This window comes from Globicephala melas, chromosome 20 (genome assembly GCF_963455315.2).
Source record: "Globicephala melas chromosome 20, mGloMel1.2, whole genome shotgun sequence".
Classification (NCBI taxonomy): Eukaryota; Metazoa; Chordata; class Mammalia; order Artiodactyla; family Delphinidae; genus Globicephala; species Globicephala melas.
Window position 1 is genome coordinate 40184808 of NC_083333.1, and position 279529 is coordinate 40464336.

The window sequence follows — 279529 nt, forward strand, 5'->3', positions numbered from 1 at the left end:
TCTGTCTGACTTATTTCACTTAGCATAATACCCTCTATGTCCATCCATGCTGTGGCAAATAGGCAAGGTTTCGTTCTTTTTTATGGCTGAGCTATGTATCTATATATATCTATATAGAGATATCAAATATGATTGACATATATATATATATATATATCTCACATCTTCTTTTTCCATTCATCTATTGATGGGCACTTCCATATCTCGGCTATTGTGAATAATGCTCCAATGAACGTAGGGGGTGTGATCTTTGCTAACTAGTGTTTTCATTTTTTTCAGATAAATATCCAGGAGAGGAATTGCTGGATTGTGTGGTAGTCCTTCTTTTTTTATTTGGCCGCACTGCGCGGCATGTGGGATCTTATTTCCCTGACCAGAGATTGATCCTGTGCCCCCTGCAGTGGAAGCTTGGAGTCTTAACCACTGGACAGCCAGGGAAGTCCCTATTTTTTAACTTTTTGAGGAATCTCCACACTGTTTTCCATGGTGGCTGCATTTACATTTACATTTCCACCAGCAGTGCACGAGGGTTCTCTTTTCTCCACATTCTCACCAACACTTGTTATCTGTTGCCTTTTTGATAATAGTCATTCTCACAGGTGTGACATGATATTTCATTGTGCTTTTGCTTTGCATTTCCCTGATGATTAGTAAGCTGAGCAAATATGTTCTGACCCTTTCTCTCTCTTCTCCTTCTGGGACCCCTATAATGTGAATGTTGGTAGGCTTGCTATGGTCCCAGAGATCTCTTAATCTGCCCTCATTTATTAAAAATTCTTTTTTCTGTTCAGTTTAAGTGACTTCCAGTACTCTGTCTTCCAGTTTGCTGATTCATTCCTCTGTATCATCTAATCTACTGTTGATTCCTTCTGGCATATTTTTAAAATTTCAGTTATTGTTTTCTTCATCTCTAGTTGGTTCTTCTTTATATTTTCTAACTCTTTGTTAAAAATTTCTAACTTCTCACTCTGTTCATCCTTTCTTCTCCTGAATTCTTTTTGTTTTATTTGGCTGTGCGAGTTCTTAGCTGCAGCACGTGGGATCTTCGTTGCTGAGTGTGGGATCTTTAGTTGTGGCATGTGAACTCTTAGTTACGGCATGCATGTGGGATCTAGTCTCCTGACCCAGGATCAAACCCGTGCCCCCTGCATTGGGAGCTCAGAGTCTTAGCCACTGAACCATCAGGGAAGTCCTCCTCCTGAGTTCTTTGAGCAGCTTTGAGCATCAGCCCGGGGGTACTGGGCTACTGTCAGCCTGCTGGTGTGTGGAGCTGGTCCTGGGGTCTCTGACTGCAGGGCCCTCTGGGTCCCAGAGTTGGTGTTGGCCCACTGGTGGGTGGGGCCAGGGCCCAGGGGTCCTGGGGCTGGTGCCTGCTCATTGGTGGATGAGGCTGGTCCTGGGGCTAGTGCCGGCCCACCGGTGTCAGGGCTGGGTCCTGGGGCATCTGGGGGTCAGAGGGTCTTAAGGAAGCTGGCCTGCTGGTGGGTGGGTGTATGTCTTCTTCTGGCTAGCTGTTTGGTCTGAGTTGTCCCAGTACTGGTGTGGACGCGCTGATGGCTGGGTCGAGGTTCTAGTGCTAATTAGCTAGAGAGAGGATTCCAAAATGGATCTTACCAGCACTGGGGTCCTCATGGGAGAATGAGTTCCCAAAATGGCTGCCGCCAGTGTCTATGTCCACAGGGTGAGTTACAGATGCCTCCTGCTTCTCTGGGAGGCTCTCCAGGATCAGCAGGTGGTTCTGACCCAAGCTCCTTTCAAATTACTGCTTCTTCCCTGTGCCCTGGAGGGTGTGAGATTTTGTGTGCACCCTTTAAGAGTGGCGACTTCTATTTCCTACAGTCCTCTGGCTCTACCAAAAGTAAGCCCTGTTGGTCTTCAAAGCCAAAAGTTCCAGGGGCTCATCTTCCCAGTGCAGGAGCACTGAACTGGGGAGCCCAATGTGGGGTCTGGACCCCTCGCTCCTTGGAGAGAACCTCTGCAATTGTAACTATCCTCTCATTTGTGGGTCACCCACCCAGGTGTATGGGTCTTGACTATACTGTGTCTCTGCCCCTCCTACCCGTCTCACTGTGATTCTTTATTTATATCTTTAATTGTAGAAGATCTTTTCTACTAGTCTTCTGGTCTTTCTCATCAATAGTTGTTCTGTAAATCGTTTTAATTTTGGTCCACCCATGAGAAGAGGTGAACTCAGGGTCTTCCTACTCTGCCATCTTGGCCACTCCCCTCTCATGTTTTTTTAATTAATTAATTAATTATTTGGCTGTGTTGGGTCTTCATTGCTGCACGCGGGCTTTCTCTAGTTGCGACGAGCGGGGACTACTCTTTTTTTTTTTTTTTTTTTCTTTTTTGGCTGTGTTGGGTTTTCGTTTCTGTGCGAGGGCTTTCTCTAATTGTGGCAAGCGGGGGCCACTCTTCATCGAGGTGCGCGGGCCTCTCACTATCGCGGCCTCTCTTGCTGCGGAGCACAGGCTCCAGACGCACAGGCTCAGTAGCTGTGGCTCATGGGCCTAGTTGCTCCGCGGCATGCGGGATCTTCCCAGCCCAGGGCTCGAACCCGTGTCCCCTGCGTTAGCAGGCAGATTCTCAACCGCTGCGTCACCAGGGAAGTCCAGGGGCTACTCTTCATTGTGGAGCGTGGGTTTCTCTCTAGTTGTGGCGTGCGGGCTTGGCTACCCCACGGCATGTGGGATCTTAGTTCCCCGACCAGGGATTGAACTCACGTCCCCTGCATTGGAAGGGGGATTTTTAACCACTGGACCACCAGGGAAGTCCCTGTCTGGTTTTCTATATCAGCGTTATACTGGTCTCATAAAATGGGTTGGGAAGGATTCTCTTCTAATTTCTGGGAAAGATTATGTAGAATTGGTGTTAATTCTTCTTTATATGTTTGGTAGAGTCTCCACCAAAACCATATGGACCTGGATATTACCTTTTTTTCAGACTTTTACAAAATAAATTTCTTTACAGTTATAGAATTATCCGAACTATTTCATATAGAGTGAGTTCTGGTAGTTGGTACTATTTGAGAAATTGGATTATGGAATATTTACTTAATCTCAAAATACCATGCTACAAAATACGCATGACAAAGAAGAAAAGAGCAACTTTATACTGGAAAAGTCTGAAAGACATCACCTTAACTGATCAAAGTTAACGGTACTAGCAAAAGGCAAATCAAAATTTTGTACCACCTGATAGGATACAATGAAAAGAGCACAGCCTCTCTTTCATGCTATTCCTGCCAAAGGTAAAATCCAAAATCCAATCGTGAAAAAAAAAAAAAAATCAGAAAGCCCAAATTGAATAATCTTGTACAAAACAATTGTCCTGTAATCTTCAAAAACATCAATGTTATGAAAGTCAAAGAGAAAATGAGGAACTATTCTCGTGATTGAAGGAGACAAAAGAGATGTGACAACTAAATTCAAAGCGTGATCCTAGATTGGATCATTAAGCTATAAAGGACACTACTGGGACAAATGATGAAATTTGATAGGTTGCTGAAAACCAGACGGTGGTATGCATCAATATCAATTTCCTAATTTTGATGGTTGTACTGTGGTTATGTATCCGAATGTCCTTGTTTGTAGAAAATTCACACTAAAGTATTTGGGGGGTGATGGAACATCAGGATGCCAATTTACTCTCAAATGGTTCAGAAAAAAATAATCTTTTTGTACTTAAAAGAAACTTTTCTGTAAATTTTAAATAATTTAAAAATTTTGTAGGACTTCCCTGGTGGCGCAGTGGTTAAGAATCCGCCTGCCAATGCAGGGTACACGGGTTAGAGCCCTGGTCAGGGAAGATTCCACGTGCCGCGGAGCAACTAAGCCTGTGTGCCACAACTACTGAGCCTGCGCTCTAGAGCCCGTGAGCCACAACTGCTGAAGCCTGTGCGCCTAGAGCCCGTGCTCCACAACAAGAGAAACCACCACAATGAGAAGCCCGCGCACCGCAACGAAGAGTAGCCCCCGCTCGTCGCAACTAGAGAAAAGCCTGCGTACAGAAATGAATACCCAATGCAGCCAAAAATAAACAAATTAATTAATTAATTAAAAAAAAATTTTTTTTTTGTAAATTACAGAAAAAAAGTTTCCAGACAGCCTCTTTCCATTTTGATCACTCTATTATTCTAGGGCTCCTAAACATTGATGGATATATTTTACTTACGCTTGTGCTGGATATCATCTACTCATTTGGAAATCTTTATACTTCTTATGCATCTGTTTCCTTCATGAGATTATTAAACACCCAAAGGACATAATTTTGCCTCTGTTTCCTTTATATTTCCTTGTGGTATCAAGTAGCTGCTCTTAATAACCACTTGTAAACACTAAAGGTTTTGGAGCATGAATTATCTGAATAGTTGAATTGCCTCTTTCAATTTAAGCCCATGCAAAAAAACTAAATCATATCTCTTAAGTCATATGATGGATCCAGGAACCAAGTCTGTGCTGACTGCTCTTTCACACCAATCAATGGCCCCTGGGATTCAAAGAAATATGCATCTTGGTGGAAAAATGAGTCACTCCACCAACGCACAGCTGGACTCTCACACCAGACCACAATGGAAATGTGGAAATCTGAGTGGAGCACAAGGGATCTACATGTAACAGGAGTTCACACTCTTCCTGTTCTGTTACATTGTGAAACGGAAACATTGTTTTCTGGGAAAAGAGCCAGATTCCACAAATGAAATGGTTTTGCCTAAATGTGCACAGCTGCTAAGCACTTACTGTGCTTATTGAGAGTGTCTTGTTTTATAGATTTAGACTTTGTTCCAACTGCAAAGTTTAAAGGAAGAGGGGTCCTATCGTGTGCAACAGAATAGGGGGTTTTTTGTTTCTTTTTTTTTTTTAATTTTTTTTTCTTTTTGGCTGCGTTGGGTCTTCGTTGCTGCGTGTGGGCTTTCTCTAGTTGCGGCGAGTGGGGGCTACTCCTCGTTGCGGAGCGCGGGCTTCTCATTGCGGTGGCTTCTCTTATTGCGGAGCATGGGCTCTAGGCGAGCAGGCTTCAGTAGCTGTGGCTCGTGGGCTCAGTAGTTGTGGTTTGCAGGCTCTACAGTGCAGGCTCACTAGCTGTGGCCCGCGGCCTTAGTTGCTCCGCGGCATGTGGGATCTTCCCGGACCAGGGCTCGGACCCGTGTCCCCTGCATTGGTAGGCGAATTCTTAACCACTGCGCCACCGGGGAAGTCCTATTATTTATTTTTTTAACATCTTTATTGAAGTATAATTGTTTTACATTGTTGTGTTAGTTTCTGTTGTATAACAAAGTGAATCCGCTATACGTATACATATATCCCCATATCCCCAACCTCTTGCGTCTCCCTCCCACCCTCCGTATCCCACCCCTCTAGGTGGTCACAAAGCACCAAGCTGGTCTCCCTGTGCTATGCGGCTGCTTCCCACTAGCTATCTATTTTACATTTGCTAGTATATATAAGTCCATGCCACTCCCTCACTTCGTCCCAGCTTACCCTTCCCCCTCCCTGTGTCCTCAAGCCCATTCTCTCTGTGTGCGTCTTTATTCCTGTCCTGACCCTAGGTTCTTCCGAAACTTCTTTTTTTTTTTTAGATTCCATATATATGTGTTAGCATATGGTATTTGTTTTTCTGTTTCTGACTTACTTCATTCTGTATGACGGACTCTAGGTCCATCCACCTCACTATAAATAACTCAATTTCGTTTCTTTTTACGGCTGAGTAATATTCTATTGTATATATGTACCACATCTTCTTTATCCATTCCTCTGTCGATGGACACTTAGGTTGCTTCCATGTCCTGGCTATTGTAAACAGTGCTGCAATGAACATTGTGGTACATGACTCTTTTTGAATTATGGTTTTCTCAGGGTATATGCCCAGTAGTGGGATTGCTGGGTCGTATGGTAGTTCTATTTTTAGATTTTTAAGGAACCTCCATACTGTTCTCCATAGAGGCTGTACCAATTTACATTCCCACCAACAGTGCAAGAGGGTTCCCTTTTCTCCACACTCTCTCCAACATTTTAGCCAATGTTTTATAATTACTATACATGGAATATAACCTTTAAAAATTGTGAATCACGGGCTTCCCTGGTGGCGCAGTGGTTGAGAGTCCGCCTGCCGATGCAGGGGACACGGGTTGTGCCCCGGTCCGGGAAGATCCCACATGCCGTGGAGCGGCTGGGCCCGTGAGCCATGGCCGCTGAGCCTGCGCGTCCGGAGCCTGTGCTCCGCAATGGGAGAGGCCACAACAGTAAGAGGCCCGCGTATCGCAAAAAAAAAAAAAAAAGAAAAAGGAAAAAAATTGTGAATCACTATGTTGTATACCTGAAACTTATATAATATTGTACATCAACTATACCTCAATAAAAAAATAAATTTCCACAGAATAGCACAGGCTTAATACATACATAATCCAATCTTCTATAGTTTCTACATCTGTACTCCTAAATAATGAAAATTGTAATATTTTAGACTTCTCCCTTTCCTTCATTCTCTACATGTAATCAGTCACCAAGCCCTATTGATTTTCCCTCCTATAGAGTTCTCCCATCAGACCTCTTCCCTCTATGAACATTGTACTGCTTTAGTTCAAATGATCATCTTCTCTTATTGGGACTATTGCAGTAGCCTCCTGATGGATCTCCCTGCTTCTAGTCTCAGCCCCTTCCAAACTATCATTTACATTTCCTCAAGTCAATTTTCTTCCTAAAATGAAAATCAGTTCCTCTCCCTCTTTAGGTTAAAGTCCTTAAATTGTGCCTTATAACCTTGAGGATAAAGTCCAGACCTCTTAGCATGATTTCAGGATGCTCTGTGATTGGACAACATTTCCTGTTCAGCCTCACCTTTAGCCTCTCTGCCGCCAAATACCTCATGCTCCAGCCTCAATAAGCTATTTTCCATAGGCTCAGACGTCCTAATGTCTTTACCAAGATCTTTCCTCTGCTTAGAATCCCAACCCCCAGCTCCCTTTTTCTGCTCAGCAAATGCCTATTCATTCTTCAAGCCACAGCTCAACTCCTCTGAAATGTCTCCTGTGTCCCTGATGCAAACGTAATCACTCCCCTGACTGGTGCGAGGTGATATCAATGGGAGCTTAATATGAAATTAAGCTTCCATTGCTCCTTGTATATGTTGCCTTTTATGGCAGTTATCCCACTAAATTGTAATTGTTGAGCTACATATCTAGCTCCCATGTTACACTATAAGCTCCTGATGGCAAAGACCATGTCTTTCCATCTTTGAGTCCCCAACTCGTAGCACTAGAACTAGCAATTTACAGGTACTTGGTAACTAGTCGCTAAATGTTTGCTTGAATTAATGATGTTCAAAATGAACTTTTTCTAAAGTACTATAAGATTCCAAAGGGCTTTCTGAGTTATCAGAGATTAGAATCATAGAGTCATAGAATATCAGAACTGGAAGGAATCTTAGAACTCCTATACAGATATCCTATATGGTATCCTAATAGATACTCCTATTTTTTTCATTTGTAGATGAAAAAACTAAGAACTAAGAGAGAGGTGAAAAGCTAAGAGAAGGAAAGTCATTCGCTTGAAATCACACCAATTTGGAGACAGATGTGAATAAATATTCTGTTCATCAGATGTGTAGTGTAAAATGGATTTCTCCTAGTCTAATAGATTATGTACAATCTATTCTAATCAGATTATACATTCAATTAACCAATTATTAAATTAACAAGAGCCCTCCTCTTTTTTGGATAAGTGGACTGTTTATTATAATTCAGTTTGAACTGGAATAAAGTTTTGCTGTTATCATGGTCAGGGAGGCTTTTTTTTTTTTTTTGCGGACGCGGGCCTCTCAGTGTTGTGGCCCCTCCCGTTGCGGGGCACAGGCTCTGGATGCGCAGGCTCAGCGGCCATGGCTCACGGGCCCAGCCGCTCCGCGGCATGTGGGATCTTCCCGGACCGGGGCACGAACCCGTGTCCCCTGCATCGGCAGGTGGACCCTCAACCACTGCGCCACCAGGGAAGCCCAAGGTTTATTTTCTTTAACGTGCTGGTAGCTCAGATTGAACTGGAGCAAGTCATTATCTCCAGTGTCTAGGAGATACTCATACTGTGTGTTAATTAAATTTGTTAAACCCTCGAAGGATAGCTATATTTCCAAGTTATTTAGGAGAAACTCATTATTACCATCAGTTCTGCCTGTAGGTGACACTGGGCGCATTAAAAAAATTAAACCTGGGCAGAAGACCTAAATAGACATTTCTCCAAAGAAGACATACAGATGGCCAAGAGGCACATGAAAAGATGCTCAACAATGCTAATTATTAGAGAAATGCAAATCAGAGATATCACCTCGCACCAGTCAGAATGGCCATCATCAAAAAGTCTACAAACGGACTTCCCTGGTGGCGCAGTGGTTGAGAGTCCGCCTGCCGATGCAGGGGACACGGGTTCGTGCCCCGGTCCGGGAAGATCCCACATGCCGCGGAGCGGCTGGGCCCGTGAGCCATGGCCGCTGAGCCTGCGCATCCGGAGCCTGTGCTCTGCAACGGGAGAGGTCACAGAAGTGAGAGGGCTGCGTACTGCAAAAAAATAAAAAAAATAATAACATAAAATTATAAAAGTCTACAAACAATAAATGCTGGAGAGAGTGTGAAGAAAAGGCAACCCTCCTAAACTGTTGGTGGGAATGTAAATTGGTACAGCCACTATGGAGAATAATATGGAGGTTCCTTAAAAAACTAAAAATAGATCTATATAATCCAGCAATCCCACTCCTGGGCATATATCTGGAAAAAAGACATGGTTCGAAAGGATACATGCACCTCGGTGTTCATCTCAGCACTGTTTACAATAGCCAGAACATGGAAGCAGGCTAAATGTCCATCAAGAGACGATGGATAAAGAAGATGTGGTACATATATACAGTGGAATATTACTCAGCCAGTAAAAAGAATGAAATAATGCCATTTGCAACAACATGGATGGACCTGGAGATTATCATACTAAGTGAAGTAAGTCAGACAGAGAAAGACAAATATCATATGATATCACTTACATGCGGAATCTAAAAAAAATGATACAAATGAACTTATTTACAAAACAGAAACAGACTTAGAGAACAAATTTATGGTTACCAGGTGGAAGGGTGAGGGGAGGGATAGCTTGGGAGTTTGAGATTGACATGTACATACTGCTATATTTAAAATAGATAACCAACAAGGACCTACTGTATAGCACAGGGAACTCTGCTCAATATTGTGTAATAACCGAAATGGAAAAAGAATTTGAAAAAGAACAGATATATGTAAATATTTGTATAACTGAATCACTTCGCTGTACACCTGAAACTAACACAACATTGTCAATCAGTGATACTCCAATATAAAATAAAAATTAAAAAAAAAACTTTTTTATAGAAGGATTTGTGCTAAGTATTGCTGTTACGCAAATAGATAGTTCTAATTTCAAATTCCATCTATTTGTTTATCATAGAAGGGTTAAGCATAATCTCTACTAGGAAAACTTCTGCGATCAGAGTAATTATACACAGCAGGAAATAATAAAGTTGAATTTCTTTTCAAAATTGTGTACTATTCCATAATTTAAACTCTACTAATTCATTTTCTAAAATGATTCACATTGAAGCAAGTTTCCATTTATGTACCCCACCCCTTCAGGCCTTAGTTTCCTCATCTGAAAAACATTTAATCAGATGATCCCTAAGGTAATTCACAATCCTGAAAGAACATTGTACTACTGAGATCCCTTACTGAGCCAACATTCCATAATTCACTGATTTCAAGCCATAATTCTAAACTGAGTGCCTTCTGAATATAACAAAATGTGCTAGGTGCTGTATAGATTTCAGAAAAGTCCAAGCCTATAAGAATTTAGTTGAAGAGAGCAAACAGACACAGAAAGAAATACTAATGCAAGAGATGTCTGAGGGGATGTTGCTCATGGCATGTCTTTGGAATAGGGTCTAGGCAAACTGGAATAGCAGGAAGTTAATGTAAAGGAATAGAACGAATTAACAATAATAATCCACTTGTATTAAATCGTACAAAATCCGGCAGCCAAAAACGAATAAATCTCCACTATACTGAGTGGAGCCACAGAAGGTGATTGGTTTTTTGCCATGCCACAGGGCTTGCGGGTTCTTAGTTCCCGGCCAGGGATTGAACCTGGCCCCAGCAGTGAAAGGTCCAACTCCTAACCACTGGACTGCCAGGGAATTCCCCATAGGCTTTTTTTTTTTTTGCAGAGGGAAGACAACAATCAAAGTAACTTTTTAGGGAGATTAATAGGCAGCGCTGTGCATGCCGGGTGAATTGGAGGGAAGAGATTAGAGACAAAGAAATGGAAATGACATGGGCTTCGCTGGTGGCGCAGTGGTTAGGAATCTGCCTGTCAATGCAGGGGACACGGGTTCGAGCCCTGGTCCGGGAAGATCCCACATGCCGCGGAGCAGCTAAGCCTATGCACTACAACTACTGAGCCTGCGCTCTAAAGCCCGTGAGCCACAACTACTGAAGCCCGCGCACCTAGAGGCCATGCTCTGCAACAAGAGACACCACCACAATGAGAAGCCTGCATACCGCAACAAAGAGTAGTCCCCACTCTCTGCAACTAGAGAGGGCCCACACGCAGCAACGAAGACCCAACAAAGCCAAAAATAAATAAATAAAATTTAAAAAGAATAAAAAAAGAAGAATCCACCTGCCAATGCAGGGGACACGGTTTGATCCCTGGTCCGGGAAGATCGCATATGCCGTGGAGCGACTAAGCCCGTGAGCCACAACTACTGAGCCCTCATGCCACAACTACTGAAGCCTACATGCCTACAGCCCATGCTCTGCAGCAAGAGAAGCCACTGCAATGAGAAGCCTGTGCACCGCAACGAAGAGTAGTCCATACTCGCCGCAACTAGAGAAAGACTGAACGCAGCAATGAAGACCCAACGCAGCCAAAAAAATAAATAAAATTTAAAAGAAAGAAAATAGCATTATGAATAAAAATAGAAAAGAAAATAGCATGAATGTTCATAGACTTTTTCATAAGAGCCAAAAAAAAAAAAAAGGAAACAATCCAACTGTCCATACAGACATGTAGCATAACTATACAATAGGATTTTATGCAACCATTGTGTACTGATAAACACTGCTTGTCCCCACGGATCACTCGGAACAAAATGCTTATTATCAAAACTTTGCTTAAACTTATCTCCTTCCAGGCCCCTGACCTTTGGCCCACTCTTAGCCTGAGCCAACACACAACCCATCCTGAGGATAGGCTGGCTTCAGAGAAAAGCGTTCTCTGCTCTGCTCTCTCATCATGCCACCCTTTCATCCCATTCCCTGATCCTCATTCTTTCTAGCCTTGTTTACTCCTCTCTATAAAAGAAAACCCTTTTTTGCCTACCCCTTGAGACACCTGCAGATCTTATGGTCACAGCATTCTCTTTATTATATTAGACCCCCTCCCCTGACTGCCATAGTCCCTTTCTTCCCCTGCAATAATCCTTTCTAATAAAGTCTCTCTTTACTAACTCTGGATTTGTTCTTTATTTGACAGGTTGTTTATTTGGGGGGTTATGAAACTGTTCTAAAATCGATTATGATTGCCACCTCTTCGTACTAAAAACCATTGAACTGTACACTTTACATAGGTGAATTGTATGGTATGTGAGCTGTATGTCAGTAAAGCTAGTGGTTGTCGTTTTTATTTTTATTTTTTGAGTGGTTTCAAAAGCTGGGTTTTTTTAAGACTATGAAAGAAAGAAAAAAAAATGTTAGCAAGCGGGATGAGAAATACTGTAAATAAAAATAATACAACCTCACAAAGGCCAAGAGGGAGAGTCTCAAGAACAAACTGGTCAGCAGTGCTAAATCCTGTGGAGAGTTCAAGTAACGTTAGAAAAGGAGAGATAATTGGTAGAATGTGGAGTTTATTGGTGATTTTTAAGTGCTCTTTTAGTAGAAAGGAAGCCACCTTTTTGGCTTAACTGCAGAAATTTAAGGACTGAACTGAGGGTAAGGGATATGTAGCAGCAGTTCTAGAAAACAATGAATCTGAACAGGAGAAAATGGACGGACCCAGCCTTGGGAAGGCAGGAAGGTAAAACCAATTAAGACTGTAGTTTTGGTTTATGTTTGTTTTTTATTTTTAGGATAAGAGACCAGTGCATGCTGAAGGCAGAGGAGGAAAAGAGATTTGATGGCATTTCCATTCCCTTATTTTCGTGACTTTTCTGTTTATCAGCCAGACTCACTGCTTCCCTGAGACGAAAATTCTCACCCTGCAGCAAATTCCCTGTGTTCTTTGAATGTTTTCAAGCACCATGCTATGCATAAATTAGCACTTAATAAATAATTCTCATTGCTTTCTGGTTCAGGAAAGCTACCCTATACATTAATGTTTGAAGGAGAAGAAAGGAAGGGATTTTTGAGGAAGAGAAATATATAAATATTATAGGCACTTTTCCTATATGTCAGAGAAGCAAGAATAGTGCTTATAAATCTGGGGAGAAAAACATCTCTCTTGTCTTTGGCAGCTGTAAGCCAGCTGCTGAAGACTGGTTTTCCATTCGGGATGGCTTCTCTGATGTGACAACACATCATTCATCCCAAGCATTTATTGTTAACAAAACACACTGTCTCCCTAGGGTCTCTTCCAGCACGACCCCAAACTGAATGGAACATACTGCACGCTGCACCCCTCACACCTTGTTGTGGGCTCCCTCAGTGTAAGCTGGTAAGATTTAAGGCAGAACCTCGATAAGAGATGAGAATGCCTGGCTGCTCTCCCACCCACCCGGCCTGTACTTTCACGCCTCACGTCACTGCAGGAAGGGTAGGGGGTGGGGTGGGGAGGAAGGCTGTACCCTGTGAACCCTTCCCTATTCTCCCAGGAAGTAGTGGGAACCTTCCCAGAGCACCTTCCCCTTTGTATCAGAAACTATTTGTGCATCTGTCTCCTCATGCTACGCTATGAGCTTCTCAACAGGAGGGACTGGGCTTTATTGAAGTCCCCAGCCCAGTAGCTGGCTCCTGGTAAATAGTCACACTTTGCTGAACAAATGGATGGATAGAGGAACACGATAGAGAGCTGTGAGATTCCAGCTGCTGACAGGGTTGCATCCTGGTGTTCTTTTTCTGGGCCAAAGGGTTGTTTGTTTCCATCTCTCTGTCCCTTTTACAGACCCTGCCTCACCAGCTGAAAGCACACAGTGGAACACTGTGCCTTTCAGCAGATAGAGTGAGCAATGGAAAATGCAAAGCATCAACCCTGAATACAAGCTATGGCATGCTGAACACAATTCCAAATGAAGAGAAACTGCTTATTTTCACTGAAATGGAGTGGAGTCCTCTGGGAAGGATTGTTTGGCTCCAGTTCTGGGTGTCGGTGTTGATAAAGCTGGTGCACCAAGGCTCAGCACGCCCCCTGTCGGATTTAGCTGGCATTTAGTAAGAAGAGGAACAGGAGAGAAACTTTGTCTGGTGCGAATACTTCTCTTGGACATAGGCAAACAGGGAGGGTAGGGCTCTTTCTGCGAAATTCTTCTCTGTTAAAGAGGCATCAAATGAGTCAGAGACTCCACAAATACGGACATTCCTTTTTGAAGAATAGAAATACTTTCCTGATGGGAAAATCAGATGGCATGGACTTGATTCCTTTTAGCAAGCATGCAACCACAAAAACAAATCAACCACTAAAACTCCTCTTCAGGACCCCTCCCCCACCAAGTGAGGTTTAAATTGTAATGTGTATATGTCCACTGATAGAGAGCTGGTTAAATAAGTATAGTATCAATTCATCCCTACATTGGAAAACAAGGCAGCTCTGCATGCACTGATATGGAACAATCACCAAGATATATTAGTAACTGACAGAAAGCAAAGTGCTGATATATATACATATACATATATATATATATATATATATATATATATGGTGTGCAGAGACTTTCTATAGAAGATTCCACAAGAAAATATAACAACTGTTGTCTCCTTGGCCAGAAATTAGTTTGCTGCAGGCAGGGATAGAAAGAAAACTTCTTTTCACTATATTTCTTTGTGTGCTATTTGCAATTTGTACCTTACGTGTCACCTATGAAAATAATCTAATCAATTTTAAAAAGAACCTTATGAAGGTCCAGTAAGGTTCTCTACGGTCACTCTTCTTCCTCTCTAGAAGTCTTTTCAATCCTCAGTGGAAGGAACTTAAACTGCTAAAACACATTTTCTCTCAAATTCTAAAATAAATTGGCAATCTGTCAGTTCTAGTACATAAATACATGTGATTTATACACCAGTTCATTCTGTTTGAATCTCAGATACGAAAGCCACCTGTTTCTGTGGAAACAGCTATTGAAGTGTCAGGGGAAATATTTTGTTCAATAGCTGTTGGGACTATTCCGGATGATCCCACGCTATCCCAGGCAGTGAGCTCTTCAGCACCTTTCTGGGTTGGTGGCTTCTCTGACTGGATTAATAGGGCCCAGGGTCCCCACCAAGCAGTTTTTCACTCTGCCTAATGATGACGCATGCCAGACTAGAACTGACCTTTTGCCAAGACCATCATCTACCCAGCTGGGGAAACCCAAGGTTGGTTTCCTAACCAGGGAAAAGGTTTGCAGCTTTTCTGGGGGAAAGGGGGCTGGTGCTGCTTCAGGGAACTCACTGCTCCAGTGCTGTGGGAGAGAGCAAAATGGGGGAGAATTGGCACTCTCTCTCCCCCGGACTTCTGAGCTAAGGGCCTTTCTTGATCCTGCTCAGAACTGCCTGCTCCTCGGTACCCATCATGGTTGAAAATATGTTTGTAGTTAAGGCTTAGGCCAACAGGTTGGCGGCACATTCGGGTGAGCGTCTGCTCCTCCCTGACCCAGTGAAAGATACAGCCTGCTAAGGTGGAAAGTGCAAGAGAGGAGTCCTGACACCTGGTTTGAGTGCCAAGCCAACGCTAACCTGCTGGTAACCTCCTGGTAAGTCACTTGCCCTCCGTTTCTGGTCCGTCAAGTGAGCAGGTGGCCTTTGATATCTCAGATTGCTGAGTGCGAGTCTCTGGGCTCCAGAGAGATGGATGACTCCCAATCCTGCTCTCTGAGGTGAGTGTCAGCCAGGGCTCTGGGGCAGGCGGAAACACAGGGAAAGGTGATTTTTAGTGAGTAAAAAGCTTTAGTTTTTACTTTATTGCCCATCTTAATCTTCCTCTGTTAGAATAATTCTAAGAGGAACCTAGAGGAGCTTGGTGGCCCCTTACCACCGCTGTGACTCTAACTTAAGTTCTCCCTTCCCTTCCACAAACGACCCCCAACCTTTTAGAACAGTGGTGGGTAACTTTGTGGGATGGGTAGTTAGAGGCCCCTTCGAAAAGATTGTGGAAGCCATGGGTCCTTTCCCTCTCAAAAACTGGACACAGGCAAATACTACAATATTTTGCACGTAACTTCAGGATATCCTGTCCCACCTGACGACCTAATCTAGAACTTAAAAAGGGGGGAGGTGGGTTAGCCGGTGAGCGAAAAGAGCGAGAGGGAAAAGTAGAGCAACACTCTAGGACCTGTTTTCCTACCGCAGCTCACATTCCTCCGCCCCAGTCCCGCTCCCGCCGCCTCCGCTAACAGCGGAGGCCCTAGTCTCCCGCTCCAACTATTCCAACCATCCTGGGAAGGGTGGGGCGCTCGGCTCTTGGGTCCCCCTGGGTCGCCCCCCCTTCCCTAGCATCGGTCTCCCCTTCTGCCCCGGTCCCTCCCTTTCTGGGGCCGAGCCAACCAATGGGGGACGAGACTCCGGGATTTGGCCTGGGAGCCGGGCAACTCACCGATCCCCCGCCCCACAGTTCTGGCCGCCATCCCGGTGCGCACGGACGCGGCTCGAATTTCCTCCGCTATCCGCTCTCTCTCGCTCTGCCCCCTCCCGCTCTTCTTCTTCTCCGGGTCTCCCGCTTCAGCTCCAGATCCACCCGGCCGGCCCCGCACGGCTCCGGGCAGCCATGGAGGACACCCAGCTCCACATCATCGAGCAGCCGCTTCCCGGGTACCCCGACGCCGGGGACCAGGGGTCCTCCACCATGGGGGCTCCGGCGGCGGAGGAGCCGTCGGGGGCCGGCTCTGAGGAGCTGATCAAATCCGACCAGGTGAACGGCGTGATGGTACTGAGCCTTCTGGACAAAATCATTGGCGCCGTCGACCAGATCCAGCTGACCCAAGCCCAGCTGGAGGAGCGGCAAGCGGAGATGGAGGGCGCCGTGCAGAGCATACAGGGGGAGTTAAGCAAGCTGGGCAAGGCACACGCTACCACCAGCAACACCGTGAGCAAGTTGCTAGAGAAGGTGCGCAAGGTCAGCGTCAACGTGAAGACCGTGCGCGGCAGCCTGGAACGCCAGGCCGGCCAGATCAAGAAGCTGGAGGTCAACGAGGCCGAGCTGCTGCGGCGCCGCAACTTTAAAGTCATGATCTACCAGGTGAGCTGGAGGGCGGACCCCGCCCAGAGGCCCGCCGTCCCCCGCCCGGGGCTTGGGGTGGGGGGACCTACCCGAGGCGCGGCTCTCCCGCCAGCCTGGCCCGGCTCGGGGGACCCGCCCTCCTTCCAGCGAGCGTTCCTGGGGTGGAGTGGGATGGGCGGCGGGCTCCTGGAGCGCGAAGGGGCGCGCTCTGCATCCTGCGCTCCCTCACCCAGCCCCTCCCTCTGGTGTCAAACGCGTAGCGGAACCGAGTTAGGGGGCTGGACTCGGGGACACTGCCCCTCGCAGATCGCTCCCGACACGGCTCTGTCAAAAGTCTTCCTACTTGGAGGAAGTTTTGGGGAGAGCCGCGGTGCCTGGCGGCCGTTGGGGCCCCCTGTAAACGGACACTGGCGGCGCGGCCCGTGTTTGGGGCCTCCGGCGCTGCCCGCCCGATATAGCGGGTGATTCAGGGCTCAGGCACGCACCGCGGGGGCTGCGCCAGGCGAGGGACGCGACTGCCAGCACGCCCCCGCGGACCCCGCATCAGCCTAGGCCGCCCACGCCGCCCCCTCGCTGCGATCTGCTCCCGCCTCGCGGCACTTTCGGCCCTTGTGGACACCCTAGCCCGCGGCGTGCATGTACCCTCAGTCTGTTGGAAGCAGCCGGCGGGAGGGTGGCCCGCGGCCTGAGGAGTGCTAGAGGGTCTGGTGGAGGGGAGGGGACAGCTCCCCACACCCGGGGCCCCGCGATCTGGGCGCGGTGAGTCACCCCGCATGCCTGCGGGGGCGGCCGAGGAGCTGGAGGACAGGCGGCGGGAGGCTGGCGCGCCCCAGGCTCCGCCCAGACAGCTTGTTGCTTCCTTTGCACCTCTCCCCATTCCTCCCGCCTGGATGAAAATGGAGTTTTTGTATCCTAACCCCAAGTAAACCTGGGAATCTCAGCATTGCTGTTCCTCTCCACTCTGCCTCTCCAATCCCATTAGGGGTGGGTCTGAGCCGAGCGCTCTGTGATCTTTGATGGCGTGGGAATGTGCCCAGCCTTGCCTCCTCTCTGCTTCCCGCGGGCCTGGTTGATGTTCCCACCCAAGGAGGTGAGATCGTGGGGGTGGAAGGGTTAGTCTATGTCCCCTCTTCCCCTTCCTGCCCCTACCGAAGGGAATGGAAAGAAAAGAAGGCCAGATTTCCCACATCCCCCCAGGGAGAGGACTTCTGTCAGGAAGCTGTGGTTTCACTGACTGCCCAGAGGCCCTGGTACGCTGGGTTCTGAGTGACCATCAGGGATGTGGTGAGGTCCTTGGCTTGGTCAGTGTGGTGGAGCTAAGAGAAATGCAGACTGGGACAAGTTTGGGGGCAGTAGACATACGTGAGCTGACACTTATCTGAGGAGGTGGTGGTGGGACAGAGGCTGAAGTGGCGCTCCCCCAACCCACCAGCGCCCAGGGACTCCTCCTGAGAGGTACTTGGCCTTTACGCAGTTTGCTTCCCCCATATAGCACTATCTGATAGAAAATATTTGCCCAGAATTGTTTCTACTTAATTTAACTGCTCCGAGGAAGTAGGATGGGGTGTGTGTGTGTGTGTGTGTGTGTGTGTGTGTGTGTGTGTGTGGTGTGACTTTTAAAGAGAACTGCCTAGTGCTGGGGTACATCAAAGCAAGGAGAACAGGGCAGGGGTGTGGGGCAGCAAGCCAGCTCTGTCTTTTCTCCAGAGCCTGGTGTGGTAGAGAGGAGCCATGTAGGGCTTGGATGGGTGACCCTTCTCACTTGAAATGTCCCAGACCGCAGAACCTGGGAAAATTCTCAGCCTGGAGGTAAACCTCCTTATGTCAAAGATGGAGATTCTGAGAGGACAGGTATGGAGAGAGACTTCTGTGCAGAGGCCAATGGCGTGTCTCTGTTACTGCCTCTCGGCAGTTGGCACGGACTGTGTGTCTGTATATTGTGTATGTGCCGTGGGGAGGGGGTCTAATCACAGGGTGGCTTTGACTGCATCAAGGTCAGTGGGGGACAGAGAGTTGAGGGAGAAGGAATAGCTCAAGCTGGGGACCCTGAGCCCCCAAACCACAGGAGAAATAACTAATACCTAAAGTGGTCCCGACCCACAGAGGAGCTCAGAGGTAAGGAAAAGATTCCAGCAACAGGGAATCTTCCCTGAGTTGCAGAGCAGATGTTCCAGGTGGGGGCGAGGGGGTGGAGTACTCAGCTTCTGGAGGAAGTGGGAGGCTGCTCCTCCCTGAGATCTGCAGGCCTGGGAAGAGAATGAGGTAAAAATAGCTCTGGGCCTTGGCAGACCTAATAGGGAAGATTGGGGGCAGCAACATTTACGATAAACTCAGGCTGAGGGGGTAGGATGTTTGGGTGGCCAGGCAGAGAGATTTGGAAAAAGGCCTCCTGGGATGATGTGAGTTTTCCAGTGTGGGAGCAGGGGAAGTGGTATGGTATTCCCCACTGCAGATGTGGGAGGTGGTGATGTGGCAAGGAGGGGTAAGGTGGAGGGAGCATGAAAGGGTGGGAAGGCCTCAGCTGTGGGATCAAGCCACCTGGCCTCCCACACCTTCTTCCTGGGGAATAAAGGAGGGAATCCCTTGTGTGACCCCACCCAGATTCAGGGAACTGCTAGACATAATGATTTCACGGGTTATGTTTGCATTTGACACCTCCCTACACAGACACAGACACACACGAAATTCAGCCCTTCCCATCACAGGATATCAGGGCCCTCACCTTGAACCCACTTCTGAGTCATTACTGTCCTTCTTTGGCATTTCCCTTCCTGTCTCCCAAACAAAAACTAGCAGTTGGCATCCCATCCTGTCAGGTGACACCTCATTAGGCAACAGCTAGTGAATGAGAGAAGTGAATTCTACTAGTAGCTAGGGGTAGTGGACTGAGAACCACTGGGAAGATCAGGCCGACTGTGGGCACCATGCAATAGGAGGAGCTGTGGTCATTAAGAAGCCAATTCTCCCAGACGACGACTAATTTGGATATTGTTAGAGTTCTTCTAGAATCCAGAAAGGGAGGCTAAACATTTTCCGAAGTAGTTTTGATGAGGCATGGGTCCTACCCATGGACCCATCAGACCTGCTCCAAGTGCTTGAGGACAGGACCAGGAAGCATTTAAGGGCTTAGGTGGCTCATGGGCATTAAAGGGGAGGATACCAGGACTGGAATGAGGGCCTGCTGGCTTCTCCTCCTCAAATCCTAACCCAACCTATAGCTCCTTCCTGGACTCAAAGCAAATCAGGGCTATCTGGTTCCAGAAGAACCCCACACTTTTGTCCAAAATTCTTCCCAACTTGGGGCTCTGGTCCCTCTCACCCCGTACCCCGGTGGCCTAATGGAGAGAGTGTTTACCATACCCTTCCTCCAAAGAGCTAGCTTTGGTTTGTTTTTCCTGGTCACTGGATCCAAAGCAGGGAGCATGGGAGCATATTCTTAGACGTATTCCTAAGACCAAAGGAAATCATATTCTTCTCTCTGATTTTTTTTTTTAAAGCAAATAAAGTCTGACTATTGTAAAGGTCAAAATCAAAAAGGGAGGAGATAGCACAGAGTGCGCAACTGATAGGGAAAGGGAATATTGTTGCTAGGCAACCAACTGCAGAGATGAGTGGTGGTTTGTGCTATTATTTTGAACCATACCATTGTGAATATTTCATCATTCTGTCACTGTAGACTTTTTGAGCTGGAAGATGCCTTGGAGATAATCAACTTCAGCTCTTTTATTTTGTAGTGGAGGAAGCTGAGGCCCAGAGAGGGGAAGTCACTTGCCTACTGTCATTCAAGTGATTGGGGGTCAAAGCTGGGGCAAGAGCCCAGGTGTACCCCTTCTTCTGCTACACTTTCTGCTCCCGGCCTCCCCCTTCTGTTCCCGGGCTGTGCAGAAGAAATCAGGGAGGAGGCTAGCCCTAAGCTAGTTCTGGCTCCTTCATTCTCTGAGGGAGATAGTTGCACAGTCCTGGCACCGGGGCTGCTGTGTGTGCGTGCGTGCGTGCGTGCGCGCGCACGTGCAGTGTGAGCTGAGTGGCTACGGTTGGTGGTCATTAGCTGCTCAGCCTCATGGTGCTGAAGCAGAGGCAACGTGTGGTCACCAATGGCAGTGGAGGAGAGGGGTGCTGGGTATAAGGAGTGGAGCTCCCTGGCCAGCAGGGGTGTCCCCTGGCTACGAGAGGACCACATTGGCTCCTTTCTCCTCAGCCTCCCTGCCACTCACGCCTTCTCCCTGTATCCTACAGGGAAGGTAGGCACCTGCTTCTTTGGGTATTTGTGGCTGCACGCCTTACTCAACACTGTTGTCGCTGGAGTCTGGTAGTGCCCCTAAATATCCCTCTCCCCTGACTTCTCTTGATTGTCCAAAGCAAGAGTGGCACCTCAGCCACTCAGGAGGGAGAGTTGGGAGCTGCTGCTGGGTGCCTCAGGACATAGGCCCACTGGTTGTAAAAATAGCTTGGTTTGGGGGGGTTTTTTTTGGCCGTACCGCGCAGCATGCAGGATCTTAATTCCCCAACCAGGGATCGAACCCATGCCCCCTGCAATGGAAGTGCAGAGCCCTAATCACTGGACTGCCAGGGAATTCCCCAAAATATCAATAGCTTTGTTTTTGATCCTGATTTCTCTGTGCATCTGGGTGTCTGATGGCCCATAAGTGGGTGGGGGGGATGGGTGGCAAGGGAGGCAGGAGGTGGGGATGTGGCCAAAGGGAAATAGCCAGGATGTCCCTCGTCCATGCCTCTCCCTCTCCTTATCCGGGGCGGCACCCGCGCCCACCCTGCCCTGGGGAATAACTGGGATCAGCAGCATCTGACTCAAGACAGTGAAGTTGTTTGCCTTCTCTTTTACTCCTTGGAGACTCCCCAGTTGGAGTCTAGCAAGTGGCCTCTTAGAAAACTCCTTCCCCGCCCCCAGCAGCTTCTTTCCCCCATCACTGCAACCTCCAACAGCATCATCCCACGACCACAGCAGGGTCGGGGTAGAAGGTAGGAGGCCAAGGATGGGACTGGGGAAGATTCTAGAGGGAGGCAGGGAGGTGGTTCTGATTAAACTGTGGTTATTAATTCATGGGCCTGGGTTTGTCCCTCCCCTTTCGGCCCTGGGGTCCTCTTGTTGAAGCATTTAAACTGTGGTGTCTTTCCATCCTAATCCTTGTGTGCTCCCCTCCCCTCTACTCACCAGCCCCAACTCTGCATGCCAACCAAGGCTTCCTTCCCCCAACTCTGTCCGCACCCATCCCAAGCGCCACTTAAACCCCTTTTCCTCATCTTAGCCCAAGAAGAAGCTGAATGTACCCTCAGACCTGGCCACATCCAAGATCGTGCCTTTTGACCTTCTGCCTGAGACTGAGCCTTTTGACCTGAAGCCTGAGACAGTGCCTGAGCTCCCACCCTTTGACCAGACACCTAGGACCCTGCCCTATTACCCAGAGCCTGGGCCTCTGCCCACCCCAGAGGAGCCAACAGCCGGTGGGGGTACTTAGGGTCTCCTGGGTCACATGGGGCCGTGGGCATGGGGTGTCACACACCCAGTCCACCCCCAGCTCACTGCTTAGCAGTGGCCAGTCCAGGGTGGCTGGTCTCTTCCAAGCCACTGCCCCTTGTGACTGGGTGATGGGTATTGTGAAAACACTCTCTCATTATGGGGAGTTCAGGCAATGGGGTGGGAGGTGATGGGAAGGGCCATCCCCTACGTCTTGGTTTCTGTCTTAACGGTCGATGCTCCAGACACCACACCTGAGCTGCACCCACGGCTGCCTGCATGAGATAGCCTGCAACTGCCCACACTTCTGATGCCCCCTCCCCTCCCCTCCCCCTCTGCCTCCTCCTCAGGGACAGACCAGTTTGGCTCAAAGCCTCTTTGGAGAGGGCCCTCATGAAGCCCAGGCCTGGGGTCTGTTCTGTGCCCTCTCTAGCCGCTCTCTACAGTTCGGGAAAACACTGACGCTTATCTTTTTCCAGTTTTTTTTAGCAAGTGTTTTGCAAAGCGATCCCTTATGTTTGCCAGATCCTGCCTTGGGTGGGGCACCCAAAAGCTGCCAATCAGGAGGCCAGAAGGGGGCACATTTTCATTGGCTCTGGCCTCCCCATGGCACAGTGTTTCTCAACCTTTTTGTTTGTTTGTTTAATAGCATTCTCCTAAGGAGTCCTTTTAGACATTTTTTTCCCTTAATTGTCCTCTCCCCCATGAAATTTTTTTTTATTTGAATTTTCTTTTACTTTATTTATTTTATACAACAGGTTCTCATTACTTATCTATTTCCCATGAAATTTTAACACTACAGATATACTATATATCAGGACTCTTTGGAGCCCCACAAACTATTGCAATATCTAAGATTTGTGCCCTCCCCCACAAGAACCAATTTCCACCCACTTGGGGGCAACATGCCCCCTGTTGAGAATCATGCTATAGCAGAAAAGAAGGACCCTTCTACCTTTAGTGTCTTTTACCCCCTTGTCCTGGCAACCTAAAGGGGAGGTCCTGAGTTTTTAAGACTGCCCTCTCTTTCACCTCTCCCCATCTGCACCCTCCTCTAACATGGTCTCTGAGCAGATCCAGATCCTGGGTCTCTGAATGACCTCTGCAATGTCTTCTCTGGCCATTCACAGGCAGTGGCTGGGTACAGAACTAAGTCAAGAGAGGCTCTACCCAGAGCCATATGACACCTGTCCCTTCTCCCTGACAAATGTGAAGTGCCTGGCCAAGGACCAGGCAAATAGTAGGTGCTCAATTAAATTATAATAATATAAAAATCTTCCTAAGTCAGAGGATCTTAAGTTCATATAGCAGGGTTAGGGAGTGGAGAGGAAGGGGCTGGAAGCCATCCTGGGGCTCCTCTAAAATTCATCCTGGACTGGCACTTTCCTGGGTTGGGGAGCTGTGTGTGCTTGGTGGGGGGCAGGGGAAGCTGTGCATGCTTTTGTTCAGACCTGGTCATTAAAGGTAACTCTGGAAACTAAGCCTGTTGGGACTGGTGGTTTTGTTTAATAAAAATGTAGAAACAGAACAAACAGAGCTCTCTCTCCTTGCCACCCTGAGGCCCCTCCTTTAGCTTAGGAGCTCTGCCAGGGAAGTAGGGGTGGCACAGGGGTGCCCAGCCTCTGTGCCCAGGGTTGGGGGAGGTGTTTTGGGATTGTGTTGCTGGTTGTTGTAGCAACAGGCCAACTGGGTGGGCCCAAGACAGCACTCCAAAGCTGTGAGTCATAGGGAAAACCTGGCTTGGAAACGGGGAGAAAAGACAAAATCCATTAATGGAGGCAAAAAGCTAAAGTCATGGTGGTATATCCTCTCCAGCGCCAATCCACTGGATATTATCCGGGACTTAGGTCAAACAGTTTCTTCCCCTATCCCCTGACCTTCCACCAAGAAGGCAGCTCCTCTGGTGTAAGCCATCACTCTGGAGGAAGCCTACCATGAATGGCTTCCAAGTACCTTTCTGGACTGGGGGGAGACAACCCCAGATCCAGGAATAAACCTCCCCTCACTGGGATTGCTCCCTGATGTTGTATTTGAGACCTTTCATCAGGCACTAGGAAGACACGATTGGCTACAAGAAGTCTGGAACTCTCTCCCCAGCCTTGTTCACGTTCAAACTCAGCTGGCAAAGACCTTTATCTAGGAAGCCAGAGGCCAGGAAAACCAGCCAGCTCAGCCTTTATGGGTTGGAGTGGAGCAGAGGAGAGAATCAGGGGTGCTGGTGTGGGGCAGGGAGACAATGTGGATCTGTTTTCCAGCAGCAGGGACTGTTTCCTGACTACTTCCCACCCATCAAGCTTAATCCTTCCCTTAATTCATCCACATAGTCTGAGCTTAGTGAAAGGAGGCATTCTCCTTCAAACGTCGGGGAGCGTGGGTGGGTTTTTAGACTAGGAGGCTGTGAAGGAGAGATCAGAGCTGACATTTTTTGATACTAGGGCTGCCGGTAAATTCTGGGTGGAGATGGATGAAGAAGTAGCCAGGAGTTTAGATGATAGAGAGTCCTAACATGGTGTGTAAGAGAGAGCACTCGGGTAGCAGGCAGGGAGAAGTGATTGCAAAAGGGAGACCCAAAGGGTACAACTGGGAATCAGAGGGACTGCTAAGAGAGATTGGGACCCTCCTACACTCAGAGCAAGGAAAACACCCCTTCAATGCCTCCATGAGTGATAAGAAACAGAGGATGGACGGACTGCCACAGGATGCCCATGATAGTACCCAGCCAGCTGTGGCAGGTGGAGACTACAAGTCCCAGCATGCCCTGAGCCCTGGTCACCTTGCCTGCTGGGAGATGTAGTTGAGTAACGAGAGGTTGAGGTGGCTTGGTGCCCAGCAGAGCCGGTGCCCAGTTTGGGAGAAGAGGTAGAGCCAGCATTCCCTCTTTGTCCCTGCTAATAATATTGACAGGGAGGGAAGGAAGTTGGGAGGAGGTGTTCCTAGTTTTCAATGTAAACCAGGAAACTCTGTGGGGATGTGGATGGGAGGGAAGAGGAAAGAGGTTGGGGGCTGGGGAAGGAATTTCTGTAGCAGGTGGTACAGAGATACCAAGCAGTCAACGTATACGTGTATGTGCGTGCGTGTGTGTGTGTGTTCATGGGACGGGTCAGCTCGTGTTGCCTCATTTTTCTCAGATGGGGTTTTCTTACAATTCTGCGAAACAATCTTTAGAAAACCCTTTAGAAAAAGTACTGCCTATCATTCCTTTGTAGGAAGTCCCTAAAGAGAGTCTGGGCCAAAGAGGAGAGCCTGTTTACATTCTGGGTTATGTCCCCTTTTCCTGTCTGTGCTCAATCTCCCCTACCTTCTGGTGAGAGGTGATCCTGAGATTCTGAAATGTTGGTCCAGAGTCAGGATCTTGGAAAATCTTCCCGGAATGGAAAGCAGTGCTGGTGCTAGGTGTTCCCAGGGCAAGAGGGAAGAACTGGCTCTGAGCTCCAGGATCTCTTGCCCTCCTACTCCTGGTCCCTTGAGCTCCTGTTTGGGGGGAAAAAAGCAAGAATGGAAAAGCAATTTCTCCCTTCCATTCCAAGGCAGGGACGTCAGAACCAGAAGAAACGTCCAGGTTGGGAAGAAAACATGTCCTTGGCTCCCAGCCAGCTTCCTCCTCTTTCCTCAATTTCTTCATGAGGGTGGAGAATGTCCACTGGTGGAGCCAAACAGTATGAGGCGGGGGAGGGAGATAGGGCCACAGCTCTGCTTCCCTAATACTGGTTCTTCTGAAATGATACGAAGTCTGGGACACGCACTCCCTTTATGGTAAACTTGCCTTCAAGTTACCCTACTTGGGGGCCGCCTGAGATTGACTGTGAGCTCGTCCCCCTACCCGCACCCCTCAACCTAAACCGACTCTGCCCTTTGGTTTTGGGCCTGGCTTGGGCAGTGTGGGGCTCAGTGCACCAGAGGGCGCTCTGCCCATTTCCAAAGTTAAGTTGTGGTCCCTGGGACGCAAAGGGTAAGGACTGGTTTAAAATGGGCAGTCGCAGGGCTCAAGGAGACGGTTGGAGGGCCGCAGAGATACTTAACTGAAGTGCGAAAACATAGGCCACACTCCGATCCGAAGCTCGGTTCCCTCCTCGCCCTGTCTGTATAGTTACTATTCATTCAATACGTATTTCTTGAGCGCCCACGAGGTGTCCAGCTCTGTGCCAGGCGCTGGGGATACAACGGCGAGCAAGTCCAGGCCGATTTCACGGGTACCACGCACTCCGCAGGATCACGGGTGCCACCGCCCAGCCCCGGGTTCGCCCGGCGTCCCCCCAAGTCCCCGCCCAGTTCTCCGGCTCTGCCCCCTCATCTGTTCGCTCTGATCTCCCTTTAGGATGAAGTGAAACTGCCGGCCAAAGTGAGCATCGGCAAGTCGCTGAAAGAGTCGGAGGCGCTGCCCGAGAAGGAAGGCGACGAGCTGGCCGAGGGCGAGCGGCCCGAGGACGACGCGGCGGTGCTCGAGCTGTCCTCGGACGAGGCGGTGGAGGTGGAGGAGGTCATCGAGGAGTCGCGCGCCGAGCGTATCAAGCGCAGCGGCCTGCGGCGCGTGGACGACTTCAAGAAGGCCTTCTCCAAGGAGAAGATGGAGAAGACCAAGGTGCGCACCCGCGAGAACCTGGAGAGGACCCGCCTCAAGACCAAGGAGAACCTGGAGAAGACGCGGCACACTCTGGAGAAGCGCATGAACAAGCTGGGCACGCGCCTCGTCCCCGCCGAACGGCGGGAGAAGCTCAAGACCTCGCGAGACAAGCTGCGGAAGTCCTTCACGCCCGATCACGTGGTCTACGCGCGCTCCAAGACGGCGGTCTACAGGGTGCCACCATTTACCTTCCACGTCAAGAAGATCCGCGAGGGCGAGGTAGAGGTGCTGAAGGCCACCGAGATGGTGGAGGTAGGCGCCGACGAAGAGGAGGGCGGCGCGGAGCGCGGCGAGGCGGCCAACCTGCTGCGCGGGAGCAGCCCCGACGTGCACACGCTGCTGGAGATCACCGAGGAGTCGGACGCCGTGCTGGTGGACAAGAGCGACAGCGACTGAGCGGGGCGCGGGGCTGTGCCCGGGAGGCCGCGCCGCCCCGCCTCTCCCCGCCCCCGCCCCGAATCCTTTCTCTCTCCGAACTTTCTCTTTCGCATTCTCTCTCTGCCCCAAACGGGCTGGGATATTTCTAAATTGAGAACACCTCCCCTCAAGTAGCACCCCTCCGAGTCTTGCGGCTGTTAAGACGGGAGGGGGAGGCAGCCTGCCCCATGGACAGCCCCAGTTTAGGCATATGCTGGGTGGAAATGCAGAGGGCGGTGATGCACGTCCTGGGGATCCAAGTCGGGGATTCTAGAGGAACTTGCTGTCGTTTCCATGATTGGGCCCCCCTTGGGCAGGCTGCCTTCCCCGCACTTCTCCGTAACACTCACACCCAGCTGCTGTCATTCCTGCTCACTGAGCTCTTCTTTCTCATCCTGATCCCTGGCGGCTTCAAAGCCAAAATTACCGTGAAAGGGAAGAGTGAATCTTGAAGAGTATGGGAGACCCCATACTGGAAGGATGTGAAAGCAGCTTTGGGGAGCATCTGGGGCAGTGTCGGGGGAGAGAGGGCAGAGTGAGCCGTGACCCTGGATGAGGGTCTAGCACAGGCTGTATCTGCAAAAGGTGCCAATAAGGAAGGCTGGAGCCAGGCAGAGCCCTTGGGGAGCGGGGGCGGGGGGCACTTACTGTTTATGCATCTGCACCCAGAAGCACGTGGCTCTGGCTTTGAAAGAGAACAGGAAATAGTAGAAGGTGGAAATGGGTGAAAGGAGAATGTCCATTAGCAGCGTGAGAAACACAGCACAAGAATCCCATCTTACTGGGGTTCTCCGAGGACAGCAGGACCATTTTCAGGATAAGAAGGGAGGGCAATGTGAGAAATCCGCGATCCAAAGAAGAGAGAGGTAAGCCTCACCCCATGCCTCCACTGGGCATGGTGCTCCAGGGGCAGCCCATTTCTCAAAGCCCAGAAAATTAGGGTCCCAGAAGAGGGCAGCACCAGGCTGCGGAGAGCTGGTAGGTAGGAGGGAGACGGACGGGGAAAAGAACGAGGTGCTAAAGGTCAGGCCACCAAGCTGAGAGCTGGAGGGGAGGGGAGGAGAGTATAGAATTCCTGTGTGTAGAGCAGCCCAGACTTGGCCCACTCCTGGCAGTTTCTTCTCAAGATCCTTCCCTAGAGCTAGTTACAATAAAGCTGCAGAACTTGCCAGGACTTCCTTGTGGGTTCCTCTCCTGACTCTTTGGGTTGAGAGGGGTGCTGCTTCCAGTCCAAAAGCCTGATTTCTGATCAGGTTCTCCTCAGGACACTTTAGTCCCCCTGTTCCTCCCCAGTAACGGTGGCTTGTCAGAAGCAAGGACAGACCCCCTCACCCCCAAGTCACAGTCGGAAGAGGAGGGCTGAAGGCTCCCTCGTTCGCCCCCTACCTCCTGTGCTTTATCTTCTCTGCTCTGCATTATAGAATTGCAGCGAATTGTTTTTAAGGGGTGGAGGGAGGGAGCCTGGGGACACATCTTTTTTACAATACAAAGCTTTGCTTTTTTTTTTTTTTTTTTCCTGTTGGTTCCCTTCTTTCTTCTGGATGGTTGGAGACACATTGGCTGAGGGAGGATGGGGATTGTGGGACGAGGTCCCTTGGTGCTGATGGGCTGAAGGGGCCTGAGTTGTGGGCAGATAGAGTTTCCTGTGGGCTCTGGGGAGCCTCTCGTGTTGCTGTGTCCTGGTGAGCAGCCCGACCAATAAACCTGCTTTTCTAAAAGGATCTGTGTTGGATTGTATTCTCCGAAGGCAGTCACATAGGATGAGTTCCAGGAGGACAGGAGGGAACCAGGGAGGGAAAGAGAGAGAGAGAGGACCTTGGGTTTAAACGGGCCTCACTTACCTGGGTGGGGAGTGGGGGTGGGGTATTGTTATCATCCCCATTTAGAAATGGAAAAACACACACACACACAGTGACTGGTCTAAGGCCACGTAGCTGGTAAGTTGTGAAGCTGGGATTCTAAGGCAGCCTGGCTCTAGTCTGTTTAACTGTGTCTGTAATCTTGTACTGTCTAGATGCGCTTCTCACTGTCAGAGCTTTAGTCCTCCAGACCCACCCAGTTAACTCTACTCAGCCTGAGCTTCCCTCAGATTCACGCTGCCAAATCAGACCTAGAGGAGGCAGTCTAGGGGAGAGGAAAAGTCAGAGGCCCTGACTCAGAGGCCTGAATGTCATAGAGAAGGGATTCCAGTGCATGGTATAGATGCCAGTCATAACCACACAGCATATTTAATTCTCCCCACAGCCCTGGGATGGGCACCACTTTTTTTTTTTTTAAAGATTTATTTTATTATTTATTTTTGGCTGTGTTGGGTCTTAGTTGCGGCACACAGGATCTTTGTCAAGGCATGCAGGATCTTTTTCGTTGTGGCGCACGGGCTCGTTGTTGTGGTGCGTGGGCTTCTCTCTAGTTGTGGCGTGCGGGTTTTTTGTCTTCTCTAGTTGTAGCGTGTAGGCTCCAGGGCGCGTGGGCTCAGTAGTTGTGGCGTGCGAGCTTAGTTGCCCTGCGACATGTGGGATCTTAATTCCCTGAGCAGCGATCAAAGCTGCGTCGCCTGCATTGTAAGGCGGATTCTTTACCACTGGACCACCCCAGAAGTCCCTGGGCACCTCTTTCATTGTCTGTACAGCCTGTCTTCCCCATGAGCAGCCTGCCCTACCTGCCCACAAGTTATGGATTTCCTAGAGCAATGGACACAAATCATCATGTGGGTTCTGCCAGCATCAGAATCACCTGGGGGAGTGGTGTCCCTAATAAAAACAATGTCATTTCTGGGGCTGTATCCCCGCCTCCTGCTGCTACCTCAAACAAGCTGAGTCCTTCCTCAGGGGCCATACGTTTCCTTTGGACTCCCCTGCCTCCGCCCCCAGCAGCAGGCACAGCAGTCTCGAGTTCTAAATCCCCCAGAAAGAGTCGGCTTTCCTCCAAAAAACATGGCCACTAACACAACATCGTAAAGCAGCTATACTCTGATAAAAATTAATTTAAAAAAAGAAATGAAATTATACTATACTCTACTCTGATAAAAATTAATTAAAGAAATGAAAATTGAGGCTGAAAATTCAGAGCCTGGGAGCCAGGAAAGCCAGGAGAAACCCACTAAGGATCCTCCTTCCTCTGGGATGTAGAGGTGCAGCTGTGAGAAGCAGGGAATGACGTCAGCACCCCAGCAGCGGAGAGATAAGCCTGAGGGAAACGAGGAAGGGCCCTGGGATAGCAAGCCGTTGTTTACTTCTCTTACCCACAGCAACAAGGTTCCTGGCCCCTCCCGCTTTGTTTCTACAAGCTACCCCCCTCACTGGTCCACCACACTTTCAATACCAGCCAAGTTACTTTGCTGTAACTTCCCTACGCAGTTCTATGTCACAGCGTGGGGCCGCAGCCCCAGAAGCTCTCCCCACATCAGAAATTATTCCTTTTCTTCTCTTGCGACTGAAGGGAGTTAGGAGGCTTTAAAGAAACAGCTGCCCACCGATGAACGTTACAAGGTCGCACTCCCACGAAGCATCTTTTTTACCAACCGGTCATGAGCTTGCCCATCCATCATTAACACTATTTCCATGGGTTAGAATCAGACAATAAACTAGGGGTATTTTCTCTCAAAGGATCCCATCAAATGTTACCTGTGTTGACCAAAAAAAAAAAAAAAAAAAGCACAACCTAAAAGTTGAGTTATGTTTTATTCGGCAGACATGAGGGCTTCAAGCCTGGGACACAGCATCTCAGATAACACTGAGAGACTGTTCCGAAGAGGCGAGAGGGAGAGCCAAGATATATAGGAGTTTTGCAAAAAGGCCAGGTAGTTGGAACATCAAAAGATTATTGTTAATTAAAGAAATCCAGGCATCTCAAGTTAATGAAATTAGAGCTGTTTTGCCTATGGGAAGATGCAAAATCTGGGCTCATTAAAATCATTCCTTTGATATGCACCTCAGCTATTGGGGCCAGTATCCTGAGTTTTCTCATCCTGAGTCTCCTCAGGGTGCACCATTGGGGGTGGCTGCAGCAGTTGACTGCAGGATGGCGGGCATTCTTTGTTTCTATCCTGAGTTCCCTCAGGGCTCACTGTTGGAGCAGTTGTAATATGGTGGCTTGATGGCTGCAACATCCTTTATTTACTGATAATGGCAGGCAGCGTTCTTAGGTCACACCTGGGATCTAAGGACGTTCCTCTGCAGCCTCAGATTGAGTTATCAGGTCTCTAAATGGTGCCTCCAAAGTCCTTATCCCTAAGAGGTAATTTTCCATTGGGGTCAGGAGAAGACAGCTGCAGCCAATCTTGGACTGGTCCAGACCTCATTTGCTCTCACCTGGAGTATTTGAAATGACTTTAGATGCTCTTTCCAATCCATTCCCCACATTACTGCTAGTTAGAGATGGAGATAGAGATAGATACAGATATAAATATAGACATAGATATTTATATAGATTTTTTTAAATGAAAACATACCTTACGGTTTAAATGTCTTCCTTTGACCAAAGGGTTAAACTCCTTGGCATGGCTCACAGGATCCCTTGAGAGTTTGGTCCCTGCCTTACTGTTTGTTCTTCAATATACTCGTTAGGAGTCTGCTGGTCAGAAACGGACCACAGGGACTTACTTCCCTGGCCCTCCAGTGGTTAGGACTCCACACTTTCACTGCTGAGGGCCTGGGTTCAATCCCTGGTTGGGGAACTAAGATTCCATAAGCCGCATGGCATGGGCAAAAAAAAAAGAAAAAGAAAAGAAGGAAATGGACCACACGCTTTGAGGCCCGTGGGCCTTGGCTCAGGTTGTTACCGCTCTCTGGAATGGCCTCCCTCTTTCCATGTCCCTGCGTAAACCAACCTCTTCCCCAGCTCCACCCAAGCCAAACTGATCATTTCCTTCTCAGGGCTTCCATAGAACTCTATGTCAATAAACATTTGTTGAATGAATTATAAGACTTTATTGCAAGTGTCATAAACTCACCTCAAACTGGCTTCAGCAGAAAAAACAAAATGAAACAAAACAAACAGTACATATGGTCACCTTATTTTTTAAATTTTTTTGCAGTACGCGGGCCTTTCACTGTTGCTTCTCCCGGGCTTCTCCCGTTGCAGAGTACAGGCTCCGGACGCGCAGGTTCAGCGGCCATGGCTCACGGGCCCAGCCGCTCCGCGGCATGTGGGATCTTCCCAGACCGGGGCACGAACTCGTGTCCCCTGCATCGGCAGGCGGACTCTCAACCACTGCGCCACCAGGGAAGCCCTGGTCACCTTATTTTTGATAAAGGAGGCAAGAATATACAATGGAGAAAAGATAGCCTCTTCAATAAGTGGTGCTGGGAAAATTGGACAGCTACATGTAAGAGAATGAAATTAGAACACTCCCTAACACCATACACAAAAATAAACTCAAAATGGATTAAAGACCTAAATGTAAGGTCAGACACTATAAAACTCTTAGAGGAAAACATAAGCAGAACACTCTATGACATAAATCACAGCAAGATCCTTTTTGACCCACCTCTTAGAGAAATGGAAATAAAAACAAAAATAAACAAATGGGACCTAATGAAACTTAAAAGCTTTTGCACAGCAAAGGAAAACATAAGCAAGACAAAAATACAACCCTCAGAATGGGAGAAAATATTTGCAAATGAAGCAACTGACAAAGGATTAATCTCCAAAATTTACATACAGCTCAATATCAAAAAAAAAACCCAATCCAAAAATGGACAGAAGACCTAAATAGACATTTCTCCAAGGAAGATACACACATTGCCAACAAACACATGAAAGGACGCTCAACATCACTAATCATTAGAGAAATGCAAATCAAAACTACAATGAGGCATCACCCCACACCAGTCAGAATGGCCATCGTCAAAAAATTTACAAACAATCCTGGAGAGGGTGTGGAGAAAAGAGAACCCTCTTGCACTGTTGGTGGGAATGTAAATTGATACAGCCACTATGGAGAACAGTATGGAGTTTCAAAAAACTAAAAATAGAATTACCATATGACTCAGCAAGCCCACTACTGGGCATATACCTTGAGAAAACCATAATTCATAAAGAGTTATGTACCACAATGCTCATTGCAGCTCTATTTACAATAGCCAGGACATGGAAGCAACCTAAGTGTCCATCGACAGATGAATAGATAAAGAATACGTGGCACATATATACAATGGAATATTACTCAGCCGTAAAAAGAAACAAAATTGAGTTATTTGTAGTGAGGTGGATGGACCTAGAGTCTGTCATACAGAGTGAAGGAAGTCGGAAAGAGAAAAACAAATACCGTATGCTAACACATATATATGGAATCTAAAAAGAAAAAATGGTTCTGAAGAACCTAGGGGCAGGAAAGGAATAAAGACGCAGATGTAGAGAATGGGCTTGAGGACACGGGGAGGGGGAAGGGTAAGCTGGGACGAAGTGAGAGAGTGGCATGGACATATATACACTACCAAATGTAAAATAGATAGCTAGTGGGAAGCAGCCACATAGCACAGGGAGATCAGCTCTGTGCTTTGTGACCACCTAGAGGGGTGGGATAGGGAGGGTGGGAGGGAGACGCAAGAGGGAGGGGATATGGGAATATATGTATATGTATAGGTGATTCACTTTGTTATGAATCAGAAACTAACACATCATTGTAAAGCAGTTATACTCCAATAAAGATGTTAAAACAAAACAAACAAACATACAAACAAACCAAAGTGGAAAACAAGCATAGAGGGAATTAATGTAATTGAAAAAGTTCCCAGTGATAGGTCCAGGGGTGTCTGGTTGCAAGTTCTGATGTAATGTCTTTAGGAATTTCTCTCTCTTCCTGCCTCCTCTTCTCTGCTGTAGTTGTTTCATTAACAGTCAGATTTTCCACATGTGTTGGCAAAGATGACCATCCATAGCTGCAGGCTTATGGCTTAACAGCTCAACAACCTCAGTTAAGAGGGTTTCTTTCCAAATCTTTCCAGAATCTCAGATATGGCCCTGATAGGTCACATATTCAAATCACTGTGCCTCCTGACCAAATCTAGGTCATGTACCATTTCTAGAACCCACTTGCAAGGTGGAACTGAGAGTGGAGGAAGGCTCATTTCCCAAAGGAAAATTGGGTTGCTGTCAGAGGAAGGAGAGAGGCCAAGGGGCCAACAAAGCGACAGGTGTTCTTTCCCGATGATCTGTTTGTGATGTTGTGCTAGGAGCTGAGAGACTACAAAGACGACATATGTAGCTCTTGATCTGAAACAGTTTGCAATTAGTGGGAGAGGCAGATATTCAAAATAACTCCAAGTGATGACTGTAAGAGAGGTAAAACAAAATGCAACATCAATACATCGAAGACAGATTCATCTGCTTGGGGCATATGGGGAAACTTAAGGAGAAAGGGGGCTTTTGAGTTACAATCCTTAACACAGGGTAAGATTTCAAATACTTGTTGCTGAAGGGCAGAGACCATATTTTACTTGATTTTTGTGTCACCAGAGCCTAACAGTGTCTCGTATACGATTGCACTGGTTAATGTTATTTGGTTGAAAGCATAAGAAAAGAACATTGGCCAAAAGAGCAAAAAGGACCTTATATGGGAAGGCTGCCAAGTTATCCCATGGACTCCAAGGCTGGGAAGAGTAGGAATCAGGGGATCTCCAGGGACTTCTGAGAGGGAGTTGATGGATGGCCCTCTTGAAAGTGCTGACATTAATGCAACTCAGCTCTAAGGGCTCCCAGGCTCTGTGTCTCTCAGTTTCAAATTCCAAATTCCTGGCATAGAGAATCTGATTAAACCAGTAAACATGTGTTCACCCCGGATTTAATAATCTATGGCCAGGAGGACAGGACCATGGAATACAGACATGGCTGAAGGGACCCATTCCAGCATATGATTGGGGAGTGAAGGGGGCAATTCCCAGGAAAGGAGGACTTATTGTCAGCCAGGCAGGACCTAAGAAGTATCTATTGACATAGCAGATACTCAATACATGTTAATTAAATATAAGTAGTGATGTGGGACAGGGAAAGTCCTCCTGTCAAAGGGAACAGTGTGTGGAAAGGCAAAGAGGCAGGAACGCTGAAGGCATGATTGAGGAACGGTTAAGAGAATTATGGAATGTTAGACCAAAAATGGTTTTGTTTTATTTTTAATTTATTTTTTGGCTGTGTGGCTTGCGGGATCTTAACTCCCTGACCAGGGATCGAACCCAGGCACTTGGCAGTGAAAGCATGGAGCCCTAACCATTGGACAGCCAGGGAATTCCCCAAAGGTCTTGTTTTATAGATAAGAAAAAGTAGGAGCTGTTTTACAGAAGAAGTTGCTGTGGACCTGAGAAAGTAGTTTATCTGTACCTTATAAGACTCAGCATAAAAGAGTTATCAGAAGAGGGGTGGTCTTTGAAGTGCTAGGAATAAATGAGTTTGCCAAGGGAGAGAGGGGGTTAGGGAGAGAAGGGGATGGATTTTACTTTATTTATTTATCTTTGTTTTTAAAATATTTTTGAGGATGGATTTTAGAATTAAAGCAGGAGCGCCCACCTTTAGAGGATGGAGGGGGCTGGGGGAACAGCAAAGTAGACTGTGGGATGGTTGGAGAGGGAGAAGGACATCTTACTGGGTGCAGGGCACTTTCATAAACATGATCTCACGTAATTCAGATGTGTATTGGATGTCCCTCTGCTTGGAAAACCCCTGCCCCCTCCCTCCAGGGCTTCGTCTCTGCTGGGTGACCAGGTCCCCTGCCCCTGTCCATAGCTGCTTTGTAAAGGATGCCTGTCTGGGCCAATGTAATCTTCTCTGCCAGCAGTTTAGAATTTTGAGCCTACATTTACCAGGAAATTGGATATTTAATCTCAGTCAGATGAATCAAATGAAAAAGAATGCTTGAAGTGGTAGCATAAAAACACAAGTGATTAAAAACATTTGGAACCTTTGCTTAACCTTCAAAGGCATTTGTTGCCATAGTTAGAGACTGAACATTTCAGTAGGAGCCTCAAGCCAAGTCAGGACAAGGGAAGGGCAGAGTTTAGTGGGACTTCCACTAACTCCTTCTGGTGAGGTTCCTGGAATTGTCCTTTATAAGGTGTGGTTGTTCAAGTCTTTATTGGAATTTGAGAGAGATCTCAGATTCTTTCCAATAAGTTTCTCCCACACTGCCCTTGTTTTTTTAGTGTTTTTTTTTTTTTTTTTTGCATAAGATAATCATAGCTAACACTGTACTGAACGCTTTGCAGGTTACCTCCTTTAATCTTCACGACAACCTATGAGGTAGGTGCTCTCATAGTCTCTGTTCTGTCGATGAGGAAACTGAGGCTCAGAGAGGTTAAGCAACTGGCCCAGGGTCACACTGCTGTGTAGGTGGGCTGCCTGAGCAGTGGATGCTGCCATGACCTGGCTCTTATTTGTCATGTTGCACACTTAATTTGAGAGTATCATCCAATCAAGAACGCTTTAATGCACACTTACCAAGGTCAGAATTAGGTTCTCGATTTGAAGATGAGGGTGCTGACTGCCCAGGGTTGCACTATCTATTCTGTGTCAGAGCCAGGATTCAAACTCTGTGTGTCTCACTTCAGCTTCCATCAGCTTTCTAGTTAATGCAATTGCTTCTTTTAACCATTGTGATGGTTGAGGGAGGAAAGAATGTCTAGGAGGGAGGAAGGGGGATGATCGGCAGTACCAGATTCTACAGCAAAGTTAGATAAAATGAATGACCGAGAAGAAGACATCAGCTTTGGTGAGGAGGAGGTCCCTAGTGGCCTTTAAGAGCCCTGTCGTATGGAGAGGAGAGGGCAGAAGCCACCTTGGTGCAGCAAGTGAAGGTGAGGACATGGGGGCCATAATGGGAAAGAAGGAGCATCTTCAGAGACAGAGAGAGGGAATAAGTGGAAAAGGTCCGGAGGGAGAGGAGAACGGATAAAGCTCAGAGGGGGAGGGGTGGGACCAAGAGGACTTCCATTTAGTCCATGTGTTTATTGAGTACCTACTATGTGCCCTGCACTGGAGAGATAAGGGAGCAGTAAACAGTCAAGGTCCATCTTCCTGGAACTGACAGTATAATGAGGAAGACAGATAAGAAACTGTTAACAGGGACTTCCCTGGTGGTGCAGTGGTTAAGTTTCCATGCTCTCAATGCAGGCAGCCCAGGTTCAATCCCTGGTCCAGGAACTAGATCCCACATGCATGCTGCAACTAAGAGTTCACGAGCTGCAGCTAAGGAGCCAGTGAGCCACAACCAAGGAGCCTGCCTGCCACAACTAAGACCCAATGCAACCAAATAAATAAATAAATAATTTTAAAAAAGGAAACTGTAAACAGATAAATAAAATGAGAATTATGATAAGAGTTCCACAAGAAACAGCACATAGAGATAGAGACTGAAGTTCCTAGGAGTAACCTTAGGTGGAGGTAGTTAGACAAGGTCTCTCCGAGCAGGTGAGACCAGAAGGGTGAGAAGGAACTAGCCATGCCAGAGCTAGAGAAGGAACAAGAAGGGCATGTGCAAAGGCCCTGAGGTGGAAATGGACTGGCTGGAATTTAGTAAGCAGGAGGGAGTTTGGTGGGATAGGCGGGGCCTTGAAAGGGATGAGAAAGGAGAACTTCTTTTTCGTAAGCCCCATGGAAATGACATGGTAAGAATGATGTTTTAAGCAGCATAGGAAAAGCGCTTAGCCTTGAAAAATAGTGAGTAGGGAAGACTGTTCTTTAGACAAGAGAGAACAGAGCTGCTTGCATGATGATGCCTGAGAAGTGTTTTTGCAGACAGAAAGTAGGAGTCCAAGGAATTCATGTTGCACAGACCTGCTCTTCCCTGTGATTTTAGTGAGGGTGAGTCGGGCAGCCCTGTGTGAGCCTTTCTATTGCTGAGTCCCATGGGGGTCTCATCACCCACACAAGTTGCCCATTGCCCCCTTTGCCACCCCTGAGAGTCTTCTCTAAACCTTCCCTTCCTTGCCGGGCCTTCTTCTTCTTTTTTGTTTTAATTTAATTTAATTTATGTATTTTTGGCTACATTGGGTCTTTGTTGCTGTGCACAGGCTTTCTCTAGTTGCAGCAAGTGGGGGCTACTCTTCGTTGCTGTGAGCGATCTTCTCATTGTGGTGGCTTCTCTTGTTGCGGACCACAGGCTCTAGGCACGTGGGCTTCAGTAGTTGTGGAATGCGAGCTCAGTAGATGTGGCTTGCAGGCTCTAGAGTGCAGGCTCAGTAGTTGTGGCGCACGGGCTTAGTTGCTCCATGGCATGTGGGATCTTCCCAGACCAGGGCTCGAACCTGTGTCCCCTGCATTGGCAGGTGGATTTTTTGTTTGTTTGTTTTTGTTTTTGCCGTACGCAGGCCTGTCACTGTTGTGGCCTTTCCCGTTGCGGATCACAGGCTCCGGACGCGCAGGCTCAGCGGCCATGGCTCACGGGCCCAGCCACTCCGCGGCATGTGGGATCTTCCTGGACCGGGGCACAAACCCGTGTCCCCTGCATCGGCAGGCGGACTCTCAACCACTGCGCCACCAGGGAAGCCCTGGCAGGTGGATTTTTAACCACTGCGCCACCAGGGAAGCCCCAGGCTGCCTTCTTGAATTAGAGTTTTACTGCTAATTCATCAGTCTCAGTTCCTAATCTAGATTATAGTTCCTAAATCTCTCTGAAGTGATAAATGGACACTTATCAGTTACCTATTGCTGTGTAATAAACCATCCTAAAACTTAGTGGCTTAACAATCCTGAGGAAAAAAATAACAAAGCTGGAGGTATCACACTTCCTGATTTCAAACTATATTACAAAGCCATAGTAATCTTCCCTGGTGGGCCAGTGGTTAAGACTCCGTGCTCCCAATGCAGGGAGTCCAGGTTTGATCCCTGGTCAGGGAACTAGATCCCGCCTACCACAACTAAGTGTTTGCATGCCACAACTAAAGATCACACATGCCACAACTAAAAGATCCTACACGCCAAAATGAAGATCCCGTGTGCTGCAACTAAAACCTGGCGTAGCCAAATAAATAAATAATAACTAAATAAATAATTAATGTAAAAAATAGCATGGTACTGGCAGTAAAACAGATACATAGATCAGTGGAATAGAATTGAGAGCCCAGAAATAAATCTACACATATACGGACAAATAATATTCAACAAAGGAGTAAGGACATACAATGGAGAAAGGACAGTCTCTTCAATAGATGATGTTGGGAAAACTGCACAGCCACATGCAAAAGAATGAAACTAAACCACTGTCTCACACCATACACAAAAATCAACTCAAAATGGATTAAAGACTTGAATGTAAGACCTGAACCTGTAAAACTCCTAGAAGAAAACATAGGCAGTATGCTCTTTGACATTGGTCTTGGCAATATCCTTCTAGATATAACTCCTCGGGCAAGGGAAACAAAAGCAAAAATTAGCAAATGAGGGAATTCCCTGGCGGTGCAGTGGTTAGGGCTTGGCACTTTCACTGCCAGGCTGGGTTCGATCCCTGGTTGGCAAACTAAGATCCCACAAGCTGCATGGCATGGACAAAAAAAGAATAAAAAAAGAAAAGAAAAGAAAAACAAATGAGATTACATCAAACTAAAAACTTCTGCACAGCAAAGGAAACCATCAACAAAATGAAAAGACAACCTACAGAATGGGAGAAGACATTTGCAAATGATATATCCAAGGGATTAATATTCAAAACATCCTTGTTGTACAACAGAAATTAGGACAGCATTGTGAAGCAATTATACTCCAATAAAGGTGTATAAAAAAAAGAATTATGGAATCACAGAACACTGTAAATCAACTACACCTCAATAAAATTGTATATATATATATATACATATAAAAAAATAAAAATGGGCAGAGAAGATGAATAGACATTTTTCCAAAGAAGACATACCTGTTGATGGCCAATAGGCACATGAAAAGATGTTCAACATCACTAATTATTAGGGAAATGCAAATCAAAACCACAATGAAATATCACCTCATGCCTGTTAGCATGGTTATTATCAAAAAGGCAAAAAATAACAAGTGTTGGCAAGGATGTGGAGAAAAGGGAACCCTCATACACTGTTGGTGGGAATGTAAATTGGTGCAGCCGCTATGGGAAAAAGTACAGAGGTTTCTCAAAAAATTAAGAACAGAACTAACATATAATCCAGCAATCCCACTTCTGGGTATTTATCCAAAGAATACAAAAAGACTAATTTGAAAAGGTATATGCACCACTATGTTAATTGTGGCATTATGTACAATAGACAGGATGTGGAAACAACCTAAGTGCCCATCAAAGGATGAATGGATAGAGAAGATGTGGTATACACACACACATGCACACACATACACTCACACACACACTCTATGGAATATTACTCAGCCATAAAAAGATGAATTCTTGCCATTTGCAACAACACGGGTGGACCTTGAGAGTATTATGCTAAGTGAAATAAGTCAGACAGAGAAAGACAAATACTAAATGATTTCCCTCATATGGGGAATACAATAAACAAAGAAAGAAACAGAATAAATGAACAAACCAAATGAGAACAAACAGGCAGATACAGAGAACAGAGTAGTGATTACCAGCACGGAAGGGCAAAATGGGTAAAGGGGATCAACTGTATGATGATGGATGGAAACTAAATTTTTTGTGGTAAGTAGGCTATAGGGTATATAGAAGTAGAAATATAATGTACACGTGAAACTTATATATTGTTATAAACCAGTGTTACCTCAATTAAAGAAAAAACCAAACAAACAACTTAGTGGCTTAAAACAATGACAACATTTATTTTGCTTATGAATTTGTAATTTGGGTAAGGCTCAGCAAAAATGGCTCATTTCTGCTCTGTCTGGCCTCCATCGGGGTGGCTTGAAAACTGGGGGCTGGAATCATCTGGAGTCTGGCTGACTCACAATGGATGCTTGCTGTCAGCTAGGTCTTAGCTGGACTCTTGGCCAGAACACCTTCACAAGGTCGCTACATATAGCTTGGGCTTCCTTACAACATGGTGGCTAAGTTCCGAGGGTGAGTGTTCCAAGAGAAAGAGTCAGGTGGACACTGTATCGCCTTTTATGACCTAACCTCAGAAGTCATGTAGTATCAAATCCATTGTATTCTATTTATTAGAAGGGAGTCACTCCTGATGTGGAATGAGAGTCTACCTTTAGATGGGAGAAGTGTCAAATGATTTGCAGACATGTTTATAAACCACCATGGGCTTGAATGGGCTGGGCTTCTGCACTCTGCCTTTATTCACTTGATGGGTAGAGGGCGAGGGCATCATCTTTTCCCCTCCTTTAGACCCTTCCTTCCTTGGGGATCCAAAAGGAAGTTTGAGCCTGGAGATGAAGTCAAGGAAGAGCAGCTCTTCAGGCTCTCCAATGAAACACACTTGGGGACTTCCCTGGTGGTGCAGTGGTTAAGAATCCACCTGCCAATGCAGGTGACATGGGTTTGAGCCCTGGTCCGGGAAGATCCCACGTGCCGCGGAGCAACTAAGCCTGTACGCCACAATTACTGAAGCCTGTGCGCCTAGAGCCCATGCTCAGCAACAAGAGAAGCCACTGCAATGAGAAGCCCGCGCACCGCAACGAAGAGTAGCCCCCGCTCGCTGCAACTAGAGGAAGCCTGAACGCAGCAACGAAGACACAACACAGCCAAAAATGAGTCAAAAAAAAAAACAAAAACCGGCTTCCCTGGTGGCGCAGTGGTTGAGAGTCCGCCTGCCGATGGAGGGGACACGGGTTCGTGCCCTGGTCCGGGAGGATCCCACATGCCGCGGAGCGGCTGGGCCCGTGAGCCATGGCTGCTGAGCCTGCGCGTCTGGAGCCTGTGCTCCGCAACGGGAGAGGCCACAACAGTGAGAGGCCTGCGTACCGCGAAAACAAAACAAAACAAAACAAAAAAAACACTCTTGGATTTGAACCCTGACTGTCATTTACCAGCTCTTTGTTCTTGGGTGAGTCACTTAACCTTGGATAAGCCTCATTTTCTTCAACTGTAAAATCAGAGTATCCTCCTCATGGAGTTATTTTAAGGATTAAATGAGTTAATAGATGAGTTACATAATACATGCTCAGAAGCAGGGACGTGTGCACAGTAAACACTCCATGTGTTAGCTGTTGCTAATATGATTATTCAACAAGTTTATTAATATTTCATTGACTCAGGCTTAGGTGAGTTCTGGGCTAGATGCTGGGATTACGAAAGCGAGCATGAAAGGGTTTCGGCTTCCAGGAACCAGAAGCTTAGGGGAAATGTTTTCAAGCATATGTGAGCAAAGAGTCCAGGCTTTGGAGGCAGCCAGACCTGATTCTCATTCTGAGTTTGCCTGTAGTCTCTATCTGTGGGACCCTGGACCAGTCTTTCGTCTTTCAACTTTCTCGGCCATAGTTTCCTAGTGGAAAATGAGAATTATAACAGTACCTACCTCACAGGGTTTTGGTGAGGATCAAACAAGATAATCTATGTAAAAAGCTTAGCACAGTTCCTGGAAAGTGGTGATTGTTTTATGAATGTTAATCATTAATTTTATTTATCAGGAAGTAGGCTAACAAGTGGATTCATTAGAGTCCAATGTGGAGAATGCCAAACTGGATGGGGAAACAACCTGCTAAAGGAGTCCAGCAGAAGAGATCAATTTTGCTAGGAAGAATCTCAGAAAGCCTGGAGGCGGTGATGTGGGAACCCGGCTTTGAAGAATGAGTAAGAGTTCTCAGGTAGGGAATGAGGAAAGAGAAGATATTCCAGGTGGAAGCAAGGAGATTTGCAAAGGCATGAAGTTACAGAAGGTGTCGACATGTTTGGAGGAAGGTGATAAATTCAGTGTGGGAACTTCCGGGTGTGTGGGATGGAGGGGATGAGACTGGAAAAGGGAGTTCAGATCAAAGCATTGGCTCAAGTGAGAGAAACTGCTGACTTTAAGCCAAGGGCAGCCTTGGCGGTATGGAGAAAGGCCAGTGGCTGGGCTGGAGGGAGCTTTTGTAGGTGGAACAGATAGATTCAGGGCTAGATGTTCCATGTGAATTGAGCGGAGGGCAGTGAGGGAAGCAAAGGCCAGCTGCAGAGGAGTCAGGGAGGAGGGCAGGGTTTGGGTGGATGGAACAAAGTTATGAGACGTGGACTCTCAAATCCACTGCACCACCAGGGAAGTCCCAGACCCTATATTGTTAAGGAGGTAGTCAACTGCATGGGAGAGCACAGCTAAAGCAGAGTTTAGGTGAAGTGGAAGGTGGGGGATATCTGTCCTGAAGTGAAGATTAAGATAAATGCAGCCACCAACACACACACACACACTACGGACACATATAGCAATTTCCACGCTGGGCTGGGTCTACAGGAGGGCAATAGGAAACTCTCAATCCCACCATGAGTGACCCTATCAGTTGCCCTATAGATGCTCTCACCTCTCACTTGCATATAAGGTGGTCCAATGGTCTAAATTGGGGAACCAGGAGAATTTGTGAGTAAAAGCTCATGCTGAATCTTTCTGGGACTAGACTCCATAGTCACCAGCAAACTCTCAGAAGTATCTATGATCCCCCAACGGTTACGCGTCATTGGTTTTCTCACCAGAAATTAATAAGAATAGCTATCCTTGGGGAGAAGGATTGGTGGGGGAAGGGGGGAGATTTTCAGTTTTCAGTTTTGACTTTTCTTAACTGTCTGAATTTTCTAACCACAAACGTGTGAGTTTCATTGAAAAAACTGTCATCAGGGTTTATTTGGGTGGTGAGATAACAGGCCCTTTTTAGATTTCATCTTACTACCTCTTTGTACTAAACAAACACAATAAACACAAACAAACACTAATAGCTGTTATTTTTTAAAAACCCTGATAGTCTTAACACACACACACACAAAATCACACTATTATGCAAAGTACATCCTCTATTATGTAAGGTAAAATGTCTACATTTCCTATAAACTACTAGTTTTAATGCAGTAAAACTTGCATTCGAAGTAGATAAGGCGAAAAAGAAAAAGGCACACCATTTCAAGTATTTCAACTCAGACGCATAAAAACAATGTGTATATGTGTCATTCTTCATCTGTACTGTCTCCTCATTCCCTTGAACCGGCCAGTGTGCGAGCTGTTGGCCTTTGATGCTCGAAGCCAAGACGGAACGCAGGACTGGGTTAAATCCACTACCCTCTCCCCACGCACTCTAGTAATTACTCTATTTCCACGTCATGTTTCCGGGTGTGTGTGTCCCGACTCACGCAGAAACTGAAGTTCAAAGCAGGCGGGAGTCACCTGGACAGTTTTTGCTGTCCCCAGAAACCCAATTCAGGCGTTGGGCCCCTAGAGGATCTGGCGATACCTGGGGACTGTCTAACTGGCTGATTCCCACGTGGTAAGTGGCTCCCGACCTCGCCCCCACGTGGTGTCAAGGGCCGGGAAGAGGGAGAGCAGGCAGAAGAGAGCCGCATCAGGGCCATTTAAAGTGTCTTTGACGTCACGCACTGCCAGGAACTCAGCTGAGTTTTCAGCAGGACATTCCGGTCATCTTCCCTCCCTCCCCCCGGGCCTCTCTGCCCAAGGCCTTGGTTCTTCTCCTGCTGTTACGGAGGGAGGAGCACTAAGCCCTCGGAACAGCCAGAACAGGGGCGTTCCCAGCCTTCTATTGGCTCCGCCCTTTCTCCAAGAGGCTCTTCTTATTGGCCAGTGGGTGGGGCATCGGTTGTACAGTACACTCACCAGGGCCTCTGGGTGGCCGAGAAAACTGGTTGTCTCATGAATTATGCATGAGCGGCGTGTCACGGCCCGGCGGGGCTGGGCGGGGATTGGCTGGAGGGACTGTAATTCAGCGGTTTCCGGAGCTGGGGCAGCGTAGACTGGTAGGGGGTGGCTGGGGTTCTGACGTCGTCGCGGAGGGAGCGAGCCCGAACCGGATCCTTGACAAGAACCCCAGCTCGGCGCTTACCCCACATCTGCTAGGCGAGACTCCGCGGCCTGAGGGACCCCGCGGCCCGCACCCCGGCGCAAGCGCAGCCCCGGCCAGTCGGGCCTCAGTCCGAGCAGCAGGTGAAGGGGATTAAGGGTGGGGCTGCCCCCCGACGGCCTCCAGGCCTGGGCATCCCCGGGCGGGGGCGGGGGGCGAGCGCTGGGAGCCTCTGGGGTGTTTGGGGGAGTAGTGGATGGAAACTTCAGTGGGTCGAGGGGATACGAGGAGAAACGGAGGGTAGCTCTGAAGGGACAGCTCCCCGGGATGACAGGAGCCGGCCTCTGAAGGGACAGGGTGCGCTGGAAGGAAGTTTCGTTCTTTGGAGAAAGGGGAGACGCCGAGGAAGAGAGAATGGGCTGGAGGGGGAGGACTGTGGGGCGAGGGCACTCTAGGGTGGGGGGGCAGGAGTGAGGGACAGCCCCCCAACTTCCTGCTCCCTGGGGCTCTGGGGACGTTCCGGCCACAGGAGCGACTGTCACGCCGGCGGAGATCTCCACAGAGGTTGGTGGAGCGGGTTGGCAAGCGCCTCCTCCCCGCCCCCCGGCGGGGCCCGGCGGCTCCCGGCTGAGCCACTTCCTCCGCCTTGCCCTGTTCCCGCTCCTTTAGGAGCCAGCTGTGCCCCCCTGGAGGAGGTAGGAATAGGTGTCTTCCCCCTACAGCCTCATGGACTGGTTGGTTGTGGGTAGGATTATTGCATAAGAATCAAGTTTCCTGTAGGGAAATTGACAGTCTTGTACTCTTTCTAAATTCCCTCCCGTCTTTTTCTAGGTTAAAGTCGTGATTCCCTCCTCCCCCTTCTAAAAAAACAGAATAAAACCCCCATCAAGCCAGCTCTAGAGGGAAATAAACCTATTTCCTCCTTGACATTGTTCTTTTATAAACACCTGGTAAACTTGGCCAGAAGATGAATAATTGAGCCCTTGCGTTTACTGGATTGTGGTGTTGCTTAATTGCATAGGACAGAATGAACCAATCCAGAGTGGGAGTTTTCTGTCTCAGAGCCAACATTTTGGGTAAATGCAGAGGAGAGGGAAACGAAGACAGGCTGGCCTTGGCAAAGTCATGTGTGCAAACTTTACCTGTGTTTGGGGGTGTGGTTGCACTTAAGTTAGCAAAATTCAAACCATCACCCAAGTTGTTTTTCCCGTGTTTAGTCCACATCCCTCTGTGTTATATCAGGTGGATGTATGGTACTGACACACTTATTCGTATTAAAAATGTATGTAAGGTGTCCCTGCTGGTTTTTATTGTGTGTGCATCTAAAGGGTATATTTATTCTGTGTGTGGGTTGTAATTTTTTGGCTGGCTGGGCTGATACAGCATTGGTTTGAATAAATCAGAACAGTAAATTATCTCAATCTTTTCTATGTGGATTTAGACTGTGTTATGACTTGATTCAACCAATTTTCTGTTTTATATTAAATATATCTATTCCCTGAGTCAACACATTTATTTCCTTATTACATGTGCCAGACTGGGGTACTAGTAGAATTTTTGCAGGGACATTTGCACAGTGGGATGGAGGAAAGAAATCTTCAAAACAAAACAAGACAAAAAATGTAGATGTTAGAGACTTGATCTTATTAATCTCTATATCTGCTAGCATATCCACCACAAAGAACCACTAGAAAATTCATAAATCTTTTATATGTAGTTCTTTTGGGAAGAATAGCCATGTAGAAATATCCACAGTTATGACCTGACCCACAAAGGGTAGATAGTTCATATAACCTTAACTCTGTTTTGTAGATAAGGAAATTGAGATCAAAGGAACAAAACACTTGCCTGGGGCAGCAGAGTGTCATAGTGGTGGAATTTGTACCTTCTGTATATTTTGTTTGCTTTTGACTATCTATGCTTAAGTATTAGATCTTGATTTAGTGTGACTGTAGGCCCTGCTGGGAAAGATGTCAGTGAAATTCTGACATATACCTAGACAATGAAATACCACCAGTAGTCTGTAAGACTCCAAGGGAGATATTTAATAAACAGGTGAAAAATGATATACAAATGGGGTTTCCTTAGGTTTTTAGGTTTTGTTTTGTTTTGTTTCCTATCTAACTGCTATGGCTAACTTGGGAAGTAACTTTTTTTTTTTTAATATTTTATATTGGAGCATAGTTGATTAACAGTGTTGTGTTAGTTTCAGGTGTACAGCAAAGTGATTCAGTTATACATATACATGTATCGATTGTTTTTCAAATTCTTTTCCCATTTAGGTTATTACAGAATAGTGAGCAGCATTCCCTGTGCTATACAGTAGGTCCTTGTTGGTTATCTGTTGTAAATATAGCAGTGTGTACCTGTCAATCCCAAACTCCCAATCTGTCCCTCCCCACAAGTAGCTAACGGTATAGTGTACATAATTTACCATCAGAATTTAGCTGTTTGCTAATGGAAAGAGATGTTTATTTAGGCAAGTTTGTAGGTGAAGGACAGTCATGACCTAAATGTCATATAAACCAAAGTGCCTTGTGGCTTGATCAGTGGTCATTTGTGTCTCTAGAAAGTTGCTTTCTCCTCCCTGCCTCTGCACATCTTGACTTTCAGATGGTGAGATGGGGCAGAGGTGGTGGCCATCATTACAGATGCCGAGTCTGGCACCTTTTAATCTTATGGCTTTCTCAGAGGTGATGTACAAATCAACAAATATTTACTTTTTACAACTTTGTGGAAGTTGCTATGAGGAACAAGACGCCTTGTTTACAGAACTTGAGGTCTACTGAGGCAGCTTCATAAATGCTTTATCCATGGTAGTGCAACATGTTTTCCTCAAAGAGGTGGTGAGACATTAAGCCTGTGCTGTCCAACAAGGTAGCTATTATATATTAAAAAACATATAGCACAGATATAGAACATTTCCATTATCGTAGAAAGTTCTGTTGGACAGTGCTTCACTAAGCGCTACAGGTCTTCAGTAGAAGGATTGGTTATGAGGTTGCGGTTGTCTAGAAGTCTTCTTGCTAACTGAGAGCTTTGGTCTAGGGCCCAAATAATGGTTGGCATTTGACAGATATAAAGAATTTGGGGTGAGGAGGTATGGTGATATAACACAAACAAAATCCTGGTAGATTAGGAAGGTAAGTAGGGGAGAAGGAGTGCCTGCATATAAGAGGTCTTGAATGCAAGACCAATGAATTTAAAGATTTTTGAGGCTGAATACTGGTGTTTAATTATGGAGTGCGTACCCCATGCCTGACCTTGGTTAACTTGTACAAAGTAAGTCGGTACATACGGCCTCTGCCCTAGGGGAGTTGTCACTGAAGCTGACCTTATACACTGGGCCAGCACTCAAAAAGAGGGGTCCTGACTTATTGGATTTGTGTTGTTAAGTGCAGAAGTGCTTTTTGAGGATTTTTAATTGGCTACAAATGTCCACTCACATTTTCTGTCTTCCATATTTAAAAAAATTTATCATAACTTTTGGGTCATGTATAACAACCAGCCATAGAGCACTTGAAGGGCATCCCCAGATCCTGGAGAACTCCTGGTGTCCTGGGGCAGCCTTGGTGAGGTCCAGCAGGATGACACCCCTGGGCTACTTCATACTTCAGTCTTTGTTGGTTATCGTGAAAAAAAGTAATATTGTGGTTACACATTAGTTACAAGGAACCTTGGCTTACTATGGGGCACTTTTGTCAGGAATGCTAGATGGTACTTTGGTGGTAAGTTGTTTGAAATGTCTCCAGTTTTTAAAAGGAATAGCATATGCAAGAAAATTTCTGTTATGGTCAGTTCTCCTATATCAGTATTATCACAACTCGGTTCAGATCAGCAAGCATATTATATATTGAGAGCTAACTATCGTGCTAGGCAGGATCCAAGGATAATGCACTATGGTCCCTGTTTTCACAGAACCGGAAGTGGTGTTGTCGGGGGGCCGGGGTATGTGCTGCGTCAGTATGGACTTAGGGTTGGGAAGATGATAGCACAGTGGTTCAGAGGTCAGGCTCTGGAGTCAGACACATCTGGGATTGGATCTTGGATCTGCCACTTCCTAGTCAGAATCTGAACCTCAGTTTTCTTATCTGTAAAAGGATAGGATAACAGTACTTATCTCCTAGGGCTGTTGAAGACTCCAGGAGATAATGCAGGTAAAATACTTAGCATAATGCCTGGTACACATTACCAGGAGATTAACTCTTTTTAGGGGTGAGAGAAAGGCTCTATCTTAGAGGGGTATTCACATGGGAACACCTGAAAATGGTTTTGTAGGATCGGTGGGAATTCTCCCAACAAAGCTGAGTGGTGAATAGTTGCATTCAAGGCTGAGGGAACGTGAGTGTGCAGAGGCTTAAAACAGCATAGTGTGTTCAGGGAGCTATAGGTAGAAGTTCTTAATTTAGGAGAACTGAGGGGAAAGGAAGCTACGGCTCTTAGCCCTTCTCTTCTGTTAATAATTGGGTTCAAATGTCATTAAGTTGTTTTGTCCTGTTTATGAAAGTAATGCATGCTACTGTAAATAAATTTATATTTGTAGAAATATAAACTATGTATATTTTATATATATGTCTTATTAATTTGGTGTATGTTTCTCCAGCTTTTTTGCAGCTTTTTCTACTTACCAATTTATCTTGGACAATTTTATTGCAAATTCCTTTTATTTTTATTTTTTATAAATTTATTTATTTATTTTTGGCTGCGTTGGGTCTTTGTTGCTGTGCGTGGACTTTCTCTAGTTGCGGCGAGCAGGGGCTACTGTTCTCTGTGGTGCACAGGCTGCTCACTGCGGTGGCTTCCCTTGTTGCAGAGCACGGGCTCTAGAGCGCAGGCTCAGTAGTTGTGGCGCGCGGGCTTAGTTGCTCCGTGGCATGTGGGATCTTCCCGGACCAGGGCTTGAACCTGTGTGCCCTGCATTGGCAGGTGGATTCTTAACAACTGCGCCACCAGGGAAACCCCACAAATTCCTTTTTAACAGCCTAATAAAAGAATAATAAGGAAGGCAGATCTGCCCCCCAAATAAAATAAGGTTTAGATTGTCTGGCTTTCCTTTCTGCTATGCACCCCCCATCCATATGAATAAATGACTTCCCTAATCACTGAACTTTTCCCTGACTTTTTAACTACATCAAACAAGGAACTTATGTTTTGAGCTTTCCTAAGGTAGCTGTTACTGTAGTGTCGAAATGCTTGGGCAGTGAGTTTGAAGGTTTCATGGTCCACAGTTGCAATAAGAGTTAAAAGAGTGGTGATGAGATCAGACTTCCTGGGCTTTAATCCCGGATCCAGCACCTCTTAGATCTTGGGTCAGTTGCTTTAACTTCTCCAGGTTTCAGTTTCTCTGTCCATAAAATGCAAATGCCAGGTCCAGTTGTAAGGGATTTGTGAGGATTGAGCAAGATTTGAAGCAACGTATATGAAGTACTTTGCACAGTGCTTGGGAGATAGCTAAAATTGGAGTGCTTAATAATTACTATTATTAAAACCTGCAATATCTATCTAACTATAAAGTTAGGCCAGTTATGATTCACAGTAACCTTTAATGACCCAGAGGAAAGAAGGAGTAATCAGGAGATTCTAACCTAATAGGAAAAAAACTAAATGAATAGGGATGAGGGGGATTTACACTGTGGTGGGGGAAATGAAGTCTATCACGTAAAAGGAATAGACAAGGCAAACCATAAATTCCTGTTTACACAGATGCCCTTGTCATACATATGTCTCTTTGCGTCTTCTGATTGTGGCCCATTTATTTGAAGTAATATTCAACACATTAAATTTTAATGACCACTTAGGATTTGAACAGTCCCTTGGAGTTCTTCTTGATACAAAAAGTGCACATAATATGAAAGGTTTCAGGGGTATGGGAGTCAGGCAAGGACGGTGGGACAGCATGCAGCTTGGGGGGGTGAGGCAGCATCCTAAGTAGAGTGAATGATCTGTACGAGGCTGGGAGGTGATTTGTCCCTTCACTTCTGTGTGTGTGTGTGTGTGTGTGTGTGTGTGTGTGTGTATGTGCGCGCGCGCGCGCGTTTTCATTGGAGGAGTCTAGCTTTGCTTTCCTGTCTTGTAACTTTCCTTTGCAAACAAATACTCAAAACAGCCTTGTGGTTTAAGAAGAGCCATTCAGCACCTTCATGAAACGGGTTCTCTTGCACCAGCTCTCCAGTTTGGGGTCAGAGAAGGCTGGAGAGAAAAGGCCTCCCGGCTGTTTCTTGGCCGAATGTGGGGCAGGAGGAAGCCAGCAGAGTTTGAAAGAGAAAGTAGACCTTCTGGTAAATAAATGGCTTCCCTATTGTGGAGGAGGAGTGCAAATTATTAGGGGGATGTTTGGGTAGTTTTTGTAGAAGCCGTTTCTGAAGACTGATTGAGATTATTGAAGGTGAGCCCGATTTAGGAAAACCCTGCCTGGTCTGCTGTGAACTGACTGTTTTCCCGCTTTGTTGATTGATTTTATTAGTTTGTGGCAGCCTGACCTCGCATTCTTGTTATGAGAATTGGAGGATTTGAGTGTGACCTTGAGCACCTGCTTAGGTGAAAGCTTCTTAAAATGCATGTTTTTCGCTTCTTTTCTAATGTTAATTTTGTTTTTACTTTTGAGCAAACGCTTTTCCTGACAGAGTCTAAAATCAGGAGACTTTCCTTTTGTTCTCTCCTCACCCCCACCCCCCAGTTCACCCAAATGTAGTCCTCAAAACCTCAAACCCCAGATGTTAGCTGTGTAATTACCTCTCCTCTAAACCAAGCAAAGTGCAATCATCCATTGAGTTAGCATTAAAATCGTTGGCCTTCGAATTTCTTTCTCCTTGTGGTTTAGACACAATAAATATTTAATCTCAGACCGACTTTGCCTTTGGGCCTCTTTTTATCAGTAGGTTTAGGGAAAGCAAGTTTATTGAAACATTAGCCAAAATAGAACGTAATTAGGATGGTCACTCTCTTGTGCACAGGGGCAGGTGGAATAATCAAAGCATTCTGAAGCCAAATCTCAATATTTATTCTTCTGGGTATTTTTTTTTTTTTTTTTTTGCAGTACGTGGGCCTCTCACTGTTGTGGCCTCTCTCGTTGTGGAGCACAGGCTCCGGACGCGCAGGCTCAGCGGCCATGGCTCACGGGCCCAGCCGCTCCGCAGCATGTGGGATCTTCCCGGACCGGGGTATGAACCCGTGTCCCCTACATCGGCAGGCGGACTCTCAACCACTGAGCCACCAGGGAAGCCCCTCGATATTTATTCTTAATTCCACGTGTTATTGTCCCTTTTCATTCGAGTACATAAATAAGAGTGGCCTGTAAGTAGAAGCAGCTGGGACACTTGAGGGTCCTAATTACTACGTTGAAGAATCCTAGGTTCATGGAGCCATTTAAGATTCCTGTTTCTCAAATGTACTGCTGTGGTAGGGGATGTCAGTAGGGGTGGGGGTGAGGGAGGTTAGGTGAACTCTGTACTTCCCACTCAATTTTGCTTTGAACCTAAAATTGCTCTAAAAAGTCAAGCTTATTAATTTAAAAAAAATCCTGCAGAAATATCTGAGGTGTCCTGGGTCAGAAGTGCCCGGTGTACAGCTGTGTGATTCCAATGACTTCCTTCTACCTCAGGGTACCCTAAGCTTGGCAATGAGAGTTCCATGCTTTAACCCAGTGAGTATCTCTCAAGTAATGGAGAATGAGATGAACCTGCTTCCTCTTTCCTTAGGAAAGATAGGTTAAGAATGCTAGTCTTAACCACAGATTTGCAGCAAGGATGTATCAGTTTTGTTTTTCAGTTCCAGATTTCAGTTTTCTTATTTGGGGGGGTGGGGTTTTAATTAGTACAGTAAGTGGAAAGTCTCCCCTTCACCTTATCCTCTGAACTCTCTCTCCCAGGGACAGCTAGTTACCTATTTCTTATCTTTCTAGAGTGATTGTGCGTGTTATACAAGCAAATGTGTTATTCTCTCTCTCTTTTTCCTTCCAGAGATAGTAGCAAATTATACGCGTAACTTTGTATCTTACTTTTTGTCACTTTGTTTATCTTAGAAAATATTCCATGTGAATATGTTTATATCTGCCTCATGTTTTTAAGATCTGCATGGTGTGGATTTAGGGTGGGATGAAATATTCAGTATTGTGATCTCAGGAGAACTTGGAGGGGAAATTTCAGTTTATTGTTGCTTTAAAAAAAATTCTTCATAGTAGTCTTCTAGGCTATGGATGTCATAATTTATTTAGTATCCTAATGATAGGCATAGACTGCAGAATCTAAAGACAGAAAGCAGTGTTGTAAGTATCATCATGTTTGTCTTGAGGCACGTATGAATACATCTGTACCTGTATACTTTTAATGTTTTAATCATCATATGCATACTGCTTAGAAATGTAGCTTTGCAATGAACAGAGTGCACATCTCCCTCCTGAAACGTATATTTAATTCTGGGGAGAAGTCTAGCTACCTCATTTTTTTTTTTTAATATTTATTTATTTGGCTGCGCCGGCTCTTAGTTGCGGCAGGCAGGATCTTTGTTGCCGTGTGCGGGATCTTTAGTTGCAGCATGAGGTGTCTTTGGTTGCAGCATGCGGGATCTAGTTCCCTGACCAGGGATCGAACCCAGGCCTCCTGAACTGCGAGCATGGAGTCTTACCTGCTGGACCACCAGGGAAGTCCCTAGCTACCTCATAAAATATGAAACCCCAGTGAGTGTCTGTTACTTGGGCAGGTAGGAATTGTTGCACACCCTACCCACCCCCCCCAATATTTTTTAAAGCTTGCTGTTCATATACCTATGATACCAAGGTCCAGCTTCTATTAATGTCAACGGCTCCATCCTTAAATCACCACACACTGTTTTGTGTAAGCTCCTGCTGCTCCTTTGGCCAGTGGTGGTGGGGTTTTTGTATTGTTCCCATGGATAGTTTGCTCATTGATGCTTCTGTTTGAGTTGTCTGTAGGAGCAGTTCTCAGAGTGTGGTCCGCAGACCCCGGTGGGTCTCAGAGCCTTTCTTGGTGGGTCTTTGAGATCAAAACTATTTTCATAGCATCATTTGTGTTTTTTATGTAGTTGGCATTTGCACTTATACTAGTAGCCATTGTACTCAGTGCACTCTCAGGAAAAAAAAAATCTGATTTCCCTTAAGAATGTCTGTGATCAAACAGTGAACAATATTAATTTCATTATCTCTCAACTCTTGAGGATGTCTTTTTGATATTCTGTAATGAAATGGAAGGGATGCCTAAACCACTTCTGCTGCATAGAGAAGTACAGTAGAAAAGCACTGTGGTATTGTTTGAGTTGTGATCTCATACTAGCTGCTTTTTTCATGAAACACCATTTTTACTTGAAAGAATGATTGACAGACTGATGGGGATATTGGTAGGTATTTTCCCAAAAATGAATGAAGGGAAGCTTTCTCTTCAAGGAAAACAATTGACAGTATTTGTTACCGATGATAAAGTTTAAGCTTTCGATGATAAATTAGAGTGTGAGAAAACTTGTATCCACTACTGTGACTTTGACGGCTTCCCAGTATTAATTAATCTAATTTTTTGACAATAACAAATGTGATTTTGTGATAGTTTATAATGAAATGTGTTGACATTTGGAAGGTCTGCATGTCTCTGAAGTAGTGTTTTCCAAATGATTAATGCATGGCATTACAAAATCATGCATGGGAAAACATTCTACTCAGAATGCAAGATAGACTAATGGATCTTAATGTAACTGAGTGTGAAGAGTTCATTGCTGTGGTTTCAGAATCTGCATTGCATCTAACCTTTAAGAAACTACTACTTGTCGGGCTTCCCTGGTGGTGCAGTGGTTGAGAGTCCGCCTGCCGATGCAGGGGACACGGGTTCGTGCCCCGGTCCGGGAGGATCCCGCATGTTGCAAAGCGGCTGGGCCCGTGAGCCATGGCCGCTGAGCCTGCGTGTCCGGAGCCTGTGCTCCACAACGGGAGAGGTCGCAATAGTGAGAGGCCCGCATACTGTAAAAAAAAAAAAAAAAAAAAAAGAAACTACTACTTGTCAAGTTTTGGTGTAATATTAAAGAATATCCAGACTTATCTGCAAAGATAATTAAGATACTCTCCTCCTTTTCCAATTAGTATGAAGCCAAAATTTCTTCTACACTTCAACCAGAACAACATACTGCAACAGACTGAAAGAAAAACAGAGTTGTGAGAATCCAGCTGTCTTCTGTTAAGCCAAGCATTAGAGAAATCATTAAAGAAATTTCCAGAACTTTAACAATGCCAGTTTCCATTTTGTTGCTGTTGTTGTTTTGGAAAATAGGTTATTTTTCGTAGAGATGTTATTTATGTAATAGGTTTATTGCTTTTTTAATAAATTAATAAATATATTTAAAATTTCTCAGTTTTAATTTGTAATACAGTAAACATTGGTATACCTCCATAGAGAAGAACTCTTAGGGCTCCCCAATTTTTAAGGATATAAAGGGGTCCTGAGAACAAAAAGTTTGAGACTTGGTCTAAAGGTTTTAGCATAAGAACCCCTGGGATACTTGTTTAAAAAACAAGATTCTATGGTTCTGTTCTAGAGCCTGGTTTAGTAGATCTAGTGTCATTTTTAACAGGCAGCCCTGATACAGGTGGTCCTTGGTTTGAGAAATGCTGCCCTAATGAATCATAAGCTATAAAAGTCTTCAGATTAGTGAAGTCATATCCACAGGGTTTAGAAATCATTGTTGTTTTGAGGATGAAGGTAAATGGTAGATATGTGGTCTACTAAGTAAAAATGCTTTGGAGATTTCTTTTTATTCTGTTTGTTCTTCTTAGTATTTATGGAACTGAATATTAATCAAATAGATTATGACTATCAAAAGCATCACTTTACCAGATTAATGTTCAGTTTGGTTTTATTGATAGATTATCCATGAACATATTAAGACAGTTTCTGAAGGATTGGATTAACTTCTAAAGACAATTCTGGTAAAGAATTGTCTTTAAATTCTATAAGAAGTGTTCTATTTCAGACATGTCTTTTACTTTAGTACATGTAATGTAAATAAAGCTCTCATTTTCCTTTCTTCTTGTAGTTGCTTGTATTACTAATTCAAAGAGAAATTTATTTGTCAGAGATCACACAGCAGAAGTAAGACTTAAAAACCCCAACCTAAACTGGAATAGTGTTTCTAAATTCTAAATTATTATCTTTATAAGTATTTATTCTTTTTCTTTCTAAGCCATGTCCACTACCTCACTTACATTGCCAGATTATAATTTCATGAGTAATTGAGGCTTTTTCTTAACCTTTGCTTGTGTAGATGCTAATGGATAAGATCAGCTGTTCTCTGAAGAGCGCTCACATCATGCAAAATTATAATGTACAATGAGGTCACATATTTTTCCAAGTATATTATTCATTTTGATAAGACTTTCATAGAAAAGCTCGTCTAATTGGGGAGATAGCTTATCTTCCTTCTTAAATATAATTGAAACTTTATGGGGTCAGATTTATCTTTTTTTTTTGGCGGTACACGGGCCTCTCACTGTGGTGGCCTCTCCCGTTGCAGAGCACAGGCTCCGGACGCGCAGGCTCAGTGGCCATGGCTCACAGGCCCAGCCGCTCCACGGCATGTGGAATCTTCCCGGACCGGGGCACGAACCTGTGTCCCCTGCATCGGCAGGCGGACTCTCAACAACTGCGCCACCAGGGAAGCCCAAAGACATTAACTTTTTTAAAAAATTTATTTATTTTATTTGTTTTATTTTTGGCTGTGTTGGGTCTTCGTTGCTGCACTTAGGCTTTCTCTAGTTGCAGCGAGTGGGGGCTACTCTTCGTTGTGGCGCACTGGCTTCTCATTGTGGTGGCTTCTCTTGTTGCAGAGCATGGGCTCTAGGCACGTGGGCTCAGTAGTTGTGGCTCGTGGGCTCAGTAGTTGTGGCATGCAGGCTCAGTAGTTGTGGTGCACGGGCTTAGTTGCTCCGCGGCATGTGGGATCTTCCCAGACCAGGACTCGAACTCGTGTCCGCATTGGCAGGCAGATTCTTAACCACTGTGCCACCAAGGAAGCCCGACACATTATTATTAACATTAGAGTTCACTGTTTGCATTCTAGGAATTTTGACAAATGTATAATGACATATATCCACCATTACAATATCATACAAAATAGTTTCACTGCCCTACAAATCCCCCGTACTCCACCTATACATCCCTCCCCCAAACCCCTGGCAACCACTGATCTTTTTTAATATCTGCATAGTTTTATCTTTTCCAGAATGTCATACAGTTGGAATCATACAGTATGTAGCCATTTCAGACTGCCTTCTTTCACTTGGCAACATTCATTCAGATTCCCCATGTCTTTTCAAGGCTTGATAGTGCATTTCTTTTTATTGCTGAATAATATTCCATTGTCTGTATGTACCACAGTTTGTTTATCCATTCACCTATCGAAGGACATCTTGATTGTTTCCAAGTTTTGGCAATTAAGAATGAAGTTGCTGTAAGTACTCATGTGCAGGTTTTTGTATAGACATAAGTTTTCGGCTCATTTGGGTAAATATCAAGGAGCAATGTTGCTAGATCCTAACTGAAGGAAGGAGTAAGAATGGTGGGTTGGAGGGTCACCAAGTTGAAGGGATACTGCTCTGTCACCATCCTGCTCACCCTTTTAGTGGTATTGGACACAGCTGAGCATCTTTTTTTTTCTTAAAACATTCTCTTCTCTTGGCTTCTGTGACATTTTCCCTGGTTTTTCTTCAGTCTTGCTGGTCTTTCCTGCTTGCCTTTCCTGGTTCATCTACCTGAACACTAATGTTGAAGTGCCTCAGGCCTCTGTCTGGGGCTCTCTTTTCTCCTCTTTTTCTGTGTTCTCTCCTTGGGTTATCTTATCCATTACTTTGACTTTATCATCTCCATCCTGATGACTGACTGACTACCAAGGGCGTATCTCCAACCCAGGTGTCTCCAGGCTCCCAACTCCTGTGTCCTGATGCTTAATTGACATTTCCCCTTGGGCAGTTGTAGTTATCTCCTATTTATCTTGTCCAAAACATAACTCTTTTTTAAAAAATTGAAGTAGTTGGGGACTTCCCTAGCGGTCCAGTGGTTAAGACTTCACGCTTCCAATGCAGGGGGCACAGGTTTGATCTCTGGTTGGGGAACTAAGATCCCACATGCCGCGTGGTGCAGCCAAAAAAATAAATAAATTAAAAAATTGAAGTAGTTGATTTGCAGTATTGTGTTAGTTTCAGGTGTACAGCAAAGTGATTCAGTTAAATATATGTATAAATTTTTTCAGATTCTTTACTATTATAGGTTATTACAAGATATTGAATATGGTTCCCTGTGCTATAAAGTAAATCCGTGTTGTTTATTTTATATATAGTGGTGTATATCTGTTAATCCCATACTCCTAATTTAAACCTCCCCCCAAGAAACATAACTCTTAAGCTTTCTGACCACAAGCTTGTGCCCTTCTCCCCACTCAGCTTTCCCCATCTAAGTAAATGGCATCACCACCTAGCCCATGGTACAAACCAAAAACCTAGGAATAGCCTTAATTCCCCCTTTCTCTCATACCTCTGCTTCTCTTCAAATCATCAGCAAGTCCTGCTGCTGGTTCTACCTCTAAAGTTTTCTTAAATTCCTTTACTTGTCTCGTCCTGACTTCTGGTCCTGCTCTATGGTAGACTAGATACCCTGAAAACCTCCCCTACAAAACACCAAGAAATGTTGGATACACTGAGCTCTCTAGGAAATTAGGGAAATCTTCAGAGGCAAAGATCAAACAGAATCGCACCAAAATAAGGGAGAAGTCCGCCTATGATGGGTGTGGGTGTGGGGGGCATTTCCCTATCCCCATTACTAAAGATTTTTAGTTTAACAGCCCCTCTAGGCAGCAGACAGGGTCTTGCTCTTGGTAAGGAGTCGGCCAAGTCTGAAAGAATTCCTAAGCATAGGCCTGTCCATTTTAAGATTTGAATTTACACTCTCTTTGGTCCTGGAAACTCCAATCTGAGATTCTTAATAAGGTCCCTTTTCCTTTAGGAGTCAGAACAAATAGCTTACATCCTTCCAGACGCCATATCTGAAGTATGACCCCAGTCACTAACTACCCTACATCTTTACTGCTCTTTTCACAAGTGGTAATTATCGTCCTCATTTACTTGTCTGTCTTCCTCCATCTCAAGGAGGGAAGAGACCTGTCTGTCCTGTTCACCACTCTATACTACTGAAGGATTTTTGTATTTTTTTTTTTTAATGAATGAACAAATGAATGGGTTAGTGATTCGAGTAAGTAGGCTCCTTCTGAGAGAAGATAAAATGATGTTGCATCAATTTTATTTTATTTTGGTACTAAGCATTTCACTTTAAGACAGTTTAAATTTGTATCCAGAGTAATCCATACAAATAATTTAGAAGTTGAAGAGTACTGAAAGACTCATGTTGAAAACAATAGTCTTCTGTCCCATCCATTCTCATTTCCAAGTATTACTTCCCAGAGACAGCTGCTTTGAAAGCATTTAGCTTTTTGGGGGGCATATTTACTTCTATGCTTCTAGATAATAAGCTTATGCTGCTATTTTAAAAAAATTTTTATTGGAGTATAGTTGATTTACAATGTTGTGTTTCAGATGTACAGCAAAGTGACTCAGTTGTACATGTACATATATCCACTTTTTTTTAGATTCTTTTCCCATATAGGCCATTACAGAGTGTTGAGTAGAGTTCCCTGTACTCTAAGCAGGTTTTTTTTAGTTATTTATTTTGTATATAGTAGTGTGTATATGTCAGTCCCAGTCTCCCAGTTTATCTCCCCATCCCCTGATACGCTACTACTTTTGAAATATCAAGTCTTAGACATCTTTTAACTTCCTATTACCATTGGTGAAGGTTTTCTTTCACCACCGCTCTTCCTTCCCATACCTCACAATGAAATCATAATTTTTATTTTTTAAATTTTTTTATCATCATAATCTTTAAACCACTTTAGTTAAACCACTAAATCATGCATTTTATTTTGACTAAATAAGTATTGTTCACTGATAAGCCAAGTAGTGTACTATGATTACATTTCCTTTCTCATGCAAATATTTGTTTTTTCTGGAGTTAATGTTTTTATCTTAAAAATTAATTTAGTTTTCTTATACCTATTGCTAACTTTCCCCACATGTTCCAACAGTTCTCTCAAATGCCTGGCAGTTTACTTCAGATATTTAAGCACATTGACAATCTATTCATCATTTTCTTGGCATCCCTCTCACCCCATCATCCTGCTGCAATCTGGGTCTCCTTTTTTTTTTTTTTTTTTTTGCAGTACGCGGGCCTCTCACTGTTGTGGCCTCTCCCGTTGCAGAGCAACAGGCTCTGGACGCGCAGGCTCAGCGGCCATGGCTCATGGGCGCAGCCGCTCTGCGGCATGTGGGATCTTCCGGACCGGGGCACGAACCCGTGTCCCCTGCATCGGCAGGCGGACTCTCAACCACTGCGCCACCAGGGAAGCCCTGCGTCACCTTTTATTACTCTCCTATGTCAGATTCCCTTTTTCCTAGATCTCGCGTCTTCCTCTTTCTGACTTGATTGCTTCATTTGCTGAACCACAAATTCTAGTAACACGCTATCAGGAAAAAGGTGCCTGGGAAATAAATTTTCTTTTGAGCATCTGAAATCTCTTTATTCTTTCTTCACACTTGAATGATTGGGTTGGGTGGGCACTGAATCATTTGTTCATCATTTCGAAGGCATTGTTGGCTCAGTTGGCTTTGAATCTTTCAGTGTCTGTGTTGAAAGTTTTTTTTTTTTTTTTTTTTTGGCTGTATTGGGTCTTCGTTGCTGCGCGTGGGCTTTCTCTAGTTGCGGCGAGTGGGGGCTACTCTTTGTTGTGGTGCGCGAGCTTCTCACTGCAGTGGCTTCTCTTGTTGTGGAGCACGGGCTCTAGGCGCACGGGCTTCAGTTGTGGCACATGGGCTCAGTAGTTGTGGCTCGCGGGCTCTAGAACGCAGGCTCAGTAGTTGTGGTGCACGGGCTTGGCTGCTCCACGGCATGTGGGATCTTCCGGGACCAGGGCTCAAACCTGAGTTCCCTGCATTGGTAGGAGGATTCTTAACCACTGCGCCACCAGGGAAGTCCCTGTGTTGAAAGTTTGATGCTGTTCTGATTTCTGATCCTCTCCAAGAGACCTGGTTCTTTTCTCTGGAAGTTTGTATGACTTCTTCATTCCCACTGTTCTGAAATTTCACAGAATGTGCCTTCATGCGGGTTTATTTTCATTCATTGGATTGGGTTCTAGATGGGTCCCTTTCAATCTGGAAAGGGAAATTCTTATTATTTCTTTGATAATTCCCACTTTACCATTTTCCCCTTCTCTTTTTCTGTGAATCCTCTTGGTCAGATATTAGATCTTTTGGACAGATCATCTGAGTTGTGTTTTGTTTCCCCTCTGCTTCTATTTTCCATCTTTTTTGTTGTGGATTATATTCCAGAGGTTTCCTTGGCTCTTACAACCCATCTATTTAGATTTAAATTCTGGGTGACATTCTCAATTTCAAGAGTCCTTTCTCAGTTGCCATTTTCATCTTCATTTTTATCCTATTCCTGAGACATATATAATTTGTCTCTTTGAGGATACTATTTATAGTTTTGTGAAATTTTTGTATACGCCTAGTATTTTCTGATTCCTGAATTCCTTTTTTCTTTTGTTCATCTCTCTCTCTCATGTTGGAGGTTTTCTTCAAAAGTATTCTTTCTGTCTTCTGCTGGTTTCGGAGAAAGGTAGTTATCTGGAGGATCTAAATGCTTCTTATACAGATTTTTCAACCAATTCTCCTATTTTTAGCCAAACTTCTTATCCCTCCCTTCAACCATATCTACCACCTCCAACTTTGAGCTTTTTCAGGGTTATACAGCATACATTTACTGTTCAGTTTTCTCAGCTGTGCTAGACAGTTACCATCACTCTGCTTTCTGGATTCCAGAATTTTACTGACATCTTTTGTCCACTGTCATCTCATTTCCCATTCTTTGTCCTTGTGGGTTTGTACCCATTGCCCCTGCTTTACTGTCACTTTAGAAGGCCTGTGGGTCATGTTTAACCAGAAGATCTGTGTCTTGTCCTCTTGAGCACCCCTGTGTTTGCACATGCGCTGGTCCCGCTGCTTGGACTGGCTACCCCTTCCTCTCTAGCATTACCAGCTCTCCTGCAGAACTGCTGTACCTTGGAAAGCCAGTGTACCTTGTAAAGTATAGCACCACTCCATTTCCATGTAATTACCTTGTTATTTGTCTGCCTTTCTTTCAAAACTGTATCTTCCTTGACAGGAGGGACCAGTTTGGACAAGTCCCAGGAACACCATTCACCTTGTTATTTTGGAGTTATGTTCCAGGAGTACACCCTGAACTTGTGCATTCCTCTCACTCTGGCAGAGAGACTATGAATTCTCCAATTCTGTGTTCCTTGGGGCTTAGCAAAGCACCTAGGAAAGAGGCACTCAAATGTTCAGTAAACCAGTGACACCTCTACATGTGGCCTTCTAAATGTCACAAGTTGGCTAGAAAGCCTCTGAGATGGAGATGTAGTGTATAGCATGATGACCATACTTAACCACACTGTATTGTATGGTTTTTGTTAGTTTGTTCAGTTTTTGTTTGATTTGTTTTTAATTTTGGCTGCACTGAACAGCTATGCGAGATCTCAGTTCCCCGACCAAGGATTGAACCCGGGCCACGGCAGTGAAAGCCCAGAATCCTAACCACTAGGCCACCAGGGAACTCCCTTGTATGTTTGAAAGTTGTGAAAGAGTAGATCTTAAAAGTTCTCATCACAAGAAAAAAATCTAACTTTGTGAAGTGATGGATGTTAACTAAACTTACAGTGGTAAGCATTTCACAATATACACATATTTCAAATCACTGTGTTGTATACCTAAAACTAATACAACGTTATATGTCAATTGTAGCTCAATAAAACTGAGGAAGAAAATAAAATAAAAGAAGACCTCTGAGAAAATGATATATTTTGTTTCTGTGCATTTTTGTCTACCGAGGTCACAGTATGTGATAAACTTTTTTTTCAGACCCCAACATATTCTTCAGAAGAATAGCAACTGTGACTCTTTCTTTCTGCCTGGATAGAAGATTTTCTCTTTGTAATCAGACTTTTCCCTACCATTCTAGCCGTATTTTTCTAGTTGTAAAATTGAAGGCTTGACCTACTCCTTGTCCTATTTTGTGGTGGAAAGAACACTAGACTAAGTCAGGAGACTGATTATTGGATGTTGTTCCCAATGGTCATGTCAGTGATCTATTTCCATGCCTGTGAAGTGAAGAGGTTGGATTTTATATATCTTAAGAGCTCTTAAACAACAATAACAACAACTATATGCTTTTTGTTATTGAGTTGGAGCCCAAGTGTCTTGAGGGTACAACATTGAAAAGCAGGCAATAGATTTCCTGTGTAAAGAGATTTACTGTTGATTCTAGGTTGGGTCGTAGACCTTTCACTTTGGGAATATCTCAAAATAAACTTACTCATCCGAGTGGTTTTATGTTTTATGAGATACCTCATTTCAGTGTCTATATGTCAGTATTTAGTTATATAATTTCTTCGGTTCTCCAGTACTACCAACAGGCTCATGTCATGTAATGTTCCCTTTTAGATGGCGGCAGGGAGCTAAAGTCTCATTATTGCGATTTAAGGAGTAACAACTCTACTGTGTAACAGTTTAGCTTGATAGGAAAAGCCTTATAATAAAAAAAAAAAATTGTGATGCTTACATTTTCTTTTTTTTTTTTTTGATGCTTACATTTTCATATAAATTCTTCTGTTGGGAAACTACATATTTGCTTTGTCACTTATAGAAAATTTTTATGAATTATTGTACCTATTAGATCATGCTTAAGGAAGACTAGCTTATGCCATTATGTGAAGTTAGTTAGCTGCTTAAGGTATTTCAGTCTTTGTGCTAAAAGTATGTTACAGATTTTTTTAACTTATTAATTTTCATTCCTTTATTCAACAATTATTTGAGCATTCTCTAGGTACTGGGGAAGTAGCAGTGAACAGAAGAAAGTCTGTTCTCATGGAGCTCACATCCCTAGCAGGTGGTGGTGGAGGAGAGAAACAAAAAAGAAATCTGTGGCGTATTGGATGGTGATGAGTATGTGAAAAAAATTCCTCAGGGGTAGATGTGCTGTTTTAGATAGTGGTATCAAGGGACATTTGCACAGAGACCTTAATAAAGTGAGGGAGCGAGCCAGGTAGCTGTCCAGGGGAAGAGCTTTCCAGGAGAGAGAAGAAGGTACAAAAGGCCTAGGGCAGAAATGGGTGTGGTGTGTTCCAGAAGCAGAAAAGAGAGAGGTGTGAGCTAAGGAGTGAGCAGTGGAGAGGTCAGAGAGGCATCCAGGGCAGAATGGACTGACTCTCTGGTGGACCATGGTGGGAGTTTGGATCTTCTTCTGAGTGGGTTTTGAGCAGAGGAATGAAATGATCTGGCTTATATTTTGAGAAGATCTATAATGTGGAGAATAGACTGTAGAGGGACAGGAGTGAGAGCATCAAGCATCAGTTAGGAGTTTAGTACAGTAGTTTAGGTAAGAGCTGATGGCGGCTTGGATTAAGATGGTCGCATTGGAGGTAGTGAGAATTGCTCACGTTCTAGATATGTTTTTTTTTAATTAATTAATTAATTAATATTTTGGCTGTGTTGGGTCTTCGTTTCTGTGCGAGGGCTTTCTCTAGTTGCAGCAAGCGGGGACCACTCTTCATCGCGGTGTGCGGGCCTCTCACTATCACGGCCTCTCTTGTTGCGGAGCACAGGCTCCAGACGCGCAGGCTCAGTAGTTGTGGCACACGGGCCTAGTTGCTCCGCGGCATGTGGGATCTTCCCAGCCCAGGGCTCGAACCCATGTCCCCTGCATTGGCAGGCAGATTCTCAACCACTGCGCCACCAGGGAAGCCCTCTAGATATGTTTTGAAGGTAGAGTCCACAGGATTTGTTAATGGATTGGATGTTGTGGGGGAGAGAAACAGAGAGAAGGAGGAAGAGGAGTCGGCTTATATTAAAGGTTTTTAGTGTGAGCACATGCAAGAGTGGATGTGTCATTTGCTAAAATGGGGAAGATTGGAGGGGAAGTTGGCTGGGAGAGGGTTTTTTTTTTTAAAAATTTTATTTATTTATTTTTGGCTGTGTTGGGTTTTCTTTGCTGCACGCGGGCTTTCTCTAGTTGCAGTGAGCGGGGGCTACTGTTTGTTGTGGTGCGCAGGCTTCTCATTGTGGTGGCTTTTCTTGTTGTGGAGCACGGGCTCTAGGATTCAGTAGTTGTGGCTCACGGGCTCAATAGTTGTGGCTCGCAGGCTCCAGAGCACAGGCTTAGTAGTTGTGGCTCACAGCCTTAGTTACTCCTTGGCATGTGGGATCTTCCTGGACCAGGGATCGAACCCGTGTCTCCTGCATTGGCAGGTGGATTCTTAACCACTGTGCCACCAGGGAAGTCCAGGGAGAGGTTTTTAATGAAAGGGTTAGTTTGGGGTACATTAAATTTGGGATGCTTGTTAGACACCCAAGTGGAGATATTGAGTAGGCAGTGAGATAGAGGACTCGATTTCATGGGAAAGGCTAGGGCTGGAGATGTAAATTTGGGGATTATCAGATGTTATTTTGAAGGAGTGAGACTGGATGAATCATTTAGAAAATGAGTACATAAAGGAAAGAAGAGATTAACTAGTGAAATAGTTTTAACAGCAAAGCCTTTCCCTTTAAAACTCCAAATTCCTTTCTCACGGAAGTTGGACTCTATCAAGATGGTATTCCATCACTATGTTAGTAAAAATGTTCTGGTCACCAAGTGCCATAAAGCAACTGAAATTTAGCAGCATAAAGCAGCAACCGTTTTATCGTGCTGACAGATTCTGTGGGCAGGGATTTGGGTAGCACGGCAGGGATGGCTTGTCTTTGCTCCACAACGTCTGAGGCCTCAGCTGGGAAGACTTGAACGTCTGGGGGCAGTTATCATCCGGAGGCTGCTTCACTCACATATCTGATGCCTGGGCCGGGATGAATCAAAGGCTGATCTCAGCTGGGACTGTACACCAGCTGCCTCTGTGTGACCTCTCTGGCCTTGGGTTTCTCAGAGGATGTTGGTTGGGTTCTGGAAAATGAGCTTTCTGAGAGAATCAGGCCTTTATAGTTGCATATCAATACTTCTGCTGGTTGGAGCAGTCGTGGGTTTAGCTAGATTCAAGGACAGGGAACAAAGACCCCTTCTCCCAACAGGAGTAGTATGGGAGAATTGGAGGCATTCTAATGTGTGTGGCAACCACCAAAAATGCCCTTTGAATTTGAGGTTCTGCCCCCAAACCATAGTTACTTTGAAGGAAGGGGTTCTAACACAGGATCCGTGGATGTGGATTCTCAGCCCAAGTTATACGGTGCTCCATGCTAAGTGACCAGGATTACCTTAATATCTCTTCCAGGGAAAGTGGCCTGAATAAATTCAAGAAAAGTTTCTTCCTTCTCTTCAGTAAGTGTTGAACTATATTGTGGGTCTGTGACACTGAGATTTAGAAATTTAAGTTCCCTTTCTCTGCTTTATTTGTCTGTCTTAAAAGAATTTATTTCTAACTTACATAGCATTCTAGAGCAATGGATGCTTTTTGACTCTTTTATTTGGGCTTTGACCAAAGATAACAGTACCTACAGGCTTTTTTCCCCAGCAACTTGCCCTCCTCCTCCCTTTGTTGCCTTCAAGCCTGGAAATTTTGACATGATGGTTTGCTTGCTCAACTTAACAGTTGTTTCTCAAAGGCTAAACTCCTGTTTGTAAAAGTTGGTAGCTTGCCTCTGATTCCTGTGAGGGTGAGTTGCTCAGCATTCAAAGCTCGTTGGAAGGATGCTTTGCTTCTCTCTAGAAAAACCTCCAAATTCTAGGTAACCAATCATACAGGGTAGAGCTAATCTTGTTTTCCTAGATACGGTTGCGTATTGGTGCCGTACTTTTCAGTATTGTAGCCATCGGCGAGTGTTCAGTAGGAACTTTGGCAGTGGAGGTGGTGTTTATATGTCTGAGTAAAGGAAGCTATAAAGGAAATACTCATTTGGTGTCTTAAATTTGGTATCACAATGATATATGTGAGGGTCAGATGGAGGAGATGGAATCAAAACAAAAAAAAGCCTCAGCCACATACCTAAGTACTGTGGGCATTCCGAGTTGAAGCAGTGGTTGGACTATGGGTAGGGTTAGGGAATGCCTCTCCAGCGGAGACAAGAAAGGGACGTATACTGATTCACTTTGTTATAAAGCAGAAAGTAACATACCATTGTAAAGCAATTATACTCTAATAAAGATGTAAAAAAAAAAAAAGGGACATATAGTGCCATCAAGGGGAAAAACATTTTAGGCAAGAGCATCTTTGAGAAAGGAGCAAAATCTGTGGGGGTGGAGGCAAGGGCGAGGGGGAGATGAGTTGACTTGACATTTTGAAAGTCATCTTGAGGCTGGAGAGAGGAGCTGGAGGGGCCAAAGTTGGCTGAGGAGTTGGGGAGCCTTAGCTGGGGGTAAAGATTTTGGGTGGGACAGTGTGAAGCTGGTGTATGTTTGTTTGTTTAATTTTTATTTATATATTTAAAAAAATTTATTTATTTTATTTATTTATTTTTGGTTGTGTTGGGTCTTTGTTGCTATGCGTGGGCTTTCTCTAGTTGCGATGAGTGGGGGCCACCCTTTGTTGCGGTGCGCGGGCTTCTTATTGCAGTGGCTTCTCTTGTGGATCATGGGCTCTAGGCATGTGGGCTTCAGTAGTTGTGGCTCGCGGACTGTAGAGCGCAGGCTCAGCAGCTGTGGCACACGGGCTTAGTTGCTCCATGGCGTGTGGCTTAGTTGCTCCATGGCATGTGGGATCTTCCTGAACCAGGGCTCGAACCTGTGTCCCCTGCATTGGCAGGCAGACTCCTAACTACTGTGCCACCAGGGAAGCCCTGGTGTATGTTTTTGAACTGGGAGAGTTGCTGTGGTTTTACTCTTATTGAAAGGTCACTGAAGGGTCATCCTTGAATTTTTCAAACAGCAAAACTGAAAGAGTTGGTCTGCTTCTCAGAATACTTCTTACTGGACGCAGTGTCCTTGCCTGGGAGAATCTGGTGCGGTCAATGTAGCTGTAATTCATACCAGTGGTTTATTCATTCCATATTTTTTTGAGTATCTGTTATGAGCTGGGCATCCTGCTGGATGCTGCGGGAGTGAAGGGAAGACACACTGGTGATCAAAAGCCCAGGCTCTTCCTGTCCTCAGGCTGGCAGGCAGTCTGGCATAGAGGTTACAAGTGCAAGTTACGGAGTCATAGTGCTCAGGTCCAAGTAAGGAGAACATCAGGGTCTTTCCCAAAGCAGTGTCTCCCGGAACAGCAAAATCGGGGAAGTTTTAAGCTAAGGGACATGCATATTCATGAAGGGGCTTGGGCAGAGGGGAATTCAGCATAGAATTAGGGCAAGGTCTACAGAGTCCAAGCTTTAGTTGATTGAAGTCAGGAGGGTCAACATCATTGTTCTATCCTTCACCTGGATGGGGGCCTTAGTTCCTGCAGAACTCAAAGATATATTGTCATGTATATCTCTTGAGGAGGAACTAGGACTCTTCTTTATTACCTCGCTGTTCTTTGACTACCTTTTCTTTGTTGTGCACTCCTGTGTTCTCTTAAGATCATTAATTACTGAGACCTGTTCAAGGGCAAGCATTGCAGCCAGGCGTAGATCACAAGATGGCTTAGGCCAAAATGGCTTCTCTTATGTTGAGAAAGCCATTCCTGGTTCACTTTCTGCAGGGACCCCCTAAGCTATCTGCTTACAGACTTGTCACTTGTCTGATTAAAACTCTACAGATCTCCCCATTACCCTTGGGCGAGAGTTCCTGTTTCTTTTTATGGCTTACACCAGAGCCTTCTCCAGCCTCATCTCATGCCATAGTTCCCTGATGCAGTCTCCACAGGGCTCTGCTTCATTACAACTGCCTGGACCCCATCCTTGGGGATGATTATTCAGTACATGTAGAGTAAGGACCAGCCTCCAGCATCTCAGAGCCCCTCAGGTGATTGTGATGTGCATCCTGGGTGAGACCTGATTCTGCTCTTGTTCCAAGGTTCTCAGTCTGGCCACACCTTAGCATTGTCTGAGGAGCTTTTAAGTATTGAAACCTGGTTCCCACCCTCAGCAATATTCCCATTTGGCATCTGGTTTGGTTCCCGGGCATCTCTATTTTATTTTTTTTAAAATATCTGCCCTTGGGCTTCCCTGGTGGCGCAGTGATTGAGAGTTCGCCTGCCGATGCAGGGGACACGGGTTCGTGCCCCAGTCCGGGAAGATCCCACATGCCGCGGAGCGGCTGGGCCCGTGAGCCATGGCCGCTGAGCCTGTGCTTCCGGAGCCTGTGCTCCGCAACAGGAGAGGCCACAACAGTGAGAGGCCCGCGTACCGCGGAAAAAAAAAAAAAAAAAAAAAAATCTGCCCTTGTAATTCTGATCTGCAGCCAGGGTGGGGAACCTCTGCATACAGAGGGCAGAATCCAGGAGTAGATGTTGTGGGAAAACAGATCCTGATTCTGGAGTGATTTACCCTTTCAGATCTCCAAGTATTTGAAAAGCCACTCTTCGTAATTTATATTTTTCTCTCCTAACCTCACTTCCTGCTCCCCAAGTCTTCTTCCTGGGCAAAACGTTCAAGTTCTTGGACTCCTCACACCCTGATTGCCCCTCCCTGAATGTGTTTGTTTTTTTAATGCACCATTTAAATTGTGATACAATTAGAATATCACTAGGTGTGGGCCAGTTACAGCTGGACTAATAGATCCTTTCATTCAAATGCTATATATGTCTGTTAAAATATCATTAGATCACACTGGCTTGGTATTATGGTTGACTCATGCGTTACTTAAAATCAATGAAAACTTCCACTGTAGCATTAAGTTCAGGAATTCTGAAAACGGACTTATTTGGGTTAGGATTCCAGCTTCATGCCTTTACTACCTGTCTGATCTTGGGTGAATCACTTAAAATTCTGTGCCTCATTTTCCTCCTCTGTAAAATGGGTATAAAAATAGTGTCTATCTCATAGGGTTGTCGTGAAGATGAAATGAATAAATAAATATGTCAAGTACTTAAAAGTGCCTCGCACATAGTAAGTGCTATATAAATATTAGCAATAACCATTAGTTCTTTGGACTGCTCTTAAACCAAGATTCTTATTTTTCATCTTTTTCATTCATTTGCATATCACTTGGTGTTTTCACCTTTAGTCTTTTTAGGACCTGGAGCTATCCTTAGGTGAACTGTGGGTGGAGATATTTGATCAGGGCACCAACCCAACCCTCTCTCCCCTTCACTCACACCAGATCACAGCATTACTAACTCCTCCCTCAGGATGTTACAAAGACCCATTAAAATGCATGTAAGCAGGGAAAGCTGACTTTATCATTTAACAGGACTAATCCAATTAATTAATCTATGTTTCCCAGGGCATTGAGAAAATGGATTTAGTATAAGAAATGCTGATGAAAGGGATGCCGTGAGGGGAAGGAACAATACGGCAATGAGGTGTACCTAGCACATATAGGAAGGATGCTGTACATCTGTTATTTTTTTTAAACCGATATAACAATCCTTCAAAAGAGGGTTATTTCCCCATTTTACTAAAGGAGAAGCCTGTTATGTAGTCAAGTAATATCTCCCAAACAAACAGCTGATAAATGGTAGGGAGGGCTTGCACCCAGGCCCATCCAAGGTCAAGTCTCTTGGTACTTGGCTTTACACCACACCGCTTCAGAGGAGCGTGTCTGGTTGGCGGAGGGGACGTGTGACAAAGTGGGGGGCCACGTGATGCTCAAATTTGGTTTGTTTTGTGGTCTTTATCTGGAGCTCAGACCTGTTCTCAGGCAATTTTAACCATGAACTTCGCACTCAGTAATTGACAAAGCGCATCTAGTTGTGTTACTTTCAGTTTAGAGGGAATTATGTTTGTTATGCTCTTGTTCTTTTAATCTGAAATATTTGTGATCAAATATGCTGCCTATCCCAAATGAAGTTTGGAGAATATGTCCGTTTTTGTTTTTGTTTGTTAATTCCATAACACTATTAGATTTGAAATAAGAGGCCTTGACAATTCATAGTTTTCAGAATCTTTTTCTCAGAGGTAGCTGCGTGAGCACTATATTTTGGGTGGTGCTTTTGGTTTTGTTTTTAACATCCTGATTATCCTTCATGGATCAAGGCAGTAGGTTTTCCTTCCTTTTTGTTGTTAGCATTCCTGGTAGTCTCCACCTCTTACACTTAACTGTAAACCTGATACATTTTATTCTCTGTGTTTCTGGATTTAAATTAGATAACTATACAAAAGTAGTGCTAGTGATAAGACTTTACACAGGTCAGGATTTGGAATGGAAAAAATCATGTGCTCAGCACAAGATTCTTGAACTTTTCCAAGAATTAAAGTGAGATAAGAAGAATGAGGGATAGTAGAATTTGGGGGGTTGAATGTGCTCCAGAGTATCATTAAAACTGTTCTTTCGCTTCTCCGAGCTCTGCTCCCCAGTAATTTAGTACTTCTTTCTTTTTTTTTTTTTTAAATGGTACAGTCACTTTTTAATTTTATTTATTTATTTATTTACTTTTGGCTGTGTTGGGTCTTCGTTTCTGTGCGAGGGCTTTCTCTAGTTGTGGCAAGCGGGGGCCACTCTTCATCGCGGTGCGCGGGCCTCTCACTATCGCGGCCTCTCTTGTTGCGGAGCACAGGCTCCAGACGCGGCGCAGGCTCAGTAGTTGTGGCTCACGGGCCTAGTTGCTCCGCGGCATGTGGGATCTTCCCAGACCAGGGCTTGAACCCGTGTCCCCTGCATTAGCAGACAGATTCTCAACGACTGCGCCACCAGGGAAGCCCAGTACTTCTTTCTTTTTTCAATTTTGCCACCTTAGTAGGGAACTATAATTCAAGTTCTCTTATATCTCAATGTCCATTTTTTGCAAAGAAGTGTTTGTTTCTGACTTTAAAGCAAATCCTATTATTTGTAATTGAATATATTTGAATATTACAATGAGGTTAGTTCAGATTGGGCACTCAAGTGTTAATATTTTGTCTTTTTAGGAAATCAAAACTAGATCTCTGCAAAGACTTTTTATTAACGGCAAACATCTAGTCTTAAACTTTACAAAGGAACTATTTGGATTTGTAAGCAAGGAAATTACATATTTAGTATACAAGTGTACTTATTTCGAATTATCTTTTTTTTTTTTTGAATTCTTTTTAAATTTGAAATTCCAAAGTCTTAATGTCTAGGGTAATTATCATTGGTGAAATAGTTAAGCTATAATATTTAAATGTGGACTCCCTGTCATTCGTTACACCTTTAATCCAACAGTGAAAATGTTATGAAGGTTGAGTGTCTTTGTCTAGTATTAATTGCCTCTTAGTGTTTCCTCATTTTTTTCTCCTCCCTAATTTACTTTAAGGAGTTTGCAACTACCTCATATTATTTTTGGAATGTGGTATGGCGAGAACAAAAAAATTGGAGCTTATAATTATAAATAAATTCTGTGACCCTTAATGGAATTTTCAGGATTATATTCAAAACACTAATAGAAACCAAACAGTTGTTCTCTGGGCTTTAAACAGAAATCCCGTTGTATAGAACATGTTTACTATAAAATAAGAGTTAAAAGAGAATAGAAAGCTGTAAAAAATCCTATGATCCTAACTTCCAGAAAGAAATAAAAAATATATATACGTACCCTGAGATAGATTAAGAGGAATTATATCAACATATCCAACATGTCAATTGTAGTTCTAGATAGTGTGATGATACGATATGGGTGATTTTATCTTTTGTTTTTTGTTTTTGTATTTCTCCAAATCTTCCACAGTGAACATTATTACTGTTTTTTTTTCCTTAGGCCACACTATGAGGCATGTGGGATCTTAGTTCCCCGACCAGGGATCGAACCCGTGCCCCCTGCAGTGGAAGCGCAGATTTTTTTTTTTTTAATTAATTGATTTTATTTTACTTTATTTTTGGCTACATTGGTTCTTCGTTGCAGCTTGCGGGCTTTCTCTAGTTGCAGCAAGTGGGGACTACTCTTTGTTGCAGTGTGCAGGCTTCTCATCGTGGTGGCTTCTCTCGTTACAGCGCACGGGCTCTAGGTGCGCAGGCTTCAGTAGTTGTGGCACACGGGCTCAGTAGTTGTGGTGCACGGGCTTAGTTACTCCACAGCATGTGGGATCTTCCTGGACCAGGGCTCAAACCCGTGTCCCATGCATTGGTAGGCGGATTCTTAACCACTGCACCACCAGGGAAGTCCCAAAAACGTCTTCTTAAAAGGACTGGTTTCAGTAGAAATTAGTACCATTTCTATGTTATTTTATACTTTGGTTGCCTTAGTCACTGGACCTTTCCTGACAGCAAAGAGGAGCTTAGTGTAGGCAACAGATAATATACAAGTATGAATAAATATGTTCTATTTTAAATGCAGGTATTTCTAATATAGAGTATGGCTAACACCCGAAGAAAAATCTTGGGACTCATTGCAAGGATGAACAGAAATTATCTTTAGATTGCTTTCTGTTCTGGATTATTGTATACACCTGGTTTTCGTCCCTCTCACTTTCACCCCTGACTCACTCACCCTGTCGTAAATCCACTGGTGCCTGCATGTGAAGAGCAGGTGTTAATTTAAAAAGATGTTTTATGGAATGATGTAATGAAGCCTTTTGTAAGTCGTCTTGACTTGTGGTTCTCAACACATCCCTTGGTTTCTTTAGATTGAAGTGTATAAATGAGAACTGTGACTTGGACAGACCTTTTTTGTGTAATAAGTTCCCCGTTAGACAGTAGTCATTTGCCTTATGACTTCTTTTTAGTAAGTTATCCCCAAGAGGTTGAGAAATTCCTGTTTTGAAAAGTCCAGAAAGTCTTTGGTGACTTACTGTTTCATCTTTATTGTTCTTTTCTTTTCGGTTGTAGAAAACAGGATCACACTCACCTTTCCTTTACTATCTGTGAACCTTAAACTGAGTAAACGCCTGGAGAGAATTAAGAGAATGTATTGCCCTAAGCCAGCCACTGTATGGAATGAATTGACTTGTCTCCTCTGCACCCAGAATGGTGCTGGGCAGTCACGTTGTTGTGCAAATCGCTCTCTGTGTTCTGGAGTTCAGTGAAAGTGGTTATTAGGTCAGGCTTAGAATTATTCCATAGATAAGAAATACTTCAGTTAGAATTTAGCAGAGTCCTTCAGATTAACTTGTAATTTGAAAAACCAGAATTGAGATTGTTAAAAAAAGTTTTTTTCCAGTAAGACAATTACTACAAAGCCAGTGGGCAATGGTTTTCCTAGACAATTTGGCTTTTGATCTCTTGAGGATCTAGAGTTCTTATGAAGAGCAATTGGTCTGATTGCCCTGTGGTTCCTGTTAGTTAAATATGGTTTGTAGCTAAGCAGCTGGTAAGGAAATCACTGACTGTTTGCCCATGTTCTCCTTGAAAATACTACCTGCCCTTTGGCTTTAATTTAGAATGATACTTTTTTTAATATAGAGTAGCTATTAAGTATTACCTACAGTGATTAGACTGAGAAGTAGAACATAACATCAGTCATTTTTGGTCCCTTAATTTTATGGAAAATACTGTTAGCTGGTTTCTGGTTTAAGAAATAGCTCGATTATTATACTACTTACTAAAACTAACTAAAACCCAAACAACAAAAACCCTCTTGAGTAATGGACTAGAAACAAATTGGCAAATTTTCAAAAACTTGTAATTTTTTAATGGTATATGAGTTTGAAAATGCAAATATTCATGCATGACTACATTGTTGATCCATGATTGAGCAGGTATAGTGTGGCTGCTTTATAGGTTTAATTTGGAACTTCAGGGAGCAGACTGTGACGGCTCTACATTTGTATCCAAGATCAGCAATTAAATAATTAGTCTATTTTTTTATTAGTCTATTTTTTAATTGATTTATAACACGGGAGTTTATTATGAAAAGTAGGTGTCTATTTCTTTAAATCCTTTATTAGAACATGGCTTTTGGGTTACATAATCTAGAGCAGTAGTGTCCAATAAAAATAGAATGCAAGTCACATATGTAAAGTTCCTAATAGCCACATTAAAAGAAGTAAAAAGAGATGGGTGAAAGTCATCTTAATAATATATTTTATTTGGGGAATTCCCTGGAGGTCCAGTGGTTAGGACTGGGCGCTTTCACTGCCGGGGCGCAGGTTCAATCCCTGGTCAGGGAACTAAGATCCTGCAAGCTGTGTGGCGTGGCCAAAAAATATATATATATGATATATATATATATTTATATATATATGTATGTATATATACACACACATATATAAGTAAAATATATATATATAAAATTTAATCCAATATATCTAGAATATTAATATTTCAATATTAGCGAGATATTTTACTTTCTTTTTTGTACTAAGTCTTCAAAATCTAGTGTATTTCAGTTTGAAACCAGCCACATTTCAAGTGCTCAGTAACCACATATGGCTGCTGACTACTGTATTGAATTATGTGGGTCTGGAGTTCCCTACATTCACATGCAGTAGAATCTACATAAATTGGCATATTACGCAGATGTCTGTGCAGATCAAGTCCTGAGAAACACAAGACAGATCATGACGCTTTTAGCCTAGGAGGCAGATTTTTTTTTTTTAAATTGGGGTATGGTGGTTTTACAATGTTGTGTTAGTTTCTACTGTACAGCAAAGTGAAGTAGAGTTCCCTGGGCTACACAGCAGGTTCTCATTAGTTACCTGTTTTATACATGTTAGTGTTTATATGTTAATCCTAATCTCCCAGTTCATCCCACCCGCCCTTTCCCCGCTTGGTGTCCATACGTTTGTTCTCTACATCTTTGTCTCTATTTCTGCCTTGCAAACTGGTTTGTCTGTACTATTTTTCTAGATTCCACAAATATGCGTTAATATATGATATTTGTTTTTCTCTTTCTGACTTACTTCACTCAGTATGACAGTCTCTAGGTCCATCCACATCTGTACAAATGACCCAATTTCGTTCCTTTTTATGGCTGAGGCAGATTTTTAACTTGGCCCAAATGTGAATATTGTAAGAGAGTTCTAATGGCCTTTGATTTTTTTTTTAATTTATTTTGTTGGAGTAGAGTTGACTTACAATGTTGTGTTAGTTTCAGGAGTATAGCAAAGTGATTCAGTTATACATATATTTATTCTTTTTCAGATTCTTTACCCATATAGGTTATTATAGAATACTGAGTAGAGTTCCCTGTGCTATACAGTAGGTCCTTGTTGGTTATCTATTTTATATATAGTAGTGCGTGTATGTTAATCCCAAATTCCTAATTTATCCCTCCCCTCCACGTTTCCCTTTTGGTAACCATAAGTTTGTTTTCAAAGTCTGTGTGTGTGTTTCTATTTTGTAAATAAGTTCATTTGTATCATTTTTAAAAATTAGATTACACATATGAGTGATATCATATATTTGTCTTTCTCTGTCTGACTTCACTTAGTATGATAATCTCTAGGTCCCTCCATGTTGCTGCAAATGACATTGTTTCATTCTTTTTATGGCTGTGTAATTCCATTGTATATGTATACCACATCTTCTTTATCCATTCCTCTGTCGATGGGCATTTAGGTTGCTTCCATGTCTTGGCTATAGTAAACAGTGCTGCAGTGCACACTGGGGTGCATGTATCTTTTCGAGTATGGTTTTCTCCAGGTCTATGCCCAGGAGTGGGATTGCTGGGTCATATGGTAGTTCTATTTTTAGTTTTTTAAGGGACCTCCATACTGTTCTCCATAGTGGTTGTAGGCCTTTGATTTCCTGTTGAGAGTAAAATTCGACATGGTTACAATGCTTCAGCGTGTAGCGTGCGCTTCAGTTACTGCTTTCATTAGCCAGTGTTTAGCATACATGTACCACTGCCCAGGTAGCATCACATCGGTCCTGTGGCAGGTTAATCTTGGGGGTGGAGATGGGGGGCTGGGGGTGCGACTGCAAAGGAGTGGTAGCTGAAAATGCTCAGGAGGTGCCTAAGACATTGTTAAAAAAAATCCCAAGCACCTAGGAAACTTAACTTATTCCCCTCTAACGTTGTTGGAAGATTTAGTTTATTTATGGAAACATATTGGCCCGACTGGGGCAAATACCTCATCCTGACATTCTCATCTCTTTGCTTTACTGAACTTTTTCACCAGTGGAACTTAAGCCCTTGGTACTTGAGGAGGGAAAGAAATACTTTAGATCTGTGGCATAAGTGTGAAGCATACACTGGTTTAGAAAACTTAGTACAAAAAGAAAAATGTAAAGTATCTCATTAATAGTTTTTGTATGATCGCATGTTAAGATGATAACATTTTGGTTATATTAGGTTAAAGAAAATGTATTATTAAAGTTAATTTTACCTCTTTTTACTTTTTAAATATGGCACCTAGAAAATTTAAGATTACATATGTGGCTTGTATTAGATTTCTATTGGATGGTGCTGCCTTAGTTTTTTTTAAAATTAATTAATTGATTGATTTTTGGCTGTATCGGGTCTTCGTTGCTGCGCGTGGGCTTTCTCTAGCTGCGGCGAGCAGGGGCTACTATTCGTTGTGGTGAGCGGGCTTCTCGCTGCGGTGGCTTCTCTTGTTGCGGAGCACGGGCTCTAGGCACACGGGCTTCAGTAGTTGTGGCAGGTGGGCTCAGTAGTGTGGCTCTCGGGCTCTAGAGCGCAGGCTCAGTAGTTGTGGCGCACAGGCCCTAGTTGCTCCGTGGCATGTGGGATCTTCCCAGACCAGGGCTTGAACCCGTGTCCCCTGCATTGGCAGGCAGACAACTGCGCCACCAGGGAGGTCCCTGCCTTAGATTTTTAATTGTTCAATTAAAGACTGCCATGAGGGGACTGACCCTGCTTTCCTGAATATGTGCTTGAAAGCTTGATCAGTTGATGCCATCTTTGCAGTAGCAAGGGGGTATGCTGTTTCTGTCCCCGCAAGAAAGAGAAGGAGAACAGCAGCACAGCCCTCTTGAATTCTGTAAGGACCCCAGATTCTGAACAGCTTGGTGATCATTTAACTTGCTGCTCTGAGAACAAAAGACCTGTCGGTTTTGTCACCAGTTTGCCCAGTCCTTTTTATGAAAGGACCAGTAATTAGGTGCTTATTCATGCCTTCTCCAAGAAATAAACCAAGCACTCTAGTAAAGTGTACGTATTTGTATGTAGTCTACCTTTCAGTAAATGTTCTCACTGTCCCAGAGAACCATCTCAATATACTTTTTTTTTTTTTTTTTGCGGTACACGGGCCTCTCACTGCTGTGGCCTCTCCCATCGCGGAGCACAGGCTCTGGACCCGCAGGCTCAGCGGCCATGGCTCACGGGCCCAGCCGCTCCACGGCATGTGGGATCTTCCCAGACCGGGGCACGAACCCGTGTCCCCTGCATCGGCAGGCGTCCTCTCAACCACTGCGCCACCAGGGAAGCCTTCAATATACTTTGATCCATATATACTTTAGTCTTTGGCTCCTACTCATAGTTATTTTTTACAGCTTCTTAAGACTACTTGGTCTGTATTGCTATTTCCATGACCCCAAGCTATTCAGAAAGAGGACTCAAGGTGGTTAGCTGGCTTGGCTTCTCCTTGAGCATTTCCCTGGGGTGTTCATGAACCTGGGGACAACCTGAATGCCTGGTTTTTAGCTTCTCTTCTTTCTCATCCCAGACTGAGAAATTTTAGAAACAAAATTACTCTTTTTTTTGAGTGGGAGAATCCCAGGCAGGTCCTTGCTTATGTGTTTAAACCTGTAGTCTTGGAATTAGCTCTCTGCCCTCCCTGAACACCCATATCCCACATTTTGTTCTTAAAGATCAAACTTAGGTTTACTGTGTTTCTACCTCCCAGTCCACCTAAAAGGAGTGTAGAGTGGAAAGAAAGGAACTCACATCTGTTGAGCATCTGTTGTGTGCTAGACACTGAGCTGGGTGCTCAAGAAATATTATCTCAGTAACCCTGAGGGGTGGGAATTATGGTCTCTGATAGAGGAGGAAATGGAAATCTGGAAGTTAAGTATTTCTCAGCTTCACATACCTCTGAGAGATAATGGGTTCTAGAACATGACGTCATGCCCACATTGTCATCCTGGTTTAGGAGAAAGAAGCTGCGACGTGGTTCCAGAGGTAGAGATTTGAATGTATATGTATTGTTCTGAACTGGGAGAAACATGGAAGATCCTTTCCAAAGCACCTTTTAACCCTAATCACAGACCCGATGCCTGTGTTGGATAGATTGTTTCCCCTTACTGGGGCTTGTAGTGACCATATAAACCTTTGGTTTGCAGTGTGACCCCTGATTCCAGCAGAATGGCCCAATGGAATCAGCTACAGCAGCTGGACACACGGTACCTGGAGCAGCTTCATCAGCTGTACAGTGACAGCTTCCCAATGGAGCTACGGCAGTTTCTAGCCCCTTGGATCGAGAGTCAAGATTGGTAAGTCCTTCTTGAGAAACTCCCCAAATTGTTAGGTTTCAGTTTGAGACAAGAGACATGATCTGCTCTAACTTAACTCTTTGCTAACTATTTCGTTGAAAAGCTTACGGGTACAGGTGATGGGATAAAAGAGAACAGAAGATAGAGAGGTCATTTTAGTCTCGTAAAAACATTTTCTACATTAGAAGGGCATCTGGGCAGCTGTCTTTTGGCACATTGAAGCAGCCTGCTTGGTGGTAGATGTTTTGAAGCCTGACTTTAATCTCATTTGCTTGATGAGATGCTCTGTGTGTTCTGACACTTCAGGGACATGCTATAGATATATATAGATATATATATTTTTAATTGGAGTATAATTGCTTTACAGTGTTGTGTTAGTTTCTGCCGCACAGCGAAGTGAATTTTTTTAATCTGAATGAGAATTCTGTCGTGGGTAAAAGTTTGGGTTCGTACTTCTGATTCCCCTTTCATTAAGGGAAAGAAACACAGAGTCAGAGAAATAGACTCGTTCATAGAGGAGATAATGGTACAGAATCCCAACAACTATTTCCTTCCCTTTTTTTTTTTAATATTTATTTATTTTATTATTTATTTATTTTGGCTGCTCCAGGTCTTAATTGAGGCACACGGGATCTTTAATTGCAGCATGAGGGATCTATTCCCTGACCAGGGATTGAACCCGGGCCCCCTGCCTTGGGAGCATGGAGTCTTACCCACTGGGCCACCAGGGAAGTCCCTCCTTCACTTGAATGTATTCAGGTCCACCTATTAATTTTGGTTTAATTCAGGCCCCTGACCTAGTTTTTCCAGAATTTGGTAAGGGGCCAGAGAGGTGATACAGAGATGTCAGAAGTAGGCCACCCTAGCTTGGGATGGCTTATTTGCTACTAAAAGTCTGACCACAGAGTTGACTGAGAATTTAAAGCAAAACAACATACCTGTTCACTCAAGTATTTGATAAATATAGAACTATGACTGTGGCTAATAGTATCTGGAATAATTGTTGATAATTTTTAAATGGATGACACTTATGGTTGCTGAGCAAGATGCATCTGAAGTGATGAGTGGGTTGTAGCATCAGGTTTGCCTTGGGTTTTTTCCTCCTCGGTGGTGATTTCTGCGTGCATGCATGTGTACGTATGTGTGCGTGTGTAGGTTTCAGAATCGTCATTCTTTATCCTCTTCCTTTTCCTAGGGCATATGCGGCCAGCAAAGAATCACATGCAACTTTGGTGTTTCATAATCTCTTGGGTGAAATTGACCAGCAGTATAGCCGCTTCCTGCAAGAGTCCAATGTTCTCTATCAGCACAACCTGCGAAGAATCAAGCAGTTCCTTCAGGTGTGATGAGAAACTGAACCCGCAGAGGAGGGTTTTATCTTTCTTTCCTGAAAGTTTCTTTTCTCATTTTGCTAAATAATGAGAACATATCTTGTACTTTAAATCCAAGGAGAAGTAACTAGCCCTTTGAGTATCGTTGCGAAATTCACTTTTTTGGTTCACTGAAATAATAATGTGATTGCTATGTTAATCGTGTTATGTTAGTATGTTAATAACATGACTGTGATGAGGGCGGATGACTAGGAAGATGACTCTTACTTTTCAGTGTTAAAGGTTTGACCATAAATGGATACTCCTTGACAAAGTCAGTTGCCTCCCTGTAAGACTGGGATAACACACTGTCCAAAGACAGACGACCAAGCCTTCTCTCAGTGAAGTACAGCTCCTCATTACTGCCTTTCTTCCTCTCTTCTTCCCTTCATCTCCCACTATTTGCAGCCAGGCTCTGAGGCCTTTGCTGTGTTGTTTCATGTAGTAAATGTCACACTTTCCCTAATTTATGAGGAAGTTAGCAAAGTTCAGTCCACATCTCCTTAGTCTACTGCCACTTTTCATTCTCTTTCTCTCCTACGTACAGAGCAGATACCTTGAGAAGCCAATGGAGATTGCCCGAATTGTGGCCCGGTGCCTGTGGGAAGAGTCCCGCCTCCTCCAAACTGCAGCCACTGCAGCCCAGGTGAGGCCTGGGAAGAAACAAAGTGCTGTTGAAATGTGCTTCCTTTGTGTGTACAAAGATGTGCTTGCTCTTCCAGGGTCTTTAGGATGTGCGCTGACCTATGGGGAGAAGTGGGTGTTCGGGGTTTTGGGGTTCTTTGGTTTTTGTTGTTGTTTGGGCTTTTTTTGGTTATTTTGGCCATGCCGCATGTGGCATGTGGGATCTTAGTTCCCTGACCAGGGATTGAACCTGCGCCCCTTGCGTTGGAAGCACAGAGTTTTAACCACTGGACCACCAGGGAAGTCCCTGGGTTTTGTTTTATACAAAGAAAATAACATTTTTTTCCTGCATATAAAATGCATTCTACTTTTTAAGAAAAACTTTAAAACATTACAGAAAATTACAAGAAAGAAAGTTAAAAAACAAAGACCTGAAATGTCCCTCATTCCTCTTTTTTTTTTTTAACATCTTTATTGGAGTATAATTGCTTTACAATGTTGTGTTAGTTTCTGCTGCATAACGAAGTGAATCAGCTATACGTATACATATATCCCCATATCCCCTCTCTCTTGCGTCTCCCTCCCACCCTCCCTATCCCACCCCTCTAGGTGGTCACAAAGCACCAAGCTGATCTCCCTGTGCCATGTGGCTGCTTCCCACTAGCTGTCTCTTTTATATTTGGTAGTGTATATATGTCCACGCCACTCTCTCACTTCTTCCCAGCTTACCCTTCCCCCTCCCCGTGTCCTCAAGTCCATTCTCTATGTCTGCGTCTTTATTCCTGTCCTGACCCTAGGTTCTTCAGAGCCTTTTTTTTTTTTTTTTTTTAGATTCCATATATATGTGTTAGCATACGGTATTTGTTTTTCTCTTTCTGACTTACTTCACTCTGTATGACAGACTCTAGGTCCATCCACCTCACTACAAATAACTCAATTTCGTTTCTTTTTATGGCTGAGTAATATTCCATCATGTATATGTGCCACATCTTCTTTATCCATTCATCTGTCGATGGACACTTAGGTTGCTTCCATTACCTGGCTATTGTAAATAGTGCTGCAGTGAACATTGTGATACATGACTCTTTCTGAATCATGGTTTTCTCAGGGTATATGCCCAGTAGTGGGATTGCTGGGTCATATGGTAGTTCTGTTTTTAGTTTTTTAAGGAACCTCCATACTGTTCTCCATAGTGGCTGTATCAATTTACATTCCCACCAACAGTGCAAGAGGGTTCTCTTTTCTCCACACCCTCTCCAGCATTTATTGTTTGCAAATTTTTTTGGTGATGGCCATTCTGACTGGTGTGAGGTGATACCTCATTGTAGTTTTGTTTTGCATTTCTCTAATGATTACTCACTCCTCTCTTCATTGTCTCTTCCCAGGAATCCAACATTAATAGTCTGATATATATCCTTTCATACCTTTCTCCAGGCTCCCATAAACTATAGAAAATACACACACACACATTATATTTAAATTGGTTTACTTTTCTGCATCTTGCTTTTTTCATTTAATTATGTCATGTAAATGCTTCTAAGTCAAGTAGTATAAAGCTAACTCACTTTATTTGCTGCATAATATTCTGTGGTATAGATCTGCTATAATTTATTCCGTTATTACCCCTTCGATAGACAGTCACTTCTTTCTGGGTTTTTTTTTTCCTCCACTGTAAACACTAGTGCAATGCCTCCCTATATATCTTTATATATTCATGCTTTGATTTCTCTACTATGGATTTCCAGGCATGGACTTGTTAGGTCAAGGGGTGTGTGCGTGTGTGTGTATAAAATATACATAAATTTTTTTATAGATAGTTCTGGATTGCTTTCCCCAAAGGCTGGAACAGGTCACATTTGCACCAGGAGGATATGACAATGTATTATTCTTGGGAGCCACCTGGGGGGATGGTTTGGAATTGAATCATTCAGGTTCATATGCATTTCTCTTTGTGGTTAAGTTTGAGAATAATCTCACTAGAGCTAGAGATACAATTAGTTTAGGGAATAGGGATTATGTGATGCTAACAGGCCCATTGGGGGAACACATATTGATATATGATAGTCATCTCTATCTATCTAGATTGTCTAATCTATTATGTGTATATGTGTATGTGTATCCTGCTGTGTGCTGGTTGTTATGGCCCCCTGCTTTAGAGGAGGTTGTGCTCTGGGAGAAACAGAAAGTCAAACAACTTTATAATGCAATAAAATACAAATTATTAAAATATACTAAAAGAGATGAAAAAACTTAATTAGATCAATAACCATAAAAATATATTGAAAAAGACTTGAAAAAAATTACACTCCCCATCCCACCAAAAAAGCCAATAGGCCAGATGGTTTAAAAGTTTTAACAAACTTTTGTGGTACAAATTGTTCCAGTTATCATTTAAACTCTTCCAAAGTGTAGGGGAAAAAACGAGATGTTTCCAGCTTATTTTATGAGGCTAGAATAGTGCTAATATCAAGACCTAAAAAGACAGTGTAAGTAAAGAAAAGGTTAGGATTTTTGCATCCTGCTTAGTATACAAAGCATGGTTTATATTCTAGGAATGCAAGGGTGGCTTAACATTAGGGATTCTATTAATGTAATTCATTAAATGAGTAAGTTAAGAAGAAAAATTGTATTTTTGTTAGATGACAAAATTTAGTGTCCATTCTAGATTTTAAAAATAAGGAACTTTTGGGCTTCCCTGGTGGCGCAGTGGTTGAGAGTCCGCCTGCCGATGCAGGGGACACGGGTTCGTGCCCCGGTCTGGGAGGATCCCACATGCCACGGAGCGGCTGGGCCCGTGAGCCATGGCTGCTGGGCCTGCACGTCCAGAGCCTGTGCTCTGCAACGGGAGAGGCCACAATAGTGAGAGGCCCGCGTACCGCAAAAAAAAAAAAAAAAGAAACTTTCTTAACAAAAAAAAGAATATTTGTCAGAAACCAAAGGGAACATGATGTACCGTGGTGAAGCACTAATCTCATTAAAAACAGTTAGAAGATTGAGGGTGCCTCCTGCCATTGATATTTTTCTGACAGATCCAGCCATTGTAATAAGACAGAAAAAGGGAGTGTTAATGCTGGAAAGCAAAAGACAAACTTTTAAAAAAACAAAACACAATTATTGGAACTAACAAGGGTTCAGAAAAGCGATTGTGTTCAAGATAAATGTTTTAAGAATCAGTAGTTCTCTTATACAATAGCAACAATAACCCTCCATTACATGACAATGTAATGGAAGCAAAGATTTTCATAACAGGAAAGACAAATGTATATGATATGCATATATTATTGAAATGTATGATAAAATGTCTAGAAGGATATATACCGAAGCATTAATGTTGTTGGTTACAGGAGACTTATTTAATTTCCCTGAGGTGTTTTCTTTAATATCGTATAATCAGGGAATTTTTTTTCTTTTTTTTCCCCCTTCTTTTAATAAAAATGTGGTAGAATACACATAACATGAAATTTACCATCCCTTCTTTTTTTCTTTTAGCTGTGCTGTGCAGCTTATGGTTGGGATCTTAGTTCCCCGACCAGGGAGCAAACCCATGCCCCCTGCAGTGGAGGCGTGGAATCCTAACCACTGGTGCGCCAGGGAATTCCTGCATCTTAACCATTTTTAAGTGTACCATTCAGTAGTGTTAAGTTCATCACATTGTTGTGAACCAATCTCCAGAACTTTTTTCATCTTGCAAAACTAAAATTCTATATCTATTAGACTGTAGCTCCCCATTCCCCCTGGACCCTGGCACCACCATTCTAACTTCCTGTCTCTATGAATTTGACTACTCTATGTACCTCATATAAATGGAATCATACAGTGTGTGTCTTTTTGTGACTGGCCTATTTCACTTAGCATAAAGTCCTTAAGGTTTATCCATGTTGTAGCAGGTGTCAGAATTCCCTTCCTTTCAAAGGCTGAATACTATTCATTGTGTGGCTCTGTCACATTTTGTTTATTCATTCATCTGTTGATGGACACTTGGGCGGCTTCCACCTTTTGGCTATTGTGAAGAATGCTGCTATGAACATGGGTGTACAATTTTTTCTTTTATTTATTTATATTTATTTAAATTTATTTTTGACTGCGTTGGGTCTTCATTGGCACGGGCTTAGTTGCTCCGCGGCATGTGGCATCTTCCCGGACCAGGGCTCGAACCCGCGTCCCCTGCATTGGCAGGCGGATTCCCAACCCCTGCACCACCAGGGAAGTCCCCAGTTTTTTCTTTTTAAAGACAAAAATGTAGCAGGAACAAAGAAGAAAGCACATCTAAGTCTAATTGAGAGAGTCAGGAATGGCATCATACAGAAAGGAGAGGTACTGTTTGAGCCGAGACTCCATGCTTATTGTATGGGCATCAGGCAGATGGTAAGGAGACCACAGTGTAGGGAGAAAGAAGATCGTGTTCAGACAGAAACAGGACTGCATGTATTCTTGGGAGAAGTGTAGAAAGTTCAGCATCTGACTCGGTAAAGGAAGATAAGGTGGTCAAGGGCCACATCATGACAATCTTCTTAGTTACTCATGCCTGGCAATTTGGCCTTGGAAGAGCGGTTTGCCACAAGGGCCTTGGGCCCAGACCTCCTGGGTTTGAATGCCATAGATCTGCCTCTTGCTGTGTAACCTCAGGCAAACTGTTGACTCTCTGTGTTCCTCCACTGGGAATGATAATGGCACCGACTTCATAGAATTAAATTAATTCCTGTGTGTAAGATGCATAGAACAGTACCTGACACATAAATACGAAATAAATGTTAACTGTTTTCTGTTGCTGCTGTCATCATCATCATCATCATCATCATCCTCATCCTCATCCTCATCCTCCTCATCCTCATCCTCACCACATCTGTAGGAAATGGGGACCAACTAAAGAATTTTAAGCAGAAAGCTGATAGGCTCGGATGTGGATGAGGCGGTAAACTGATAATACTCACTGTTCAAGACTCGGGCATCAGGGAGGTTAGCCAAATGGCACTTGTCTGTGTATCACTAGAGTTTGCTGTTGTGGAGAACCTTTATGTTTGCATCCTGTTCCATAAGATAAAAATAATCAATTTAAGCCCATTTGGATAGAGGCATCAACTTTGCCATGAGAGTTAGAAAAGCAGTAAGTGTCCCAAGAATGGTCCCAATCGTATTGATCAGGGGCTGGCAATCAACACCCAGGGCCCAAATCCCGCCTGCTGCGTGTTTTTGTAAATGAAGTGTTTTTGGAACACAGTCGCACACATTCACGTATGCACTGTCTCTGGCTGCTTTCATGCTGCAGTGGCAGGGCTGGGTAGTTATACAGTCATACAGACTGTATGGCCGACAAAGCCAAAAAATACTTTCCACCTGGCCCTTAGACAAAAAGTTTGCAGCCCGTAATACAGAGCTACCTCAACCCAGGCCTCACTGTTGTTTTGTCTGTTTACATCATTCTCGCATATTCCCACCTGCCTTTCGTGGGTAAAGCCCGAAGAGACAGGAAGACAGGTGAGTGTGATCCCTTGTCTCCCAGGGCTCTCAGTCTAATTGGGTGATAGGTGCACAAACACTTCAAGGGAGAAAGACGTAGAGGAGGATGTGAGTACTTTTGCTTCGGGAAGTTGAATAAGGTTTCACAGGGGAGCAAACATTTGCACCGGGTTTGAAGGTGAGTGAGTTCAGCTGTGCTAGGCTGAGTGGACAGGGGGCCCGGAGTCAGTGTGGAAACACGTTATGTGTGGGGAAGGGTGGGTAGTTTGCAGTGACTCAAGCACGGGGAGGGAAGGTTTCAGTTGTTGGATTGTGTGAAACATCTGTCTGTGCTGGGCTGAGACGTTTATACCTGGAAGCAGTGGGGAACCAATAGATTTTACTAACGTATCAGAAGCAGGTTTCTGTGGGTAATGACTGATCACGTCTATTTTCTCCCTGTAAGTGCAGTACCAATTTAGAAATAGACATGGGAGTTGAATACAGATTAAAATATCAGCTGTATTGTTGGTAAACAAGACCAAATACGTGACTTGGATGGGTAACCATGGGGGCTTTATCTATCTATCTACTTAGATTGTAGTATAGTTGATTTATAATGTTTCAGGTGTACAGCAAAGTGATTCAGTTATACATGTACATGTATCTATTCTTTTTCAAATTCTTTTCCCATTTAGGTTGTTACATAACATTGAGCAGTGTTCCCTGTGCTATACAGTAGGTCCTTGTTGTTTAGATACCTGTCCCCTGGGTCAGGTCTTGGGGTGACAGACTGAGTTTGCAGGGGCAGCACTGCCCCAGTCATCCTTATGGAACTTCAAAGGCCACTCACTAATGCCCACTGAACAGAGACATAGGCCTCTAGAACTGCTTCTAGAAACCGAGCCCTTGCTTCTGCCCCAGGAGTGCCCCAGGAAGGCAAGAGTGGGAGGAGAGAGGCACCAGCTTAAGTGCTGGGCCCTTCAAAGATCTCCATGTGCTAGAGTCTTTCTCCCAACCTCACTAATCCGATGAGTCGCTCCCCCTGTGAAGAGAGTAAGGGTGGAGGTCGCCTTCCCAGAACTTCTAAGGGAAGTCTGTATCCTGTGGGCTTGGACAGGGTCCACTGGAAAAGGAGAGTATGGTTCCCTCTAAAGCTGGCATGTTTAGATCTATTTTGGAGACTTCTGGCAGCAGTGTAGAGAGCAGATTGGAAGTGAGCGAGATCAGACGCAAAGGGGTCAGCAGTCGGGGCTTGAACTGAGCCCGTGGGGCTAGAGATCAGTTGGAGAGATGATGGAGTATAGAACCAGGAAGGTTTGGTGGCTCAGTGTGAAATCAAAGACAACCCAGAATTTCTAGTTTGGGAAACTGGGTATATAATGTCTTTCTTGGACTCTCAATTCAGTTCCATTGGCTGATATCTCCATCCTATGCCAGTAGCACACTGTCTTGGTCACTTGCAGCTTTTACATGGTCTTTTTTGTCCGAAGACTTCCTATTACTTTGACAAAACTTATTTGTAAGTTTCATGTGCAATTCGACCTTTTCAAGGCACCAGCCTTCCCTTCTCCCCTGAGATAGTATCTCTTGATAGGGAATTTCACCCTGGGACAGAACGGTTTTTTTATTATCCCACAGAAATGTATTGGACACCCCCATGCTTTTTTTTTTTTTTTGGCCGCACCTCCTGGCGTGCGGAATTTTAGTTCCTCGACCAGGGATCGAACCCCTGCCCCCTGCAGTGGAAGCATGGATTCTTAACCACTGGACCACCAGGGAAGTCCCCCTGCCCAATGCATTTATTTATTATTATTTTTAAATTTAATTTTTATTTTATATTGGGATATAGTTGATTTACAATGTTGTGTTAGTGTCAGGTGTACAGCAAAGTGATTCAGTTATACACATACATATATCCATTCTTTTGCAGAATCTTTCCCATATAGGTTATTAGAGAATACTGAGTAGAGTTCCCCGTGCTATACGGTAGGTCCCGCCCGATGCATTAAAATAGGCATCTAGCATCTGCTGTCGTAAATTGTTGTGAATTTTTTAATATATATACGTACCTAGAATGAGTTTTCTGAAGGTAGGGGCTGTGTCTTAGCTCAACATGTAGTCTCCTAGTGCAATACGTAGAGTGGGATTATAGTATGACCTAGAGGTAAAAAGCCAAGGATACAGGTAAAAGTGAGCGCTTTCTTGGCACCAAACCGACAGCACCTGGAGAGCACCGGCTGCCGTATAACCACCTTTCCCCTCACAATGGCAGCAGCAGCTCAGGCCAAGCAGGAAGGGTAGTGGGGGTGAATGGGGACTAGACAGAGCTGTTTTTCTCCCCGTATCTCCAGCATTCACATGTACATCGGCTCCCTTTTTTGGCAGCAAGGGGGCCAGGCCAACCATCCCACAGCCGCCGTGGTGACGGAGAAGCAGCAGATGCTGGAGCAACACCTGCAGGATGTCCGGAAGCGTGTCCAGGTGAAGCAGGTCTAGGGCAGGAAGACTTTCCTTGGGGAAGTTGCGTGTGGGTCCTGCCTGTATCTTCTGTGAGGTTTTTAATCCTATTCAGAAACTTCCTTTTCCCTCTCCCCAGGGAAATCCTTTTTACTTCTGTTTTGGTTTGTTTTAAACAGGATCTAGAACAGAAAATGAAAGTGGTAGAGAATCTCCAGGATGACTTTGATTTCAACTACAAAACCCTCAAGAGTCAAGGAGGCAAGTGACTATTAGAGACGTTAAAATCTCCCGTAGAAAGTGAGTTCGTGCTGCTTGAGTCTCGGGACTTGCTTGTTCAGACTCAGGGGAGTGGGTGCTCAGGGGCTGCTGGCGCTTAAGGGAGCCTAGTTACTGAGGATAGGAGTATTCCGTCAGCTCAAGGAGTTTCTCCTTCCTTCTCAGATATGCAAGACCTGAATGGAAACAACCAGTCAGTGACCAGGCAGAAGATGCAGCAGCTCGAACAGATGCTTACTGCGCTGGACCAGATGCGGCGAGTAAGAGCAGTGGACACCTCCACCTCCCTGTCTCACTCACGTGCAGGACTTGGGCATCTCAGGGAAGAACTTGCTTGTTTTCTAATGAGTTCCTTCTCTGGAATTGACTAAAGACTGTGGTGAGAGACGGTCTGAGGAAATGTTTTCTGACTTTGTTTTTGGTTTCCAACCAGAGCATCGTGAGTGAGTTGGCAGGGCTTTTGTCAGCTATGGAGTACGTACAGAAAACTCTCACGGATGAAGAGCTGGCGGACTGGAAGAGGCGGCAGCAGATTGCTTGCATTGGAGGCCCTCCCAACATCTGCCTAGATCGGCTAGAAAACTGGTAAAACAGGAAAGAGAAGTTTTTCCTTTCTTTTTAGAAAGCTGTGCTAAATTATGGTCAGAACTGCAGGCCTAAAGAGTCGCTACTACATTTCAGGGGTGGGGACTTTAACATACTCAAACTTAGTCTAAGGGTTAAAGCTTTTACTTTACTTGGACAATTTTTTTTAATGAAAATGTACTTATATTGCTATATTTTATTTTTTTAATAAATTATTTATTTGGGTTCTTTTTGGCTGCATTGGGTCTTCGTTGCTGCACGCGGGCTTTCTCTGGTTGCAGCGAGCGCGGGCTGCTCTTCGTTGCGGTGCTTGGGCTTCTCATTGAGGTGGCTTCTCTTGTTGCGGAGCCCAGGCTCTGATGCGCGGGCTCCAGTAGTTGTGGCTCACAGGCTTTAGAGCACAGGCTCAGTAGTTGTGGTGCACGGGCTTAGTTGCTCCACAGCATGTGGGATCTTCGCGGACCAGGACTCGAACCCATGTACCCTGCATTGGTAGGCGGATTCTTAGCCACTGAGCCACCAGGGAAGTCCCTATATTGCTATATTTTAAATATATTTGACTAATTGAAATAAAGCTTTTGGTTTAACTGTATTTAACACGTGGACTAAATTTTAAATTTTAGTTACTTTAATACTCTCAAATGACATGCTTTCTATAAGGGGAAAAAGTTCAAATACAGGATATTAATAAAGAGAAGAAAAGACTTTAAAGATCAAATCATGCAGAGGTACTTAGAGTTAAAATTTTGGTGACTGTCACTCTAGATATCTGTTGTATATATAAAGATAGAAATCTGTACATTTCACATTAGTAGGATCGTTCTTTATATGCTCCTCTATAATCCGCTCTTTTACTTTCATTCATTCGGAAAATCTTGATGGAGCACCCTTGATGTGCAAGGCCCAGAGATGAATACGCTGCACCAGCTTAAACTGGGAGAAACTTGACATGAAAGGGAACCCAGATACACAGAGCATGAAACTGGAAATTTAGGACAGCTCTACATGAGATGCCTGTTTGTTCATATCCTCACTAACCCTGAGCTTTGCTGATTTACTGAGAGCAGTTTTAAATGCTTCCTGATCAGGGAACCAAAAAGCTTAAGTTCTGGGAATGGAGAATGTAGATGCCAGAAGGGAGTCAGTGAGCTCAGAAGTCCTGGTGCCGTCCTCCCCCGCCCCTTGCCTTCCACCTTCTCTCTTTGGGGTCTTTACTAAACTAGTCGGGGGCCATCAAAGAGAGGCACTAATATTCTCCATTCCTGGGGACAGACTTCATCAGCCTTTGTCTCCCTGTCTACTTTATCTATATGCATGTTATCAATATTTTGAAACATAATATCACATCCTTTGATCCATGGTAGGTGAGGTTGAAAGGGCTCCTGGGGATCATGCAGTTCAACCCCCCATCTCTCAGGCAAGGGGACACCAAGGCCCACGAGAGTGAAGGGACCTGGCCAAGTTCGCACAGATAGTGAGGGACAGAGCTGGCTCAAACCCATCTTCTTGGGCTGTCTGATGTCCTGCGCTTCCCCAGTCCTCACATTTGGGTACAAAGACAAGTTAGGCTGAGGAGAGTGAGCACCAAATTCCTTATTTCATGTTCTCCATATCTGGGTTCTAATGTTTGTCACTTTCCAGTGGTAACCCGATCAATGCCTCCCAGTGGCATAAGTTTTGACACTTCTTCCTCTATGCCTGCCTTCCTCTTTGAAATGTAAAATTTTAGGAAGGCACTGTTTTAAAAAGGCAAAATAGGGGGCTTCCGTGGTGGCACAGTGGTTGAGAGTCTGCCTGCCAATGCAGGGGACACGGGTTCGTGCCCCGGTCCGGGAAGATCCCATGTGCCGCGGAGCGGCTGGGCCCGTGAGCCATGGCCGCTGAGCCTGCGCGTCTGGAGCCTGTGCTCCGCAACGGGAGAGGCCACAACAGTGAGAGGCCCGCGTACCACAAAAAAAAAAAAAAGAAAAAATTAAAAAGGCAAACTAGGGAATTCCCTGGCGGTCCAGTGGTTAGAACTCAGCACTTTCAGTGCCAGGGACCAGGTTCAGTCCCTGGTCAGGGAACTAAGATCCTGCAAGCCACACAGCATGTACAAAAAAACCCAAAAAAGGCAAAAATAAGTTTCCCTTTTCTAATCTAATGCTGCTGAACTGTACATTTAGAAACGGTCAATTTTACGCTATGCATATCTTCCCACGATGAAAAAAATGCCCCTTTCTTATGTCAGGGGACTGCGCAGAGGTGTTTATACCTGTTGTATTCCCTTCCCCCTTCTCCAACTCACCTGTGTACACCCACTTAGGTAACTGGTGTCTTCCTTATTTTATTGGCAGGATAACCTCATTGGCAGAATCTCAACTTCAGACCCGCCAACAAATTAAGAAACTGGAGGAGTTGCAGCAGAAAGTTAGCTACAAAGGGGATCCCATTGTACAGCACCGGCCAATGCTGGAGGAGAGAATCGTAGAGCTGTTTAGAAACTTAATGAAAAGGTAACTTAGAGTCCCTGTCCCTTTCCCCCATCACCCCCGCCCTCCACCCCCCCTCCCCAAAATGTCATTGAACAAGAGATTGGCTGACTTCTGAGGAACAGGACAGGGACTGGCCCACTGAGTTGTGTGTGAACCACTGCCCTTCTCTTTCCCTTCCAGTGCCTTCGTGGTAGAGCGGCAGCCCTGCATGCCTATGCATCCCGACCGGCCATTAGTCATCAAGACCGGTGTCCAGTTTACAACTAAAGTCAGGTGGGCCACGGAACCTCCACTTCTGGCAGATACTGTATCAAGGGTCACTCTCAGGGCCAGAACAGAGCTGGTGGCTAGGGTTGTTCTGTATCCGCGTCGCAGGCAGTACTGTGATGGGTATGGAACTTGTTGGCATGCTATCAGCTTGCTCTTTGATTCTCCTGTCAAAAGCTAAAGAATGGTAATCTTTTTGAGGTTACCTGGGCATATTCCTATGACTCAGGCCCATTGTATTCCTAAGATTCCAGGCCTAAAGTCTTAAGCCATATAGAATCTCCATCTCTCCTGCAAAAGGGGCAGAATAATGCCAGTTATCTTTTGTTCTTTGAGCCTACTTTCCCCTGAGGATTTTAAGGGAAAGACTAAAGCTTAGTGATAATAGAAGCTAAGAGGCCACAGGGCAGATGGGTGAGGGGCCTGCAGGTGGAGCGTTACTTTCACATTCAAGTAAGAACAGGTAAGCTGGGGTTTGCCCTTCTGCAGTGAAATTTCCCTCCTCAGAAAGGTAGTATGGTGTTAGGTTTCAGATTTAATAGAAAGAATACCACCTGCAGAGCATGTATTCCTGTAATATTTTTCATGAAATGGCTTTCATTATCCTTTGGTGAATCTCTCACAACTTTATCTAAGTTCTTAGTTCTTAGGCTTTCTTTCAGTCCCTTTTAGCCTGATGCTTGACTTAAGGTCAAACCCAGCACTCGTGGGAAGAGGAATTTGGGATTATGACTTACCTCTTTAGAATTGAAGAGTTAACGAATTTTATATTACTTCAATTAGAAGTTGCTGGGGGAGGCTAGTGACTTTTTTTTTTTAATTGGATGTTTATTCTTTGCTCTGAAACTTTTTTTTCTTTCTTTCTTTCTTTTTTTTTTTTGAGATAGATTGCTGGTCAAATTTCCTGAGCTAAATTATCAGCTTAAAATTAAAGTGTGCATTGACAAGTAAGTACTCCTTATCTTACCCCTTTTTTTTTCTTTTTTTTCAAATGAGGGACAGAGAAATGGGAACTTTTACAGACAGCATGTGAACTTAGAGGCTTTATCTTCGTTCAGAGATCTTCGTTTCTTTAAAAAGTTTTCAAAAGCCTTGCTGTGCATTGTCATTTATGTGCCTGAACAAAACCACGAAGCTGGCGGTACAGATTTGAGTTGCGATTGCTGTTGTGACCTCGAGTTCCTCTTTTTCTTTATTCATTTTTTTACTTATAAATGTAATGTATGCATATTATATAAAACTGAGAATATATGGGAAAATTGATTTTTGTTGCTGTTTCACACTTTACCACATAATGGAATCCTTTTCAGAATTTGACAGTACCTTTAAAAAATTAAAATGCACTTACCCTCTGAAAAGATTAAAAAAGAGAAAATGTAGGTGATATAATTGTTTATCTGGAAATTTCATGAAAATGAATTGGAAAATAGTTACTAATGAAATTAGGGACTTGAGGAAGGTGGTAAGTTTAATAAATAAATAAATAAGCAAAAATTGATTACTTTAACCATAAATTAGCATCAACCAGTTAGAAATTATAATAGAAAAATGATCTCACAATAAGCAACAAAAATAAAAAATATATGGTGATAAACTTAACAGAAATATTTAAGACCTACTTGAAGATCACTGTGAAAGTTTAGTGAGGAAGTGACTTTTTAAAAATGAGGTGATAAGTCATACTTCTGGATTGAAGACTTTTAATTTTATTATAAAGATGTTGATTCTTCCCAGTTAACATAGAACCAACCAAAACGTGAATAGGATTTTTAAAAACTCTTGACTTGCTTTTCAAGTTATATCTTAGATGAAAAAAATAAGCAGAGATAGTTTTTAAATAGGATTTGTTTATTTTTAATTGTGATAAACATAAAATTTACCATCTTAGCAATTTAAAATCTTGCCCCAAATACTTCTTTAATATCATCAAATAGCCAGTTACTGTTCAAATTTACCTCATATTTTTTCTGTTTTCTTTTTTTTCTTTTTATTTTTTTATGGATGTATAGTTGATATCAACCATTTGTAAGGGTACAGTTCAGCAGTGTTGAGTATATGGACATTGTTGTGCAACAGATCTCCAGAACTTTTTCATCTTATAAAACTGAAACTCTATATCCATTGAAGAACAAATCCCCATTTCCCTCTCCCTCCAGTGCCTGACAACCACCAGAATGGTGATTCTTTTGCTATTCACTTTCCAAAAGAAATTTTTTAACAAATAAAAATTATGGGGGGTGGTATGGGAAGCTGCCTTGCCCAATATTAAAATGTATCACAAAGTTTCAGTTGTTAAATGAGTGTGTTACCAGGGCAGGAATAAACTGATCATTGAAGCAAAATCTAAAGTCCAAAAATAGACTTCAGGTTTATATAAGGAATTAATATACGTTTTAATTGATATCTTAAATTAGCGAGGGAAGCATGGATTATTCAGTAAGTCGTCTTAGGGAAACTTGGTATTGGGGGGATTTGAGTAAGAAGTTAAACTTTTCACTGTCCATCAGAATAAATTCTAGATATATCTTAAAAGCACAGCAAATGTATAATATAATGGTGGTAAAAATGGCAACCACTTTCGGAAAACAACTTGGCACTTTCCTAAAAAGTTAAACATGCACCTACCCTATGACCTAACCATTCCACTCCTAGGTATTTACCCAAGAGAAATGAAAGCATGTGTCCACACAAAGGGTTGTACAGGAATCTTCATTAATAGACGAGTGTCCATCAACAGGTGAATAAACAGTTGGTGGTATATCCATGCAACGGAATATTATTCACCAACAAAAAGGAATGAACTATTGATACCCACAACACAAGGATAAATCTCCAAATTAATACACTGAATGAGAGAAGCCAGACCAAGAAAAACACAGTACATACTTCATGTTGTCATTTATATAAAATTCTAGAAGTGCGAATGAATCTATCATGACTGAGAGCAGATCATTGGTTGCCTGGGGACAGGGGTGGGTGGAGTGTGGGATTGGGGAATGGGTCACATAAGGGCGTGGGGAAACTTGGGGATGCATTATCTTGATTGGGCTGATGTCCCAGGTGTGTATAGTATACATATATCAAACCTCATCAAATTGTGCATTTTATATATGCAGTTTATTATTTGTCAATTATATCAAAGGTATACAAAAAAAAAGAATGTGGAAAAAAAAGTAAATATAGGCTAGACATGAGGGAAAATTTTCTGATAACGAGAACTTTAAGTTCTCAAATGTGATATATGGGGAATTCCCTGGCAGTCCAGTGGTTAAGACTCTGAGCTTTCACTGCCGAGGGCCTGGGTTCAATCTCTGGTCGGGGAAGTAAGCTCCCACAGCTGCATGGCCAAAATAAATAAATAAAAATAAATAAAATAAATAAAATAAAATGTGGTATATGGAAAGGTACCTTTTGAATGGTTTAAAAGTTGATCCATTTTAATCTGTAAACTCCCACAGACTGTGCTGTTTAATAAATAGTAGCTGTTTTTCTAAAAGTATAAGTGAGTATATAGCAATGGAGAAGGACTTTTTAAACAGAACTAAAATAATTTTAAAAAGAAAAGAAAACACTGAGAAATGGTGACTATATAAAAAACGAAATATTCAAAAACACAGGGAACACACTGGGAAGAATATTTCCAGCTACATCAATGGGTTGCTCTGAGTTACAGGTAACAGTAAACCTCTGCAGAAAACCCAGTGTGGCTTAAATAATAAGGAAATTTGCAACCCAGTTTAACTAGAACTGCAAAGTTAGAACAGGTTTCTGACGGTGAGATCAGTGACTCAGTTGATGTCATCAAGGACCCAGAATCTTCCATCTCTCTTCTCTGCCACCATAAGTGTCACTGGCATTCTAGGGTTCCCTTCTGGGTTGCTGCGTGGCTGCTTGTGGTAGATAAGGCCACATGCCTCCTTGCTCATGTTCAGCTGAAGCTATGGAATGTAAGTACAGCCTGAGAGAGAATCCTTCCCAATCTGATTGAGACAGTAAAGGTCCTGTCCTCACCCCTGGACTGCTGCACTGTGGGCATGCTCTATTCTGGTGAGCTTAATGATCAGGATCCCCTGGAGGTGGGGATGGGAAAGATACTTGACAGAATCAAGGTTCTGTTAGGAAGAGGGGAGTAGAGTTTGGGTAGGCAACCAGCTGTGTCTACTACTTCAGCATGTATAGGGTTGTTAATTTCACATAGAAAATGTAATTGAGTCATTTACAGAAATCCCCAGGAGAACAGCAGTTTTTCCATCAGAATAAATTATAGGTGTTCAAAGTAGTCTTTTGAAGAAACTCAGGGCCTTTTTTGTTACCACTGGTTTGTGTTCTTAACAGAGACTCCGGGGATGTTGCAGCTCTCAGAGGGTAAGTTCAGCCTGGAGGCTTCCTTGTGTTCCCGTTTAATCTCACTTTGTCCTCTGACCACTCGCTCACCTATGTGGTTGGTTTTTTTCTCCTGTGATTCAGATCCCGGAAATTTAACATCCTGGGCACAAACACGAAAGTGATGAACATGGAAGAGTCTAACAACGGCAGCCTCTCCGCAGAGTTCAAACACTTGGTACACGGGAGAAGCCTGGACTCACCTTCTCCCAGGGCCTCTGGCAGGGGGAGTGGTTAGGGGAGAGCCTCAGGTGACAGGGGATGCTCTTTGCTTTTCTTACAGACCCTGAGAGAGCAGAGATGTGGTAACGGGGGCCGAGCCAACTGCGACGTAAGTTTTGTTGGGGATGAAAGCCAACTATGGGAGGGTTTTCTTTGAGCAGGAGAGAAAAAGAGCCTTCTTACTGCCCAGAAGTAGAGACACCTGACCAGCTGCAGTCACCACAGGCCAACATGACACGTCAGAAGTCACTCATGCCTTGGAGTACTCTGGCTCGGAGCATTTCCTTGATTGTCCGGGGAGTTAGCTCATCATTAAGGAGTGGAAAGTCCCTTGCCCACACCCGTGTAGTGGAAAAGAAGCCTTCCACCTTGCCTGGGGCTTTCCAAATTCCCCTTCCAACTTCTGTGCGCTGACATGGCTTGGCCCAGCTTTTGGTGACCTGTTTTGGTCACTGAGGTGGGATGGAAGGTTTCAACAAATCCGAATTAAACACTTTACCAAAAGAAAAAGAACAAGGCAATACGAATCCCCTTATTTCTTCTCTGCCTCCCATTTATTCAGATTATTGGACTCTTAGTGTTAGGAATAAACTTAAGGGACTTCCCTGGTGGTCCAGTGGTTAAGAATCAGGGCTTTCACTGCCATGGGCCTGGGTTTGATCCCTGGTTGGGGAACTAAGATCCCATAAGTCACGTGGCATGGCCAAAAAAGAAAAAAAATAAACTTAAAAAAAAAAAAGGTAAATGTGACCAAAAACTAGTTTTAAATTTTTTTTTTTTTTTTTTTGCGCGGTACGCGGGCCTCTCACCGCTGCAGCCTCTCCCGTCGCGGAGCACAGGCTCCGGACGCGCAGGCTCAGCGGCCATGGCTCACAGGCCCAGCCGCTCCGCGGCACGTGGGATCTTCCCGGACCGGGGCACGAACCCGCGTCCCCTGCATTGGCAGGCGGACTCTCAACCACTGCGCCACCAGGGAAGCCCAGTTTTAAATATTTTTAAAATAAAACTGTGACACCCTATTCTTTTTCTGATATTTGTCCCCTGAGCTATTCTTACCCTCTTCTCTAGAACGTAGCAGGCCTTTTGGAAAAAAAAAAAAAAAAAAAAAAAATTGAATTTATAATACTTGACAGCAGTTAAAAAGTGAGGTATGCAACGATACAGGAAAATGTATGTGGCATATTTATTTAGGAAAAAAAGATGTAAAATAATTTGAGTAGTATATTAGTATATTTGTTTAAAAAAACTTACACTGTATTTTGTCTATTCACGTCTGCAGTACAAAATTCTAGAGGAATATCTACCAAACAGTGCTGCTGTTCTTATCCAAGGCTACTCTGTACTATCTCTGTAATATTTGCGTTTAAACTGAACGTGTATTACTTTTGTAATTAGAAAAAGCATTTTAAATATGAATTGGAATTTCTAATAATTCATTGGCAATTCTCATTCAAAATAATGTCGCTATATTGCTGGTGGGAGTATAAATTGTTACAGTCACTTTGGAAAACAATTGGGCATTATAAAAATGAACATACCCTGTAAACCAACAGTGCTACTCCCAGGATTTAACAATAGAGGAATCTTTGCACATAGGTAGCAGGAGATATGTACAAAATGTCAGAGCAGCCTGATTGTAAGCCCTAAATACAAACCAAATGCCATCAGCACTAGAGTGGATAAGTGATCTGCAGTATGGTCAGGTGATGGAATACTATACAGCTGTGAAAATGGAGAAATTGCAGGTGCACGCAGCTACATGGATGTGAAAAGCAAGTCACAAAAGAATACACAGGGTGTGATTCCATATGTATAAGATGGAACTAAACAAACTAAACCACACATACATTGTTTAGAGGTATAAATGTGGTAAAACCATAAAGAAGAGCTAGGAAATGATGAACTCAAAAGACAAAATAGCCATTAATTCTGAGGGAGGAGGGACAGGGATGGATGGGGTTGGGAAGGGTGCCCAGAGAACCTCAGTAGTGATGGTCTTTCCCTTAAACTGGGTGGTGGGTACACAGGTGTTCACTGTTTTGTCATTCTTTGTGCCTTACCCATTTTATACATAACCTATTGGATCTCCTTAGTATCACAATAAAGCTAGTAGGAGGTCAGGTTGGGGACCATAGCACTGGAGGGTGATAGTGTTGAAGAGACCACGTGCTCCAGTTGTGTCTGTGGCCACCTGGGGGATTGCCCTTCTGGATGGTGTAGTGGTGGCGTCAGGACTGAATACCATCCTCTCTGAGGAATAGCGTCCTTCTTCTTCTTGTAGGCCTCCCTGATTGTGACTGAAGAGCTGCACCTGATCACCTTTGAGACTGAGGTGTATCACCAAGGCCTCAAGATTGACCTAGAGGTGAGTTCTGTGACAGAACTGGGTAGGGCCGCACGCAGTGGTAATTCAGGACAAGACTTCTTCTAGTTGAGGTTTTTACTCCAGAAGGTGGAATGGTGACTCTTTGCTAAGCACTGTGTTTACTTTTGCTTCTCTTCCTCCCCAAAATCGTTCGTATCCCACCTGAGAGTAAAATCTTGCCTGAGTGCTTAGAAGATACATGTCTACTCAGCTTTCAGCAAACTTGATATAAAAACTCATATTTAGACATTGATCATAGCTGACTTTATAAAGTTTGGGCAAAACAGTCTTTCAACAACCAATGTCTTTAGTATACAGACAATCATGGCATTTACATGCTCTTTCCCCAACTTTCTTGATCTTTAAATTAAAGATACACCGGAAAAAGCAGGAACCCTAGTCTTTGATCCCTGGGACCTCTCTGTTTAATGGGCAGGTACAGCTTCGATTCGTGGAGGATGCCTTACAGGTGTTTTAAATGGGGAATCCGTGGACTGTGAGTCCACCGTGAGCAAGTTAGCTTTACAAGTTCCTGGTGATGTTCAGACAGCCGCCGAGTTCGGCATTCTTTCTGCTCTGGGTGTTGAGCTGACTCAGCCCCGCTCCTCCCTGAGGGCTGGAAGCGGGTGTGCTCCACCACGGCCTGTCCTTTATTCCAAACCCTGCGGGATATACGTGAAGAGGTTTTGGAAGCCACGAGGGCCTTCTGCCTCCCCAGCTCATTCCCCGCTCCCTCCACAGACCCACTCCTTGCCAGTTGTGGTGATCTCCAACATCTGTCAGATGCCCAACGCCTGGGCATCCATCCTGTGGTATAACATGCTGACCAACAACCCCAAGGTGAGTCGGGCCCCCATTTTTCCTGAGACTTCTCGGTGCCTCGGGGCTGTCACAGTACCTAGCGCAGCTCATCAGGCACCGCCCTCTCAGCTAAAGGGGTAAACGTGTCATTTCCAATAGAACGTGAACTTTTTCACCAAGCCCCCAATTGGGACGTGGGATCAAGTGGCCGAGGTGCTGAGCTGGCAGTTCTCCTCCACCACCAAGCGCGGGCTGAGCATCGAGCAGTTGACAACGCTGGCGGAGAAACTCTTAGGTCAGCGCTTTACCTCTTCTCCCCTCACCCTCCTCGGAAAAGGAATCTGGCCCATGGGGCTGTTCATTCAGAAGAGTTTACTGAGCAAGGTGCTGTGCCGGGGCCAGAACACATGTGCTTCCGCAGGTCAGGGAGTCAGGCTACAGAGGAGGTGTGCATCCTGGGGGGTGTTTTTATGAGGCGGGAGGCAGATTTCTTTCCTCTTGGTGGCTGTCTCCCTCACCCTTCCAGGGTACTACTTTATCCAACCATCGGAAGATATTTTAAGTGTGTGTTAGAGCTAGAGGCTTGGTATCCCTGTCTGTTTCTTCAAGAAACCGTAGGCTTGTTTTTAATTTTCTCCCTGGAAAAAAAGCCTTAGTAGAATGTTTTGCGTGCTACCTATGCTTTGTCCTGTGCTGCCACCAAATGTGACCCTGTAACTCAAGCTGTCAGCTTCTTAGTGTGTGCTGCTGGTCCCCGGACCACCACACGAGGCTAGTAAGGGCAGCTGGGCTAAACAACAACTGGGGTGGGGGGGGGTGTCAAATGATGGGGTCGGGTGTGGGGCGGACGGGTGCACCATATGCACACAACAGTGGCAACATTCAAATACATGAAAACCAACGGTTTCAGGGCCTGCCGTGGGGCAGTTGTGCACGTGTTCTGTTTGAAGAAATAAGATCTTGATTCAAAACTGAAAATTATAGTACTTTATTATTTTTTTTCCTTCAGGACCTGGTGTGAACTATTCAGGGTGTCAGATCACGTGGGCTAAATTTTGCAAAGTAAGCAACCGTGTGAACTCCGTGTGGCTGCCTCACGGGAGGGGGAGGGGAGGGGGAGGGGTGCTTACCTGCTGGGAGGTCGTGGAGGACGCTGGGCCCGAAGGCCCTAGGCTCTCGGTCCAGCGGCCAGTAGCGTCTGCCTGAGGCTAGATGGGCCTGAGGATTCTGGTGGCACCTCACGCCTAGGAAGGAAAAGCCTGGGACGGTGGTGGACTTGGCTTTCCCATTATTCTTTTCTCCAGGAAAACATGGCCGGCAAGGGCTTCTCCTTCTGGGTCTGGCTGGACAATATCATTGACCTTGTGAAAAAGTACATCCTGGCCCTTTGGAATGAAGGGTAGGTTGGAACTCTTGTGTCTGGCAGGGTGCGCAGGTGTGACAAGTCCCCTGCTCTCCCAGCAGGCCAATAGCAGGGCAGCCCTCAGCCCAAATCTTGCTGTTTCTCCTCTTTGCCTCCAGGTACATAATGGGCTTTATCAGTAAGGAGAGGGAGCGGGCCATCTTGAGCACCAAGCCCCCAGGCACCTTCCTGCTGAGATTCAGTGAAAGCAGCAAAGAAGGAGGAGTCACCTTCACTTGGGTGGAGAAGGACATCAGTGGTATGCTTGGCTCTTCCCCACCCCACCTGGTGGCGAGCGCCGCTGCCGCCGTGGCCTCTGCTGGTTTCAGACACAGGCTGCCCCCTCGTGGGCAGAGATGGCCTCGCACCCCCCGCCCAGGCTTGTAAGGCACATCAGGGTGACTTCTTTTCTCTAAGTTCTACCAGCTGGAGGACTGGTTTGCCAGTTTTGTTTTGCTGGCTCCAGGGACTAATATTTGCCTATTAAAATTTCATTCTTCATCTCCTTTCTTTCCTACCCTGTTACTATATCTTATGCAAATAGTTATCCAAGTGTATTACCTGTGGCCCAGCTGGATAGCCTCTCCCGAAGCCAGCGGAACATTTCCCCAGCGCCAGGCGACTGGGCAGGATATTCAGGGTATCGAGCGCTGGGTTGGCATAAGCCTTTCCCCCTTGAGGGAAAATAAGTCAGGTAGTTTTCTCTGAGATCACCTGAGTCTTCCCTTCCCATTTCCCCTGACAGGTAAGACCCAGATCCAGTCGGTGGAACCATACACCAAGCAGCAGCTGAACAACATGTCGTTTGCTGAGATCATCATGGGCTACAAGATCATGGATGCCACCAATATCCTCGTGTCCCCACTGGTCTATCTCTACCCTGACATTCCAAAGGAGGAGGCGTTCGGAAAGTACTGTCGGCCAGAGAGCCAGGAGCATCCCGAAGCTGACCCAGGTAGTTGTTGATTTTCCACAACAGCCATTTAGTTCTGGGGAAAAGTGGGAAATTGTAGGATCCTGGGAGGACAGATAAGGTAAATGCCTGAAGAACCTCTTTCTGGGAAAGAACTTTGTAGTGAGTGCCTTTGGGGGTGGCTGATGGGGTTAGAGAGAGGAGAGGAATCAGTCACCAGGCTCTGCCCTCCGAGAAGCACCAGTCTCAAGGGGGAAGCAGCGTGCACACACCCAGCCATACCTGAAACACCGTGGAGAGAAAGCGAGGGCAGAATTCTCTAGAAACAGGATGCCCAGCCGGCACAGCACTTCTTACAAAGCAGATGCTGGAAGGTTTGCGATTCAGACTTCAGACTAGCGTGTTTCCTTTCCCCCATCACGGAACAATGTGAGCAGCGCCAAGAGGGATGAAGAAAGGCTTTCTGGAGGAAATGAGTGTTAGCAGCGCTGGAACATGGTTTAAGAGCACAAGAGTGGTGATTGAAGGGGAAGACAGCAACTGGTGGGAGGGGCGTGGAATTGGTCCTTTGAATGTGCAGCGCTTGAAAATAAGATGTTTTTTAATGTGCAAGAGCCCATGTGCTTATGTAAGTTACACATACATTTTCCACACTAAACCCTCGCTCTCTAGCACCACCACCAGCGTGGAGGGCAGAGCCCCCTAGTCTGTTCCCATGGGCGTCTGGGGCTCGGACACTGGGTTCTCTGTCCAGATCCTGATGAGAACACTATAATTTGCTGTTCTTTGTTTTTATTTAAGTTTTCTTAATCACAGAGCCAGTAGTGGTTTAAAGGGATCCTTTGAGGTTGGCTTCCCTGCCCCAGTTGCTTTGGAAAAAACTGTTTTTGTACAGAGCTCTCCCACACACAAACACAAACCCACCAGCTTCCTTCCCACTTTTTCACAGGAGTTCCCTGTGAGGGATCTCTTGGGGTGAGAAGAACGAGACTTAGAAGAGGGAGTTGGGGCTAATTGGCAATTGACTTTCCTTTGTTCTGGGGTTGAGTCTTGGCCACACTCTAGGCCAGCGTAACTCTCACTTCCTGTCTGCCCCTTATCTCTCCTCCCACGTTGTGCTTCGGTTGGGAGATCTGTTTATCAGCCCCCATCACACTACCCTGTTCCTTCTGCAGAAGGCATTTAGGTCCAAGTGCTGGGCCCTTGACTAATTTTGCTTTCAAGGTCCAAGTTTCAAGTCTGAGGCTGCGCCCTCCCTCAAGCCTCCTGTGTGACTGGGAGGCAAGGCCCTTTCCTGCCTGGAGACCTCAGTGTTTCCTCAGGGGCAAGACTGGCAGTCACAGGAAGGGAACTAATTACTTGAGTGCTTGTCTGCCTCCTGGGGCTGGGTGTGCGCATGGCAAATGGGTCAGCAGGTGTGGGGTGCCGGCGGGCTGCATGTGGGGTCCTCCAGAGTTGAGCAGCTAGAGCAGCTGACCATTTCCTCTCCGTTCCCATCCTGAAGGTTGTTTTTTTTGTAAAGTATGAGCCCATTTTTAGAGCGCTCGTTAGTTGCTCCACGGCATGTGGGATCTTCCCAGACTAGGGCTCAAACCCGTGTCCCCTTCATTGGCAGGCGGATTCTTAACCACTGAGCTACCAGGGAGGTCCCTCATCCTGAGGGTTTTATTGTCTCTAGGAGATAAATCTGTCTCCTAGATTATCTTCCCAGGACTCTTCCCTCCTTCTTACTCAGAAGCTCACGCGGTATTTCCTCATGGCTTGAGGGAGACATTCCTCTGTAGAAATGACAAATTCCTTATCTTACAAATTAGATAAGTACATTTACAACCTTGTACGGAGCCATAAATCAGCTTTTAGTTTTAGTTCTCCTTTGCTTCTACTGTGGCATCTCAGGCCGAAGGTGTTTTTCTCAGCAACGTTGATCAGTTAGGGAATTAAACCCTCTTCTGTCTGGGGTGTCAGCTCCCCTCAGGCCTGGGCCAAAATGGATTCATAAGACACCAGAACCCTGCTTTGATAGCTTCTTTGGATTCGGTACTGAGTTAACCTATTTCTTGGCCGAAAATAAACTCATATGGGAGTCTACGGGCCCCTCGGCAATGCCCTTTCTCAGGTTGTCATTGTACTTTCTGATCCCTCAGTTTCACCGTAAGCCCCAAGCTTTATAGCTGTGCTTCTCTCAGCCCACCCCACCCTGCCCCGCTCCATGCCTCCTAAGTGGTTTGTTCACCTGAATCCCCCAGATTCCATGCCAGTGTCTCCAGGGCTCTTTGACCTCTTGCTGTAAGCATTTAGCACTTAAAATTCATTTGTTTCAGTCTTCACATTTCTAACTGTAGAACAAGAATCATAAATGACCAAGATGGGCCCCTCCCTCTTCTGCCTCCCTCTTATTTTATACTCGAGAGAGAAAAGCCCTTGGCCGGATCTCTTAGCTGTTGAAGACGTAAGGCCTCCTGTCACCCAGTCCAGAGCCGTCCTCCCCACCAAGAGGCTCTTCTGTGTGATGTAGTTATTCAACTGGGGGGTTACTAATACCCTCACCGAAAAATGTAATAGAGGCCAGATAAGTGCTGATGGGAACAGAAGGTGTCACCCTCAGCTTTGGAACTGCATATTAGCCGTTTCCACGCTCTCTTAAAGACTCGGTGACTTCGGTATCTGAGCAGGACGTGGTGCCCAGACTGCGTGGGCTCAGTCCTGCATGCGGGGGACTCAATCTAAGAGATACAACCAGGCTAGAATACAATCCTCAGTCCACATCCAGGCAGTTAAACTCTTTACATGATCGAGGGGAAGAATGAACACAAGGCTGGAGCTCATCTGAGCTTGGGTGGGACCAGGGTCGGCTGAAAAGTCTCAGGAAGGTTTGAGAGAAAGAACCGAGCTTCCAGCTGCAAGCACTGGAACATCAGAGTATACAGTGAGGGAGGGCAGCCCTGAGGGGAGACGGAAGTTCCAGACAATCTCTGGTCAAGGATGGAGTGAGTTTCAAGTCAGCCCTGGGGAGGCAGCCGGCTTCCTGCTGCCTGGTACCCAAGAGTGGAATCACAATCAGTAAGCCCGAGTTTTCTTCTACCCAGGTGCTGCCCCATACCTGAAGACTAAGTTCATCTGTGTGACACCGTAAGTGGCTTCCCTTCCCAATTTTGCCTCCATTTCTAATGTACTCAGTTATCCCTGGGAACAGGACACCGGGTGAGAGTTCTCTTGTGAAGGGTTGGAACCCTCCGAGCTATGTTCAGTCCTCAAAGTGACCTTGTGTGTTTAAAAAGCTTGAGCTTTTATTTTTCTGTTGGAGACCAGAGTTTGATGGCCTGTGTGTGTGTGTTTTGTTCTTTTTTTTTTTCTCCATTGTGTCTTGTCAACCCGGCCCTCTCCCCTCCTGCTGCTCCCCATTTCCTACAGAACGACCTGCAGCAATACCATTGACCTGCCGATGTCCCCCCGCACTTTAGATTCATTGATGCAGTTTGGAAATAATGGTGAAGGTGCTGAACCCTCAGCAGGAGGGCAATTTGGTGAGTATGTGGTTGCCGGACTCTGTCCCTGTGAAGGAATTCAGTCCCCTTGGTGTGATGCTCCCATGGGTACAGCCAAGCGAGGGGCACCTGGATTGGTAGAAGGAGTTCTCGAACAGCGCTGTCCTATAGACACGCGCACCCCCATGCCAGAGTAAATTTTCTAGCAGCCATGTTAAAAAAGTGAAAAGGAACAGGTGAGGTTAATTTTACAAATGTATTTTCTTTAGCCCAGTAAATCCAAAATAGTGGCATTTCTGCACGTTAGAGACAAATGAGTGTGGGATTTCCCTGGCGGTCCAGTGGTTAGGGCTCCACGCTTGCCCTGCATGGGGCGTGGGGTCAATCCCTGGTCAGGGAACTAAGATCCCCGCAAGATGCACGTGTGGTGCAGCTAAAAAAAAAAAAAAGAAAAAAATGAACCACTAAGTCTTTGAAACCTGCCCCGCGTTTTATAACCACAGCCTACCTCGTTGGGACTAGTCACATCCCAAGTGGCTCCAGCCTGCTGCGTTCAACAGGGCAGCCTTAGAGCTTCTTTAAACCTGGGGAGTTGGGAATGAGTTAAGGTAGGAAGAAGGCTGAGCCCTTCCAGAAGGGAGGGGAGAGAATCTGGCTTCTCTGACCCCATCTTGATGACCAAGGGGCAGGGGCAGGAGACTAGATGGCGGTGGCAGCCTGAGCCTCTGTGCCCCGAAAGGCTAGGGGTGCGGGCCCCGCCAGCTGTGGGGCTCAGGCGACTGAACTGGCTCTCCCTGTGTGTCCCCCCAGAATCCCTCACGTTTGACATGGAGCTGACCTCGGAGTGCGCTACCTCCCCCATGTGAGAAGCCGAGGACGGAAGCTGCAGAGAGAGGTGACAGAGGCACCGACCCATGTTCCACCAGCCCTTAAACAGCCCAAGCCCAGATCAGCTCAGCTCCCAACTCAGTGGTTCCAGATTTTTTTGTCGTCTCTCAGTTCGGTTATCTTTGAGCAATCTGGGCGCTTTTTAAAATAGAGAAATGAGTGAATGTGGGTGATATGCTTTTATCTAAATGCAAATAAGAATGCGCTCTCTGAGGCTGTGATCGGGGGGTGTGGAAGGGGTGGCAAGAGGGAGAAAGAGGAAATGTCTTTTTTGCCCCCCTGCCCGCCTTTCTCAGCAGCTTGTTGTTGTCATTGTCAGACAAGTGCCTCTGGTGCCAGCGGCATCCCTCTGCCTATTTCTGTAAGCTAATGCCACAGTTGTCTCTAGCTACATCCTCCTGGCATTGCACTTTTAACCTTGCTAACGTTCAAATAGAAGATACGACTTTCAAAGCCCCTAGGTTTCTTTTTAAACTTAAAAAAAAAAATGTTTTTTAAAGGGCAAAAAAACACTGTATCAGCATAGCCTTTTCTGTATTTAAGAAAACTCAGTTAATTTCCTCCTTGGTGCTTTAGGCATTCAGCTTTCTTCAGGCTGATAATTTATATAAACCCTGACATGAGCTTCAGATCCAGCCCTTAACAGACATCTGAAGATGTGGCTTGGCCTTTGGTTTTCATATAGGAAGGTTGAAGGAGACCCTAAACATTTTAGACTTTTTTTGATAAACAAAATTTTTATTTTCCCCTTTCACCTACTGGCCTGTTAGTAGGTGAGGCTGGGCAGAGGGGCACTTTCAGCCTGCTCGCCTTTCCTCCCCGGACTTCGCCCCTGTTTCCGAGCCTGTGTGGTTTCTGTGGGTGCCTTCTAAGGGATGGGATGATTCTTCCTCTCCCCCAGTTTACCTGAGCCCCTCTTGTGGCATGGCTCCTTCCCATGTCTAAAGGTCCCTTGTCCTGTTTGCTTTAGGCATCCTGGTCTCAGGACCTCCTGGAATAAGAGGGAGAGAGCTACAGGTCGAACATGAGTCAGACTGCGGGGCCCCAGTCAAGGGTCTAGTTGAGCTCAGGGATTATGGTTCTTATCCCAGCTTCTTGGTGATTTCCTGCGGCACCTGTAATCACTTCTTCACTTGGTTAAGCCAGGGGCAGAGGCTTAGTGATAAGCTCGAGGTCTGTCCCTCACATGAGGGAGCGTACACCCCAGCCTTCCCCCAGCGCTGGTGACCTCTCCTCCCCATGGGGGCCCCCCTCGGTGAGGCAGAACGACTCGCATTTTCTGTGCATCTCAGAACACTTAGCAGCATGAGAAGTGGTCTCTGATATGGGGCCTCCTCAGACCCAGAGGCACGGCCAGATTGGGTGGTCCATAACTACCTTGTCTCAGTCGACCAGAGTTTCTAGGGAATGCTATGCGTTACACCCAAATTTACCAGTTTTTGAAGGAAGAGGACGAGACCTTCTCTCCAAGACAAGCAGGGGTTTGATAGGTGGTACGGAGCAATCTCCCTTTAGCAACACTCTCTAGATCATAATTAGCTTAACTCGAGGGACCTCAGGTGAGGATCCCGGCTTCGCTGGAGCAGAAACTAAAACCCTGTGGCTTTTAGGTCGCATGTGTTTCTGGTTTTAACCCTGATTATAGCAAAAGCCCTGAGAGGAGCTGAGACTTGTTTTGGTCCCTCCTTTAAAAAACGCAGTCCTGCAGGACCTGCCTGCCTGCCCCCTGCCCAGCCGAGGGGTTCCCGTGGACGCCTAAGCTACCCACACGGTGGTTTGTGAGATGCTGTCCTGACCACTGCATTCAAATTTCAATGTATACTTACTTAATAGTGTAAAAATTTATATTATTGTGGGTTTTTTCTTTTTTTTTTTTTGTATATTGCTGTATCTACTTTACCTTCCAGAAATAAAAGTTATATAGCGACCGTCTGCTGGCACGGCAGCTCTGTCTGGCTGGAGGCTCGGGGTGGTCCCTCTTCCCCTGCTTCAGCTCCGAAGGGGTCTTACAGGCTGAGCCTGGGTCTTGAGAGCAGGTGGTTGACCGCGGCCCCGGGCTGGTGGCCTTAGCCTCTCATGCCCGAGTAGACACAGGCCCGCCTCTGGGGCACCGAGCGCCTCCCATCTTAACATTAGCCGCCAGCCTCCAGCTCAGGGGTACCTGGAGGAGCCAGGGGTCCGACCCCTCCCGCTCGGAGGCAGCTTGAGTGGAGGCCTTCCTGCTCCCTCTTCCTGCTTCCCTCCGCCCTCCCTCCCGGGGCCTTTGCAAGCCGCGGTGTCCTGTCTGGGGTCAGATAAGCTACCTAAGGGGGGTTGGGGCGCAGACACTCCCACCACCCCAGGCCTCCCCTTCCGCAGTTGGCTCCATTATCACTTTCTCTTCAGTTCGCTCCGTGGGTCAACACTTAACGGGCCGCGGCTGCGGGCCCGGGCCGTGGGTGGTGATAATTCAGACCGCGGCGCGCGCTCGCCTGGCTCCCCTCCCCCGCCCCCCGCGCCGAACACCATGGAGACGAGCCGGTGCGGGAGATACGCGCCGCCTCCCCCTGCAGAGATGCAGCTCCAGATTAGCGCGCTCCCGGCTCGGCGGCTGCCTCCTCTCCCGCCCACCCCCGCCAGCCCCGCGCCGGGCCCCTGCGCCGGTCCCGGCGGGCTGCGAGCCCTTCTTCCCTCGCTTTGAGCCCTGAAGAAACCTTGTCATAGGCTCTTGTTCCCCGCCCCCGCCCCGGCCCTCGGCGACAGCCCCTGGATCCCCGATGCCAATGGGGCCAAATGGGGAGACTGTCCTCTCGCCCCAGCCTCCCTCCCAGGCTCAGGCCGACCGTTTGAAAACGCAGCAACAGGGGGATGGTGCCACCTGCTGGCCTCTGGGAAGAGGCCAGGGGAGGAAGGACCGTTGTGAGGCTCCTGCAGCTTTCCCCCCATCTTCCATCCAGAGGGGTTGAGAATGGTCTGGGCGCTGGCGCCCAGCTGCCACCTTGGAGACTGCTTATAGCAGCAGCTGATAAGGAGAGGCAGGGACCAAAGTTCTCCCCTGCCCCCGGTAATTCCTGCCCCATCTTTTCCCAAGACCTCAAGTTCTCTAGTCTGAGAGGCACCGAAAGTAGTGGGGTGGGGATGGCACCCTTAAAACCACAGAAATGGGGGCCGACTGGCAACTTCAAGCTACACCGTACAGCACCAGCTGCGCGGGAGGAGAGGAACAAAACGACTCCAGCGGTCCCCACGGCCCAGGAGCCATTCCAGCAAATTTATGAAAAAAATATTTTATTCAAAAACACTGTTTACACAGATGTGTAGCCTTTGTACAAATGCTTCCCGTCCCCACCTTCCTTGAGACACGTTTCAACCTGGGACTCCTTCTGGGACTCCTTCCACCGTCAGCTGCCCTGGCTGCGTGTGGCAGCTTCAGAGGGAGGAGCGTGTGAGGTTGGGAGCGAGGCCTTCGCAGACCACAGCCGGTTATGCAACTGTGCTGAGGCCTATTCCAGGTTCCACCTCCCAGCAGAGTGGGCCTCGATCAGCTTTTACCCCGCCCTCCAAACTCCACAGGTGAGCTGCAAGCCCCTGGTGCTGCCTCTTGCTGCAGGGTTTTTCCAGGAGGGGTTAGGGGACCAACACTGCAAGTCCTGGGCCTCCTGTTCACCACATCCTCGACCAGTCCCTCCCCCACTCCCCACCCCCACCTCTTCCATAAGTAAGCAAGGTTGCAGATAGAGAGGTGAGGAAAGAAGGCTGGGGCCAGATGGAGGGAAGGGGATATGGGATGGAAAGAGCAGGAATGTGGGCAGCAGCATTATACACTTGAAGCTGGAGCCCCCTGGCTGGGGACCAAGAGGCCAAGAAACTCCATCCTCACAGCAGCTCTGATAGGCCCGATGCAAAAGACCCGTTTCTGCCGTGTTAGGGACATGACCGCGGATGGCCTAGATTAGCTCTCAGTTCACAAAAAGCCTGGAGTCCATAGTCATTAGATAAAGTATAAAATATCACTCAGAACTGGTCTCTTGATTCTTCCAACCTCCATCCTGAGGGGAAGAACCAAGAGACCAACATGTATGTTGCTCTGTACGAGAGCAGATGCACGTATATATATATGCACACACACTTGGGAGGCAAAGCATCTAACCCAGGAGTAAAACTTGAGCTTAGAGACGTTACCTGTCTCCTTTCCCTTCTTGAATCATTCCATTCAAATAGCTACTGAGCAGACAAAGGCTCTGGCAGGAATAGGTTTGCCTGCCCGGCGTACCTGCAACTACAGAAGCAGCTCAGTCTCTTCCACAACAGACAGACCCAGTGGGCTCTTGGAATGCCTCCATCTGAGGAAAAAGGCAGCCACATACCTAGGACTGCAAAGGCGAGGCAGGCACACCTTGTACACAAACGTGCGCATATGCATGTGGACACGTGCTGCCGGCAAAGGCATCAATATGCACAGCGATACAGAAACAAAACCACAATGAATATGAACCCTGCACGTTTCCAAAGAGAAGTGCAGGGTTCAAACAAACATTCACGAGAGCGAGCCTCTGGCAGAGGTGAAGAGCCCCGTAGGCGGGGAGAGGCGGGGGTCCAGACTGTCCATAGGGCGTCGTAAGAGTTCCTCCACGTGCCGGGCCACATCCATGGTCTCATCCAGGTCGAATTCTCCATCCTGGTCGAGGACGGGGTCAGGGCTGGTAGAGAGAGAGGGACGTCAGAGGGAGCTGGCATGCCTCACAGCCCCAAGCTCCTGGGGGACAGCGTCCAGCCTGCTCCCCACTCAGACCAGAGTCTCATGGGAGCAGGACCCGCTCTGGCTAGACTCTCACACCCCACGTTGAATAAGTCAGTCACTGGCTTGTTGGGAGACACCCCAGTTCTAGTCTCATCGCTCACAACCTCATGGAGCGATCTCAGGGGAATGAGGTAGTTGGGTGAATGAGCTACCCGTGAAACCCCAGGCACCATTCACTGAGCACCTATGAAGGCCTGGGCCTTTCAACCACGTTACACCAACCCTCACAGCTACCCATAAGGCAGGTATTTACTCCACTTTATAGAGGAAGAAACTGAGACTCAGTCATGCTAGGAAACTTGTTCAGGGCCACCTGGTTGGCTGGTGGAGTCAGGATTGGAATTCCGGTCTTTGTGACGTCCAAGCCTGCGGTCATCCCACGGCAGCAGGCCACCCACAGCTTGGAAGAGAATTAATTCTCTTCTCTGGGAACTCCAGAGAGGAGCAATTGACACCCTGTTCCCACACAGCTCCTAAGAACAACTACCCCATCCATAGCTACCCTGTATCAAGCCCTTATAACAGTCTCATCTGGGCTAAATGCTCTACCTGCACTCTCTCACTTAATCCTGACCCCAGTCCCACGTGGTAGGTCTTTTTGCCTCCATTTTACAGATGGGGAGACTGAGCATCAGAGAGGCTCAGTAATTTCCCCAAGGTCACACAGCTAGTCAGCACCAGAGCAAGGACCCTGCTACGTGTAGTTTCAAAATGCTCTATGCTTTTCATTGGCTCATCTCACCCACCCTGCACCTGGGCATGTGCCAGAGCCCGGCCTGGCCTGGGTGATCTCCGACCTAGAGGAGCTCTGGGTTCCTTGCCCACCAGCCCTCTGGTGCCCAGCCTGAGGCCAAGTGCCCAGTTCCTCCCCTCGGAGCCCCAGGAGAACACAACCTACTTCTGTGGGTACATGTTATAATGAGCCTGGGGGCACACGGCTGGGGAGGGGGCCTGGTCCATGTAGGTGGCACTGCTCCCGGCAGAGTCCGCAGAGGCGCTCACAAACCTGCGAGAGGAAGCAGAGCACAGCCTCAGCGGCGAGGGGCTCGGGGGCCACCTTCGTGTCTTTTTCAGGTGCGGAAGGACAGAGTGCCCACTGAGCCTGGGGCCCTGGCTGCAGGAGCGGGGCCCTGGGTACCGACGCCCTGGTGACCAAGCCCAGCTCCCTCCCCAGGAGGGCTGGCGGTGAGGGGTGAGGCGAGCCAAGTGCCGGGGGGGGGGGGGGGGTGAGAGGAGAAGAGAGGCAGCAGGAGACCAGAGCTGGACCCGGGACACTTACTCAGGGACCACTTGCTTGATCTGTGGCTTCACGTATCCGTCCACTGCTTTAGCTGCCGAGGGCGGGGGGAGAACGGTGATGAGAACTGAAGTCTCTGGGAGCTCCCAGGGGAGTGGAAACCCACCTATGCAGTCTGCCTCCCCCCACATTGCCATGCGGCCTCAGCAGGGATGAAATTTCCCACAGATTCCCAATAAACACCCGCTGACAATAAACACCACCCAGGCCCTGGCTTCAGTCTCATTTTGCTTCCTACACTCAACTTGAGGGTAGGTTTGAGGGTGGAGAGTGGTAAGGGCAGCTGATCGAGATGGGAGTCGTGCACTATCTGTGGGTTTGCATTACGGCTCCTCCCCCAGCCCTGCAGCCTCTTCCTCCAAGGGCACAGAAGTGAGTCCCACTCAGTGTTTTGCTTTGCAGGGAAGAAAGCTGGGTCAGAGGTTTTGCTTTCCTTTTCTTCAGTTGTGAGCCCTGAAATCCTCTCCACGTGCCTTGCACCATCCCACCGACAAACACCCACAGGGGAAACGGCCCCTCGGCTCTTCTTGGGGCGTCCCCACTGCCTAGCCCCGGGAGTATCTGGGCAGCACGCACCGAGCACAGGAGTATAGTACTTGGAGAAGACCTCATCCTTGGGCCGGTCGGGAAACACGTAGATGAGATAGCTCAGGTCCCCCAGCCGGTCGGCCAGGGACCGGATGGAGAAGTCCCGCGTGGTGAACGGCTTCAGATTCCACAGGTTACGGTCAGCTGTGAAAAGGCCAAGCTCATTCCCACAACCCACCGCCCTGGGGAGGAGGATCAGAGCTGTGGGGCTTCAGGGCAGGCTTGCAGAGACATCAGGGCTTTTACTAGCCTGCACGGCAACCCCACCCCTGTGCTCCTCGGCATAGGGCGATGAAATGACCACGGGCAAGCAGATACCAACAAGGCTGGGTCAGGGCAGAGAAGGACTCGCCCGGCAGTTCTGGAGTCCAGGAGGCCAATGATTTTAGGTTCTCCCCAGTGGAAAACAACAGAGAGGGAAAGTGCTTCTGAGCAACACTCCTCCCACCCTCCAAGCTCAGTTCCCATGTCTCCCACCGGATACCTTCTAAGGATGCAGGCCTGATGGAGAATAGGCAACGAGGAAATGGAAGACAGGGCCACTGGGGCTAGAGTGTGGGCACGTAGGGAACTCACGAGAGTCAAACTTCCAGGCAATGGTGATGCCCCCTATTTCTGAGTCGCTAAAGCGCAACAAGAAGGTGCCGTCGGGCTTGTTGATGAGCAGGTCATGGGCCTGTTGCTTATTCACAAAACCTAGGATGGCCCTGGGTGCATCAAGCATACAGTGTCACTGCTGGCAGCAGCCACTGTCCCCTGAGCCCATGACCTCCCAGACCCCATTCCTCTCACCCGTCATTCCAATGGGGCTTGTGATGTTTCTTCAGCACCTCCATGACCCCATCGAACCACTGCCAGAAGGTGTAGTTCCAGCCTGGCAAGTTCTCCTGAGAGTCCCCAGGAAACCCCAAGTCAGGGCTTGTGCCCCCGTCGTCACGGGTGGTTCAGGGAACACTCAGTGCCCTCTTGTCCTCACCCAGACCTTCTCCCAGTTCCTCATCCGACTTGCCCCACACTCCAGCAAACTGCCACAGCCCCTGCTCATATCCTAGGGAACCAGAGAGTACACTGGCCTCTTGCCTCGCAGACACAGGGGTCCGGGACAACCCCACGGGGTGGGGGCCGGAGGTGCAAAGAATTGTCCAAGCTGGATAAGACCTCCAAAGTTATTCCTGCCCAGCCCCTTCGCTTTACAGATGGGAAAAGCGCAGCACAGAGGAGGGAAGGGGCCTGGCCAATTAGTTAACACATCGAGGGCTAGAGCCCAGGGACCCTGACTCCCAGCTCCGGGTTCCTTCCATCGTCCTGCTTCGGCTCTCATGGCTGCCTGCGTTCCTTGGGGTACTAGCCCCCGTCTCTCCTGGTTGTAGAAGAGGGGGGAGGGGGGTAGAGGGGGGGCCACTGACCAGGGGCAGTAACCTGTGTGTGAGGTGGGGGAAGGGTGGCAGGGTGGTCCCAGGCAGGCAGCGGGCGGCGTCCCTCACCCTGTTGAACTGGGACCAGGACACGGACATGCCGTTGTAGTCCTCGAGGTGGCTGCTACCGCTGTTGAAGAGCTTCTGCGCCAGGAACACGAGGTTCTCCTTGGTCAGGCCCCGGTTGCTCTGCACTTCGGCCTTGAATTTCATGTTGAGCGCCTCGCACAGCTGCGGCCACAGGACTTTGTCAGGCACTGCAAACGGCACCCTGCCCTGGTGGGGAGAGAAGAAAGGAAAAAAAGGCAGATTGAGGGAGTAGGAGATATTTACACACACACAGACACAGATACCAAGAGGTAGAGGGGACTGAGAAAGGTCCAGAAAAGGGGACAAAAATGCAAGGGAAAGAAAGGCTGGGGGCAGGGGCAGAGGGGTGGGCATACAGGGATGGAGACCCAGACCAGGACCCTGGGGAGAGAGATCAGGGACCAGAACCCCAAGACCACGCTCACAGACCTAGGAGACCCCAGTCCCTTGACCCAGAGCCCAGACAGAGCCTAGGACATGCCGAGGGCAGGCTGTTCACACCAGCTGCCCCCTGACCTCTGGTCTGGCCCTAGCGTTGGGGAAGACCACTCAGCAGGGGCCCTGGGGTTGGGGCTGACCCTGGGAAGCTCCGAGGGGCCGAGGTGAGGGTCTCATGGGGACTCACCGGCTCAGCAAAGGCATTGTCCCATAGCACGGTGGCAGTAGCATTGTGGTCCTGGCTGCCATGAACGATGACAACCACAGGAAGGGACAGGGTCTACGGGAATCCAGGGAATGAGGGGTGAGGGCATATGACCACCGTCTTGCCCTCCTCTAGGGGGAGACCCCCAACCCTCATTCCTCAAGCCCCTCCCAGCAAAACTAAACCAAAAACAAACAAAAAACACAACACACTTCTTCCTGGCCCATTGCCTAAACTCTGCGGGCTGGTGCGGGCTTAAAACCTCGCAAATGGGCACCAGCAGGGTGACATTAGGTTTTCTGAGAGCATCACGGGGTAACTGGACTGAGCCTGTGTGAGGATTCAAGTCTCTGGCTTTCCCAAGCCAGCCGGGCAGCCTGCAAGGAGACGGGGAGCCGGGTCTCACCTTCACCTGAAACACAAGCTCATTGCTGCCAACACTGAACTGAGACTCAAACAGGACCGTGAACTTCTCCTCTGTCACGGACTCCGCGCCTCGCCGGTCAGCGCGCTTGATCCTCTTCAGCGACTGCAGGAGGTCAGAGGGGAACGAGGAGAAAGCCGCTGGTTAGAGGACTCGGCTCTGGGCAGGCCTCCCTCCGTGGGCGGGGCCCAGTCCTCACCATGTTCCTGAAGTGAGCGCTGAGGGTGCCTGTGGCCTGGTGATACTCCATCACACAACAGTTGTTCAAGATCTCTCCGCTGCACTCACTGCGAAGCAGAGAGGAACCCATCTCTACTGGACCCAGGCCAGGAGCACCACCCTGTCTGCACCCTGGGCCCAGACTTCTCCAGAAAGCCCTGCCAGCAGCCCCTGCCCCTCCCCTAAGAGCATTTCTCCGAGTGTCCCTGGGCTCACTTTCTCATCAACCTGAGAGCACCTGAGCAAAGTCTCCAAGGGTGGGGCCTGTGTCTCCATCACTGAAACTCCTTGGGTATCAAGATTGATGTGGGGACTACTGAGCCCCCGAGCCACAGCTACTGAGCCCACGTGCCACGACTACTGAAGCAATGTGCCTAGAGCCCATGCTCTGCAGCAAAGAGAAGCCACCGCAATGAGAGGCCTGCGCACCGCAGCGAAGAGCAGCCCCCGCTCGCCACGACTAGAGAAAGCCTGCGGGCAGCAACAAAGACCCAACGCAGCCAATAAATAAATAAATGAATGAATAAACAAATAAATAATTTAAGATTGATGTAGGGGCCTTCGGCAGTTTCTAGCGCACCTGAGATAAAAATCATGACCACAGCCTACAAAGATTCCCGAGATCAACCCCTGCCCACCTCCCTGGCCTCACTCAGGACAAGCGAGCCCACTGCCTTGTCTGTTTGCTGAACACGTACGCTCAGTGCCTGCCTCGGGACTTCTGTACTTGCCCTTCCTATCTCCCCAAACACTCTTTTTTTTTTTTTTTTTGCAGTACGCAGGCCTCTCATTGTTGTGGCCTCTCCCGTTGCGGAGCACAGGCTCCGGACGCACAGGCTCAGCGGCCATGGCTCACGGGCCCAGCCGCTCTGCGGCACGCGGGATCCTCCCGGACTGGGGCATGAACCCGCGTCCCCTGCATCGGCAGGCGGACTCTCAACCACTGCGCCACCAGGGAAGCCCTCCCCAAACACTCTTGACCTTCTCATTCAGGTCTCCACTCAAATATATCCTCAGAAAGGCCCTCCTTGACTACCCACGTACTGCAGGCGCTGTGATATTGCTTTATTTTAATTTTCTGTCTCGAGGTTGGGCAGGGACAGGACCAAGTTCTGTGTGGATCACAGCTGTGTCTCAGTGCTCAGCACAGGTCCTGGGACACCCAGCAGCGAAATCCTTGTTGATTTACTATGTGTGCGAAGTGTACGCCAGGACAGACAGAGTGAACTGGAGCGACACGGGGCCACATCGCAGTGCAGGACAAAGGGTTTCGGAGGGGGAGGCCATGCTGTCCCCATCACCCAGGACGCCTGCTGTAGAACAGAGGCTGAGCTGAGGGAGGGGTAGATGGGAGCAGGGCAACGTACTTGCGGGTGTTCTCGTTCTTGAGCAGCGACTTGGCCTGCTGCTCACTGATGATGGTCGCCTTCACCTGGGGGGGGTTCATGTGCACGTTCAGCTTCCCGCCCACCAGCAGGCGCACGGTGGCTGCGAACTTGGTCTGGGTCTTCAGGACCTGAGGGGGCTGCTTCTCGATGATGAACGTGCTGCGGGGACACAAGTGACCAGGTGACGCCTCAGGGGACGGCGCTCCGCTCCCTCCCTCCGCGTGGCGAGGCCGCCTTGCGCGGGGCACAGCAGGCGAAGGAAGGGCTTGTGGCACAGCCCCCGGTCCCGGGGGGGCCACTGCGAGTCGGGGGAGCTGGCAGGAGGGGAGGCAGTGAGATGAACTCAACAGCTGAAATGGGGGGAACAAGCCCATACAATGTCCACGAGAGAAACCGGGCAAGGTGAACCGCAAGAGGCCACAGCAACAGGCGACAGAGGGGGATGGGATGAGGGTGTGAGGCACAGACGGAAGGGTTCAAGCCAGAGCGCCCTGTCTGTAAAGAGCCTGCTGCCCGCGACCCAGGCCAACCGGATGGGGCCTGGGCGAGGCCAAGAGGCAGCAATCACCTGGTCACCAGGGCTGAGATGATGTCTGTGATGGTGGCGTTGACCTCAGCCAGCATCTCCTCCACGGGGCCGGGGATGGGCAGCTGCTGGCAGAGGTGCTCAGCTCTGCGGATCTGCTGCCGGTTCTGCCAGATGATCTCCGCCAACTTCTCACACCTGCACGGGAGCCCCGAGGCCAAAGGGAAGGACAAAGCCTTCAGCCCCTTCCTCCAGGCCAGAAGCCAGAAGGCTCCCAGGCTGGGGAGAAGGCCCAGACCCAGCTCCACCCCCAGGAAGGCTCGGCGCCTTAGCCGCCCGGCCTGTCCGCTGAGCAGAGCACGGCTGCCCTGCCTTCCAGAAACACAAAGAAACTCACAGGAGGAGCGACCCTGACTTGAGTCCAACCAGCCTGAGCGTCGCTCTGCACACCTGGCCCCACCCCACTCCCTCACCCAGGGACGCCCCTCCCGGGGAAGGTGGCACAGGACGGGGGCACCAAAGTCTGCATCAGGAACCAGACCACTGGTGAAATGAGACCTGTGCCCCGACAGAGGCAGCCGGCTGCTCACGGAAACACAGGAGCAGGACTGCAGCCGGTGGCGCCACGCTGAGCCCCTGCCGCCCCCGCCTGGCCCCCCACACCCACTACCAGGATTGTAGCACGTCCAGGCTGCCCTCGGGGGGCCCTCCGTTCCCCGCCAGCTGCTGCCGCCGCTTCCACTGGATCAGCTCGTCATCCAGAATGATGGTCTGTTGCTTCCGCAGCAGCTGCAGGGTCTTTTGGTGCTTCTCAGCCAGCTCCTGTGGGGCAGGCGGGGGGAGCGGCCCTTCTGGGCTCTCAGAACACCCCGCAGGGCCTCCCCTCACCCCTTGCCGACCTGCTCTGCCCTGCGTGCCCACACAGGGGGGAAGGCTCTGGCCTCCTGCTCTGCTGGGTCCTGCTCTCCTCCTGGCTCTCTCCCTCCCTCAGGTCCACGCCCGGGAGGGGAGGGACGCAGAGCCCACTCACCACGCGGTACTGCTGCAGCGTCTGGGCCTCGCGCTGCAGCCAGGCCTCCAGGGACACCTGCTTCTGCTGGAGGGCCGTCTCCCGGCTCAGACGCTCCTGGGGGTTCAGCTGGGCCAGCTGGGCAAACTGAGCTGGAGGAGGGGACAGGACACCCACAACCATGACCTCCCCGGGTCCAGCTGGAAGCCCGGCAGAACTGCACTCACCTGTTCTGGAGGCAAAACCCTGGAGGGGACACAGCTGACAAGTGGCCAGTCAGGGTTCCACAGCCATGGCGCCCAAAGATGAGTGGGCTCTGTCCCCTGGCCCCCCGACTCTGAGCTCCCCTTGGGGAGTGGGGAGACGGAAGCTCGGGGTACAGCTGGGGAGGAGCCAGCTCATGGCCTCCCTGCCCGCCCAGCCCTCCTCTCCCCACGCGGGGGCCGGCTTAGAGCCACCCTGCCTGGTCTGAAGTGTGTCCTCGCCGTTTAAAAGGCGGGTGAACTCGGGCAAATCACCTCACTCTCCCATGCCTCAGCTTCCCCAGGTGTAAAATGGGAGAATCACGGCACCTGCCTCAGTGGCTGCTGTGACGCTAAATGAGCAATGATGCAGAAAATACTCAGGAAGCTGCCTGGCACCATCAGCTCCAGGTGAGAGTCAGTCCTCACGGTCAGTGGGTTACAGGACGGGATTAAAGGCTGGTGGAGCAGCTCACAGGACAAAGCCGCATCGGGAAGGCCCTGCTCCGCGGGGCTGAGCGCAGCAGCCTCTCCTCGGGGAAGTGGGGGGGGGGTTTCTCCAGGTGCTGAAGGGGCCTAACATGTTTGTCCAGGTTGGGTCACTGTGAGTTCAGCAGACCAGCCGGAAGAGGGAGGGAGACAGAGTGTCCAGGGCCACTGGGGACACGAAAGCAGCAAGATTCTCTCAAGAGAGGGAGGCAGCTTCTCTCCACACCAGCTGTCAGGCATCTCATCCATGGCAGGAATAAGGTAACGAGGCCTCACTGACGAGGCCTTTTCAAAAAATCTGTTATATAATACTTAAGACCTAGGCAAGTATTGATAGAAAGGATGATACAAGGAACACCTGTGTACCAAGACGCCAGCTTAAGAAAGTAGACATTTCCACAGTTAAGCACCTGTACACCCTCCCCTGCCGGCATCCCCATCCCTCCCTCCACAGGCAATCACCATCCTAGATGCTGGCATTCCTACCCCCACCAATAGGCTTTTGGAACGTCCCACGGTCCTTACTGGGGCTGAGTCAAGAAGATGAGAGCGTCAGTCAGCAGGTCTTGGTCAAGTTCCCGGCAGGCCTCTGAGGGCCATGTCACACTGACCGAGGCCCTGCCCTACGGACGCACAAAAGCAACTAAGGACACACTAAAGCAACCCTAGACAGCCAGGAAGGCCCAGAACTAGAAGAGAACTTAGAAACATGGCTCTCACATGACTGCGGGGGACGGAGCAGGTAAGGAACACAGCAGAAGAATCTGGAGAGCCACCTCGGAATCCTGCCGCCCACAGGGAGGTGGTGGGGATCCCAACACCAGGCCCAGCCTCCTTATGCAAGTGACCCACTTAGGTCTCTCCTGGCAAATTGGAGAAGCTTCTGGGAAGGACGCCAGGACACTTGAGGCAATGTCTGCTCCACTGGAGGGAGCTGAGACTTCCCTTGCACACACGGATCAGTTGTCTGTGTTTCTGATGGGTGCACTTGATCAATGAGACTGAACTGACATTGCACGATGGGGACAAACCCAAACCAGAATCGAAACCCAACCTCACAAGTAGGAAACAGAAAACCCCAGAATAGGATCATCAATACTGTCAACCAGTCAACGGCCTTGGGTAGAAATAATAGCCTGAAATGTCCTGCTCCCTAATGTAGCAGGAGGGCCTTCCTTTCTTTCGGGTCAGTCTGGGACGGATTCAGATCTGAAGAAGAGCTGCTAGAATTATTCCCCCAACATTTACTCAACAGCTGCTATGATTCAGGCAATGAGCTAGTCTCAGAGTACAGAAAACACTGACAGGGCAAGGTAGGAGGAAAGCTTAAGTTGTTAAATTAAAATAGAATCTTAAAAAATTTAAACAATTAAAAGGAAGAACAGAGGAACAAATACTGAAAAGGGACAAAACAAAATAAATATTAACATGGGGACCTCAATTGCTATTACATTAAATATTAATGGACTAAACACCTTAATTAAAAGCAAAGATTGTCAGAATAAATAAAAAAGCTGGACTCAACTATATGTTGTCTACATTTCAAATGTTAAAATGCATGGATAAAAATATGTTTCTATTTAAAAATAGAATAAGAAGGCTGGAGGAGTAATACTAATATCTGATAAAGTAGACTTCAAGGCAAAGAGTGTTACCAGAGCTCAAGAAAGATATTTCGTAAGTATTAAGGTGTCAATCAATCAGAATGACATAATAATTCTCAATGTATATGCATCTAATAACAAAGCTTCAAAAATACATAAAAGAAATATTTACATAAATAATTGGAAAATTACACAATACTATAGGAGATTTTGATACCTCTCTTTCAGCATCTGATAGAACAATTAGGCAAAAAAATCAATAAAGATATATCAGTGATTCTTAAAGTGTGAACCAAGGATCCCTGAAGGGTTCCTAAGACCCTTATAGGAGGTCCACCAAGCCAGGACTATTTTCATAAAGTCATAGGACCTTATTTACCTTTTTTTCTCTTATTCACTTATAAGCATACAGCAGAGTTTTCTAGAGGTTACAAGATATGTGATGTTACAACAGACTGAAAGCCAGCTCCAGCTATCTCCTATTAAGCCTAACATTAAAGAGATTTGCAAAAATGTAAAGCAATGCCACTCTACTCACTAAATTTGGTGTGGGTTTTTTTAACTTTATTATGTTAACATCATATATTATGTTATATATGTTAACATTATTGAATTTATTATTGCTATCTTAAAATAAAACAACTTCAGAACATACATTCAAGTCCACAAAATACATTCACCAACACAGAGCATATGCTGGGGCATAGAACAAGTCTCAATAAATTTACAAGAAGAGATCATATAGAGTATGTTCTCTGACAACAGTGGAATTTAACAATGAAATGAAAATGAAATCAATAATGATATGACATCTAGAAAAACACAAAATATTTGGAAATTAAACAATATACTTCTAAATAGTATATGGGTAAAATAATCAGAAGAGAAATTAGATAGCATTTCAAATTGAATGATAATGAGCATACAGCATATCCAAAATGATGAGATGCAGCTAAAGCACTGATGAGAGGGAAGTTGATAGCTCTGAATATATACATTAGAAAAGAAGAAAGGTCTAAAATCAATGACCTATGGTTCTACCTTAAGACACCAAAAATAGAAGAGCGAAGGAAAAGGCAGTTTGATACTTCTTGTTCTCACTAGAATGGGGTGGTACAGCTCTGGGGTCAATTTGAAGTGAAGGAAGATGAGCCACATTTCAAGACTCTTAAAAGTGTACCTGGGGTGAATTTCTTCTGAGTTAATTTTTCTTTCCCTACACCCTTATCATGGCAGTCACTAGCAAATTATAGACCTAGGAGACAGGAGAATTTTCCACTGTCACCTCCTCCTCCCATCTTTACCTCCTATTAGGCTCAAGAAGGGGCATTCCTCCTCTCCCCAGCCTGGTTCAACCAGGGGACTCCCAACCTAAGTCCTCCCTTTGACTGGGGAACACTTTGTCCATATTCATTCATTCATTCATATTTCATTCTTTCATTGATTCATTCATTGAAATATTCACTGAATATTGGTTAAAATATAATGATTTTATGACATATCTCTAGTTAAGATCCAGTTCTGCAACTTGCAAGAAACCCAGGCCAGGGCTTCTCTGGTGGCGCCGTGGTTAAGAATCCGCCTGCCAATGCGGGGGACACGGGTTCAAGCCCAAGCAACTAAGCCCATGCGCCACAACTACTGAGCCTGCACTCTAGAGCCCGTGAGCCACAACTACTGAGCCCGTGTGCCACAACTACTGAAGCCTGTGCACCTAGAGCCCGTGCTCCACAACAAGAGAAGCCACTGCAATGAGAAGCCTGCGCACCACAACGAAGAGTAGCCCCGCTCTCTGCAACTAGAGAAAAGCCCACGCGCAGCAACGAAGACCCAATGCAGCCAAAAATAAAGAAAATAAATTTAAAGAAACCCAGGCCAAATTACGTGTTCTCTTTGAACATCAGTTTTATCATCTGCAAAACAGGAATAATACAACTACCTATTTTTTAGGGCTGTTGTAAAGGTTGTAGTGAATAATGCATGCAAAGGTTTTAGCCTGGAGCCTGGCCCATAGCAGGGGCTCCATCACTGGGAACGTTACTCCTCCCAAGCTTTGGATCAGGTTCTGGGGAGACGGACGTGGATCTAGCCCCAACCCTGCAGGAGTTCACAAAGTGGTCTCACTCCCGTCCCCCAGACACACGCTGCCCTCCCACACCAGCCTCACCCTGGATCCTCAGGCTCTCTTGATACTGGATGATGAAGTACTCTTGAGTCTGCTGCAGCTTCTTCAGCTCATTCTCTGTGTCCTGTGTGACCAGTCGCAGCTCCTCAAGTGTCTGGTTGATCTGAAGGTGTTTCTGGGACATGGCATCAACCAGGATCCCAGAAGAAGAACTACCCTGGAGACATATCAGGGGAGAGTGTGGGCAGCAGTAAACTGGGCAGTGAGGATGGCAGAAAACCTCAGGCCCTGGGGAACGCCAACACTACAGACACCAGATGCCAGATCTAGAATAAGAAGGAAGGGTACTTTGAGTCAGAAGGAGAGTCATTTGCCAGAATGGGGGTGGAGGAAGAGAAACAGGTGACCTGGCAGACTATGGCATCTTCATAAAGCATGGAAGAAACTTCTATTGCAGTTCTAACCTCCACCAGAGTATCCCACACAGGGGCCATCTGGGTTCTCTCTGGAGAGACTAGAACTCAACATGTCCCAGGAGTTACCTGGGTTTTCCTACTAATGATGATGACCCCTCATTTCGTAGTCATTCGCTGACCCGATGCCACGATGCCACCTGTGCTAGGTGCTGGGGACACAGTGGGGGACAAGGCTGTGTGAACACACATCATCTGTGTCCTCACTCGAGACCTTCTTGTGACTGAGGGAAGAGGGTGAACCGCTCACAGGTGGCATCCTGGAGACCCCAAGTGAAGTGACAGGGGAGGCATCCACAAGGGCTTCGTGGATCCAGTCATTGAACTAACCTGGTCGGATCTATTCCTTCAACCAAGTCTTTAGGGCCTTTCCAATGACCTGCTCTCAGAATAAAATCCAAACTCCTTCCACACCCTCCACGGCCCTAGCCGATGGCCTCTGCCTACCCTACCCGCAGCACCACTGCTGCCCAAGCACACCCGCTACTTTCTGTTCCTGAATACATAAGCGTGTTCCTGCCTCAGCGCCTTTGTATTTGTTGTTCCATCACCTGGAACATTCCGGCACCAAACCTTCCTGCGGGCGCTTCCACTGGCACCTTTTCAGAGTGACCCTCTCTGACGAGCCAATTTAAAATAGGACCTCCCTTACCGAAGGTGTCTTTTTCTTGCATGTTCTTTCTTTCTTTTTTCTTTTTTTTTTTTTTGCGGTACGCGGGCCTCTCACTGTTGTGGCCTCTCCCATTGCGGAGCACAGGCTCCGGACGCGCAGGCTCAGCGGCCATGGCTCATGGGCCCAGCCGCTCCGCGGCATGTGGGATCTTCCCGGAACCGGGGCACGAACCCGCGTCCCCTACATCGGCAGGCGGACTCTCAACCACTGCGCCACCAGGGAAGCCCCTTTCTTTCTTTTTTTAAATTTATTTATTAATTTGTTTTTATTTTTGGCTGTGTTGGATCTTCGTTGCTGCTCATGGGCTTTCTCTAGTTGAGGCAAGCGGGGGCTACTCTTCCTTGCGGTATGCGGGCTTCTCATTGTCGTGGCTTCTCTTGTTGCAGAGCACGGGCTCTAGAGCACAGGCTCAGTAGTTGTGGCTCACGGGCTTAGTTGTTCCGCGGCAGGTGGGATCTTCCCGGACCAGAGCTCGAACCCGTGTCCCCTGCATTGGCAGGCGGATTCTTAACCACTGCGCCACCAGGGAAGCCTGCATGTTCTTTCTTGTCTGCCTCCCTGTACTAGGATGTGAACTCCTTAAGGCCTAGGACCTTGTCTGTCTTGTGCACCACAAAATCCCCAAGGCCCAGGACACCAGAGGTGTTGAAGAACAGCTTGATGACTGGGAGAACAATTATTTCCCCCCAACCATGACCTGCATCGTAGGCACGTATTTCTTAATTGCAGCCGAACTCATTTGTACATTTACAGATAGCTCTGTAATTGCACCAAGTCAAGAGTTGTACCAGTGGACCCTCTGTGACCTGGCTTCTGCCCAGTTGGCTCCCTTCTCCCCAGTAGCACTGAACACTTACAGTTCTTCGAATGTCATAAGGTGGCTCGCGCCTTCCTGCCCTCACATATACTGCTGTTATTTTTGACTAGAACACTCATCCTGCCTCCTTCCTCCCTCTTTCCCCACCGTAGTTCGGGCATCCTTTTCCTCAGGACACCCTCCCCTCCACCAGCCAGCCTGCTCCAGTCTGAGTTGGACCCTTTTTCCAAAGAGGCCCGCTTAGCACTCAGCTGACACCTAAAGAATCTATCATCGCCTGAATTCCCTTTAGGTGGAGACCAGGACTTTATCTGTTTTTCCCGTCCTAGTCCAGTGTCAGATGCACAGCAAGACCTGAATAAATGTTTACTGAATGAACTCTCAAATTCTTGCAATCAGTCTCCACCACAAGTGAATAAAAAATATGACTTCGCTCCAGGCACTAGTCTGTGGTCTTTACCTATGGGATATCATTTTATGAAATTCATTTTGCTTTATTGCAGATAATATACCATTTGTACCATTGTCCAAGCAATGTCTGATGCCTTTATGATTTCAGAACATGGGGGACAAGTCCCTGCTCTGCCTCGCTAGGCCTCGCTTCTCTGAGCTTGCCGGGTTACTTCTTCTGACATAGACCTCGGCTCTGCCTCCCCTCATAGACCACACCGGAGGATATTTCTTCTTTTGTCTCCAGCCCCATTTATTGAATGACAAATCTTGCCCCTGGTGATGTGTAATGCCATCACTGACTGACATAGATTGCATCTCCTGACGTGTATGTGTGTTTTTAGGGCTTCCTTTTCTGTTTCATTTGTGTTTGTCTATCCTTTGCCCACATAGTATCACACAATAACCCTATAGGGTAGATACTGTGACTGTCCTCATTTATAATAGAAAAAGACAGAGGCTCAGAGAGGTTAAGTAACTTGCTTAAGTCACACAGCTAGTAAGTAGTAGAGCCAGGGACTGAAGCCGGGGAGTGGGGATCGGGTGTCCGTCTACACCTGCATGTGATACTGCCTCTCACACTTGCCCAAGTCTTTTATTTCTTTGCTGCTTTCTCATGCCAGTGTTTATAAAACATATAAAAGCAGGTAGAAGGACTTCCCAAAACCTCTCCCCAAACCCATGGGACACTCACATTGTTGGCTTCTCGGACCAGCCTCTGTTCATTGTACAGAATATGGCGGATGCAGCGCACCAGCTCCATGGGGCAGTGGTCATACGTGTTCTGAAAGAATCCAAGAGCAGCTGTCAGTGGCCATCCTCTGCTCCCACCATGACCATTGCAGAGCCACGCCCACCCCTTCCTCTTCTCCAGCTCCTGCCTCAGCTTCCCTGGGAAGCCTCAGGAACTGTCACCAGAACCTCTATCTCTCCTGGACTTGATTTCCCCTCGCAGATCTTCATATTTGGTTTGCAGTGCATTAGAAACAGTGTACAAAGCACTTCCAATCTGCCATCGCCTTTGACTTGTGCATCATAGAAACCCTATGACATAAGCAGAAACTGTTATCCTCATTTCACAGATGAGAAAACTGCTGCTCAGAGAGATTAAGTACTTGTCCAGAGGGCAAACGACTGAGCAGATGACTCATTAGGGCATCTAATGCCAAGGTCAAGGTACTTCCACTGTAGTCCTGGCCCTGGGTTCCTAATCTGCTCCCCTCTTCCCACCAAGTTTCTCGTGTTTCCTGCCTCTTCTGGGGTGGACTTTTTATTCTTCTGGCACCCTGCTGCTGGTATTTAAGAAGGGCTCTCTAAATATTCAAGTGAGTTCCAACAAATGCTCAGCTATGATTACCACACTCACCCCTTTCCTGCTGCCACTCTCCCCCCTATACTCCTTCCCCCCGCATCCTCAGGTGAAGGAGAAGCTACACCTTATATCCAAAACCTTAATTCAAGGCTCCAGGACAACTCTGTTCCTCTTGCACGCGACTTCAGCAGCTCTTTGAAAAGCCTTTAAAAGAGCCGCAAGAGGGATGTGTGGCCGCCTCGTTGCCTCATTTCTAGAACCTGTCAGTATTCCTTTCTCTGACAACAGAATCTTGACTTGCTCTACCCCATCCCTTCTGCTGATCTGCCCAGAATGCAGTTTCACCCATCCCCCTTCTCTTGGGGACAAACACGCCCCACCTCTTGCTCTATAATATGCTAAGGGGAATCTGACAGGTCTGATTTAGAAAGAGGGGGTGGGGGAAATCGAAGCACAGAAAGGTCGCCGATAAGTTCAGGGACATACGGTGAGTCAGTGGCCAAACCAGGAAAAAAACCAGGGGTTCTGGTGCTGGAAAGAGAAGGCGGACACCGCACCCTGCAGATGGCCCGGAGCTCACGCCCACCTGGAGCTTCGTGGCCCCAAGCTCATACCCACCTGGAGCTGCGTGGCCCCAAGCTCATACCCACCTGGAGCTGCGTGGCATAATGCCCCAGCTTGATCTTCAGTAAGAACCCATCTTCCCCTACTTGGTGCTCAGCCTTCTTCTGCAGCTCCTGCACCAGGCCCTCCAGGAGCTGGGTGGCCTGGGGTCGGTCCTGGGGATTGTCCAGGTCGATGGCATCCCTTGGGGCAGGGCAGGAGAGAGAAGCCTACTATGACGCCTCCTTGGGCATGGAGGTCAGGCACCAAGAGGGACGTGGAAATCCAAGGCTCGTGCCCACAAGACTTGTTCCTGGCAGCTCCACAGGCACCAGAGTCTAGAAACATTCCCTCTCCAATCCCAGACCCCCATTTCCCTGTTCCCCTTTCCCAAGGACACAGCCCCTTCTGCACAGAGCAGGACAGACAGGACCAGAATCTCACCAAACCACAAAGAGGAGACCTAAAGGCCGAGGGGCCTGGATGGCGGCAGGCAGGGGCACCTACCACGGCTGGCTCTCGATCCACTGCGCTAAGTAATGCCGGACCTCGATGGGGAAGTGCTGCCCATACAGCACCTGCATCTGGCGAAGCGCATCTCCCTGCAGCTGTTGGGCCTGGATCCAGCCCGCCATGTCCGTTCACCTAGCGCGAGCAGAGGGCTGAAGAGGCGCCTCCTTGTTAGAGGCGAGGGCTGGGCCTGCCCCTGGCCCTGCCATGCCCACCCATCCCTGGACCGCGGTCAGGCCCGGCCCCTCCCCTCCCACAGACACGCTTTCCTGTGCGGGAAGAGAGAGGGTGAGGAGGGGAAGGCCGCCCTTCCCTCCAGCGAGGAACCCGCTGAGGCTTGGGGAGGGGCTCCCGAAAGGCAGGTGCCCTCCCCCTCTTCCTCTCCCCTCGCCCCACCGGGGCTTCCCCGGGGTGGGAACAGCTAGAAACTGAAAGAGAAACTTGATGGCGGAGGCCCACGGGCCCTCTGGGGAGGGCTGCAAGAATCCCCCCACCCTGCTTCGAACCCCGAGTCCCCATTTCTGGGAACGGGGGATATTCCAGCCCAACGTTTGGGCAACGCCACCGACGGTTCCCACCGGACGGCTCTGTCACCGTAAGCACGTGGCTGGGGTTAAGGAGAGAGGGCTGAGGAGACAGACACTCCCTCTCTTGGGCTTCGTCCCCCAGGCTGTGCCCCGAGGTCTCCCACTGTCCAGTCCCACAGCGCCCCCTGCCCTCTGCCGGCGAGGATGGCGTCCACCCTCGGCCCCCTCCCTGCATCAGCGTCCCGCGTCCCTCGTCTCTCGTCTGCGCTGCGCGCTGCGCCGAAACTCCCTCTCGGTCCCGGGGACCGTCCCCTGCACCCCTACGGCCGTCGGGCTCTGGGTCCCGCGGTGAAGGGGCCGGGGCAGCAGCCAGGGGCGCCCTCTGGGCGCGCGCCGCCGGGGACGCGCGGCCGGGCCACCCACCTGGTCGCGCAGAGCCGTCCGGCTGCGGGGCTGACGCTCGCTCCCGGCCCGGGCTCCTGGCGGCGGCGGAGGCGGTGGCGGCGGCTGTTACTACAGGAAGGAGCCGAGAGCAGCGATTTCCTCCTTAAAGGTCAGCTGCCTCTGATAGACCATACACAGCGCGCGAGCTCTCGCCAACACCCCTCCCAGCCTCGGTCGCTCCCTCCCTGCCTCCGCCCTTGGTGGCTAGTTCCCCGGCGAGTGCACAGCGGCGGCGGCCGCGGCCGGGCCCCAGGCAGCGAGGCGGGGCTGGCGCCGAGCACAGGGGCTGCCCCGATGGCCGGGTCACCCGGGAGTCCCAGCCAGCCCTCGCCGGCGGCCCCGCTGAGCTGCCGCGGACCGTGCTGAGCAAGAGGCGCAGGAGTGGCTGGAGGATGAGGGTGGGAGGGCTGGGAAATCCCGGGCTCCGGAAATCCCAAAGCAGGGCCTCAGTTTTCTCATCTGTAAAAAGGGAGGAGGGAAGGGTTGGACCAGCCTTCCAGCCCGGGCGTTTGTCCTCTTTTGAGTCTCTAGATTTAAAAAGTTTAGCGTGTGTGCGCGTGTGTGCGCGTGTGTGTGCGTGTGTGCGCGTGTGTGCGCGTGTGTGTGCGTGTGTGCGCGTGTGTGCGCGTGTGTGTTTGTGTGGGTTGGGGACACAGCTTTTGTAATCTCAGAGACAAAGCGTATTGAGGGGAAAGACTGGGGATTCCAGAGAAGGCAGCTCACCCAGGGGGCCCCCACCGCCCCTCCTTCCATCACTCCCGCCACTGTGCACCCCCGCCTGCAGTAGAAAAAAGAAAGAACCTTGGCAGGCAAATGTTTCAACCCCCTGAAATTATGCAGATAAGAAATGGGGTCCAGAGAGGGGAGGGGGCTCGCGTAGGGTCCCACAGTGGGCACAGGGCCTAGTCCGCAGCCTATGGTCCATACATGATCCTGCCTCTCCACTCACCCCAGCCCAGTCACATCTGAGGCTGGTCCTGTCTTCAGAAAGTCCAGGGAGGGGTGTCTTGAATCGTCACAAGCTTAGGACTGCCTATATGCCTTGACAGAGCAGGGAACACCTTCCCTGAGCCTTGCCTGGGTCCCAGCCCCCTCCCTGAGAGCCCCCCTACGGGGCCTGTGGAGTTGGGCAAGGCTGCGCTGGAAGCCTTCCATTCCCTTTACCCAGCTTCCCTCTCCTCTGGGGCCACCCCCATGCCTGGCAGCTGGTACTGGCAGCACCAAGGGAGGGGCCAGTCTGGCAGCCCACTCAGGGCCGGCTGGGCCAAGACCTCATGTACTGGGGGCAATCATTCTCCTCTCCCTCCCTCCCTCCCGCCCTAATTCCTTCTTGGACCTGCCCTTTTCTCTCCATTCCTTCCCCCCCTTCATGTGCCCCCCATCTTCTTACCGCTCACTACTGCCCCACTTTCATTCTTTCACTTCAGAGAAAACCCGACGTTTAAGGCTGCAGAAGCTGCATTGTCTCCCCTTCCCACCCCCGACACACTTCCATGTGTGGTCACGATCTCAGTTGGCAGGATCGCAAGGAAAGGAATTGAAAACTGTAAAGGGGTTCAAGGGATTGGGGAAAACTTGCTCTAGGGAGGAGGAAGCACAATCTCTCCCTCTCTCCTTCCTCTACTCTGTGCAACGGATCCGGCAGGGGAGGGTCTGACACACAGCTAGGGGCTCACCTGGAGCAACGGATCCGGCAGGGGAGGGTCTGACACACAGCTAGGGGCTCACCTGGAGTGACAGCCGAGTGTCAGAGCTGGAAAAAAAAACGTAAAGATGATTTTACAAATGGGGAAACACAGGCTGGAGAGGGGAAGTGACCCGGTCAGTGTCACGAGGACACAGTGGGTGGGCCCGATGTGGCACCTGTGCCCTCCAGCCTCTCCCTGTGAGCAGGTGGCTAAGTCAGTCAGTGGGAGCAGATTCCTTGAGTTTCCAAGTCCTCTGAGCCACGTCTGGAAGGCAGAGAACCACCCTTGCCATGCAACCGCATCTGGGCATCTGGAAAGGGTGGGATGGGGATGCCAGCTTCAGAGTGGGGGCGCTGCCTCCCCACTTCCAGGCAGTCGCCTCTCCAGCCTCCTCCCCAGGGCCTGCTGGGGCCTGCTGCTCCAGCTGACAGCCCTGCGCACCAAACATCTGGCTGGATGGGACTGGGCTTGGCTAGGGGGGTGGGTCCTCCTGGGTCCTAAAAAAAAGCTAGCATTGGGGTGCCCGTGAACAAAACTGGAGGGATTGGCCTAAAAGGGTGTGCCCCGGTGCCTTCAGAGCTCTCACATGCCCCCCTCTTCCCCTTGTGTCCAGCGGCGACAGCTGTTTCCCTGCGCCTCTGGATCTCTCCCCATTTGGCCTCTCTGTGAGGCCCTGAATTCGGGTGTCCTTTGTTGCATGTTTTTTCCTCTTGCTTTTTGATTCTCCATTTGATTCTTTCTCTCTAAGTCTCTGTCTGGGTCTCTGTTTGATTCTGCCTGGGTTGCTCTCCATTTCTTTGTGCCTCTGTTCTCCTTTTGAGATGCAGTGGGAGGGGAGGAGCTTTGGAGCTTTCCCAGGATGGGCAAAGGCCAACCAAGAGAGTGGAGGAGGGAAGGGTGTCAGCGTTAGGCCGGGGGCAGAGGTGACTGTGGTTAGGGCTCCGGATAACGCAACTACCCGGAACTGTCAAATTTGGGGTTTCTTTTTGCTTTCAGTCCCCTGGTTTGGTCTCTGCTATTTCCCACCACAAAGCAAAGCGCCCTGGTGGTTGGTTTTACGGGCCCAGACTACAGAGGAGAAAACTGAGGCATAGAGAGTGGGGGGTTCAGGAAGATCAGAAACCTCCTCGCGTCTAGACCGAGCTGGGGTCCCAGGCTGCCGCCCCTAACTGCCTCTCATCCCCAATTCCAAGTCACAGCATTACATGGGGAATGAAGAAGGATTAAAAAAAGTTCTCACAGGAAGACATTCCCCCAAAGAAGACTGGCTGCATTTTAATAGGAATCATAATAATCTCTAGCCTAGTGTGTAGTTCACACTCTATGCACATATCTTGAACTGAATCATGGCATATTCATGTACAAACGTGGTTGAACTCTTCAACTCAACTGATCTTTGCAACAGCCTTGAAGGTGGGCAGAACCAGAATTTCCCCCTTTGATTAGTCCAGGAAAGAGTCCTGTCCACAGCAGTCTGGCCAGTAAATGCACAGCTGGCACCAGGATCCAAGTTGCCCGGCGCTGTGGGCAGGATCTGCGTCCAACCTCTTGTAATTTTCCCTGGCCCGAGGGCACACCGTAGTCTTCACTGTAGCCCATGGTGGTTGTGTGGCACCTCCATCGCTACGCCGGTCCCTGCCCCTGCTCTGTTGAGTGAGGCAGTGTGACCTGTGTGTTACACAGAGGTGGGTTTGAGTTATACAGGAAGGGGACAAGGATCCCAAGTCCTGTTTCTGGCCCTTGGAGACCAGGTTAGCTGTGAAGGAGGCCCTGCTGATGCCCCTACCTTGGGGAGAACGGATTGAGGTCACCTTGACCTAACCGTCCCTGGGGGTGGGGGGAGATGGTACAGAGATGCCTTTGTCTCCTCTGCTTCAAGTCCCTTCTTCAAGGAGAGTTCCTGTTGTGTGGGAGCCAGAGGGGAGGTGGGGGGTGAAGAGCCTTCCCAGGAAAGCTAGAGGTGTTCCAGGAAGTATCTGTGTGCCCCAGCAGAGCGGGGACGGCCAAAGCTGAAGCCCGTGGGCTCCTAAGCGTCCTGCTTCACCCCCGCCCTGCCTCTGTGGGGACCTTCCACCTCCTCTCCAGCCCCCACCCTTACGGCTCCTGGAAGGGGGGACCGCAGGCCTGTGCTCAGCACATACCGCACCTCCGAGACCAGTGTCCCTGCCTCTCCCGGAATCTCCTCACCCTGGTACCTCCCTATGGAAATGCCGCCCATTCCTGTCCCTGAAGACAGAGTGGTACCTAGGGAGGGTGTACGTGCGCCGTGAGGAATTCGGTGTGAATTCGGGTCCCGGGGTAGCCTGTCCACCCTTCCTGCCCCATCCCCTGCCCTCTACCACTCTTCAGGGAAGTCAACTTCCAGTGAAGTCACCAAGGGAACACGAGGCCTTCCAGCCTGCGGCATAGCGACTGTCCTCTGTTTCTGGGAACAGAGTGAAGGGAGGGGTGCGGGACTGACCCATTGAGTGGGAGGGGGAAAGCTGGCCTTCCTTTGCCCAGCTGCCCTGTCCACCTGCCTTGGGAGAGAAGCTCGCAGGACAGGGAGAGGAGGGGGTGAAATGTCTGGGCTGAGCACACGTTCACTAGTAAGGAAGGCAGAGAGGAGTCCACCTTCCTGGCAGCAGGGGTAGGCCCGGGAGAGAGGAGAGATGGGCCACGAGCACTGAGCTGGGCAGGTGACGGACCTGGTGACTGTCCTGAGCAGCCCTGGATCAGGCCTGGCTCCCATCCTCATTCCCAATAACTACCAGGCCCCTCTTCCCGCTGAGCTAGTTTCTCCTCCTTCCAGCCCAACAAGAAATCTTTTGTGTCTTAGCCGGCCCAGTATGGACCTCAAGCCCTCTGGGCATGATGTGAGAGAGGGGTTGTGCATCTCCTTCCCCCCCATCCCCCATCACTCTGACACTTTTCTTCGTTCCGACCTGAGGAGGTTCCTTGCTCTCTAGCCCTCTTTCCCATTGTTCCAGTTTATTGCAGGCACAAACCCACCCACGTCTTCCCTGCCTGCTCCCAGCCTCCAGAATCAGCTCCCCAGCCCCAGAAGCCAGTGGGGTATATGAAGTCAAAATGACTGGCCCAATGCCCCATCCCCTCCTTATTGGCTACTGGCCTGGTCTTCATTTGCTGCTGTGATGGACCCCAAACACCAGCCTTCCCTTCACTCTGTGCTCCAGCCATGCAGTTCCCCCAACGCACTGACCTCTCTCAACTCCAAGCCTTTGCTGCCTCCGTTGCCTCTCCCTGGAAGGCCATTCCTCCCTTAGCCATCTGGTAACATCCTCCTCATCTTTCATAGGGTCAGTGTGGCAGAGGGGAAAACGCAGAGTTTCTGGCCATCAGACACTCAACAGATAGGAAGGGCCTCAGAACGGAGGTTTGTCACAGCCAGCGGATCAGAGGGGGCTCTGTCGGTGCCAGGGCTTGATTCTGTCAGAGTGTGGGCAGCAAAAAGAGCTGAGTTAGATCTCGTTCCAAACCCCAGCTTTGCCAACTTAGCGGCTGTGTGACCTGAAACTACTTTACTTCTTTGAAAGGCAGACCTGGCTCTGCTGTGTGACTCCAGGCCCATGAGTCTGCCTCTCTGAGCTGAGTGGCCTCTTTTGTAGAAGGACAGCAAGACTCACCTCCTCGGATTGCTGTGAAGACTCACTCACAGAGCCGAGCGCATAGTAAGTCGTTGCTCAGGGACCTTAGCCAGTATCTGCCCTCCTGGAGCTCCTCAATCCTGTATTGCAGGCCTCTTCTTATGGCTCTAACTAGTTGCCTAAAGCGCTGTGTCTTACTGCTTGGTTTGTCATAGTGGCTTCATAAATACTGCTGGATTAATGAAGCTCCCTAAAACAGCACAGGGCTTCCCCAAGCTCTGACAGCTCAGGGGTTCCCTTTCTCTAGTGCAGACCCCTGTTTCCCTTTCACACATCCTGACTCACAGCACCCAGAAGGCTCTCTCCTCTGCTGCCCTGGCCTCTGCCTGCTCTGGTCCTACTGACCTGCTTTCCCACCCATGGCAGCAGTAGCCTCATCTTTGCCTGGTGCTGGGCTGACTTTTGAGTTTCTAACCCACCCGGCAAGTCAGGAAATTACTGGCTGGAGTGACACTCTGCTCCCTCGTATGTGTCAGCCCCACCCTCTCTGGACGCCACAGCATCGCCCCAGGACTCTGGATGGAAAGGGCACGATGACCTCGTCCCAGGAGGCGGAGGTTGGGGGTGGTGGTGCCTCGGGCTTTCCAGAGAGCCCTCCCTTTAACTCTGGCTGGAAGGGAGCCCAGACAGGTGAGGCACACAGGAGCAAGACAGGGAGTGCGAAAGATTCTCCAGGTCTGCAAGGACATTCACAGCCCTCACCCACATCCCCCATACCAACCACCACACCCGCTGCCAGCTCCCTTCTAGCCCAGCAAGATGGCTGCGGAAAAGAAAGAGAATACTCATTTATCAAGTGCCTTGCACAAGCCAGGCACGATGCTTTCACAAACGCTCTCTCTCTACTTTTTACTTTGAAAAAATGTTCATGTTCCCAGTGTTTTAATAGGTAGCATAGGACATGAGATAAAACTCAGAAGATTTAAAAGGATATACGGTGAATAGTCTCTCTCCTTTCCTGTTCCTCAGGTCCCTTCCACAAGGGCAACTACAGTTACTACAGTCTTGTGTGTACTCCCAGAAAGAGTCTATACGTTTACAAACATAATTTATCCCTTCTATGAGTTACACATGAGGGAAACTGAGGCGCTCAGAGAAGTGTAGTACTTTGACTGAGGTCACACAGCAGCTAAAGTGGCAGAGCTGGGACTTGGAACCAGATTTCACTGTAAAACTCGGCTCTTTTCTCTGCCTGCGCTCTGGCAGAAGTAAGCCCTGGTACTGACAGAGCCCCCATGAACCACTGGCTGTGACAAACCTCTATTCCGGGGCCTTGGAGATGTCTCTGCTTCCTGTCTGCTGAGTGCCGGCGGCTCCAGGGGCCTGTATTGACTTAATAGGGAGGAAGCACCCACCTATGGAAGAAGGAAAGTTCCCGCAGGTGTCCTTTTGTGGCTGCTGTGTGGTAGGGACCAATCTGATTCCCGAGGTACAGAGAGTTCTGGAGAGAGAAGCCACATGAGTGTGGGTCTCTGGCTAGAGGGGATCGTGGTTGTGGTTTCAGCTACGTTTCCAGAAAATATCCTCATGATCTCCCTGTGGCTGGGCAGGGCTGAGGCAGGATGGGAAGCATGGGGGCTGTTCTCTACGGAAGCCACGTGCTGTTGCATGCGAGCAAGGAGAGGAGGCTGGGGTCAGCCCCTGGTGCAGAGTAGAAGGGACGCCTGGACAGGGCTGCCCACCAGGCTTCCAGGCTCTCCCTCAAGCCTCTCTCTCTCATGGGTCAGGCCAGGGTGGGCTAAGAGATGACCCCAACTCTCTGACCAGTGGACATCTCTGCATTTGCAACTATGTCTCTGGCAGCTTCCCATGTGGGCTCTCTGTAGAGTCTTTCTGGATCCTACCTTCCCATTCCGTTTCTTTCTTTCTAGGACTCCTTCTGTGTCACGTCTCAGTCTGCTGTCCCCTCAACTTAGGGGACTATGTCCCTGAGGCCCCGGGAGAGCCAGGAGACCCAGGTAGGGTCTCACCTTACTTGAATTGGAAGTAGGGAGAGGTAGGTGTTGGATGGGCCTTCCTCTCCCAGGTTGACAACATTCCTGTTCTGTGGAGGTAGTCACCAGAACATTCTGTCCTTGGTGTCTATGCACGCAGCCAGCCAGATCTAGCTGGGTGCCTAGTGGTCAGTCACAGATGTGCTATGAGATGTACCTGCCCCGCCCTCCCAGCATTCAGACTCGCACCCTGCTGCCACTGATGACCAGCAGCTAAGGCAACTGGATTGAGTCCTAGACCTGACCAGTCCTAGGAAGAGGGGTGTAAATCTTAGCTGTTACTAAAAACAAAATAATAGTTAACAGCCCTATAGTGCTTTACAGCATTCGAAGCACTTTACATGTACTAACTCACTTAATTCTCACAACAATGCTCTGAGGTAGGTCCTATTAATGTCACTATATTGCAATGAGGAAATCAAGGCAAAAAGCTTGCTCCAGGTTGCATGGCTCAAGGAGCTGACCATGAGTCTGGTTCTAGATTCTGTGCTTTTAATTACTATGCAGTCCTCCTGGTTTCCATTTCTATTCCTAGAGTGTAGGGTTTGTTCTTCAAATATTTATTGAGTGTCTGCTCCGGGCTGGGCACGGGGTGGGAGCATTTAAAGGTGAATGGGATATTGTGTGCCAGTGGGGGTAGAGAGACATGTAAACAAGAAATTGTCCTTCAGCACGAGAGGTGCCATAATAGGGGCATAAATGTGTGGTTGGAAACAGGGAGGGCGAGGTTCGTACTGCCTGGAGCAAGCGTCACCTAAGGGCACACAGAGTGGCAGGAGGACATTCCAGGCAGAAGGAACGGCATGTGTGCAGGTATGAAAGTTTACAGGAAAGAGAAATGTGGTGTGCCTAAGTGTTGAAACCTCCTGGACAGTAACTGTCAGAGGGGTTGCCAGAGAGCTCAGGGCTGGTGCTTCCGTCCAGCTTCCTGCTCCAGCCTGTCCTCGTGCTCTGGCCTCCAAGCCCCCGGTACCTACTCTGTGCAAAGCACCGTGCCAGGTGTTGGCTCAGAATGTGGGATAAAAGCAGTAGCCTGGGTGGGGGAGAAAGAGTTTGTGATCAGCTGCAGACACAAAGATCTTTGTGGCTGGTGTTATTTTGGAGGTGAAGGGAAGGCTGCTGGGAAGAGCTGCTAAAGGTGGATTATGGGAGAACAAGAGGACTTGCAGATCTTGGTCATCTCTGGACAGGAAGATTTTCAGATTGTAGGGAAGGGACGCTCTGTGTGCATCTGTGGGGTCCTTCTTCTTTTGCCCCTGCAACTGGGTTTCTGGAGATCTGACATGTCTTGCTTTGGTGCTGGCCCTTGGAGGGTTGCCAGGGAAACCATTGGCCAGCTCCACAGATGTAGCGAGAGGAGAGTGGGTGACTCAGGCTGCCTTCTCAGACACTGCACCCCCTCCCCATTACGTGGAAAAGGCCCTCAGAGACTCCCTTTCTTCTGGATCCTACAGAGCTGATCCTGCTTATTCTTCTTTCTCCAGATAGAGGAGAGAGTCCCTCCCATAGCTCCACTGGTGGGAGCTAGCAAGATTCCCCAGAGAGGGAAATGGTCTCAGACACCCCTGTCCCCCATAGATTCACTCTGGAACAGTGGATGGATCTACTCGGCAAGGGCCAGTTGTAAACTCCTGCTGTGTCCCTTCAGGCTTTCCTCTTGCTCTTCCGTGTGGTAAGCGGCAGAAGCCCAGGCTGAAACGCCCTCCAGGGAGCAAACCCGGGGCAATTATTGATGGGTCAGCGATGGACTTCTGACCTCAGCCTGGGAGGGACTGGACCCGAAACGCGGACCTCAGCCCGGGCGAAGGGAGGTGGGCGGGCCGCAGAGGGGGATGCCAATCAACAAGACCACAACAGTTGGGCCAGCAGACCCCACCCAAACAAAGCAGCATGTGCTCGCGGCCCGCGGACCCGGCCAGGGAGCCAAGCGGCAAAGCCGCCCCCGCTCTGCGAAGAGGGGCTGCGCGCGGCGCCGGCCCCACAGAGCGCGCTGAGGGGGTTCCGGGCCTCTCCAGGGCGGCCGCGGAGTGAGGGGGGGCGGCGAGGGACCACGGGGCTCGCGAGCGCGCGCCGGGCGGAACCAGGAAGCGGCGCGCGCTGGCGCGGGGCGCGCTCCAGGCTGCGGACGACGCGCGCGGCCGGGCCTCCGCGCGCGAGCGGCGCGCGCGCCCCCGTGGGCCCGGGCGAGAGGAGAGTCGGCGGCCGGAGCCGTCACCCCGGGCTGGACCGAGCGCAGGAAACTAAGCGCGGCGGTCCGGCCGAGGGAGGGAGCGAGCGAGCGGGCGGGCGAGCCAGAGAGCGGACGGGAGGCAGCCGCTGGCGCCCGAGGGGCCAAGCGAGGTAGGAGCTGCGGGGCCAGCCCGGAGCTCGGGGCCCGCGGAGGGAGGCCGGGGAGCCGGCCCGGGCGGGGCCCCGCGCCCCGGCCGCCCAGACGCCCGGCAGGGCCGCGCTGCGCCGCCGCCATCGCTCCCTGGGCCGGGAGGACGGGCGCGGGGACCGCGCCGCTGGGTGAGGGGGGCCACGGGGGGCGAAGGCTGGGGGCGGGCGAGGGGCGTCGTGCGGAGGCTGCGGCGGGCCGGAAGGGGTAGAGGGCAGAGACCGTGCGTGCGCGTGTGTCGGGGTGGGCTGCCGTCGGCCCCCTCGCACCTTCGTGTTGCAGTTCGGAATAGCGCCCGCCGGCTCCTCGCTTTTCTCCCTTTTTCAAAGGGAGAAAAGGGTATCTGCGACTCCTAGGGGTGGGATGAGACCTGTGGTGCCCGGTGGGGTGGGGGGTTTTAGCCAGGCTTCAAGGAACAGCGCCTTATAAGGAGTCCAGACAACAAATACGAACGTTTCGATCAGGCTCGGGGGTGCAGAATCCCTCATCAGGGACCCGCCAGGCCCCGGCTTGTGCGTGTGGCTGTGGACGCAGTGCGTTCTTTTTTTCTAGCCAGGGATAAAGAGTTAAAAAGTGCTCCTGGTGTTGGGGGTAGATACGCAGCGTCGGAAGGGGAGTCGTTGTGTCACCAAAGCTGGTCTGAGGCTAAAGGAATCTGGCAAGATGGTCAGGCAGATCAAAGAGGAAAGAACTTGTGTGGAGCAAGAGGCGTTTGCAGACACTTGTAGCCAGCAGTGATGGAAAAGGCGAGGGAGAAAAACAAGCGCCAGCTTTTAGGAAGAGGAGCTTAATGAGAACCACAAGAATTTTAAGGGCAAAAAGAGATAGCGATCCTCTCTTTCCCAAAGATCCATGCCAGATCTTTTTCTTCTCGACCCCTCTGATCCTGTCATTGTATGTGATACCGTCGTATCAAATAAATAGTGCTCAAAGTGGGTCGTAGAACGTTAAGAGCTGGAAAGGACCGCGGCGGTAATGCTCCATTCTTTTATTGTACAAATGAGGAAACTGAGGCCAGATAGGTGGAGCGATTGGCCTGCTCCATTCACGCAGCTGTTTAGTACTTCAGAAACTGAAATGTCGGTCTGAAGACTCTCAGATTAGTGCTCTTCCCGAAGCACAGAGAAGCAGTAGACATTTGCCTAAACACAGTTCCATAAATTGTCTCTGGAATGTCCTCGGGGAATGCCCCTTGAAAGGGCTAGTGTGTCACCAAATTATTAAACTGAGCTTAGGTCCTTTTTTCAGTCTTCAAATGGTGTTTATCATCCGCTTGTATCTTAGGTTTCCAAAGGGCTTGGATAGCCGCCTGGGCCGTAATAAGCTTTCAGCTGTTGAGTATACTATCTCAATTTTGTTATCGTTCAATTAAGATAATAATTTTGTTATCGTTCAATTAAGATAATAATTGAACGAATTATTCCTCAACACTTTTCTGTTATTGTTTATTTGTTTATATTATGTTGGTTACATTGTTTATATTCATTGGCTGTAGTTCTTAGAAGAGGATGTATTTTATTTAGTGTGCCAGTCATTTTTTTCTAATTTCATAACACTAGGAACATTAGATCAGTTCTGATGGTATCAAATGGTGGAATTCTATTGATTGACTTTATTTCAAGGCTTTGGGTTTTTTTTGTTTGTTTTGGTACCAATTTCCATCTCTTGGAAGATCACAGTTAGAATTGATATTGTAAATGGGAGAAGGGGGCTGCAGATTTTAAGAAAATTTATTATGTGACGGTTTGCGATGTCTGTTGGTCTAACCAAAACAGCACCACACCTTTGGTCAGGTAAGTGTTATCTAGTAGATTACTTGTTTTCTGTAGCCGTTGGAAGATGAAAATTTCAAGCATCTGGTTGAGACACAGGGAAGGAATGGAGAGATCTTTTTTTAAAAAGCAAAACATCAGAAAAAAACACAAGAGTTGATTTCTATCACAAGCAGTTTGGTTATTGCATAACTTGGAGCTAAACTGCACAGAATCTTTGCTGTATACCCAACTAAATAAATTATCCCCCCCTTCTCACTGGTCAGGATTCACATTTTTGCCCACAGGCTATTAGTATGGATTGTGTTAAGAAATTTAAGGTGTCTATGTTTCTTAAATGGATACTTCATGATATATATGATGGAAGGGGGAAAAAGTGTTATCCTTGTTTGGAGTGTTACAACATGTATATTTTGGTCAGCACTTCCTATTGTGCCCCAACTTCTCGTTTCATCTTCATTTTCTTGCTCTCAATTGATTTTTTAAAAAATTTTATTTACATATGCAAAAACCACATCAGGACTAGTAAAAAGCATCACTTGTTGCTCTTTGGGTACTTACGTCCATTTGTTTCAAGTTATATTGTTACGTTAAAATTATTTCAAATTATATTGAAATCATTTGTGATTTGTGTTAAGTATATGTTTATAAATGCGCTTGTGGTGGTTCATTTGGCTTATTTTTGTGTAGGTAATACAGGTAGGTCTTATTATAAAAGCAAGGTGTTATAAATAGGTAAATAATACGCTCAAGATTAGATTGCAGGTTAAAGGTAGAATGAGAGGAAGCTTAACTCTTCTGGTGCCCTACAAACATGTGTGTATCTCATGAACTATTCACAGATTTCTGGACTACCAGTGACACATATCTCCTCCCTTCTATTAGAGTGTAGATTACCACATTATGCCTACAAAAGGAAGCAGAAAACCTTCTGTTTCTTCTTAATGTGTTTTGAGCCTTTGAAACTTATTCTTTTAAAAAGTTATGACATTCCTAGGTTAGTGAGCTCTTCAGAAGAATATCCTTTTACTGCATATGATAAAGTGTCAGAATACCTTGACTCTGGCACTTCTTAATAAAAATAATGTTTAAAAGTTTGTTCGAAAGTATCACTGTCCCCAGTTTTGTGTGGTGTTTAAAGGAAAAGATTTTTCTTTAAATCTGAGCTTTGTTAATAGAACAGTTCTAAAATCAGAAGTATTTTTTTCCTCTGCAGTGTTGGAAACACAACAGTTTTATGCTTATTTCTAGGAATAAGAAAGTCAAATTTAACAATCTAGTTTCCATTGATTAGACAGTTTCTTGTACACTTCAATTGTGAGCATCACAGTGATTAAATTTTTTAATTGCCTTCTGTTAATTGTCATGTCCTTATTTTAAGTAGCCTGTTTACATTGGATGTTTTCTTATTAGTGATGATCCTTTTACCATTAAAAAACCTAAGCCAGTTTGGAGAGGACTTCACATATCTAAATGTGTTCTATTTTTACTAATCAAAGAGAGGAGTAATTTACACGTGTTCAACTTTTAGTTGAAGGAGACCCTCACTTTTGGTGATTTCAGGGTTTTAGATGACGTTTTATTGCCTTTGTTAGTTTGGTCACACCCGTGACTTCCTTGGAAGGTATCTTTGAAGTTTGGTTTCCTTTTTTTTAAAATGGTAATATTGGGGTGGGGGTGCTTCCTGTTTGTATTTTCAAAATTAGGTCCACATGTTAACCTTCTCGTGGTGTCACATTTTTATCTTAAACATATAAAGACGAGCATCAGATGCCATGTGGTTTGTCTTTGACCCATTGTACTGCTCCATGACAGCTCTACCGAGTACCCAGTCGGAAAGGCAAGACATCCCAAATCTTCCCAGCTCCCTTCAAGGTTTAGCTGCCTTGGAAGGAATCTTAACTACCACGACAAAGGTGCAATTAACAGAAAAATGGGGCTGCTGCTTTCTGTTTTCCTCCCAGGTACCTAGAAAATGCACAGCACTGGGACTTACCTGGTGGTGCGGTGGTTAAGAATCCGCCTGCCAATGCAGGGGACACGGTTTCGAGCCCTGGTCTGGGAAGATCCCACATGCTGTGGAGCAACTAAGCCCGTGCACCACAGCTACTGAGCCTGCACTCTAGAGCCCTCATGCCATAACTACTGAAGTCCGTGCGCCTAGAGCCCGTGCGCCTAGAGCCCGTGCGCCTAGAGCCCGTGCTCCGCAACAAGAGAAGCCATGGCAATGAGAAGCCCACGCACTGCAACGAAGAGTAGCCTCTGCTCGCTGCAACTAGAGAAAGCCCACACACAGCAACGAAGACCTAACACAGCCAAAAATAAATAAATAAAATAAATAATATAAATAAATAATATTTTTTTAAAAAATGCATAGCACGAAGATAGAGCGAAAACGTGTTACGTGTAGCTTGGAATGTCAGTGCCTTCAAGAGGGGTTGCCATAGGTTTATAAGATATAGCATCTATTTAGCAGTGACTATAGCCGTTTTTCTGACCTCACCTAAAAGGCACACAGAATATCATGGAGGAGTCAAATAAGCACAAGGAGAGATTCAGGGTATGGTGGTGGTAGAACTTTGGAGGAATCACCCTCAGCCATGAAACTCTTCCTAGACCCTCCTGGATAATTTTTACGTGGTAGGTCCCTTTTAATACAAATGTTGGGGTGAGAGTTATTTGGAGGCTTGCGGAGAAGAATATCCTTGAAAGGAGTACGGATAGTATTGTTTCAGTGATTGAAGCAAGTGACCTTTTCCTAGCCTTCAGCTAACTTTATTCTAGAAGTGTAATGACTAAATAGACTCCTAATTAAATTGGCATTCAAACATGTTTGCAGTGTAGGGGCAGTTTCTCTCTTGTAAATTTTCTTTTGGATCACATCACTAAAGGCAATACTGCATTAGCATGTTGCATAGTAACGCAGTTTGCAAATGAGGTTAATACGTAGAGTATCTTGACCTCCCATCCCTCCCCCCCCCACCCCATAGTCAAGAAAGGAGAAGTTATATGTCATATACTGGATATTTTCTTCATTGAGTTTATTTATAATAATTACCTCCATTTCTCATGTATTGTAGTACTATTAAGATGAAAAATACATATATTGATTGATAAAGAACATTTATCTTTTGGAAGCTAGCTTGCAAAAGCTAACAGTCATTCTCCATTTGTTCCTCCATTGCCTTTGGCACGCTGATTAACTCTTTAAAAAATTCGTTTCCAGATTTCTGTTATGAAGAGAAATATCTCCATATTCTATTCACTGCTAGTTTTTTGAGGTGCTTATGCTGACTCATTTTTTAATTATACTAAGATATAGAGTATGGTTTGAGAGCAGTAATGAGATTCTCAGAAGATATGAAAACTTCCCTTTCTGACTAGTTAGAGAAAGATTGGGGAAGACAAGGGGAAATACATCAATGAGCCAATCAATTATTGTTATTTGTTGGGATTAATTTGGTGACTAATATTTTCAACGCCCATCAGGCTAGTAAAAGTGGCTTTGGCTTTACCCTGCAATGATAACAGGACAAACTCAAGTTTTCTCTAATACTGCTTGTTTTTCCTAGTAGGGGATTTTTTTTGCATATGGGAAATCAAGCCAAAGCTACCAGTAACGGTCACATCCATGATTTGTATAAAAAACTATTTACCACCCTGGGCTATAGCTGTACTTACCGTAAGCTCATCTGGGAAGGTGTACTAATTATTTATATAATAATTATTATGCCATCTTTAAAAAAGTGATCAGAAAACTAATTTAAAAATACTTCAGGGCTTCCCTGGTGGCGCAGTGGTTGAGAGTCCGCCTGCCGATGCAGGGGACACGGGTTCGTGCCCCGGTCCGGGAAGATCCCACATGCCGCGGAGCGGCTGGGCCCGTGAGCCATGGCCGCTGAGCCTGCGCGTCCGGAGCCTGTGCTCCGCAACGGGAGAGGCCACAACAGTGAGAGGCCCGCGTACCACAAAAAAAAAAAAAAAAAAATACTTCAAATTATGCCCCAAACCTAAAAGTAGAAAGAGAATGAAAATAATACCTAACATCATTCACTTACAGTGTGCCAAGCAGACACTGTTATAAGCTCTTGCCATGTTTTAACTCATGATCCTCAGAGGGGTGGGTATTATCCTCAGTTGAAAGATGAAGAAGTGGCCAAAGAGAAGTTAAGTAATTTGTCCGAGGTCACATTGCTGCTAATGGCAGGGCTGGATCCAGACCCAGGCGGAGCTGATTCCAGAGGCTGCATTGCTACCCACTGCACTGCGAAGGAGAGCAGGCAACTGCAACTTCGCAGTGAGACATTTGATTTCTTTAGGGCTTATAGTTCTTTATTTGTGTTCCAAAATGCGCTCTTGTGTTTTTTTAATAGAAATTTTTTAATGTATATTTGGAAATTTTTTGAAGTTTATGATGGTGATGATAGGTGTTTTTCCAACTTATATATTCCTGACAGAAATTATATTAAAACAGAGAAAGAATTTAAAAATTTTTTTAATTTTATTTTTAAAATTATTTTATTATTTTTGGCTGTGTTGGGTCTTCATTGCTGCGCACGGGCTTTCTCTAGTTGCGGCAAGTGAGAGCTACTCTGTTGCGGTGTGCAGGCTTCTCGTTGCGGTGGCTTCTCTTGTTGCGGAGCATGGGCTCTAGGCGCGCAGGCTTCAGTAGTTGTGGCATGCAGGCTCAGTAGTTGTGGCTCGTGGGCTCTAGAGCTCAGGCTCAGTAGTTGTGGCGCATGGGCTTAGTTGCTCCGCGGCATGTGGGATCTTCCCGGACCAGGGCTGGAACCCGTGTCCCTTGCATTGGCAGGCGGATTCTTAACCACTGTGCCACCCGGGAAGTCCTGAGAAAGTTTTAATTTTAACTATAAGTTGTCCTTTGTTGTCCTACTAGCGTTACCATGTACATCACAGGAGAAGGGCTCTAAGCTGTCTCTTTGCCTTCTATTTATAAACAAAAGGATCTTCTTTGCCAGTGTGGTTTGAGACCTGCGTGTTTGTTGACTGAGAATGCAGGTATCCAGCACATTTTATTTACAACTTTATTTTGAAGGGGTTTATGGTCCTGTTCTTGTTTTAAAGCTAGTAATTGTGATTTTTGAGCTAGAAGGACTTAAGAATTTTAATTTGGGGGTATAATTTTTAAGGCAACTGAATTTATTGTGTGTTTAGAGCCGTGGAAAGACCATTAGAAACTCGTCTCAGAAATGTATTCCTTTTCATATCTGATGCTTGTTTTCTATCAGCACTTTTCTTAGAGGTGGATTGTGACGTTAAGTCTTGGAGACAGAATTCACAACCCTAAAGTGCAGTGATTTGAATTTGAGAGATCAAGTCAGGGATGAAAAAACCTTCAATTTCCTGAGCAGAGAGTATGAACTTGCTCAAATAAACAGAGGATGTTAGCTTCCAGGGTTGTCAAACTGTCACCTTTGACCAGGGTTGAATTTTCTTTGAATGTTGACAAAAGTTACAATGTCAGTGGAAAAAGCTTAATGTGAAGTATCTATAACTCAGAATTTCCTTATGTTTGTGTCACTGAGATCCTATAATTAAAGGTGTTTTTTTTTGTTTTGTTTTTTAAATATATGTCTGATGAGTTTAAAAAGCCTTCAGTGGGAGTTTCCAGCCTTTAGGTGAGAGTCAATGAGAAAGTTTGTGAAAAAATATTTTGTATTGTCTAAAATTCAGAGCCTATAGCTGGCAGTAAATCGCTATGTTTTTGTAAAGAGTGGGATTTTTAAAAATCCAAACCTGGGGAAATGTTTTAAATAAACTATATTTTAAAATATCACTGTAGAGAAAGAAAGAAGAAGAAAGAAAGAAAGAAAAACTGTTCAGCACTTAATCTGTTAAAGTACTAAAAATTGGGATTTATGAGCTTCGTAATAGAGCATTCTACAGTATATTCATTACTGGTTTAAGCTAGGTAAAATATTCTCTCAGAAATAATGCTAATTCTATTTTTCCTTTTGTTTCATGTTGGTAAAAATCTTTTGGTCCTCTTTTAGGCTTGAAAAAAGTAGCAAACTATGTGTCTACAGAAATATATAGCTCTTTACAAAATGAAACAGTCACTTCAGCCTGTGGATTTATGTTTTTAGGATTTGTGATCTGTTTCTGGTAGAAAGTAAGAAAGAATGATAGCGAGAAATGGACTTTGTAGAGTCTTATTCCAAAAGGTATGGAAGGTCTAATACACAGGGATGCAGTGCAAATATTCCTCGTTCTTTTGTTGTTAATTTTTCAATTGTGTAACAGTATTTGGAGACCCTGAATGTGGGCATATTTTAAAGATGAGTTTTTCTTGAAGTGAATTTAAATATCAAGTAAAAATACTAAATTCACTGTAATGTGTATAGAGATTGGCCTTACTCCTTAACCATGGAAGGTATCAAAACAAAATAGAAAATATTTGGCTTCCTGAATGGTATGGCTGCAGTGAACATGCTGAGTTGGTCATGAAGCATAATCCTTTTCTTTTGCAATACCAGAGCAAAACACATAATTTTAAAGGAATGGATCCTTAGGATAACTTATTACCTTAAGCGCACATTTGAAATTTTGTTCCAGAAAAGTGACGTCAAAATTTATGATTTTGAATTTTTACTATCCAAGTGTGAGAGGTCTAGTTGGGACAGAACTGAATATTACATTCCAATTATATTGGTAAATTTGAACAGGAAAAATATAAAAGCAGTAGCTTTTATGAAGTAACTCATAAAAGAAATGTATATGTACATATAGGCATTAAGAATAGGCATTAAAAAAAGACTTCTTCTGGGTTGTGGGATTTTGGATGTATGTATACACTTCCTAGTGTATTCCCATTTTTCTGTAATAAATAGGTAATAATGAATAGGAAATACTTTTGTAATCAAGAAAAAAGTTATTTTTAATGAATGGGTAAAGAAAATGTGAGAGAGATCACATGGAATATTATTCAGCCATAAAAAGAAGGAAATCCATTGTGACAACGTGGATGAACCTTGAGGGCCTTATGCTAAGTGAAATAAGTCAGACGGAAAAAGACAATACCGTATGACCTCACTCACACGTGGAATCTAAAAAAACCCAACTCCAAAAACTGAGCAGATTGGTGGTTTCCAGGGGAGGACAGTGGGGAAATGGATGAGGCTGGTTAAATGGTACAGATTTCCAGTTATTAAGATGAATAAGTTCGGGGGATGTAATTTACAGCATGGTGACTATAGTTAACAATACTATTGATATATTGTATATTTTAAGTTGCTAAGAGATAGATCTTTAAAGTTCTCACCAAATGCCAGTTGTAACTGTGTGAGTTGATGGATGTGTTAACTAACCTTATTGAGGTAATCATTTCACAATATATACTTATATCAAATCATTACATCTGCATCTTAAACTTATACAATGTTGTATGTCAACTATATCTCAATAAAGCTGGGGGAAAAGTTATTTTTTAAATGGCTTTTGTATATTGATTTATCTCAGAATGAGAAACCTGTTTTTGTTTTCAGTTAGTGTTTCCTTTTTAGGAGCAGAAAAACAAGTAGTTTGTGATGTTTATGTTAAATATTTGGCATGATATACTATTTTGGTATGATTATATGACATCTTTTTTTGATGAACGGTATTAAAATCATTTAAATTGTATTTAATGTTTTCAGAGTTAAAATAACTTGAGGACTGAGTTATTTCCTATATTTGGTGGAATGTTTCATATTTTTATATATAAGCTGATGGAGAATTATACTGTTTATAAATATAATAAATAAATTATATTATTTTACTTGTGTATGTGCTCTGCTAGGTTACCATTCATTTCATATTGAAGGTGTTTGTTTTTATTCAACTTCTGGAAAAAAAATGGTCTCATTTAACTTCTTGCAACCCTGAACATTGTTATTTCAATATATTTTCTGCATTTGCTTTATTTATTTATTTATTTATTTATTTATTTATTTATGGCTGCGTTGGGTCTTCGTTGCTGCGTGTGGGCTTCCTCTAGTTGCCGCGAGCGGGGGCTACCCTTCATTGTGGTGCACAGGCTTCTCATTGCTGTGGCTTCTCCTGTTACAGAGCATGGGCTCTAGGCGCGCAGGCTTCAGTAGTTGTGGCATGCAGACTCAGTAGTTGTGGCGCATGGGCTTAGTTGTTCTGCAGCATGTGCGATCTTCCCAGACCAGGGATCAAACCCGTATCCCCTGCATTGGCAAGTGGATTCTTAACCACTGAGCCACCAGGGAAGTCCCTCCACATTTGCTTTTATACTGCTTTCTTGCTCATGATGATACCTACAAAGGTTGCTAGGTTTATAGATTTCTTTTTCTTGTAATTCCATTAGTCATGCTTAATGACTTCTCGTGTTTATTATGACATTCATTTGGGAATATCTGGTAAAGTAAATCTCTGGTGAAAGACACTTTCTTTTGGGTATATGTCATTACTAATACAAGAGACTGTGTTTTGCCTTAATTAAATTCAAATTAAATAGTTTCTTTGTAACTAAATCTAGTTTTAAAAGCACTTTAACATTTTAAGGAGTTTAAGGAAGAAAAATGAAAATAAATTACAAGTTGATGCTTTAGGAGAATTGTGGTACATAGCTCTGTAGGTCTTATTACTTTGCAACAAATAAAATTACAATCTTAAAAAAATATGTATTTTTGAGCCCAGCAGAACACCTACATATTTTATGTAAAACTCAACTCAGCAAAAATCTACCTTAACTTCGATTGTGCCTTGTAATTTATTGTAATGGAATTTCCTATAACAGAATTTTATTTTAAGTCAGTTTTGGGAATACTGAAACATAAAAGAGATCATATAGTACCTTTTGGTGTTTTTTAATCCTAAATCCATAAGTAGTTCATTCCAATTCATGAAGATAATAATAATAATTATTATTATTTTATTTATTTATTTTTTAAATAGAAGTTTTTATTTTATCTTTTTGGCCGAGCAGCATGTGGAATCTTAGTTCCCTGACCAGGGATTGAACCCACGCCCCCTGCAGTGGAAGCTCAGAGTCTTAACCATTGGACCACCAAGGAAGTCTGATGATTATTATTTTTTGAAGATAATTATTTTTGTGTATTAAAGATAAAACTATAAACGTATATTGCCCAATATGCCTTCATAAATAAATCCTGTTGATTTTATTCTTTTTTGCTTATCACTTCTTACCTCCTCTGCCTCCTGAAAATGTGATAATCTCATTTAATCCAAAATTATGTTTTCCTTTGGTTTCAGTTCATTTATAGTTGCTGATTTTCCCTGTAATCTCTTTTATCACTGTGATATTATTGTGACCAGTTAGAATAATCCCCTTCTTCCCTTATGTATCTGAATCATCTTCACCAAACCATGAGATATTTTAGAAATTATATAAACTGGGACCTCAAATTTAGCGTTATATATTTCACAATATGGCATCAGTAAATTATAGAATATTTTAAAATTAATATGTGAAATGATTTATTGCTTTCTTCATTTAGAACTAGTTACTTGATAGTGTTCTATCTAGCCTTTATTTGTTTTTGAGAACTTGGCTGTCCTCACAAAGGTAAGTCTTTTTCTAAGTCCATAAATCTTAAAATTATCTCAGTAAAGGAGCTCAAATGTATGTAAGATTCAAATGACTGTAAAGAATGATTACTTCTCTTAAAAGTTAACATTATAATTTTGTTTGAAGCTCTCTAATTCGCTTTTTGTTTCTTAGCTGCTAGAGGGCTTTTGGGGATTGTGAGCGTGTGTGTGTGTGTGTGTGTGTGTGTGTTTAAAAATACTTCCAAAGTGAGTAAAGAAATTTATTCCAAAATTTTACGGTAATTGGGCTACCAATCAAGGTAAGACTTAGTAAATGCTAAGTAAATATTTACTGCTAATGCGCAGAGAGCTAATTAGCTAGTGAGCTAATACATTTTTTAAGGCAGTTAGACAACAACTTGACCCATTAAATTATATACACCAGTGGTTCTTAACCATTTGTGGACTAAGAGACCTTTTGAGGCACTAATGAAACCATTGACTCTCTTCCCAGTAAGATATGCATACACATAAAAATCTGCATACATTTCAAGAGGTTCGTGGACTCAGGTTACAAACCTCTACTGTAAACAACCATCTCTCTGTTAACACAGATAATGGAGATGAGGGAGTATGGAGAAGAAATAACAAATAATCCAAATGTACTGTTAAAACGAACCTCTTATTTTGTTATCTGGGGACTCAGAAGGGGCTTGTTTCCCCAGGGAACTAATAAATACCAATTTACTTCAACATTCTTAAGGTGTGTATTCCATTGTATAACCCTACTGTAATTTAGTTAATCCATTAATAATTGATAGTTGTTTCCAGTTTTTCACTTCTGTAAATAACACGGTAGTACAGATCCTTAGGCTGAGTGGGTTTTTTTCCCATTTACCAGACCATCTCCTTAATATTAAGTTGTAGAAGTGGAGTTGCTGAGTCATTTGCATAGATAGTGCCAAACTGCCCTCCAAAAAGCCTATCCCAGTCTGCATGCCCACCAATAACTAGTGCATGAAGGGAATGGTCATTTTCCCACATCTGCCATTACTAAGTGTTGACAACCTTTCTCTCTCTGCTAGTCTCTCATATTTGTTTGTGTTTCTTTGATTTCTAGCAGTGCTTCACAAGTTCGCTGGCCATTTTGTTTCCTCTTTGTGATTTGCCTCTTTATATAATTGGCCTGTTTTTTTAATTACATATGCTTGAGTTTTCCTCAGAGATCTTTCTGTCTTACATATTACAAGTAATTTTCTCCGTTTTTTTTTTTGACTTGCAACTTAGTATACTATTTTTTTGCAGTACAAAAATGTTAAATTCTTATGTAATCTAATTTAATAATCTTTTTTTCTCTGATCTGGCTATTAAGACATACTTACAAAAATCATACCGACCAAAGATTATAAAATTTTCATTTGTATTTTCTTTTAGAATATTTTATGGTTCTATTTTTTTTTCATTGTCTCTCAATCCATCTAGAATCTGTTACTGTGTAAGAAGTGAGGTGGGAATGTAGCTTTATTAGTTTTCCTGAAAATAACAATATTATTTATTGATCACTCACTCACTGTGTGCCAGCACTGAGCTAAATGTTTCACAGGTATTAACAGTTTCAACCTAAATCAATTTCAAGTGGCTCGCCAGTTATCCAGAAAAAATCCACCACTTTCCACCAGCTCCCTCTTTTCCCCATTGATAGGAAAATCGATCTTAATGTATACCAAGTCCTCATATATGTTCAGATCTGCTTCTTGTCTGTCCTTTTCCATAGATCAGTATGGCTCTGAATACACCACATTGTTTATTTGGATCACTAAAATTTTTTCAGAGAATAAATCAGAGAGGTCAGAATTCACATGGACTTCCTTTGAAATACGCACTGGGATAGGATCTTAATATGACTCAAAATGAATTTCACATTCTTTGAACAGATGGTGGATAATCATGGGTAGTTACATTAAAGAATCACTAGATTTAATCTTCTTAAACATACCTTTCTATAGAGATTATGTGACAGAATAGTAATTTTTAAAAACAATAAGCTGTACGCTTTCAACTCAAATAGTGTAATTTCATTCTGACGTTTCAGTAAGTGTAGTAAAACTATATATTTTAAGTTTTTTAATTTAAAAGCTTAGAATTGCTTTCAATATTTTTTCTTCTAAGCAAAGCATAGAAGGAAAGTTACAATTGTTACAGATAAGACACATATGAACTAGAATACTGTAAGAGTTATATAGGAACATGTGAAATATTTATGTTATAGACAAGCAGCTTGTCCAGTATAAATATAAATGTAATTTTCTAGAAGTAACCTTTAAAAAAGGTAAAAAGAAACAGGTGAAATCAATTTGAATAATATATTTTCTTTAACCCAGTATATGCAAAGTATTACCATTTCAACATGTAATCAATATATAAACTTCGGAAACATTTTACATTCCTTTTTTGCTGCTGAGTCTTCAGAATCTGGTGTGTGTTTTACGTACACAGCATATCCCAATTTAGATGCAAAATTTTTACCAGAAATACATGAAGTGTTCAGTTTTCATAAAACTTTTAGTTGATAAAGTAGATTCACATACCCAGGTTGTTCCAAACGTACTTGAAAGTTTTCCAGTAACCAAATTGAGCATCAATTTTAAGTTTACATTTAAGTTGATTAAAATGAAATAAAAATTTAGTTTCTCAGTCACACTAGCCACATTTCAAGTGCCCAGTAATAGCACATGTGGCTTATAGCTATCCTATTGGACAGTGCAGTTACAGGGCTTCTAAAGAAGTAAAATAAAATACAGGCTGTCTCGTACTTTTAACATCTAGTTTACATATAGCTCAAATTCAGGTAGGATCTCTTGCCCTCTGGGAACTGCTCTACAAGGGATCAGAAGCTTTTCTTACGTGAAAGAAGATGATACCCCTAAAGCTTCCCACCAGACCCCACTCCCAAAATGCACACAGATGTACACAGACTCCTCTTTTTTTTTGGAAACTGCTACACTGAGGCCGGTTGAAGCATTATCCACATCCTTGGAGGCCCTTTCTTTCGTTGGGAGTAGAAGAGCTGTTAGTGCTTTGTAGGAGCTGGGATGGGCAGGAGTAGAGGGATTACTTTGTTACTAATGGTATCCCTGACTAGACATTCTAACTTCTTTTCCTTCAGAAACAAAATTATAAAGGGTCATTAGGTTTTGTAGGATTGTAGATCAACTGGGGTTTGGGGGCTTATGTAGGAATTTTTCATCTCTTTATAACTTTGTTTCTGTGGGACAGTGTTTTGTGTCCCAAACAACAAATATGCAAATGCATTTTGGGTTATGATTCCATTTGTAAGGTGACCAGGAAGAAGGTGTGGGGAAGAGGTTGGCAGTTGCCTTATTACAGAAGGTGCAGGCGTCTGAGTGTTGAACTTTGATGCATCAGCCTAAATTGTCTCTTGTCACCTATACGACCTTGCTTACTCCTCTGGAACTAAAACAACCCATAGTGTTTTAGGTATACCTGAACTATCAAAACCGCTTTTAGGCAGAGTTTTTTGTTACTTTGGGTTTTTTTTGGGGGGTGGTGTATGTTGTTTTTGAAACTGAGTTTGCCTGTAAAAGAATCATATTCGTCTTTTGGTCTTAGCTACTATTCATTTTCATGTTGTACATAAAGTTGATGCTTGAAATTTGAGATCTAGTTACAGATGAAATTTTTCCTTTCAAAAGAGATTTCCCCCCTAATGTTAGTTTAACCTTAGGAGATACTTTACGGAGGGGAGTAATATTTAGTTATCATCGTGGGGCGATGGTAACTCCACCTTTATGTGGAAGACTGAACCAACAGCTTCAGAAGGCCAACTCAACCCTCTGATCGTCAGGCCTTCCTACTTAGTTTATCTTTTTTTTTAAAATTTATTTATTTGGCTGTGCCGGGTCTCAGTTGCAGCATACAAGATCTTCGTTGCTGCATGCGTGATATTTTTAGTTGCAGCATGCAGGCTCCTTTAGTTGTGGCATGTGGGATCTTTAGTTGCGGCATGGGGGATCTAGTTCCCTGACCAGGGATCGAACCTGGGCCCCCTGCATTGGGAGTGCGGAGTCTTAATCATTGGACCACCATAAACTACTTATTTTATCTTAAATGTCTTTTTAGATCCCTGGTTCTAGAAGGAACCTTTGAAGAAATGGATAGAACTTCTGTGCTGCTTTGAATATTGGCAGACTCTAAGCTAAATGCAGTTGGGTTTTTAATGTTAAATAAAGCACTTAGTAGCTTTTACTCCCAGGTAGCCTTTAGGAGCCCCTTTATTTAATTTAATTTATTTATTTATTTATTTATTTGTGGTATGTGGGCCTCTCACTGTTGTGGCCTCTCCCGTTGCGGAGCACAGGCTCCGGACGCGCAGGCTCAGCGGCCATGGCTCACGGGCCCAGCCGCTCTGCGGCATGTGGGATCTTCCCGGACCAGGGCACGAACCTGTGTCCCCTGCATCGGAAGGCGGACTCTCAACCACTGCGCCACCAGGGAAGCCCCGCCCCTTTATTTTAATATGGTGTCCAAAGTAGGTTAATTGTAACTTAACACATCCTGGTATAGTTTGCTGATTGTAAATTACTCCTCAATAAAATTGAGAATTATTTCCATAAAGGAAAAGTTCCTTTTTTCTCAAATATAATATGACAGCCTATTTTAGAATATTTAAAATATTTCCTTAAAGGTGAAAATTTAAGAGCGTATATAAAAACCGTTGTGCTCCAAGGGGAAATCTGACTCTTTTGTCTTAAAATTCATTATATTCATTACATTAAACAAAAGATTGTTGTGTTGAGTTGAGAAACAGTCAAGTATTTCAAAATATTTTTGTTATACCTAGGTTTTCACTGATGTATTTATTTTAGTAGAATTTGACATATATTTTATTCCATGGGAAAAAGAAGAAACTAAACATTTGCAAGCCATCTGCCACCTTGTGCTGCTATGCATTGGTGGGGAGAAACCTGAGTCCTATTATAAATTTTAAACTCTGTGCTCTATATTTTTAGTACCTTGTGGAAATTGAATCTGCAAATCGTCTCTGAGAGATAAATGATTTGATTTGATTGTGACAAGCATGAAAGTTATCCTCTCTATAAAACTATGTCTCCTGGGAAAAAGCTGGGCTAATACCGCACTGAAATGACCTTAACGGTGGAATCCTTGATTAGACCCGCATTGTTTTGCACGTACTATATAGCTCCATGAAGATGATCGACGTCCATCAGGAATGAACAGATGTCCTGGCTTTATCAGAAATTGCTTTCACATTGCCAAGCCTTTCACAAAGCCAGTCATCACCCTTGTTAGTCTGATTTTGTTGAGATGCTTTTAAAACTTTTTTCCAAATATTGGTTTGAATGCACAGACTTTGCTGTTTACTTGTAAGATTCTATGTTAGTCAGGTATGGTGTCCTTCTCCCCTAACAGGGAAAAAAAAATTAAAAGCAAAAATAGAAAGTATAGCATAGTCTGTATTTACTTAAACTTTAAAGTATTTCATATCAGGTACTAGGATCTAAGTTCCATAAAAGGCACATCTGTTTTGTTCACTGCTATATCCTCAGGAGCTAGAACAGAACCAGGCATATAACAGGTCCTCAACAAGTATTTGTTAAATAAATACGTATAGTTTCTATGAGTGGGTCGATGCACTTACTTTTGTTTATGGCAGGAAGATCCTCATCTCTGATAATAAAGATTGGTTGATGTTGAAGGTACCTTAATTCCATCTGTTCCCCTTTAATCTCAACATAGAGGGTGTCTCCAGAGACCACTTCAACCCTCAGTAGGGCTGAAAGTCTATCTTTTACTGTGGAAGAAAGAAAAGAGAGGGGAAAACCAATTCTCTTTATTTCATTTGGATTTTGGAGTTAAGGATGGAAGAAATTTGAGTTTACTAGGCAGGAACTGGCCTTTTTTCCCCATTTAAAAAAATTGTGTTTGTGTTACCATTTTAACCATTTTAAAGTGTACAGTTCGGTGACATTACTTAATGTCATCCCACATTGAAATGGTACCTGTTAAACAGTAACCCCCCATCCCCACTCTCACCCAGACTCTGGTTACCACCATTCTACTTTCTCTCTATGTAAGTGTGACTACTCTAGGTACTTCATATAAGTGGAATCATATAATATTTGGCCCTTTGTTTCTGGCTTATTCTTTTTTAAAAAATTTTATTATTATTTATTTTATTTATTTCTCTTTGGCTGCGTTGGGTCTTTGTTGCTGCGCTCGGGCTTTCTCTAGTTGTGGCGAGTGGGGACCACTCCTCGTTGCGGTCGCAGGTCTCTCATTGCAGTGGCCTCTCCTGTTGCAACTCTAGGCGCCCAGGCTTCAGGAGTTGTGGCTCACGTCTCCGGAGCAGAGGCTCAGTAGCTGTGGCGCACAGGCCCAGCTGGCTGCTCTGCGGCAGACGGACACTCAACTGCTGCGCCACCAGGGAAGCCCTTTTTTTTTTTTTTTTAATACGACCCCTTTGCTTGGAGACTTGGCAATTTTTCTTTCCCCCATTTTTTTAAGTTTTTCCTTTTGTACCTAGATCTAGCAAGTGATGCATACACAGTAAGTGTCCAAAGACAAGTTAATTCAGCAGCTTGTTGCATGCCACTAGGGGGTTATTAAAGCTTTGAAAATGTGATTCCTAATCTGTATGTCTGTAGGCTTATCTCCTCCAAGTCTTGCTGATAAACCTGCACTGACAATAATATCAGAGATTAGTCTTTCTCCATGTTTCATAAAGCAAATTGTTCTCCTTCTTATAGCCTGATTATGAACTGGAAAATTACTGGCACGTTGTTGTAATTGTTTATACAGGCATGAAGACAAACTACACAAGGACAATAGCTACATGAAAGGTTTTGATTGCAGCTTCATTAGGAAATTACATGCTCCTACTCATTTCTTTTCTCTCTTTTTCTATTCTCATTATATCTTCCTCCCTCCCTCTCTCCATCCCTTTCCTTCCCTTCTAGTCTGTCATCCCTCCTTCCATCTCTTTCTTCCTTTCTTTTTTCTTTCTTTTTCATTCTCATTTTCCTGAGTAGTTGCTACAGAGACAACCTGAACCTAGGGTCCAAATATAATTAAAATAATTGTAGCTCCCTATCAGTCTACTTGGAGGGATGGGGAAAAAGAGAGTATGAGAACTAAATATTTTTTTTTAAAGATTGGAAACTAACTTGTTGAGGAAAAAGAAATATGCTGGGAGATCTAATTGGTAAAGAAGCAAAGAGGAAGAGAGAGGGAGCATCTTGAAGGATGCTTTAAAAAGTAACCTGTGCAATTGAAATTTCAAGCAGAATCGTAATCCATGGACTATTTTAGGTCTATTGAACATAGGGTTGGTTCACTATTTTAGGACTATTGAACATAGGGTTGGTTCTCCCACTGTATCCCCTGCTGATTTGCACTGGGCAGATCATTTCTGCCTTCCCTGATTCCATTTCTCAACCTGTAAAATGGAAGGTCAACAATTAGATTCAGAATCACAAGACTTTGAGCCAAAGCCATGAGAACATGAAAGGTACTTTTTTTTTTTTTTGCCATACGCGGGCCTCTCACTGTTGTGGCCTCTCCCGTTGCGGAGCACAGGCTCCGGACGCGCAGGCTCAGCGGCCATGGCTCACGGGCGCGGCCGCTCCGCGGCATGTGGGATCTTCCCAGACTGGGGCACGAACCCGTGTCCCCTGCATGGGCAGGCAGACTCTCAACCACTGCGCCACCAGGGAAGCCCCACGAAAGGTACTTTTTAAATTCAGTTTTTTTGATGTCTACAAATGCAGGTGTTAGTATGCCAGAGACAGAAGTTTGGGGGGGTTTTTTTGTAAATTTTTTTTTAACATCTTTATTGGAGTATAATTGCTTTACAATGTTGTGTTAGTTTCTGCTGTATAACAAAGTGAATCAGCTATATGCACACGTATATCCCCATATCCCCTCCCTCTTGTGTCTCCCTCCCACCCTCCTTATCCCTCCCACCCTTTTAGGTGGTCGCAAAGCACCGAGCTGATCTCCCTGTGCTATGTGGCTGCTTCCCACTAGCTATCTATTTTACATTTGGTAGTGTACATATGTCAGTGCTACTCTCTCACTTCATCCCAGCTTACCTTTCCCCCTCCCCGTGTCCTCAAGTCCATTCTCTATGTCTGTGTCTTTATTCCTGTCCTGCCCCTAGGTTCATCAGAACCTTTTTTTTTTTTTTTAGATTCCATATACATGTGTTAGCATACGGTATTTGTCTTTCTCTTTCTGACTTACTTCATTCTGTATGACAGACTCTAGGTCCATCCACCTCACTACAAATAACGCAATTTCATTTCTTTTTATGGCTGAGTAATATTCCATTGTATATATGTGCCACATCTTCTTTATCCATTCATCTGTTGATGGACACTTAGGTTGCTTCCATGTCCTGGCTATTGTAAATAGTGCTGCAATGAACATTGTGGTACATGACTCTTTCTGAATTATGGTTTTCTCAGGGTATATGCCCAGTAGTGGGATTGCTGGGTCATATGGTAGTTCTATTTTTAGTTTTTTAAGGAACCTCCATACTGTTCTCCATAGTGGCTGTATCAATTTACATTCCCACCAACAGTGCAAGAGGGTTCCCTTTTCTCCACACCCTCTCTAGCATTTATTGTTTGCAGATTTTTTTGGTGATGCCATTCTGACTGGTGTGAGGTGATACCTCATTGTAGTTTTGATTTGCATTTCTCTAATGATTAGTGTTGTTGAGCATCCTTTCATGTGTTTGTTGGCAGTCTGTATATCTTCTTTGGAGAAATGTCTATTTAGTTCTTCTGCCCATTTTTGGATTGGGTTGTGTGTTTTTTTGATATTGAGCTGCATGAACTGCTTGTATATTTTGGAGATTAATCTTTTGTCAGTTGCTTCGTTTGCAAATATTTTCTCCCATTCTGAGGGTTGTCTTTTGAGACAGAAGTACTGACAATGAAAAATTATCCAAAGCCAAGATTGGCTCCTGTTGGAGAGGTGGAAATGGTTGTGATGGAATTCAAGTAACCTCAGGACCCTGGGATTTCTGAATTTCAGAACATTAGGAGAATCTTCCAGTCCTTCCTGCTTAAATATGAATGGACGTAGATTGCCATTACTGCCTTGCCCCACTTCTCCTAGATTTAGATCACCGGTATTTATAAAGCTTACCAGTCGCGAATAGATTCTTGCATTTCCCATTCCTTGCCATAGGGTCCTCTTTCAGTTCCATATGCTTTTATTGGCACTTACTTTGATTTTCTTTACAGCAGCAGCTGCTAATTAGTGACAGCTTTCGAGTGAGCAGCTTGTCATTTTTGGCAGGGGTAGGGGCCATCCATAGCAATTCAAGGCTATATTTTCATTTGCTAAATTTACTTTGCTACATGGAAATACATCTTGAATTAAAAAATAGTCTGTAGTCAGAGGTGGTTATATTTGCTGAAATATCTTCCTGAGTTGGCATTTGGTCCTGTAGTTGAAGAACTCTCAGGAGATAAAACATAGGTTCAGTGTCTGTCAGACCGATGCAGTTAGTCCTGAGTCATCCTTCTAACGTTAATCAACATTCTGGATGTAGAAACTCATCGTCTTGTTTTGGCACAATAGTAAATCACTCTGGATTGTATTTGGTAGTATGCATGGTAACCGAAGGAGTGAATTGTTGGTAGACGTTGTGCTTCCGGTTTATACTCAACTTCTTTCTTGAGACATAATTAAGGGAAAGAAACAGTTTAGTTTGCATAAAGATGCTTTCTTTGGAATTTCAGCTCATATCAGCATCATCACATGTCATGTAATTCTCCTCTTTGAAATTGCTGCAAGGCCCTTTCTCACCTTCTGAGGTGGCCCATACTCTGTCTGTGGAGTATGTTTCTCTCTAAATAAATCCATTTCTTACCTATCACTTTGTCTCTCACTGAATTCTTTCTACAATGAGACATCAAGAACCTGAGCTTCGGGCTTCCCTGGTGGTGCAGCAGTTGAGAGCCCGCCTGCTGATGCAGAGGACACGGGTTCGTGCCCCGGTCCGGGAAGATCCCACCTGCCGCAGAGCGGCTGAGCCCGTGAGCCATGGCCACTGGGCCTGCACATCCGGAGCGTGTGCTCCGCAACGGGAGAGGCCACAACAGTGAGAGGCCTGCTTACTGCAAAAAAAAAAAAAAAAGAACCTGAGCTTCATTAAGCCCTGAAACCAGGTGTGTGATCTCAGTTGGAAGACTGTGGGTTTTGGCCAGGTTCAAGTCTCGGCTGTGTGGGTTCAGGTCCCAATCTGAGGTGCACGGTTTCAGAAAGTTTGGTGACACTGTTGTCTGCTGTAATGCCAAAAAGTAGGAAACATACCTCATAAACATGATAAAAAAAAAAAAAAGAAATTGCTGCAAGGAGGTTGTCAGCTCTGTTTTACAAACTTGTCACGATGTTTACGGAGCGGTACAGCTTGCAATTTGTATTTACCTTGATTAGCACCAATGATGAGTCAAAACCTCCGTCACAGTTTCTATAAAGTGTGATTCAGCACCATTATTCCTGTAATAAGGATTCAAGTTAATGATCTCCGCAGTGTTAAAAATAACGTCTTGAAGGAAATAACTGACCTACCATTCATTCCCCCAATTTAGGTTCTTTTTGCAACATGGAGGTCTACCAAAATTATATTTAATTTAACACACAGTTATTGACTAGCTACCATGTACCTATGCCAAGGAAATCAAAATGAATGAGACATGGTTCCTTCCCTGGCATAAGTTCTAGTCTAGTAGTTGAGCAGCAGCTAAATCAGAAATGCTTTGGTTCTTACACCCAGAATGGAGGATAAACTCTAATTCTAGAGAGGTAAAGAATTCCATCTTTTTAAAAACTGGATGATCAAGATGATGAAAGACATAGGATACAGGTATTGTGTTGAGGTGGTTTTTTTAGCTAAATGTTTTAAAGATTGTATGAGGCACATTTCATAGGAGCACGGAATTGCCAGGTGTCCCTGCCCCAGATTTCCCCAAGACATATTGGACAACACTTAAATTCAGACGTCGTCTTCCCCATCAGAGTACCTCTCAGGGGCATGGCTTGGTAAACCCAAATGATCTCCTAACAGTCAACCAATATTTAATGGGCACTGTGCACAGTAACGTAGTTATTTCTACATTTGTCATATTAGTGTTAGTTATCACAGGAAGTTATCATTTACATCTCTCTAGCTTTATAATCACATCAGCATCAGGTAACTTGATGTTAGTTATTGGTATCATGTGAACAGTTATCAAGATAACTGACTTCAGTATCTTTTACTATCCTATCTTACCCACTAGAATAGTTCACAAGTTGTTTTCACATTTGTATTAGTGATATTGTCCCTTTAATGAGAAATGTTTTCTGCCAGCAGAAAACCTGAGTTTAGAATGATCTCTGATAAATACTGGTGATAGATAATAATGTATCTAATGGAAACCCAATAAGGAATTTGGGAACAAATATAACAAACTAACCACTCCCTTCTCATAGGAAGTGTCACTGTGTTAATTCAGAACACAAGTGGTCAGGATCTAGGTTTGGGCCTCACTGGAAAATCACCGACCCCCAGAATGATTCTCGTTTTTCTCCTCCCACTCCCTTTTATAATCTAAAGCTTTTAGCTGATTTCTGATTGATTGAGAAGAGTGAAGGTGAATCACCAAACCCCTAATATGGCTTCCTTTGGTTGTGATTGAAGGTTTGTCATCTTGATGTGCTCTGACCTTTAGGGAAGGATGTCCCATTTAAAACATTTTTGGATTGTCAAATAATTTTTGGTATCAGTGAGTTGCACTTTGTTCATTTACTTTGTAGCTTTTATTATAAAGCAGTCTTACAACCACAGGTATCATGGTCAGGAAAAACTCATTTGGTTGGGTGAGGTTTTTAATAAATAAAGCACGGGGGTTGAGAGTATGAGTGCTGGAAATGGGCAGCCTGGTGCTAATCCCAGCTCCTTCACTTACTTGCCACAGGACTTTGGGCAAGTTTTCTAACTCTTAAGCCTGCTTCCTCTTATATAGAATGGGGATAATAATCCTACTGCCTCATAGAGTTGTCATGGGGATTAAATGAGGGTACATATAACATGCAGGCAACAGTCCATGACGTAGTAAGAGTTCCTTGAATGTTTATTGTTACTACTGTGACTATTGTTACTATTACTACTGCTGCTAGTACTCCCTTTTTCTCCTTTCCCATGCTAATTCCTTTGCTGTCATTTAACATTTGTGTAGGAAAGGCTTAGAAATTTAATAGTTTGTTTTATTTCCAACATGAAACAGTTTCTGGTGTGGGTAGCAGTAGTTAATTTAGCATATATAACAAACTACTAAGTTTTTCCTTGAAACCCAAACTGTCTTCATTTCAAAGGAGGTATTCTCAGAGTGGGGTTACATACCCTCCATCATCAAAGCCTAGAATCTTTACAAGACTTTGTCTCACAAAAAGCTTTGTGTCTCTGTTGCCACCACAACCTGAAACTAACGAGTTAGAAACCACATAGAGCCCTATGACATGCTTGTAGGAGCCCTTCTGAAGGAGCCGGCACATTTTCTTGTAAGTTGCATGTAGATAGCTAAGCCAGGAACCGATCTGGTTGAGGAAACAAAAAGTTTTTGTTTTTCCTTCCCTCTCCACTTTTAAACTCAAAAGATCTAATTTTGTTGTCTCTGGGAAGATTAAATGCATAGATGCTCACTTAATTTAAAGACGTCTACGTGAGAATGCAGTGTTGTTTCTTTGGGGGTTAGGGGTCTTCAATATTGTTCCACAACTATTCAGGGTTACTACCTAAAGAAGATTTAAAATCATATTTTCTGTCTTCTTGCCCTTTTTGTTATAAGTTGTAGAGTCTTTAAACCATGTCTAATCTAAGAAAATATACATCCCTGGTATATGTGCTTTTCCTGATTGTCAGCCTTGAACCTGGCCAGTGCCTTCGCATGTCCGACAGGTGATTTGACTTTAGTTTGAGAAGAAGAAAACTAAAGATTTATTTTTATATCAGTCAGCTAGGGACCTTATATGTTGCCGTATTTATTATAGCCAAAATGCCACTTTATTTTTAGGTGGAGACTTCTGGAGCAGTAGTATAAAGGCTAGGATGGTTCCAATCCTGTACTTTTCCTCCTGTTTAAGTCCACATTAAATCCGGTAGTTCTTAAGAGTTCCACTGCTGTTTAAAGAGTGTAGCTCCACGTGATCTTATTGTCTTTAATTTAGTCAAGTGAGACACCACATTACACAGGTTCTGGGTCTCACATTTGCTTTGTTTTTCTTTGGAGCTTTACTGGAAACCGAATGCTATTGCGTTCTAGCTACAGAAGCAGGAGGGGAAGTTGGCAAGAATTAACTGCTTTCTGTTTGGTCTGTCTGTGGCAGCTGACCTTTTGGAAGGAAATCGCTGCTCTTTGCTTCTTCCTGTAACAGTGCAGCCTGTGAAAGAACGTCTACACAGAAGGGTTCTGTCGTTATCCTGGCTGGTGTCTTGGGGCATAAGCTGTTAGTTAAGAGGTGGGAGTCTTTCAGTGCAGTGTGTTGTAGGAACATGGACTCAAGTTCACGGAGCTAAGTTGTGTGTAGATATCCCAGTAGATAGATAGTGAGAGAGTATCTGTTTCCAGAAAAAGTAGTTTGTTTTAGCAAAACGAATTGTATTTTCTTGCCAAGTCCCAGTGTTAATGCTATGGACAATTACTTTGTGTGCAATTTTAATTAATCTTAATGTTGAATGTCCTAATATCAGTATTATTTCTTTTACTAGATCACCTTTTTTTCCTGAGAGGCCATTTTTATTTTCCAAGACATGAGCTCTTATTTAAATGTCATTTCATCTCAGAATTAGAATTAACTTCTTACCACACCTGCTACCCATTGTTGGACCCACCTTTTCTGCAGGAGTTGTTTTACTTAGATAGAGTGAGTATTATACCGCACACATTGGCATTTTCTTCAGAAAGCTACAGTTGGGCTTCCAAATTGGAATATCCTCCAGTGAGCAGGCAAAGGAACTAGCTGATGAGCCATTTCTCTCTTAAAAGAAAAGATCTTAGTCTTCCGTTATTTTAACCAAAACATATTTAGGTTTCTTTTGTTTTTCAAAAGGACTTATATTCAAGTAAGTGTCTGTAAGCAAAAGTGAAGTTGATTATGATTATTGGTGAATGCAGAGAACACAGCTACCTGAAAAAGGGGCAAAATACCGTATTCTTCTGCATTCAGTTTGAGTTCAGTTTATGGACATGCTTTTCCAATGTATTATTGGTCTCTCTCCTAGATTTACTGTTAATAGTAAAGATTGTTGAGTGAGCGTTAGCGTTGATGTACATAAAATGTGTAGAGAGTAACCTTGGGAGAGTTATCTAACATCTTCCCTTAGCAAGGTGGCCCTGTAGTGCTTCTTTTCTGTTCTTGGAACCTGGCCTGATTCGTTCAACCTTCCTGAGAGTACAAACCTTGCTTTGGCTTTAGGTATAGGTTCTGGCACAAAATAAGTTGATATCAACAAAACAGGAAGATTTCCCCCCAGTTCTGTTGGCCTTTGAGTAGGAGCAAAGTTAAGAACGGATGGCTAAGGCTTTCTGGGAGCTGATTTTGTAACCGTATCCTTCTAGAGGTCTTGAATTGTTACCCTTGAACTATCAAGGGCCTTCATCCAGGCCAGTTGTGTCCAGGTGTGTCATTAGGGGTAAGGGAAATACAGTTTTTAAAAAGGAATTCTTAAAAAAAATAAATAAGTAAATAAATAAAATAAAAATTAAAAGGAATCCTTGCACTGCTGGGAGTGGTTTTCTGTGTATTTCATTCTATTTACTATCGGAACAAATTTGCAGGGACCGTTGCTTAGTCATGTCAAAGATGAAAAAGAACCAGACATGAATCTAATAAGTATGTATTATTTCTTGCCTGGAAATATGACTTTCTCAAATATTCTTTTTTGTCTTTTCTATTTTCCATGTTTTTTTCAGAAATCACAAGAAAACCTCCTAGATTCAAACTCTACTCCCTCTGAGATCACTAATCTTCAACCTAGTCTAAGTTCTAGTTTACCCTTTTTTAATTTTTGGTATTCTGAACTTTTTGGTATGAACATTTTCAAACACTCACAAAATAAGAATAGTGTATAATGAATTGCCATAGATTCATCACTCAAGTTCAAAAATTACCAAAATTTTGTTAATCCTTTTTTATGTACTCCACATAAACACCTTTTTGTTTCTTCTGGACTTAAAAAAAATACTTCAAAATATATTTTTGTGCCACTTACTTTTATATTACTTCTAAAACAAGGGTTTATTAAACAAAAAAATAATATGAACAGTTATTGAGTGCAAGACATTGTAAAGGATTTAAATAAAATATAAATAGATGTCAAAATTACAAATTAAGCTTAGCTATTAATAGTCTTGAACCACTACTTGAAAACACATTGTTCTTATGTACTTGAAGGTGATAGAATTGCATTTCTTTCTTTTTTTTTAAACATTTTAGTTTCTTTTATTTGTTTGTTTATTTATTTTGGCTGCACCGGGTCTTAGTTGCAGCGCGCAGGATCTTTGTTGCCGGGTGTTCAGTTGCGGCATGTGGGATCTTTAGTTGTGGCATGCATGTGGGATCTAGTTCCCCGACCAGGGATCAAACCCGGGCCCTCTGCACTGGGAGCGCAGAGTCTTGCCCACTGGACCACCAGGGAAGTCCCGAATTGAATTTCTTTTTTAAGAAATGTATAAATATCTCATGCGCTACTTAAATCAAGACTACCTCATTTGTGCCATAAGCTGGATGCTGTCATGATGGGAAATATTTCTTCCTATGTCTTTTGCATGTCCCTTTATGCTTTATTCCTGTGGAATAGTGAGCAGTGCCAATTGCCCATGATTATTAAATTTATATTTCAGGTTTTACATTTTAAACAAAATTTAATAAATCAAAAAGCTTTACAAAAAATTATACCAAAACTCCTCCATCTAAATGTAACAGCTGTTTATAGTTCTCTCTGACCTGTCTCTGGTATGTGTCCTCTAGCATACATACTGTGTACACTTTTCATTTAATATTCCTTTATTTATACTTTTGGAAAATATCTATGGCCTTATATTTCAACATAGCCTTTATATTTCATTTAATTATTGCACAGTATTCCATCAGATTAATATGTTATAGTTTAACCAGTCTCTTATTTTGGACATTTAGGTTATTTCTAGTTTCTCATTATTGTGTTTAATACTGTCTAACTGTTGTCCCTAGGAGTTGACCTAGTGCTAGGTGCTCTTCAAAGCAAATTTTGCTAAGTGGAAATTTAATACTATAATTCTCAGTGATAAGAGGGAGGCTGTGAACTCTAATGAGGAAAATAAGAGGAACGTGTGTAGATTTATTAATAAATTGCCTTTTAAACAAAACTTCAGAACAGAAGGGAAGGGATTATCTTTCATCTAAATGGTACAGAAACTCAGTATATTGTAATAGCTGAGGAATTTCTATTTCCTGAACTGTGGGATTCGATCTTTTTGAGAGACACAGGCTAAGATGAGTTGGTCTTAACAGTATAAATGGGTACAGATATAAACCTTCATTAGAGGGACTTCCCTGGCGGTCCAGTGGTTAAGACTCCACGTGTCCACTGCAGGGAACTCGGATTCGACCCCTGGTCAAGGAATTAAGATGCTGCATGCCGCGAGGCACGGCCTAAAAAATAAAAAAATTTCAAAAGGTAGAAAATAAAAACCCTTCATTCGAAATTCTGAGGCTGACATGGGGCTACATGGCAGCCTCAGATCATTTCTTACTTTTCTGTAATGCAGATGGCCATTGTTTGTGGGCTACAGTAAATGTTTTTCCTTCTCTGAAAAATGTTATTGATGTAGCTTCTTCCCAAGTGGGTCGTTCAAGTTGCTTAATAGATTTCAACACAGAGATAATGGTAATGCATACGCATTCAAGCTGCGGGCCAGTGTGTCATGAGGGAGCCCTTCCCCCTCCCCGCCTCCCTCTCCCTCTCCCTCTCCCTTCCTTTTTCCCGAAGTAATATGTAATGATTTTGCTGTGATGTAAAGATTTATGACTGATTGTCTTCCCAGAATATTACCATCTCTATGTCGCCTGGCAGATTTTTCCTTGCTTGTTTCTTTGTGAGCCAAATACTTTTATTCTTTCTGTTCGCTTCCCATCTGTTTAATAATCTGCTTTTATTAGAGAATTGCCTTCCTGATGGCTTATAACGTAGTGTTTAGAAGTTTGTTTTTAGAGAGCAGATGGCTCCAGTGTTGACCTACTTCTAGACGGGATAGTTTTACTCTAACCTTACTTGATGTTAGGCCAATTTTAATATGAGCAGAATCTGAATCCTTTATTGCTACTATTTAATATGTTTCTGTCCCTCCAAGTTCCTACTGCTGGGTAATCACCACCACTGAAGAGATGTATTGACAGTAAAGCAGAAAACACAACCAGAGAACTTGCTGCTTTTATTCCATCCAAAGTCCTTTAGTCGTTAAATGGTGCTGATATGATGAACAGTTTTGAATCCTGGTTCCTTGCCAGATCAGATTTCTTTTCAGATCAGAAGCATTGTTTGCACATCTTCTCTTTCATCTGCCAACTAGCCCAAGCCTTTGCCCAAATCAGAGCCCCGCAATATTAGGTTTCTGATTCTAATTTCGTATTCATTTTCTTTCTTTAAGTTATGAAATATAACAAACATGCAGAAAAGTACAAAACATAATATGACAAACCACCACCACAAGTCCTCAAGACAAAGGCAGCATGGTGCAGTGTAGAGTACAGACTGGGGCCAGGGTGCCCGGATCCAGCCCAGATGGTACCCCTCAGCAGTGTGGGACCTGGCACAAATATTTTACCCCCCAAAGAAACCCATACCCATTAAAAGTCACTGCCCATCCCCTAGCCCTTGGCAGCCACCTGTCTGCTTTGTTTCTGTGGGTTTGCCTATGCCTATTCTGGGCATTTCCTATAAATGGAATTTACAATATGTGGCCTTTTATATCTGGCTTCTTTCACTTAGCATCATGTTTTCAAGGTTTACCCATATTGTAGCATGTATCAGTACTTCATGCCTTTTTTATGGCAAAATAATATTCCATTTAATCTATTTTATTTTTCCACTCATGTCCATATTATCCATTCATGCGTTGATGGTCATTTGGGTTGTTTCTACCTTTTGGCTATTATGAATAATACTGCTGTGAACATTTGTGTACAGGTTTTTGTGGACATATATTTTCAGTTCTCTTAAGCATATACCTAGGCGTAGAACTGTTGGGTCATATAGTAACTCCACGTTTAACCTTTTGAAGAACCTTCAGATGGTTTTCCAAAACTGTTACACCATTTTACAATCCTGTTTAATTTGCTGAGCCTCAATTTCCTCATCTGTAAAGTGGGAATAATAATAGCTACCTCATAGGGTTTTTGTGAGGGTTAAATGGTAGACTCATAAAAGTACTCATTGTTATAAAATAATATAGCAAGTGTTCAGTAAATGATATTAAATGATAAATCTGGATGGTGGCTACTAACACTAATAAATGTTATTTTAAATCAGTTTTCATTCTTATTTCTGGAATTTATTAGATGAATCAAAATATTTGTTGCTAATAATTCATACTTTAATTAGTTGGAGTCAGGTGCGTCCTTGGAAAGAATAGGAAAAGGCTTAGCTCCTGGCTGCCAGAAGAGCACATCAGAATGGATGTTTTCTTTGTGGAGTTTAGAATACTTATGGCAGCCTTGCTCTCCTTACACCACCCTTCACAATTCTTAATTCCCTCGTTCAGAGGTGAGGGAACAGTCTTCCCAGTGCCTTTCCACCAGCCTCCATCAGGTCTCACCTGTGGGAGTCCTGGTGCCAGTGAAATTGATTAAGAAATGGGAATACCAGCTTATAACGGGAAGGTAAAGTTTATGTGCAGGATATTGGTTAAGGAGAAAGATAGCAAGAGCTCTTTGTGGAACATTGACTTTGGGAAGGTACTTAATTGAAGTGAGTTAAAATTGGAGGTGGGGAGAAGGAAGCCACCTTTGTAAGTTTCAGGTTGTAAGTTAGGGAATTCCCTGGTGGTCCGGTGGTTAGAACTCTGCCCTCTAACTGCTGAGGGCCCGGCGTTCAGTCCCTGGTTGGGGAACTAAGATCCCACAAGCTGCACTGTGTGGGCAAAAAAATTTTTTAAATAAAAAAATATATATATATTTTTTATCAGCATAGAAATTTATTTGAATTCAAAATAATATGGTTATATTTAGGATAATATAATAATTATCTAAAGCACATATCATCGTAGGCTCTGAAACAGTTCTAAAGATGTCATTCTTTTGAAGTCAAAAAATATGTAGTAAGAATGTACAAGGAAGCAAAAATATAAAAAATAAGTTTGTTGAGTATTGGGAGTTGTTACAAGAGGGGCACACCAAGGTAATGTAACAGAGTCCAAATTACACAGCAGGCAGCAAGGAGTTCTCTTGCTTTATCAAGTTCTGGAAAATAAACCGGTAACCTCAGAATGCAAGAATACCACCACTGGGTTAACAGGACAAACTTTCTGAGGGACACAGGGAGTCATTCACTGTACTTCCCCTTTCTCTAACTCCTTTCCTCACACCGATTTCTTTTCTTTCCTCCAGGAGAGGTTTTATCCTGTGGAAAAAAAATTTGGTTTTATTTGTAAAGTGGAGTAAATAGTATCCTGATTGAAATAGGCAATGCTTTAGCTAATGATGGTCAGGAATCAAACTTCTGAAAAAGGTCAGTCAGCTAGCTAGCAGAGACCATCAGTGGCTTGCAGGAAAAAAAAGAAAATCAGATAATATGTGCTTGCTAAATAGATAAAAAGAATAAGCAGTTAAAAATGGGCGAAAAGGGCTGCCCTGGTGGCGCAGTGGTTGAGAGTCTGCCTGCCGATGCAGGGGACGCGGGTTCGTGCCCTGGTCCGGGAAGATCCCACATGCCGTGGAGCGGCTGGGGCCGTGAGCCATGGCCGCTGAGCCTGCGCGTCCGGGGCCTGTGCTCCACAACGGAAGAGGCCACAACAGTGAGAGACCCACGTAACAAAAAAAAAAAAAGGTGAAAAATCCCAGGGTTTATTGTGAACTAGACAAACAAAAGCAGACAGGTGACCTTTGATTGAGCCCATTTACTTGTGGAGTGAGCTATAAGAGGCTCCAAGATAGAGTTTGGTTCCCAACAGTGTCCACAGCCAAAGGGCAAACTCAGAACGTCTCCTCCTCTCGTAGAAACTGGAACACGGATGAGAAGTCTTTTTTGGAGTAGCCCTTCGCACACATCATCCTGTAGATCTGATGGGCCTGACTGCCCAGAAGGATTGGGCTCTTCGTGCTGGTAGCAGAGTCTTGTGCTAATCCCAGATCCTTAGCCATGAGTGTTGTTCCAAATCCACCCTGATAGTTACTAGCTGAGGGAACTCCATCCATCACCCCAGGTACAGGATTATAGGTGTCACTTGACCAGCATCGTCCTGAGCTCATATTTAGGATTTTAGCCAGGAGTTTTGGGTCAAGCCGTAACCTGATTCCCAGATTCATAGCTTCAGCAGTTCTGGTCATACTCAGAGCTAACGGCAAGTTGTTGCAGATCTTCGCAGCCTGCCCGGTCCCGACGGCTCCACAAGGCACCACATTGGAGCCCATGCACCCCAGAAGCTCTGGGGCAGCAGCAAATTCTTCTTCGACTCCTCCCACCATAAACGTGAGGTTCCCAGACCGAGCAGCTCCCACACCACCAGAAACAGGGGCATCCGTGAGAACGGCTCCCATTTTCTCAGCTTCTTTGGCCAATTCTTTCGAAACCATAGGATCAGTAGTACTGGAACCTATTAATAGTGAGCCTTTCTTCACTTTTTTTTAGAATTCCATTTGCTCCAGAATAAGCTTCTATTGCATTGATGCTGGTGGGCAACATTGTAATAATTCTGTCAGCTTTTTCAGCTACATCTGCTGGGGAAGACACTACCTGTTCACCTGCATCTAGAAACTCCTTGCATGCATCAGGGAACACATCATAAATAATGAGTGGATAGCCATGTTTCATGAGATTTTTTGCCATTGGATTCCCCATGTTGCCTACTCCAGTGAATCCAACTGGAGTCTTAGAAGCCATTGACCTAGAACACAGCGCTGCAAGGCTGACCACTGCCGGTTGCTGCCGGTGGCTCCAGTACCGGAGGCCGGAGGCGGCTCCACGGAGCCGTAAGGAGGCTGCCATGCTGCCCCCGCCCCGCCTCCCCACGGTGACCTCCACGGCTCCCAGCTCACCCACTGACTGCTGGGGTGTGTGGTGCGGTGGGCGGGGTCGGCTGCAGCGTGGGGCCGCATGCGCCAAAACTATATATTTTTGAAGAAGTCAGAATAAGATTGAGCATTTACTATGAGCCAGGCACCATTTTAAGCATTTACCCATGTTAACTCATTCTTATAGCAACCCCCTGAGACACATAAGAATTATTATTCCCATTTTACAAATAAAGAAACTGAGACCCAGAGAGGTTTAAGAGGTTAAATATTTTGTAAAGCTCTGTTTAGGAGCGTTTGCCATTATCTCCAGAACTTGAACCCCATTTTAGCGTCTTTGGCAGTGGTGATGGGATGGAGAATAGGAATTATAAAATGCTCTAAATTATGTACATGAATCCAGCAGACCAAATCCCTGTACACATTTGAAACTTCCTACTCCCACCGCAAGCTAGAATTCATTCTTGCAGGTGGCAGGTATGCTTTGGGAACCTTGTGTTGTCCTGTCCTCTGCATTTCCTCCTTGACAGGTTAACGATAGCATTACTGTAGCCACAACATTCTAGAAGTCTTCAGAGTGAGTTTTTTTTTTTTAAACAAAGGTTTCTATTTTACTTCTAAAAGGGAAAGCATCTAATAAAAAGGTATTTATTATTGGGACAAAATTATCGTTAAATCTCACCCACTCGTATCATTTATTTAACAGGTACTCATTTCTGCGGTTTGCAATAAGCCTGTAACATTATGAGCTATTAGACTTTGAAACCCTTTTTTTCAAATGCCTGAGGGTCTGCTTTATTTGGGACTCCTAGGATATATCCAGATATATGAGGTCAATGTAGTTACCTTATGCTTTCAGAAAGTACAAGATTCTGCGTCCAAGGTGGTTTGGGGTTGTTTGGAATGCTTACGAACAGTAAGAATGCAACTAACAAAGCTCAAATAGTTCTCATCTTTGGCTAAAAATAAGATTGTGTATCCATTTCCCAGTCTTTAAAGAAGCCCCTGTGATGATTTACCAAAGATACAAACCACTTCCCTTGTCAGAACATCACGCATTGAACATGGAGGTGCCCGTAAATAAGCACAAGAGAGCGTGTACTGAGGACAGACACGCGTTCACTGCACGTGTGGGGTGGCTGGATGTAGTAGTGGGAAAGGACAGGGAGTCAGCGGATACCAGGTGTAGGCTTTGCCTAATAATGTGTGTAGGACACGTGTGAAGTTTTGACGTGTATGAAGAAAAGCACTACTTAGATTCTAGGTTTTATTGATACAGTCAGTGGGGGGAAGTAGTTTTTTTCTAAACTGCATGTTTTAAATCGTTGCATGATAATCTCAGTAGGTCATCTCATATTCCATGTGTATATAACTCTTAGTTTAAAAGTCAAATAAAAATGATTCTGTACTGTTCAGTGTATTTTTATTTTACATTTTTGACCATTGGTAGGCAAAATCTACTTCCCAGCTCTATCAAAGCATTTTTTGTAGTGAAATTATACTGTATTTATCAAAATAAGGCGGTTACCACCTTATATTTGCCCGCTATTATCCTTCAAATGACATTTTAGAAAATAACTATTATGGCATGTTCATATTTAGAACCATAAAAAATATTCTGAAAACTTCTAAGAGCTTAGCATTCTACTCTTTTATAAAAACTAAGAACTAATATAAAACTTGACAAAACAGTGTGACGTTTATATAATACTCCTACCTATGTGGCATATCACCATAGTATTTCTTTCTTAAAACAATAATAGACTCCTGGAATTATGCTCAGACAGCATAACATATGAAATATTTACCAAATATTTGGTGTGTATTTATTCACTCAGCCAGTATTTAAATATAAAGTTATACTTACATGGCATGCCACCATAATAGGTACTGGAGACACAGTGGTGAATAAACATGCTCCCTCACTTACTGTTCTCATTCAGTGGGGAAACAGACAAAAACAAATTAAGAAAAACTAAAAGGGAAAATTACAAATTGTGGGCTTCCCTGGTGGCGCAGTGGTTAAGAATCCGCCTGCTAGTGCAGGGGATACAGGTTCAAGCCCTGGTCTGGGAAGATCCCACATGCTGTGGAGCAACTAAGCCCGTGCACCATGACTACTGAGCCTGCTCTCTAGAACCCGCGAGCCACAACTACTGAGCCTATGTGCCACAAATACTGAGCCCATGTGCCACAACTACTGAAGCCCATGCTCTGCAACAAGAGAAGCCACCGCAATGAGAAGCCTGCGTACTGCAATGAAGAGTAGCCCCCGCTTGCTGCAACTAAAAAGAAAGCCCGCACATAGCAACAAAGACCCAATGCAGCCAAAAATTAATTAATTATTTTAAAATTTCAAATTGTGCCATATGTGATTAAGGGACAGATAGACCATTGACTCACCCAAATTATAAAATCTGTATCATTTTCTTGACTTGGTATTTCATACTGATATCTTGTTCCATGATGACTTTGAAAAGAGCTGATAGATTTGACTAAATTGTGTATATACATTTATTTATGCAACAACAAAAAATTTACTGAATGCTTATGTGCGGGGCACTGTTTTAGGACAAGAGAAAGAGCAGAAAACAAAACAAAGTCATTGTGTTCGTGGTGATTTCACCCTAGTGGGAAGTCATTAAACAAATATGTGATAAATGTCAGGAAGTGATAAATGATACCAAGAAAAATAAAGCAGACCGAGGCGATAGGGAGTGAACAGAATACTATTTTATTTGGGTAGACTGAGGAGTCTCTTTGAAGATAAACATTTTCCCACAATCTTCCTTCTGTCTCTTGGGTCAATTCGGTTAATGAATGCAGGATGCAAGATAATTTTCGTATCTGTTGGTATCATTTACATATTCTTTACGAGAGCTATGGCGAGGTCCTGCTTCTTTCCAATTCCTTACCACTAAAAGAGATTAATACTACCTGAATTCTTTTCTTCACTCCTTGATCATTCTTGTCAAAGCACCTTCATCCATCCCATCCATCCCTTTACCTTTTGTGCAAAAAAACATGCTTTGGTATCGCTTCCAATTTTCCAAAATCTTGGGGTATGATATGAGTCATTTGATTAGAAATTATGTTGTACAATTAAATGTCTTCCACATATTTGATTGTAATGTGGGATTACTTCTGGAGAGAGCTCTTTTATCCCAGTCTTTCTCCTAGTAAACCCTCAGCCATGAAATTTGATGTCCTGGGTGATCTTACAGTGATCCCAGCCTTAATGCTCAAAAGCCGTAAATTGTACACTGCTCAAGTGTTCTCCAGCCTTGCACAAATCTAAAATAGGTAGCTGGCACCCACCCCACACCTCATTGTTGGCTAACTAACTTGTCCCATAAATAGCTCTGTGTTATGCGATCAGACAACTACAACTAACAGAGAAGGGATTTTTGTTTCCTAACACACTTGCATGGTCTCTGGTATTCAACAAAATCAAGGTCTAATTCACCGTACCCTGACTATAACACAGTTCTTAGGAGAATCGTGCAGATCAGTAGCCAGATAGTTTTGGATGGGATTCAAGATATCCCTGCCTTATACCACTTCCACAGTGTTAGAGCAAGATTCCGTTTTAGTCCCCTTTGTGTACATGAAAGTACTGTTGCTGTCACAATCTGGTTAATCCCAGAGAGTTTCTGCCAAATGAATTAAAAATTCTTAGGTGAGGGCTTCCCTGGTGGTGCAGTGGTTAAGAATCTGCCTGCCAATGCAGGGGACACGGGTTCGAACGAGCCCTGGTCCGGGAAGATCCCACATGCCGTGGAGCAACTAAGCCCGTGCGCCACAGCTACTGAGCCTGTGCTCTAGAGCCCGCGAGCCGCAGCTACTGAACCCCGCGTGCTTAGAGCCCGTGCTCCGCAACAGGAGAGGCCACTGTGGTGAGAAGCCCCTGCACAGCAAGGAAGCGTAGCCCCCGCTCACTGCAACGAGAGAAAGCCCGCGCGCAGCAACGAAGACCCAACACAGCCAAAAATAAAAAAATAAATTAAAAAAAAAATTCTTCGGCTTCCCTGGTGGCGCAGTGGTTGAGAGTCCGCCTGCTGATGCAGGCGGTCCGGGAAGATCCCACATGCCGCGGAGTGGCTGGGCCCGTGAGCCATGGCCGCTGCGCCTGCGTGCCCGGAGCCTGTGCTCCGCAACGGGAGAGGCCACAACAGTGAGAGTACCGAGTACCGCAAAAAAAAAAAAAAAAATTATTAGGTGAGTCTGAGAAGGCATCATGGTAGTTTTATATTTTTATAAAACTTTTTGTGAAATCAACAGTGTGTTTTAAAAACCTACCCACCATTGCAATATAATGGTTCTTGCTTCTAACTCTTAGCTGGAATGTGTTGTTTTTATGTCTGAAAGATTTTTAAATGCTATAATTTTAACAGAACATTGCTTTGTAAATTCCTAAGCAGTAAATCAGAAGGTGAACCTTGGGGTTATTTTTCCAAATAAATCTCTGCCCTTTATGTGCAAACAATTACTGCTCAGGTAAATCGTGGTAATACATAGAGTTCCATCCGTGCTTTAGATATTATCGCTTTTCTTTTACTGGGCCTTTTTTTAAATGGCAGTACGTTTACTGCATTTCTTAAAAGTCAAAATACCAAATCTAAAACAAGCGATTTTCTACAAAATCCCCGTGCTGCTTATTTATCATTACTGTTGAAATGCTGCTTACTGTGGCTTCAAGTTTGGAACACATGTAAAAGAAAGAACATGTCTGAGATATCAAAGCTATAGGCAGTTCTTCCCTTAATGCTGGATTTGTACTTTTGCTTGTAGGACTTCAGTACATTTTATAGTCAGAGCTTCATAGACACAGCTATATACCTTTCCATGGCCACACTGAATTTTGAAAACATTTTGAAGCTAAAATTCAGTTCAAGAACACTGATCTTTAGTCTGTCAAAAAGGGCTTAAATGCATTTATCTCTGGCCTTTATAATTGAGTATTTACTCTGATGGATTTAAAAGGGGAAGAAAAAAAGCTCATCCAAACCACTGATTGTTTAACAGATTGTAAACCATGGCTGTGTGGATACAAGCCCAGCAGCTCCAAGGAGATGCCCTTCATCAGATGCAAGCATTGTATGGTCAGCATTTCCCCATTGAGGTGCGGCATTACTTATCCCAGTGGATTGAAAGCCAAGCTTGGTAAGTGAACAAAGTTTTTTCCATCATATTTTGTGAAGCACAAGCATATTGAAGTTTTTGTTTTATATATAAATTTATTTATTTTATCTATTTATTTTTGGCTGCGTTGGGTCTTCGTTGCTGCGCATGGGCTTTCTCTATTTGCGGGGAGCGGGGGCTACTCTTCATTGCAGCGCATGGGCTTCTCATTGCAGTGGCGTCTCTTGCTGCGGAGCACGGGCTCTAGGCTCACGGGCTTCAGTAGTTGTGGCACTCGGGCTCAGTAGTTGTGGCGCATGGGATTAGTTGCTCTGCAGCATGTGGGATCTTCCCGGACCAGGGCTCAAACCCATGTCCCCTGCATTGGCAAGTGGATTCTTAACTACTGTGCCACCAGGGAAGCCCCATATTGAAGTTTGATTGGAAAGACAACATAGTGAATACTCTAAAAGTTGTACATTTATAAAGAAAATTATGTGACCCATGAAAAGGTATTTAATTCCATCTTAAAGATTAAGAAGATGGAATGGCTATTGGGATTTTAAAAAATAGGATTTGTTTCCTTTAATAGTAAATTTTGGCTAAAAGCATTAAAATATTGCTGCTAATAACGAACAGTTAGCAAATATGTCGTGAGTGCCTAGCAGTGTTGTAGTTAGTAGAGTTCATAGAAAACGTTGAAGCCCTTGTCCACAAAGAATTTAGTGTTTAATGGGGCAGATAAGGTATGCATATGCATACAATTTAATAAAGTGTATTGTTAACAAGTTTAACAATGGTGACTTTGGTATTTTCAAATGTATATGTTTATATATATATAGATAGATAGATAGATAGATAAAGACTAAAAGACAATACACCAAAATGTTAACAATAATTATGTCTTAGTCGCAGATTTAACAACCATGTTTATTTTTCTTATTTCCTAAATTACTGTTTATATACCCAGGGGGAAAATTGTTTTTAAATTCTTTCAGAATTAGTACAGTGCAGTAGACTGACAACAGAGCTTTTTAATCAACAACGTTATTGCACACCAGGCAGCAGGCTGTCTGCTGTTCTGCTCAGGGCCTGGGCAGGTGTTGGTTCGTTACCAGTCTCAATCTGATCTGTCGTATTCATCAGATACTTCAGGCCTCCACCGTCATGGCCAGGAGAGCCGGGGTCCTCATTGACAGAGCCCTGGAGAAACCAGCCTTTATGTTACCATTTGAGGCGAGCTGTAAACCCATCGGTAATGTTGCCTCTGAATAATTGCAGTTGTGTGTTAGTAGCAGATTTCTGCTCAAAAGCTGGAGGGCACCAAAGGAGGGCAATTTTCTAGGCAATTAAAAAAAACCAGAACTCAGCCTCATGTAATTGAGAAAAAAAGGAGCGAACTATGAGCATGTCAGGTGTACCTCGTTTAGTGCTTTTCCATTTCATTTTCATTTTCTGTTAAAGATTTGGAGAGTTCAGAAAAACATTAGTAGGAAGTTTCTGTTGATCTAAAATTTCATTTAGTAAATTTCCCATGCAGTCTTCTTACTGAACAAATGTTAAGAGACTTATGTTGATATCAAGGAAAACCTGAATTTTATTCGGTTTTGGTTTTAAGAATATAAAGATTTTAATTAAAACATCTTCAGTTCTTCACATTTAAACTAAGAAAGTTCATATATATATGTAGTCTATATATATATACATATATATATATGGCAGAGAGTTAAGTTTTGAAGTACGAGAACCAGTAGTACTTGATTTCCATGAGTTGTGCGCAGAGACTGTCGCTTCTTAAGAGTGGAGCATTATTGCCAGTCGAAACAGAGGTGCAGGGCTGCCTTCATTCCTTCCAGGCGTTTATTCAGACATATTTAGTACACAGCACACACATATTATTTGGCTTTCTCCACTGCCTTCTCAAAAGTGCAGATTCGAGCATATTATTTGATGAAGTAACGTGTCAGTGTTTTGGTATACCTGTTTGTGCCCCCATTAGAAATTAGTTGCTAATGACTTCAGGGCTGTGTAGAGATGACAGAGCTGCTTAGCTATCACCAGATCTCTTGTTTGGCTCCAGACCCACCAGCAGTAATGAATGTTATTTCAACCTTACAACTGTTAGTTTTCTTCAGTGAGCCGAGTTAAGTAATTTAGTACTGCCCAATAGCAATTGTTACCTAAGTTGTTTAAAAAAAGAAAGAGAGGGGCTTCCCTGGTGGCGCAGTGGTTGAGAGTCCGCCTGCCGATGCAGGGGACGCGGGTTCGTGCCCCGGTCCGGGAAGATCCCACATGCCGCGGAGCGGCTGGGCCCATGAGCCATGGCCGCTGAGCCTGTGCGTACGGAGCCTGTGCTCCGTAAGGGGAGAGGCCACAACAGTGAGAGGCCCGTGTATCGCAAAAAAAAAAGAAAGAGTCAGGGATGAGGGGAAGAGTGGGGGAAGAAAGGGAGAGAGGGAGACCACCCAACCCCTGTCAACAGTTAAGTGGCTCTGAATTAATACAAAGCCCTGTTAGTGACTTCTGTGGTTCATTGGAGGAGTTAATGTTGCCTACATGTCCCAAATCTGCAACTATTGATGTAAATGTTTGACTTGTGTAAATACTTGTAGGCATCTTCTGTCTTAATATCCCATTTCTAGGGCTTCTTAGAAGTAATGATAAAGGTTGACTCACCTGCCTTTACTTAAGAAATACTCTCTGTGAAATTAGCAAGACGTAGAACAAGTCGAGGTTGGAAAAAACACATAGAGCATTCTTGACCCTGTGCCCCCTTACACCCATGAGGGGGTAACTATAAATAGGAAATTATCAGAGTCCCTATTTCCTCTAGAGTACACAAAGCACTTTCCTTTTCCCTTCATTCCTAGAAGCAAATAGCATAAGCACCAGAGCAAGTCAGTAGGAGAAAGAGCAGTACATTGCAAAGAAAAAAGAAAAGAAAATATACTATACATCCCACTTAGGTCATTAGTGGATTAGGAATAGGTTAATGTAGGTATCTAGTCAATTTGGATTGGACTGTTTCCTAAAATTTGCAGTGAGCATTATAAAGAAACTACTGTAGCCAAAGAAAAGGTGTGATGCGTTGAGGCTGCATTTATACAGGCTGTGTGCATGTATGTATACATATGTATGTAATTTCTTTCCCCTAGGGACTCAATAGATCTTGATAATCCACAGGAGAACATTAAGGCCACCCAGCTCCTGGAGGGCCTGGTGCAGGAGCTGCAGAAGAAGGCAGAGCACCAAGTGGGGGAAGATGGGTTCTTACTGAAGATCAAGCTGGGGCACTACGCCACGCAGCTCCAGGTGGGTGTGATCTTGGGGCCTCGAGGCTCCAGGCGGGCATGAGCTCCAGGCCACGCAGCTCCAGGTGGGCGTGAGCGCCAGGCCACACTTCATTCTCTTCCCTGCAGGGGCTCTTCCTGCATTCAGAGATTTTCTTTTTCTTCTTTAACCCAAGGTTGTTGAGTCACGTGTGACATGTATAAAGTTCTTATTGTTTGGCTTTGTGGTTGTAGCTGCCTTTTTTAAACTCTTTATTTGAAAATAATTTCAAATGTATAGACAATTATGAGATTGATACTAACCCCTACCTACACTCAGACTCACCTGTCGTTCACATGTGCATGTACGCGCATGCACACACACACTCGCACATATTTTCATCGCTTGAGAGTAAGTTACATGCATCACGTCCCTTTGTCCCTAAGTACTCCAGTGTGCGTTTTCTAAGAATATGCATCTGCTCTTATGTAGTTATAGTACAGTTATCAACTTCCGCAAATGTAACATCAATACAACACTTTTAGGTAATCTTATACCTTTATTTCCATTTTGTCCACTGACTTACTGATGTCGTTTAGGGCAGTTTTTTCCCCTCCAGCCCAGGATTCTGTTCAAGATCACATATTGCATCTAGTTGTCATGTCTCTTTAATCTCCTTTCATATGGAACCATTTGTCAATCTTTCTTTGTCCTTCATTACATTGACATTTTAAAATAATTCAGCTCCTCTATTTCTTAAGTATAAAATGGACCTTATTTGGGGTTTGTATGAAGTTTCCTCATGATTAGATTCAGGTTACACACCCCTGATCAGAATTCTAAATAAGTAGCGTTGTGTCTTTCTCAGGGTATCACATCCAGAGGCGTACAACGTCCATCTTATCCTCATTGGTGGTAGTAATTTTGATTGCCCAGTCAAGGTGGTGTCCAGTAATATGGCCTCTTTAAAATGTATTCTGTTTCCAAGCATGGTGCCCTTACTTTAAGCAAATTAAGATGCAATAAATAGAATAATTTTACCTTCTTCCTGTAATTGGGTTTCCCACAATGTGCTTTTCTTGTCCCCGTTGGCATTGGAGGAGTAGCTTTTCTCATGATTACACCATTGTGTAATCTTATGATCTGGCCCCCTGCTCTGAGGTACAGTTCGGCCCCATAGCATGGAGTGGAACAAAGTGATGTTTGCTCTTGGATTCTTTCAGAACACATACGATCGCTGCCCCATGGAGCTGGTCCGCTGCATCCGCCATATTCTGTACAATGAACAGAGGCTGGTCCGAGAAGCCAACAATGTGAGTGTCCCATGGGTTTGGGGAGAGGCATTGGGATGTCCTTTCTTGCCCAGCTCTTTCTGGACCCAGCTTTGTCAAGATGACTCGGTGTGCATCTGTTGGTGTCACTATAAACAGAGCATTGTCCTAAGAAGCCCAAAGGAAATAGAAGCCTGGTCTCTGATCTTAACTGACTTGTAACCTTGATGAGATCGCAACCACAAAGCAGTGTGAACAAGTGCAAAATAATTTTACCCCAACTGAACTATATTTGAGGAGAGGCGTGCTTATATTCAGGTGAGGTTACTTAAGAACAGCCTCTGCTCACCCCCCAACCCCCCAACCAGGGCAGTTCAGTGGCTGGGTCCACAAAGCCCTTGTGGATACCTCCCCTGTCACTTCATTTGGGGTCTCCAGGACACCGCCTGTGAGTGGTTCACCCTCTTCCCTCAGTCACAAGAAGGTCTTGAGGGAGGACACAGATGATGTGTGTTCCCACAGCCTTGTCCCCCACTGTGTCCCCAGCACCTAGCACAGGTGGCATTGGGTCAGTGAGTGACTGTGAAATGAGGGGTCATCATCATTAGTAGGAAAACCCAGGTAACTCCTGGGACATGTTGAGTTCTAGTCTCTCCAGAGAGAACCCAGATGGACCCTAGGTGGGATACTCTGGTGGAGGTCAGAAGCTTTCTGCAATACTTTATGAAGATGCCGTAGTCTGCCAGGTCTTCTGTTGCTCCTCTTTCCCCACTCTACCCCAACTCTCACAAATAACACTTGCAATTCTCTGACTGGAAGTTTAGCTTTTGGCATCTCAGCCCAGTTATAATGCGAGCATCGCCCTTTCCTTGGGACTATGGCCTAAGGCTTTCTCCCATCCTCCTGCCCAGCTCACTGCTGCCCACACTTTCTCCCTGATCTGTCTCCAGGGTAATTCTCCGGCTGGAAGTCTCGCTGATGCCATGTCCCAGAAACACCTTCAGATAAACCAGACATTTGAGGAGCTGCGACTGGTCACGCAAGACACAGAGAATGAGCTGAAGAAGCTGCAGCAGACTCAAGAGTACTTCATCATCCAGTATCAAGAGAGCCTGAGGATCCAGGGTGAGGCTGGTGTGGGAGGGCAGCGTGTGTCTGGGGGACGGGAATGAGGACTAGAAAGAAGCTGGTCGGGTTGGAAGAGAACCAGTTCTCCATTTAGAAGCGTTTACCTCTCTCTGGAGTAGCAGAGAATCATTTGCATTGAAGGCAGTGCAGGAGGCTCTGAGGCTTTGGAAGGGAAGAAGACAGGCGCTGGCCCTTGGAGAGCTTGGGGTCTCACTCTGACTACCCATATCCAAGGAGCTCCTGGGCTGTGAGCGAAGACATTTCCTCTTGTGGGAAGGAGCACACGGACTAAGGAAACAGTAGCAGACAGTACTTTATGTGGCAGACATTTTGTAAGTGATGCTTTATTGAAATGTTAACCTTTCTAAGCAGGGAGGGTATTAGGGCCACGGCGGGCTGTGTTTTACAGCCTTTTAATGTTGTTCTGTGTGGTTATTCAGAGAGGCCGTCCTGGGGCAGAGCAACTAGTGCATCTCAGTTAGCCCTTACAGACAAGGGCTCCCCTGCCTGCGGTAAATCCTGCTGGCACTTGGGTACAGAGTCAGAATTCAGTCTGGAGGGTGTGGAGCCCCACGAGCGCCCCCTGTTGACCTTATAGAATTTGGCAGGGTGACTTTAATACAGGCATGCTTCGGAGATGCCAAGGGTTTGATTCCATAACCACTAAAATAAAGTGAATATTGCAATAAAGCAAGTCACATGAATTTTTTGGTTTCCCAGTGCATATAAAAGTTATGTTTATCTAGACTGTAGTCTGAGTGTGCAATAGCATTATGTCTAAAAAAAACGTGCATACCTTAATTTAAAAATATTTTATTGCTAAAAAATGCTAACCATCTGAGCCTTCAGCAAGCTGTAGTAGTAATATCAAAGATCACCATCACGGGCTTCCCTGGTGGCGCAGTGGTTGAGAGTCCGCCTGCCGATGCAGGGGACACGGGTTCGTGCCCTGGTCTGGGAAGATCCCACATGCTGCGGAGCGGCTGGGCCCGTGAGCTATGGCCGCTGAGCCTGCGCGTCCGGAGGCTGTGCTCCGCAACGGGAGAGGCCACAACAGTGAGAGGCCCGCGTACCACAAAAAAAAAAAAAAAGATCACCATCACAAATATAGCAATAATGAAAAAGTTTGAAATACTGCGAGGATTACCAAAATGTGACACAGAGACAAGAAACAAGCAAATGCTGTTGGAAAAATGGCAGCCAATAGACTTGCTCGACACAGGGTCGCTAAAAGCCTTCAATTTATTTAAAAAAGTAAAAATGCAGTACCTGTGAAGTGCAGTATATTGCAGCACAGTAAAATGAGGTGTACCTGTAGTTTCCTCTCCCTGGTTGCATGCCCAGTTCAAAATCTCAGAGAAGCTTTAGCTCAACCAAGCAGCCATGAAAATACACGTGCGTACACATACCAGGTGTTCCTCTACTGCCGTGCCTGTGGGCTCCATTTTAGAACTGTATTAATACTATTTATTAACTCTGTCCTCCCCAGTAGAATATAAATTTGTTGAGAAGGAACTATGTCTTTTATCTCTGTACCCTGAGATTAGCACAGCCCGAATCGTAGCAGCTGTTGAGTAAATGTTGGGGGGATAATTCTAGCAGCTCTTCTTCAGATCTGAATCCGTCCCAGACTGACCCGAAAGAAAGGAAGGCCCTCCTGCTACATTAGGGAGCAGGACATTTCAGGCTATTATTTCTACCCAAGGCCGTTGACTGGTTGGCAGTATTGATGATCCTGTTCTGGGGTTTTCTGTTTCCTACTTGTGAGGTTGGGTTTCGATTCTGCTTTGGGTTTGTCCCCATCGTGCAATGTCAGTTCAGTCTCATTGATCAAGTGCACCCATCAGAAACACAGACTACTGATCCGTGTGTGCAAGGGAAGTCTCAGCTCCCTCCAGTGGAGCAGACATTGCCTCAAGTCTCCTGGCGGCCTTCCCAGAAGCTTCTCCAATTTGCCAGGAGAGACCTAAGTGGGTCACTTGCATAAGGAGGCTGGGCCTGGTGTTGGGATCCCCACCACCTCCGCTGTGGGCGGCAGGATTCCGAGGTGGCTCTCCAGATTCTTCTGCTGTGTTCCTTACCTGCTCCGTCCCCCGCAGTCATGTGAGAGCCATATTTCTAAGTTCTCTTCTAGTTCTGGGCCTTCCTGGCTGTCTAGGGTTGCGTTAGTGTGTCCTTAGTTGCTTTTGTGCGTCCGTAGGGCAGGGCCTCGGTCAGTGTGACATGGCCCTCAGAGGCCTGCCGGGAACTTGACCAAGACCTGCTGACTGACGCTCTCATCTTCTTGACTCAGCCTCAGTAAGGACCGTGGGACGTTCCAAAAGCCTATTGGTGGGGGTAGGAATGCCAGCATCTAGGATGGTGATTGCCTGTGGAGGGAGGGATGGGGATGCCGGCAGGGGAGGGTGTACAGGTGCTTAACTGTGGAAATGTCTACTTTCTTAAGCTGGCGTCTTGGTACACAGGTGTTCCTTGTATCATCCTTTCTATCAATACTTGCCTAGGTCTTAAGTATTATATAACAGATTTTTTGAAAAGGCCTCGTCAGTGAGGCCTCGTTACCTTATTCCTGCCATGGATGAGATGCCTGACAGCTGGTGTGGAGAGAAGCTGCCTCCCTCTCTTGAGAGAATCTTGCTGCTTTCGTGTCCCCAGTGGCCCTGGACACTCTGTCTCCCTCCCTCTTCCGGCTGGTCTGCTGAACTCACAGTGACCCAACCTGGACAAACATGTTAGTCCCCTTCAGCACCTGGAGAAACACCCACCCCGCTTCCCCGAGGAGAGGCTGCTGCGCTCAGCCCCGCGGAGCAGGGCCTTCCCGATGCGGCTTTGTCCTGAGAGCTGCTCCATCAGCCTTTAATCCCGTCCTGTAACCCACTGGCCGTGAGGACTGACTCTCACCTGGAGCTGATGGTGCCAGGCAGCTTCCTGAGTATTTTCTGCATCATTGCTCATTTAACATCACAGCAGCCACTGAGGCAGGTGCCGTGATTCTCCCATTTTACACCTGGGGAAGCTGAGGCATGGGAGAGTGAGGTGATTTGCCCGAGTTCACCCGCCTTTTAAACGGCGAGGACACACTTCAGACCAGGCAGGGTGGCTCTAAGCCGGACCCCGCGTGGGGAGAGGAGGACTGCGCGGGCAGGGAGGCCATGGGCTGAATCCTCCCCAGGTGTACCCCGAGCTTCCGTCTCCCCACTCCCCAAGGGGAGCTCAGAGTCGGGGGGCCAGGGGACGGAGCCCACTCATCTTCGGGCGCCATGGCTGTGGAACCCTGACTGGCCACTTGTCAGCTGTGTCCCCTCCAGGGTTTTGCCTCCAGAACAGGTGAGTGCAGTTCTGCCGGGCTCCCAGCTGGACCCGGGGAGGTCATGGTCGTGGGTGTCCTGTCCCCTCCTCCAGCTCAGTTTGCCCAGCTGGCCCAGCTGAACCCCCAGGAGCGTCTGAGCCGGGAGACGGCCCTCCAGCAGAAGCAGGTGTCCCTGGAGGCCTGGCTGCAGCGCGAGGCCCAGACGCTGCAGCAGTACCGCGTGGTGAGTGGGCTCTGCGTCCCTCCCCTCCCGGGCGTGGACCTGAGGGAGGGAGAGAGCCAGGAGGAGAGCAGGACCCAGCAGAGCAGGAGGCCAGAGCCTTCCCCCCTGTGTGGGCACGGAGGGCACAGCGGGTCGGCAAGGGGTGAGGGGAGGCCCTGCGGGGTGTTCTGAGAGCCCAGAAGGGCCGCTCCCCCCGCCTGCCCCACAGGAGCTGGCCGAGAAGCACCAGAAGACCCTGCAGCTGCTGCGGAAGCAACAGACCATCATTCTGGATGACGAGCTGATCCAGTGGAAGCGGCGGCAGCAGCTGGCGGGGAACGGAGGGCCCCCCGAGGGCAGCCTGGACGTGCTACAATCCTGGTAGTGGGTGTGGGGGGCCAGGCGGGGGCGGCAGGGGCTCAGCGTGGCACCACCGGCTGCAGTCCTGCTCCTGTGTTTCCGTGAGCAGCCGGCTGCCTCTGTCGGGGCACAGGTCTCATTTCACCAGTGGTCTGGTTCCTGATGCAGACTTTGGTGCCCCCGTCCTGTGCCACCTTCCCCGGGAGGGGCGTCCCTGGGTGAGGGAGTGGGGTGGGGCCAGGTGTGCAGAGCGACGCTCAGGCTGGTTGGACTCAAGTCAGGGTCGCTCCTCCTGTGAGTTTCTTTGTGTTTCTGGAAGGCAGGGCAGCCGTGCTCTGCTCAGCGGACAGGCCGGGCGGCTAAGGCGCCGAGCCTTCCTGGGGGTGGAGCTGGGTCTGGGCCTTCTCCCCAGCCTGGGAGCCTTCTGGCTTCTGGCCTGGAGGAAGGGGCTGAAGGCTTTGTCCTTCCCTTTGGCCTCGGGGCTCCCGTGCAGGTGTGAGAAGTTGGCGGAGATCATCTGGCAGAACCGGCAGCAGATCCGCAGAGCTGAGCACCTCTGCCAGCAGCTGCCCATCCCCGGCCCCGTGGAGGAGATGCTGGCTGAGGTCAACGCCACCATCACAGACATCATCTCAGCCCTGGTGACCAGGTGATTGCTGCCTCTTGGCCTCGCCCAGGCCCCATCCGGTTGGCCTGGGTCGCGGGCAGCAGGCTCTTTACAGACAGGGCGCTCTGGCTTGAACCCTTCCGTCTGTGCCTCACACCCTCATCCCATCCCCCTCTGTCGCCTGTTGCTGTGGCCTCTTGCGGTTCACCTTGCCCGGTTTCTCTCGTGGACACTGTATGGGCTTGTTCCCCCCATTTCAGCTGTTGAGTTCATCTCACTGCCTCCCCTCCTGCCAGCTCCCCCGACTCGCAGTGGCCCCCCCGGGACCGGGGGCTGTGCCACAAGCCCTTCCTTCGCCTGCTGTGCCCCGCGCAAGGCGGCCTCGCCACGCGGAGGGAGGGAGCGGAGCGCCGTCCCCTGAGGCGTCACCTGGTCACTTGTGTCCCCGCAGCACGTTCATCATCGAGAAGCAGCCCCCTCAGGTCCTGAAGACCCAGACCAAGTTCGCAGCCACCGTGCGCCTGCTGGTGGGCGGGAAGCTGAACGTGCACATGAACCCCCCCCAGGTGAAGGCGACCATCATCAGTGAGCAGCAGGCCAAGTCGCTGCTCAAGAACGAGAACACCCGCAAGTACGTTGCCCTCGAAATAGGAAAGTGATCCCACCTTCTCGGAAGTTTCTAGGCCTGGCCGTTCCTTTGTAGGAGCCCCATTAGCTCTGTGTCCCCTTCCAGCTCTCAGAGAAGCAGTAAGGGGGTTCTTCTGTGAAGAAAGTATGATTTAGTAGGGATATGTCTATAGGAAACTTCTTATGTGTTTTACGTCCATTTATTTCTTAGATAGATTATACAGCCGAACCCCCATCTCCTCTTAAATGACTTAAGTTTTTTGACAACCTTCTTTATTTCCTCCCACCCCCAATGTGTTTTCTACCTTGTGTGTGCTGAGACCCTGTATGGGTTTAAAGTTGTCTGTCTGATTTGCAGTGATTACAGCGGAGAGATCTTGAACAACTGCTGTGTGATGGAGTATCACCAGGCCACGTGCACCCTCAGCGCTCACTTCAGGAACATGGTGAGAATGGGGAAAGAGGGTGAACGAATTTTCCCTAGCTGTTTGAGGGCTTTATCCTCTATTTTTCTCCTTTTCAGTCCCTGAAACGAATTAAGAGGTCTGACCGTCGTGGAGCGGAGTCGGTGACGGAAGAAAAATTTACAATCCTGTTTGAATCACAGTTCAGTGTTGGTGGAAATGAGCTGGTTTTTCAAGTCAAGGTGTGTGTGTGTGTGTGTGTACTTTATATCCCAAAAGAATTGTTTTGATCACAGAGTATCTTCTTGTGATAATTTTTTTAATTTAATTTTTATTTTATATTGGAGTATAGTTGATTTTCAATGTTGTGTTAGTTTCAGGTGTATCTTCTTGTGATTACTGGTGAACAGAAGTGAGGAGACCTCATCCTTAGGACTCTATCTCTTAGATTCTCTTAAGCCATGAACAAATAATAACGAAATGAAATAGCTGGAGATGTGGGCAGAAGCGAACCAAGAGAAACATCAGTCAGGATGGATTTGAGTACAGTTGTAGTAATTTTAGACATTCGTTACTTGCTCTTTTTCCCCGGAAATGTCTCCATTTTTCTCCCCTTTTCTCTCTTAGTCTCTAGCTTTGAGAAACTTACTCCATCCTTCAGAAATATCTAAGAAATACCTAAATACCAAAATGTCACACAGAAATGTCTCTTTTAAAAATATCTAAAATTTCTAAGCCTGTGCCAATGTGCAAAGTCTCATTATTCCTGGAGCCCTTCCTATTCTGTATTCAAGGGTGACATTTACTGAAACTTGTAGAGAGAATAAACGTGTTGTGATAGAAAAAAAGGGGAGGAGGGCGGAGCGTGTGGCTGCAGGAGCTCAGCCCTGCTCCTGTGTCTTTTTCAGACCCTGTCCCTCCCGGTGGTGGTGATTGTTCACGGCAGCCAGGACAACAATGCGACGGCCACTGTTCTCTGGGACAACGCTTTTGCAGAGCCTGTGAGTGTATTCTTTGGGCCCGTGGGTCTCAAGATTTTGATACTGTTGTCATGAATCTCTTTCAAGTCTCTTTATCCCCACCAAAAGGCATAGAAGAAAAATGCAGTTTTCCTTAGTGGGAGGCAGAATGGAGAGTATGTGGAAAGTAGAATGAGCAGGGGCTTGAAGAAAGGCCAGGGTTTCAATTCAAGCTCCACCACTTCCTCACTCTGTGACAACAGGAAATTCACTTGACCTCTCTGAGTCTAAATTTCCCATAAGTGTCTGCAACACAGGGAGAATAATGCTCCCGAGTGCTGTTTGGAAGATTCATTTAGGTGATAACCCAGAATGCTTGTCCCATCGTCAGTACTCTATAAATAGTATTTTGAATTGTGGGTGAAACCATGAATGGAATTTGGGACTCCCGGGTTTCTTTTAGAGATTGTACCTCTCAGGAAGTCACTTAGCTTCGAAGTTGCTTCCTGTCCTCTTCCCTCCCATGACTGAGGGTGAGCTTTAATGTCCTTTCCAAATTGTAGATTCTGTGATTCATCCCAAGTCTCGTGAAGAATGAGATGCTTTGTGTAAAGAAATAAATATGATTCTGCAGATTTACACACCCAGATGCTATCTGGTCACCACTCATGTGCTGCCTGATCATTTTCAAAACATTTCATAGGCAGAGTTCCATGTGTTGGCATATTTCCAGTAGAGATTAGGCCACAAAAGCATGATAAAAGGTTATACTTGTTATTTGGGACGTAAAAGTATGTCCTTCTCTAATGTGGCTCTAATGTGAAGAGTACAACTTGGCATTTTCAACAGGCCTCTTTAGAGAACAATATTTTTGCCGTAGGGGTGAGATTCTTAGCAGAAATTCTACGATGCTTGTGCTACAAACCCTGCGTTTGAGGCTCCTTTTAAAAAATACCTGCCTAAGGAGCTTGAAGACTTGATCCAAAAGAGGATTTGGGATGAACAGTCAGTTGGAACAGGAGGACGACTGATTCACTGACTGACTAGACATTTAAACAAACAAACAGATAAATAAATATATGTATAGAAATGTGTGTGTGTGTATATACAGGAAAGAATGGATGAATGAGAATCAAAAGACAAGGAAAAAATTAAAATTAAAAAAATATAAGCCTCCTGGATAGGACTGCCGTGTCTGCTCTCATTTCCCTCCCTGTGCATCCACAGATCTCACTCCTCATGTAACTCTGGCACCTCCTGTGATATGTCATTCCTAAAGTATCTTGTCTAAATAAGTAGGCATTTTTAACATTTTTAGTTACGTTAATGACTAGTGTACATCTTATGCTGTTTCTTTATTTATTTACTTTTTTTTATTGAAGTATAGTCGATTTACAATGCTGTGTTAGTTTCTGGTGTACAGCAAAGTGATTCATATATATATATATATATGAATATATGTATATATATTATTTCACTTTGAGCTAGAGTTCTTGGCAGAAGGGGTCAAGGGCAAGGATGACACTTGTGCACACACTGACACGTGTGCACACACTTATGGACACGTGCACACATTCTCTCTCTGTACCTAGAGAACCAGTCTTGTAGATTTTGGCTCCCTTTGAGTGTCAGAGCCAGACCTTGGTCACGTTCTGTTTTCGTGGCTGTTAGAAAGTAGGATTGGGCAGAAACAGAGACACAGATGTAGAGAACAAACGTATGGACACCACGAGGGGGGTAAGTGGGGGTGGGGGTGGGGGCGGGATGAATTGGGAGATTGGGATTGACATATATACACTAATATGTATAAAATAGGTAACTAATAAGAACCTGCTGTATAAATAAATAAATAAAATTCTAAATAAATAAATAAGGGAATGAGGAGAGAATGATTAAAAAAAAAGAAAGTAGGATTGCACTGTACGTCCAGCAGCTCATTTACAGGACACCACAGATAGCCCGAGGTTACCTTCTAGGTGATGTGTGAAGGTCGTAAAATGGAACCTTCCGAATTTCACGGAAACGCATACCCCAAGGAAGTTTGAGTTTATCCTCAGGCTCAGAGACAAGTGTGTGTAACTCCATCCAGCCATCAGTGTTTTTCTTTTGCAGGTTGAGGGAATAAATCATGCAACTGTTTTCTCCTAAGGTTCTGGCTTCTCTCCCCACCAGGGCAGGGTGCCGTTTGCAGTGCCTGACAAAGTCCTGTGGCCGCAGCTGTGCGAGGCGCTCAACATGAAATTCAAGGCCGAAGTGCAGAGCAACCGGGGCCTGACCAAGGAGAACCTCGTGTTCCTGGCGCAGAAGCTCTTCAACAGCGGTAGCAGCCACCTCGAGGACTACAACGGCATGTCCGTGTCCTGGTCCCAGTTCAACAGGGTGAGGGACGCCGCCCGCTGCAGTTAGATCGGCCCCTGCAAACCAGATCCCTCAGGAGTCTCCCTGCCCTCGGCCCTCATTCCTCATGTCTCTAATACGACATGCCCGTGGTAGTAGGAAGCTTCTGAATAGCTGGACAACCACATACTTTTTTACGTAGAAAATTATGTTTGACTCTATCAGCAAATTGGGCCTTGCATGCGGCTAGTGCATTTTCTTCCTTTGTAAAGGAAACAGCAAAGTAAACGGCAGCGTAACTCTTGAGAAGTAAGGCTTTCGTGATGATGAAAACTCCGTGGCTCTGTCCCCTTGACTCTCTGATGTTCCTTGATGTGTAATGCAAAGTCAGGCTCCCGTGGGACCCTCAGCCTGCAAGAGAGGATGCTGATGAAGGAAACTTTGCCTCTAGCATCTGGTGGTTCAGATGTCACCCGTCACATCTCTGATCATAAACTGAACTTTCGTGTCTTTGCTTACGCCCCCCACCCTCACCGCACATGCCCTACTTCAGAGATCTCACAGTCTCTCAGTGGAACTCTTTTAAATGGTCGCATGCTAACCAGCTGGCTAACAGGTTCACTGGTGGTCAGAGGAGGTTTGATAGGGAAGCAGGAGGCCTAGGTGGTCTGTCTTTGCCATTACAGTACGGCTCCTGCCTTCCACCGGAATCAGATCACTGCATTTTGCTGATAATTGTTGGTAACACCCGTATGATGGGGTGTTCTCTGTGGCCTCACGGTGTGATCTAATCCCATTCAGATTTACAGGTTTCTCCGAAGCTCCCAGGTGATGCTGCTGTTGCTGGTCACAGACCACACATCAAAACCAGCAAAGGACTAGTCAGCCTAGATACAGGGGAAAGTATGTGTAGCCAGGGTCCACTGGGTGTTGGTAATTGCTCTGTGGTGTTTTCCCCTTCTTCCGTCTTTTCCCCTCTATTCTGTTTTTGGGTTGTAGGACCATTTGGTCAAACTCAGGTAGGTGTGTATATTTGTATGACTCTGACAATGTAGATGTTGTTTTCCATTTAATTTTTCCAGTTAAAGTATATACAGGTAATAATATCCCAAGTGTTACTTTTGCCTTCTTGTGTTCATTGTTGTATCTCCAACCAGGAGAATTTACCAGGACGGAATTACACTTTCTGGCAGTGGTTTGACGGTGTGATGGAAGTGTTAAAAAAACATCTCAAGCCTCATTGGAATGATGGGTGAGAATCGTCATTTGTTAAGTCAGCAGTAGAGTAGTAGCAAGGTCTTTTTTCTGGCGTTAAAACATCACACTCTGCTTCTGCTCATTTGGCCTTTGTGATCCAGGGCTATCTTGGGTTTCGTGAACAAGCAACAGGCCCACGACCTACTCATTAACAAGCCTGACGGGACCTTCCTGCTGAGGTTCAGTGACTCTGAAATTGGTGGCATCACCATTGCTTGGAAGTTTGATTCTCGTGAGTGCCCCTCCCTTTTTAAGACACACCTTGGCTCTGGTTAGGTGCTTTTGTTGCAAAATTACTTTGACAATTTATTGAGTACTTATTATTCCTGGGCACGAGTACTAATTATGGGAAGCAGAAATGTATAACCATGCCACAGCTGCAGCTTGTGTAAAATCTTATTATGGGAAACACAATTACTAATTTTGAGAAACACAGATGTACAACCCGACGTATGGCTACATGTGATGCAGTATCCTGTCCAAAATCTCAGCTGCTTCCCTTTTGAAATGTTTGCCTTCCTATTACTCAACCTTGAGCTTATTTCAGTAAAGAATTACTCTGTTGTTTGGAGTCATTAGAGTGGAAATAATGTGCTATTTTCATTATTCCTTTATCCTAACATAAGGATACTGCCATCGATCATTTCCATTCAAGAATGTTAGTTCTTTTCCTCTGACCCTCACGGTAAGACAAGAGTAGCTTGCTAGTTTTTTGTGACTTAAAGATTTTAACAGCTTTTAATAACTCCCATGCACCCTCTGGCTATGGACACACTTCCTGTCTCTTTTTCATACTTTTGTACAGGGAATCAGGGACTGGAGTCAGCAAGAAGTTTCTTCTAGGGAGGGACAGAATACTGTTTGAACTGGAAACTACCTGAGATCATTAGATCTCTAGGAAAGTGGTATATGTGTTACCTGCTTATCTACCCATGACTTTAAAAAACTGCTTAATTGGGCTTCCCTGGTGGCACAGTGGTTAAGAATCCACCTGCCGATGCAGGGGACACGGGTTCGAGCCCTGGTCCGGGAAGATCCCACATGCCGCGGAGCAACTAAGCCCATGCGCCACAACTACTGAGCCTGTGCTCTAGAGCCCACGAGCCACAACTACTGAAGCCCACGCGCCTAGAGCCCATGCTCTGCAACAAGAGAAGCCAGTGCAACGAGAAGCCCGCGCACCACAATGAAGAATAGACCCCGCTTTGCCGCAACTAGAGAAAGCCAGCATGCAGCAGCAAAGACTCAATGCAGCCAAAATTAACTAAATAAATAATATATAAATTTTTTAAAAACTACTTGATCTACAACCTATGGTAATTTTTTTTTTTTTTGCGGTACACGGGCCTCTCACTGTTGTGGCCTCTCCCGTTGCGGAGCACAGGCTCCAGACGCGCAGGCTCAGCGGCCATGGCTCATGGGCCCAGCCGCTCCACGGCATGTGGGATCTTCCCGGACCAGGGCATGAACCCGTGTCCCCTGCATCAGCAGGCAGACTCCCAACCACTGCGCCAACAGGGAAGCCCTATGGTAATTTTTAAATGGAGATTTTTATTGGGACAATTTTAATGGAGAGCTTTATTTGTAGTATATTTGGGTTTTAAGATTTCCTGTTCAGAAATCATATTTAGACTATGATTATTCTGTTTTTTGATCTAGAGGAAAGAATGTTTTGGAATCTGATGCCTTTTACCACCAGAGACTTCTCCATCCGGTCCCTGGCTGACCGCTTGGGAGACCTGAGTTACCTTATCTACGTGTTTCCTGACCGGCCAAAAGATGAAGTGTACTCCAAATATTACACCCCAGTTCCCTGCGAGCCTGCCACTGGTAACAATGTTCGCATTCTGATTCGGTTTCATTGTGATTTTGGTTTTGTTTTAGGTGTACGTGTGTGTCTGTGTGTGTCAGTCTGTCTGTCTGGCATGAAAATCTACGCAGTTAACACTCAGTTGTTGCTGTTCGAGCTCTATCCAGGGCAGATGTAAATCCTGGGCTATTTTCTTCAGTTACACAAAAAACACATCGGCCGCCAACCCCAAATATCAAATTGAAGGGAATAAATTGCTTTTAATACAAGCTTAGATCAAACAAAATTAGGAAGGTAAAATTTTGTTTTTCAAAACAGAGATGGTTTTATTGTTTTCTGAGAATAAAAGTATTATGTATTTATTGTAAAATTTCCAGAACAGTATAGACAAGAAAATAGATACCACACAACATTTCTTATCTCATCAACGTAAACAATTTAGTGAATGTTCTTCCAGTCGACGTAGATATGTATTCTGTCACTCAGTCGCCAGAGGCTTATTAAGCACTTCCTGTGTGGGGTTGCAATCTAATAGCAGAAGGAAGACAATAAACAGGTAAACAAATAAATGTATCTAGTGATGGACACTGTGAAAACAACTAAGGTGAAGGGACAGAGAAGTGACGGGGGGGGTGTGTGTGGCACAGCACTTCACTCGAGTGGTCAGGGAAAGCTCCCCTGAGGAGGTGACATCAGAGTAGCCCTGAATGAAGTGAGGAAGCCACGCATAGATCTAGAGAGAACATTCTAGGCCGAGAGAACAAGAGCAGAAACCCTGAGGTGGGAGTGAGGTTGGCATGCTTAGAAAACCTCACGAGGGGGCTTCCCTGGTGGCGCAGTGGTTAAGAATCCACCTGCCAATGCAGGGGACCCAGGTTTGAGCCCTGGTCCGGGAAGATCCCACATGCCACGGAGCTACTAAGCCCGTACGCCACAACTACTGAGCTTGCCCTCTAGAGCCCGCGAGCTGCAACTACCGAGCCCGTGTGCCACAACTATTGAAGCCCGTGCACCTAGAGCCTGTGCTCCGCAACAAGAGAAGCCACCGCAATAAGAGGCACGCACAGGACTTCCCTGGTGGTGCAGTGGTTAAGAATCCGCCTGCTGGTGCAGGGAACACAGGTTTGAGCCCTGGTCCGGGAAGATCCCACATGCCACAGAGCAACTAAGCCCGTACGCCACAACTACTGAGCTTGCCCTCTAGAGCCCGCAAGCCACAATTATTGAGCCCGTGTGCCACAACTACTGAAGCCCGTGCGCCTAGAGCCCGTGCTCTGCAACAAGAGAAGCCACCACGATGAGAAACCTGCGTACCGCAACAAAAGAGTAGCCCCCTCTCGCCGCAACTAGACAATGCCCATGCGCAACAACGAAGATGCAACTCAGACAAAAATAAATAATTAATTTTTAAAAAAAGAAGCACGTGCACCCAACGAAGAGTAGCCCCTGCTCGCCGCAACTAGAGAAGCCCGTGCGCAGCAGCGAAGACCCAGCACAGCCAAAAATAAATAAATACATACATATATTTAAAAAAAAAAACACTCATGAGGACCCGGGAGGCTGGAGCTGAATGAGCAGGGGAGAAATGGTGGGACATGAGGGCAGAGCAGTGGGAGGGACCAGATCATGTCGGGTTTGGGTTATAACCATACGTCGTCATTTGTAACCTGATTATTCTTTCACTTAAAAATATATCACAGGCAGAGTTACAGGTTAGTAAATATAAACTTACAGCATCATTTTAACAATTGCATAGAATTCCATTGTATGGTGATCCTATGTTGGTTATTTAAGATACTTAAAATTTAAGTTATTCACAGTTTTTTTTTTTTTGGTTAATATTGAGATAACCTGGTACATGCATCTTGTTCTACTGTTTCCTTAAGACAAATCCCTAAGGTAGAATTTGTGTCAAGGGGTATATACTTTTCAAGCATTTGGACACGTCTGTCCAGAGTTGCCCCCCAGAAAGTGGAATCCATTTTCACTCCCACAGACGTCTTGTTTGAGTACCTGCTTCTCCATCCTCCTCCTGCCAGTGATAGTGTCTCTTCAGCAGTTTCATGTTTACCAGTCTGATAGACATAAAAATGATAATCTTAGTTCTTATTTTCATTTCTTTGATTCTAGGTAAGGTCGAAACATCTTTTCATATAAAGATAATAATAACAATAACAACTAGATAATAATAGCAGCTAACATCCGTTGAATGCTTACTTGCATACCAGCCACTTTTCTGAGCACACTTCAAATAGTTTCTCATTTAATCCTCAAAACAGGTCTGTGAAGTAGGCACTGTCACCATCCCCATGTTACATTTGAGGAGCTGAGGCACAGAGGAGTGAAGTAAATTACCAGAGATACCACAGCTAGGAAGAGGCCGAGCCAGGGTTTGAGCTCAGTCTAGCCTGTACTTCTTAACCTCCCCATTGTTGGCTATTTGTATTTTTTCTGTGAAGTACGTTCCTATTCCTTGCTCATTTTTCTTTTGGAGTTCCTTTTTTTCTTAAGAATATGCAAGTGTTTTTTTATACAGTAAATATAGCTTTTATTATTGTAGCAGAGATTTTCCTCAGTGTGTCATTGTTCTTTTAACATTTAGGTTTTATTTTGCTGAAGTGCAAAGACTTGTATTTTCTATATAGCCCAATCTATTGACCTTTTTCCTTTATAGATTCTGCTTTTTGTATCATGCCTTCCCACCTGGTTATATTTCTAGGTGGGGAAATAAGCCAAAATATTTTTAGACTTATGTGGTATTTTGGATTAAACCCACCACTGCTGCTTTTTGTTAGCACAACTAATCTAGATTTTTCAATCCTCCTTGTACAACATTTCTTTGTTTTTTTATCTGTTCTGCCATTCTGTAAAATTCTCTGTAGACCGTAAGGCACAAAAAGCCTATGAGATATTATGAAAAGGCAGCTCCTGACATTCGAAGCCCCAGTAGAAGCAGGTCAGGATAACAAGCAATGTGAGACCCACGGAGCAGTTCATTCTCTTGGGCTGAGTCATCCTTCTCACCTCAGCGGAATCTTCATTGTCTGATACAGTTAAGCTTATACTTATTTCCATATTTACACACCCAGGAAACAAGACTTCATTCACCGACTTCAGACCATCACATTCCTACTACCTACTTAGCTGGATTTCCATAATCAGCCTTTTGAAAAGGTAACTCTAGCTTATCTGCTAGGTTATCCCTAGCCTGCCACGTCCCGGTGGGGATGCTGTGAAGAGTGAGACACAGCGGCAGCATTCTTTTTAACCAGCCACACAGCACAGACAGCACCCGCTGGGAGGCATGAGCATCCTATTACCCCCGAGTGCAGAAACCCCACGAAAAGAGCACGCAGACACCTGACAGAGTGACATTCCCTTTCCTAAAAGGGTAGCAGCTCAGAACTAGAGTAACTCCCGGGATCCTCAAGTCAAATTAATTCCCCTCTAATGCTTAGATTTTTCCACATGACCCCTAGCGAGTGTTGGTACACCTTCCACGTGAAGACCTCCAGTGATGAAGAAATCAGTTCTTCCCGAGACTCTTGCGGGGAGTTCCTGTGATGACAGCGTTCTTCCTTATTTGAATGAGAATTTGTCCTGTTGCAACCTCCTCCTGTTGGTCCTCGTTTTGTCCCCTGTCTTTCTGCATCTGCGACTTTAAACTTCTTAAGATATGTTTTCTTTTTACAGTTACAATGCAGTTAATGTTTGATTTAGATTTGTATTGAAGCATATCTTTCCTGTGGTTTGAAGAATTAATTAACACGTCCAAGCCAGCTTGGAAGCTGTCTTACCTGCAGTGTCAGTACTGAGGCTTCTCAACTCTACTGGGTCTTCCTAACGGATTAAAAGATGTGCTTATACTGGATCCTAAGATAAAATGAGGCAGTTGTGTCACATCCTAAGAAAAGATGGGATTCTTAAGGGAGACTGCATTTTCATTTCATTTGAGAACTTTGGTTTTCATCACTCTTCCCCCTCGGCAGCTAAAGCAGTGGACGGATACGTGAAGCCACAGATCAAGCAAGTGGTCCCTGAGTAAGTGTCCCGGGTCCAGCTCTGGTCTCCTGCTGCCTCTCTTCTCCTCTCACCGCCCCCCCCCCCCCCCGCACCTGGCTCTCCTCACCCCTCACCGCCACCCCTCCTGGGGAGGGAGCTGGGCTTCGTCACCAGGGCATCGGTACCCGGGGCCCGCTCCTGCAGCCAGGGCCCCAGGCTCAGCGGGCACTCTGTCCTTCCGCACCTGAAAAAGACACGAAGGTGGCCCCCGAGCCCCTCGCCACTGAGGCTGTGCTCTGCTTCCTCTCGCAGGTTTGTGAGCGCCTCTGCGGACTCTGCCGGGAGCAGTGCCACCTACATGGACCAGGCCCCCTCCCCAGCCGTGTGCCCCCAGGCTCATTATAACATGTACCCACAGAAGTAGGTTGTGTTCTCCTGGGGCTCCGAGGGGAGGAACTGGGCACTTGGCCTCAGGCTGGGCACCAGAGGGCTGGTGGGCAAGGAACCCAGAGCTTCTCTAGGTCTGAGACCACCCAGGCCAGGCCGGGCTCTGGCACATGCCCAGGTGGGAGGGAGAGATCCAACCAGTAGGTGTTGGTAGTTTAGAGTGGGGTTGGGCAAATGGCACCTGCTCCCCTCTCTTAAAGTGGAGACTTTTCTGGCTCTGTATAAGGACCAGGTGGGGTTTAGGTGTGTGCGGGCAGCCAGTGTTAGGGGCAGGTAGGCTGGGTATTTTAGTCCGAGTCACTCTGTCCAGCCAGCTAGCAAAGGACTCTGCCCCAGGGCTCAGGTCAGAGTGCTGCTTTCCTGCGAGGCCTGGGCCAAGGGTGCAGGCGGTCGGTCTTGAGCCGCTCACCTGGGGGGGCACGGGGTGGACTCTGCTGCTCCTCATTGGCCTCTGGCAACCTTTCCCTTCCCGTAACCTCTCCCCTTTCCCTCCCAAGCCCTGACCCCGTCATTGACAATGATGGGGACTTTGATCTGGACGACACGATGGACGTGGCACGGCGCGTGGAGGAGCTCTTAGGCCGACCTATGGACAGTCAGTGGATCCCCCACGCACAGTCGTGACCCCCCGTGGCCACCTCCAGCTTCTTCATCCTCGCCAGAGGAGTTACTTTTGTGGATGTTTTAATTCCATGAATCGCTTCGCTTTGGAAACAATACTCATAATGTGAAGTGTTCCTACTAGTTGTGACTTTAGTGTTTCTGTGCATGGTGGCACCAGTGAAGGGAATGTGACTGTGTGGGTGTGTGTGTGTGTGTGTGTGTGTGTGTGTGTGTGAGATTGCACGTTGGGCTGTTTCTCCCCCTTGCTGTCCGGAGCTTAGCTGCAGCAGTGGGGCCACAAACAGAGACTGTGGTTGTTTTAACCTTGTGCCGAAAGGTAGTTTAGTTCCATGAACCCTGGAACTTGGCCATGTGTTTTGAGGGTGGCTGAACTTGGACATGTGGCTGTTGAAGTGAGAGAAGGACAGAGGGAGGTGAAATCACCTCGTGTCTGGTGAATCTTTGTCACTGTGTCTGCCAAGCCATTGATATATGAACATGATTGTTTCCACTTTTCTTCTGAAACGTAGAAGCTGCCTTTTCACAAAGAAAACCAGTCCTCCCTCCTTCCCTGTCCCCCAATCCCCATTTTCCTCGGTAGGGATGGGAGAAGGGGGGACATAGAGCAATCGCTGGGGCAAGGGAAGATGTGGGTTTCCGATGGGTAGTGGCTTTTTAAATAACCCGTAACCCATCTAAATGTTCTCTGCCTCTCCCGCTGATTCCCAGCCCCCACGGAGTTTCCGCTTAGTTCCTATGTGTGTACGCATGTGCAGGCACGTTTGATGAAGTAGAGGAAAGAAAAGAGAGTCACATAACTAGAGCTTACAGTGTTGATGTCCTTTGTGTCGTGGCCAGAGTGGACTGCCCAGCCCCGGCTCGCAGGCGCTGAGAACGTTGCCTTGTTACCCGGAAGTGGCTGTCCAGTCTGCCTGTCCTTCCTCTGTGCTGGTAGAGGCACAAGCGAGGCTTTTCAAAGGCTTATTGGTAACGGCATTTTGCAAAGGTTGAATGGTGTTTTTGTTTCCAAATTGGGACTTGTTTTTCCCTTCCCACCCTAATTTGACATCAGAATTCTTTCTTCCTGCGTCAGGTCCTGTGCCACTGGGACGCAGGTCACCTCATTTCCCTTCACTGTCCGCACACAATGTCTTGGGGAGTGGGTGGCAGGAATGTGGGCTGAACCCAGGACCAGTGCGTTGCCACCCTGGTGCAGGGTGCTGGGTGTCGGCATTGGTAATTTGGGGAAATGCAGCCAGCGAGTTTGCTGAGAAGTTTGCTTTGCAAAAACAAGGCAAAACCAAAAATCCTCTGCGTAACTTTATCCAAAGTTTGTTCCATAGCTTTATACCAGAAGGAAGGAATGGGCCATGGCAGGCAGGTGGGAAGAGGGGGAAGCAGGTATAACTTTGGGGTTAGGCCTGCAAGGTCACCCCCAGCCCCCCCTCCAAAAGAAGGGCCTGACCACACCCAGGAGAGAATGGCCCTAAAAACATTATTTTTATACATGTGAGTAAATAAACATATTTTTTTTACAAAAATAACTTCTGAATTTATCAGTGTTTTGATGTTAAAGGAAAATATTCCTCTGTAGTAAATTATTTATTGAAAGAGGACTTTTTACAAGCTGCTCTTTGCCCTAGCTTGGTTTCATACACTGATTTACTCTTCTGTGCTGGGCAGTAGACCGTCTCTGCCTCTGAGGAGCAGGCGGACTCCTCCCTGGATACCAGCCCCGACGCAGGGTGCTGCGAAGCCCCTTACGTCCCCTCAAGATTTGATGAAAATCCCCCCTGAGGTTGGGAGTGTTGGAGAAAGGTAGAAAGGAAGCCTGGCTGCTCCTGGACTCAAAGAGACCTCTCATGCCCGACACCGGGGCACCCTGAGTGCCGGCCCTGGTTGTCCCAGCAGCCCTGGGGGCAGGGATTGACACACTTTCAGATGAGGAGTGGGCCTAGCCACAGGCGTGCCGAGGGCAGAGCTCTCACTGCCTAGTTAGCACTGGGGTTGGGGGGACAGGTTCCCAAGCAAGTGGCTGCCCTGAGCCTGGGGTTCCCGCGCACGTCCAGTGGCTGAGCTGTCCTCCGTTCTCCTGAGGCTATGCCTGTAGATGGGAGAGATTTTTGACTGAAAGTTGCGCTCGCTATCTGCATGTATCTTCTGTCTTCTCCCTGTTCTGCAAACCGCAAGGAGAGGTGACTGGCAAGTCCTGGCCACCTCAGCCTCTCACTCGCTCCCAGACACACATGGGCACGTCATCAAAATGTTTCAATGTGTGGTATGTGCGGGGCTTCGTAGGGGGTGGGAGGGAGACTAAAAGTGAATATAACTTAAAATGGAAACATACTTTTTATAATTTTTCTTTATAAAACTTTGTGAAATTATTTCAGATACAGATTTTAGTGTTGATGCAGGTTAGTATAGAGGCACCAAGAAAGTATTGTTTACGATTTGTGTATTTTATGTTACAATAAATACTTCCTCTAAATGGACAGTATTGAGTCCTCTTTTTATTTTTTTCCATCAGGGGGTGAGATAGAGTGGCTTTCATAGGGAAAAATTTGAAATCATCAGTGTGACTCTGAAAAGAGGAACGAGTTGGGCATTGGCCGCCTCAGAGTGTGTGTGTCCCCAGCTTTGATGGCAGATGGGGGCATTTCTTACCTTCCTGTTCACATGAGGTTTTGAAAATTAGAATGATAGTCTTTTATCTCCTATTCCTGTTAGAAAGTTCATCCTTAAAATTTAGCAGAGTGCCTGCCCTGAGCCAGGCTTGTGTATGGGATGAGAAATCATTCCTGCCCTCAAGAGGATTGCAGTCTGGGAATCCACACACCCTGGAGCCCGCGCCACAACTAGAGAGAGAAAACCCACACGCCACAATGAAGAGCCCACGCGCTGCAACAGAAGATCCCACATGCCTCAACGAAGATCCCGTGTGCCGCAACTAAGACCCAACGCAACCAAAAACATGGGAAAGACAGCTGACACAACCAATTATGATAGGATATTGGCTCCTGCTGCCTTAAACCTATCCCAAGGCCATTATTAAATACAAAAGAACAGACAGGAAGGGCACTGAACAGCTGAGCTGACTCTTAAAGAACAATTAGGGGGACTTCCCTGGAGGAGGAAAGGAGGGAAGGGAGGGAGGGAGGAAGGAAGGAAGAAAAGAAAAGAAATGGGTAAAGATACAGCTGGGAGGAACTCTCTCAGGGTCAGAACAAATCTCAAATACTGACCTTTGAAACTATCCCTTCAAAGAAGCCTGAATTTTTTTTTTTTTTTTTTTTTTTTTTTTTGCGGTAGGCGGGCCTCTCACTGTTGCAGCCTCTCCCGCTGCGGAGCACAGGCTCCGGACGCGCAGGCTCAGCGGCCATGGCTCACGGGCCCAGCCGCTCCGCGGCATGTGGGATCTTCCCAGACCGGTGCACGAACCCGAGTACCCTGCATCGGCAGGCAGACTCTCAACCACTGCGCCACCAGGGAAGCCCAGAAGCCTGAATTTGATTGGATCAATTTGTGGAGCCATTTATTCCCCCAGGGCGTTGTTGAAAAATATAGCAATCAGCCAGCAACTAGTGTAGTTTAACAGCTGGGTGTGGTCGGGGAAAGAGACAAGGAGAGATCTGTGCAAATCACTGTCCTGCTAGGGTGACTGTGGGCATAACTCCCCCCTAAGTAGCAATATCAGAGGCTTCACACTGTGTGTGTGGGTGGGCAGTGGGGAGCAGATAGACTCACTAACATAATCCTGCCACTCACTAAACAAGGAAACTGGTTTACTTGGACAAGAAACAAGGAATTGCTAAACTGGTTTCCAAGGTGGCTGCACCATTTTACATGAGGGTTCTGATTTCTCTACATTCTTGCCAACACTTGTTATTTTCTGACCTTTTGATTATAGCCATCCTAGTGGAGTGTGACATGACTTGAGTCAGTTTTAATTTGCATTTCTCTGATGACTAATGGTGTTGAGCAGCTTTATCAGAAGCCCTGGAAAATTCACAAATATATGGAAATTAGACAATACAGTCCTACATAACAAAATGAAAAACAAAAATGAAGTAGTCACACTTACCAATTTCAAAGCTTACTACAAAGAAACAGTAATCAACAAAGTGTGGTACTGGCATAAGGATAGACCTATAGATAAGTGGAATAGAATTCAGAGTCTAGAAAGAAACCAATGTGTCTATGGTCAACAAATTTTTGACAAGGGTGCCAAGACCATTCAATGGGAAAAGAATAGTCTTTTCAACAAATAGTGCTGGGACTACTGGATAGCCACAAGTGAAAGAATGAATTTGGAACCTTACCTTACATCATATATAAAAATTAAAAATGGATCAAACATCTAAACGTAAGAGCTAAAGCTATATAAAACTCTAAGAAGAAAACAGAGCTTCATGATGGAGGATTTGGCAATGATTTCTTGGCCAAGACACCAGAAGCACAGGGAGCAGAAGATAAATTGGACTTCATCAAAATAAACTTTGGGGAATTCCCTGGTGGTCCAGTGGTTAGGACTCGGTGCTTTCATTGCAGTGGCCCAGGTTCAATCCCTGGCTGGGGAACTAAGGTCCTGCAAGCCGCGCCATAGTGCAGCCAAAAAAATAAAAAATAGAAAGACTTTTATGCTTCAAAAGACACTATTAACAGAGTGAAAAGGCAACCCACAGAATGGGAGAAAATATTTGCAAATCGTATGTCTGATGAGGGTTAATAGCCAGAATATATAAAGAACTCCTCAACAACAACAACAAATTTTAAATGGGAGCATGACATGAATAGACATTTTTCCAAAGAAGATATACAGGTGGACAAAAAGCACCGGAAAAGATGCTCAGTTGTAAGGGAAATGCAAATCAAAACCACGATGAGATACCACTTCTTACCCATCAGGTTGGCTATTATAAAAAAACAAAAACAGGGACTTCCCTGGTGGTACAGGGGTAAAGAATCCACCTTCCAGTGCAGGGGCGCGGGTTTGATTCCTGGTCGGGAAACTGAGGTCCCACACGCTGCGGGGCAACTAAGCCTGCATCTCAGAGAGCCCACATGCCGCAAACTACAGAGCCCATGTGCCCTGGGGCCCGTGGGCCACAAGTAGATAGAGAAAACCCACACGCCACAACTAGAGAGAAGCCCACGTGCTGCAACGAAAGATCTCGCATACTGCAACTAAGACCCGACACAGCCAAAAAAATTAAGAAAATAAATAAAATAAATATATTTTTTAAAGGCAGCCTTATTGAGCCATGTCAGAGATTTAAAAAACAAAACAAAACAGAAAACAGCCACTGTGGTAGGGGATGTGGAAAAATTGGAACCCTTGTACATTGAAGGCAGGCATGTAAAATCGTGCAGCTGCTGTGAAAACAGTATGGTGGTTCCTCAAAAAATTAGACATATGAATTACCATATGATCTAGCCCGTCCCCATCTGGGAATATACCCAAAAGAATTAAAAGGAGGGATTCAAACAGATATTTGTACACCCGTGTTCATAGCAGCATTGTTCATAATAGCCAAAAGGTAAAAACAGAAAAGTCCATCAATGAATGAATGGATAAATGTGGTGTATACATACAACGTATATTTCCTTCCTTAAAAAGGAAGGAAATTCTGACACATGCTACAACGCGGATGAATCTTAACCACGAAGACATTATGCTAGGTGAAATAAGACAGACACAAAAGGACAAATATTGTAAGATTCCCCTTATATTAGGCACCTAGAGTAGTCAAATTCATAAAGACAGAAAATAGGATGGTGATTGCCAAGGAATGGGGAGTTATTGTTTAATGAGTACAGAGTTTCAGTTTGGAAAGATGAAAAATTTTGGAGAGACACGATGGTGATGGTTGCACAACAATGTGAATGTACCTAATGGCACTGAAGTGGATACTTAAATATGGTTAAAATGGTAACTCATATATGTTTTACCACAATAAAAAATGGATCAAAAAAATGGATCAGAGACCTAAATGTAAGAGCTAAGATTATAAAATTGTTGGAAGAAAACATAAGGGTAAATCTTCATGACCTTGGATTTGACAATGAATTCTTAGATACAACACCAAAAGCACAAACAGCAAGAGAAAAAATAGGTGGTTGGACTTCATCAGAACTAAAAATTTTGTGCTTCAGAGGACACTATCAAGAAAATGAAAAATAACAAAAAGATGGGAGAAAATATTTGAAAATCATATATATCTGATAGGAGACTTGTATGTAAAATATATAAAGAACTCTTACAACTTAATAATAAAAAGACAAGTAGTCCAATTAAAAAATGGGTAAAGAAGCTGAAAAGACGTTTCTCCGAAAAAGTATACAGATGGCCAGTAAACACATGAAAAGATGCTCGACATCATTGGTCATCAGGAAAATGCAAAAACTGACTCAGATCACTTCACACCCCACTAAGATGACTATAATCAAAAGGTCAGATAATAACAAGTGTTGACAAGGATGTAGAGAAACTAGGACCCTCATATACTGGTGGTGGGAATGTAAAATGGTGACGCCACTTTGGAAACCAATTTAGCAGTTCCTTAAACAGTTAAACCGTTACTACAGGACCCTGACATTCCACTCAATGGAACGCAGTGAATCCCTTGCATTCCATTTTTATGCAAGAAAATACATGTCCACAGAAAAACTTGTACAAACATTCGTAACAGCATTTTACATAATTGCCAAAGAGTGGAAATGACCCAAGTGTCCATCAACCGATGAATGGATAAACAAATGTGATACATCCATACGATGAAACATTATTTGGCAATAATAAGGAATGAACTACTGGTACACAGTACCACATGGAAGAACCTTGAAAACATGCTAAGTGAAAGAAGCCAGACTCAAAAGACCACATCTTGGGCTTCCCTGGTGGCGCAGTGGTTGAGAGTCCGCCTGCCGATGCAGGGGACACGGGTTCGTGCCCTGGTCCGGGAAAATCCCACATGCCGCGGAGCGGCTGGGCTCGTGAGCCTATGGCCGCTGAGCCTGCGCGTCCGGAGCCTGTGCTCCGCAACGGGAGAGGCCACAACAGTGAGGCCCGCGTACCGCAAAAAAAAAAAAAAAAAGACCACATGTTATATGATTCCATTTACAATGAAATGTCCAGAATAGGGAAATGTATATATAGAGAGAGTAGATTTGTGGTTGCTTAGGGCTGGGGGCAGGGAGGTGGGAAGGGATTGGGAGGTGATAGCTACAGGGCCTGGGATTGCTTCTGTGGTGACGAAAATGTTATAAAATTGACTGTTGGTGTTGCACATACCTATGAAGATACTAGAGACCACTGAACTGTATACTTTAAGAGCTCAGCTGTGAGAAGAAGAGAGACGGCAAGACGGAGAGGCAGGTGAGGGTGTAGGGAAAGGTTTTGGTGTCTGAGAGCCTGGGTCAAGGGCACAGGTGGAGAGAGGGCTTAACCACGGACAGCAGAAGAACCTCATTCTGAGCACAGCTTCTCAAGCTTTTCAGTAGGATGGGGGAGCCGAGCTCCATCGGGCACCTTAATCCCAGTTGCAAAACTACCTCCTGGCATAAGGATGGGAGAAGTTTGTGTTTCCTCGCCATAAAGCCAATAAGCTAACACAGGTGGTGACCTCAATTACCGGGTAGTTATCTTGAGAACAGGTGTTAATGGGTTGTGTCTGCCTGGCTCTGGCTTTAAAAGGGAGTGAGACTCTTTTCTCTCTGCAGTCCCGGCAGATTGCCTGTGATGCTGCACACTCTGCTTTAACGTTTATTCAATAACAAAAGTATTTCCTTCCTCTACTACCTTGTGGAGACCAATTCTGGATTGGAAAACATTTTTGCTTTTTAACAGTTCTCAAGTTTGCACCTGCTCCAGGATGGGGTGCACCCCACTCCCGGCTCAAGCTGACACGAGTCTGAGGACCACGATACTCTGGCCCTAACTTCCCTCCACCTGCCAGCTTGGGCCAGCTCCCAGCACAGCGGCCCTTAGGCAACCTGCCCCTTTAAGAGCCCCCCCCTTCCCAGCTCCTCCCTCAGGCCCGGTGGCCGGATTTCCTGGTTCAGGCCCAGCCCTTTAAAGCTGTGGCTCTATCCTTCTGGCAGGTTGTGTACTGAGGCTGAGGGGGCTGCTGAGGGGGCTGCTGAGGGGGCCCTGGGTGCCAGGCAGAGGCACATGTGGGCTGTGACAGGTGCATGTGGGCTTCGGGGGCGCACAGGATGCTGGGACAGGGTGGATCCTGGACAAAGCAGAGCCTCTCGGTAGTGGGCCAGACGTGCCATCCGTTAAGTACCTGCTGTGTGCCAGGCACCATGCCATGCCTTTCCTGCACTTTCTGAGGGGTATTATTATTCCCATTTTACAGATCGGGGAAGGGAACGGAGCTCAGAGCAGCTGGCTGAGTTACCCAGGGCCAGACAGCTAACGAGGGGCAGAGCCAGGATCCAAACTCAGGTCAGTGTGACCGCAAAGCCCTGATGTTCTCTCCCCCGCATCACCTGCCTGACAGGTTTCACTTGGTGTTCCTGTGCGCGGGAGAGTGGGGGGGAGGAAATGGGTTTTCCCCCCTCCCCCTAGTGCCAGTACTTGGGGGCCTTCCTCCTGCTAGGAGCTGCTTGGAGATGCTGCTGCCGCTGCTGCCGTGCCTCGTGCTGTGCCTCCTGCTGCTGCCGCTGGCCGTGCTCTGGCGGCGGCGGCCGTCCCAGGATGCCAGGCTGTCCTGGCTGGTCCATCTCCAGCACCGTGTGGCATGGGGGGCCCTGTGCTGGGCAGCCGCCTGGCAGCGGAAGAGCCTAGTGCGGAGCACGCTGCACGCGGGCCAGAGCCAGCAGCGGGCCCTGAGGCGGTGTCTGCAGGGAGCCCAGAGTCCCCGCTGTCCCCTCAGGGGGAGCACAGGTGTGTTTCCCAGGGTCTGGGGAGGTGGCCCAAAGAGAAAGAAACCCCATAGGACAGTCAGATTCCGGAACCTGAAGACCTCCCTTCCCCCTTCTACTGCCAACACAGAGGGACCTGACCCAGAGACCCTACCCAGGCCCGAGATTGTTCAAGATGAATTTTCCCATCCTGGGCCCTGACAGCCCCTCTTCCCCCAGGCCTATTCTGGGTTCCTTCCTCAGGGGCCTCACCAGTCTTACCTGAAACTCTTGGGAAACTCTGTGGCTTCATGAGGATTTTACGATGTCTTTGGGGCTACAGATATAGGCGTCTTCCGGAATCATCTCCCTCTGACCAAGGCCAGCCAGCTCCAGGAGGAAGAAAGTGGAGTGCAGCTCTTGCCTCCTACCTCAAACCAGTACCGTGGGGAGGTCTCTCTGCAGGTAAACTGGGAAGGCTGGAGCCCAACCCCGCCAGAGACCCCTAACTGCAGCCAAACCCTCCCATCAGAATGGGAAACAAACAAACAAAATACCTGGGGCCTCAGGGTCTGGCTCAGGCCCAGGGCCAATGACACTGCCTCTTGTCTCCCTCCAGGCCACCTTGCTGGGTCTGGCAGCCCTAAAGAAGACCTGCCCGGAAGTGCTGGCCCCAGAAGGCACGGCCCGTGTGACCCCTTCCTCCCCTTGGCCCTACCCGCTCCCTTGGCCTTGGCATGCCCTGGGCCAGTTGGGCCCTGCTGGAGCCAAGGACCCTAGGGCCCTGCTGCTGGAGGCACTGAGGTCCCCGGGCCTGCGGGCTCTGGAAGCTGGGACGGCGGTCGAGCTCCTAGACGTCTTCTTGGGCCTGGAGGCCGATGGCGAAGAGCTGGCTGAGGCATTAGCTGCTGGGAACCCAGGAGCATCTCTCCCCAGACGGGCAGCTGAGCTGCGGGAGGCCCTGGAGCAGGGACCCCGAGGACTGGCCCTTCGGCTCTGGCCAAAGCTTCAGGTGGTGGTGACTCTGGATGCAGGAGGCCAGGCGGAGGCTGTGGCTGCCCTGGGGGCCTTGTGGTGCCAAGGGCTAGCCTTCTTCTCACCTGCTTATGCTGCCTCTGGAGGTCAGCAAGACTCAAGGGTAGTGAGGTGAGGGCAGGGGGCAGAGGTCACACAGCTAGCTGCCGAGTCGCAAGCCCTATATAAGCATCTCATCTAATCCTGCCCAACCAGCAGCTCCATTTTACAGATGAAAAAACTGAGGCTCATAGAGGTTAAGAGACACACACATTTACACCACACCAGCATTTAATCACAGGTCCATCACCTCCAGAACCACCGCCCCTTCCCAATTAAGACCTTAGAGGCAGAGGGCTGAGCCTGGGGGAGCCAGGAAGGGTGGAGTGGGAGGGCAGCAGTGGGATCGATGCTCAGAGGATTGGGGACTGGGATCCAGGGTGAGGGGCTATTGCCCAACGGTACCACCAGATGAAGAAGCCACTTGCTCCCCACAGGGGCGGTGGGCCTGAGTCTGTGGCCAGAGCAGCCCCATGGCCTGTACCTTCTGCCCCCTGGAGGCCCCTTTATTGAGCTGCTCCCACTCAAGGAAGGAACCCGGGAAGAGGCTGCCCCCACCGTCCTACTGGCCGAAGCCCAGAAAGGCAAGGAGTACGAACTGGTGCTGACTGACCACACCAGCCTCACCAGGTGACACCTGGCTGCCCACCCCCAGGCCACCTCAGGCCCTCTGGAACCCTGCTGAAAGCCAGGGGCATGTGCTAATGGGCCTTTGGGCCTGACCTCACCCCCACTTCTACTCTATCAGGTGCCGCCTGGGTGACGTGGTCCAGGTGGTTGGTGCCTACAATCAGTGTCCAGTCGTCAGGTTCATCTGCAGGTAAGTGACCCCCTGGGTGGCTGAGAGATCATCCTTTTGCCCTGGGTTCCTCTTCCTCCTGCTTCCTCCTCCCCAGGCTGGGCCAGACCCTGAGTGTTCGAGGCGAAGACACTGGTGAGGACGTGTTCTCTGAGGCCTTGGGCCGGGCGGTGGGGCAGTGGCCAGGGGCCAGGCTGTTGGACCATGGCTGTGTGGAGAGCAGCATTCTGGGTAAGCTTCTCCACTGGCTCCTGCCTCCCGTCCTTGGCTCGACTGTCCCCCAACCCATACCCATCCTGCTGGGAGATCTCTAGGAAAGAGAAAAGAGTTAGCCTGCTTTGCTGCTCCTAACAAAAGTCCTTCCCCATATCTAACTCCCATCCCTCCTGCTGCCTCTATCCATGTTCTCTCCATTCACCCCACTCCCTGCCAAGAAACTCCTTTTCTCCCCGCTGTGAACCTGGGAGTGGGGAAGAGCAGGTGGGGGCAGTAGGCTTCGGCTTTCGATGCTGCCTTGTTCACAAAAGCACGTGTCCACGATGCGGGGTTTGTCTACAGATTCCTCTGAGGGTTCTGCTCCCCACTATGAGGTGTTTGTGGCACTGAAGGGGCTAAGGAACTTGTCGGAGGAAAATCGAGACAAGGTACACGAGAGACAGGGACAGGGTATGACTGCATGTCCCTTTCACTCTGCACGCCCCCAGGTGCTGTGGGCACAGGGGAGAGATGGGGAGGAGGGGTGTGGGCGGGAGAACCTCCCTGGGGCTCTGGGAAGGGAGGGATGAGTCCCACGGACACACACGTATATGCACGAAACTGCTACCCACGCATTCCCTGGACACGGCCGTGCATGCCTCACCACACGCCACCCAGCCCCACACCAGCCTCACGCAGGCCGTTCTGTTTCCAGCTTGACCACTGCCTTCAGGAAGCCTCAGCTCGCTACAAGTCCCTGCGGTTCCGGGGCAGCGTGGGCCCTGCCCGAGTCCACCTGGTGGGGTGGGGGGCCTTCAGAGAACTGCGGGCAGCCCTCGCTGCCTGCCCCTCAGCCCCCTTCCCTCCTGAGATGCCCCGGGTCCTCAAGCACAGGTACCTGGCCCAGTACCTGCAGAGGAGGGTGCTATCCTGAGCTGAGGCCTGCCCACTGCCCTGTTCACCCTCACGGGCTGCCTCGCTCTTTCCTCTGGGGCCCCTCTGGATGGGGAGCCCTTGGCCAGGGTCTTCGAGTGTCAGCTGACGGTGGCCCATCAGAGCTGCTGGGCCTTAGGGAGGCCCGACCTAGTCTGTCAGTTCTGAGGAGTTGACTTCAGGGATAGAGCAGACACCAGCAGTGCCCCATCTGGAGCCCCCCGGCCCACCGTGGAAGTCCCTGGGGTTCCAGTCCACGCTGACAGTGCCTGTGTCTCTCAGCCCATGCACCAGGCAGGCTGGAAGTGTTGGGAGTTAATGCTCTCAGGAGTGACCCTCAGTCAGCCAAGGAACAGGAGCTGGTGATCGCAGACCTCAGCTTCTTCGTCCCTCAGTGGGACAACCTGAAGCGTATTCTGCATTGTCTCCCTCGGAGGGTCACCACCAGTTGACCCCAGCGGTAACCCTCTCGTTAACAAAGTCCTTGGTTCTCCTTCTTTCCCTCCCGTCCCTACTCCCTTATGTGCTTTCTTGGATCACCGCCCAAATAAACCTCTTGCACCCAGAATCTTGGCTTGGGGTCTGCCTTTGGGGAAACCAGTGGTCCCATTCGCTCTGGTGCTGCTGCAGCCTGGGCTCCCCTCCCAGCTTCAGCTCTGGACACCAGGGCTTTCCCCACACTCCCCCTCTGGGCTGGGGCAGGCCCTGAGTGTGGGGGCCCACAGAGCCCTCGGGGACCCCTACCACAGCCGAAGTCAACCCAGAAGACACAGAGCCCCTCGTCCTACCTCTCCCCATTCCAAGCTTTACTTAAATGCGGAGGGGCTGCTCCCCAACTCCCCTTGCCCTGGCTTAGCACGAGTCCCCTTCCTGGCCCAACACCCGCAAATCACTTCCATGGGCAGGCCCTGTACTGTAACTCATAAAGAATCAGAGCAGGAAGCGGCTCCAGAGACCATCGGGCTTAACCGTCCATCTTACCAGTGGGGAAACTGAGGCTTTGTGGGGTCGTGAGGTTTGCCCAAAGCCCCGCAGCTCCTCCTAAGTACCTCGGCACCTGATCCCAGTCCGTGGCCAAGCCTCAGGTTCTGCCTCTGAGTTACCACTTCTAGATTCCATGCCCCACATCCAGGCCCCTGCCCCCTCCCACCCGTTCCCCCACCAGCCCACAACTCCTTCCTGCTCAAATCCTCCCACAGCGCCTTGGCGCCCGTGAGATCAAGACCAATCAGCTTAGCCAATAAGACCCTTTGACCCACCCTGGCCTCACTTACCTGTCCAGTCACCTCTCTCTTGTAAGAGAAGTGATCTGTGGACCACGCCTTACTTCCCGCGAGAAATAGGTCATGTCTAGGCCTTTGTCCCTTCTTCAGAATGCCTTCTCCCCTGACCTTACTTGATGAAACCCACTTTTCATGCAAGGCTTTTTCAGAGGCCTTTCTCCACTGAGCTAGCCTTTTGCCGGGTCGCCTCCCCACCTGGACTTTGGAGCTCCTTGAAAACTGGGCTATATCCTATGCACACTGTCACTCCAGTGCCCAGAGCAGGGCCTGGCATGGAACTGGTGCTCAGTAGACAATGCCCTGGATAAGACATCAGCCTAGAGATGGCATGTGTCCTTCACCCCATGGTGGCTCTCTCCCTGCTGATGGTGGGATGGGACTCCATCCCTCCTGTCCAGGCAGCCCAGCCAGGTAGGAAGGAAGCTGGGGATGTTGAAGGATCTCACCAGGTTTTGCTGCTTTCCTCCCACTGCCCAGGGTTGGCTTTCAAGTTTCTCCATCTTGGAGGTTGGTGAAAGGGACAGAGGGAAGAAGAGAGACAGAGGGGAGGGAGAGCCAAGCTAAGAAAGCTTTTCCGTGGAGGAAGAAGGCCCTGGAGCCTGAAGGCCCCAGGAGCAGTGACAGGAGGACGGGGGGAGAGGCCTGTTGCCTGGCTGCCCTCTCCCCCCACACACATCCTGTGGGGAGTGAGTCTCACGACTGCCTCCTTTCCTGCCCCTAATTAGCAGCTCCCCTGACACACTGTCCCACACCAGCATCCCAGGCAAGGCCTCTTTTGTGCTCCCAGATTCCTAGGTGCGAGTTGGCCTCATTAGTGCCCGGAGACCGCCCCATCTCCAGGGAGCAGGCGGGCAGACGGGGGCGGGGAGGTGGCCAGGAGCACAATGATCCACCTCCAGTCTCTGAGTGCCTTGGTGCCGTTCCTTGGGCCCAGCCTGGAGACGGCCCTCCTGCGGGAGGCTAATCTTAGATTTGCCATTGTCTGGCCCCAGAGTGGATGCAAGTGCCCATCTCTCCCCCGCCACCCCAGAGCACTATAAACCCCAGGACCCTGGTAGCGGGTTGCAGTTGACAGCCTCCAAGCTCCTGGCTATTTGGACGACTGCAGACGACACCTTTCCCGGCTACGCCGCTCTGAGCTCCAGACACCATGAATACTCCTTCTACAAAGGTAAAGACCCGGGGACGGAGGGGTGACTCATTAGGCCAGGGGCAATGAGAGGGCCTGCTCAGGGAGCTGGAAGAAAGGTTGAAGGTGTCTAGCTCTTGGCCTTTTCCCATGCGGGTTCTGAGGCAGCGGACGGGGTGGACCCTTGGCCGAGTATCTGCCTTGGCTAACATTGCATTGTGCCGTGTTCTCCTAAGGGTTCATGTTTATTGAGCCTTCACTACGTATTAGGTGCTGTTTGCACCTGTCATCTCATTTCATCCTCCCAGAAGCCCTGCACAGTAGGAATTATTTAATACCCAGTTTACAGGTGAGGATGTTGTGCTCCCTGAGAGGGTAGGAAACTGGCCCAAAGCGACTGAGCTGTTTCCCCTGCAAGGGAGCAGCCGACAAGACAAGAGCTTGGATCCTGCCAGTCCTTGATTTGCACGTGTTTGCCCACTGTGAGGGGGGAGGAGCGGATAAATAGGGCCTCTGTTTCCCTGAGCTAAGTTTCCACAAACGTCTGGGGCAGATTCAGACATGTCTGTTTTCAGGGGGAGTGGTCAGCGCTCTAATGGGTACCCAGAGGAGAGAGGGATTCATTCTGTCCAGGGGGTCTCCAAGGGTTTCCTGGAGGAGATCCTCTGCTAGGTCTTCAAGGACGAGTAGGTAAAGGAGCCAGACACGAGCCCTTCTCCAACAGAGCCCTTCAGACAGCTCTGCGCAGAGACAGGCAAGCTAAGCGACAGCGAGGGAGGAGCACAGGCCAGGAGGGGGCGTGAAGCCAGCTGTGAAGGGCCCGGGCGTAGGGGTTGGATGCGGGCGACCCTCAGCGCCCGGTCTCCGCCTCCCCAGGTCTCCTGGGCCACCGTGACGCTGCTGCTCCTGCTGCTGTTGCTGCCGCCTGCACTGCTGTCGCCCGGGGCGGCCGCGCAGCCTCCGCCCGACTGCTGCCGTCAGAAGACGTGCTCCTGCCGCCTCTACGAGCTACTGCACGGCGCGGGCAATCACGCGGCCGGCATCCTCACGCTGGGCAAGCGGCGGCCCGGGCCCCCGGGCCTCCAGGGCCGGTTGCAGCGCCTCCTGCAGGCCAGTGGCAACCACGCGGCCGGCATCCTGACCATGGGCCGCCGCGCAGGCGCAGACGCAGCGCCGCGCCCCTGCCCCGAGCGCCGGTGTCCCGCTGAGGCCACCTGGTCTGTTGCGCCCGGGGGACGGTCCGGGGTCTGAGCCCTTGCTCAGGTCCTGTCCTGGCCCTACCCTGGCCCTGCCCTCTCCCCTCTGTCAGCCCGCCCGGTGTCAGCCCTCATTAAAAGGGCAATAAAGACGAGTCTCCCTCTGTTAGTGTGGCTGCTCTCTGTCCCGGTGCGGTCGCGTCCCGCCCTCCAGGGGGCGTGAGAGTCTTTCTAACTATAAAGAGCCAGAAAACCTGGAGGCTCGGGGAAACCTCAGCTTGGGCGTCTTTGAACCCGAAACACTCTCGGGCGGGGAGCTCCCAGAGCAAGGAACTGTGCAAGGCCCTGGGGTGCGGAGAGAACCGCATATGTGCGTGCTTGGAGGGGAGGATGGGGACACACACGTCCCTCGGTGCTCTACCAGTCATTCTGTATCGCAGGGCCTTTCCGGAGAGACGCAGAGGAGAGAAAAAGCAAGCAGAGGAGCGGAATCCGGCTGGGAAGGAGGGAGCTGCGCCTGCCGAAAAGGCAGGGAATCTGAGGTTCAACATAAATCTTCCAGAGAGCTGCAGCGTGGGGTAGAGAGTCTGGGGGAGCAGTGAGGCGTTGAAGGGGAGACGGTTAGGCTTGTGCAGCCCAGATTGTGAAGACCCTCACAAGTCGTCAGGCTTTTCACTTTATTCTGTAGGTAGCTGAGAGTCAGGAGAAGTTCTTAAGTGGAGATGCGGCAAGATCTTCCTGCAATTAACCGAACACACCTGGTACAGGTTGAATTGTGTGCACACACACACACCCTCCATTTACATGTTGAAGTCCTAACCCCCAGCACTTCAGAATGTAACCTTATTTGGAAATAGAGTCTTTGTGGACGTAATTAGTTAAAATGTGGTCATAACTGGAGTAGGGTGGGCCTCTAATCCAACATGATGTGTCCTTATATAAAGGGGGAATTTGGACACATGCACACAAGAAGAACCCACGTGAACATGAAGGCAGAGGTGGAGGGATGCATCTACAAGCCAAAAAAGGCCAACAACCCACCGGAAGCTAGAAAACAAGCATGGAGCAAATATTCCCCCACGGCCTTAAAAAGGAACCAACCCTGCAGTCATCTTGATCTTGGACTTCCAGCCTTCAGAACTGAGCCAAAAATTTCTGTTGTTTAAGCCACCCAGCTTATGGTACTTTGTTCCAGCAGCCCTAAGAAACTAACACCCAAAAGTAGAGATGTGGCACTTTTAAGCAATATATCATCCCAGATAATGCCCAGCTCAGACTCAGCGTGAGGGTGAGGAACACTGGCCTGCCCTCTCCCCAGCCCATCTTCCCTTTGTCACTGGCTTTGGCTGTCTTGTTCTGGCAAGCAGCCACCCCAAGCCACCACACTCAGCTGCCCGAGTAATTTTCTGCTTCCACAGTGAAAAAGTCCTGTGTCTGGTCTCACCTGGGTCCTTCTTGCTGCTGCACTTATTTCGTTTTGGAGAAGAACAAAATCCACCAGCGCACCTTTGGAGATTTACAAACTGACTGCCCAGCTTGAAACTATCTTTCTCAGCCCCAAACTTGCTTCCGGCCTCTCTTCCACCTAAATGGTAGCAGAGAGAAGGAGGGTTAAATCAGGATGATAGGAAGAGGGAGAATAGGGAGACAATTGCTCACCAACACATTGCGTGCCAAAGGTATGCATTATACTATTAAATTCTCACAACCATACGAGGTAAAAATTATTAGCTGCATTTTACAGCTGATAGTGAGAGGCAAAGTCACACAGTAAGTGGCAGAGCTGGGATTTCTACCCAGTGGACTCCAAAGCTCTTTTCATCCACACTGCTGAGCTTAGAGGCAGAGCTCGCCAGGGTGCCCTACACAGACTGAGGCACAGGTGAGGGTTAAGTAGTGCATTCTAGAATTTGAGTTTCCTGCCTTCCCATCGATCCTCCACCGGCAAAACTAGCCTCTTTAACACTTGCTGTCTCACACTGGAGCTCAGGGAGCTGGGGGTGCTGTGAAATACCCCAACTCCAGCAGGCGGCGCTGTGAACCAGACAAGATTCCCAGGGTGGGCGGTGCGCGGGGAAGCCCGAGGGGCGGAGACACATGGAGCAGCCAGGGAAACACGCGTGGGGGCGTGGCCACCCTGGGAGGTGGGCGTGTCTGTCATTCAAGCCCTGCCCCACCTCTTGGAGCCTCGGCTCCGGGTGGGCGTGTCCCGAATTCTCTGAGGGAGAGACACGCGTGGGCCGCTCCCCACCGGGAGGAGAGCAGCAGAGAGGGGTGAGGGTGCCTCTGGTGGCCCCTCCCCGTGCGGGGCCACGTGGCGGGCGCGGGCCGAGCCCGAGGGAAAGAACCTGGCCCGTCGGGAGGTGGGGGGGACCGAGGCGGCGCCGAGACGAGCGGAGAGCTGCTGGATTCGGAGCAGAGAGGCGGCGGCGGCGCCGAGAGGGAGGGGAGGAGGCAGGCGGGCGCATGGGGCGCCCCGGCCTCGCCGGCAGCGCGCCCCCTCCGGCCCGGCCGCGCTGAACGCCCCCCGGCGCCGCGCCTCGAGCCCGCGCCCCGAGGCCATGCCGGTCATGAAGGGGTTACTGGCCCCGCAGAACACCTTCCTGGACACCATCGCCACCCGCTTCGACCGCACGCGTGAGTGGGCCGGAGGCTGAGGCTGGGGGTTCGAGCTAGGGGTTAAGTCTCCTTCGGCGCTGCGGGTCTCCTGGATATGGTGAGAGAGACCCGAGGGGAGGAGAGAGAGTGGAGTTGAGGGTCTAGGAACTCCCAGAGCCAAGCCGCGGTAAAGGAACAGGGCTGGGGGCGCCCTGGGAGGGGAGGCGGGCGAGGACCAAGAGTGTGTGGGGGGCCAAGGTTGGGGTTGTGTGACTGGAAGCAGGAAAGGCTCTTTGTGCGGCAAAGCGGAGAAGAGTCCTTGGGAGCCGCCCACTCGCGGGCTGAGCGCTGCTGGAGGCGTGTGAGGGGGTATCCAAGACGCGGAGGTGGGACGAAATGGGCAGACGCTCTGGGGTCTACTCCCAGACGACTCCAGCATCCACTTCCCTCAGAAGAAAAAAGAGAGAGAGAAAAGATCAGACTTCGGCAGGACCTAGCTTGGATTGAGGTCACGCGCCCCCGAGCCGTAGAGCTTCTGTGTCTGAGGGAGGTGAGGCAGGAAGAGGGGGGTGGTCTGTGTGACACAGGGAACTGCCTACACCCCCATCCCAGCTTGGGTTCCAGGTTCAGCACCTTGGACAGCCACAATCCTCCTTACCCGCCTCTTCTCCCGCCGTTCCCTTTTCCTACTTTGGTACTGAGAGATCTCCCCTTGCCCCCTTTGGGACACCCTGGCTGGGATCTGGCAGGTGGGGGGAGCGGTACCTGAGGGCGGAAACCGAGCCGCCGGGGCCCTACCCGCCTCCCCACCCCGCCCCCACACACACCTCCCTTGTTTCCATAGCGCCCATCTCCCAGGCAACGGGCCTGGGATGGAAGAAGGAGGCTGCTTGCCCAGGGCCCAGCGCCTCCCAGGCTTCTGCAGTATCCCCATCAGTCGCTCCACCCCCAGACACTCAGCCCTCCTAGCGCCCCAGGACTGGTTGTGTCTCAGATCCCTTCCCTCAGCTGAGACTGTCCCTAGATGGCCCACAGAGCCCCCCTGAGGCCTCCCGCCCATTGGAGCTGGAGGGAGCCAGCTCAGGTTCTGTTGCTGGGGTTGCTGAAGCCACACCTTCATTGCTCAAGCCTGTCAGACTTTGAGCACTGGGACAGACCCTCTGAAATTAGCTAAGGGATGCTAAAAAGAGGACCTTTCCTGAAAGGCAGGGAATAAGGATGCTACTCATCACTGTCTTTTTCCCCCAACAAAGGAGGTTTGTGAGTTTGGATAACTCTGCCTTTGCGTCTCCTATCAATAAAGTGGGCACGATCTCACCAGAATCTCTGCCCTGTTCACTCTCTAATAGGATGATAGGACAGTGGCTATGGATGTGCTTTGAAAGCTGGGCGAATGTGGGGCATCAGTTCACCTTCTCAGTGTAACACTTACTATGTGCCAGGACTTGTTCTTCCCAGGTAACTCATGTAACTCTCACACCAACCATGCAAGGAAGATATATTATCCCCCACTTTTCACATAAGGAAGCTGAGTCACAGAAGAGTTCATTAACTTGCCCAAGGTTACACAGTCAGTAAGTGGCAGAGGTGGGTGCTGGAGCCCATGCCCTTACCATGCTGTGCTGCCTCCTACGGTAACAGCTCACCAGCTTGAAGGCAGGAGGATGAACCTCATGACTTCTCGGGGTTCCTTTTCCAACCCCCTAGTAGCCCCTCTCCCAATCCTCCCACCCTTAAGTCCTTGTCCTTTTGCTCTATCTCTTCTTACTCTCATTTCAGAATATTCCAAAGGGGATCCAGGAATCACATGGGAGCCTGGGAAGTTTCTGGCTCTGGGATCTCTGACCACAGCTTGGGGGAGGTATGGCCCACCTGGAAGCTGAGCTCTCCTTCTGGCCTTGACCTGACCTTGACCTCTTCTTCCCACAGACGGCAACTTCCTGCTGGCCAACACACAGGGCCCACGGGGCTTTCCCATTGTCTACTGCTCCGACGGCTTCTGTGAGCTCACAGGCTACGGCCGCACTGAGGTCATGCAGAAAACCTGCAACTGCCGTTTCCTCTACGGTCCAGAGACCAGTGAGCCAGCCCTGCAGAGGCTGCACAAGGCCCTGGAGGGCCATCAGGAGCACCGGGCTGAAATCTGCTTCTACCGAAAGGATGGTGAGGGGGCCTAGCCTGCCCTGCAGTCCTGCCCAGACCACAGGCCTTAGCCAGAGTCCACTTGGCACAGTGGAAGCCTGGGTGCTGGTCCCCACACTGCCACAAGCTGACTGTGTGACACTGAGTGCATCCCCGACCCTCTCTGGGCCGTGGTTCTCCCATCAGGAAGGTGAAGGAGATAGCTGACATAATCTCTGGGCTTCTTCCCAGCACTAAACCTTGGCCAAGCCCTTTGACTATGCCCAGGAACCAAGGGGGATGAGAGAGAAAGAGATGCCATGGGCTGCTCACCCTCTTCCTCCATCTCTCCACACCTACAGGCTCAGCTTTTTGGTGCCTCCTGGACATGATGCCCATCAAGAATGAGATGGGGGAGGTTGTACTTTTCCTCTTTTCCTTCAAGGACATCACTCAGAGCGGAGGCCCAGGACTTGGCCCCCCAGGAGGCCACAGAGACAGTAATCATGGTAACTGCAAGTCTGGGGACAAGGCATGAATGATCAGAAGTCCTTGCCCAGGGTCACAGAAGACCTCTCCCTACTCAGCCTCATGGGATGCACCCCCACTTATCTCCGTACCCTTCTTCCCAACAGAAAAGTCCCTTGGTAGGAGGGGAGCCAGCTCGAGACTTCGATCCACCAGGAGGCAGAGCCATACTGTCCTACACCGACTGACTGGCCACTTTGGCCGCCGGGGCCAGGGAGGCATGAAAACCAATGTGAGTCCTATCTCCACCCCAGCATCTTCCAGCCGTGTTTCTGAGGCACCCTTGTTACTGTGTCCCTGTTTCTCTGTCTGTTTGATCTCCCTCCAGAGGCTTTTTCCTCTGTCCGTCCATTTCTCATGTACGGTTCTCTGCTCTATCCCATGTTCCCCCACATCTCCTTCCATCCCCATCTCCCTTGCTTCCTTGTGATTGCCAATACCCTGCTCTGATGATGTCACAAGGGGGGCACGAAATCACTAACTGTGGTTCCAGGGAGAAAGCCCCCACTGGGGGCCTGGCATCTAGCCCTGTGTACCACTCCTAGGACCCTGATGAAGCCACGGGTCTCCAACCATCTGTGCAGTGTGTTATGGCTACAGCGAGTGGGGTGCACCATGCCATCCTCCCCTCATCCCTGGGGTATACTCTTCCTCCACTGCACCCCTAGAACCCAAGAGGAACTTGAAGGAGAAGCTAGTGACCTCTCAAGCCAGGGCTTGTGCCTGATTTGTCATAATCACCTTCTCAAGCAAGGTGAAGGTCAAGCCTTAGAAATACCTACCCCCACAAAAAACATGATTGATTCAAAAGGGGGCCTGAGCAGTAAGTTGGCAGAGGAAGGAGGTGTCAGGTGCCAGCCCCGACCCCCTCTCCTGCACGTTCTAGCTCCTCTCGTGGTCACGCCTGCAGTGCCCACTCTCCCCTTCCCCACTCCTTACCTCTCCCTCCCCCCAACCTTGGCTCCTCTTTCCCCCGAGTGTCCCCAACCGCCACCCCTCTCCCCTTAGAACGTGTTTGAGCCAAAGCCATCAGTGCCCGAATACAAGGTGGCCTCCGTGGGGGGGTCCCGCTGCCTCCTCCTCCACTACAGCGTGCCCAAGGCCATCTGGGACGGCCTCATCCTCCTCGCCACCTTCTACGTTGCGGTCACCGTCCCCTACAATGTCTGCTTCTCGGATGATGACGACACCCCCATCACTTCCCGACACACCCTTGTCAGCGACATCGCCGTGGAGATGCTCTTCATCCTCGGTTAGATGCTCTGCCCCACGTACCCTGGCTGGTGGGCTGGAGGGACCCACTCATCCAAGCCTCGCTCCATCCTGGGCCTGCAGGACCCAGGCAGTCAGAGCCTACCCATTTCTGGGTCTTTTAGTCCTCATGGTCCGTGAGCCCTGACCCCTGACCCCTGGAGACTTCAGCCTTTAGACCTCTCCTCCCTAAGGACCAGCCTGAAGCCCAATGCATCTTCCCCATTCCTGCGTCCACCTCCATTCTGAGTCTCTTGCCCTTGGCCAAGGCCCCCTAGTAACAGCCTCTTGCACCCCCAGATATCATCCTGAACTTCCGCACCACCTATGTGTCCCAGTCCGGCCAAGTGGTCTCTGCTCCTCGTTCTATTGGCCTCCACTATCTGGCCACCTGGTTCTTTGTTGACCTCATTGCCGCTCTGCCTTTTGACCTGCTTTACGTCTTCAACATCACCGTGGTAAGTGTTCCCTGTCCCACCTTGCAGCCTAGCTGCCCAACTTCAGCACAGCATCTCCCATTAAGGGACCCACCTCAGTCCCAGACTCAGTCATCTGTGAATATTTGTCAGGCATCTGTGATGGGCAGAGCCCAGCGCTAGAAGCTGAGAAGGGTCCAAGAGGCTCTGTGCTCTTGGGGAGCTCAGCTCACAATCTCTGAGGGAAGCTGTGACAAATGAAAAGCTAAGTAGGGCTACCAAGGCGGCATTGGTCTGAAGCCAAATGAGCGGCACTTTTCACATTTCTATTTAACAAACAAAGGATGAGCATTTAGCTGTCTGCAAAGCACTGTGTGTGGCATGGTCACTGTGGAGAAAAGTGGTGAGAATTCAGCCTCTCGGTAGCTAAGCTGGTGGGAACAGCAGGAACAGAAGAGCTGAATGGAGTGCAAGATGGGACCAAGGTATTGCTGCGTGGGGGCTGGGCACGGAGCTAGCCGACCTTGGAGTTCCAGGCTGGAACGTGGGCTCCCGCAAAAATGATCTGAAATCTGGCCAGTGCCTAGGAAGCCAAAGCATGGCAGATGGGCAGAGGCTAGGGTGGTCTGGGAAGGGTTCCTGTGGGAGGAGGTGAGAGCAGAGCTAGACCTTAGACAGACTAGAACCTGACTGGCAGGAGACAAGAAGAGGGAGCATCTGGGGGGAGCATAGTAAGCCAGGACAGGGAGGTAGAGGCTGCGGAGTGGATTCGGAGGCGGAGAGTCCCAGGACCTTCATCCTCCCAGCTCCCCGGGGACTGCCTGGAGGCGCCCTAGGTGGTCAGCTCTGAACCTAGCTGGCAGATACTAGGTCTTCTCTGGCCCAGGGAGAGGGAGTCCCACCCTGTGTCCCCAGACCCCCTTGGTTGCTGAGTGGGGAGGTGGGGAGCAGTTTCCCTGTGTGCTCCTCTCCCTGCCACCCTCCGCTATAGCGGGAAGCCACCTACACGCAGCCGGATTTAACCAGCCGCCAACGGGCTGTGGGCCTCTTCTCCTGGCTGTGTACACGTGTGTGCACGCTCCCACACACGTGCATGTGGGTGTGTCTGCCCTGAGGCTCCAGCCATTCCAAGCAGGGCTCCCCACCCCTCCCCTGAGTGCACCCCCGGCCCCCCGGGTTTTGTGCCCACCAGGCAGTTCCCCCTCCTCTGGTACTTTCAGGACCACTTTACAGTTTACTAAGTTCTTCCACACATCATCACATATGAAGCTCACAGTAACCCTTCAGGGCCGATTCTCGTATCTCTCTTTCTCAGAGGCAGATGCAGAGGCTCAGAGAGGTTGAGTGGCTTGTTGAAGGTCACACAGCTAGCAGTGGCAGGCAGGAGACTGGAACCAGGTCTCTAGACTCCTGGTCTGGTATTCTTTCCAGCGTGCTACCCTGCTTCCTGGGAAACCAGGGTACCTGAGCGGATGGCCTGGCATGAGGGGAGAGGAGGAGCAATGTGGGGCTGGAGCGAGGCCGAGCAAAGACGGAGGAGAAGTGGGCACCGGCAGAGTTGTGGACTTGAAGGAGCCAGGCCTGAGACATTCTGGTCCAAGGAGAATGAGAGGAGGGCCCCAAGGGAGCGGGGCCCAGGGGCAGGTGACAAAGGGAAGCCTTGAAGAACTCAAGGTTGGAGTCAGGAGCTCTGGAAGCTGGGGGCAGGCATTAAGCCCTGGAGAGGGTCCATGTGGGGGAATCAAAGCCACCTCCTCTGCAACTCCCTTGCCTAAAATTAGAGAAAATGGCAGGCAGTGACTCAGGAGCTGTGTAGGGCCAGGGCTATGGGGGATGCTCCTGGAGGCCCCTGAAAGGACAGTGAAGGGCCTTCATACCGAGATCCCCAGACGCTGCCCCAGAGCCCCCAGCCCTAGCCCCCAAGCTGCCCCACCCAGAGTATCAAGAAGATAAGCCCCCACCTGCTCATCATCTAAGACTGGAAGGCTAATCAAAGCACAACGAAAGCAGAGTGGTAACGTTAGCTAACGTTTACAGGACCCTTGCCAGGTGCCACTAGCTCCATCAACCCTCAGTGAACCCCACAGGGCCTGAGACCTCACAGCCCAAGCACCCTCATCCCTGCTCTCCTTCCCTCAACATTTCGGTGTGACCCTCTCATCTGCAGCTGACCCACAAGGGGCGAGGTCCCTAAACCTTCCCCTGTCCACAGCTGATTGTACCTAGGACACTGGGGACTTTGAGCACGGGCCAGAGATCTTTCTGTCTGTTGCCCCGCTTCTGACCCAGACTTGCCCTTTCACCAGCTGAGGTGCTAAGAGGCAGTAGAGCACAAAACGGACTTTGGTGTCATCTCAGATTTGAGTCTCAGCTCCATCATTTCCTTGATCTGTGACCTTGAGCAAGTAAGTAGTAGCCTCTCTGAGCCTTAGTTTACTCCTCTGCAATCTGGGAATGATGATGATAATTGGACTGAAGGCATACTTTTTTAATGAGGATTACAAATACTTAGCCCAGTGCCTGACACACGTAATACTTACTGTTAGCCATTATTAGTTTCAGTGTTACCCTCTCCCCCCTGCATTTCCTGGTCACCTTCTCAGCACAGCAGGGATACTTTTCCTGGGGCAGCTTCCCCTAGCTCCGGGGCATCTGGTGGCAAGGCGCTGGCAAGGGACGTGGGGTGCCGGCTGACAGTCTCCCCCACCGCACTCGCTCCCGCAGACGTCGCTGGTGCACCTGTTGAAGACAGTGCGGCTGCTGCGGCTGCTACGGCTGCTGCAGAAGCTGGAGCGGTACTCGCAGTGCAGTGCCGTGGTTCTCACGCTGCTCATGTCCATCTTTGCGCTCCTTGCCCACTGGATGGCCTGCGTCTGGTATGTCGTCGGGCGCCGGGAGATGGAGGCCAACGACCCGCTGCTCTGGGACATCGGTGAGCCATTGACCCCAGGCTTTCACTGACCACCCATCCACCTTCCCTGTCCACACAGGCCCCCAAGCTGACACCTCCACCAGGATCCCCACCCCTACTCCACATTCCTCCACTCATCCGACAAACGTGCACGAGCTCCTTGCCGGATCAGGCTTGGGAATACTGATTTGAAGCCATGGGCTCTGCCTTGGGGGGACTGACAGCATAGCAGGGGCGCAAGACCAGAGACAGGCAATCAAAATACAGTATGGGAAACACTCTGAAGGTGGGGAGGTGTTCTGGGCAGAGGCTAAGTACCCCTGACAGGACTCATCTGGTGGCTCCCCACTGCCCTCAAAGTCAAGTCCACCCTCAGTCCACACGGTACGTGGGCCTGCAGCCCTCTCTACCCCTACCTGACTTCCCTTCCTCCGAGGCCCCCTCTGCTGCTGCCACCCTGGCCTCCCTCCAGCACCCAGGATGTACTGCTTTCTCACTTTGGGCCTTGAACGTGTTTTCCTCTCTGGAATCCTCTCTCTTTTGTCTTCCCTCCCTTCTTCCTAAGCCACTTTTCTATCCTTGTGGTCTCAACTAAAATGCTCTATCTTAAGGGAGTCCTTCAGGAACCATACCCCCACCAAACTGGGTTGGCTCCCCCTAACCCATTATGATTCCCGAAGACATACTTCCTTTTTAGTAGCTGCTTTCCACCTGTAATGATTTATTTCATGTCTTTCCCCTCCAGACTGTAAGTTCCACCAGTGCAGGGAGCGTGTTTGGGTCAAGTCCCAGCACCCTGGGACACAGGAAGCGCTTAATAAACTATTAGGCACTGGAAGGGGCCCCTAAACAGTCAGCCGTGTAGGGAGTTGGTAGCCTTGAACTGCAACGGTAACCACTTCACCGTGGGGTGGCCGGGGCACGGGCTGCTCCTCGCATTTCTTGTGCAAACCTCCCCTCGCCTCTGTAAATACTCGACCAAGGTCAAGTGAAGGCAGTTCAAGGAAACCCCACCCTCCCCTGCTCGCGCAGCCGGGGCTCCTTGCATCCCTCCACCCCCTAGGCTGGTTGCACGAGCTGGGCAAGCGGCTGGAGGTGCCCTATGTCAACGGCTCTGCGGGTGGCCCGTCGCGGCGCAGCGCCTACATCGCTGCGCTCTACTTCACGCTGAGCAGCCTCACGAGCGTGGGCTTCGGCAACGTGTGCGCCAACACTGACGCCGAGAAGATCTTCTCCATCTGCACGATGCTCATAGGCGGTGAGGCCGGGCCTGCCAAGCCCCCGGGGTGGCCCTGCTAAGCCCAGCGTGTGGGTGGGGAAACTGAGGCCCAGGGAAGGCAAGGAGTCCACCCACGACCAGACACGCGTGCATTTATTCATAGGTGTTTGCTCAGCACCTGCTACGTGCTGGCCCTGGGGGGATGCCACAAACAGGAGGGTCTCTTGCAAAAGGAATGGGAAGCCCAAGTGCATGACTTCATGGGGCGGGCGGGCGGGCATGAGAGGAGCATCGAGTCTGACCCCTCTCAGGACCACCCTCTGTTCCCCGCCCCAACGCAGCACCTAGGCACGCAGGAGCCCACTGGTTCACCTGCCCCTCCCCCAGGAATCCCGAGACCCATCCAGGGCAGGGGGAGTTGCGGGGGGAGGAGGCCGGAGGGGTGGCCGCCCCTGACTGACTGCTGTGCGCCGCAGCGCTGATGCACGCAGTGGTGTTCGGGAACGTGACGGCCATCATCCAGCGCATGTACTCGCGCCGCTCCCTCTACCACAGCCGCATGAAGGACCTCAAGGACTTCATCCGCGTGCACCGCCTGCCCCGGCCGCTCAAGCAGCGCATGCTCGAGTACTTCCAGACCACGTGGACAGTCAACAGCGGCATCGACGCCAACGAGGTAGTGCGCGGGGCTCCCGGTGGTACCCAGCGCGCGGAGGTAAAGTGGGAAAGGGGTCGCTGCCTCTCAGCGTTTGGGATGGAGGCAAATGGGGTGCAGGGAGACGAGGTGCTGTTCACAAGGGCACGCACCCACCGGAATCCACATCCCTTTTCCTCTACACATGGCTAATGCCATGCTCCTTTCAGCCACCATCTTCGAGCACCTGCTTCCGGCCAGTCTCTGTGCTGGACACAGGGGGTTGCGGAACGATTACCCCCAGCCCTTGCCCTCGGGAAGGCACCCGTCTGGTGAGGGAGGCAGATGGGTAAACAAATAGTTACGCTGTGAATGGGACTGTACTGGAGGGACTTGGTGCAGTGGGTCCCTCATTGTGTCTGGGCCTAGAGGAGGCAGGGGAGGTGTCACAGAAGAGGCGACATCGTGAAGGACAAGAAGAAAATTGGCCTGGGGCCAGAAGGCCATTCCAGGCAGTAAGAGCAGTAGGAACACAGGTCTGGAAAGATTGACGCAAAAGAGCAGGGTGAACTGAAAATAGTTCAGCGAGCCTTCAGGAAAGGGTGTGTGCGCGCTGTGGAGGGGTGAGGGACAGAGGAGTGAAGAGACCAGGCTGGGGAGGCGGGCAGGCCCAGCTCATGCATGGCCTTGGATTTAGATTTTATCCTGCCACATTTTTAGGCTGGGGAGTGGCCTGCAGATCCAGGAGGTATTTCTGAGAGCAGGAGCCTTGGGACTTGGTGATGCGCTGGTTGCAGGAAAGGAGCTCAAAGTGATTCTCAGGTTTCTGGTTTTGGCCGAGGGTGGGATGGAGGCATTACAGGAGGAAGATTGGACTTAGGGGTGAAAGTGAGAGTCCAGGGTTGGGCCATGATGAGGGTGTGGTGCCTATGGGGGATCCAGGTGGAGGTTGCCCCGTGGGTAGTTGAAAATACAGGTCTGGACCCAGAGATAGGGCTCCGGGTTCACGGGGAGGTAGAAGTCCTGGCTGGTTGCCATGATGCAGGGAGAGTGTGGACAGTGAGAAGACAGCTGAGGAAGAGGAGCCTGGGGAAGAAAGGGGGACAAGAGGGAGAGGTAACCAAGCCAGGGTGGCCTAGGGGCTCCATAAGACGAGGATGGAACCAAACCATGAACGTTAAGTTTGGCTCCTGGGAGGTCATTGGTAAAATTCAAGGTCTAGTGTAACCCTGCGTTTTACAGATGGGGATACTGAGGCCCAGAGAGAGGAAATGGATTGCCCAAAGTCCACAGGGATTTATGCAGAGCTGATTTCTAGTCTCCTGACTTCCAGTTGAAGGCTGACCCACCAGGGATGGTCCTTGCATACATGGGGTTGAGTAACCAGGATGTGTGAGTGACCAGTGTGTGTAGCTGTGAGCAGTGGACAGACAGGAGAAGACCTAGTCTCTGCCCCAGGACTTGGGTTGGGAGGTCCACACACAAGTCAAATTGAGGTGAGACACACAGAAGTCTTCCTAAAGGTCAGAAATGGGTAACTTGAGCTCTGTCCTTGGAGACAGCTCAGCATATCTGTAGAGCTCAAGTAGCAGCTTCAGGGGGATGGCCAGAATGACTTATGCCCCTTATGCAGTTACTGCGTGACTTCCCAGACGAGCTGAGAGCTGACATTGCTATGCACCTGAATCGGGACATCCTGCAGCTGCCGCTGTTTGGAGCAGCGAGCAGGGGCTGCCTGCGGGCCCTCTCCCTGCACATCAAGACCTCGTTCTGCGCTCCGGGCGAGTACCTGTTGCGCCGCGGGGATGCCCTGCAGGCGCACTACTATGTCTGCTCCGGCTCACTGGAGGTGCTCCGGGACAACATGGTGCTGGCCATCCTGGGTGAGGATCCCACCACCACCCTCTACCTACCCCAAAAGCTTCCCACAGAGGCCTTGGGAGTAGCCAGGAATCTAGGGACTGGGTACTCTCTCTTGGTCCCCGCATCCTACCACCATCCCCTTTAGACCATACCCCTTGGGCTCTCCCCTACTCCCAGTGGCCATCCCTGAACCCATCAACCCTTCCCCAGTGACTGTCCCCCAAGTCAACTGATCCTTTCCCATTGCACCATCTCCAATTCCACTGACCCTTTTCCATCGACCCTTGACTCCATTGACTTCTACCCTTTAACTGACCCTTCTGGCCATTCTTTATTGATCATCCAATTCCATCGATCATTTCTCCAGCTTTACTGACATCCCCAATTGACTGTCTCCCAACTTCACCAGTCATTCTCCACTGACCTTCTGCCGACTGCATTATTTCCACCAATCCCATCGATTGACCCCGCTTCAGCCATCCTTCAAACACATTGACCATCCCTCATTACCACTAATATCCTCTTGGTCCCTCTGCCCCAGCTGTCTGTCCGCATCTCTTACCCACAGGAAAAGGAGACCTGATTGGGGCAGATATCCCTGAGCCAGGGCAGGAGCCTGGGTCAGGCACAGCTCCAAGCTGCGTGCTGAAGACCAGCGCCGACGTGAAGGCACTGACCTACTGTGGCCTGCAGCAACTGAGCAGCCGAGGGCTGGCTGAAGTCCTGAGGCTCTATCCTGAGTACGGGGCTGCCTTCAGGGCTGGCCTGCGCCGGGACCTCACCTTCAACCTGCGCCAGGGCTCTGACACCAATGTATGTAGACTCCCTATGGCCTCCTCCTCTCTGAGGTCGCCTCCTTCAAAGTAGACCACCCCCCAGCCCCAGAGAAAGCCTCACGAATGCCTTCCACCCTGAAAACATCACCTCTCAACTCCAGCCACCCCCTTCCATTGCCCCTTCCATGCTTAACATCTTCCAACCCACTGACCCTACTCCACTGGCCATTATCCAACCCCATGGACCATGGCTCACCACGTGTACTTCCAACTCTACTGACCCATCTCCTGTTGGCCCCGCTTCCGCCTCACTCCAGACTCCTCAAAGGACCCACCCCCCCACTTCGTGTGCTTCTCCTCCATCCGTTCCCTCCCTCTCTGGACTGGGCCTCATCCCCTGGGGCTTCCTCTTCTCCACTCACCAAATGTTTCCTGGGCCCGTTTTGGTTTAGGCTCTGGGCCAAGTCTGTAGTTTACACCTTAGACCTTGGTCTTTTACTGCTTTTCAGACTTATGTTGCCACTCAGGATTTCTCTGAGTCAGAGTTGGGGGTATCTCTGACTCAATTCCACAAAAAGGCCCCACATTCTCAAACCCCACGACACTGATGGGTGAGACTAGGAGGTGGTGCACCGGGGGAGCCGGGAGGTGTGAGTCAGCCTGAACCCCGCCCCCCCCACCCCCCGTGTTCCTGCAGGGCCTCTGCCGCTTCTCCAGATCCCCTCGCCTCTCCCAGGTAACGCACCCTTCCTTGCATGGGAGAAGACGGGAGTGGGGGGCACCTTTCCTTGGCTGCTGTGCTCCAGGGTGAAGGGAGAGGGGATGGAGAGCGGCAACCGCCAGTGAAGGCTGTTGCTTACTGAAGGCGCCTGTTGGTCACTGCCCTGTGACATCAGCTGCCCCCTCTGCCCACAGACCCGCTCGGAAAGCCTGGGCTCCTCCTCAGACAAGACCCAGCCATCCGTCACAGAGGCTGAGGCTGGGGCCGAGCCTGGAGGTGGTCCCAGGCCCCGGCGGGCCCTCCTGCTGCCCAACCTCAGCCCAGCACGGCCCCGGGGCTCCCTGGTCAGCCTTTTGGGGGAGGAGCTGCCCCCATTCTCAGCCCTTGTCTCCTCTCCTTCCTTGTCCCCGACCCCTTCCCCTGCCCTGGCTGGCCGGGGCCACAGCCCCTCCCCTCATGGCCTCCCCAGGGGCTCTGCTGCCTGGAAGCCCCCCCAGCTTCTCATTCCCTCACTGGGAACCTTTGGACCTCCGGACCTCAGTCCCCGGTGAGACGCCAGCCTCCCCTGCCTCCCCTATACCCCTGCTGGCTTCCAGAACCTTCTCTGGGCTCCGTCCCCAGCATTCTGACCAGTGCTCCTCCCCATGTGCCCACCCCGCCCTACCTGATCCACCGCAGCTTGCAACCCCACTCGTCTTTGACGGCTGCTCCTCCCCAGCTCCCTGGCACCGCAGCCCCTTTCACCCTCTGCCTGCTGTGCTCTGGCCCTTACCCTCTCCCTGTGGGACTGATGACCACTGCCTCCGTCCCAGGATAGTGGATGGCATTGAGGACTCTGGCAGCACAGCAGAGGCCCCTACGTTCCGGTTCAGCAGGAGGCCTGAGCACCCTAGGCCTCACTCACAGGCCCCTCCTACAGGTAAGGGCCAGCAGTGGACTTCAACTCACGTCACCCATTCATCGGCCGTCCATCCATCCATCCCACATGTAGTAAGGGCTTACCAGCTGCCAGGTGCTGTGCTAGGAACACGCAGATGACCCAGACCTGGTCCACACTCCTAGCGAGCTTCCAGTCTAGTGGGGGAGACAGCTGTGTACTCAGATAAACGATTCCAGAACAGGGTGCTAAGTGCCGTGACTGAGACAAAGAACAGGACTCTGAGGTAGGAGAGGAGGGAGCCTCTAACCCTGCCTCCTAGAGGAGGGGACACTAGAGGTGGGTCTCAAAGGGTGGGCAGGAGTTTGAGGGGTGGAGCAAGGCGGTTGGTGAAAGGTATAGAGGTATGACCAGAAGAGCAGTTGTGTTCAGATACCGAAGAGAAGGGACTTCCCTGGCAGTCCAGTGGTTAAGACTCCGCGCTCCCAATGCAGGGGGCACGGGTTCGATCCCTGGTCAGGGAACTAAGATCCCAATGCAGGGGGCATGCCACATGGTGCGGCCTAAAAAAAAAAAAACAAAACAAAACAGATAGCAAAGAGAAGCTCCATGCTTCTCCATGGGGTGGAGTGGGGAGGGGCTGGGGAAGTGATAGGGCCACGAAACCATCCTGAAGAGCTTGGGTTTCGCAGCATCCTGACCCCAGAACGTCCTCTCCCCTTGCCCTCTGCCTGCCCAGTGAAGGGCCCAGCCCAGGCTGTAGACTTGAGCTCCCTGTACTCACCCAGCATCCCTTCTCCCCACTCCGTCTGCAGGGACCATGCCCAGCCGGGAAGTGGCCACTGAGGCCGAGGAGGTGAAGGAAAAGGTCTGCAGGCTGAACCAGGAGGTGGGTTGGGGCTGGCCCCTCCCCTCCAACCTTGGGATCAGAGATGTGCTTAGTATAGGAGCATTTCAAAGGGTTTGGAGCCAGAGTCCTGAATTTGGATATTCACACTAGCTGGGAGACCTTGGGCAAGTCCCACAATCACTCTGAACTTCAACTTCCTCATCTGAAAATGGGGAAATCAATACGTTCTTCCCAGAGTTGTTGTGAGGATGAGATGAGGGCGCATACATGCCTGGCCCAGTCCCTGGCACACCGTAAGTACTCAGGGACAGCTACTTCCATCCCTCCAACTGGCTCAGGTGGTCCAGCCAGAAAAGAGGGCCTCTCCTCCCTCCACCGCCATGGGATTTGCTCCTGCAGGGACCCTCCCCCCACTAAGTTACATGCTCCAGTCCTTTCCGGCCCTCTCCCCCCCGACGAGTGGGGCAGAGGACTGGGAGGCTGAGCAGGCCTTCAACCCCAGGGAACCTGGACCCTCAGGTCTGAATCCTGGTCAGAAAGAGCCCTGATCCTGTTTGCCCAGGCTGTGCCTCCGCCTCCCCCTCAGGGATGTCAGAGCTGCGTCCACAAAGCAGCCAGGTCAAGCCCTTGAGCCCTCGGGAGTGCTCGGGGCCTTCCCTGGGTTCTGATAAAGAGCAGGCATCCCATGGGGCGCACCTGGGCTGGGGCGGGCCCTGAGGCTGGGGGCGGAGCTAGCCCCGGTTTGGCAGGATTCAAGGTCAGCCCTGCTTCCGCATGCGCATGCGGTTCTTCTAGACCAGTGGTTCCCCAACTTGGGTGTCCATCAGTACCCAGAGAACCTGTTAAAATGCAGACTCCTGGGCTTCACCCAATCTGGAATGTCTGGGGTGGGGCCCAGAGATTGGCATTTTGACAAGCTTTTCAGTTCATTCTGTACTCCCTGAAATTTGAAAAACACTGAATAGACACTTGAGCTCGTGTGGTGTATCACCTGAGAGTAAGCCTGCATCTGTCACTTCGCAGCTGTGCGGCCTCTTTGAGCACATTTTTCTACATCTTGTCAAAGTGTGTGTGGCGGGGAGTAGCAAGAGCTGTCGTCCCAAATCCTTTTTGGAAAGAGGCTGGGGTATTTACCTCTAGACAAAAATAACCCCTGTCCTGTCTTCTTCTCAGGGTGGCCATGAGCAGAGAGTGGGTACGAAAGAGCTTTGTAAACTGTGGAAGGGAGTGCACCTAGGAGGGTGGTGATTGTATGGCACCTGGGAGACAATGTGATGTGTTTTCAACAGATCTCCCGTCTCAACCGGGAAGTGTCTCAGCTTAGCCAGGAGCTTCGACACATGATGGACCTGCTACAGGCCAGGCTGGGTCCCCCAGGCCACCCAACAGTCTCGGCTTGGACCCCAGATCCTCCTTGCCCACCACAGAGGCCTCCATGCATCTCTCCCTGTTTGTCCAGACCACTGCCTGGCCTCCAGGATACTACCCTCGCTGAGGTCCACTGCCCAGCCAGTGTGGGGACAGCAGAGATGGGGGCTGCCCCCCCCGACCTGAGACCCTCCATGCTGTCCCCTTACCCCTCAGAGCCTGACCCTCTGAGACCCTCCCCAGTGCCAGAGGCCTTACCTCCGAACTCAAGCCTCATGAGGCACAGCTTCCGGTCCAGGTCAGACACGTTCCACTGACCCTGGCCACGGGCCCAGGCCCGTTTGGGGTGGGCACTGACGCCTGCCATCCAGGGAGGGGCTGGGCCCCTTGGCCTCCTGCCTTGGGTTAGCAGCCACCAGATGGTCTGGTTGGCTCTGGATTCTCTGACCTTTTTAACAAAGCCTGGTCACTTCTGACCCTTTGCCTTTTCCAAACCCTCCTCTATTCTCCTCTGTGAGGGGAGCCACCTGAGGCCGTGGAACCCAACAGGCATGAGATGGACCGCAGTGCCCACTGAGCTGGGCAGATGAGATGTCTGGCTTTCTCCCCAGGACCTGGAGGCAGGTAGAGATGGGGGAGCAGAGAGGGGAAGGGAAAAGCCCCCAGATCCAGCCTGGGAAATGAAGACTGAGGCAAGAGCAGGCAGGATCTTGGTGTCTACAGCAAGAGGGATGGATTGCAGATTCCAGTGCAGAGGTAGCTTAGTGATACCGTGAGGTCTTTTGTCCCAGCCCCCAGGTCTCTGCTGGAGACTTTGAAAGCAATGTTGCTTCCAGAGGGGTAGGTTTGAGATCCTGGCTGGCATTTTTTTTTTTTTTTTTTTTTTTTTTTTGCTGCGCTGTGCGGCTTGTGGGACCTTAGTTCCCCAACCAGGGATCGAACCCCGGGCCCTCAGCAGTGAAAGCTCCCAGTCCTAACCACTGGACCACCAGGGAAGTCCCCTGGCTGACATTTGAGTAACCCAAGACTTCTTAGGCCTCCCACCATCAGCCCAAGATGGAGGGGCTCACCTTCCCCACAGCTCACATAGGAAATGAACCGATGACCCCAGATATGCATTCTTTGACTCACAGCATTTTTTTCAAAATATGAATGAGTTGTCACACTGAAAATCAGGAGAGTTCACATAGAAATCCAGATATTCCAGCTTCTCTAAGCAAATTCGGGAGATCTGGCGACACTGGGCCAACGCCGCACCTGGTAATAATCAGCTGGTGTTGGGTGGCCACTGTCCTCTTTGGAAGAGACCTGCACTCTCCACTTCTTTGCAGTCCCCACATTCCTTGATCATCTTCTGACACCCAGCTAGCTTCCCTCATTTGAATTCTTTATCTGGTCTCTATGGGTATCTCAGTTTGCAATCCCTGCCTTAGAGTGTGCTCCCAGGTTCCTTTACCCCAGTGGGTGCCTTTTGGGCCCAGTAATGTCTATTTCTACCCCTGGGCCTGGGCCTGTCAACATCTTTGTTTCTGTCTCTCTGCAGGCCGACACTGAAAGTGGTCTCTTCTGCTGCCAGCAACTTGCAACAGTCCCAGCAGCACTCCTCCCCCTCCCCCACCCCCAGACCTCAGCCACGCCTGTTCTCCCCCTTCCAATATGGTCTCACTCAGGGCTCTGACTTCTTGAAAATTCACCCCGGTCTCCAGCTCTCCTTTACCACCCAACACCCTGGGCTCACTTTTGGATAGGAAATAAACTCTTTATTTTTGTAGTTTTCTGGCTCTGGCTGTTTCTGGAGGTTGGTCTGATAGCCCCAGGGCTTTGGAGGAACCTACACAATAGTCACTCCCCCACAGTACCCCAGGGCCCTGTTGCTGTCTCTAGGAGGGCAAAGGTGCCAACCAATCCACTTGGTACCATGTTCACGCCACCAGAGGCCCCAGAGATGAGGCAGAAACCTTAATGAGTCACTATGGGCCCATTACACCCACCCTCCCCCCAACCTGGTCAAAGCCACAGATTCAGACACGGTATGTGGTAAGGGCCCTGACTCAGGTCCACCTCCAGTCCTGGAAAGGTGGCCCATGGGACTCCCCACCAATCCTGCATTAACCGATCCTCTACCTGTTGCAAGCTAGGTACAGCAGGGTCTGGAGGAAGCCCTTGTCACCAGCCAAGAACCTGCTAGGAATCCTGCTCTACCCCATCCCCTTTGCTCTCCTAAGGTCTCTCTTCTTTCTTAGCTTTCACTTCTCTGATGATCACTGCAGGGGTGGGTGTTATGGATGTTAGAAAGAGGTACCCTGGTGACCAGATGTGGGCAGCATTGTGGCAGGTTGTCCCAGACAGGTTGCAGGTCGATTCTCCAGCTCAGGCTCCAGAGTATGATGGGTGTTGGCTGGCGTCATAGCAACAAGGCCCACAGCTGTCTATAGGGTGAGCTTTGATTCCATACAGGTTCCGAGTAGTGTCCCTGGGGGTGGGATGCAGAAGCAGAGGAGATGCTGGTCTGTGTTGGGGGGTCGGGGGCGGGCAGAAGCAGAAGTGGTCTTAATCCATACTGAGGGGAGCAGAAAAAATAGAAATAGTCCTGATCCATAGGAAGGGCAAAGTGGGGACAAACAGAAGTGGTTCCAATCTGCATTTATGGATGTATGGGGAGCGACAAGGCAGAAGTGGTCTGACTCAGTATTCGGCATCAGAGACAAGGGCCGGTTCTGGTTGTGGATGGAGAGAGGCAGGGGCAGGGGCGGAGGTTGGGGTTGAGCCAAAGACGGAGGGTTCCGGTTTACGGCTGGGCAGTAGCAAGAGCTCTCCCTGTGATCCCACCCAGTAGCCTCCAGAGAGCCCTTTCTATAGCGCTTCCATCATCTTTCTCATCTCAGAATGTCCCCAACAGTCGGGCTCCCAGAACTGACTTGGCCCGAAAGCTTGGACAGGGGTTTCTCCGCGTTAGGGAGCGCTTAGGGCTGGTCCACGCGGCCTTACGTGCATATTCATTCACACCATGTTTTTCCTTTCCCAATTCTGCACACACAGCCTTCTGCACTCTTGCAACGCTCCGCCAAACGCCTCCCCTCGGGGCGCCTGGAATCCGTGATGACGCGGTCGGCAGACCTGGCCTTAAAGAGTTCCCGGCCGGGCTCCGCCTAGCCGGCCGCCGGCTCCACCCTAAGCCTAAATCCCAGGCGGCCACCGGCTCCTCCCAACGCTGCGAACTACAAGTCCCGCCGTCCTTCGCGCGCGCTCTCCCGCCTCTCCCGCACCCCACGCCGGGACCGCCTGTGAGTCGGCCAAGAGTGCCTCCCATTGGTCTCTCCGCCCTGTCAGTCGCCTGGGAGTATTGAGGGGCGGGTTGGAGGTGGAGATCCGGATCCGGAGCGGCTGAAAGGCGGAAGTGGAGGCCGGAGCCTGGGACACCGCTGGGGGGAGAGGAGCGGAGCCTGTCCGAGCCCCGGCCCCAAGTAACGCCGCCGCCCCGGAGCCGCCGTGAGTGTGCCTGTCCTGGGACGCAGTGTCTCGTTCGTGTTGAAGCCTCTCCGGGGCGGCCCTTCCTCCCGCCCAACCCTGGCTTAGGGGGATACTGACCCCTCCCCCGACCCGTAGCCCCCTCTTAAGGGGCTCCCCAGGCGTCGAGCCAAAGCGGGGGAGATCTTTTCTTTCCTTCCCTTCCCTGCCCTTCGTGAGCCTTGGGAAACTCCTATGGCTCTCCTCTGGCCTGTCCCGGTCCGGTTGTGGGAGGGAGAGACCCTAAGTTCCTCTCCCTCTGCTCCCAGAATTGGAGGAATCTTTGTCAGGTGTGAAAGAGCCTGTCCCCCTTCTCTTTTAGAGGTAGCCAGGAGTGTTGTCTGTCGCCTCTCTTGTCCCCAGCCCGTCCCCCCACCCCGCCCCGCCCCGCCCCGTCCCACAAAAACAGTTGTCGCTCCAGCCCTAGAGGAATTTTATCTCGATTTCCTGGGGCTGGGGCGGGGTGGGGTGGGGGGGGTCCTGGCTGAGACGGCTCCCACAACTCCTTAACTTCCTCTCTTTCCTCAAGCCAGAGAGCCACCCAGGATCTCAGCAGAGTTTAAAGTCTGGGTCACTCTTTAGGAATGAGCTGTCTTCTCCGTGCCTTGCCCCCTGAGCCCCCAGCCCTGTCCTCTGGTTGTGTTGTGTCGTTCTCTGAGTGTATCTCTGGCTCTTCCTGCCTCTGAACAATTTAGCTGAGGTTTGCTCGATCCTAGCTACAGATCACATAGATCAGGATAGATCTGCCCATTCATTATCATCTCTCTCCCCTCCTCCTCCCCCCTTGCTGGAGTCTCAGCCCTGTCCTCCCAGAGCCCGTGAGTGGTTCCAGGCTGCCTCAGAGGGACTGCTCCTCTTGGGACTGCTGTCTGTTGGTCCTTAGAGAAGAGAAAAAAGACCAAAAATAAGGAGTCTGGAACTGAAGAGTCCTGGGCTATCTCTTTCCCACCCTAAACACACATGCTCACCTCCCTGATCAACAGGTCACACCACTTTTAGTCCTAGGGTCTTATCTCCATTCCCTTCTGGGCTTGATCAAGTAAGTTGTAGATTGCAGAGGATTAACTTGATGCCACTGTGGTGGCACCTCTGGGTCCTTAATGTGCAAATTTTTGTAGCCCAAGGAATTCCCACACATGCCACAAAGTGCTGATGCTCCCCACCTTTTCCGAGAGGCAGCCGGTACTGACATCTGATCCTTGTCCCTTGCTTGGGACTTAGGTGTGTGAAATGGCTGCTGTCTCAGACCAGGCTGGGAGGTTCTTTGTTATGTGGCCAAAGTACAGGCCAGAGACTGCACCTTAATGAGAGCAGCCTGACTCTGAGGCCATGACTGACCCTTGCTATCTACAGTGGAGGAAGGGAGGGAAGGCCATGCAATCTTTGGGAATTTCTGTATCTCTTCAGTGTTCTGGGCCATCTTTACTGCCCTTGGATGCTACTTATAAGTGTTAAAGTTGTTTCGTCTTGAGAGCTTTTTGACCTCTTCTGGACAATCACCAGTGTCTGACTCCTGCAAACTTTTGAGCTAGGCCTGGGATGCACTCCTTTCATTTTTTATGGAACAACAAAAAAAGTTTCTTGTCAGAGTCAGCAGTAGAATCACAAGCTCTCTCTCTGTGGACTTCTTTGGAGGGTTGTTGGAGACTTCTATGGCCAACCTGGTTTCTCTAATCTGGTCAGTCTGTGCCTCTACTCACCGGCCATTGGTCTCTGACCAAACTTACCTCCTCAGTAGTGGGCTGTAGTTTCTGGAACTCTTTGGGAGTCCCAGGATGAGGCTGGCCAGCCTTCCAAGGGGACCTTCTTTGTCTGGACTTGATCTCCCAGCTCTAATTCTAAAGCAAGCTTTTGAAGGAGAAGCTCTCCCTTTCAGTGAGACAGGAAGGCGCCAGTGCCCTGACTGGTTAGGTGGCCACTTCTGGCATGCACAGATTATAGAGTCCAAGCAGAGATCTGCCACTGCTTGGCAGAGAGGGGGACGGCTGTGTGTGGGCCAGAAGCCCCTCCCCTGTGATGCCCTTCCTCTCCTGCTTGCCTCTTACAACCAGTGGGTCTTTTTCTGCCTTTATACTATAGAAGGGTGGTAACAACTGATTTTTATAAATCAGTCTAAAGTTGCCAAGTTCTTTTCACATGGGTTCCTCACATGTGTTCCTGGGAGATTGTGGGAATTGTATCTCCACTTTGGAGTTGCTGCTGAAGGAACGGAAGTAGTTTGTCTTAGATCACACAGTTAGAAAATGGTAGAGCTGGGTCTTGGGATTAGATGTGCCTCATCTTGCCTGATAGCGGGTCCTCCTTTGGTCTGTTTGTGGAGGGAATGGGCATGCGGGTGAGCAAGCAGTGGCCCAGGTCACATTCTTTAGCATCCTCATCAGTGGCGCTCCTCCTCTGCTTCCGGTATTCTTCCCCAGCCCTACCGCACCCTCCTGTCTCCTTTCTCCTCTGCCTCTGGGGACCGTGGCAGTTATGGGTCCTGAGTCAGTACTCTTCAGGGCCTGAGAGTTTGCTCACATCTGCATGCTATTAATTTCTTGGGAAACTGAAAGTCAGGATGGCTAGAAAATGAAAGTAAAAGTGAGTGGACTCAGGGGTCCCTCTGGGCAGGGTGAAGGGCACAGGGAACTGGTGGAGCTGGCCTCTGCTTAGCCCCCGCAATTCTCCTCTGGTGCTGCCTACTGCTTCTAGTGGGAAGGATGTGGCTATCTATCAGGTGCTCCTGTCACTAGAATTTACATGGAAACACAGTAAGGTCAGAAATTTAAATTCAGCCCCACCAACCAGGTACTTCTTAGACCCTTCTTCTTCTAACCCTTGCCTGGTAAACAGAGGCGGTGTGGTGGGGTGGAAGGCACGAGAGCCTTAGAGTCAACCAGGCCTGAGTTGTCATCTGGACTCCCTCATTTACCAGTTGCGTGGCCTTGGGCTTGTTACTTGACCTCTCTGAGCCTCTCTTTCTTCCAGTGAAATGGAGATACAAAATATCTTGCTGAATTAGAAACAAAGGGTAAAGCTAGTCCATTCCCTGGCACAGGATAGATAATCACGAGGTCCATGGAGTTTTGAAGGTACATCATAATTCATCCCTAGGATTCTGATTCAACATTTCTGCCAGTTTTCACTGGGATGCTCGGTGGTTTGATGGATGGTTCCCATACTGTCTTGTTCCATAGATGGTAAACAGAATTGTTGTGGGTTCTATTCCCATTTTACTGAAGAGAACGCTAAGACCATGACTGTGCGCCTCCCGCTGGGGTTCTCAGACCCAGTGGATACTCAGAGCCACACATCTCTGCATCTTCTAGGCACTTCAGTCTTACTCAGTTTTCAACATTTTTATACCAGAACAATCCTGGATCTATTACAGATTGGAATGCAAAGTTTGCATGTATTTAAGCTAAAACAGGAAACTTGAGGACAATATTTTGATTGCAGCAGGCTGCTTTGGGTTCGATTCCCAGATTCCTGGAAGTTTGCATTTTCTCTCCCCCAACTTGAGTCGGGATACTTTTGTTGGGGCCATTTCAGGTAGAATTTGTAAACTAGGATGTGCCCCAACCCAGGTAATAGTGCTTTCAAGAGCCTTGGCAGGGGAGAATTGGAATATTTCTTAAGGAGTTCTCTGCATTAATAGCTTGGTTCTATAAAAGATTAGTTTTCAGAGTAAACATCCCCATCTCTTGTATATAGGAACAATAATGCAAATAAAAGCTAAACTTTTTGAGTTTTGCTTCCGATGTGCCAGGCACTCTCCTTTGATCCTCGCAACAGCCCCAGGATGAAGGTACTGCGTTCAGTCCCCAGGTTACGGTGGGGACTCCATAGTGAGTGGCAGAGCCGGGGGAGAAAGTCTGTGCTCGGATCCCTCCTCACCCTGTCTCTGGGCTAACTGCGTGCTCTTCCCTTTGCACGGAAGGCCCTTCTCCACCTCCTGCCTGGGAGCAGCATCTCCCAGCTTTTCTCTCAAAGCGCAGTTGGAACATCACTTCCTCTGTGAAGCCTCCCCTCCCTTGAAGGAGGCTGAGGGCTTTTCTCTTCCCTGTACTTTCCTCTCATTGCTCCTTGTCTGCCTCCTTGTCTAGTGTGTGAGCCCTGTGGGGGCACCGATCGTGTCCTGTTTTATCTCTGTGTCCAGTCCCACTGTGACACCCAGCATAGTAGGCTGTGGTTGTCCAAGGAAAGGGCAGACATTCAAACCTCCCCTTGAAGCAAACGCCTGCCCGTTTCCTCTAACATACACAGCACAGATGTGGTGAACCTGAGATTCATGCTCACGTCCCTCCGATCCCAAAGTCTGAGCCATTTCTTCGTCCATCCTCCGCAGAGTTGCTCATAGATAAGAGAGCGGACAGGTAAACAGGATGAACGCTACAGTACAGATGATATAGGGGGTGGAGACAGGTCACAAACTAAATTTCCAGAGGGTACAGCTCTCTGTCCGGCACAGTTTCATCAGGAAAGGCAGCATAGCTTTGGCCACCCACGGTGTGCTGACCCCCCTTCCAGCATGCGTGTACCTGGTCAGTGTGCCCCCACAGCTGTGTGTGGTTTGGCAGCACCGACCCCAGGTCAGGGCTGGGCAAGGGTCTATGGAAGTGAACTCAGCTCTGGGCCCTGGATGCTCCTTCGCATATCTGCACAAGGCTCATTCTTGAATAAGGGTGGGCCTAACAAGGGGGGTGCCAGCAGAAAAATTGCAAAGGTGGTAGAGTTTCCTCCCAAACCGCCACACCTGGTCTCCACTGTGATTAACGTCTTACATTATATTGTACATTTGTTGCAATTAATGAACCAGTTATGATACGTTATTATTAACCAAAGTCCATACTTTATTCACATTTCCTTAGTTTCTGTCTAGCGTCCTTTTTCCGTTCCAGGATCCCATCCAGGACACCACGTTACCTTTTAGTTAGTCTTACCTTTAGTCATGTCTCCTTAGGCTCCTCTTGGCTGTGACAGTGTCTTAGGCTCTCCTTGATGTTGATGACCTTGAGAGTTTTGAGGAGTATTGAGGAGTCATGTTTTATAGCGTGTTTCTCAATTGGGATTTGTCTAATGTTTTTCTCACGGTTACACTGGGGCTGTGGGTTTGCGGGAGGAAGACCTCAGAGCCATTCTCACCACATCGTATCAGGGGTGTGTACAGCCAACGTGACTTAGCGCTGTCAGCGTCAGCGTTGGTCACCCGGCTGAGGCGATTTTTTTTTTTTTTTTTGACTGCGCTGGGTCTTCATTGCGGTGCGTGGGCTTCTCAATGCGGTGGCTTCTCTTGTTAGGGAGCACGGGCTCTAGGTGCACGGGCTTCAGTAGTTGTGGCACACGTGCTTAGTTGCCCTGCCGTATGTGGGATCTTCCCGGACCAGGGCTCGAACCCGTGTCCCTGGCATTGGCAGATGGATTCTTAACCACTGGACCACCACGGGAGTCCTGAGGCGATGTTTGTCAGGCTTCTCCACTGTCTCCCCTCCCCCATTTTGTGCTGTCCTCCTTGGAAGGCAGTCCCTCTGTGTAGCCCACACTTGAGGGGTGGGGAGTTAGGCTCCTCTCCTCCAGGGCAGGGTATCTACGTGAATTACTTGGAGTTCTTGTACACAAAAGATTTGTCTATCCTCCCCCATTTATATATTCAATTATTTATATCACTATGAACTCGTGGGCATTTATTTTACACTTTGGTTTATAATCCAGTACTACTTCATTTTATTGTTCAAATTGTTCCAACTTTGGTCATTGGGAGCTTTTTCAGCTCCCTTTGACCTACCCCCATCATCTTGGGGTTTTTTGTTTTCATTTTTGTTAGCACTTCCTTACTTTTTGGCACTACAAGATGCTCCAGGCTTACCTTGTGTATTTCCTGCCCTGGTCCTGGAATCAGCTGGCTGTCCAAGGCCACTCCCTTTTTAGCAAACGCTTCCTCTCAGTTATGTTGATATGGAGTTTTGTGGTCAGAGTTATGTTATTTCTCCTCTTGATGGTTAGTTGTAGTCACCAAAGCCTCCAGAGGTAGGTGAGGTGGAGCTGCGCCTGGGAAATCCACCCCTGGAGACTCCTGGGAGCTGACCCCAATGGCAGGCGGTTGCTTCTCCATACTTCTGCTACCCCTGCCTCATGCTTTTTGACTGATCCAAAAATGGTCGGATTTGCTATTTACTCTGGAGTTTACTATCCAGTTGGGAAGGTGAGGTACATAATCATTGAGTATTTCAGGTGCTAAGTTCTCCAGCTAAACCTTCCAGGTCTGGTAGGCGAGTCCATGTGGTCTGGGCCAGCGTTCTTTTGCTGCCATTCAAAAATGGACCTCCCCTTTGGGAGGGTTCGTGCAGGGTTTGTGGCTCCAGGCAGGCTCAGGGCAGGCTGTCACTTTGAGCTGTGATCCTGAATCATTGAATAGCTTAAATCCTTCCGTTGTACTGTCATCCTTATGAAGATGTGTAACATGAGCCCTGCTGGAAACACTAACTTGGGATCTTAACAGGAGTTGGTTTACAAGCCTCTGGCCTTCTATTCATAGCTCCGTGTGTGTCCCCTTCAGGTGGCTCTGTCAGAAGCATCCCAGGCGTGGGGGAGGGCGTGGGGGAGGGTGTGGGGGAGGGTGTGGGTGGCCTCCCTAACCCTGGCTGCTCTCCTAGTCATCAAATTGCTCTCCGAGCCGCTCCAAAGGCTGTGGTGATTAATGACACCAATTTCCAAACCTCTAGCATTTGCAGCCTGTTTTTTAAAAGGAACTCTGGTGTCTTTGTCAGCTGTCCTAGTCCTGTCCCCTCCCCCTCTCCACCACGGAACTCCTTCCCTTTCCTGAAAGAGGCTTTGAAATGGAAGGAACGGCATTTGGGCTTTAAGATGTTTTGTGTTGTAGGGTTTTTTTGTTTTTTGTTTTTTTTTAAGAGTTCATGACTTGCCTGGTTAGGGGCTTTAACTCACTGTTGATTTTTTTTGGTTGGTGGTGGTCGTCCCCCCCCTCCATTCTTGTGGCTTTGGAAGCCAGTCTCTAGAGAATAGAAGGTTCTGGTTGTTGACAGGACATAGGACATGAGCTGTGAGCTGCTCCTTTTTCTAGGGCACTGGTGAAAGTTGTTGTCTCAGTCTGTTTGGGCTGCTATACAAAATTACAACAGACTGGGTGGCTTATAAACGAGGAAATTTATTTCTCACAGTTCTGGAGGCTGGAAGTCCAGGCTCAGGGGGCCAGCATGGTTGGGTTCTGGTGGAAGCCCTCTTCCGGGTTGCAGATTGCCGACTTCTTGCTGTGTCCTCACATGATGAAAGGGGCAAGGGCGCTCTGGGATTCTCTTTTAAAAGGGCACTAATTCCAGTCATGAGAGCTCTGCCCTTATGGCCTCACCTCTCAAAGGTCCCACCTCCAAATACCATCACAGTGGGGATTAGGATTTCAACATAGGCATTTGGGAGAGGGACAAAAATATTCAGACTAGAGCTGTTGTCCTACTCAGCATTCTCTCCAGATGAGGGGCACTGAGGAATGGGGTTCAGGGAAACGGGAAGCAAAAGCAATATGTGAATAAATAGTGTTTGAACGTTTACTCGAGGAAGCCACTTCACAGGGACTTCCCCGCCACGAACGTTTATTTATCGAGCGCTTGCTCTGAGCCAGGCCCTTTGCTGGGAGTCTTCGGTGCATCCTTTACCCAGCAGCCCTGGGAGATGGGTGATGCTCATCTCTCTATTTTACACGGGAGGAGATGGGTTTAGTGACACAACACAGAGTCACCCTAGGAAGTGGTGGCTCCAGGACTTGAACTGAAGTTTGACTCCAGCACTTGTGCTCTTCACCCCTGTGTAGAAGGAACCTAAGAGGTCCTGTCTGGGGTGGCGAGGTGTCCCCTTCGCTGGGCTATGGCTCTGTTAGGGGATCCAAACTGTCTGGCAGATGGATGTGTATTGAAGCCTTCAGCTGCCCCGTTCACTTGCCAGACCTAACCGGGCTGCACCTACATCGCAGGCTCGGTTCACCACATTTATGAACACCCACTGTGTGTCAGGTTTGATGTTATGTGCTGTTAAAGGGAAACCCATAGTCTGCCTTTGCGAATTTTGTAGCATGATCGTTTCATCTGCAACATGCCCTTAGCTTCTCTCACTTTCTCACTCCCAACCCTCAAGCCCCCAAGTTGTCCAACCTCTTGCCACCCGCAACAGTCGTGAAGATTTGGGGCTATGAAGTAGAAGTGTGATTCATTCATCGAAACCTGTTGAAACCCATTCATTGCCTGATTTCTTCACTTCACCCTTCTACGTTTTGTTCGACAAAAATTTAATAAAGAGGGCTTCCCGGGTGGTGCAGTGGTTGAGAGTCCGCCTGCCGATGCGGGGGACGCGGGTTCGTGCCCCGGTTCGGGAGGATCCCACATGCCGCGGAGCGCCTGGGCCCGTGAGCCATGGCCGCTGAGCCTGCGCGTCCGGAGCCTGTGCTCCGCAACGGGAGAGGCCACAACAGTGAGAGGCCCGCGTAACAAAAAAAAAAAAATTTAAGAAAGAAAAAATCAGCCTAAGATATTGTTCTTTGGCACCAGGGCTCCTGAGAGCAGCCATCATCCCTCAGATCCCACAGCAGGAACTTTGACCTTGTTTCTCGTTGGTTGGGCAGCCTCTGACCATAGCGTGTGTGGTGTCTGAGCAGGAGGAATTTGGTTTTGCCAGATCTGATACCTGACTCTCTTTCCCCTGCTTGCCTCTGAAGCATGACCTCTGTCCTCTGCTCTCTGTTCAGGAGCTGAGGGCAAAACAAAGAGGGTGGTAACTTAAACTGACTTTCTGTTTTTTTGTAAAGACAGGAAGGGTTTGTGAGAGGTGTCAGTTGTTGGCATGAGTAGCTCGATCAACAGGTGTTGCTGATGATCCTGACTTTCAGCAGAGGTTCTTGGAGTCTTTCTGGGCCTGGGGCAGCAGCAGAAGCAGCAGCTGTTCAGGCAGGTACTCCTGGCCCCTGCAGAGACCTTCCCAAGACAGAGGGATCAATGGGCCCTGTATTGTTGAGATCCTAGTTAGCACCGTCTGGGGAAATAGTAACTGCGTGAGCATAAACAGCTCAAACACAGAGTAATGGTGAGGCTTGTGGGTCAGCTGGTCTCCTGCAACTGTCCTGACTGGCTTCCGCATGACCTGTGCTCCATCCTGGGGCCGTGGCAGGTATAGGTTGTGGCCAGGGAAGAAGCTGAGCCTTGTCCAGCTATCTTTGTGTTCTACCTGGCACCAGCAGGTGAAGAGCTGGGGCGGTGGGGGGGAGGTGAGCCACCACACAGCCTTGGTCCCATTCCCCCCGCACCCCGTACCCCGTACCCCGTAGCTGGATGCGTGTGTGGGTTTGTGCCACCGAAAGTGCCAGACTTCAAATTGGGCTTTCGCTTGAGGCTTCTTAGAGAGCTGCCCCGCATGGGCCTGGAGAGTCTGCCACAGCCTTGCTGGCTGAGGTGTGCTGAGCCGGAGGCCAGGCCCTCTTAGGGAGATAGTCTCTTAGGAGTAGCACTCGTAGGGCCGAGAGCCCCCCCGGTGCCTCTTCGAATCAGTAGGCAGCACGAGCCTTGCCTGGTACAGCTGTAGGCAGACCGCTGTCTGGCTGGCTTTCCCCATGACCCCACCACCCAAGCGCCTGGCTCCTCTGTGGCCAGCAGGGCCGGTGAATGAGAACCCTAGAGCTGCCCCTGAATCCCGGGGCCCTTCCACAGATGGTATGGGCAGCCACAACGGCCAGGCTGTGTCAGCAGATCCCTGTAGATAAGCCCCTGCCCCCACCAGCAGCCTTCCTCCCCATGGGCACAGGAAGAGAGGGACTGGAGGTTTTCATCCTGGGCCTGAAAGTTAGCGCTGACTCTGCTTCTCCTCCTGTCCAGGGAGCCCGTCTGTGGTTGAGAGCTGAGAAAGCAGCTTGGAGATCGGAGAAGGATTTCTTGGTGCTCTTGCTGGGGCAGGGCCGCGGGAGGCTGGGGGTCTGTCCTCAAGAGTGGCTTCCACCCAACTCGGCCTGGCATCTATGCTGAGCGACACAGCCGGTCTTCCCGACAAGGGAGAGGGCTGCAGGGGCAGCTGTGCTCTGGCTGGCTGCTCCTGGCACAGTTCCAGGTTCAGCCCGGACACCGGGCAAGGGCCACTCGGTCATGCGTATCCAGGGTTTAAGCCTCTTGGTGCCCCTGCACACTGGCCCCTTTTGCAGGTGTTGGTGGAGTTCATGGACTCCATGCTCACAGGTGTCACTGTGGTGCAGGAGTCTGGGCACTCAGCCCCAGTAGAGTCTTACTGTTGAAAGGGGAGTGAAGTGAAACTGCTCCCAGTTAAGGGAGTTGGGTGGGCTGGGGCAGATTTAAGGGCCTGCCCCAGCGGTAGGGGGCCCCCTCTCCCTCTCAGGCCCCCTCTGGGATGATTTCCCTCCCTTCCCCCTGGAAAGGGAGTTGTCTTGCTGTGGCTCTGTAAAGGCAGCATACCCTTCCTCTCCTGCTGCCATCTCCCCTCAGCCCCCTACTTACTGGTGGGAAGAGGCTACAGCCCTGGCCTGACACACCCTGTCAGCATCTCCCCGAATCTCAACCTGCACCGTTAAGCTTCTGGCTTCCAGGGCCCAGCTTCTTCTGTGGCACGCTCCAGGTGAGAGACAGGCTCTCTGTGTGGCAATTCCATAGTCCTGGTCACACAAGGAAGACACCCCTCTCTTTGATTCCACCCCTAAACCCCTCTTCCCTCTGCAGATACGCTCTGGACTGGTTGGGGCGTGCAGAGCATCACACCATCATAACCTCTTTCTCCCTGCTGAAAAGACAAGCGTCAGCTTCTCTTTTTACTATCGTGACGCTTTAAACAACTTTAAAATTCTTTAGCTCACAGTTAAGTACAAACAATAAATATATTCTTAATATGTATGCAGCAGGCACATTTGTTTATGGTGAATCCTGCTCTCTTGCCCCTTATTTGTTTGGGTATCTTTGTTCTCTTTTGGCCCTCTTCTAATTCAGACAGCATCTTTTTCATAGTCTTTTTTTTTTTTTTTTAATTTGTTTATGACTGCGTTGGGTCTTCGTTGCTGCACGTGGGCTTTCTCTAGTTGCGGCGAGCGGGGGCTACTCTTTGTTGCGGTGCACGGGCTTCTCACTGCAGTGGCTTCTCTTGTTGCGGAGCACGGGCTCTAGGCGCGCGGGCTTCAGTAGTTGCGGCACATGGGCTCAGTAGTTGTGGCTCGCGGGCTCTAGCGCGCAGGCTTCAGTAGTTGTGGCGCACTGGCTTAGTCGCTCCGCGGCATGTGGGATCTTCCTGGACCAGGGCCCGAACCCGTGTCTCCTGCATTGGCAGGTGGATTCTTGACCACTGCGCCACCAGGGAAGCCCCTTTCTCATAGTCTTTACTCTGAATTGTTTTATACTAAGACAGAAAATATTTTATGTACAGGGGAGCTAGATTGGTATCATATTTCTAAGCTTTAATTTTTCATTGCTGTATGCAAAATTCTATACCAGCAGCATTTTTAACGTTTTTATTGACATGTAACTTACAAACAGTGAAGCTTACAAATCTTTTTTTTTTTTTAATAAATAAATGTATTTATTTATTTTTGGCTGCGTTGGGTCTTTGTTGCTGCGCGCAGACTTTCTCTAGTTGTGGTGAGCAGGGGCTGCTCTTCCTTGCGGTGTGCGGGCTTCTCACTGCAGTGGCTTCTCTTGTTGTGTGGCACGGGCTCTAGGCGCGCACGGGCTTCAGTAGTTGTGGCTCGCAGGCTCTAGAGTGCAGCCTCTGTAGTTGTGGCTCACGGGCTTAGTTGCCCTGTGGCATGTGGGATCTTCCCGGACCAGGGCTCGAACCCGTGTCCCCTGCATTGGCAGGCGGATTCTTAACCACTGTGCCACCAGGGAAGTCCTGAAGCTTACAAATCTTAAGTGCATTTTTACATTTGTAGACATCCATGTATCTACTTCCCAAATCAAGATATAAAACTTTTCCATCCAGCAGCATGTTTTTTAAATTTGATACAAACTCCTTTTCCCATAGTTAAAAGCCATATTTTATTAAAGCATAGATAGAAGGTGGTGGCCCCATTATTCTTAGTGGATGTGATGACGTTATTAATATTCTTGGGTTTTCTATCTCTGATGGTGGAGCCTTTCTGGAGTTATGAGTCCTGGGCTCGGGCTCTGCCACCACCTGGCTGTGACCCTGGGCAGGTCACCTTGCCTCACCTCCATCTCCTTCTCTGTAATTATGAAGAGGAGTTTTGAGCTTTGACAACCAGTGAGTCAAAGCTACTTAGTTAGGCTCTTAGTAGTATAACAACCCTGCCGTTCGTTAGAACCTCACCTTCAGGAGGGTACTGTACCATGCACACCATGTGTTGTTTCATTTAACAACTCTGTGTGACTGGTATTAAGTAATGCCATTTTATAGATAAGGGACTGAAGCTGACAGCGGTCACTCATCTGCCTTGGCCAAGGTCACTCAACTAATAAACGGTGGAGCCAGGCTTTAACCAAACCCAGTTCAGCCTCCCACGTCCTGACTGCTAGTTGTGCTGGGAAGGAGCGTGGGGACCTCCTGGGGCTCTTGGCTTGTGTTGCTTCAGATTCTTCTTTCCTCTGTCTCTGCAACCAGCTCGAGGCCTGCGTAGTCCTGCTGTGAGTCTTCCCTGTGGTCCTGGGTGCCAGTAGTGGTGGTTTTCCCTTTGAGGACGAGCTGTGTTCTTGAGTCTACGGGTAAATCATCTCCCCTGCTGTTCTGAGCATTTTAATGTCTTCTACCTTAGCTTTTGAACCTAATTACCTCTCCCGTGTCCCCTGATTTTTTCATTTATTCTCTTTAAGCTAACAGGTTGCTTCTGATGTCCTCTTGCCCAGCTCTCAGGGTGTTAAATATTCAGGAATGCTTTTATCCAGAGTAAAGTGTAGCTGGAGAGTCACCCGCCAGAACCGCCTCCAGGGGCCCTGGGCGGGCTTGCTGGGTTCTCCGCACCACGCCCTCCCCACTCCTCTCCCTGTCCTGGTCCCAGGGGGCCCCAGGCTAACCTTGAGTGAGCCAGTCTAGAGCAGACCAGCCTCTGGCCAAAACAAAATCTGGTTGGTTTCCTTAATCTGCTCACTATCCGAGCTGTGCCGGGACTCTCAGCTAGAGGAAGTCTCCGAAGCAAACAGGAAGCACGAGAGAGACACCCACCAGCTGGAATTGCTCACTCTTTACCAGAAGGACAAAGAGTATGAAGTGGGTGACTTCATGGATTAGAGAAGAGAAAGGTGAACATTTCGAGTGGAGGCTGGGGGGAGGGGCAACATTCCAGCAGGATCTCGCATCTTGGAGAAGGCTTCAGGTGTTGAATAAAGCCAGGAACCAGTCTCCACCGCCAGCCTGATCCACCTGTATTGTCCACGGTACCCATCTGGGGGGCGCCTTTCTCACATTCCTCCCTCCTTCCTGTGTCAACTGCAGCTCTTGGGCTTAAATCAGCCTCCTAGAATCACTTGGGGATTATTTTGTTTTATTATTTTATTTTTTTGACCACGCCGCACGGCTTGTGGGATCTTAGTTCCCTGACAAGGGATTGGACCCGGGCCCCCAGCAGTGAAAGCACCCAGTCCTAACCACTGGACCACCAGGGAGTTCCTGGGGAACTTGTTTTAAAAACATTGATTTCTGGACTGCACCTCTAGAGATTCTAGATTCAGTTGGTCAGGCTTATTTTCTAAACGCCCCGGGTGATTCTGATGAAGAGAAGTTTTGAGACCCACTGACCTACAGTGTCCAGAGCAAGGAAGAGCAGCGTCCCGCTCTTCTTTCCTCTTTCTCTCCCCGCTTGGCCCCAGGATGGGCTGGGTGTGTGCCCATTATGCCTGTTCACGGGCCAGAGTGTTTAGGAGCTCCGATCCCTTCTGCCCTTTCATGTGCCCCGTGGGGAAAGGTGTAGGGTGCCCCCGTCCTCGAATTCTCTCCCGTTTCCTGTGAAGACGTGGGGTTGGGAGTGGTGCTTGTTCTCGTGGCCTCTGAAGAAACCAGGTTTCTGATTTGGAGCGTGGCGGAGGGGGTCATGGCAAGGAGGGGCCCTCGAGGTGCTGCTCTACCCATTTCAGCAGCTTCATGAAAATATCCAGGAGGAAATTCATCCCACTTGTGTGTTTTTCCTGGTGCTGGAGAAACTGGTTTTTAAAAAAATATATATATTTTTGGCCTATTCTGTATCTTATAAGGAACTTTGACCACAGCTTTAGCTCTTAAAGGGAATTGGATTTTGGTCTGAAAGAAGGCTTTTACCGGGGACTTCCCTGGCCGTTCAGTGGTTAAGGCTCCGTGCTCCCAATGCAGGGGGCACGGGTTCGATCCCTGGTCAGGGAACAAAGATCCCTACAAGCCACGTGGTATGGCCAAAAAAAAAAAAAAATTATTAAAAAACCAGAAGACTTTTACTGTGCCATTTTGGGGTATAATTCCATCATTTGACTGTGCCTGTGGGTAACTCTAGCTGCTGGTTCAGGAGGAAAGATTCCCATAGTGGGCTTGCCTCCCCCAGACAGCAGGCAAGCTCAGTGAATTCACCTTTACCACCTGCCAGGGGCTCCGTCTCTGACTTCCCAGTCTTGGGAGGAGAGGGCATAGGGCTTCCTGGGGCTCAGAGTGTGGCCTTTGCCTGTCTGAGGCGCCTCCATGTCTCCATGTGCCCTTCATGGCACAATCCGCTTCCTCTGTGCTTTATTGTCTGGGAAGGTTCAAGACCTCTGCTCACGTGATCACTAAGTGGGTCCAGGTAAACCACGAGGCAACAGGCCATAAAAAAATGCTGTGTGTGCCTGCTCAGGTATCTGTGGAGGGCAGGACCAGCATCCAGGCAGAACATGTCACCAGGCGGTTTGCGCCAGGCGGAGCACCCAACAGCGCTTAAGAAATGCAGACACAGGCCCTTCTCCAAACCTTCATCGGATCTCCGGGGGCTGGCTGCACAGGTGATTTTGTTGTGCAGACACGGTTGAGAACTGAGAACCACTGCATGAAAGTTATTTGTCTCTCCTGGCTTGTTTAAAAAATCAGATTCTGTCTGGGCAGGTTTGGAAACCCACTGGTTTGATAGGGACGAGACTTAGATGTTACCTCTGTTTTTCTTGACTTGTAGATGCTGGTTACCTCCTACCCCAGTGGCCCTCAGCCCCAGCTGCTTTGGTTTTCTTGGCATCAGAGTCTTCACCTCTGTTCCCCTCACCCCACTCATTCATACCTCCTTCTCCAGTGCCCCAGCCACACTCTGTCGCCTGGCCAAGATTATGTGTCACGTGGATTCGTGGTAATAACCAACCTGTAATTCCATCGTGGTTTCCCATCATTGCTGTTGCCTGGCCCGGCCCTGGGCGACTCCTCCCACTGGTGGCAGGAATACACAGGGACTACAAGATCACTGTGACTGTCAGCCAGAGCCAGCCCTTGCTGGGCCAGCAAAGCTGCTGCCACTAAAAGAGTCTCTCATTCACCCAGCAGCCCGAAACCAAACACAGAGGGTGGGCGTTGCCTCCACCGTTCTTCCTACAGCCGGGAGGATGGCTGGCGTCCAGGCACCGTCACCATGTGCTGGGTGGCCTTGAGCAGGGCATTTAACACCTGAGCGCAGGCTGTTTATCTGAAAAATGGGAGGTGGTTTTAAAGCTTAAAGGAGATAATCGTTGTGCAGGCGTTCAGTAAATGTTAGCTGTCTCTGAAAATCATTTCATTTGGTGAGCGCTCTTTGAATTCCCTGTGTGTCCAGAACATAGAGAGGAAGGCAGCAAAGAAGCCAAAAGCACGGCCCTCACCTCAAGGGCCATAGTGTAGAATCTTGCCAACATCACTGACTGGGGTGAAAAGAGAAAGCATCTTAAACTAAAATATTTCAAAACTGGCGTTTCTTGTCACTAATTGAGATTCCCCCCCCCCCATGCTTCCTTCCTTGTACTCTTGGGGAATAGGTGGCCCCCGCTTCAAACCTCTTTTCCTTTAGTGCCGTCCAGAAAGGAAACTGTTGTTCCTGGTTAGTGAATCACTCTTCCTGAAGCTCACTTTTTAAATGAGTTGCTGGGAGAACTTGGACGTGGAGAAACGATTTGAGGTTGCACAAAGCAAGCCCTCTGTGCCTGCTTCTCGCATGAGCACAGACCATTGCTTCCCACAAACGTTCCCCTCTTCATTCACACCCCGTCCTTTGACTGTCAGGGAACGCGCTCCCTGCGTTCAGGGGCAGGTCAGGGCTGTCTTGCTCCGAAGACCCTTCCTGCATAGACTCTATTCTGCACAGGGCATTCTCATCCAAACCTTTTCTTCTCAGCTTAGGTTCAAATGCCGCACAGCGTGTTTAGGACACAGTACCTACTCACAGTGCTCGTTTGTCAAACATTCTGTGTACGTTCTGATACCTTTTAGTATAAGTCTTCTGGAGGCTTCTGGAGATAGCCTCCTCATCCTTCTTTGCAGTTCCAAAACTTAAAAAAAAAAAAAAAAGTTGGCGCCTCCGAGGGTACCACTGACTGAGTGACTAAGATGTCAGTGCAGGGGCTTCCTTGGTGGTGCACTGTTTGAGAGTCCGCCTGCCGATGCAGGGGACACGGGTTCGTGCCCCGGTCCGGGAAGATCCCACGTGCCGCGGAGCGGCTGGGCCCGTGAGCCGTGGCCGCTGAGCCTGCGCGTCCGGAGCCTGTGCTCCGCAACGGGAGAGGCCACAACAGTGAGAGGCCCGCGTACCGCAAAAAAAAAAAAAAAAAAAGATGTCAGTGCAGGAACACCAGCTGCCGGGTGTGCAGGTCTTGGTCATGGTACCCGTGTTTGTCTCCGCCCTCCCACACCTCCCCCTCGTCCTCCCTCAGCCCTGCCTCTGCCAGTGGAGAATGGAACTGAGGTCTCTATTTAAAAGGGAGCTTTGGCAGCTGTCTGACTGCCGGCAGAGCTCGCTGGCTGTGGTGTGTGTTTGGTTTTTTAATGTGTGTGAGACTTCTGGCCCATCAAAAACGAGAGCGCTGGGGGGAAGAGGCTCAGGATGAGGGAGTGAAATAAGGCTTTGATTCCAGCCTCACACTGAGACCGGAGATGGCAGGACAAAACAGCTCTTTTGATAACGACTTGCACCTGGCCAGGCCCTGGTCCCTGAGTGCCCGGGAGGTTGGCCGAGCACCTTGTCTGAGGAGCTTCCCACCGGGACTCCCCGTTCCCTGGTTGGCCTCAGCACCCACTCTGGCTTTGCACAGAGGCAGGCTGTGATCTGAGCTACCAGACCGCACGCAGGTCAACTGTTTGTTGAGCTAGATCCTAGTGTCCGCTGAGCCATTTTCTGGTGCCCTGTGTTGCCTGTTGACTTAACTGTCACCAGGCTGGCATACGCCCATTCCTCTCCTGTGGGTGTTTATTTGTATGTGAATGTTCATATCTGGGGATGGGAGGTCAGTGTGTTTGCCCAGAACTGTGAGCCTAGAGTTGGGGGACCACTTTTCCCTTTACTGTCGGACGGCTGTAGGGCCGGGAGATGTGTGGTACAGCCTAGTCAGGGCTCGTGTCCTAACTTGCGAGAAGCCGGGCAGGGGCTTAGGGAGAGGGGAGGCAGTCAGCCAGGTCATCAGGGCGGGGCAGTGACCTGTGGTTTAGGGAGGGCTCACTGGGTGGCAGTCTTTGGCCTAACCCAGCACTTCCGATTTCTCCCTTGCAGTTGGAGGCCCCTCCTCACTAAGTGCCTCTTTGCACAGCACTGGCCCCCGCCCCCACGCTCACCGGCACCACTGCAGCGGGACGGGCCATGGCGGGTCGGGGAGGTGCAGCACGACCCAACGGACCAGCTGCTGGGAACAAGATCTGTCAGTTTAAGCTGGTCCTGCTGGGGGAGTCCGCAGTGGGCAAATCCAGCCTCGTCCTCCGCTTTGTCAAGGGTCAATTCCACGAGTACCAGGAGAGCACAATTGGAGGTGAGTGGGCCCAAGGGAGAGGGGGTGGCCTCAGGGAAGTGGAAGAAATGCCTTGGCGTGGAGGAGAAGGGAAGCTGACTGCCCAGAGGCTAAGCATGCCTGGGGCAGCAGCACCTTGCCTCATCTGGGCCCTGGAATCAAACCCAGCAGCTGGTCTCCATGTCAGAGTCCCAACAAGCATCTAGTAGGAATTAGCTGAGATTCGAAAACTGCCTTCCTCTCCTGGTTCCGTCTCTTGATTTCTTTGTGTGGCCCCGGGTACACCCTTCCACTGGCCTGGGGAGGGAGAGGCTGCGTCTGCCTCTCTGAGGGTTCTTCTTACCGCTACCAGGCAGTGCATTTATCCCGGCCTCCCCCACGTTCCAGAATGGGGAAATGGCCTCGTAAGTGGGCTGGTGTTTCTGAAGCTGACCTTTACCCCTTCTTGAGCTCTGAGCCCGTCATTGATTTCCCAGTGGTCAGCATTTAGCACGTGAGGGTCTGGACCCAGCCTCCTGCCTCAGTGGCCAGTACACACCCCGAGGGGCTGGGGCCGACCTTGGGCTTGAGTCATCCTTTTTCTACCCTCTTGGTCGGCAGGAGGTTTCCAGGCAGCTGGAAACAAAGTAGGCCGTGTCAGCAGTCTTCTGTGCCTCTGCAGCACTGGAGTCAGGAGCTGGAGAGGGGAAGTGAGGCGGTGCCCCAGGCCCCTCAGGGAGGAGGGGGGAGGGCCGGGCAGGAGAGCGGGCTTCCTGCACAGAGCCGTCGGGATCCTCTGCTGCGACTCCCACCTGCCAGCCCCAGCTGCGAGACTCCTTTGAAGCACGTGCACAAGTGCCATGTGTTCCCCTGCCTCCTCAGGCCAGAGATGGGGTCACTGTGTTCCCTGAAGGTCGAGCCAATCAGGAATAAAGTCGAGGGCAAAGCCGAGGGTGGCGGCTAGCCAGCGTGCCTGGAGGTGGCAGGGGTAGCGGGAAGCCGGCCACCCAGCCCCCGCCTGGCAGTAGCACGGCGTGTACTTCAGTCTCCCCAGCGTGGCTGAGTGTGTGTGAGAGTGTCCTCAGGACACCGAAGGCCAGCCATGCCCCTGGGCTGGAGCAGACGGAGGGGCTGGGACTGTTCTCTGAGGGGAGGGAGGGGAGGAGGAGCGTGGGCCCACCCTTTTGTGCTTGGAGCCAGGCTTCTCCTAGACTTTCCCTGTCCTGCCCCTCGCCGCTGTCCTTCAGAGAGGGCTCCTGAAATGGCTGAAGTACAAGCAGGCTTCCCTTCTCCTCCCACTCTTGCCTGTCTGGGTCTGTAAAGCCTGTGCAACCCCCAGCCCCCTCGACTCACAGAAGCGCCCGCTCCACCTGCCTTGTTCGGCTTCTCTGGCTGCCGGGTTGGGGGTTTTCGGGCTTCTAAGTGCAGATACATGAGGGTGTCTCCTCGGCCCCTCTGCGCCTGGTAACACTGCCCTCCCTCTTCCAGCGGCCTTCCTCACACAGACCGTCTGCTTGGACGACACAACAGTCAAGTTTGAGATCTGGGACACAGCTGGACAGGAGCGGTATCACAGCCTGGCCCCCATGTACTATCGGGGGGCCCAGGCTGCCATCGTGGTCTACGACATCACCAACACAGTAAAGATTTTCCCTTGCTTCTCGACCCTTTGTTCCTGAATGGGGGGGTGGGCACATTTCCTCTGGTGTTTGGGGGTGTCTCGCCAGAATCTTCAGGGTGATGACATCTTAGACACCTCGGCTCTGCCAGCGCCAGCTTCTCCAGTGAACAGCCCTGGGCAGAATGCCTGCTCTGTCCTGTTGACGCTCTGGCCCTGTCTCCCCAGGATACGTTTGCACGGGCCAAGAACTGGGTGAAGGAGTTGCAGAGGCAGGCCAGCCCCAACATCGTCATCGCGCTCGCGGGCAACAAGGCCGACCTGGCCAGCAAGAGAGCCGTGGAGTTCCAGGTGGGGGACGGACCAGGCCCCGGGGGAGGACGAGCCAGCTCCACTCGGCTTCCCCAGGCTGCTCGGGCTTTGTGAAGGGCTGCGTTGGGCGGCAGCAGGGGAGCTTCTGTTTGCTGTCCCCTCACGGCTCGAGCATGGGCCTAAAGGGGATGCCGTCCACCACTCCGCCTTCTCTGTCAGTGGTGGTGGGGTGTGTGTGCATATGGATAGCAGAAGCTTCGGCTAATTTTTTCTATGAACTGGCTTTTTAACGAAATGGTGAAAAAGACAGACTTTTTCAGGTAATATGTGCACATAGGAGGTTGTAAACAGTACAAGAAGGTGTACAGGATGAAATTTGGGTCTCTGACCCTAGAAACGCAATCTCCCTTCCCCCAAGTTCCTTGCAGTTTCTTGTCTTTCTGGAAACATGCAGAAGCGTATGAATCCCTTTCTTTACATACTATATACTTAACTTTTTTACCACTCCCCACCCGATGGACTTCTAGGTCGTGTGTAATTGCAAAAGACTGGAAACAGTGCCGTAGTCGACATCCACATACTTTTGTCCAAATGTGCGAGTGTATTTGTAGGATAGCTTTCTAGAAATATTTCCTAGCCTAGTGATTTTGAAGAGCAAGAAGGCAGAATGGGCCTATGGAGACCCGAGTCAAACTTCTGCTGACGTGTGTGAGCTGAGAGGTGCTGTATGTGAAGTGGGGGAGCTCAGAGCAGGGGAGCCTTAGGCCTGAACACCCCTGTGTTGTCTCTGTTGTGTGGAAGACACTGTGATCAGGGAAGATTTTTATCCTGGGCCTCAGCCCCTGCCAACTGTCAGTGTTTCCCTCCCACCCACTTTCTCACCTCCATCCAAATCAGGAAGCACAAGCCTATGCAGAGGACAACAGTTTGCTGTTTATGGAGACATCAGCAAAGACTGCGATGAACGTGAATGAAATTTTCATGGCAATAGGTAAGTTGCCTCGGCTCCCCTCCCCCAACCAGGGTGTGTTACTTGCCTGCTGTTCTGTAGTAGGTCTGTGGGGTCCCTTCACCAACAGATCTTTTACCATTTTTGATACTTTGATAAAATTGTTTTCTTTTTCATCTGACTCTCAGATATAGATCGCTCACTCCAGAGGTTTCTAAAGCCTGGGCAAAGTCTCACCCTTCACTTCCTGACCCTGCAGCGTACCACCCACCTAAAGCTGTACATCACCGGCCCCCTACCCACTTAGGATTTTGGGGGTCATTTGGCTCTAGAGTCATCCTGTGTGGGTTTGAATCCTTGCTCTGCCACTTACTAACTCTGTGGTCCTGGGCAAGTTATTTAACCCCTTTGCCTCAGTTTCCTGAAAGACCCAAAATATACTTGGCACGTAGAACACACACCCATCAGGATGTTGGGTGGCACCCAAGTGGACTTGGGAGAGTACTAGGGTTCCCCCACAAACACCCATCTTCCCCCTCGTCTCCCAAACAGCTAAGAAGCTTCCCAAGAACGAGCCCCAGAATACAGCTTGTGCTCCGGGCCGGAACCGAGGAGTGGACCTCCAGGAGAACAACCCTGCCAGCCGGAGCCAGTGCTGCAGCAACTGAGCCCCCCTTACCTGCCCACTGCCCCCACCTCCTCCGCCTCAACGACCCGACTGGAATCCACTCTAACCAATCGCACTTACCGACTCGGGCCACCACTGGGGGGCAGGGGGAGGGGCCCACCATGGTTTCTCCATATCATTTTGATCATAGGCCGGAGTGAGTTATTCCACCTGCACCTTTCTGTACAAATACTAATTCAATTTTAAGTCTTAAGTCACTTTTTTAATATATATGATCTGCTCTTCCCACTTCTGCCCTTTCTACTGCTCTCCCACTCTTCCTTTGCCGGTAGTAGCCACGTGCCCCTGTTCCCCCCACCCTGGTGTATGGGGAGGCGGGGGTTGGAGCAGTTCCCCTTCTTTCCCTCTTGCTGATTAGCGGGCTCAGCAAGAGCATCCGTATCCTTAACTGTGTTTGGAGTGCGCTTCGTTCTGGGTGACGGGGCAGGCCCCAGGGGCCAGGGAAGGGGGAGGCAGCTCTTCCCTCAGCTGGCTGTCATCAGGCTGCAGCGTCCCCTCCCCACCGCCTGACTCACAGCTGGGAGAGAACCCACAGCATTACCACAGCATTATTGTGACAGCCACGAACCCATTGCCCACAGCCCCCTTCCCCCTCGTCCTTGGTCACCCTGACCTCTGGCTCTGAGCCCTGTTCTGACCAAATCACAATGATGAGTATTTGGGGGTGGGTGGGTAAGGGGGGGTAGTGGGAGGGGATGGAACCAACTTTTTCTGTATTTTGTATTGTATGTTTTCTTCAACATGTAACCAATCAGTATCTTGTCAATATAGTCAGCCGATCGATCGACCTCCTGCTTGTCTTCCTTGTCTTTCTCTGGCAGAGTTTATCAGACCGTAGCCTCTCTAGCTTACTTGAAGTAAATTTAAAATGAACCTCTAAATCTTGTTAAACAAAAGCTTTCTTCCCCCCCCCGCCCCCAAAGTGAGGGGATGTTGGTGGTCATGGTAACCAAGAGAAAGAGGCCAGCTGTTACGGCTCTAACTGGGTGGAGTGGGGTGAGAGTGAGCTGGGGCTGAACCTCACCAAGATTGAAGTTGAGGGCCTTGCATTTGCCTCTCCCCCAGCCCCTCCAGGTCATATTGGGGTATGTGCAGTCTGTATTTGAAAATAGTTGGGTCTCTGAACACCAGAAACAACCTCTTTGGGGTTTTCTGATTAGTCTGTACTAGGCTCGTGAGAGATGGGGTCCTCTCACCCTCTTCTCTGAAGAGGAAGGAACACCGACGACCTCTGGAACCTTGGACTGGTCATAAGGCCAAGACGGCAGCCCCACACTGGGTCCAAGCTGTCTGCTCCCTAGTCTCTGGGGGGCCCTCTGCTGGTTCTGGAGTCAAGTGATGCTGGGGCCCTTTTGGCCCTCTGCTGCTCCCTGCTGGTCCAAGCAGTGAGCTGAGCTGAGTAAAGCAACACTGCCCACTCTTCCCCCAGCTTCCCGGGGGCCAGATTTATCGTGGACCACCACCTTGAGGTGCCTTTCCTGCCCCTCTGGGCCCTCCACCTGGCCTCCCTCTACCTTTGTTCTACCTCCCCCTCTGACCCCAGCCCCAAGAAACGACCGCAGACTCTGAAGCTGTTGTGTTGCTCACTACGGTGGTGGTTTACTGGGTCAGGCTAGTTTGGAACCCTTCTTAGAGGCACGGCTCCTGAGTCTCGAGGCGGGTCCTGTTTGGGCTTCAGGGGAAGGCAGCACCCGGCACTGGCCACGGACGCACAGCTGGCCAGAGGGGGTCAGGCAGCAGGTCACGGCGGCGGGATCCAGGTCCGGTGGTAATGACATTTGCTGGTGCACCTTCTGCGCCACGCGGAAGCCGCTCCCATCCGGGTCACAGCCCTCCAGTCGCCGCTGGCCAGTCACCATCAGGCATCCGCCGTCCACTTGAACCACCAGCTCCTCAGGGGTGAAGCCGTGGGCATACATCTTCATCTGGAAGCCACCCCGTACAGCTGCCACATCTTCCGCGGGCTGCCGCACCGGCAGGGTGCACCTGGTTCTGTTCAGTAAAGGCCACGCTGGGACATCGGGACGCCGACCGGCTCCCGTTGGGGAGACTGCTACTGACCCGCTGCATCCGAGTGAGCAACTGCTGTTGAAGGGCGCGAGGCTCCGAATGCAGCCCTCGGCGCTGGGCCGGGGGGCGGACGCCGGGAGCGGGGGCCCGACGCCGGGAGCGGGGGCCCTCGTGGCCCCGCGTGGCTCCGCTCCTGCTCGCGCGACGCCTCCCCGCTCAGGGGGCTCCCTTGGCTTCCGGCGAGGTTGGCTTCCACAGAGTATGGGGTCAGCTGTGCACGTCCTACCTCCATGGGTCAGGTTGGCAGCCGCCCTGGCGTCCCCTGCTGCTGCTTTTATCTCGGATCCGGCCGCTTTCTCGGGCCCTTCCCCACCTTAGTCAGAGGGCCCGGCCGGGGCTGAGACCCAGCCGGATAGGCCAAATGGGGCTGGTGGCTCTCAAGCCCAACACTGGAGCTGTCACCAGTACGGAGCGGAGATGAGATTGAGCCGCCGGGCTCTTGCCCTTCTGAGAATCGGGCCTGGGTGGAAGGAGGACTGTCCCCTGAACAGAGCCATCAGTGTGACCGTGGGGTCATCCATTCTTGGAACGTCCTGCAGTTCTCTGACCACGCACAATCCTGCGACACATGGGGACTGGGAGGTGGAGGCGCCTTCCTGGTTTCCTTCATTCCATCCCGGGCCTACTGTGGCAGCTCAGAGCTGGGCTCTGGGACCACAATGATGAAGACTTGGGCCCTGCGTGGGAGGTGCCCACCGTGTGGGCGGGAGAGCCGTTCCGCCCTCCTCTGCCTCTACTCCCTCTCCACCTTGGGAGCCTTTTACCTGACCACGGCCATTACTGTGGCGCTCAGTGCTTATAAAATAAACCCTTTTTGTTGAAGTATAATGTACGCAGAGAAGAGTGCGCGAAGAGAACACACCCGTGTAACCACTTAACTGGTCAAGAAATAGAACTGCTGCTAAATCGCCACGCTGGGTGCAACTCTGTGTCCCGAGACGTGTGGGATAGGGCCAGGGTGGGGGCAGGAGGGAGATGCGCAAGAAGCCAACTCGACTCCAGGCCCCAGGCCTGCATTTTCACCCTTGGGCTTGGGAGGTGTTTCCCCAAACAGAAGCCTGTGTTCTGGGGTACTTCTCCTTGTCCCAAGAGCAGCAATCTTTACTATCTTGGAAGCCTTCAGTAGAGATTACAAGTGAGGAGGAGTCAATCTGGGGTGCTCGCTCGGGCCTCACTTGTCTGGCCAACATCAAGAGACAGGACAGAAAAGCCTGGAAGCTGGAGGCAAAGGGAGCGACCGTGAAAGACTACAATTCCCATCATGCTCCGGGGCATGGACGCCTGCGCACTGAACGCCGGTTGCCCATGCGGCCCTAGGGCTGGGAGCGCCGCGCCGCGCTGCGCCGCGCTCCGCTGCGGGGAGGCCATGACGGAACCTTCCCAGGCCTCGACCCCGGCCCCGGCCGCGCAGCCCCGTCCTCTTCAGTCCCCAGCCCCCGCCCCAACTCCGACTCCTACCCTCAGCCCGGCTTCGGCCCCGACTCCGGCTCCCACTCCGGCATCAGCCCCAGCCCCAGCTACAGCCCCAGCCGGGAGCACAGGGACCGGGGGGCCCGGGGTAGGAAGTGGGGGTACCGGGAGCGGGGGTGATCCGGCTCGACCTGGCCTGAGCCAGCAGCAGCGCGCCAGCCAGAGGAAGGCGCAAGTCCGGGGGCTGCCGCGCGCCAAGAAGCTTGAGAAGCTAGGGGTCTTCTCGGCTTGCAAGGTGGGGGCGGGGCCTGGGGTGAGAGGGGGCGGGGTTTGGGGCATCCTAGGACTTGGGTGGGAATGGGGGCAAAGTTCTGGCTGGGGAACGGCTTCTCACCCCGGGTTACAGGGTTATTGACTGATTCTTCTGCCTCCAGGCCAATGAAACCTGCAAGTGTAATGGCTGGAAAAACCCCAAGCCCCCCACTGCACCCCGCATGGACCTGCAGCAGCCAGCTGCCAACCTGAGCGAGCTGTGCCGCAGCTGTGAGCACCCCTTGGGTAAGGCAGGTAGTGCCCTTGGAGCTGGGGGTGGGGGTGGAGGTGCCGGGTCCTACTTGGACAGGATGACTTAACGCCACATAGTTGCATCTCTGAAAGACCGAAGATGCCTCCTAAAGAGGAATTGGTCTGGGAGCGTGTATGCCCCAGGGGAGGAGAAAGGAAATCTGCCAGCCAGAAGAGACAAGAGGCCACCCAGATAGGAGCGGTCGGTCTCGTTGCTGGTCACGCTGATTGGAGGGACTGAGGGTGTGTCTTGGCTGGCGATGAAAAGGAGTAGGAAGCCCTGTTGATTTTTTCTGTTTCTTTTCCCAACTGCCATTTATCCTTACAGCCGACCACGTGTCCCACCTGGAGAATGTGTCAGAGGATGAGATTAACCGACTCTTGGGGATGGTGGTGGACGTGGAGAATCTGTTCATGTCTGTTCACAAGGAGGAGGATACGGACACCAAGCAGGTCTATTTCTACCTCTTCAAGGTGAGCTTCTTCCAAGTGAGTGTGCGTGGGCGAAGGAGGGAGGCTGGGGGCCCTGCAGCTCTGTATTCCGCTGACCTCTACTCCTCCCTCCTCTTCTTCCAGCTCCTGCGGAAATGCATCCTGCAGATGACTCGGCCCGTGGTGGAGGGGTCCCTGGGCAGCCCCCCATTTGAGAAGCCTAATATTGAGCAGGTGGGATGAGGCAGGTGGTAAGAGGATTGGGGGCATCTTGGAGGAGTGGGGAGGCTGTGTTATCCATTCCACCACCCCCCCCCGCCGCCCAAGCTGAGAACAGGGGAGAGGTTCAGAGAAAGGAGGATGCTTTGGGCTAACCTCAGGTGGGCATGGAGGTGGGAGGGGATATAATTTCTCCTCACAGACAGCCCCAGAGCAAAAGCCGCAGAGAGCCCCCTGCCCTCAGGAAGCACCTACTTTTGAATAAGAAGGCCCTGCTGGCTGCCCACACCTCCTCCCGTTTTGTCCCCTACCTACCTCCCCTTCTCAGGGTGTGCTGAACTTTGTGCAGTACAAGTTTAGTCATCTGGCTCCCCGGGAGCGGCAGACAATGTTCGAGCTCTCGAAGATGTTCCTTCTCTGCCTTAACTACTGGAAGCTTGAGACGCCTGCCCAATTTCGGCAGAGGTCTCAGGCCGAGGACGTGGCTACCTACAAGGTCAATTATACCAGGTAGGTCCAGCCAGGGACAGCATGGGGGAGGCTTGTAGGCCCAGCCTGGGCTTTCATTTACCACCTCCCTGCTCCTCATCTGCTCTGCAGATGGCTCTGTTACTGCCACGTGCCCCAGAGCTGCGATAGCCTTCCCCGGTACGAGACTACTCACGTCTTTGGGCGGAGCCTTCTCCGCTCCATCTTCACTGTTACCCGGCGACAGCTGCTGGAGAAGTTCCGGGTGGAGAAGGACAAGCTGGTGCCCGAGAAGAGGACCCTCATCCTCACCCACTTCCCCAAGTAAGGCTTATTCTGGCCTGTCAGGATCCTGCACCACGTTCACATCCTCCCTGTGGTCCCCTGTTTTCCAGGAGGACTTCCTGGATTGGTCCTTCCTCTCACTCCATGAATCTTCTGGGATGGATCTGGGCCTCTACCTGGGAGACTTGCCCAAGGCCCAGATATAATTTGCTAGCTCCTTGCCTTTTCCTGTACTAGTCTGGGGATGACAGGTACATGGCCCGAGTGCTAACAGTGCCCACGCCCCTGGTAGACATGACTAACTGTTTCCCATGGGGTGTGGACGCAGCTCAGAATCCTTCTCACCACAGCACTCCTCAAGAGCTTACACTTGAGGTGAAACTGCTTTTCACCCCTGTCCTAGCCCTTCCTGTAAGATTTTTCTTTGTTCTGCCACACCATCTCTTCATTTTAAAGCTGGCTTACAGCCACCCAGTTCAAGAAGCCTTTCCCAACTAATGCAGGCCCTCATGTGCTTCTCTTGCCACCAGGTGGCAGTAAGAGGTGGCAGGAGAGGGTGGAATCACATTTTGATACTGAGGCCCAGGGTGACTGGGTGCCCCACCTGGCACACAGCACAGGATGGCTTTGGTTCAGACCCTGTCTCCCTGTGCTGTTCACCGTGGCATACTGGGCTTCTAGTCTCTGTTCTGGATCATCCTGTCCTCCTACCTTCAACGGGGGCTCCCAGAAGACAGGGAGCTGTGCCTCTTCCTCGTCTGAAGGCAGAGGCTGTCTCTGTCTCCCAGTTCCCTGAGGGCGGCCTCCAGGCCTTCCCGTGTCTGGCCCAGGCTGCTCCCTCGGTTGGAGGACAGAGCTGTGGGACAGACTCTACCCTCCCCCCAGATTCCTGTCTATGCTGGAGGAGGAGATCTACGGGGCAAACTCTCCAATCTGGGAGTCGGGCTTCACGATGCCACCCTCAGAGGGAACCCAGCTGGTGCCCCGGCCGGGTATGTGCCACACACAGTAGGCTTTCTGCTTGGCCCTCCTGGCTGACCTTAGCCCCGCAGTGGAGGAGGGGCTGCGAATGGCAGCAGTGGGGAAGTACAGGAGGGCTCAGCTGGGGGTGGGAAAGCCTGGATCCCTTAGAGGGACACACCAGCACCTTCAACCTCCATCCCCTGATTTTTTCGTCTCTCTCTCAGCTACAGTCAGCGCTGCGGTTGTTCCCAGCGCCCCCATCTTCAGTCCCACCATGGCTGGGGGCAGCAACAGCTCCTTGAGCCTGGATTCCGGAGGGGCTGAGCCCATGCCAGGTGGGTGCTTGACCCCTGACCTCTAGCCCTCATTCACCCCTCCCCCGGCCCCTCTTGCTGTCCCTGGGAGACTTTGCCAGCTTCCTCAGCAGGTGAGAAGAGGAAGCTCCCAGAGAGCCTGACCCTGGAGGATGCCAAACGGCTCCGTGTGATGGGCGACATCCCCATGGAGCTCGTCAATGAGGTCATGCTCACCATCACGGATCCCGCGGCCATGCTGGGGCCTGAGGTGGGCAGCCCAGCTTATGGGCCAGTTGTGCTGGGGGTGGGGTGGTGGCTCACCACCTGAGACCCCAGCTCAACACCCCTCCTCCGGTGCCCAGACGAGCTTGCTGTCGGCCAACGCCGCCCGGGATGAGACTGCCCGCCTGGAGGAGCGCCGCGGCATCATCGAGTTCCACGTCATCGGCAACTCGCTCACACCCAAGGCCAACCGGCGGGTGTTGCTGTGGCTCGTAGGGCTGCAGAACGTCTTCTCCCACCAGCTGCCACGCATGCCCAAGGAGTACATCGCCCGTCTCGTCTTTGACCCGTATGTCCCCAGGAGAGCCCAGCCCCAGGCCACCACACCCGGGCACCTCCTCCTTGGCCTCCCCACTGCTCCCCAGGCCTCCTCCTCCAACCCTGGGCGATTCTTGCTCCTTAGTTCCCAGCACCGTGTACAGCTCAGGCCTCCGGGGTGGTTGTGGGCTCCTGGGGAGCATTTGGGGGACAGGTAGGGCCTGTGACCTGACCCCTCTCCCCTCAGGAAGCACAAGACTCTGGCCTTGATCAAGGACGGGCGGGTCATTGGTGGGATCTGCTTCCGCATGTTTCCCACCCAGGGCTTCACGGAGATTGTTTTCTGCGCTGTCACCTCAAATGAGCAGGTCAAGGTGAGTCCATGCCCCTGGTCCCAGCTCCATCCCACCCCCTGCTTCTGCTCTGGACGAGGTCAGAGCAACACAATAGTGACACAGCTGCCCCCAACCCTTCTTTTAGGGGCCAGACAGTTCTTCACACCCCCACAAGGTGGCAGTTGTACTTTGATAACTGGATTAAGGAAACACTTGTTGACATATGGTACGCCAGAATCAGTAACACTTTTATTTTGTTTTCTTCTAGTTTTATTGAGATATAACTGACATGTAGGACTGTGTAAGTTTAAGGTGTACAGCCTGATGATTTGACTTACATACGTCGTGAAATGATGACCACAGTAAGTTTAGTGAACATCCGTTATCTCATATAGTTACAAAATTAAAGGAATAGGAAAAAAATGCTTTTTCTTTGTAATGAGAACTCTTCAGATTTACAGTAACACTTTTAAACGGACCTGTATTTCTTTCGTCACAAGAATGTTCACGTATGTCGGGGAGTTAACTTTTATAACAGCACCTGTGCTGGGTGATAGTCCTGGTTTCTGTCCTTTAACTGTTACAGTAGACCCACTAGTAAGGTCCAGGGTTGTCCTGTTTTATTTATTTATTTATTTATTTATTATAAATTTATTTTACTTATTTTATTTTTGGCTGTGTTGGGTCTTCGTTGGTGCGCGCGGGCTTTCTCTGGTTGCGGCGAGCGGCGGCTACTCTGCATTGTGGTGCGCGGGGTCCTCATTGCCGTGGCTTCCCTTATCGCGGAGCACGGGCTCTAGGCGTGCGGGCTTCAGTAGTTGTGGCGCACGGGCTTAGTTGCTCCATGGCATGTGGGATCTTCCCAGACCAGGGCTCGAACCCATGTCCCCTGCATTGGCAGGTGGATTCTTAACCACTGCACCATCAGGGAAGCCCAATTTTTTTGTTATTTATTTATTTTTTAATACTCTTTTTAAAAAATGTTTATTTATTTATTGTTTATTTGGCTGTGTCGGGTCTTAGTTGAAGCACGCAGGATCTTCGTTGTGGCATGTGAACTCTTAGTTGCGGCATGTGGGATCTAGTTCCCTGACCAGGGATCAAACCCGGGCCCCCTGCATTGGGAGCGTGGAGTCTTAGCCACTGGACCACCGGGCAAGTCCCTTGTCCTGTTTTGTTTTTATTTATTTACTTTGTAAAATGATGCAGCCACTTTATTTATTTTTGGCCTCGCTGTGCAGCTTGCAGGATTTTATTTCCCCGGGATCAAACCCGCGCCCTCTGCAGTGAAAGTTTGGGGTCCTGACCACTGGGCTGACAGACACTTCCACCGTTGTCCTGTTTTACATAACCCATATCTGCATGGTGCCTCTTTGGTCCTGACGTGTGTGGAAGACAGTCTCTTTGGGGTTCAGATATTGTGATGAGTGGGGCCCTTGTGATTCCCCCTCCCCTTTCCTCCAATTCTGAGGCCCAGGGACTGGGAACTAGCTGCCTGAGGACCACAGCCCCCTGGTTGGGTTTAGATGCAGGCCCTCCCTGCCATAGCTGGCCACCTGACTTGGACACATTTCCTAACGTAGCTGAGTTTCAGGTGTTTTTCTGTAAAATGGAGGTAACGATAGCTGTTTCATGGGTTAACTTGAGGATTACTCTGTAAAGAACCAAGCACCACACCTGTTCCAGAGTAAGCTCTTAGAAATCCAGCATCCTTCGCTTTTCTCCCCATAAACTCCCCTTCCTCTGCCAGTCGCCTTTCCTCCTACCTGACTTGGATCCCCTGGCTATTCCCACCTCCTTTCCAGTCTGCTCCCTCCTGTCCCTGCCCTCCCCTCCCTGCCCTCCTGAGACCTCTCTAGCCACAGGCCTGCCCCCTGCCCCCTGAAAAGCCCTGCCCCCTTCCCCTGCAGGGCTATGGGACTCACCTGATGAACCACCTGAAGGAGTATCACATCAAACACAACATTCTCTACTTCCTCACCTACGCCGACGAGTACGCCATTGGCTACTTCAAAAAGCAGGTGACCCTCACCTCACCCCGTTTGCCCACTGCCTGGGGACAGGGGTCATTCTGTCTCATCCCCAATGTGGATGGAGTAGGAGTCCTTCGTCTCCCCTGTTCCATCCCACACCTGCGGGGGAGTCCTTCACGCCTGTATTCCTCCCTCCTGCTGCTGCTCCAGGGAAGGATAGGGTTCTCTAGGGCAGTTGGGCAGGCTGGGGGAGCTGGGAGGTTCTGGGGGTGAGTCGGGGGATGGGTAGCCAGCCTGGAAACATGCCAGGGACAGATTCAGGTTGGAAAAGGCTTGCTGATGGATTGGCCGTAACTCTCCACGCCTTAGGGCTTCTCCAAGGACATCAAGGTGCCCAAGAGCCGCTACTTGGGCTACATTAAGGACTATGAGGGCGCGACACTGATGGAGTGTGAGCTGAACCCGCGAATTCCCTACACGGAGCTGTCCCACATCATCAAGAAGCAGAAGGAGGTGTGTGTGCATGTGTGTGCGTGTACTCGCACACACACGCACGTCTCCATGGGGCTTTTCATGAACGTGCACTTGAGGGTGAACACGTGTGGATGTGTACCACGTGTACACGCATGTGCGCACGCACATGAAGAAGGATGGGCCAGGGTCTTGGTTCTTGCTCTGCCTCTTAGGGGAAATTAGGGGGGCCTGACTGTGGCCTGGGAGGGTGGTTGCTGGAGCTGGGTTGGCCCCTCAGACCCTTCCTTCCCTCAGATCATCAAGAAGCTGATTGAGCGCAAACAGGCACAGATCCGAAAGGTCTACCCCGGGCTCAGTTGCTTCAAGGAGGGTGTGAGGCAGATCCCTGTGGAGAGCGTCCCCGGCATTCGTGAGCAGGGGTCTTGGCTGGGGAGGGGGTGTACTGCTTGGGGTGTAGACAGGCATTCTTAGGGGTGTTCTCCCCACTCCCCACTTTGCAGGAGAGACGGGCTGGAAGCCGCTGGGGAAGGAGAAGGGGTGAGTGTTGTGTGGAGGGAAGGGAGGAAGGAGGGGGAGGCAGAGGGCCCAGGAGCCTCAGACTCGGCCTCTCTTGCCCCAGGAAGGAGCTGAAGGACCCAGACCAGCTCTACACGACCCTCAAAAACCTGCTGGCCCAGATCAAGGTCGGGAGACCAGGCTCCCTTCTGGGGGTCCCTGTGCCAATGGCTGCGGCTTTCTGACCCAGGGTGGGGGGTGGCTGTCTCGAGCTGGGTGGGGGCACAGTGGGCCTGGCCTCAGCCCGGCTCTCCTCTGCAGTCCCACCCCAGTGCCTGGCCCTTCATGGAGCCCGTGAAGAAGTCGGAGGCCCCAGACTACTACGAGGTCATCCGCTTCCCCATCGGTGAGGACCCCCCGTTCCAACTCCTTCCTCCCACACCTGCTCCGGCTCCCTGGGCCGTGCAGCCTCTGAAAACAGTGCCCTTCTCTCCTGCTGCCCAGACCTGAAGACCATGACGGAGAGGCTGCGCAGCCGCTACTATGTGACCCGGAAGCTCTTTGTAGCTGACCTGCAGCGGGTCATCGCTAACTGCCGCGAGTACAACCCCCCGGACAGCGAGTACTGCCGCTGCGCCAGCGCCCTGGAGAAGTTCTTTTACTTCAAGCTCAAGGAGGGCGGGCTCATTGACAAGTAGTCTGGCTTTGGACCTCGGCCTCAACCTGGAATGCCTCCACCTCGGCTTCTGATCTAATCCCTGGGGTGCCCTTGTGCCCGGGTCTGCCTCAGTTTGAGACACTCCAGCCAGGGGCCCTGCAGCCCCTGATCCTGCAGCCGTTTCAGGGCCCTGGGACACCCCCAAGCCTGCAGCTCTGTCCCACCCTTCATTGTGTCTGACCTTGGGAAGGGGTCTCTCAGGTCTGGGGTTCAGCCCCTCTAAGAGTGGCTGGTGGCCAGAGGATGAACCCTGTCCAGCCCTGGTGGCCCCCAGTCCTGCCTGATCCCCCCTTCTCCCCACCCCCACCCCAACACACACACACACACACACACACACACACACACACACACACTCCCTCTCTCTCTCTCTCTCTCTCTCTCTCTCTCTCTCTCTCTCTCTCTCTCTCTCTCTCCCCCTCCCTCTCTCTCTCTCTCTCTCTCTCTCTCTCTCTCTCTCTCTCTCTCTGTCACTGTTTCCTCAAGGGCAGGATTGCCAACTTTAGCTTGAGTGAGGGGGCTTCAGGGGTTGGAATTTCAACCTGGACTGGAGGGGCCGTGCCTCACCCTGCACTGTTCTGTTTGTCCCCCAGGGGTGGGGGGCATGGGGACCATTCATTTCCTGGCATTAATCCCTTGGAGGGAACAATAAAGTTTTGGGGTTTTTATTCTCAGTGTGATTGTTTCTTCAGTAGAATCCTGGCCTTAGCAGACTGACCCTGTTCCGCCAATACTGCCTGCAGGCTGGGGCTGTTCTTCTCAGCAAGCCTCATGCCTGTCCCGCGCCCCCGGGGCGATGGGGCTTGCCCGGCTGCAGCCCCCCACTTCTCCCTGCTGTCTGCTCCTGGTCCAGGTGAAGACTCCACTCCTGGGGGAGGGGCTAGCAGGACCCAGGAGGAAAGAGAGGGTGCCTTGCTGTCAGCAGCACTTCTCCCCCTCCCTCCACCCCTCACCCTCTCACTCCCCCCTCACCCACCATAGCCCCCCACCCGGGCCCCCTGGAGCGCACAAAGCTTTTTCTGTGGGGCAGCGAAGGGAGATTCCTAGGTTGATCTCTGCAGTGCTGGCTCCTCCCCTCAGTTTCAGTTTCCATTTCCTGCTCAGCGGAGCCCAGCAGCATCTGGGCTAAGCCGGCAGGGCTGCAGGTGAGACCCGGGCTGGCACGGGGCAAGTGTGGTCTGTGGTACTCAGCCTTTCCCCTGCCCAGATCGGTTTCCGGTAGGTCCCACCGTTGCCCTGCCCCCTTCTCCCTCAAGCTGGATGGAGTCCGGGGCACAGGGAGTTCCCTACGCAAGACTGAGCTGGCCAGGAGTGGAGAGTGGCTCTGAGGGGTGCCGGGCCTGGGAGGGAGCCAGGAGGAACAGTGGTCTGAGCTCCCTGCCATTTCCAGAATGGAGCTGCGACCCTACCAGTGGGAGGTGATCATGCCTGCCCTGGAGGGCAAGAATATCATCATTTGGCTGCCCACGGGCTCCGGGAAGACCAGGGCAGCTGCTTATTTGGCCAAGAGGCATCTAGAGACTGTAGACGGAGCCAAGGTGGTTGTGTTGGTCAACAGGGTGAGTGTCCTGCCCTCCCCCCAGCGGCGTCTCAACTCCTCGGGTGCCTCTCAGGACCCTCCGGAACTCCAAAGCGGCTGTGACCGTCTCTAAGCTCACCTGTCTTTTCACCCATTCCAGAACTCAGCCATGTCCTGGGGGTCACCTTACTCCCCCTATTCCCCAGGCCCTGATCCAGCTTCCTCTCCCCATCTCATTCTCCACCCCCAGGTGCACCTGGTGACCCAGCATTGTGAGGAGTTCAGCCGCATGCTGGGCGAACGCTGGACCATTACAACACTGAGTGGGGACATGGGGCCACGAGCTGGCTTTGGCCACGTGGCCCAGAGGCACGACCTGCTCATCTGCACAGCTGAGCTGCTGCAGAAGGCACTGACCAGCCTGGAGGAGGGGGAGCATGTGGAGCTCAACGGTGAGGACTGGGGGCAGGGGGAAAGGGTGCACCCCTGAGGCCCCCTGCCTGCCAACCCCAGGGTTCCTGTTCTAGTAAAGGTGTTGGGACATTTCATGGGATGAGGCGTTCCCCATTCACCAAACCCCAGCATACACCCCAGTAGAAACAGACCTGGCTAGAGTGCAGGGTCTTGGGCAAGTACCTTCCCCCAGCTGAGCCTCAGTTTACTAACCTGTAAAATGGAGGTAAATCGGCCCTGCCTGGTCCATTCTCTGGGGCCTAGCTGCAAGCCGTGAAGGGAGGAAGGAATTCTCAGATGAGTTGTGGGGACTACATGAAACAGCTTATGGGAGGAAGGGCTTTGCAAACTTAGGTAATAACCTTCTCTTGTGTGGCTCCAGCCTTCTCCCTGCTGGTGGTGGATGAGTGTCACCACACTCACAAAGACACCGTCTACAACGTCATCCTGAGCCGGTACCTGGAGCTTAAACTCCGGAGGACCCGGCCGCTGCCGCAGGTGCTGGGTCTCACAGCCTCGCCAGGCACTGGCGGGGCCTCCACGCTCAATGGGGCCATTGACCACGTCCTGCAGGTCAGCTTGGCCCCTGTGACCCTCCCACCAGAAACCTCCCTAACCTGTCCTGCCTTACGCCATGCCCATCAGCCCTCTCCAGACTCCCCCAGGCAGGGTTCAAGCCACTTCCCCACCTAAGCCCCAGCCTCGAATGACTTCTTGTCGCACTTATTCTATCTCCCAAGTCCACTCTGGCTTACAAAGTCCCACGTGACCTAGGCCTTGCCTACCTCCCACCCTCATTTCCTGCGCCCTTCCCCTCACTCCCACTATTCTGGCCTTCTCTCTGTATCTTGAGCACGGCAGGCTTGTCGTGTCTCAGGACCTTTGCACTTGCCATTTCTTCTGCCCTGAATGCCTTTACCCTGCACTTTACTTGTCAGGCTCTTTCTTGTCATTCAGGGAGCAGCTTAAATGTCACGTCTTCAGAGTTTTCCCTGATCATCACTGCACTCTTTTTTTTTTTTAATTATTTATTTAATTATTTATTTTTGGCTGCGTTGGGTCTTCATTGGTGCGCATGGGCTTTCTCTAGTTCCGGTGAGCGAGGGCTACTCTTCGTTGCGGTGCGCGGGCTTCTCTTTGCAGTGGCTTCTCTTGTTGCGGAGCACGGGCTCTAGGCGCACGGACTTCAGTAGTTGTGGCACGCAGGCTCAGTAGTTGTGATGCATAGGCTTAGTTGCTCTGCGGCAACTAGTGGGATCTTCCTGGACCAGGGATCGAACCTGTGTCCCCTGCATTGGCAGGCGGATTCTTAACCACAACGCCACCAGGGAAGTCCCACTGCACTCTTTCATATCATCCAGTTTTATTTTTTCAGAGCTAGTTAACACTACGTGAAATTCTCTCATTCTATTACTCTTTTTTTTTTAATTTTTTTTTTTTTTTTGCTGTATGCGAGCCTCTCACTGTCATGGCCTCTCCTGTTGCAGAGCACAGGCTCTGGACGCGCAGGCTCAGCAGCCATGGCTCACGGGCCTAGCTGCTCCGTGGCATGTGGGATCCTCCCAGACTGGGGCACGAACCCGCGTCCCCTGCATCGGCAGGTGGACTCTCAACCACGGTGCCACCAGGGAAGCCCTTAAATTTTAATTTATTTATTTGGCTGTGTCAGGTCTTAGCTGCGGCACACGGGATCTTCGCTGCGGCATGCGGGATCTTTCATTGCAATGGGCAGGCTTGTCTCTAGTTTTGGGGCACGGGCTCCAGAGCACGCGGGCTCAGTAGTTGTGACGTGCAGGCTTAACTGCCCCGCGGCATGTGGGATCTTAGTTGTGGGGCCAGGGATCGAACCCGTGTCCCCTGCACTGGAAGGCGGATTCTTAACCACTGGACCACCAGGGAAGTCCCTCATTCTGTTACTCTTGTTTATCACCTGTCTCCCCAACTCCAATGTAAGATGCTCTGTATCCCTGGTAACTAGAACAGCACTGGGCATAGAGAAGGAGGTCAATAGCTATTTGTTGAATACATGAGTCTCCACTCCCAATGGCCCTGCCTCAGCCCATCCTGCCCCAAAGCTCTGCCCATTGTCCCCACAGAACCCCCCATTCCAGTGAACCCCTCTCTGTTGCCCCAGCTCTGTGCCAACCTGGACACGTGGCGCATCATGTCATCCCGGGACTACAGCTCCCAGCTGCAGCACAGCCGCCAGCCCTGCAAACAGTACGACCTCTGCCACAGACGCACCCAGGTGCGTGGGGGGCGGGCCGTGGCAAGGGGTGGGGTCTGGTGTGAAGTTAGAGCACCTGGGGTTGAGCTCTGACTCCACCCTCACTAGCTCTGTGGTTTCAGGTTATTTGCTTTTGTCTCAGCCTCCATTTCCCCTTTTTGTGAAATGGGGCAGATACAGCCCATGCCCTCAGCCTGCTGTTTCGTTGGACTCAGATGCCACCGTGGGCATCTCTCAAAACCCTGGGCACGCTTTGCAAACCGTAAAGCTGGGCCACTTTGTGCTGAGGCTGTTCCAAGCTCTCTCCTGCGGTGCAGACACTGTCTGGTGTCTGCTATGACAGGGCTGGACAAGGACTAGACATCACTGTGCTCAGGCCAGAAGTCAAGGATTCCGACGTAGCAGGAGCGGGGGCGGGGGTGCAGGACCCCGACCTCTGCCTCCAGCCAGGACTCCTTTCACACCCCAGCCGGCCTCCCTGGGGGGCTCCCTCCTGTCCAGCTCCGATGTGCCGGCAGTAGCGGCGCAGCTTCACCCGGAGATCAGCGTCCCCTCTGGGTGCCCATTCCCCCGATGTGCGTGGGAAACCCCTCACACCCTCACTCTTCTTGTCCAGGATCCGTTTGGCGACATGCTGAAGGAGCTCATGGACCAAATCCACGACCATCTGGAGATGCCCGAGTTGAGACGGGACTTCGGGACGCAGACCTACGAGCAACAAGTGGTGGAGCTGAGCCGGGATGGTGCGAGGGGCGGTTCTAGGGAAGGGGTGTGCGGCCGGGACGGGCCGGGGCGGGGCCAGCCTGGGCGGAGCCTTTCGGGGGCCGTAGTCTAGGCGGAAGTGGGCCCTGGAGGGGCGTGGCCACTCAGGCCCTGCGAACCCTGCCCTCCCTCAGCGGCTGAGGCGGGGCTCCAGGAGCGGCGGGTGTACGCGCTTCACCTGCGTCGCTACAACGACGCACTGCTCATCCACGACACGGTCCGTGCGGTGGATGCCCTGGCCACTCTGCAGGATTTCTACGACAGGGAGCGCACCACTAAGACGCAGATCCTGCGTGCCGAGCGCTGGCTGCTGGCGCTGTTTGATGGTGAGGCTCGCAACTGAACGGAAGGTCAGAGGCCAGCCAGGACGCAGGTGCCAACGTGGGTGGGGAAGGTGCCAACGAGGGTACTGGGGCCCGAATTTTCTAACCAAAAGTCAAGGCCGTGGATATGACAAAAGATAATATGCCCTCATTTGTGAAGGTTTGCATAGATATAAAAACGAATTCATGTTTTTGACAGAGATTTTTAAAAAACCATTTAATTGGGACGGTCCTTGAAGGTTTGGGATGTGTGGTACCTTTAAACTGGGAAAGTGAGGTGGTCAGAGGATGAAATGTAAGGCTAGAGGAGGCCTCAGCACAGGCTGGAGGGCAGGGATCTTTCTGAAGAGACCTGAGTTGAGTCAGACCCCAGGAGCAAAGATTAGCATGAAAATGTCCAGGGTCATCCTGGTAGCTGGGTTGAAGAGGGGTACTGGATGAGGTGTGTGAGCAAAGGATTCTACACTGTAGGCCCCCGACCTAAGGCTGGGCAGGCAGAGGGTATCTTTAAATGTGCTTTTGGTGCTGTTCAGGGGAATTAGGCAGGAGCAGGTGTCGTCAGGCACCCCCGGACCCCAAACTCCTGTAATCTTACCCCCATGAGTCCCCCACGCCCAACCCACGCCTTGCCCACCTCCAGACCTGAGTCCTGCGCTTCTGCTTTGGGCTTTTCTGGCAGACCACAAGAATAAGCTGGCCCACCTGGCAACTCGTGGCCCAGAGAACCCGAAACTGGAGGTGCTGGAAGAGATCCTGCAGAAGCAGTTCAGGAGCCCTGACAGCCCCCAGGGCATCATCTTCACCCGGACCCGCCAGAGTGCTCACTCCCTCCTGCTCTGGCTCCAGCAGCAGCCAGGCCTGCAGACAGTGGCCATCAGGCCCCAGCTGTTGATTGGGGCTGGGAACAGCAGCCAGAGCGCTCAGATGATCCCGATGACCCAGGTGTGGGTTCTGGGGAAAGGCGCTGAGGGTGGGGCTTCCCTAGTGGAGAAAGGGAAGGGACAGGATCTTCAGCACAGAGCAATGGGGGACTGATTAGCTCCAGGCAGAGGGCAGAGAGCTGGGGGGAAGAGGTAGACACTGAGATCCCCAGTGTCGAAGGTTCCCCCAACCTGGAGATCTCTGGGGGAAGAGAGGCAGAGGCTTGGGGATCTGCAGGGAGAGGCGAGTGATGTCCTCAGGACAGGGAATCAGGGGTCTGGGGTCCCTTGCATGAGAAGAATAGGTCCATGAGAGCTCCTAGAGTAGAGGGGCAGGGACCTTTAGGGACTCCTAAGGGAGACGGGGGTTAGACGGGTACCTGGGAAGATGAGCAAGGTCCTGGGGCTACTTGAAGATAGAGGTGGGGACGCAGGGTTCCTAGGGAAAGGGGACAAGATTGTGAGTAAAAGGGCTAAACCAGGAGAGGCTGGGCTGGCAGGAAGATAGGCCTCAACCTACCTCATTTACCATCCTCTTTCTCCTCCCCCACTTCCCCCCAGAGGGACCAGCAGGAAGTGATCCAGAAGTTCCGGACTGGTACCCTGAACCTCCTGGTGGCTACGAGTGTGGCAGAGGAGGGGCTGGACATCCCCCAGTGCAAGGTGGTGGTGCGCTATGGGCTCCTGACCAATGAGATCTCCATGGTCCAGGTGCCCAGAGCATCCCTCCCCGAAACAGCCCTCAAAGGATGCTGTGTGGGACCCCAGCCCCACTCAGGCCCCTCTGTTTTCTCTTTTCCCAGGCAAGGGGCCGTGCCCGGGCCAGCCAAAGTGTATACTCATTTGTGGCGGCCCAAGGTAGTCGGGAGCTGAAGCGAGAGCTGACCAATGAGGCGCTAGAGACGCTGATGGAACGGGCAGTAGCTGCTGTGCAGGAGATGGACCGGGCCAAGTACCAGGACAAGGTTTGTGGGCAGCCTGAGTACCCTACGGGGAAGGGGACTGAAGACACTCTGCCTAGAAGGTCTCTGACTGCCACACACATACACTCCCCTGGTCCCCCTTCCTCTGGGGGCTAGCCTGGCCCACCTGGGGAAGATCTGAATGAAGGGAAAGGTAGAGGCTGGGGATGGGGCTTCCAGGGAAGGCAATGGCTGTTCTCCAGAATGCCTTGGCAACAGGCCTTATCCAGGGCTTTGAATTTATCCTCATCACCAAATATTTTGTGTATCTGTGAGAGCCGCCTTACAGCCCTTCTGGAACCAGGCAGCAGGGAAACAAACAGACACATCCACAAAATAAGCCCAGAACCAGGGCTTAAGTCAGTTCCCCTGAGGCAGGGTCACTATCGTCCAGCCTTGTTCAGGATGGTCCCTATTTACTCCTGTTGTCCCAGCATAATTATTAATGATGCCCCATGTTAGATTAAAAGAAGCCACTTTGCACAAAATCCTCCAAAGAGGGAGTAAAGATTCAGCAAAAAGACTTGCCTTCCTCTCATATTTTTTTCCACCCCATATTTTTTTCCACAGAGCTGCTTCTAAAAAGTCCAGGGATGGTTGAGGAAGTCCCTTCTGGGTGCTAATAATCTGAGGTCTTTGGGAGCCCTTTGTCCCCCTGGGAGCATTCCTGGGGTCAGGTCTCTCAGGCCCCAACCATGCCCCATGTCCCCTCCCACCCCAGATCCAGGCTCTGCAGTGGGCAGCCTTGGTCAAGCGGAAGGCCCAGGCGGCCCAGCGGGAGAGTCACCAGCACAAGTTCCTGCCAGAGCACGTGCGGCTCCTCTGTGTCAACTGCACGGTGCCCGTGGGCTATGGGAGTGACCTACGGAGGGTGGAGGGTACCCACCACGTCAATGTGAACCCCAACTTCTTGTGAGAACTGTAGAAGGGGCTGTCGGGATGGGAGGCGGGGAGAGAAGAAGGGTATGATGGGAGATGGAGAATCCCTCCCATCCAGACAGTGCTTTGAGGGTTTGGAAGGTTAAAGAGCATTTTAACAACTACCAAGTATGCGTTTTCACGGTAGTCTGAGTAGACAGGTCTTATCATCACCCCACTTTACAGGTGAGGAAACAGAGGCTCAGGCTAAGTGACTTGCCCAAGCTCCCACAGCCCCTATGTGGTTGAGCAAGAGCTGGAATTCAGGACGCCAAATGCTGAGGGGCCACAGACTGGCCCCCTGGTCCTACCTACTTTGTTTTTTAATATTTATTTATTTTTGGCTGCATTGGGTCTTAGTTGCGGCACTCAGGATCTTTCGCTGCAGTGTGTGGGTTCTTCGTTGTGGCGCGCGGGCTTCTCTCTAGTTGTGGCACGTGGGCTCATTAGCTGCAGCACATGGGCTCTGTAGTTGAGGCGCACGGGCTCAGTAGTTACGGCACCTGGGCCTAATTGCCCCGCAGCATGTGGGATCTTGGTTCCCCAACCAGGTGGTCCTACCTACTTTGAAGACATCAAGAGGGGCTAGTTGTCCCTGAGCCATCCCCTCATCTTCCACCCTCTAGAGGGTAAACTTTCCCTATCCTCCATCCCTTCATTATTTATTAGGTACCTGCTATGCCAAGGATCTTCACACAGGTTCTCTCATTTGAGGAGGTAGCATTTCAACTAGGACTTGTCTTGAAGGATGCACTGGGTTGGAATGTGAGATGAGGAGAGGCAGGGATGATGCAACGGGAATAATTCTGGTTGACTTGAGTGGAAGAGATGGTGAAGGATGAGATTCTGAAGGAACACAGACCGGCCTGTGGAGGACCTTGAAGGCCGGGCTTGAAAGTTCAGCCTTTGTCCTGTAGGCGATGAGGAGTCTTGGAGGGATTTTGTGCAAGGGAATGTCAGGGTCAGATGTACATTTGTAGAGGGTCACTCTGACAGTTGGTGGAAGGATGATGTGGGGTTGAGAGTAAGGATGGAATGGGATGGAAGGACGGGGCAGGGAGAGCTGTTGGGGGACTGTTGAAATCATCCAGGTGGGTAGTGCTGAGGTCTGAGCGTGGCAGAAGAAGGTGCCGTGAAGGCAGCCTCTCGACAGGCAGGAAGGCCCAAGGCCCAGGCGCAGGCTCGGCAGGCAGGAGGGCATGAGATCTGGGGCTGGGGTTGGGGGTGTGGTCCATGAGGGCTGTGGCCACGCCCATTCTTCTCCAGGATCTACTACAACGTCTCCCAGGAGCCTGTGGTCATCAACAGAGTCTTCAAGGACTGGAGGCCTGGAGGTGTCATTAGCTGCAGGAACTGTGGGGAGGTAAGTGCTGGGGCCGTGGCCCTTAGCACGTCTTGAGAAGTCCTCGGTCTGAGAGAGGAAGCCCAGCCTCTGCCATCAGGGTGCCCTCACTGGGATGGGGGAGGCAGCCCTGCCCCAGGAGCTCCCAATCTGAGGAGTTCCACCCCTGTCTTAGGGAGCCCACAGTGTGATGGGGGAGATGGCTCTCAGGCTGAGGTGGGAGACATAGGCCCAGCATTCATGAACTCCGACCTGAGGAGAGAAGCCCAGTCTGAGGACAGAGGTGCAGACCTGGTCATCTCTGTCCCACCCACAGGGCTGGGGTCTGCAGATGAACTACAAGTCAGTAAAGCTGCCAGTACTCAAAGTCCGTAGCTTGCTGCTGGAGACACCGCAAGGGCGGGTCCAGTCCAAGAAGTGGTCCCGCGTGCCCTTCACCGTGCCTGACTTTGACTACGTGCAGCACTGTGCCCAGAGCCTGGCAGACTTCTCCCTGGACTGACCATCTTGTCCCTGCAGTGCCTGCTGTAGCCTGCAGGGGGCAGGA

At 48.4% G+C, this 279529-nt stretch overlaps 11 protein-coding genes, 1 long non-coding RNA gene and 1 pseudogene across 39 annotated transcripts in view; 9 read left to right on the plus strand and 4 right to left on the minus strand.

Annotated features, from left to right (window-relative positions):
• The first annotated feature begins 15784 nt into the window (after positions 1-15784).
• On the plus strand, positions 15785-28641 carry CAVIN1 (caveolae associated protein 1). The gene is made up of 2 exons (XM_030839727.3): positions 15785-16430; positions 26201-28641. The coding sequence occupies exons 1-2, from the start codon at positions 15960-15962 to the stop codon at positions 26900-26902; spliced, it is 1173 nt and encodes a 390-aa protein (XP_030695587.1). The 5' UTR covers positions 15785-15959; the 3' UTR covers positions 26903-28641.
• A 16025-nt stretch (positions 28642-44666) lies between these two features.
• STAT3 (signal transducer and activator of transcription 3) lies at positions 44667-109076 on the plus strand. Of its 5 annotated transcripts, none has more exons than XM_030839921.3 (24): positions 44667-44895; positions 79045-79194; positions 80390-80534; positions 81112-81210; positions 89013-89108; positions 89264-89345; positions 89529-89623; positions 89797-89948; positions 92285-92443; positions 92603-92695; positions 93577-93636; positions 97025-97054; positions 97157-97250; positions 97356-97403; positions 99576-99659; positions 100401-100499; positions 100620-100755; positions 101470-101522; positions 101765-101859; positions 101982-102121; positions 102608-102820; positions 105862-105904; positions 106237-106299; positions 107071-109076. In XM_030839921.3, exons 2-23 carry the CDS (start codon positions 79067-79069, stop codon positions 106259-106261), a joined length of 2169 nt encoding a protein of 722 aa, XP_030695781.1. In that variant the 5' UTR covers positions 44667-44895; positions 79045-79066; the 3' UTR covers positions 106262-106299; positions 107071-109076. The 5 variants fall into 5 exon arrangements, with proteins under 5 accessions (XP_030695781.1, XP_030695780.1, XP_030695782.1 ...); XM_030839920.2 differs by having other exon boundaries at positions 102608-102817; positions 106187-106299; XM_030839922.3 differs by having other exon boundaries at positions 102608-102817.
• Positions 109077-110398: 1322 nt separating this feature from the next.
• On the minus strand, positions 110399-111488 carry LOC132594278 (uncharacterized). The gene is made up of 2 exons (XR_009560461.1): positions 111310-111488; positions 110399-111176 (listed from the first exon to the last, which is right to left on the minus strand). It is a non-coding gene; the product is annotated as an uncharacterized lncRNA (long non-coding RNA).
• A 32-nt stretch (positions 111489-111520) lies between these two features.
• On the minus strand, positions 111521-130017 carry LOC115843677 (signal transducer and activator of transcription 5A). Of its 2 annotated transcripts, none has more exons than XM_030839916.2 (19): positions 129776-130017; positions 128823-128960; positions 128363-128519; positions 127095-127184; positions 124030-124204; positions 119549-119679; positions 119189-119340; positions 118561-118716; positions 117972-118151; positions 116585-116672; positions 116368-116490; positions 115944-116036; positions 115298-115504; positions 114606-114700; positions 114390-114520; positions 113802-113957; positions 113208-113259; positions 112827-112934; positions 111521-111827 (listed from the first exon to the last, which is right to left on the minus strand). In XM_030839916.2, exons 2-19 carry the CDS (start codon positions 128948-128950, stop codon positions 111665-111667), a joined length of 2385 nt encoding a protein of 794 aa, XP_030695776.1. In that variant the 5' UTR covers positions 128951-128960; positions 129776-130017; the 3' UTR covers positions 111521-111664. The 2 variants fall into 2 exon arrangements, with proteins under 2 accessions (XP_030695776.1, XP_030695774.1); XM_030839914.3 differs by having other exon boundaries at positions 128823-128977; positions 129776-130016.
• LOC115843775 (signal transducer and activator of transcription 5B) lies at positions 129769-202305 on the plus strand. Of its 4 annotated transcripts, XM_060291044.2 has the most exons (20): positions 129799-129905; positions 137003-137089; positions 177119-177256; positions 180370-180526; positions 181708-181797; positions 182706-182880; positions 186286-186416; positions 186625-186776; positions 187249-187404; positions 187814-187993; positions 188348-188435; positions 188513-188635; positions 189302-189394; positions 191525-191731; positions 192847-192941; positions 193048-193178; positions 194606-194776; positions 198746-198797; positions 199071-199178; positions 199703-202305. In XM_060291044.2, exons 3-20 carry the CDS (start codon positions 177129-177131, stop codon positions 199827-199829), a joined length of 2364 nt encoding a protein of 787 aa, XP_060147027.1. In that variant the 5' UTR covers positions 129799-129905; positions 137003-137089; positions 177119-177128; the 3' UTR covers positions 199830-202305. The 4 variants fall into 4 exon arrangements, with proteins under 4 accessions (XP_060147026.1, XP_060147027.1, XP_030696045.1 ...); XM_060291043.1 differs by lacking the exon at positions 137003-137089 and having other exon boundaries at positions 129769-129905; XM_030840185.2 differs by lacking the exons at positions 129799-129905; positions 137003-137089 and adding an exon at positions 139294-139465.
• On the minus strand, positions 170926-172078 carry LOC115843776 (3-hydroxyisobutyrate dehydrogenase, mitochondrial pseudogene; annotated as a pseudogene).
• Positions 202306-207850: 5545 nt separating the features above from the next.
• GHDC (GH3 domain containing) lies at positions 207851-212224 on the plus strand. Of its 9 annotated transcripts, none has more exons than XM_060290863.1 (10): positions 207853-207908; positions 208169-208257; positions 208412-208698; positions 208999-209120; positions 209275-209776; positions 210167-210359; positions 210478-210549; positions 210626-210759; positions 211087-211172; positions 211439-212224. In XM_060290863.1, the coding sequence occupies exons 3-10, from the start codon at positions 208425-208427 to the stop codon at positions 211655-211657; spliced, it is 1602 nt and encodes a 533-aa protein (XP_060146846.1). In that variant the 5' UTR covers positions 207853-207908; positions 208169-208257; positions 208412-208424; the 3' UTR covers positions 211658-212224. The 9 variants fall into 9 exon arrangements, with proteins under 9 accessions (XP_060146843.1, XP_060146846.1, XP_030695626.1 ...); XM_030839766.2 differs by having other exon boundaries at positions 207875-207994; XM_030839767.2 differs by lacking the exon at positions 207853-207908 and adding an exon at positions 207922-208064.
• A 2681-nt stretch (positions 212225-214905) lies between these two features.
• On the plus strand, positions 214906-215349 carry HCRT (hypocretin neuropeptide precursor). The gene has a single exon (XM_030839772.2). It carries the CDS (start codon positions 214906-214908, stop codon positions 215317-215319), a length of 414 nt encoding a protein of 137 aa, XP_030695632.2. The 3' UTR covers positions 215320-215349.
• Positions 215350-217515: 2166 nt separating this feature from the next.
• On the plus strand, positions 217516-235168 carry KCNH4 (potassium voltage-gated channel subfamily H member 4). Of its 4 annotated transcripts, XR_011377077.1 has the most exons (17): positions 217517-217901; positions 219792-220025; positions 220346-220492; positions 220619-220743; positions 221520-221763; positions 222063-222220; positions 224903-225110; positions 226153-226347; positions 226785-226984; positions 228576-228825; positions 229374-229618; positions 230279-230317; positions 230497-230849; positions 231115-231221; positions 231995-232068; positions 233319-234017; positions 234941-235168. XR_011377077.1 is itself a non-coding variant. In XM_030839998.2 (16 exons), the coding sequence occupies exons 1-16, from the start codon at positions 217826-217828 to the stop codon at positions 233712-233714; spliced, it is 3051 nt and encodes a 1016-aa protein (XP_030695858.1). In that variant the 5' UTR covers positions 217517-217825; the 3' UTR covers positions 233715-235168. The 4 variants fall into 4 exon arrangements, 3 of the variants coding, with proteins under 3 accessions (XP_060146747.1, XP_030695858.1, XP_060146746.1); XM_030839998.2 differs by having other exon boundaries at positions 233319-235168; XM_060290763.1 differs by lacking the exon at positions 217517-217901 and adding an exon at positions 217931-218049 and having other exon boundaries at positions 233319-235168.
• Positions 235169-236755: 1587 nt separating this feature from the next.
• RAB5C (RAB5C, member RAS oncogene family) lies at positions 236756-258983 on the plus strand. Of its 2 annotated transcripts, none has more exons than XM_030840167.2 (6): positions 236756-236886; positions 254540-254792; positions 256239-256390; positions 256597-256719; positions 257578-257671; positions 258182-258983. In XM_030840167.2, exons 2-6 carry the CDS (start codon positions 254627-254629, stop codon positions 258295-258297), a joined length of 651 nt encoding a protein of 216 aa, XP_030696027.1. In that variant the 5' UTR covers positions 236756-236886; positions 254540-254626; the 3' UTR covers positions 258298-258983. The 2 variants fall into 2 exon arrangements, with proteins under 2 accessions (XP_030696027.1, XP_030696029.1); XM_030840169.2 differs by lacking the exon at positions 236756-236886 and adding an exon at positions 251807-251825.
• A 941-nt stretch (positions 258984-259924) lies between these two features.
• On the minus strand, positions 259925-260387 carry HSPB9 (heat shock protein family B (small) member 9). Its single transcript, XM_030839814.1, is given in 2 exon segments — positions 259925-260300; positions 260302-260387. Coding segments are annotated over 2 exon segments (462 nt in total).
• A 1301-nt stretch (positions 260388-261688) lies between these two features.
• On the plus strand, positions 261689-269888 carry KAT2A (lysine acetyltransferase 2A). Of its 4 annotated transcripts, none has more exons than XM_070044506.1 (18): positions 261689-262092; positions 262232-262355; positions 262690-262850; positions 262938-263027; positions 263341-263522; positions 263613-263804; positions 264651-264757; positions 264953-265063; positions 265153-265292; positions 265387-265595; positions 265812-265938; positions 267810-267920; positions 268242-268385; positions 268641-268755; positions 268847-268883; positions 268966-269029; positions 269163-269247; positions 269346-269888. In XM_070044506.1, the coding sequence occupies exons 1-18, from the start codon at positions 261754-261756 to the stop codon at positions 269537-269539; spliced, it is 2532 nt and encodes an 843-aa protein (XP_069900607.1). In that variant the 5' UTR covers positions 261689-261753; the 3' UTR covers positions 269540-269888. The 4 variants fall into 4 exon arrangements, with proteins under 4 accessions (XP_069900607.1, XP_069900608.1, XP_030696024.1 ...); XM_070044507.1 differs by having other exon boundaries at positions 265156-265292; XM_030840164.3 differs by having other exon boundaries at positions 261692-262092; positions 262690-262835; positions 269346-269887.
• Positions 269889-269987: 99 nt separating this feature from the next.
• The window catches only part of DHX58 (DExH-box helicase 58), a 9860-nt gene continuing 318 nt past the window's right edge, over positions 269988-279529 (plus strand). Inside the window, exons 1-13 of one of the 5 annotated variants that reach the window (XM_030839823.3) lie at positions 269988-270409; positions 270947-271115; positions 271326-271527; positions 271911-272101; positions 273663-273776; positions 274372-274498; positions 274652-274843; positions 275520-275782; positions 276322-276471; positions 276564-276725; positions 277444-277634; positions 278907-279003; positions 279299-279529. The exon at positions 279299-279529 is cut by the window's right edge and continues 318 nt beyond it. In XM_030839823.3, the coding sequence (XP_030695683.1) occupies positions 270948-271115; positions 271326-271527; positions 271911-272101; positions 273663-273776; positions 274372-274498; positions 274652-274843; positions 275520-275782; positions 276322-276471; positions 276564-276725; positions 277444-277634; positions 278907-279003; positions 279299-279484 (2043 nt within the window). In that variant the 5' untranslated portion in view covers positions 269988-270409; position 270947 and the 3' untranslated portion in view covers positions 279485-279529. The other 4 variants (XM_030839824.3, XM_030839822.2, XM_030839821.3 and 1 more) reach the window with 4 other exon arrangements.

What these genes read in the sequence shown, in the direction of transcription:
- KCNH4 (XM_030839998.2), top strand. Translation starts at nt 217,826, where the DNA reads ATGCCGGTCATGAAGGGGTTACTGGCCCCGCAGAACACCTTCCTGGAC. An exon ending in AGGGAGGCATGAAAACCAAT is followed by an intron (nt 220,744 to 221,519) that starts GTGAGTCCTATC and finishes CTCTCCCCTTAG; the next exon opens with AACGTGTTTGAGCCAAAGCC. An exon ending in CCCGCTGCTCTGGGACATCG is followed by an intron (nt 225,111 to 226,152) that starts GTGAGCCATTGA and finishes TCCACCCCCTAG; the next exon opens with GCTGGTTGCACGAGCTGGGC.
- GHDC (XM_060290860.1), top strand. Translation starts at nt 208,281, where the DNA reads ATGTTCTCTCCCCCGCATCACCTGCCTGACAGGTTTCACTTGGTGTTC. An exon ending in GACCACACCAGCCTCACCAG is followed by an intron (nt 210,360 to 210,477) that starts GTGACACCTGGC and finishes CTACTCTATCAG; the next exon opens with GTGCCGCCTGGGTGACGTGG. An exon ending in CGGAGGAAAATCGAGACAAG is followed by an intron (nt 211,173 to 211,438) that starts GTACACGAGAGA and finishes TTCTGTTTCCAG; the next exon opens with CTTGACCACTGCCTTCAGGA.
- RAB5C (XM_030840167.2), top strand. Translation starts at nt 254,627, where the DNA reads ATGGCGGGTCGGGGAGGTGCAGCACGACCCAACGGACCAGCTGCTGGG. An exon ending in AGAGAGCCGTGGAGTTCCAG is followed by an intron (nt 256,720 to 257,577) that starts GTGGGGGACGGA and finishes CATCCAAATCAG; the next exon opens with GAAGCACAAGCCTATGCAGA. An exon ending in TGAAATTTTCATGGCAATAG is followed by an intron (nt 257,672 to 258,181) that starts GTAAGTTGCCTC and finishes TCTCCCAAACAG; the next exon opens with CTAAGAAGCTTCCCAAGAAC.
- HCRT (XM_030839772.2), top strand. Translation starts at nt 214,906, where the DNA reads ATGCGGGCGACCCTCAGCGCCCGGTCTCCGCCTCCCCAGGTCTCCTGG.
- LOC115843677 (XM_030839916.2), bottom strand. Translation starts at nt 128,950, where the DNA reads ATGGCGGGCTGGATCCAGGCCCAACAGCTGCAGGGAGATGCGCTTCGC. An exon ending in CTGGACGTGCTACAATCCTG is followed by an intron (nt 118,717 to 119,188) that starts GTAGTGGGTGTG and finishes GCTCCCGTGCAG; the next exon opens with GTGTGAGAAGTTGGCGGAGA. An exon ending in ACAATGCCTTTGCTGAGCCG is followed by an intron (nt 115,505 to 115,943) that starts GTGAGTCCCCAT and finishes TCTCCCCACCAG; the next exon opens with GGCAGGGTGCCGTTTGCAGT.
- CAVIN1 (XM_030839727.3), top strand. Translation starts at nt 15,960, where the DNA reads ATGGAGGACACCCAGCTCCACATCATCGAGCAGCCGCTTCCCGGGTAC. An exon ending in TTAAAGTCATGATCTACCAG is followed by an intron (nt 16,431 to 26,200) that starts GTGAGCTGGAGG and finishes ATCTCCCTTTAG; the next exon opens with GATGAAGTGAAACTGCCGGC.
- LOC115843775 (XM_060291043.1), top strand. Translation starts at nt 177,129, where the DNA reads ATGGCTGTGTGGATACAAGCCCAGCAGCTCCAAGGAGATGCCCTTCAT. An exon ending in ACAACGCTTTTGCAGAGCCT is followed by an intron (nt 189,395 to 191,524) that starts GTGAGTGTATTC and finishes TCTCCCCACCAG; the next exon opens with GGCAGGGTGCCGTTTGCAGT. An exon ending in ATCAAGCAAGTGGTCCCTGA is followed by an intron (nt 198,798 to 199,070) that starts GTAAGTGTCCCG and finishes TTCCTCTCGCAG; the next exon opens with GTTTGTGAGCGCCTCTGCGG.
- STAT3 (XM_030839919.3), top strand. Translation starts at nt 79,067, where the DNA reads ATGGCCCAATGGAATCAGCTACAGCAGCTGGACACACGGTACCTGGAG. An exon ending in TGGATCGAGAGTCAAGATTG is followed by an intron (nt 79,195 to 80,389) that starts GTAAGTCCTTCT and finishes TCCTTTTCCTAG; the next exon opens with GGCATATGCGGCCAGCAAAG. An exon ending in CTGGCCCTTTGGAATGAAGG is followed by an intron (nt 101,860 to 101,981) that starts GTAGGTTGGAAC and finishes CTTTGCCTCCAG; the next exon opens with GTACATAATGGGCTTTATCA.
- KAT2A (XM_070044506.1), top strand. Translation starts at nt 261,754, where the DNA reads ATGACGGAACCTTCCCAGGCCTCGACCCCGGCCCCGGCCGCGCAGCCC. An exon ending in GGGTCTTCTCGGCTTGCAAG is followed by an intron (nt 262,093 to 262,231) that starts GTGGGGGCGGGG and finishes TTCTGCCTCCAG; the next exon opens with GCCAATGAAACCTGCAAGTG. An exon ending in AGAAGCCTAATATTGAGCAG is followed by an intron (nt 263,028 to 263,340) that starts GTGGGATGAGGC and finishes TCCCCTTCTCAG; the next exon opens with GGTGTGCTGAACTTTGTGCA.